This window comes from Bombina bombina, chromosome 4 (genome assembly GCF_027579735.1).
Source record: "Bombina bombina isolate aBomBom1 chromosome 4, aBomBom1.pri, whole genome shotgun sequence".
NCBI lineage: Eukaryota > Metazoa > Chordata > Amphibia > Anura > Bombinatoridae > Bombina > Bombina bombina.
In genome coordinates, this window is record NC_069502.1 from 817,110,273 (window position 1) to 817,398,630 (window position 288,358).

At 39.3% G+C, this 288,358-nt stretch overlaps 1 protein-coding gene and 1 pseudogene across 3 annotated transcripts; one reads left to right on the forward strand and one right to left on the reverse strand.

Annotated features, from left to right (window-relative positions):
• Positions 1-21,800: 21,800 nt before the first annotated feature.
• LOC128657101 (gastrula zinc finger protein XlCGF26.1-like) lies at positions 21,801-58,431 on the reverse strand (annotated as a pseudogene).
• LOC128657100 (zinc finger protein OZF-like) lies at positions 58,269-213,996 on the forward strand. 3 transcript variants are annotated; one of them, XM_053711347.1, is made up of 10 exons: positions 58,269-58,337; positions 64,998-65,114; positions 66,473-66,532; positions 68,122-68,269; positions 68,631-68,729; positions 68,962-69,039; positions 93,241-93,339; positions 123,332-123,430; positions 146,619-146,726; positions 212,677-213,996. In XM_053711347.1, the coding sequence occupies exons 2-10, from the start codon at positions 65,037-65,039 to the stop codon at positions 213,597-213,599; spliced, it is 1,692 nt and encodes a 563-aa protein (XP_053567322.1). In that variant the 5' UTR covers positions 58,269-58,337; positions 64,998-65,036; the 3' UTR covers positions 213,600-213,996. The 3 variants fall into 3 exon arrangements, with proteins under 3 accessions (XP_053567322.1, XP_053567324.1, XP_053567323.1); XM_053711349.1 differs by having other exon boundaries at positions 123,353-123,430; XM_053711348.1 differs by having other exon boundaries at positions 68,640-68,729.
• Positions 213,997-288,358: the final 74,362 nt, after the last annotated feature.

Below are 288,358 nucleotides of genomic sequence, written 5' to 3' on the forward strand. Positions count from 1 at the left end.
TCCATGATATCTCTCTCTCTAAATATATATATATATATAAATATATATATATATATATATATATATATATATATATATATATATAATAGGTACCCCAAATACCCTGGCTGGGTAGCTCTACCAAACGGGTCCAGCTACCTCCATATGTAGCTGGCAAGTGACCACAGCCTGTAGCCACCCGTGATGCCCGACAGTACCAGTATTCAGGGTCCCACCCTGTGGCAGACTCTGGCTACTTTGACTAGGTAGCTCTGCCAGAGGATCCTTCCTCTCCCAGACAAGGGGCCGCTATGTAGCAGAGAAGAAGTGATTTAGCAAGAGCCCACCCAAATAAGTAGACATACTAGCATTCAGGTGGAACAAGAACTGATTTTATTGTGGAAAACACTCGCCTTATATACACACAGCTCATCTTGATAAGACAATGGACAATCCCACAATTTTCCCGCCATTCCCACCCCTCCAGACAGGCTGGCGCCTCCATAGCATCCACATTCCCACAGAATCCCAGTACACAGGGGTGGCGGTTTTCGGGGTGATCCCGGTGGAGTGGCACTTCCAGGGTGTCATTTTAAAGCTCTCAGTCCCAGATGCCACAGTCCAAAAAGCGGTGTGATCCGTTACTGGGGACTGGAGATACAGTCCATTGAAGTTATAGGGGTAGGGGTGTCCAAAACCCCCAGTTCCCAAAGGAGCTCCCCTCCGGTAATTCCCCAACCTCTTGTCCTCCCTAGGGGCTACCAATCCCCAAAAGAGCGGAACTCTGGGGTAAAGGGCCGCTGCAGCGACCAGGGGTAAAGTTAGCGGGTGTCCTGCTTTTCTGTGGCCGACCGGGCCTGGCCAGCCTGAGAGGGGTTAGGCGGGTGTCCGTTGTCACGGGGGCCGACCGGGAGTTCTAGGAGCCCGGCCAGCCTAGGAGGGTTTCTCCGGTCAGAGACCTGCTCTCCTCTGACAAAGTACTCATCATCAAATAAATGAAACAAAAGGTATGGGAGATTGTGGTTGCTCTCCGGAACTTAAAGCCGCTGAGGAAAAGGAAGGGGTGAGGTGGTGTGGGTTCAACTCTTGCAGCCTGGCACAGCATGGCAAAACAATAGATAGCAAGATCTCGCTAGCCATGAAAGGACCAAATTTGGTGTGACAAGAAGTCAGACAGGCAGTATGGGGGGGTGCAGTCTTGGCTTTCTGGTATCCGTGACATCTCCCTGTCACGCCACACCGCTCTAGCTGTTGCTAGGGGTGCAGCATCTGCTTCCCTGCTCATTGTCAGGGGCTATGTCGGCTCTAGTTGTGTGAGGCGCTGACGTCATCACCGCATGCTCCTCACTCAGATGCCGGTCCGGATTCCTGTGGCGCGAATCCTGCGCCTATGTAAGTCGCTCAATAACGATCTATCACTGCCCAAGTATAGGTTACTTTGTGTGCTCCTGGGTGTGATAGATCGTTATTGATTTGGATTGCCTTATTGTTGATGAACCCTGCCTGTCTAACTACAATACTTGATTAACCCCTATTGCTCTGAATTGTCTTCTTGTTGATGAACCCTGCCTGTCTAACTACGCTACTTGATTAACCCCTATTGCTCTGGATTGCCTTATTGTTGATGAACCCTGCCTGTTTGACTACTCTGCTTGATTAACCCCTATTGCTCTGTATTGCCTCTCTGTTGCCAAAACCTGCCTGACCATTCTAGTGATTTACCTTTGGACTGCTTTACCGTTGCCAAACCCTGCCTATTCTAGTGGTTTACCTTTGGACTGCCTTACTGTTGCCTAATCCTGCCTGCCTGACCTTTCTAGTGGTTTACCCCTGAACTGCCTTTCTCTGACTGCCTGCTGCCACCGAGGACTATCCTGCCTGTGGTGAGTGCCGCTTACCTCATCTTGTGAACTTTCTATGCTCTGCTATGACAGGCAGCTTATTTAAATGGTGAGCTGCACACTTTCAAAGGGGTCTTCTATTTCTAGCTCTTTGTGTTATAACCAACAACTGGCAGCTGGAAGGACACAGCAGAACTTATATGAAAGGTGAGGCTGGGTCTTTTCTATGTCAATAAAATAGCCTTGGAGGAAATTGGGGCAATCTAATTCCCACCCTTATATCTCCTTACAGCTATCAGCATTTGAAATTGGGGGCAATATTTCAAAAAAGCCACTGGCTAAGTGCCAGTGCTGAAGTCCAAAGCATTTAAAAATTCCCATGTGTGAGTCTTTGGGGAAAACACAAAAAAGAGAGGGTATTCTTAAATTATTTGTATCTTTTTTTTTTAATGTCTCCATAATATCTCTCTCTCTATATAAATATATAGATACAGTGTATATATATATATATATATATATATATATATATATATAATGGATACCCCGACTACCCTGGCTGGGTAGCTCTACGAAACTGTCCTGCTTCCTCCTTATGTAGCTGGCAAGTGACAGCACCAGTATTCAAGGTCCCACCCTGTGTCAGACTCCGGCTACCCTTACTATGTAGCTCTGCCAGAGGATCCTTCCTCTCCCAGACAAGGGGCCGCTATGTAGCAGAGAAGAAGTGATTTAGCAGGAGCCCACCCAAATAACTAGACATACTAGCATTCAGGTGGAACAAAAATTGATTTTATTGTGGAAAAACATAATTTATGTAAGAACTTACCTGATAAATTCATTTCTTTCATATTAGCAAGAGTCCATGAGCTAGTGACGTATGGGATATACATTCCTACCAGGAGGGGCAAAGTTTCCCAAACCTCAAAATGCCTATAAATACACCCCTCACCACACCCACAAATCAGTTTAACGTATAGCCAAGAAGTGGGGTGATAAGAAAAAAGTGCGAAAGCATAAAAAATAAGGAATTGGAATAATTGTGCTTTATACAAAAAAATCATAACCACCACAAAAGGGTGGGCCTCATGGACTCTTGCTAATATGAAAGAAATGAATTTATCAGGTAAGTTCTTACATAAATTATGTTTTCTTTCATGTAATTAGCAAGAGTCCATGAGCTAGTGACGTATGGGATAATGACTACCCAAGATGTGGATCTTCCACGCAAGAGTCACTAGAGAGGGAGGGATAAAATAAAGACAGCCAATTCCGCTGAAAATAATCCACACCCAAAATAAAGTTTAAATCTTATAATGAAAAAAACTGAAATTATAAGCAGAAGAATCAAACTGAAACAGCTGCATGAAGTACTTTTCTACCAAAAACTGCTTCAGAAGAAGAAAACATATCAAAATGGTAGAATTTAGTAAAAGTATGCAAAGAAGATCAAGTGGCTGCTTTGCAAATCTGATCAACTGAAGCTTCATTCCTATACGCCCAGGAAGTAGAAACTGACCTAGTAGAATGAGCTGTAATCCTTTGAGGCGGAGTTTTACCGACTCAACATAGGCATGATGAACAAAGATTTTAACCAAGATGCCAAAGAAATGGCAGAAGCCTTCTGACCTTTCCTAGAACCGGAAAAGATAACAAATAGACTAGAAGTCTTTCGGAAATCCTTAGTAGCTTCAACATAATATTTCAAAGCTCTAACTACATCCAAAGAATGCAACGAGTTTTCCTTAGAATTCTTAGGATTAGGACACAATGAAGGAACCACAATTTCTCTACTAATGTTGTTAGAATTCACAACCTTAGGTAAAAATTTAAAAGAAGTTCGCAACACCGCCTTATCCTGATGAAAAAAATAGAAAAGGAGACTCACAAGAAAGAGCGGATAATTCAGAAACTCTTCTTAGCAGAAGAGATGGCCAAAAGAAACAAAACTTTCCAAGAAAGTAATTTAATGTCTAGCGAATGCATAGGTTCAAACGGAGGAGCTTGAAGAGCCCCCAGAACCAAATTCAAACTCCAAGGAGGAGAGATTGACTTAATAACAGGTTTTATACGAGCCAAAGCTTGTACAAAACAATGAATATCAGGAAGACTAGCAATCTTTCTGTGAAAAAGAACAGAAAGAGCAGAGATTTGACCTTTCAAGAAACTTGCAGACAAACCTTATCCAAACCATCCTGAAGAAACTGTAAAATTCTAGGAATTCTAAAAGAATGCCAAGAAAAAAGATGAGAAAAACACCAAGAAATGAAAATCTTCCAGACTCGATAATATATCTTCCTAGATACAGTTTTACGAGCCTGTAACATAGTATTAATCACAGAGTCAGAGAAACCTCTATGATCGAGAATCAAGCGTTCAATCTCCATACCTTCAAATTGAAGGATTTGAGAACCTGATGGAAAAAAGGACCTTGTGATAGAAGATCTGGTCTTAACGGAAGAGTCCACGGTTGGCAAGTGGCCATCCGAACAAGATCCGCATACCAAAACCTGTGAGGCCATGCTGGAGCCACCAGCAGAATAAACGAACGTTCCTTAGAATCTTGGAAAAAGAACTATAGGCGGAAAGATATAAGCAGGATGATACTTCCAAGGAAGTGACAATGCATCCACTACTTCCGCCTGAGGATCCCTGGATCTGGACAGATACCTGGGAAGCTTCTTGTTTAGATGAGAAGCCATCAGATCTATTTCTGGAAGTCCCCATATTTGAACAATCTGAAGAAATACCTCTGGGTGAAGAAACCATTCGCCCGGATGTAGTGTTTGGCGACTGAGATAATCCGCTTCCCAATTGTCTATACCTGGGATATGAACCGCAGAAATTAGACAGGAGCTGGATTCCGCCCATACAAGTATTCGAGAGACTTCTTTCATAGCCAGAGGACTGTGAGTTCCTCCTTGATGATTGACATATGCCACGGTTGTGACATCGTCCGTCTAGAAACAAATGAACGACTCTCTCTTTAGAAGAGGCCACGACTGAAGAGCTCTGAAAATTGCACGGAGTTCCAAAAATGTTGATTGGTAATCTCACCTCCTGAGATTCCCAAACCCCTTGTGCTGTCAGAAACCCCCATACAGCTCCCCAACCTGTCAGATTTGCATCTGTTGAGATCACAGTCTAGGTTGGAGGAACAAAAAGAAGCCCCCTGAACTAAACGATGGTGATCTGTCCACCACGTCAGAGAGTGTCGAACAATCGGTTTTAAAGATATTAATTGAGATATCTTTGTATAATCCCTGCACCACTGGTTCAGCATACAGAGCTGAAGAGGTCGCATGTGAAAACTAGCAAAGGGAATCGCATCCAATGCAGCAGTCATAAGACCTAGAATTTCCATGCATAAGGCTACCGAAGGGAATGATTGAGACTGAAGGTTTCGATAAGCTGAAACCAATTTCAGACGCCTCTTGTCCGTCAGAGACAGAATCAAGAACACTGAATCCATCAGGAAACCTAAAAAGGTTACCCTTGTCTGAGGAATCAAACGAACTTTTTGGTAAATTGATCCTCCAATCATGTTCTTGAAGAAACAACACTTATAAAAGACTGAAAAGGTTCTTTCTAGAGAAAATGAGCAAAGGGAATTGAATCCAATGCTGTGGCCATAAGACCTAAAACTTCTATGCATATATAGCAACTGAAGGAAATAATAGAGACTAAAGGTACCGATAGACGGAACCCAATAACATTATCCCTTGTCTGATAGAGACAAGGACAGTGACACAAACTATCTGGAAACCTAAAAAAGGTGACCCTTGTGTGAGGGATCAAGAGCTTTAGAAAAGAAGATCCTCTATGTCCTGAAGAGTAAGTGAATCATATGAGATTCCGCATCCTCAGAAAATAATCTGAATGAAAACAGAAAAATGAAAATATGCATTTATTGTATCTAATGAAAACAAATAATGCTATCAAAGACCATAAAAAGGCAAAATAGTTTGAATAAAACTCCAAAACCCGGTTCTTCAAAAGAAACTGGAAGAAATACCCCAGAAGATTCCAGGTCTGAGCAGCGCTTGAACCCCATGGGTGCCCAGCCATGCTTCAACAGTACCCAAAATATATAGGACAGAAACACAGTTAAAGAAAGTGTTAGCCTTGCTGGAATAAAATCAAAGAAATTTTGGACAAAATAAATTTCAAAGAAGCCTTAACCTGCCCCTTACCAGCCAAGCTGGAATACGGCACGTACATCGCAAAATTAGGGAGCTGATTTCGAACTCCAATTATAGACATGTTACTTGGGAATGAACTCAGGAATTCGTTCCTTAATAAGAACAACCAAACTAGTATAAGCTTAAAGTTTTAGTCTTAGAACTCAACCTTGAAGCCCAGAGTAACAGTTAAGAATTGAATCCAATTATAAAACAAATAATTGATTATCTTAGAACAAGGAAATATGGATTTTTTTTTTTATTTTTTTTTTTAAATCACAACATTCTTCTAGCTAAAAAAGCTAAAGACATAGATTAACCCTCATTTGCGAAAATATTCAATAAAATGAAGACACAAATGAAATTATTAGCATGATAGTCCGGATTAAAGGACCAGCCAATACAGTGGACTTGCATAATCAATAAATGCAAAACAACAAGACAAATGCAACAGCACCTAGTCTAGTAAATGTTGTCCCTTTAACAATGCTAAAATAAATCATAATCTGATACTTGATCTTAAAGTAAACAGAGAAAATGAAGCAATTGCAATATCCAAATAAATCACAGGACCAAGAAAAGTACCTGAAACTAAATAATTTTCCATAAATAAGATACAACTATCTAAAGGAAAATAAATACTATTTTGCTATAGAAACAATAGCATAATTAGTAGAATTAGAGATAGCCCCAATAAATTGGAGAACCCTCCAAATTGAATTTAACTGCTGGCAAAGAATATAGTTTAAAACCTTTGAAGAAGGAATAAAAGAAAATTCTCAGCCTATTCCATTCCCTAGTATAGGGAATTGGAAAGAAAACCTCTAAAGAAATAAATAGGCAGAAATAATGTCAGCTAGTCTTAAAGAACTAGTTACCTTAATATCCAAAATAATCAACACCTTTTCAACAAAGAACAAATGTACTTTAATAATTGAAAAATAATAAAAAAGTATATTTGTTAGTGTCAATATCTGATGAAGAAAATTTCTGAAAAAAACATCATCAGAGAAGGATAAATCAGTATGTTGTTGGTCATTTGAAACTTCAATAATTAAAAAAGAAGTGAAAAAGACCTAAAAATTTTATTAGAAGGCACGAAGTCAGACAAAGCCTTAACATAGAATCAGAAAAATATTTCTTATAAGTCTTCTAAATATTTCTTGTAAGAAAAGAAAATATATAAAGCATAAATACTAATGGAATCCGCATGTAAAAGTATAACATAATATCTTATTACAAACCATAGCTAAAGATAAACATTTATAACATTTAAAATAAATGAACTTAGCTTTGGTAGAACTGAAACTCAGTTAAGCGTTTTTCCAAAAGTGGCTTCTGATTCAGAGTCCATTTGAGACATCTTGCAATATGTAATAGAAAAAACAACATATAAAGCAAAATTGATCAAATTCCTTAAATGACAGTTTCAGGAATGGGAAAAAATGCCAATGAACAAGCTTCTAGCAACCAGAAGCAATAAATAATGAGACTTAAATATTGTGGAGACAACAATGACGCTCAAATTTTTTAGCGCCAAAAAAGCCGCCCACATTATTTGGCGCCAAAAATGGCGCCACATCCGGTAACGCCGACATTTTTTGGCGCAAAAACGTCAAAAAAAATGACACAACTTCCGGCGACACGTATGACGCCGGAAATGACAAGAAAATTTTTGCGCCAAGAAAGTCTGCGCCAAGAATGACGCAATAAAATGAAGCATTTTCAGCCCCCGCGAGCCTAACAGCCCACAGGAAAAAAAGAAAAAATTGAATTATTCATATGCATTATCCCAAATATGAAACTGACTGTCTGAAAAAAAGGAACGTTGAACATCCTGAATCAAGGCAAATAAATGTTTAAACACATATATTTAGAACTTTATATAAAAGTGCCCAACCATAGCTTAGAGTGTCACAGAAAATAAGACTTACTTACCCCAGGACACTCATCTACATGTAGTAGAAAGCCAAACCAGTACTGAAACGAGAATCAGTAGAGGTAATGGTATATATAAGAGTATATCGTCGATCTGAAAAGGGAGGTAAGAGATGAATCTCTACGACCGATAACAGAGAACCTATGAAATAGACCCCGTAGAAGGAGATCATTGAATTCAAATAGGCAATACTCCCTTCACATCCCTCTGACATTCACTGCACGCTGAGAGGAAAACCGGGCTCCAACCTGCTGCGGAGCGCATATCAACGTAGAATCTAGCACAAACTTACTTCACCACCTCCACAGGAGGCAAAGTTTGTAAAACTGATTTGTGGGTGTGGTGAGGGGTGTATTTATAGGCATTTTGAGGTTTGGGAAACTTTGCCCCTCCTGGTAGGAATGTATATCCCATATGTCACTAGCTCATGGACTCTTGCTAATTACATGAAAGAAACACTTGCCTTATATACACACAGCTCATCTTAATAAGACACTGGACAATCGCCCCTCCAGACAGGCTGGCGCCTCCATAGCAGCCACAGTCCAACAGAATCCCAGTACACAAGGGTGTCGGCTTTGGGGTGATCCTGGGGGAGCAGCGGCACAGGGTGTCATTTTAAAGATCTCAGTCCAAGATGCCACAGTCCAAAAAAGTGGCGTGGTTCGTTACTGGGGACCGGAGATACAGTCCATTGAAGTTATGAGGGTAGGGGTGTCCAAAAACTCCAGTTCCCAAAGTAGCTCTCGTCCGGTAATTCCCCCACCTCTTGTCCTACCTAGAGGCTACCAATCCCCAAAAGAGCGGAGCTCTGGGACAAAGGCTTGCTGGAGCGACCAGGGGTAAAGTTAGCGAGTGTCCTGTTGTTCTGTGGCTGACTGGGAGTTCCAGGAGCCTGGCCAGCCTAGGAGGGTTATATATATATATATATATATATATATATATATATATATATATTTATACACACACTAGGAATATATAAATATTAATCCTAAATTGACTTTTAAACTTCTAGTTAACTGTAAGTCGGTGACCGTTATAAAGTATAGACGCTCTAGCTCTGATAGTGAATAGGTGAGTGACACTAACACAAACATCACATGATACGTTCTGCAATACAGCACAACCCAGGTTTTAACTCAATAATAATATACTGTATCTGCTCTGCATTACACAGTGCATAATGTTTCAATCACCAGTCTTTAAATAATTACAGACTGTTGCAAGCACCAGGCAGTATTAGAGACTTATCCTCCACCATGTACGTGCCATTTCATTTGCATGAGGAGCAGAGAGAGCGAGAGAGTCAGTGACACACAGTGAGGAGTCTGCAGACTGCGGTGCAGTAATTTAAAGTGATATAGTCATGTATACACCATGTGCAGGCCTGTGCTATGTTGTTTTCTAAATATTAATAAATGAGTGCTTGATCATGTCAGTCACTGTATTCCTTCCTTGGTCACACAGTGCAGGAGTGTGTGTCCCTTTCTCACTTTAAGTGTAAGTTGTCATGATTAACAGATTTTTTTTTATTGTGTTACATGTTGCAAGAAAAAAAAGAAAACAATTAATTTATAAAAAAAAAAATTTTTTTATTGGGGGGCCCTTCATGGATACTTGCATCAGGATCAGGGCCCTGAGGTTTCTAATTACACCTCTGACTAGGTAACTTCACGTGTGTGAGCTCAATGTTATCTATATGAATAAATATAAGGACAAGATAGGATTATGGATACGCTTCATAGATGATGCCTTATTGCTATGGGAGGGGTCAGAAGAAGAATTAACTAAATTTATGGAATTCTTGAACCAAAATACTTTCAATTTGAAATTTACATATACAAGTAGTAAAACAGAAATAAGTTTTCTAGACTTAAACATCAGTAATGTGAATCAAATTATTACCACCTCAACCCATAGAAAACTTACAGCTGGCAACACACTATTGCGTGCTGATAGCCATCACCCATCTCACCTTCTATTTAATATACCACATGGCCAATATCTCAGACATAGGAGACATTGCACACAAATTGAAACATTTAAAATAGAGGCATGTGATCTACAAAAAAGATTTAAGGAGAGGGGGTATTCTCAAAACTGCCTAAAACAGGCATATACAAAAGCAAGATACAAAGATAGGCAGGAAATATTATATAAACCAAAGGACAATTTGCAAGGAGACACAGTAAGATTCATCAGTGTTTATAATGATTCCTGGGCTAAAATCAGAACAATTTTGCTAAAACACTGGCATATTTTAACTCTAGATAACTCCATAGCTAAGCAAAAATCCAGTACTCCCCAAATGACAGCGAAAAAAGCCCCCAACCTTAAAGATAAACTAGTTAGAAGCCATTTTCGTATGAATAGGCCTGAAAATTGGCTGTCACAATATAAAAGTAAAGATGGCAATTTTAAATGTTCAAAATGTTCAGTCTGCCCGAATATGACTACTGGGAATAAATTCATTGATAGATTTGGCAAACAATGGCATATCCAGGGACACATAAACTGTGTAAGTGTAGGAGTAGTATATCTAGTTTACTGTAATTGTCCCTGTTATTATGTTGGCAAAACGTACAGAGAGCTCAAAGAAAGAATTAAAGAACATAAGAGAGATATAAAGAATAAACTGATTGACACCAGCAGTGTAGCACGACATTTTTTCTATTTTCATAATAGCAATAAGCATGAATTAAAATTCAGAGGTCTGCAAAAAATTGATCTCAGAGAGCGTGGTGGTGATCTGGATAAAAAACTTTTACAGAATGAATGCAAATGGATCTTTAATTTAAAAGCACTTGCCTCCCAAGGCATGAATGAGGAAATTAATTATGCATGCTTTCTAGGTGAATGAAATAACTGCATGAGTGTGCAATTCATACTTTCTTTAACAAAAGTGTAATGGAAGTGAAGGAATAATCCATGTCAAGATCCTACAAGTAAATTTAATCTCATATCTTAATATATGAGTATTAAATATTATTAAAAATGATTTAAGTTTTTATTATGAGAAATGGGCAATTTAATGACTATTATGTAAAACATGCCATATAAGCAGGTATAAACTGCTTTATTTGTAATTAAAATGGTGTTCCCATTATGGTAGGATATTATTTTTAAGCAAATATGACTAGAGATATTGGTATCAATCTGTGCTACATTTTTGTAAAAGGAGCATTCTTATTATTTTTATTTCATAATAACGGTACTTCTTATAATTCCGTAGTTTTTATGTTTATGTTTGACACTTAAATATGTATCAAATGATTGTGATATATTTTTGTCCTAGCTCAAAGTTACTATTTTACCCCAAGAATAATATTGAATTTAAAAAGGCTTCATGTAAGGGAGGAGTTTTCCTCCGTGATGATTTCTTTAAAGGTATACCGAACACACCTGCTAAACATTGATTGAATTTGGAGCCGGAAGAAGCCCCATAGCCTTAGGGGTGAAACGCGCGTAGCTGGGTGGAGTTATTGTTTGGAAACCGTGAGACCAAGATTTTGCTTAAACTACCCAAGATTGATGCAACTTGGAGGCCGTGAACAACCGCAAAATATACAAGGTTACGAAGAATTGTGAGAGGAGCACCCCTGGAGGTGTGGCACCGCGATAGTGGGACTCTCAACAACCGCAAGTATAACCGCTACGGCGGAATACACTTTCAGACACAGTGTTTGTTATTTGAGCCAAGAACTGGTTAATACTTTACCGCTACGGTGGAGCATGATTTTCTAACAACATGGAGTATTATTGATAGCAAAAGAACTGGTTTATACTTACCGCGGCAGTGGAATTGTTAGTTCACACAGTGTCCTAAAGCAAAAGTCTGGGTTATACTTATCGCTACGGCGAACAAGAAATACAAAGTAACCATTTTGCAGGTTGTCTACAAGTATCAAGCAATACCTAACCTATTAAATTACTTGAGGCCTAAGTTATTATATTACTTAAGGAAGATCTGCTGGGATTTCTCGTCTACACTACCAACTGGGACTTTTATTTACCTGTGGTTATTAACAGGCTCTTTTTTCAGGCCTTTTGTTTAGTTATGTGTCATCTATTATTATTTATTTTTTGATATTTTCATAGTGCACTATGATAGGAATTGTTTTGAGTATCCCTCAGGTTGTTATATATAACCTTCTATGTTGTTCCTAATAAAATACTTTTAATGCTCCCTTGTTGTAGCATATGATTGGTACTACAGATATTTTTATTTTATGTCACTATAAGGATTGACACTTTAGATTAGCATATCCAATTACATAGATAGGGACTGGTTAGTGCTGGATAGGATAAGCTTTATATTTCTATCTGTTTAGAATATATATATATATATATATATATATATATATATATATATATATATATATATATATATATTTTTATACACACACTAGGAATATATAAATATTAATCCTAAATTGACTTTTAAACTTCTAGTTAACTGTAAGTCGGTGACCGTTATAGACGCTCTAGCTCTGATAGTGAATAGGTGAGTGACACTAACACAAACATCACATGATATGTTCTGCAATACAGCACAACCCAGGTTTTAACTCAATAATAATATACTGTATCTGCTCTGCATTACACAGTGCATAATGTTTCAATCACCAGTCTTTAAATAATTACAGACTGTTGCAAGCACCAGGCAGTATTAGAGACTTATCCTCCACCCTGTACGTGCCATTTCATTTGCATGAGGAGCAGAGAGAGCGAGACAGGCAGTGACAGAAGTGCGGAGTCTGCAGACTGCGGTGCAGTAATTTAAAGTTATATAGTCATGTATACACCATGTGCAGGTCTGTGCTATGTTGTTTTCTAAATATTAATAAATGAGTGATTGATCATGTCAGTCACTGTATTCCTTCCTTGGTCACACAGTGCAGGAGTGTTTGTCCCTTTCTCATTTTAAGTGCAAGTTGTCATGATTAACAGATTTTTTTTTAATTGTGTTACATGTTGCAAGAAAAAAAAGAAAACAATTAATTTATAAAAATTATTATTTTTTTATTGGGGGGGCCCCTCATGGATACTTGCATCAGGGCCCTGAGGTTTCTAATTACGCCTCTGACTAGGTAACTTCACGTGTGTGAGCTCAATGTTATCTATATGAAACACATGAACTAACTCCCTCTAGTGGTGTAAAACTGTCAAAATGCATTCAAATTAGAGGCGGCCTTCAAGGTCTAAGAAATTTGCATATGAACCTCCTAGGTTTAGCCTTCAACTAAGAATACCAAGAGAACAAAGCAAAATTGGTGATAAAAGTAAATCGGAAAGTTGTTTAAAATTACATGACCTATTTAAATCATGAAAGTTTTTTTTGGACTTGATTGACCCTTTAAGTAGGAAAATCTCCAAAAATAGTTGTAAAAAACAGTTTCTTAATATGTTAAGTTATGTACAACTTGTTTTACATTCTACTTTGGTGTAAAAGTGATAAACATGGATTAGTCTCTTTCTTTATTTGCTGAAGAATGTAATGTCATGAATGTAATGTCATAAGTATTTGTAAATAAAATTTATTTTAACAAAAGAAAATTAATAGTTTGAATTCACATAATTTAACATTCTATATTACAATCTTTAAGTGTTTAATGTATTGTTCACCCCTATGCTGCTGAACCATTTGACACCCTGTGCTGAGCGGTTTCTGAGCTTTTAGATGCTGCTCACATTTAATCACTACTGAAAGTTAATTTCAAGTGAGAAACCCACAAACTATATATTGTTTTTTTTCCCAGCAGATTTAAACTATACTATTATTTTATGTATTATGTATGTATATTCCATGATGTGTGAGAAATCAAGAACAAATTGTGTGAACAAATGCATATCTTTATTAAAATTTTAACCCCTTAATGACCACAGCACTTTTCCATTTTCTGTCCGTTTGGGACCAAGGCTATTTTTACATTTCTGCAGTGTTTGTGTTTAGCTGTAATTTTCTTCTTACTCATTTACTGTACCCACACATATTATATACCGTTTTTCTCGCCATTAAATGGACTTTCTAAAGATACCATTATTTTCATCATATCTTATAATTTACTATAAAAAAAATGATAAAATATGAGGAAAAAGGGAAAAAACCACACTTTTTCTAACTTTGACCCCCAAAATCTGTTACATATCTAAAACCACCAAAAAACACCCATGCTAAATAGTTTCTAAATTTTGTCCTGAGTTTAGAAATACCCAATGTTTACATGTTCTTTGCTTTTTTTGCAAGTTATAGGACCATAAAACATAATTTATGTAAGAACTTACCTGATAAATTCATTTCTTTCATATTAGCAAGAGTCCATGAGCTAGTGACGTATGGGATATACATTCCTACCAGGAGGGGCAAAGTTTCCCAAACCTCAAAATGCCTATAAATACACCCCTCACCACACCCACAATTCAGTTTAACGAATAGCCAAGAAGTGGGGTGATAAAAAAGTGCGAAAGCATATAAAATAAGGAATTGGAATAATTGTGCTTTATACAAAATCATAACCACCACAAAAAAAGGGCGGGCCTCATGGACTCTTGCTAATATGAAAGAAATGAATTTATCAGGTAAGTTCTTACATAAATTATGTTTTCTTTCATGTAATTAGCAAGAGTCCATGAGCTAGTGACGTATGGGATAATGACTACCCAAGATGTGGATCTTTCCACACAAGAGTCACTAGAGAGGGAGGGATAAAATAAAGACAGCCAATTCCTGCTGAAAATAATCCACACCCAAAATAAAGTTTAACGAAAAACATAAGCAGAAGATTCAAACTGAAACCGCTGCCTGAAGTACTTTTCTACCAAAAACTGCTTCAGAAGAAGAAAATACATCAAAATGGTAGAATTTAGTAAAAGTATGCAAGGAGGACCAAGTTGCTGCTTTGCAAATCTGATCAACCGAAGCTTCATTCCTAAACGCCCAGGAAGTAGAAACTGACCTAGTAGAATGAGCTGTAATTCTCTGAGGCGGAGTTTTACCCGACTCAACATAGGCAAGATGAATTAAAGATTTCAACCAAGATGCCAAAGAAATGGCAGAAGCTTTCTGGCCTTTTCTAGAACCGGAAAAGATAACAAATAGACTAGAAGTCTTTCGGAAAGATTTAATAGCTTCAACATAATATTTCAAAGCTCTAACAACATCCAAAGAATGCAACGATTTCTCCTTAGAATTCTTAGGATTAGGACATAATGAAGGAACCACAATTTCTCTACTAATGTTGTTGGAATTCACAACCTTAGGTAAAAATTCAAAAGAAGTTCGCAACACCGCCTTATCCTGATGAAAAATCAGAAAAGGAGACTCACAAGAAAGAGCAGATAATTCAGAAACTCTTCTGGCAGAAGAGATGGCCAAAAGGAACAAAACTTTCCAAGAAAGTAATTTAATGTCCAATGAATGCATAGGTTCAAACGGAGAAGCTTGAAGAGCTCCCAGAACCAAATTCAAACTCCAAGGAGGAGAAATTGACTTAATGACAGGTTTTATACGAACCAAAGCTTGTACAAAACAATGAATATCAGGAAGAATAGCAATCTTCCTGTGAAAAAGAACAGAAAGAGCAGAGATTTGTCCTTTCAAAGAACTTGCAGACAAACCCTTATCTAAACCATCCTGAAGAAATTGTAAAATTCTCGGTATTCTAAAAGAATGCCAAGAAAAATGATGAGAAAGACACCAAGAAATATAAGTCTTCCAGACTCTATAATATATCTCTCTAGATACAGATTTACAAGCCTGTAACATAGTATTAATGACAGAGTCAGAGAAACCTCTTTGACCAAGAATCAAGCGTTCAATCTCCATACCTTTAAATTTAAGGATTTCAGATCCTGATGGAAAAAGGGACCTTGTGACAGAAGGTCTGGTCTTAACGGAAGAGTCCACGGTTGGCAAGAGGCCATCCGGACAAGATCCGCATACCAAAACCTGTGAGGCCATGCCGGAGCTACCAGCAGAACAAACGAGCATTCCTTCAGAATCTTGGAGATTACTCTTGGAAGAAGAACTAGAGGCGGAAAGATATAGGCAGGATGATACTTCCAAGGAAGTGATAATGCATCCACTGCCTCCGCCTGAGGATCCCGGGATCTGGACAGATACCTGGGAAGTTTCTTGTTTAGATGAGACGCTATCAGATCTATTTCTGGAAGTTCCCACATTTGAACAATCTGAAGAAATACCTCTGGGTGAAGAGACCATTCGCCCGGATGCAACGTTTGGCGACTGAGATAATCCGCTTCCCAATTGTCTATACCTGGGATATGAACCGCAGAGATTAGACAGGAGCTGGATTCCGCCCAAACCAGAATGCGAGATACTTCTTTCATAGGCAGAGGACTGTGAGTCCCTCCTTGATGATTGATGTATGCCACAGTTGTGACATTGTCTGTCTGAAAACAAATGAACGATTCTCTCTTCAGAAGAGGCCAAAACTGAAGAGCTCTGAAAATTGCACGGAGTTCCAAAATATTGATCGGTAATCTCACCTCCTGAGATTCCCAAACTCCTTGTGCCATCAGAGATCCCCACACAGCTCCCCAACCCGTGAGACTTGCATCTGTTGAAATTACAGTCCAGGTCGGAAGCACAAAAGAAGCCCCCTGAATTAAACGATGGTGATCTGTCCACCATGTTAGAGAGTGTCGAACAATCGGTTTTAAAGATATTGTTTGAGATATCTTCGTGTAATCCTTGCACCATTGCTTCAGCATACAGAGCTGAAGAGGTCGCATGTGAAAACGAGCAAAGGGGATCGCGTCCGATGCAGCAGTCATAAGACCTAGAATTTCCATGCATAAGGCTACCGAAGGGAATGATTGTGACTGAAGGTTTCGACAAGCTGCAATCAATTTTAGACGTCTCTTGTCTGTTAAAGACAGAGTCATGGACACTGAATCCATCTGGAAACCCAGAAAGGTTACCCTTGTCTGAGGAATCAAAGAACTTTTTGGTAAATTGATCCTCCAACCATGATCTTGAAGAAACAACACAAGTCGATTCGTATGAGATTCTGCTAAATGTGAAGACTGAGCAAGTACCAAGATATCGTCCAAATAAGGAAATACCACAATACCCTGTTCTCTGATTACAGACAGAAGGGCACCGAGAACCTTTGTAAAAATTCTTGGAGCTGTAGCTAGGCCAAACGGCAGAGCCACAAACTGGTAATGCTTGTCCAGAAAAGAGAATCTCAGGAACTGATAATGATCTGGATGAATCGGAATATGCAGATATGCATCCTGTAAATCTATTGTGGACATATAATTCCCTTGCTGAACAAAAGGCAAGATAGTCCTTACAGTTACCATTTTTAGATCCAGAACTGGTCTGAAGAAGCTCTCCTTCTTTGGTACAATGAAGAGATTTGAATAAAACCCCATCCCCTGTTCCGGAACTGGAACTGGCATAATTACTCCAGTCAACTCTAGATCTGAAACACATTTCAGAAACGCTTGAGCTTTTACTGGATTTACTGGGACACGGGAAAGAAAAAATCTCTTTGCAGGAGGTCTCATCTTGAAACCAATTCTGTACCCTTCTGAAACAATGTTCTGAATCCAAAGATTGTGAACAGAATTGATCCAAATTTCCTTGAAAAAACGTAACCTGCCCCCTACCAGCTGAGCTGGAATGAGGGCCGCACCTTCATGTGGACTTAGAAGCAGGCTTTGCTTTTCTAGCTGGCTTGGATTTATTCCAGACTGGAGAAGGTTTCCAAACTGAAACTGCTCCTGAGGATGAAGGATCAGGCTTTTGTTCTTTGTTGAAACGAAAGGAACGAAAACGATTATTAGCCCTACTTTTACCTTTAGATTTTTTATCCTGTGGTAAAAAAGTTCCTTTCCCACCAGTAACAGTTGAAATGATGGAATCCAACTGAGAACCAAATAATTTGTTACCCTGGAAAGAAATAGAAAGTAAAGTTGATTTAGAAGCCATATCAGCATTCCAAGTTTTAAGCCATAAAGCTCTTCTAGCTAAAATAGCTAGAGACATAAACCTGACATCAACTCTGATAATATCAAAAATGGCATCACAGATAAAATTATTAGCATGCTGAAGAAGAATAATAATATCATGAGAATCACGATGTGTTACTTGTTGCGCTAAAGTTTCCAACCAAAAAGTTGAAGCTGCAGCAACATCAGCCAAAGATATAGCAGGTCTAAGAAGATTACCTGAACACAGATAAGCTTTTCTTAGAAAGGACTCAATTTTCCTATCTAGAGGATCCTTAAACGAAGTACCATCTGACGTAGGAATAGTAGTACGTTTAGCAAGGGTAGAAATAGCCCCATCAACTTTAGGGATTTTGTCCCAAAATTCCAATCTGTCAGACGGCACAGGATATAAATGCTTAAAACGTTTAGAAGGAGTAAATGAATTACCCAATTTATCCCATTCTTTGGAAATTACTGCAGAAATAGCATTAGGAACAGGAAAAACTTCTGGAATAACCACAGGAGCTTTAAATACCTTATCCAAACGTTTAGAATTAGTACTTCTTTAAGTAAAGAACGAATAAATTCCATTTTAAATAAATATGATGATTTATCAGCATCAACCTCAGAGACAGAATCCTCTGAACCAGAGGAGTCATCAGAATCAGAATGATGACGTTCATTTAAAAATTCATCTGTAGGGAGAGAAGTTTTAAAAGATTTTTTACGTTTACTAGAAGGAGAAATAACAGACATAGCCTTCTTAATGGATTCAGAAACAAAATCTCTTATATTATCAGGAACATTCTGCACCTTAGATGTTGAAGGAACTGCAACAGGCAATGGTACTTTACTAAAGGAAATATTATCTGCTTTAACAAGTTTGTCATGACAATCAATACAAACAACAGCTGGAGAAATAGCTACCAAAAGTTTACAGCAGATACACTTAGCTTTGGTAGATTCAGCACTTGACAGCGATTTTCCTGTAGTATCTTCTGACTCAGATGCAATGTGAGACATCTTGCAATATGTAAGAGAAAAAACAACATATATATAAAGCAAAATTGATCAAATTCCTTAAATGACAGTTTCAGGAATGGGAAAAAATGCCAAAGAACAAGCTTCTAGCAACCAGAAGCAATAAAAAATGAGACTTAAATAATGAGGAGACTAAAGCGACGCCCATATTATTTGGCGCCTAAATGCTTTTGGCGCCAAAATGACGCCACATCCGGAACGCCGACATTTTTGGCGCGAAATAACGTCAAAAAATGACGTAACTTCCGGCGACACGTATGACGCCGGAAACGGAAATAGAATTTTTGCGCCAAAAAAGTCCGCGCCAAGAATGACGCAATAAAATGAAGCATTTTCAGCCCCCGCGAGCCTAATAGCCCACCGGGAAGAGTAAAATTTTTGAAGGTAAGAAAAAAAGATTAAATCAAAAATGCATTATCCCAAATATGAAACTGACTGTCTGAAAATAAGGAAAGTTGAACATTCTGAGTAAAGGCAAATAAATGTTTGAATACATATATTTAGAACTTTATAAACAAAGTGCCCAACCATAGCTTGGAGTGTCACAGAAAATAAGACTTACTTACCCCAGGACACTCATCTACATATAGCAGATAGCCAAACCAGTACTGAAACGAGAATCAGCAGAGGTAATGGTATATATAAGAGTATATCGTCGATCTGAAAAGGGAGGTAAGAGATGAATCTCTACGACCGATAACAGAGAACCTATGAAATAGACCCCGTAGAAGGAGATCACTGCATTCAAATAGGCAATACTCTTCTCACATCCCTCTGACATTCACTGCACGCTGAGAGGAAAACCGGGCTCCAACTTGCTGCGGAGCGCATATCAACGTAGAATCTAGCACAAACTTACTTCACCACCTCCATCGGAGGCAAAGTTTGTAAAACTGAATTGTGGGTGTGGTGAGGGGTGTATTTATAGGCATTTTGAGGTTTGGGAAACTTTGCCCCTCCTGGTAGGAATGTATATCCCATACGTCACTAGCTCATGGACTCTTGCTAATTACATGAAAGAAATACAAGTAGCACTTTGCTATTTCCAAACCATTTTTTTCCAAAATTAGCGCTAGTTACATTAGAACACTAATATCTTTCAGGAATCTCTGAATATCCATTGACATGTATAATTTTTTTTTTAGTAGACATCCCAAAGTATTGATCTAGGCCAATTTTGGTATATTTCATACCACCATTTCACCGCCAAATGCGATCAAATACAAAAAATTGTTCACTTTTTCACACATTTTTTCACAAACTTTCGATTTCTCACTGAAATTATTTACAAACAACTTGTGCAATTATGGCATAAATGGTTGTAAATTCTTCTCTGGGATCCCCTTTGTTCAGAAATAGCAAACATATATGGCTTTGGCGTTGCTTTTTGGTAATTAGAAGGCCGCTAAATGCCACTGCGCACCACAAGTGTATTATGCCCAGCAGTTAAGGGGTTAATTAGGGAGCTTGTAGGGTTAATTTTAGCTTTAGTGTAGTGTAGTAGACAACACCAAGTATTGATCTAGGCACATTTTGGTATATTTCATGCCACCATTTCACCGCCAAATGCGATCAAATTAAAAAAAACATAACATTTTTCACAATTTTAGGTTTCTCACTGAAATCATTTACAAACAGCTTGTGCAATTATAGCACAAATCGTTGTAAATGCTTGTCTGGGATCCCCTTTGTTCAGAAATAGCAGACATATATGACTTTGGAGTTGCTTTCTGGTAATTAGAAGGCCGCTAAATCCTGCTGCGCCTCACACGTGTATTATGGCTAGCAGTGAAGGGGTTAATTAGGGAGTTTGTAGGGAGCTTGCAGGGTTAATTTTAGCTTTAGTGTAGAGATCAGCCTCCCATCTGACACATCCCACCCCCTGATCCCTCCCAAACAGCTCCCTTCCCTCCCCCACCCCACAATTGTCCCCGCCATCTTAAGTACTGGCAGAAAGTCTGCCAGTACTAAAATAAAAGGGTTTTAAAAAAAATTTAAAAAAATTGTTAGCATATTTACATATGCTACTGTGTAGGATCCCCCCCTTAGCCCCCAACCTCCCTGATCCCCCCCAAAACCGCTCTCTAACCCTCCCCTCTGCCTTATTGGGGGCCATCTTGGGTACTGGCAGCTGTCTGCCAGTACCCAGTTTGCAATAAAAAGTGCTTTTTTTTAATTGTTTTTATTTTTCTGTAGTGTAGCTTCCCCCCCCCACACAGACAAACCCCCACCACTTTGCTGATCATTTTTTTAGTGACTTTTTTAGATTTTTTTAACATTTTTTATTTTAGCATTTTCTGTAGTGTAGCGGTTCCCACCCGCTCCCTCCCCGTGCACGCGCCGCCCCCACCCTCCCGTGCCTGTGCGCGCCCCCAGCCACCCCCGCCCACGATCCCGCCCCCCTTCACATCGTCAGGGCCATCGATGGCCGCCACCCGCCTCCCGGTCCGGCTCCCACCCACCAACGCAGTAAGCCACCGATCTCCGGTGCAGAGAGGGCCACAGAGTGGCTCTCTCTGCACCGGATGGCTTACAAAGGTTATTGCAGGATGCCTCCATATCTAGGCATCACTGCAATAACCGGAAAGCAGCTGGAAGCGAGCAGGATCGCTTCCAGCTGCTTTCCACACTGAGGACGTGCAGGGTACGTTCTCAGGCGTTAACTGCCTTTTTTCTGAGGACGTACCCTGCACGTCCTCAGTCGTTAAGGGGTTAATAAACATAGTTGTAAATTATTTCTGACCTGTATAGTCAAAACTTTTGTGGATCTATAATTGTATTAGGTAATCTTTCTAAAATAAGCAAAAATACATATTAATTCAGTGTTTTTCTATAGAAATAAATAACTGGAAATCGCAATTAAAAAATAAATACACTTTTAATATAATTCAGGGTAGGAGCTAATCAGCAGCGGACTTAGAGCCCTAGTTCAAAATTGTTTTGGGACCCCCCCCCCCCAAAGTTAACTCAGTAGTAAGCCACAGTTATAATATACATGTTGCTCTGTATAAAGATGTTGAGGATATTTAGATACAATTTGCACTTATAAAAGGCTCCCCTGCATTAGTATTGTACACATTCTGCAAACACCTATTTATAGACTAGATACTATGCTGCCACCCCCCCCAGTACTTGGGCCCTGATGCTGCTGCACCAATGATAGTTCCACTCCTGGAGCTTATCCTAATCCAGATAAGGGCTTTTGGAGGCACTATTGATATTAACACAGAGGCTCATCTTGAACAGCTAAACACCTGGTCAATTTAACTTCCAGCTATGAAAAAAAAACCGACATCCCAGTGATCATCTGACAATAAACATTTCAACAGTATCTACATTTCAAAGAAGGATTTATTAACATATAAATAAGGGCCTTTGATGATATTTCTACTTCTTTGATCTGCACATGAAACTCAAATGCACATTTAATTTGTGCCATATCATTTGATTATTCAAACCTATATAGGGACCCCAGATACTCCTGGGGATGAAAAACACTCAGTACCACCTCATAACCACTTGAGATGCAGAAGGATCCTTAAACAGCGTCAAGAGCTTGTACACCAGAGGACCAAAATCATCACCAGCATTTTAGACACTGTACGGATGATGACTTTGTGTCTCTGCACTTAAGAGGTTAAAGGGACAGTTTACGCAAAAAATTTCTCCCCTTTAATTTGTTCTCAATGATCCACTTTACCTGCTGGAGTGTATTAAATTGTTTACAAGTAGCTCCTTTACCCTTATATTGGCATTTGAAATAGTTGATTTAGCATGTGGTATCCCCACCTATTCTGAAAGTTTGTGGCCGCAGGTCCCAGCTATAGATAAGCTTTGTAAACACAGCTAGCAGAAGAAATTACACTCCCAGTGGGCTATAGCAGAGATAAGGTAATACAATGTGGATTTTCCATTGTTCTCTAAAAGTACTGGTGATTGTTTTATGGACAGAGATAAGATAAAGAAGCAGGTAAAGAAGCAGGTATATGTACACAATGTGATACAGTAATGAGATCTGATTATACCTACAAGCTCAACCTATTTTATTAGGCTGTGGCTTCAAAACACAACATCAGAGCTTTAATATACACAAATAAACCTTAAAAAGTTAATTTTCATAATTTTTTTACTCTGCAGTTGGTAAAAAGCAATTGTAAACACATTAAGGGAAAAACTATTTTACAGTATACTGTCCCTCTAAACTCTGATTTCCTTTAATATACATTTTTTGATGTCTTATAAGATGTGATTTCTGAATAAAACATTTTCCACAGTGAGAACATGAAAATGCTTTCTTTCATGTATGAATTTTCTGATGCTTAATAAGATCCATTTTCCGAGTAAAACCTTTCCCACAGACAGAACATGAAAATGCTTTCTCTCCTGTATGAATTTTCTGATGCATAAGAAGATCCATTTTCAGAGTAAAACATTTCCCACACTCAGAACATGAAAATGCTTTTTTTCTCCTGTGTGAATTTTGTGATGCTTAATAAGAGATGATTTCCGAGTAAACCATTTGCCACATTCAGAACATGAAAATGCATTCTCTCTTGTATGAGTTTTTTGATGGTCGATAAGATTTGCTTTCCGATTAAAACATTTGCCACAATCAGAACATGAAAATGCTTTTTCTCCTGTGTGAATTGTGTGATGCCTAATAAGATCAAATTTCTGGACAAACCATTTCCCACACTCAGAACATGAAAATGCTTTTTCTCCTGTGTGACTTCTGTGATGCTTATTAAGAGATGATTTGTGCGTAAAACACTTCCCACATTCAGAACATGAAAATGGTTTCTCTCCTGTATGTACTTTTTGATGATCAACAAGATTTGATTTCCAAGTAAAACATTTCCCACAGTCGGAACATGAAAATGATTTTTGTCCTGTGTGAATTTTCTGATGCTCAATAAGACTTCTTTTCCGAGTGAAACATTTCCCACATTCAGAACATGAAAATGCTTCATCTCCTGTATGAATGTTCTGATGATCAATAAGACTTCTTTTCCGAGCAAAACATTTCCCACATTCAGAACATGAAAATGCTTTCTCTAATGTATGAATTTTCTGATGATCAATAAGACTTTTTTTCTGAGTAAAAGATTTCCCACAGTTAGAACATGAAAATGCTTTTTCTCCTGTGTGAATTTTGTGATGCATAATAAGAGTTGATTTCTGAGTAAAACTTTTCCCACAGTCAGAACATGAAAATGCTTTTTCCCCTGAATGAATTTTGAGATGCGTAATAAGAGTATATTTATGAGTAAAACATTTGCCACAGTCAGAACATGGAAATTCTTTTTCTCCTGTGTGAATTTTGTGATGCTTATTAAGATTTGATTTCTGAGTAAACCATTTGCCACATTCAGAACATGAAAATGCATTCTCTGCTGTATGAATTTTTTGATGATCAATAAGATTCGATTTCCGAGTAAAACATTTCTCCCGATTAGAACATAAAAATACTTTTTCTCCTGTGTGAATTTTGTGATGCTTAATAAGAGAGGATTTCTGAGTAAAACACTTCCCACATTCAGAACATGACAATGCTTTCTCTCCAGTATGCATTTTTTGATGATCAACAAGATTTGGTTTCTGAGTAAAACATTTCCCACAGTCAGAACATACATTTCCCATGTGGCTACTTTGATTTTTAAAAAGTCTGAAAGAAGCATTTGCAGTCTGACAAGCCCTAGAATTACTGCAGTTTGTGAATTCACCTGTTGATAGGAAATATGAGAGTAAAGTTATTTATTATTGGCATAATTTTTTCTTTTGAGAATAATTTAACTGTTTTGAATAAGCGTCTGCCACCGTGGCCGGACTTTTAGCCGACGGACATTTGGCAGACGGACATTTGGCCGACGGACATTTGGCCGAAACACAAGTGGCTGTCAGATAACAGTCCGGCCACAAGATAGATAGATTTGATAGATAGATACATAGATTAGATAGATAGATCAATAGATGCAATAGATACATTTGATAGATACGATAGATAGATTTGATAGATAAATAGATAGATTTGATAGATAGATACATAGATTAGATAGATAGATCAATAGATGCAATAGATACATTTGATAGATACGATAGATAGATTTGATAGATAAATAGATAGATTTGATAGATAGATAATTTCCCAGACAGAGAATTACAAGACGTGCGGCCTGGGACCCATGGTAAGGTTCCCAGAGGCAATTGCGGCGCCCGAGGCTCTGATTAGAACAGAGCACTCTGGAACGTATCTGCCCTCGGCCGAAATCGGAACATTCTTTAGCTTTCTGTCTGTCAGCCAAATGTCCTTCTGCCAAATGTCCTTCTGCATTTTGTCAGAGCACCGTCTGCCACAAGGGTAAAAGACAGGTTATGACCCTAGGCCTTTTTTTCAATCTTCTATGCTAAGGCGTAAGGGAAGTTTACTGGACATTAGGGTCTATTTTTAAGGATGCCTATGCATTCTATATTTGTCAATCCCTAAAATAAATAGATATTTATGTAATTATTTTTTATCCATTATTTTCCTTAAATGCATGTAGAGCAAAAAATTGTGTTCATAGATGTTAGTAATGCAATTATTTCAGATCCAAACCTATTCTTTATAGCTATTGCTTATGTGCGCTTTTTAGAATGTTGGCTTTATACCACGTCCTTTACCTGTAATAAAAATCAGATTTTCATTTAAAAAGTAATGTATAATATTTAAAATACCTATGTAGTGAACATGAACAAAAAAATATTTCTGGAATTAATTTTACTATTAATTTTTTGAATTGCAATTAAAAAACCATGCTGTTAAAATGATGTTCACATAACATATAATTAATAAAATCAGTCACAAAACTATATTATAAATTTAACTAGTTATGGAAAACGACAGATAACCAATATGTATTGTTCTGCTTGAATGATCCAAAAGCAAGAACCAACAATACCCATAGGGGAAGTTGGTGCAGACCCTTAACGAGCAAATTAAAAATTTGATAAAAGAACATTCAAAGAGGGTACACTAACCATCTTCACAAATAAGGGGATTCAGCACTCTTTTCAAAGAGTATATAGTCTAAAAAAGGAAATTTATGCTTACCTGATAAATTGATTTCTTCTAAGATACGACGAGTCCACGGATTCACCCTTTACTTGTGGGATATTATCCTCCTGCTAACAGGAAGGGGCAAAGAGCACCACAGCAGAGCTGTCTATATAGCTCCTCCCTTGACTCCACCCCCCAGTCATTCAACCGAAGGTATAGGAAGAAAAAGGAGAAACTAAAAGGTGCAGAGGTGACTGAAGTTTTAAACAAAATAATATAATCTGTCTTAATTTGACAGGATGGGCCGTGGACTCGTCGTATCTTAGAAGAAATCAATTTATCAGGTAAACATAAATTTCCTTTTCTTCTACAAGATACGACGAGTCCACGGATTCATCCTTTACTTGTGAGATACAATACCAAAGCTACAGGACACGGATGAACGGGAGGGACAAGACAGATACCGAAACAGAAGGCACCACTGCTTGAAGAACTTTTCTCCCAAAAATAGCCTCAGAAGAAGCAAAAGTATCAAATTTGGAAAATTTGGAAAAGGTATGAAGGGAAGACCAAGTCGAAGCCTTACAAATCTGTTCAACAGAAGCATTGTTTTTAAAAGCCCATGTGGAAGCCACCGCTCTAGTAGAATGAGCTGTAATCTTTTCAGGAGGCTGCTGTCCAGCAGTCTCGTATGCCAAATGGGTGATGCTTTTCAGCCTAAAAGAAAGAGAGGTAGCCGTAGCTTTTTGCCCTCTACGTTTTCCAGAATAGACAACAAACAGAGAAGATGTTTGACGGAAATCCTTGGTTGCTTGCAAGTAAAACTTCAAGGCACGAACCACGTCCAAGTTATGTAACAGACGCTCCTTCTTAGAAGAAGGGTTAGAACACAGAGAAGGAACAACAATTTCCTAAATTAATATTCTTATTAGAAACAACCTTAGGAAGGAATCCAGGTTTAGTGCGCAAAACCACCTTATCAGAATGGAATATAAGATAAGGCGAGTCACATTGTAATGCAGATAGCTCAGAAACTCTTCGAGCAGAAGAGATAGCAACTAAAAACAGAACTTTCCAAGATAGAAGTTTAATATCTATGGAACGCATAGGTTCAAACGGAACCCCTTGAAGAACATTAAGAACTAAATTCAAACTCCATGGCGGAGCAACAGGTTTAAACACAGGCTTAATTCTAACCAAAGCCTGACAAAACGACTGAACATCTGGGACATCTGCCAGACGCTTGTGCAGTAAGATTGACAAAGCAGAAATCTGTTCCTTTAAGGAACTAGCTGACAACCCCTTCTCCAATCCTTCTTGGAGAAAGGACAAAATCCTAGGAATCCTGATCTTACTCCATGAGTAGCCTTTGGATTCGCACCAATAAAGATATTTACGCCATATCTTATGGTAAATTTTCCTAGTGACAGGCTTTCGAGCCTGAATCAAAGTATCAATGACCGACTCAGAGAATCCCCGCTTAAGATAAAATCAAGCGTTCAATCTCCAGGCAGTCAGTTGCAGAGAAATTAGATTTGGATGTTGGAACGGACCCTGAATGAGAAGGTCCTGTCTCAGTGGCAGTTTCTACGGTGGCAGAGATGACATCTCCACAAGGTCTGCATACTAAGTACTGCGTGGCCACGCAGGCGCTATCAAGATTACCGAAGCCCTCTCCTGTTTGATTCTAGCAATCAGACGAGGAAGAAGAAGAAAAGGCGAAAACACATAAGCCAGGTTGAACGACCAAGGTACTGCTAGAGCATCAATCAGTACTGCTTGAGGATCCCTTGATCTGGACCCGTAAGAAGGAAGTTTGGCATTCTGACGAGATGCCATCAGATCCAATTCCGGTGTGCCCCATTGATGAATCAATTTTGCAAACACCTCCGGATGGAGCTCCCACTCCCCTGGATGAAAAGTCTGATGACTTAGAAAATCCGCTTCCCAGTTCTCCACTCCTGGGATATATATTGCTGATAGATGGCAAGAGTGAGTCTCTGCCCATCGAATTATCTTGGAAACCTCTATCATCGCTAGAGAATTCTTTGTTCCCCCTTGATGATTGATATATTCCACAGTCGTGATATTGTCCGACTGGAATCTTATGAATTTGGCCGAAGCCAGCTGAGGCCACGCTTGAAGCGCGTTGAATATCGCTCTCAGTTCCAGAATATTGATTGGTAGTAGGGACTCCTCCTGAGTCCACACACACTGAGCCTTCAGGGAATTCCAGACTGCACCCCAGCCCAAGAGGCTGGCGTCCGTCGTCACTATGACCCATGCTGGCCTGCGGACGCACATTCCCTGGGACAGATGATCCTGTGATAACCACCAATGAAGAGAGTCTCTGGTCTCTAGATCCAGATTTATCAGCGGAGATAAATCCGCATAATCCCCATTCCACTGTCTGAGCATGCACAGCTGTAGTGGTCTGAGATGTAAGCGGGCAAACGGAACTATGTCCATTGCCGCTACCATTAATCCAATTACCTCCATACACTGAGCCACTGACGGCCGAGGAATGGAATGAAGAGCTCGGCAAGTAGTTAAGATCTTTGACTTTCTGACCTCCGTCAGAAAAATCTTCATGTCTACCAAGTCTATCAGAGTTCCTAGGAATGGAACTCTTGTCAAAGGAACAAGTGAACTCTTTTTTTATGTTCACCTTCCACCCGTGAGTTCTTAGAAAAGCCAGCACGATGTCCGTGTGGGATTTGGCTAGATGGTAAGTTGACGCCTGAATCAAGATATCGTCCAGATAGGGCGCCACTGATATGCCCTGCGGTCTTAGAACCGCCAAAAGGGACCCTAGCACCTTTGTGAAAATTCTGGGAGCTGTGGCCAACCCGAAAGGAAGGGCCACAAACTGGTAATGTTTGTCCAGGAAGGCGAACCTGAGGAACTGGTGATGGTTTTTGTGGATAGGAATGTGAAGATACACATCCTTCAAATCCACGGTGGTCATATATTGACCTTCCTGGATCATTGGTAAGATTGTTCGAATGGTCTCCATCTTGAACGATGGAACTCTGAGAAATTTGTTTAGACTTTTGAGATCTAAAATCGGTCTGAAGGTTCCCTCTTTATTGGGAACCACGAACAGATTGGAATAAAACCCCTGCCCTTGTTCTAATTTTGGAACTGGGCAGATTACACCCATGGTATATAGGTCTTCTACACAGCGTAAGAACGCCTCTCTTTTTGTCTTGTCTACAGACAAATGTGAAAGATGAAATCTCCCCCTTGGGAGAGAATCCTTGAATTCTAGACGATACCCCTGGGACACAATTTCTAATGCCCAAGAATCCTGAACGTCTCTTGCCCAAGACTGAGCGAAGAGAGAAAGTCTGCCCCCTACTAGATCCGGTCCCGGATCGGGGGCTGCCCCTTCCTGCTGTCTTGGTAGCAGAGCGGGCTTCTTGGCCTGTTTACCTTTATTCCAGGTCTGGTTAGGTCTCCAGACTGACTTGGATTGAGTAAAGTTCCCCTCCTGCTTGGAGGCGGATGAAGAAGTAGCGGGACCGTCTTTAACGTTTCGAAAGGAGCGAAAATTATTCTGTTTGGTCCTCATTTTAACCGTCTTGTCCTGAGGAAGGGCATGACCTTTACCTCCAGTAATGTCAGAAATGATTTCCTTTAGTTCAGGCCCGAATAGGGTCTTACCCTTAAAGGGAATAGCTAAAAGCTTGGATTTAGATGACACATCAGCAGACCATGACTTAAGCCATAACGCTCTACGCGCTAAAATGGCAAAGCCTGCATTCTTTGCCGCTAATTTAGCCATTTGGAAAGCGGCATCTGTAATAAAAGAATTAGCTAGCTTGAGAGCCTTAATTCTATCCAAAATATCATCTAATGGGGTCTCAACCTTGAGAGACTCCTCTAGAGCCTCGAACCAAAAAGCTGCTGCAGTAGTTACTGGAACAATGCACGCTATAGGTTGTAGAAGAAAACCCTGATGAATAAACAATTTCTTTAGAAGCTTTTCTAATTTTTTATCCATAGGATCTTTGAAAGCACAACTGTCCGCAATAGGTATAGTTGTACGCTTAGCCAGGGTAGAAATAGCTCCCTCCACCTTAGGGACCGTCTGCCACAAATCCCGAATGGTGTCAGATATGGGAAACATTTTCTTAAAAGTAGGAGGGGGAGAGAACTGAATGCCTGGTCTATCCCATTCCTTAGTAACAATGTCCGAAATTCTTTTAGGGACTGGAAAAACATTAGTGTAAGTAGGGACCTCTAGATATTTATCCATTTTACACAGTTTCTCTTGTGGTATGACAATAGGGTCACAATCAACCAGAGTCGCTAAGACCTCCCTGAGTAACAAGCGGAGGTGTTCAAGCTTAAACTTAAAGGCCGTCACATCTGGGTCTGTTTGAGGGAACATATTTCCTGAATCAGAAAGCTCTCCCTCAGACAGCAATTCCCCCACCCCCAGATCAGAACACTGTGAGGGTACATCGGAGATGGCCAATAAAGCATCAGAGGGCTCAGCATTTAGTCTAATGCCTGACCTGCTGCGCTTACTCTGTAAACCTGGCAGTTTAGGAATTAGACGCACTAGAAGTACTTGGCGTCGCTTGGGCGGGCGTTAAAGGTTGTGACACTTGGGGATAAGCAGATGGCATAACCTGATTCTCTTCTGACTGAGAATCATCCCGAGACATACTTTTATCAGCTAAAATATGGTCTTTGCAATGTAAGGCCCTTTCAGTACATGAGGGACATATTTGAAGTGGGGGTTCCACAATGGCTTCTAAACACATGGAACATTGGCTTTCCTCAATGTCAGACATGTTAAACAGGCTAGTAATAACCACAAACAGGCTAGAAAACACTTTATTTAGTGAAAAAATAACAATCTGAAAAAACGATACTGCGCCTTTAAGAGAAAAAGCATACAATTTTTCCAAAACTGCTTCAAAATTATAAAATTATCTCAATTTTATGATAAATATATCCTAACTTGCCAGCTAAGATTGCACCACAAGAAAAGGATCACTTAACTCTTATGTATAAAAACGTTAGATAAAAAAACGTTATAATCAGTCAAAAAAAAAAACTGCACCTCGCCACAGCCCTGCTGTGGTGCCTACCTGCCCTCAGGGGTCTGCAAAATCGGATTAACCCTTCGATTAGGCCCAAACTTTCTTGAAGGGCCCACCGGAGCTGGAGCTTGCATGGGGAATACAACTGCGCAACTGAGGCGCGAAAATAGGCCCCGCTCATCTATTCGATGTCTCACAGCCTTGCAAAAGGACCGCTCCAAAGCAGTCTAAAAATCTAGCCATGTGGGTTCATATACCCAAATCTAACTGAAGCCATGTGTACCCTCCATTGACAATAAAAAGAAAACGTTTGTCACAAAAAAACGTTAAGTTATCTCCCAACATATCGTTTGCCCACAAACATTATGTTATCAGTGTCAATCATTTTTTTATAGCCCAACATACAGGTCCAGTAATACCCCTCTTTTTCACAATAGGATTACTGCTTACCCCTTCCCTCATGGGGATACTGTCAGCCAATTCTGAAATAACACAGTCTCTCCAGAAAAAAATGACTGAACATACCTCAATGCTTGTAGCATGAAAACCGTTCCTCACACTGAAGTTTCTTAAGTACTCCTCAGCCATTTTGTGGGAACTACTCTGGATCTTAGTAACAACTGCTAAGATCATTAGTCTCCAGGCAGAAATCTTCATCCATCTGCTGCCTGGGAAAAAATAGCACTCACCGGTACCATTTAAAATAAAAAAGTCTTGCTTGAAGAAAATAAAAACTAACATTTTATCACCTCTTTCACTTTACCCTTCCTATTACTTAGTATAGGAAAAGAGAATGACTGGGAGGTGGAGTCAAGGGAGGAGCTATATAGACAGCTCTGCTGTGGTGCTCTTTGCCACTTCCTGTTAGCAGGAGGATAATATCCCACAAGTAAAGGATGAATCCGTGGACTCGTCGTATCTTGTAGAAGAAATATTTGTTTTACAGAAAATACCTCCAATACAAAATATGGGTGGTACCACCATGCCTTTTAGATAGATATATTACAAGCATACCATAGATAACGAAACACATAGCAATATATCCCTTTTAGTTCTCAAACAAACCTAAGCCTCCATATTTAGAGCGCTTATATAGCATAATGTTGCTAAGTCCCACTTCAGGGAAACGCTATGAGATAAAAGCATTCCAAGTATAATATATGTAAATGCATTCATGAGCCAAATCTTGTATAGCAAACATATCCCAATCACTACGCAGGTATAAACTGACTGCAGTTATCACTGCTCATATGGTCCCAACTGCATATTCAATTGAAATCCTTATCTTACCATCCCAAGTAATGTGCTGCTGCCTTTACCATACCTCCAAACATTAAGAGAGAACTCCTCATCCGGTCCCAGGTGATTACAGCCTCAAACACATGGAGGGTCCACCCCCCTTAGAGACGCATGGCCAGATGTTTACATCCAGCCGAAGCATCAGTGTAACGGGATATTCTTCTAATCCATACATGCCTGCTACTGCTCACTGTGTTCTAACATGCTTAAAGGACCGGTAAATACAGTAGATTTGCATAATCAACAAATGCATGATAAAAAGACAATGCAATAGCTTTTAGTCTAAACTTCAAATGAGTAGTTTTTTTTCTAGCAAATTTCAAAGATATGTATATTTCCACTCCTCCTGTATCATGTGACAGCTATCAGCCAATCACAAATGCATATACGTATATTCTATGAATTCTTGTACATACTCAGTAGGAGCTGGCGACTCAAAAAGTGTAAATATAAAAAGACTGTGCACATTTTGTTAATGGAAGTAAATTGGAAAGTTGTTTAAAATTGCATGTTTTATCTGAATCATTAAAGGTTAATTTTGACTTGAGTGTCCCCGTAAGCAAATAAAGGTGATCACCCATAGTAATTTGTAATCCACAAATGATATTGCTAAAGGGACGTGCATTTCACTCCTTCACAGTATCCATACTGGAGCTTTATCAGAGCTACTACTAGAAAGTTCATCCTCATTATTTAAACCCTTTTCCTCTTTCTGCAATTTCCAGTGTTCTGCCATTTAAAGTGAAAGTACATATCCAAAAGGAGGCTTACATAAAGTTTACAAATGTTAAATATTATTTTATTCAGACATTGTGGAGCTTACTTTTTCATCATATTATCAAGACAGGCAATTGCCCATATCTAAATACATACATCAAAATCATGAAAGAACACCCATGGTACAACTTGTCATTTAAGCTTACAAGACCTAGTTACCGAATTAAATGCCTATCTAGCCTCTTTTTGTCCATACTGTTCCCTTTTTAATCTTAGGGTCTCTAGTAACAATTGCTAATATTACCAAACAGACAGTAATTTACCTGTATCTAACTGCATGGCAGAATTATAAGAAACATGCATAATCCAGTTTATCATTTAGACCTAAAGGAGACCTAGTTATTAAATTAAATATCCATCTTGCTTCTTTTTGTAGCAAACATTACCCCCTTTATTATTAGGGTCTCCAGTATCAATCGCTGCAAATTTTAAAGATACAGTTTCACTATGATAAAAGGTAGCAAAGTGTCTAGCCATATTAGTGTCCCTCTTATGTTTAATGTCATCCCTATGTTCTTGAATCCTGTATTACATGTAACATTTGGTTCTTCCTACATAGACGCAAGGTCAGGAACAGTGCAACAAGTATACTACCACTACAGAGTTACAATTAAAAAAGGGTCATATCAAACACTTTTCCACTATTAACCAACAATATCTTAGTCCTTTCCATTAAAGGAAAGAAAAAAAACACATATGCCACGCAGAAAGTTGCCTTTATGCCCTTGTTTTGAATCAGCCAATCTGCAGTTTCCTACACTTCCTTGTTTTAAATTTCAAATTGTAGCCTTGATATCACAGTTTTAGTCTCATCATTTAATTTATTAAAATTGGGGTCTTTTTAAAATTTATTTACAATGCTCAAGGCAATCTCAACCTCAATTTAAATTTTATCCTATCTTCTATTGTTCCTTTAATCATCATGTCCATTAAGCCAAGTGAGCAAGCTGAAAGATTCTCATTCCATTCATCCACAAAATTATCTCCCTCATTATCCTCCTTTGTGCTTGGCCCAGGGTCAAGATGCTGTCTGAAGCCCTTAGGTGCCATCTTATTTGTAATATAGTTAGATAAACTTGAATTTTCAGCTCTTATTTTCACATATCTATTCTGAAAATATCTATACTTCTTAAATGTTGTAAATACATTAAGATCCTCAGATTCAGAGAGGTCTCCCCCCAACTCTGATTTAATAATAATAATAATAGTAATAATAATAATAAAAGGGTTGGACAATTCCTCAGGCTTAAGAGGAACTGTTCTTCAATAAGAACATTTGATAAGCATGCCTCTCAATTGAGTGAAAGATTTTTGAAGAGGGTTTATTCAAATAAATGGGTGGAAAAAGCTCTGAAGAGGGCTAGAAATATGAGGAGAGATGATCTGTTTTATACTGAAAAGGTGGGGGGGGGAAACAAAATGTATGCTTACCAGATAAATTCCTTTCTTTACTGCAGGGAGAGTCCACAACTTCATTCCTTACTGTTGGGAATATCAACACCTGGCCACCAGGAGGAGGGAAAAACACCCCAGCCAAAGGCTATAAATATCCCTCCCATTTCCCCTATCCCTCTAGTCATTTGGCCGAAGGAACAAGGAAAAGCAGGAAAAACATTAGGGGTAGAGATGTCAGAAGATAAAAAGAGGAATCCGCCCAAAGTACTTTGGGCGGGGTGATGGACTCTCCCTGCCAGGAAATAAAGTAATTTATCTGGTAAGCATACATTTTGTTTTCTTACCAATGGCAGGGAGAGTCCACAACTTCATTCCTTACTGTTGGAAACCAATACCCAAACTATAGAGGACACACAATAGAAAACAGGAGGGTAAAAATAAAAATAGGCAGACCCTTATCTGAAGGCACCACTGCTTGCAACACCTTTCTCCCAAAGGCAGCTTAAGTTGAATCACAAACATCAAACTTGTAGAATTTTGAAAAAGTATGTAAGGAAGACCAGGTAGCCACCTTACAAATCAGATCCTCAGAAGCTTTGTTCCTAAAAGCCCAAGAAGAGGATACTGCTCTAGTGGAATGAGCCGTAATCCTCTCAGGTCTTCTCATAGGCCAAACGTATGACACTTCCCAGCCAAAAAGATAGAGAAGTCACAGTAGCCTTCTGACCATTGCGTTTACCAGAATATAACACAAACAAAGAAGAGGATAGTCTTAAATCCTTAGTCGTCTGAAGCTAGAAATTTAAGGCACGAACCACATCCAGATTGTGGAGCAAACCTTCCTTCGAGGATGAAGGATTAGGACAAAAGCAAGTAACAACAATCTCCTGATTGATGTTGCAATCCAAGACCACGTTAGGTAGAAAACCTAATTTAGTGCGTAAAACCGCCTTATCTGCGTGAAAAACGAGGTAAGTGGGGGTCAAATTGTAAAGCATACATATCAGAAACTCTGCGAGCAGAGGCGATAGCCAACAAAAACAAAACTTTCCAGGATAAAAGTTTAATATCAACAGAATGCATAGTCTCAAACTGAGCCTGCTGAAGAACACAAAGAACAAGATTGAGGCTCCAAGGAGGAGCAACAGGTTTAAGTATAGGCCTAATTCTAGTCAGGGCCTGAATAAAGGACTGAGCATCAGAAGGGTCTGCCAATCTCTTGTGCAGTAAGACAGACAGGGAAGAGATCTGACCCTTGAGAGAGCTGGCTGATAGGCCTTTCTCTAAACCATCTTTGAGAAATGAGAGATTCAGAGTAACTCTCACCTTGTGCCAAGGAAAGCCATGTTCCTCACACCAATTTAGATAGGTACGCCACACCCTGTGGTAAATATGGTGAGTAACAGGTTTACAAGCTTGAAATCAGGGTATCTATGACACCCTCAGAGAACCCTCTCTTACAAAAAACTAATGTGTTCAAACTCCACACAGTCAGCCTCAGAGAACCTAGGTTTTGATGTAGGAATGGAACTTGACTCAGCTGATCCACCCAAGAAGGCAACCTCCACGGAGGGGAGGAAGACATCCTCACCAGGTCCGCAAACCAGGTCCTGCGGGGCCAAGATGGAGCTATTAGAATTGCAGGGGCTTGCTCCTGCTTGATGCGGGTGATGACACGAGGCAGAAGAGTCAATGGAGAAACCGATACATGAGCTTCAACCTCCAAGGAACTAACGCATCCACTAAATCCGCCTGAGGATCCCTCAATCTCGACCTGTACCTGGGTAGCTTGGCATTGAGCCGAGAAGCCATGAGGTCGATCTCTGGTACCCCCCACCTGAGGGTTATCTCTCAACACACCTCTGGGTAAAGAGACCACTCCCCCAGGTGAAAGGACTGTCTACTTAGGAAGTCCGCTTCCCAGTTGTCCACACTTGGAATGTGACTTGGGATGTGGAACGCAGAGAGAAGACAGGAGTGAGATTCCATCCACTGGAGAATCCGAGGCACTTCCTTTATCGCTAGGGAACTTCTTGTTCCTCCCTGGTGATTTATGTAAGCAACTGAAGTTATGTTGTCTGATTGGAATCTTATATACCGGACAGAACAAAGCTGGGACCATACCCTTAGAGCACTGTAAATGGCCCGCAGTTCCAGGATATTGATAGGAAGAGACAATTCTTCCTGAGACCAAGTCCCCTGAGCTTTCTGGGGACCCCACACTGCTCCCCAGTATGAAAGGCTGGCATACGTAGTCACAATCTCCCAGGATGGTGTCAAGAAGCCTTGGGACAGGTTATCTAAATTTTTTTTAAAAAAAGCACATATATGCCCATTGTTTAAATAGACATTAAACTGTATACCAATCACATAAAAATGTACATTATTCAAAAGGTAAATTAAAACAAGCATGTGAGTAATAAAATCAGAAGGTAAAACAATGATTTATCAGAAATTTAGCATTATGAAACTTCCAGTTAAGCTGTCTGTCTCCTCTGTGGGGTGGTGCCATATTGTAACCTAGATTTTGCTTACCTGACAAACATTTTTCATGAGGCTGAGTCCACACAATAGCCACATGTGGGATTACACTCAACCCCACTAGGAGGCAGAAAGATCCCTACAAATCAGAGGTTTAATTCTTCCCACTCTCCCACCATCCCTCAGTCATATATATGGCCAAGTAGAGAAATAAAACTAGAAAAGCAAGAAACGACAAAGCAGGGTAAATGAAGTGCAAAACAAGTCCTGCCACCAGCTGTTCAGAATAACAAGGGTGGGGTTTGTGGACTCTCACCATCATGAAAACATAATTTATGTAAGAATTTACCTGATAAATTCATTTCTTTCATATTGGCAAGAGTCCATGAGCTAGTGACGTATGGGATATACAATCCTACCAGGAGGGGCAAAGTTTACCAAACCTCAAAATGCCTATAAATACACCCCCCACCACACCCACAATTCAGTTTAACGAATAGCCAAGAAGTGGGGTGATAAGAAAGGAGCAAAAAGCATCAACAAGGAATTGGAATAATTGTGCTTTATACAAAAAAATCATAACCACCATAAAAATGGTGGGTCTCATGGACTCTTGCCAATATGAAAGAAATTAATTTATCAGGTAAATTCTTACAAAAATTATGTTTTCTTTCATTTAATTGGCAAGAGTCCATGAGCTAGTGACGTATGGGATAGCAAATACCCAAGATGTGGAGGGAGTGATAAAAATAAAGACAGCCAATTCCGCTGAAAAATTAATCCACAACCCAAATCAAAAGTTTTAATCTTTATAATGAAAAAAACTGAAAATATAAGCAGAAGAATCAAACTGAAACAGCTGCCTGAAGTACTTTTCTACCAAAAACTGCTTCTGAAGAAGAGAAAACATCAAAATGGTAGAATTTAGTAAATGTATGCAAAGAAGACTAAGTTGCTGCTTTGCAAATCTGATCAACAGAAGCTTCATTCTTAAAAACCCAGGAAGTGGAAACTGACCTAGTAGAATGAGCCGTAATCCTCTGAGGCGGGGATTACCCGACTACAAATAAGCATGATGAATCAAAAGCTTTAACCAAGATGCCAAAGAAATGACAGAAGCCTTCTGACCTTTCCTAGAACCAGAAAAGATAACAAATAGACTAGAAGTCTTCCTGAAATCTTTAGTAGCTTCAATATAATATTTCAAAGCTCTTACCACATCCAGAGAATGTAAGGATCTCTCCAAAGAATTCTTAGGATTAGGACACAGAGAGGGAACAACAATTTCCCTATTAATGTTGTTAGAATTCACAAGTTTAGGTAAAAACTTAAATCCGCAAGACTGCCTTATCCTGATGGAAAACCAGAAAAGGAGACTCACAAGAAAGAGCAGATAATTCTGAAACTTTTCTAGCAGAAGAGATAGCCAAAAAGAATAACACTTTCCAAGAAAGTAGTTTAATATATAAAGAATGCATAGGCTCAAAAGGATGAGCCTGTAAAGCCTTCAAAACCAAATTAAGACTCCAAGGAGGAGAGATTGATTTAATGATACGAACCAAAGCCTGCACAAAACAGTGAATATCAGGAAGCTTAGCAAATGGAGTTTGATGAAGTTGCAGTTTATTTCTCGGAGGAGGAGTGGGGCTGTTTAGCTGAAGAACAAAAAGAGCTTTATAAGGATGTGATGATGGAGAATTACCAGACCCTCAGCTCTCTAGGTAATAATTTATATAACTCTACAGGGAACCCTGACACCCCGGAACTCGGAGCCGGCTTTAAACAAACTAATAACCCCTGAGGAACCACCGGGTTACCCCATCCGGAGCAGACTTTGCACCACAGGTGATGCAATCACAGTCATATCCAAGGCACCTTGGACACTGAACTCTCACGTAAGCGTCCCAGACACAGATTGCTTAAAAGACACCCACAGCGGGATACAACCCCCAACTTAAAGGGTGCGAGGCAATGATGAAAGCCACCCAGCTACTCTGGTTGACCCTAAAGGCTCTAGGGATAACACCCACCAAGTCCAAAGACTAAGGTAAACGTACAAGGGAACAGAGCTCAACCCTTAGAAAATCTGGATTGAGAAGACAACAGAAGTCTCCAAGATCCTCTCAGAATCATCTTCCTGGAAACCCCTACCACTCGAGGAATTAATGAATGAACGAGCATCCTAAACCCTGGTGGATGAAAACCCAAGACACCTAAGCAGGGGCAAACACAGGGAAAAAAGGAGACAACCTAATCTGCAACCTCTAAAAATATGGGAGCAGACGAGATCCCGGAAGTAGAAAAAGGCCAAAAGGCCCTAACTTCCTGAAACAGATTACCAGAAGGCTAACCCCAAGGAAGGGAACAAAAGGCCCATCAGCCTCAACCAGAAGGAAGAGGTACCGTCATCAAGGAAACAGAGTCCAAGAGGAAAATCCCAAAGGAAGCCTCAAAAGAGAAGACGAGGAAACAACACCAGAAACTTTTTCCATGGAATCCTCTGAACCTCCAACCTACTGGGAAGGAGAAAAACTCTAGCACCTGACCCAGGAGCCTACAGAGTACGCCGTAGCAGGATCCGAACCTTGGAAAACCCGCCAGCTAAGAATGCAAAGGCCAATGAGGAATGAGCACAATCCCCTCTGATGCCCCCAGAAGAACAAATGAGGACCAGCCTGACTTCTAGGAACAAAAAGGCCACCTATAACTTGTAACTAAACAAGAAAACGAAACTCAACACAAGAGTGAGCCAATCGGCATCCCAACTGGACCAGCCAGGTATAAATGGGCCTGATACAGGGGGCACCCAAGAAACTGTCCAAGGCCACAGGAAGTCGCCACCCTAGAAGGGATAGACCAATTAAATAGACAAACGGTAGACATAATATGTCCTAACTTTTCACATAACTTCTGTAGAAGCTGCCAATGCGACCACAAAATCGCTAGTATCAAATTCCAGAAAAGAAAATGTTTCCAAAGGAAAAAAATTATAATAGACATGAGCTTTCAAAATTAAATTAAATACATCATAACCGGATCAACATAAAATAAGGGCAACACCTGCAGGTTAACGCCCAAGAAGAACGGACACAATAACAGGACCAGCCAGTAAGAGATCAAATTCTCCCAAAGCTCAAAAATGGAAGAAGATACTCAAAAAAAGAAAAAGGAGACGACAAGGAGATTGACTTCATCCCCATTCGTCGAACCCTGTTTGCCACCTGGAATGGAAGACCGAGGATCCACCAACCCAATAGGACTGGAATCCTCCAGCACTGCCAAAACATACCTCAGCAGGACACGAAGGCGCGCCAGTCTATAGTGAAAGGCAAGACTTACATCCACTGAGGCAACTGATGACCCTGGCCCTGAGGATTGAACCCCTGAAGCCTCAGAGGAAACCGCTTCCCCAGAGGGCTGATCTGGACCAGACGATCCCACGCCTGACGAGCCCTTGTTAACAGAACACGGACAATATCTCCCTGGAAGATGTAAATGCGCCAGCGCCATAGATATGGCCATGCGGAACCGTACAGTAACCTCTGGAGGGAACAAGCTGCCTTCCGGAGAAGGATAAATGGCATTTGGGACACCTGTGTAGCAAAAGAAAGTTCTAGGGCATGCGCCTCGCGGGATGTGGAATCCTCAGGGGCGGATGGCTCAGCAGACTCTAAGTTCCCGTTTCCAGAGAATAGAGCACTCTAAAGCGGCATTCGGAACACAACTGATGGGCATGAATCACCCGGGCCAATTCATATTCTTCGCATGAAGTAGAATCTGTATCAGAGACTTCCGTCTCCAAAAACATCAGAATCCTCCATAACTTGGAGATTGTAAATATAGACAGAAAATAAACAGCACCTTACACCCCCAATGGATGGGGCACTCACCACCTCCTATGACCCAGACTCTAGCGAAACAGACACTCTCCATCACCATACGGTCATGAATACAGAAATGGAGAACAAAAACATAACCATGCCCAGTCACAAGGTGTACCGTGCAGTCCAAGAAAAAGCGTACAAGTCCGTAAAGACCGTGCAGCCTACACATTACTACACATTAGCAGACAGAATCACATAACAAACATGATTAAAGTCCCCCCCTGTTCAATAACCCCCCTCAGGAGATATTAACCCTTGATTCCAAAGATAAAAGGAGTCCCACTGAGACCCTATTTTCATTACACTACATTTCCATATTGAAAGTAAAATGAAACGATCTTACCAAAATCTACGCCGTGGACCAGGAACACAGCCCTTCAAGTGTGACAGATAGTAGCGTCGCTTCTGACATCGACTTGATAGAAGAAAGCAGGCAGCGAAACTCGTCAATGCTGATTGCTAATGGAGCTGTTAATATGAGTTGGGATGGTTCCGCGAAAGACTCTTCCTGCATCTCCGGACTCTAACTTTCATCCATGCTCTCACTGAGAGGCTGACAGGACTACTTAAAACTCCAGTCCCATTCCGAAGAGTACTACACTCTATAAGAGACTAAACCGAAATCTTCTGACACTTCTCTGCCAACCTCCTGTGACGAGAGTCAAAGAATGACTGGGGGATGAGGGAAGTGAGGGAGGTATTTAAGCATTTGGCTGGGGTGTCTTTGCCTCCTCCTGGTGGCCAGGTTCTGAATTCCCAAAAGTATATAATGCAGCTGTGGACTCTCCCTGTTTATGAAGAAAATCTACTGCTTTTATGAAATTCAGAGTAGGTGTTATTGTATTGTCTTGTTATTATGTACATGTTAATTATGCTATTCTACTGTATTTATTGGTCCTTTAAAGCACATCTCACAACAGTGAACCAACATCTGCTTACTGAAACCCATTTGGACAACCTGTCAGCCTTACATCCACATAAAAGCTAAGATAAGGCTAATGGCCCTGTAGGTGATTTGTCACATGATTCCTCAGATCAGACCCCTCCCACCGCAATCTCATAAACACCTGTACTGGAACACTCCTGTCACACCCATGCTCAAGTCAGACTAGAAAATATATTCCTAGGTCAGCTGATCAAAATTGGTCTTCATTTTCTTATCCATGGTATTATGAAATGAACTAGAACCAGTCATATCAAACATAATTTTCCTCTTAAATAATGTAATGGTGGCATCAAGTATAGGGAGATGATCCACATTAGCATAAATCAAATGTAGCATTTTATATGAATGACCAATTTATAAGGAATCTGTAAATGTTGCTAAGCTTTTTACCATTTGGTGTGAAACATCTCCATCAGTGCCAGAGACAACAGGAAACCCAGGTATTTTCCTAAATGACGACTAATCAGCAGTGGCCAATGTAATATGATCAGTCTCATGAATAAGGGTGCATGCAGCATTGTTAAAATGCAGAAACAAAGATAGAGCAAATGAAATAAGTTCTTTAAAAATGCCTATTTCCAGGATCAAACTCAATTAATAATGGAGGTAACTAAGCTTCTTACATTCAGATAGAACATATGAATCCGGCATAACATAACTTATCAGAAGGAGGTTGAACATGGTGATCAATAGAATCAAAAGAATGCACAAGCACCAAGGTAATCCCCACCTGTGGGTATGCAACAAATCGTTTGCAGGTGTGCCAGCTATTAGACCTGCACCATGGTCCAAGATATACAGTTCAAAGTAGTAATATAGCCACACCACCAACTGTATTTAAAACATTATTGCTTTATTGTGCCAATTAAAACAGTCTGTTTTAATTGGCACAATAAAGCAATAATGTTTTAAATACAGTTGGTGGTGCGGCTATATTACTACTTTGATGGTGATCAATGGAGATATTAATGGAACTACAGAAACACCTGTCTCTTCAGGTTTCTCTAGTACATAAAGAACATATGGAATCAGCATCTTTAGTAGTTAAGGCACTTGGATTTCTAAGAGTTGTAATGAGTAAGATATACAATTAACACTATTCATATATCTATCCAATAAAATCTCAGACATATAGACCAAAAGCAAAATAAATACAGGGAGTGCAGAATTATTAGGCAAGTTGTATTTTTGAGGATTAATTTTATTATTGAACAACAACCATGTTCTCAATGAACCCAAAAAACTCATTAATATCAAAGCTGAATAATTTTTGGAAGTAGTTTTTAGTTTGTTTTTAGTTTTAGCTATTTTAGGGGCATATCTGTGTGTGCAGGTGACTATTACTGTGCATAATTATTAGGCAACTTAACAAAAAACAAATATATACTCAATTATTTATTTTTACCAGTGAAACCAATATAACATCTCAACATTCACAAATATACATTTCTGACATTCAAAAACAAAACAAAAACAAATCAGTGACCAATATAGCCACCTTTCTTTGCAAGGACACTCAAAAGCCTGCCATCCATGGATTCTGTCAGTGTTTTGATCTGTTCACCATCAACATTGCGTGCAGCAGCAACCACAGCCTCCCAGACACTGTTCAGAGAGGTGTACTGTTTTCCCTCCTTGTAAATCTCACATTTGATGATGGACCACAGGTTCTCAATGGGGTTCAGATCAGGTGAACAAGGAGGCCATGTCATTAGATTTTCTTCTTTTATACCCTTTCTTGCCAGCCACGCTGTGGAGTACTTGGACGCGTGTGATGGAGCATTGTCCTGCATAAAAATCATGTTTTTCTTGAAGGATGCAGACTTCTTCCTGTACCACTGCTTGAAGAAGGTGTCTTCCAGAAACTGGCAGTGGGACTGGGAGTTGAGCTTGACTCCATCCTCAACCCGAAAAGGCCCCACAAGCTCATCTTTGATGATACCAGCCCAAACCAGTACTCCACCTCCACTTTGCTGGCGTCTGAGTCGGACTGGAGCTCTCTGCCCTTTACCAATCCAGCCACGGGCCCATCCATCTGGCCCATCAAGACTCACTCTCATTTCATCAGTCCATAAAACCTTAGAAAAATCAGTCTTGAGATATTTCTTGGCCCAGTCTTGACGTTTCAGCTTGTGTGTCTTGTTCAGTGGTGGTCGTCTTTCAGCCTTTCTTACCTTGGCCATGTCTCTGAGTATTGCACACCTTGTGCTTTTGGGCACTCCAGTGATGTTGCAGCTCTGAAATATGGCCAAACTGGTGGCAAGTGGCATCTTGGCAGCTGCACGCTTGACTTTTCTCAGTTCATGGGCAGTTATTTTGCGCCTTGGTTTTTCCACACGCTTCTTGCGACCCTGTTGACTATTTTGAATAAAACGCTTGATTGTTCGATGATCACGCTTCAGAAGCTTTGCAATTTTAAGAGTGCTGCATCCCTCTGCAAGATATCTCACTATTTTTTACTTTTCTGAGCCTGTCAAGTCCTTCTTTTGACCCATTTTGCCAAAGGAAAGGAAGTTGCCTAATAATTATGCACACCTGATATAGGGTGTTGATGTCATTAGACCACACCCCTTCTCATTACAGAGATGCATATCACCTAATATGCTTAATTGGTAGTAGGCTTTCGAGCCTATACAGCTTGGAGTAAGACAACATGCATAAAGAGGATGATGTGGTCAAAATACTCATTTGCCTAATAATTCTGCACTCCCTGTATTGCGTGATAAATGTGGCTAAGAATGGCGGTATTAAATAAAAAAAATATTATCCAGGTTCCATATAACAGAAAGCAGGCAACTCTAGTTACTACAAGTAACACATAAATAAAGTGTTCAGGTATTTGTACCAGTTAATAAATAAATTACCACATAATAGTCCTAACTGTCCATTTTATTAGGAGAGAGGAACAAAAAGAATACCATCAGGTATCAAGAGAGGTTCTTTATTTCTGTCCATCCTCCATAAAAGGAAATAACTCTTTGTTGGTGAGTGCTATTAGGGTGAGCCAAGATATTTGGTCCACAGCAGATCAATTTACTAAACAAGAAATGTTACTTTATAGTAAACGGTCACTGTAGGAATTTACTACTCACCTTTGGTAATTGGAAAACTGCTCACATACGGCTCCTCTCTATGCTCAATCTTTGTAACAAGTAAAGGTTTCATATGAACATATCCTGTATGGACAGAAATAACAGGTTATGTGAGACAGAGATCACTATATGAGGCCAAAAATAATCAGTACAAATCATTTTTAACCGCAAATAACTTTTGAGTGAAAGAAAAATTTATATATAAAAAAAAAAAAAACATTTGCAATTATGCTTCCCACACCTAGGACTATTATGAAGAGCCTATGACTGGGCACTCACTGTGTATTATGACATCACACACAGTACACAAACAGAAAGAGAAGCAGTCTGCCAGGAACAAACAACAGCTCAGTGGTTTGTTCTATGGCCCAGTTACCACCTGGGTGTAGCTTCTTTTAGCCCAAATTGTGCTTTTCACAGAGGAAAAAAGCTCCTGATGTACATCAGTCTGATCCTGCCTAGCAAGGTCAGTCCAGCCCTGAAATACCAGGCAATGCTCCTCTGAAGAAGGGAAATGGCAACCCAAGATGATTGTTTTGGCTTCCTTTGAGCCTCATCAATGAGGTGCAGCCATATCCCTTTAAGCACATTGAGCAAGGAGTCCATGTCTCGTTTCTCCCATCGCACTTAGTGAGACTTTGCCCAGGGTCATAATACTAATAAATACAGAACGAGAAGCATCTGCCACACACATGCATGACAGGATCACTATGGGCCAGTAGCACAGTGTGTGATGTATAAATAGTTATGGGACCTCAGCTAGATGAACAAGCAGGGAGCAGTGCAAGGGAAGGTTACACAGGGCTGTGTATCTCATGAATAATTTTATTAAGCAACAAATCCCTGTTATAACCAACTCACAGATTTTATAGATAACAAACATAAACAGGGGCGTCACATGACCAAGTACAGTAGGATCTGGACTATTAGATGATATAACATAAATTAATGCACTCACATGTAATGTTGCACCAAAAGCAAAAGTTGCACATCAGGCAGGCTGGATTCTTACAGTCATCTATCAGACTGATCTACTGCAAAACACCAATAACGTTGTCAGCAATCCCCCAGCAGACTTGTGTGTCAGGGGAACGATGAGTTTACAGCAAGTTTTAAAATCAAAACTACATTTATTGAAAACAATGAGTTAAAAAAACTTGCTGTATACTCATCGTTCCCCTGACACACAAGTCTGCTGGGGGATTGCTGACAACGTTATTGGTGTTTTGCAGTAGATCAGTCTGCTTGATGACTGTGAGAATCCAGCCTGTCTGATTTGCACCTTTTGCTTTTGGTGCAACATTACATGTGAGTGCATTAAATTATCTTATATCATCTAATAGTCCAGATCCTACTGTACTTGGCCATGTGAGTCTCTGTTTATGTTTGTTATATACAGATTACTGATTCTGGGAGATGAACCTTATCCCACTACAGTGAGCAGCCTGGGCTTGGACTCATCTTCAAACTTATAAGACTCTGCACATTTTATACTCAGCCCACTGACGCATTAGACATTGTTTGCTATCGCTATTGGGACGGTTTGCTTTTGTAACCATAAGCTTATTTCTTGCTTTCTTCTTATGAGGGCGCCCTATAATTTTGTTGTTTGTACCCAGATTGTATACCTGTTTAACACAAGCCCAGCTTATGTGTCCCTTATATGTGTTTTCCTCTTTGTCCCATTCCCTGTAGAGTTATATAAATTATTACCTAGAGACCTGAGGGTCTGGTAATTCTCCATCATCACATCCTTATAAAGCTCTTTTTGTTCTTCAGCTAAACAGCCCCACTCCTCCTCCGAGAAATAAACTGCAACTTCATCAAACTCCATTTGTTCCTTAAAATAAAAAAAATCTCAAACCATAAAAACAGGATTTATATTGTAAAGTATAAACCACACAGACTGTGTCAATAACCAAATCCAGAGATTGTCTGATGACCCTGGGGTATTGCTGTGTGTGTTGTATAAAGGTCGCTCAGCACCAGACGATCACCCATATACGCATAAGGCAATTTCAGTGGTGAAACAGTCAATAGAGAACAATCTGAAGAATCACAGACAAGAACCAGGAGAAATGTTTGGGGATATCAGAAATGTAGAGGATCAGATACAGGAAACTGGAGAGACAGGAATTTAAATGGTGATATAAACAGAAGAGGACTGATGGGAGAAGCAATTAGGCCAACTTAAAGGGACATTATACACTCATTTTTTTTTGCATAAATGTTTTGTAGATGATCTATTTATATAGCCTATAAAGTTGTTTTTTCTTAAAAATGTATAGTTTTGCTTATTTTTAAATAACATTGCTCTGATTTTCAGACTCCTAACCAAGCCCCAAAGTTTTATGAGAATACCGTCAGCTACCTTCTCCAGCTTGCTCCTGTTTGTGTAAAGGGTCTTTTCATATGCAAAAGAAGGGGGAGGGGGGGAGTGTCTTATTTCCCACTTGTAGTGGGCTTTCCAGCTGCCTTTTCAACAGAGCTAAACTGGGAGCTTCTAAGTAAGTTTTTAAACCATTTTATACTGGATTTTTATATCAGTATCTGTGCATCTTATTCTTTATAGTAGTGTCTATTACATGCAGTTATATGAAAATGAGTGTATACTGTCCCTTTAAGTTATTGGGATCTCAAGGAACAAAACAGGAGAGTAAGAGAAGAAATTGAGTTTCTAAAGAAACAGCTGACAGAGCTGGAGTGCTCAACTTAAATAAAAAAATGTAAGCATGTTTGTTTGCACTGCATTTTTATTATGTAATGTGTACTTTTAGTTTTAAATACAATGACTATTTTTAAGTTGTTTAATAATTAAAGTGAATGTCAATTTTTATGAATTAGTGCCCAGTTTTTAATAATCCTATTAAAAACAAGGGCACTTTAATTAATCAAAATTGACATTTCACTTGTTTTCTTCAAAAACTTACCTTTTATTCCTGGCAGCTGCTCCACCACTTCCTCCGCCCGTCGAAAGCCGTCTTCGCGGGTCAAAAAGGACGAATCCGGCTTCCTCCAATCACGGCGTTGCAAGATTTCCCTGGGGTAGCCGTGATTGGAGGAAGCCGGATTCGTCATTTCTGACGTCACAGAGGCTTCCGACGGCCGGGGGAATCGCTGGAGCAGCTGCCAGAATTAAAACATACGTTTTTTAAGAAAACTAGTGAAATGTCAATTTTGATGAATTAAAGTGCCCTTGTTTTTAATAGGTTTATTAAAAACCGGGCACTAATTCATCAAAATTTACATTCACTTTAAGTTTTAAATATACCAATATTTAGAATGCATAGTTAAAGGGACACTAAACCCAAATTATGTCTTTAATGATTCAGATAGAACATGCAATTTTAAGCAAATTTCTAATTTACTCCTATTATCAATTTATCTTCATTCTCTTGCTAATGTTTTTTAAAAGGCAGGAATGTAAAGCTTAGGAGCTGGCACATTTTTGGTTCAGAACCTGGGTTTTGCTTGCTTATTGGTGGCTAAATGTAGCCACCATGAAGCAAGATCTATCCAGGGTGCTGAACCTAAAATGGGATGGCTCCTAAGCTTTACATTTCTGCTTTTTAAATGGTTAAGTGGTTTTTTACCATAGACTAAAAATATAAGTAATATTAAATTTAAAATTCCAGATACATTAATAACCACACACACACACACACACAACAGCAGATAAGTGACAATATGACTTATCATCCTCACCTCCCCAGTCAGCATGTACAGTAGATCTCTGAGGTTCTTCTCAGTCGTCTTCTTGTTGGTCACACGTGAATTAGCACCAATGCTCCAATAACTGATTTTGATCCTTAATGACACTGAACAACAGGTATTCACCTTGTCAATGAGAGTAACACTGACCTATAGCTAGAGAGGAGGGTGTAAATGTCACATATTAATGTACAGATCTGTTTCTACATCTCTCAAACCTCACTTAAGTCTCAATAATTCAGGAAAACTGCAGAATGTGTGACGTACATGTTTAATTTCCTTTTTAATGACATTTCTGTAGCTTCTTTATAACTCGAAAATCCTCTCTGCTCTCTCTAACGTATATTGTTTAAACGTAATTACAAGACTTTGAAAAGGCTAATAAGCTCTCACATGTCCTGATCCCTGCTACGCCCAATGAGTTCTCACAGTATTAACAAGGTGAGGCCAGATGAGACAGTCCTAAACCCCTTAATAAAGGGATCAGTGAGAAAAATGTTATAGCCTGAGTGGGTTTAATTGACCTCTGAGACACTCAGCACTCACCCCAGTAGCAACAGTGTGAGTGACCCTAATAAACAATTTACATACACTGGCAGGGTCTAAAAATACCTGTGGTGCTCGGTATTCTGGTTACACTAAACCCTAAAGGTTTATACCCCAATGCCCGATACACACTGTATAAGCACACTGTGTGTGAGGCAGAGGGTACCTCTCTATAATATTATATACCTGTACACAGTCCCCTCCCCAATACCTTATATACAGATATATAATTATAATAGAGAGGTTCCCTCTGACACACACAACACACCCCTCCCCAGTACCTTATACATAGATATATAATATTGTAGAGAGGTTCCCTCTGCCTCACACATAGTCCCCTCCCCAGTATCTTATATATATAGATATATAACAATACTGCAGTGTTTGTGTCTCCAGGAACAAAAAGGGGAGCCATATTTTGGGGTATAAAGTCCCCATTTTCCCCATAGACTTTTCCCAGCCTGCTCTGCTCACCTACATGGATACATTGCATCAAACCCTCAGCCTACAGGTTTTTATACATTTGTAACTGTTTACTGTACACAGACACTTACAGCAGCCCCATCATTACCTACTGTACAAACTGCTGAGAAAATAATGTTCCCACAGCACAGCCTTAAAGGGACAGTCTACACCAAAATTGTTCTTATTTAAAAAGATAGATAATCCCTTTATTACCCATTCCCCGTTTTTGCATAACCAACACAATTATAATAATATACTTTTTACCTCTGTGATTACCTTGTATCTAAGCCTTTGCAGACAGCCTCCTTATCTAAGTGCCTTTGACAGACATGCAGTGTAGTCAATCAGTGAAGACTCCTAAATAACTTCACGGGAGTGAGCACAATGTTATCTATATGACACATGTGAACTAGCACAGTCTAACTGTGAAAAACTTTAAAAATGATCTGAGTTAGGAGGCAGTTTTCAACGGTTTAGAAATCAGTTTGAGCCTAGCTAGGTTTAGCTTTTCAAAAATACCACCAAGGGAACAAAGCAAATTTGATGATAAAAGTAAATAGGAAAGTTGTTTAAAATTGCATGCCCTATCTGAATCATGAAAGTTTAGTTTTGACTTTACTGTCCCTTTAAAGGGCAGCTCACTGCGTGGTCACACAGTCTTAAAGTGACAGGCAAAACCCCACACAGCCTTTAAATGGTCAACTAGCACCACATACACACCGTCTTAAAGGGATAGATCACATTAATCTTCACACAGCACAGTCTTAAAGGGCAGCTCACCGCCTGGTCACACAGTCTTAAAGGGACAGGCAAAAAACACACAGCCTTCAAAGGGTAAACTAGCACCACACGCACAGACAGTATTAAAGGGACAGATCACAGTAATGTTTACACAGTGCAACCTTAAAGGGCAGCTTGGCACCTGCTCACACAGTGTTAAAGGGGCAGGTACACACAAACTTATTGGGCAAACTCACCCCACACGCACAGTCTTAAAGAGGCAGGCACACACAACCTTTAGTGGGTAAAGTCACACCACATGCTCAATCTTAAAAGGACCAGTAAGTACCGTAAATTTGCATAATCAACAAATGTATGATAAAATGGCAATATAATAGCACTTAGTCTGAACTTCAAACGATTAGTTGATTTTGTTTTGACAAATTTCAACATTAAAGGGACACTCAGGTCAAATTAAACTTTCATGATCCAGATACAGCATGTTATTTTAACCCTTTGAGTGCTAATGACGGCTCTGAGCCGTCAGAGTTTCCCACTCTGGTGCACACGCTCAGCACCTTATACACAGACATATAACACTACAGAAAGGTACCACCTGCACACGCTCAGCACCTTATACACAGACATATAACACTGCAGAAAGGTACCACCTGCACACGCTCAGCACCTTATACACAGGCATATAACACTACAGAAAGGTACCACCTGCACACGCTCAGCACCTTATACACAGACATATAACACTACAGAAAGGTACCACCTGCACACGCTCAGCACCTTATACACAGGCATATAACACTACAGAAAGGTACCACCTGCACATGCTCAGCACCTTATACACAGACATATAACGCTACAGAAAGGTACCACCTGTACACACACATGCTCAGCACCTTATACACAGGCATATAACACTACAGAAAGGTACCACCTGCACATGCTCAGCACCTTATACACAGACATATAACACTACAGAAAGGTACCACCTGCACATGCTCAGCACCTTATACACAGACATATGACACTATAGAGAGGTACCACCTGCACATGCTCAGCACCTTATACACAGACATATAACACTACAGAAAGGTACCACCTGCACACGCTCAGCACCTTATACACAGACATATAACACTACAGAAAGGTACCACCTGCACACGCTCAGCACCTTATACACAGACATATAACACTACAGAAAGGTACCACCTGCACACGCTCAGCACCTTATACACAGGCATATAACACTACAGAAAGGTACCACCTGCACACGCTCAGCACCTTATACACAGACATATAACACTACAGAAAGGTACCACCACCACACGCTCAGCACCTTATACACAGACATATAACACTACAGAAAGGTACCACCTGCACACCCTCAGCACCTTATACACAGACATATAACACTACAGAAAGGTACCACCTGCACACCCTCAGCACCTTATACACAGACATATAACACTACAGAAAGGTACCACTTGCACACCCTCAGCACCTTATACACAGACATATAACGCTACAGAAAGGTACCACCTGTACACACACATGCTCAGCACCTTATACACAGGCATATAACACTACAGAAAGGTACCACCTGCACATGCTCAGCACCTTATACACAGACATATAACACTTCAGAAAGGTACCACCTGCACATGCTCAGCACCTTATACACAGACATATAACACTATAGAGAGTTACCATCTGCCTCACATACACAGCCCCTCCCCAGCACGTTATAAACAGACACATAACGCTATAAACAAGTGCACCATATGTTACACACACAGCACCTTATTCACAGACAAATAACACTATAGAGAGGTACCATCTGTCTCAAACACAGCACCTTATACACAGATATATAACACTACAGAAAGGTACCACCTGCACACGCTCAGCACCTTATACACAGACATATAACACTACAGAAAGGTACCACCACCACACGCTCAGCACCTTATACACAGGCATATAACACTACAGAAAGGTACCACCTGCACACGCTCAGCACCTTATACACAGACATATGACACTATAGAGAGGTACCATCTGCACACGCTCAGCACCTTATACACAGACATATAACACTATAGAGAGTTACCATCTGCCTCACATACACAGCCCCTCCCCAGCACGTTATGAACAGACACATAACGCTATAAACAAGTGCACCATATGTTACACACACAGCACCTTATACACAGATATATAACACTACAGAAAGGTACCACCTGCACACGCTCAGCACCTTATACACAGACATATAACACTACAGAAAGGTACCACCTGCACATGCTCAGCACCTTATACACAGACATAACACTACAGAAAGGTACCACCTGCACACGCTCAGCACCTTATACACAGACATAGAACACTACAGAAAGGTACCACCTGCACACGCTCAGCACCTTATACACAGGCATATAACACTACAGAAAGATACCACCTGCACACGCTCAGCACCTTATACACAGGCATATAACACTTCAGAAAGGTACCACCACCACACGCTCAGCACCTTATACACAGACATAGAACACTACAGAAAGGTACCACCTGCACACGCTCAGCACCTTATACACAGGCATATAACACTACAGAAAGATACCACCTGCACACGCTCAGCACCTTATACACAGGCATATAACACTTCAGAAAGGTACCACCACCACACGCTCAGCACCTTATACACAGGCATATAACACTACAGAAAGGTACCACCTGCACACGCTCAGCACCTTATACACAGACATATAACACTACAGAAAGGTACCACCTGCACACGCTCAGCACCTTATACAAAGACATATAACACTACAGAAAGGTACCACCTGCACACGCTCAGCACCTTATACACAGACATATAACACTACAGAAAGGTACCACCTGCACACGCTCAGCACCTTATACACAGACATATAACACTACAGAAAGGTACCACCTGCACATGCCCAGCACCTTATACACAGGCATATAACACTACAGAAAGGTACCACCTGCACATGCTCAGCACCTTATACACAGACATATAACACTACAGAAAGGTACCACCTGCACACGCTCAGCACCTTATACACAGACATATAACACTACAGAAAGGTACCACCTGCACATGCTCAGCACCTTATACACAGACATATAACACTACAGAAAGGTACCACCTGCACATGCTCAGCACCTTATACACAGACATATGACACTATAGAGAGGTACCACCTGCACATGCTCAGCACCTTATACACAGACATATAACACTACAGAAAGGTACCACCTGCACACGCTCAGCACCTTATACACAGACATATAACACTACAGAAAGGTACCACCTGCACACGCTCAGCACCTTATACACAGACATATAACACTACAGAAAGGTACCACCTGCACACGCTCAGCACCTTATACACAGGCATATAACACTACAGAAAGGTACCACCTGCACACGCTCAGCACCTTATACACAGACATATAACACTACAGAAAGGTACCACCTGCACACGCTCAGCACCTTATACACAGGCATATAACACTACAGAAAGGTACCACCTGCACACGCTCAGCACCTTATACACAGACATATAACACTACAGAAAGGTACCACCACCACACGCTCAGCACCTTATACACAGACATATAACACTACAGAAAGGTACCACCTGCACACCCTCAGCACCTTATACACAGACATATAACACTACAGAAAGGTACCACCTGCACACCCTCAGCACCTTATACACAGACATATAACACTACAGAAAGGTACCACTTGCACACCCTCAGCACCTTATACACAGACATATAACGCTACAGAAAGGTACCACCTGTACACACACATGCTCAGCACCTTATACACAGGCATATAACACTACAGAAAGTTACCACCTGCACATGCTCAGCACCTTATACACAGACATATAACACTTCAGAAAGGTACCACCTGCACACGCTCAGCACCTTATACACAGACATATAACACTACAGAAAGGTACCACCTGCACATGCTCAGCACCTTATACACAGACATATAACACTACAGAAAGGTACCACCTGCACATGCTCAGCACCTTATACACAGGCATATAACACTAAAGAAAGGTACCACCTGCACACGCTCAGCACCTTATACAGACATATAACACTACAGAAAGGTACCACCTGGACATGCTCAGCACCTTATACACAGACATATAACACTACAGAAAGGTACCACCTGCACACGCTCAGCACCTTATACACAGACATATGACACTATAGAGAGGTACCATCTGTCACACACACACAGCACCTGATACACAGACATATATTGATATAGAGAGGTACCATCTGTCTCTCACACAAACACATAACACTATAAAGAGGTACAATCTGTCTCTTAGATAAACAGCACCTTATACACAGACTTATAACTCTATAAAGAGGTACCAACTATCTCTCACACACACACACACACATCACCTTATACGCAGATATGTATCTTATAGATAGATAACATCTGTCTCACACACACACAGCACCTTCTACACAGATATATAACACTATAGAGAGGTACCATCTGTCTCACACACACACACACCCCTTTACCACCACCTTATAACAGACATATAACACTATAGACAGGTGTCTCACACTCAGACCAGGGCTCTCCCCAGTACTTGATACACAAACATATAACACTATAGAGAGGTGCTATCTATCTCACATACACATACCCTCACTAGCACCTTATACACAAACATATAACACTATAGAGAGGTATCATTTGTCTCAAACACAGCACCTTATACACAGACATATAATGATATAGAGAGGTACCATCTGTTTTACACATCCCCTCTCCCCAGCACATTATACACAGACATATAACACTATAGAGAAGTGCCACCTGTCTCACGCATAGCCCCTCACTGGACCTTATACACAGACATATAATACTATAGAGAGGTACCATCTATCTCAAACACACACAGCCCTTTATACACATACATATTACACTATATAGAAAAACTATATGTCTCATACACACAACCACTTATACACAGACATATAATAATACACAATGGTACAATCTATCATACACACCACCTCTCCCCAACACCTTATACACAGACATATAACACTATACAGAGATACCATCTATCTCACACTCACATTACCTCTCCCCAGAACCTTATACAAAGACATATAATACTATACAGAGGTACCATCTATCTAACACTCACATTCCCTCTCCCCCGGCACCTTATACACAGACATATAACATTGTAGAGAGTTAGCATATATTACACTCACATCCAACCTCTCCCCAGCACCTTATACACAGACATATAACACTGTAGAGAGGTACCATCTATATCATACTCACATCCCCTCTCCCCAGCACCTTATACACAGACATATAACACTGTAGAGAGGTACCATCAATCTCACACTCACATCATCTCTCCCCAGCACCTTATACACAGACATATAACACTGTAGAGAGGTGCCATCTATCTCTAACACACACAGCCCTTTATTGACATATACCAAACACTATACAGAGGTACCAGCTATCTCACGCTCCCACCCCCTCTCTCCAGCACCGTATACACAGACATATTACACTATAGAGAGCTACTTTATGTCTCATACACACAACCACTAATACACAGACATATAATGCATCATGATACAATCATACACACCACCTCTCCCAAGCAACTTATCCACAGACATATAACACTATACAGAGGTACCATCTATCTCACACTCACATCACCTCTCCCCAGCACCTTATACACAGACATATAACACTGTAGAGAGGTACCATCTATTTCACACTAACATCATCTCTCCCCAGCACTTTATACACAGACATATAACACTATACAGAGGTACTATCTATCTCATAGTCACATCCCCTCTCCCCAGCACCTTATACACAAACTATAACACTGTAGAGAGGTATCATCTATCTCAAACACACACAGCCCTTTATACACATACATAAACACTATAGAGAGGTACTTTAAGTCTCATACACACAACCACTTATACACAGACGGCAGTGTATAAGGTGATGGGAAGAGGTAATGTGAGTATGAGATAGATGGTACCTCTTTATATTGTTATATGTCTGTGTATAAGGTGTGGGGAGAGGTGGTGTGAGATAGATGGCACCTCTCTATAGTGTTATATTTCTGTGTATAAGGTTCTGGGGAGGGATGGTGTGTGTGATAGCTGTTACCATTGTGTAGTATTAATATGTCTGTGTATAAGAGGTTGTGTGTATAGACAGTACCTCTCTATAGTGTTATATATGTGAATAAAGGGCTGTGTGTGTTTGAGATAGATGGTACGGCTCTATACTGTTATATATCTGTGTATAAGGCCCTGTGAGGGGCTGTGTGTGAGACAGATGGCACCTCTCTATAGTGTTATATGAATGTGTATAAGGTGCTGAACACAGGAATGGACTGCACTCACAGACTGGACTGGACACACATCCTAAGCCACTGACAGCCCTGAACACTGACAGACAGCTGCACATTTGTCAGAAACCCAGGCAGTCAACCCCTGTGTGTTGTGTATAAGGTGCTGGGGAGTGGTGATGTGTGAGACAAATGGTACCTCTAAATATTGTTATATGTCTGTGTATAAATTACTGTGTGTGAGACAGATAGCACCTCTCTATAGTGATATATGTTTGTGTATCAATTACTGGGGAGAGCTTGTCTGAGTGTGAGACACCAGCACTTTATACACAAACATATAACACTATAGAGAGGTACCACCTGTCTCTAAAACACACAGCACCTTATACACATACATATGACTCTATAGAGAGGCGCCATCTGTCTCACACACAGCCCCTCACAGGGCCTTATACACAGATATATAACAGTATAGAGCCATACCATCTGTCTCACACCACCTCTCCCCAGCCCAGCACCTTATACACAGACATATAACACTATAGAGAGGTACCATCTGTCTCATACTCACATCACCTCTCCCCAGCACCTTATACACAGACATATAACACTATAGAGAGGTACCATATATCTCATACTCACATCACCTCTCCCCAGCACCTTATACACAGACATATAACACTATAGAGAGGCGCCATCTGTCTCTAAAACACACAGCACCTTATACACAGACATACATACATCTGTCTCACACACAGCCACTCACAGGGCCTTATACACAGATATATAACAGTATAGAGCCATACCATCTGTCTCACACCACCTCTCCCCAGCACCTTATACACAGACATATAACACTATAGAGAGGTACCATCTGTCTCATACTCACATCACCTCTCCCCAGCACCTTATACACAGACATATAACACTATAGAGAGGTACCATCTATCTCATACTCACATCACCTCTCCCCAGCACCTTATACACAGACATATAACACTATAGAGAGGTACCATCTGTCTCTAAAACACACAGCACCTTATACACATACATACATCTGTCTCACACACAGCCACTCACAGGGCCTTATACACAGATATATAACAGTATAGAGCCATACCATCTGTCTCACACCACCTCTCCCCAGCCCAGCACCTTATACTAGGGTTGCCACTATACCTTATACACAGACATATAACACTACAGAGAGGTGCCATCTATCTCATACTCACATCACCTCTCCCCAGCACCTTAAACACAGAAATATAACACTATAAAGAGGTACAATCTATATCTCTCACACACACACAGTGATTTACACACATAAGCTACACTCTGTGAATTACACATATCACATCATGTACTTACCACGCTATAAACACACCAGGCAAGAAGGAACAAAGCTGAATCAAATATCTCCATCCACTCCCTTCCCTGTACCATGTGACACATTTAGGTCCTTTAGCTTTATGGGATCTAGCTGCTACCGGACAACCTTATTTGAGTTAGCGGCTGTGTGACACAGGAAGCGGCGTGACGGACAGGTAACGCGAGCAGCTGATCTTATTGTCTGAGGGTGAGGAGAGGGCTTTTTGTGAGGGAAAGGGGTTAAAGTGTGAGGACTAGGAGAGGGGTGTGTGTGAGGGGGTCTGAGGAGGTGAAGATGCAGTTATGTGTGAAGGGGCTGTGTGTGAGGTGGAGACTGTGTGAGGGATAGGGGGATTAGAGGTTGAGGGGGATTAGAGGTTGAGGGGGGGGATTAGAGGTTGAGGGGGGTGGGTTAGAGGGTGAGGAATAGGAGGGGGCTGAGGATGCAGTTGTGTGTGAGGGGGGCGGGAGCTGTGTGTGAGGGAGGGGGTTTATGGATGGGGGGCTGTGAGTGGGTTAGAGGGAGAGAAGGGGGCTGTGTAAGGGAGGGGGTTAATGGATGAGGAGGGGGCTGTGTAAGGGAGGGGGTTAATGGATGAGGAGGGGGCTGTGTGTGAGGTAGAGGGGGCTGAGGGGTTGAGGAGGGGGCTGTGTGTGAGGGAGGCAGGTTAATGGCTGAGGAGGGGGCTGTGTGTGAGGGAGAGGGGGTAGAGGGTGAAAAGGGTGCTTTGTGAAGTAGGGTTAGATGGTGAGGACGAGATGTGTGTGAGGGAGGAGGTTGTCTGTGAGGGAAAGGTGGTTAGACTAGAGTGTGATGTGGGGACTGTGTGTAAGGGACAGGGGATAAGAAGGTGAGGAAGGGGCTGTGTGTTAGGGAAAAGGGGGTTAGAGGATGAGGACTAGGAGGGGGCTGTGTGTGAGGTAGAGGAGGTCTGAGCGGGGGTAGATGCAGTTGTGTGTGAGGGAGAGGATGGTGAGGGGGGGGCTGTGTGTGAGGGATGGGGATTCAGGGATAAAGAGGGGCTGTGTGAAGAAGAGGGGGTAGAGGTTAAAGGACCAGTCAATACAGTATAATTGCATAATCAACAAATGCATGATAAGAAGACAATGCAATATCACTTAGTCTGAACTTCAAATGAGTAGTAGATTTTTAAAAAATAAATTGTAAAGTTATGTCTATTTCCACTCCCCCTGTATCATGTGACAGCCATCAACCAATCACAAAAGCATATACGTATATGCTGTGAATTCTTGCACATGCTCAGTAGTGGCTGGTGACACAAAAAGTGTAAATATAAAAAGACTGTGCACATTTTGTTAATGGAAGTAAATTGGAAAGTTATTTACAATTGCATGCTCTATCTAAATCAGGAAGTTTAATTTTGACTTGAGTGTCCCTGTGTGTGAGGGAGAGGGGGTTAGATGCTGAGAAAGGGGCTATTTGTAAAAGGGGTTTAGAGAGTGAGGAAGGGGTTGTGTGTGAGAAAGAAGGTGGGTTAGAAGATGAGAAGGGACTGTGTGTGATTGAGATGTTGGCTGAGGGTGTGAGGTTAGAGGTTGAGGAAGCAGCTGTGTGTGAGGGAGGGGGCTTTATGTGAGGGGGTATTAGAGGGTAAAGAGGGGGCTTTGTGAGGGGGTTAGGGTGTATGAGGATGAGGTACAGTCTGTGATACTATTAATGATTTGCATGTGTGTTAGTTTGGTGACGGTATTGTGAAATGTTTTAAAAACAAATATAGTGATGATTATGCTGATGATATATTTTTATTATTATTAAGGTTTATGAAAGACACTGAGATTAATAGAGCAGAAAAAGGTGATATGAATCATTTTAACTAAATATTATGAGTAAACCTTTTTTCACAGAGCAATGTCTGTATAATGATATGAAGTTGGGAAACAAAAGCACAATAGCATCTGTAAAGAAGGTACTAGGTGTAAGCAGAAACCTTACAGCAGATGTAGTAATACACCTCTTGGATTTTGTCATTTACTGGTCTATGTGACACTTTATTGCCCAGATTTAAGCATCATTATATATTTTATCCTAGGGTACAGTGATTCAAGGGCACAGTCTGGGTGTTGCATGGGCAGGACAGATTGATTCAGTGGCACAGTCTGAGTGGTGTATGAGCGGGACAGACTGATTGAGGGGCACAGTCTTGATGGTGCATGAGTAGTACAGACTGATTAAGGGGCACAGTCTGGGTGGGGCATGGGCAGAACAGCCTGATTCAGGGGCACAGTCTGTTGGTGCATGGGCAGGACAGACTGATTCAGGGGCACAGTCTGGTTGGGGGTTGGGCAGGACAGACTGTTTCAGGGGCACAGTCTGGGTGGGGCATGGGCAGGACAGACTGATTAAGGGGCACATTCTGGATGGTGCATGGGCAGGACAGACTTATTCAGGGGCACAGTCTGGATGCTGAATGGACAGGACAGACTGATTCAGGGGCACAGTCTGGTCGGGGGTTGGGCAGGACAGACTGATTCAGGGGCACAGAACTCCCAATTTGGGATAGTCCTATATATTACAGGATAATTGGGAACTCTGTCAGGCTTAAAGGGATACTAAACCCAATTTTTTTCTTTAATGTTTCAGATAGAGCATGCAATTTTAAACAACTTTCTAATTTACTTCAATTATCAAATTTTCTTTGTTCACTTGCTATCTTGATTTAAAAAGCAGGAATGTAAAGCTTAGGTGCTGCCCCATTTTTCGCTCAGCACCCTGAATAGCGCTTGCTTATTGATGGCTACATTTATCTACCAATAAGCAAGCATAACCCAGGTTCTGAACAAAAAATGGGTCGGCTCCTAAGCTTTACATTAATGCTCTTAAAATAAAGATAGCAAGAGAACGAAGAAAAATTGAGTAAATTATAAAATTGCTTAAAATTGCATACGCTATCTGAATCATTTTTCAAATTCTTTTATTAATGTTGAATCAGCATATAACTTATATCATACACGTACATCATACTTAATGAATATATTAACAATGACTAAGAGGCAATAAAGATCCAAACCTTTTTTTCATATATTGATAGAACTGGGTATAACCATAAAAGAAAAATTATTAGTGGGGGAGGGGTGGGGGTTTGTCCAGTCTCGGGATAGTGCAAAAATAATATTTTTATACCATGGGGATTATAAAATTTCGGCTTTCATCTCAAATAGGTCTCTGTGTTCTATTATATTCATCCCAAGTTGCTTTTATCGCTATGAAACTGTCTATGTTTCCTTTTTTGTAAGCGGAATACTCTTCTAATTCTAAGAGCTCGGACACCTTAGCTCTCCACATATCTATTGTGGGAATATCTTTTGTCCTCCAATTTCTAGCTATCAACATTTTTACACTATTTGCAAGTATGCGGAATAGAGGAAGTAGGGATTTAAGCGGGAGTTTGATAGATCTATTTAACAGCCAAATTAGAGGATCTGGTGGTAAAGTCGTGTGAAGTATTTTTCTAGCTTCATCTATGACCTTGTACCAGAACTGATTTAATAGTGAGCACCACCACCACATATGGCCCATGCCGCTCCCCACATGTCCGCATCTCCAGCATTTATTATCGGTGCTAGGGTATAACCGGTGCATCTTCCTTGGGGTTAAGTACCAGCAGTGTAAAATGTTATAGTTAGTTTCTAGGACAGATGCGGAAACAGAAGATTTCTTTGTGTTTAGAAACATGTTAGCTGCCATTTGTGGAAGAATAATTATGCCTAGTTCTCTTTCCCACATCTCTATAGAATATGGGAGGTTTCCAGGCATAGGTTGAGTTAGAATTTTGTATATGGCAGAAAGAGAGTGGCTTATTGGTGACTTTAGAAGATATAGTTTCTCAATGTTGGTAGGGGTGCGAGTCATGTTATTCTTATTTTTGTGTGTGGATATGTAGTTATGTAGCCTCCTGTAAGTAAACCAGTTGTTTGCCCAGTCATATCCCTTGTCTATAAGCTGGGCCTGAGTGCATATAGAGTCATTTGCGATGACATTGTATAGTAGTGTGTCCTCAGTAGTCGGGGTGTTAGGGTTTGGTTTCGTTAGGGAATCTAGTGAAAATTCTGTGTTATGTCTAAGGGAAGTTAAGGGGCTGGGGTTTGAGGACAAGCAAGGATGATGGCGAAGGGCCATGTCCCATTGGTTAAAGGTCTCTTTTGTGATTGGATTGGAGAGCGTTTTAATTCTCTCAGTGAAGCTAGGATTCCAGCATCGCTATCTGAATCATTAAAAAAAAATTTGGGTTTAGTATCCCTTTAAAGGGATAGTCTGCTCCAAAATTGTTATTGTTTAAAAATATAGGTAATCCCTTTATTAGCAATTCCCCAGTTTTGCACAACCAACACTGTTATATTAAGATATTTTTTTATTTCTGTGATTACCTTGTATCTATATCTTTGCAGACTGCCCCTTATCTCGGGATTATTTAGAGACTTTTATTTCCGACAATTAGTGCAGACTCATGAATAACTCCACAGGAGTGAGCACAATGTTATCTATTTGGCACTCATGAACTTACCCTGTTTGGGTGTGAAAAGCTATAAAAATGCACCAAGATAAGAGGCAATTTTAAATTTTAAATGTTATAAGGTATATTTATATAACAATGTTGATTGTGCAAAGCTGGGGAAGGGGTAGTAAAGACTATGGCCTCCATTACATATAGAGTGTCGCCCGCAAAAGCCGGCGACGCCAGATTTTATGCGATTTTGGTATTACATATACGGCGTAGCATACAAGTCACGCGCGTATTTTTCATCCTTCGGACGTATTTTTTTTAACCATAGACTAACATAGAACAGACGCGCAATTTGGTATCCAATATACAGCATAAGGACTTACGCGCGAAGAATTCAGAAAATCTACTCCATTTTCATCTCGCCACAAATTGCAGGCGCAGCAACCCTTGCACTGACTAAAAAAGCAACGTAACTCCCTGGAAGCCTTAAAGGGACATTAAACTCTAAATACATGCTAGATGGAATGATGCATTCAAAGAAAATATTAGTCCATGACTAACATGTAGATGTATTTTTTAAAATTTCATTAGTTGTTTAAAAAGTGATAAAATAAGTGTAAAGTTTTAGTGTCTATAAAACACTGGGAGCTGCCATGTTGTAACTTGTGTTACCTTCTCTGCTGTGGCCAATTAGGGTCAGTTATAAATAGGTCACTAGAGTGTGCAGCCAATGGTTGTGCTGGATTTAACAGTGTTCTGCACTTCCATTTCTAACAGGAACTGAAAAGCTCACAATTTCAGAATGGAATTACAGGCAAAGAGGACAAAATAAATAATGAAAGTATATTGCAGAGTTGTTTTATTATATACAATTTATCATTTTATATTACCATCTCAAAGTGTTTAATGTCCCTTTAACAAACACATACATTTAAGCAGCATCTCAAGGTTAAAGGGACAGTATACTATGATATTGGTTTTTTAAGGTTTAGTTGTGTATTTGAAATAGTTTGAAGCCACAACATAATCAAATGGATTGAGCTTGTAGGTACTTTATCACATTGTGGAAATATACTTGCTTATTTACTTTAAATTTCTACTCAAAACAACCAACAATACTTGGAGGATAGAACAATGGGAAATCATAATTGTATTACTTTCATCTCTTTATATATGGGTTTATATATGAATTTTTAATAGCATAATTACGTGTTGCATTTATTTGAAACCGCGGATCATTTTTACGAGTGTTAGCCTAATTTGCATAAAACTACTCTTTTTTTTTTTTTTTTTTACACTTTCCGTGGACAAAATACTGACGTAAATTACTTGCGACGACTAAAATGTGTATTTGCGCACATTTCAGAAGATCGCCAGTTTATCCTACTTACACCAGTTTAGCATCTGACGGCGCAGTATATGTAATACCCCGATGTTCGAGGTGAAATTACGGGCGGCGCGGGTTCCCACGCTTGCGCCGAAACCTGCGCCGTATATTTGATCGTGCCCATTATCTGTCTTTTTTAACAATAAAATATTTGGTTTAGACTGTCCCTTTAACAAATCCTGTGATCAAGGAGTATTTTACATCTGCTTCATGATGTGTCATCTTACTGTGCATATTCCTGTATACAGTCAACCTCTTGCTTTTCATGACTTCTGATGCTGTTAAATATAATTAAATAAATGTATCTCCCATGATATTTTACACATGCTTTATAAATATTGTCACATTTTGTCACTGTTTGTATTACTTGCTCTACATGCAGCTGGTCACATGTGTAATATTAGATTGTGCATAAGTGAAACAAACTTTTTTTATTGTCACATAATCATTGCTTTGCCTTAAAGGGACAGTCAACACCAGAATTTTTGTTGTTTAAAAAGATAGATAATCCCTTAATTACCAATTCCCCAGTTTTGCATAACCAACACAGTTATAATTATACACGTTTTACCTCTGTAATTACCTTTTATCTAAGCCTCAGCAGACTGCCCCCTTATTTCAGTTCTTTTGACAGACTTGCAGTTTAGCAAATCAGAGCTGTCTCCATGGTAAATTCACATGCATGAGCTCAATGTTATCTATATGAAACACATGAACTAATGCCCTAAAATGCATTTAGATTAGAGTCAGCCTTCAAGGTCTAAGAAATTAGCATATGAACCTCCTAGGTTTAGCTTTCAACTAAGAATACCAAAAGAACAAAGCAAAATTGGTGATAATAGTAAATTGGAAAGTTGTTTAAAATTACATGCCTTGATCTGAATCATGAAAGTTTTTTATGGACTTGACTGTCCCTTTAATAAAATAAAGGAAGAGCTCTGATTATTTCTGATCTCTCATGTTGCTGTTCTCCTTTCTTCTTGCAGGTGTCACATTTATAGCATTGGACACAGACGATAAACAAGATGAACAAATACAGGAAGCAGATGGCAGAGCAGTTCCTGAGTCAGGCCCTGGGCATCATCTGCCTGCTGACCGGAGAGGTGAGAGCTGCTGGGGAATGTCATGTGTCACTGGTCCTCCTATTTACTATGCTGCTTCTGATACACCAGACCTATATCACTAACCCTAACTTCATCTCACTTAGACCATCTCATTAACCCTAACTTCATCTCACCCAGACCATCTCACTATCCCAAACTTCATCTTACCCAGACCATCTCACTAACCCTAACTTTACCTCACCCAGATCATCTCAATAACCCTAATTTCAACTAATCCAGACCATCTCACTAACCTTAACTTCACTTCACCTAGACCATCTCACTAACCCTAATTTTAACTAACCCATACCATCTCACTAACATTAACTTCAACTCACCTAGACCTTCTCACTAACCATAACTTTATCTCACCCAGACCTATCTCACTAACCCTAACTTCACTTTACCAGACCTATCTCACTAACCCCAACGTCATCTCACCCAGAACATCTCACAAGCCCTAACTTCAACTCACCTAGACCTATCTTACTAAACCTAACTCCCTCTTATCCAGACCGATTTCACTAGCCCTAACTTCAGCTCAACCAAAACCATATCACTTGCCCTAACTTCAACTCACCCAGACCCAACTCACTTACCCTAACTTCCGCTTATCCAAACCCATCTCACTAACTCTAACTTCAACTCACCCAGGCTATCGCACTTACCCTGACTTCAGCTCTTTCAAGCCATCTCTATAACCCTGACTTCAGCTCTGTCAAGCCATCGCTATAACCCTGACTTCAGCTCTTTCAGGCCATCACACTAACCTGACTTCAGCTCTTCCATGCCATCGCACTAACCCCGACTTCTCACCCAGGCCATCGCACTAACCCTGACTTCAGCTCACCCAGGCCATCGCACTAACCCTGACTTCAGCTCTCCCAGGCCATCACACTAACCCCAGCAGCAACTCACCCAGGCCATCGCACTAACCCCGACTCTAGCTCACCCAGGCCATCGCACTAACCCCCGACTTCAGCTCACCCAGGCCACCGCACCAACACCGTCTTCAGCAAACCCAGGCCTTTTCACTAACCCTAACTTCAGCTCACCCACCTGCACAACCTACATCCATAAAACTTTTCCCAGCACCCAGGATCCCCTGTACACCACTTCACTGTAAATCTTCCCCAGCATTCCCTGCACAACTATCCACTGTAAAACCTCCCTGGCATTCAGGGTCGCCTGGAAAACCTTCCACTATTAAACCTATCAGTCAGCTACATTACTTTGTGGTGATCAAGACTGTGAAGAAAACCCCATTAATTTAAAGAGATTTAGAAGTAAATGAGAACTGGAGATATGTTAGTCCATGGAAATGGAGTCTGATTATTTTTTTCTTCTATATTTAATAGGAATATGTCATTGTGAAGAAGAGGCCCTCCCACAGCAGCATTCACCGGCAGAGCAGAGAGGTGAGTACTGCTGGAGAATGTAGCATTATATCAGTCAGGTGACGCATCCTGCCCTGTGTGTATTTCCTACCTTCTGTCTGTGTCTCCGCATGTTCTCAGTAACATTACTCTGGCTCGGTCAGTAAAAGTGTGTGACAGAACCAGTCCCTGAATAAAGCAGTTTTTATTGGGACCTGTGCGGCTAATTTTTGTGTTTACTGTTAATACTGAGGTTCCTGCAGGGATCCTGTAGTCTGCACGTAGAGATTGAGGACACATGGGTTGACCATATTTAAGTATCTGGAGAACCAGTCCCTGTGCTAAGGCCCTGATATTCAAAGGTTCTCCAGCTTGGAGAGAAATTGCATTTCACACTTCACAGGGGCTGAACTCACTGAATATTCAAATGAAAAAGGGCAGAATTCTCCAGCACTGTGAGATCTCTTTCATTTCTATATATGGAGGAGAGACCAGCCCAGTGCAATACAGCACTGTGTGATATGAGAGTTTTGTTACATTTTGTGCTTTGTATTTTAGATTGCTTTACACTTTATATTGGGTCCTTTCAGTATTGCATGTTAAGGGATATGAAACCCTTTAAGCTTTGCACTTTCTCCTTTATATTTTTATACATTTAAATTTTAGCTCTAGCAGTGATTTTACAAATTCTGATTATGTTTTAAAAGTTTCTGTGTTACTTTAACAACTTAGGATCATATTTTGTATATTTCAGTTTATATATACAAGTTACATTGCACCTTGAATTTGCTGCATTGCAAACTAAAACTGACACTTTCAGAAAGTGGGAGGGAGAGGCAGTTACTGGGCTGAACAGGGAAGTTCCCAGGGTATGTCTGATGCTTTCTCACAAGTCTTGTGAAATTTTGTAAGCATTTTAAATGAGCTGGTCTCATTGATTTGTCTAGTCAGCTGTACACAGGTGACGTTTAATCAAAATTCACACAACACTTATTTTAACTAACAGAAAAGTAATATATACTAAAATATAGACAAAAACAAGTTAAATTGTAGTGAAAACATTTCAGTTAAATTTGGAATTGATGCAAATGGAACCTTTGTAGTAGCCCCAAGAGTACTCCATTTAGCTTCTCTCTCCCCCATGTGAAATTTTGTATCCCAGAGAGCTTCATTACTTTCTATAGAAGCATCTCTTATCTCGCTGGGATTTCCAGTTTCCTCCCCTTTTATTAGAAAATTCAGTGAGTTCTGCCCCTGTGAAATCAGCTCTATAATCAGAATTTGTAAATTCACAATCCTAAATACACTGCAGTACACAAAGTAAAATACAAAATAGAAATTGCAAAGTTTAAATGTAATAAAATTTAATCTGAAGTGTAAAGTGATATAAAATAGAAAGCACAAAGTGTAAATGCAGCAGAACTGTCATGTCATGCAGTGCTATATTGCACTGGGCTTGTTTCTCCTTCACATAAATAAATGCAGGGAACGCCCCTTGGAGAGGTAATGCAAAATCTGCCTTTTCAAAATGTCACCAGGGATCTCGCAGTGATGGAGAATCATTTTAGAATATCTCACCTGAGCAGAGAGGTTTTGAATATCAGGGTCTGAATGAGTTATGTGTGTTTCAGGTGCCTATAAAGTGTGATGATGTTGCTGTGTATTTCTCTATGGAGGAGTGGGAGTATATAGAGGGGCACAAGGAGCTTTACAAGGACGTCATGATAGAGACTCACCAAGCACTAAGGACTATGGAGATCCCAGGAAACGAGAGCTCAGGTAACGCTGTGTAGTAATAAATACCTCACTCAGGAAATGCTCATACACTACTGACGTGACTGACACAAATCAAATCTACAGTGATCGTGGCATGTGTGAACTAATGAGCTGTCTGATTCTAAACATATTTTATACTCTGCAAAAATAATAAAAATGCATTTAAAGGGTATAGAGGGATTAATGTTAAACCTAATATACTGTATATCAATTTATACTGTATATGTTAATATTTTAAACGCCTAAAGTAACATATTTTTTTTATTTTTTTTTCAATTGAATACATTTTAAGATGCATTTTTTAGTTGCAACAAAATAGTTTCATATCCATTGTACAAAATAAACTGATTTTATTCTCTGTTAGAATTAACAGGTGGCAGAGATGAAAATCTAGACACTGGAGCATATGGAGAACTTGTACAGAATATTCAGCCAGTGGAGACCCCATCAGACGTCTCTGCAGGTGACAGATCTATGGCTGCTCTTAATGTTTATTTACAAAGTGAAAACTCAGATTCTGAAATTATTTAACCCTTACTAATAGTTATGTAAATGATGGACCTGAAGACAGACCAGTTAAAATAATAAAATAATGACGTATTGTGTAATATTACTGTATAATCAGATTGTGTGAGATAACTGCACTTAAATCCATTTACCAAAAAAATAATTTTATTCTTTATTACATCTAACAGGTCACAGTGATGGAAATCTAGACACAGGAGCACATGGAGAAATTGTACAGAATATTCAGCCATCAGATGCCTCTGCTGGTGAGTGATCTATAGCAGGGGTCAGCAACCTTGGGCCCCCAGATGTTTTGGAACTACATTTCCCATTAAATGGACAGTCAACACCAGAATTTTTGTTGTTCAAAAAGATAGATAATCCCTTTATTACCCATTCCCCAGTTTTGCATAACCAACACTGTTATAGAAATACACTTTTTACCTCTGTAATTACCTTGCATCTAAGCCTCTGCAGACTACCCCCTTATTTCAGTTCATTTGACAGACTTGCATTTTAGCCAATCGGTGCTCACTCCTCTGTAAATTCACGTGCGTGAGCTCAAAGTAATCTATGTGAAACACATGAGTAATGCCCTCTAGTGGTGAAAAACTGTCAAAATGCATTCATATTAGATGCGGCCTTCAAGGTCTAAGAAATTAGCATATGAACCTCCTAGGTTTAGCTTTCAACTAAGAATACCAAGAGAACAAAGCAAAATTGGTGATAAAAGTTCATTTGAAAGTTGTTTAAAATTACACGCCCTATCTGAATCATGAAAGTTTTTTTTTTGGACTTGACTGTCTCTTTAAGCTCAGACAGCCTAAAGAGTGTCTCAGCATCATGGGAAATGTAGTTCCAAAACATCTGGGGACCCAAGGTTGCTGGCCCCTGATCTATAGTATAAGCTTCACAATTAAATAACTGTGATGCTGAAATGATTTAACCCTATTAATAACTATGGCCTAGATTTGGAGTTTTGCGGTAGCCGTGAAAACCAGCGTTAGAGGCTCCTAACGCTGGTTTTAGGCTACCGCCGGTATTTGGAGTCAGTCAGGAAAGGGTCTAACGCTCACTTTTCAGCCGCGACTTTTCCATACCGCAGATCCCCTCACGTCAATTGCGTATCCTATCTTTTCAATGGGATCTTCCTAACTCCGGTATTTAGAGTCGTGTCTGAAGTGAGCGTTAGAATTCTAACGACAAAACTCCAGCCGCAGAAAAAAATCAGTAGTTAAGAGCTTTCTGGGCTAACGCCGGTTCATAAAGCTCTTAACTACTGTGCTCTAAAGTACACTAACACCCATAAACTACCTATGTACCCCTAAACAGAGGTCCCCCCACATCGCCGCCACTCGTTTAAAATTTTTTAACCCCTAATCTGCCGACCGCCACCTACGTTATACTTATGTACCCCTAATCTGCTGCCCCTAACACCGCCGACCCCTATATTATATTTATTAACCCCTAACCTGCCCCCCTCAACGTCGCCGCCAGCTACCTACAATAATTAACCCCTAATCTGCCGACCGCAAAGAGCCGCCACCTACATTATAGCTATGTACCCCTAATCTGCTGCCCCTAACACCGCCGACCCCTATATTATATTTATTAACCCCTAATCTGCCCCCCTCAACGTCGCCTCCACCTGCCTACACTTATTAACCCCTAATCTGCCGACCGAATCTCGCCGCTATTCTAATAAATGTATTAACCCCTAAAGCTAAGTCTAACCCTAACACTAACACCCCCCTAACTTAAATATAATTTAAATCTAACGAAATAAATTAACTCTTATTAAATAAATTATTCCTATTTGAAGATGGCCGCAAAACTGAGAGCTCTGGCAGATTCAATTACATTCCGCCATGTAATCAATATATTTTGATGCCATCCAGCATCTGAAAGGAAATGGATTGCTGGTTTAGGCGATACCTTTACTGACCAACTTCAGGGTCTCTCAGACCGGATTGCTGCAGTTTAATTTTGGCGGCCTCCACGGAGGGAATTGCTCAGCACCCCCCCCCCCCCGGGGAACCGGGGTATGTGGAGATAATTTCTAGATCTCCCTCTATATTGAAATCATACAGCCTAAGTTTTTAGTTGTGTTAAATAAAGGATAGGGAGCTGGACTGGGTAATATTGATGCTTCAAGTGCAGAGCTATTCTACTACCCTAGCATGGAGAGACTATATTTCTTTATCAAGACTCTTATGGAAGAGCGGGAGGCGCAAATTTGTAAGAGAGTGGACCGCATTCTTACGCTCCTGACTATATCACCTCTGGCTTACAATGCAGCTACGCAGCAGGAAATACCGCAGTCTGAATGGCGGCTGCCTTCCTCCTCGCAGCGATCTACACTCACAGAGCGTCTAATTACGAGTGAGAGCGGGATAATACTGCAGAGCCTGCCTAATGCCGATTCCTCCCTCCAGACTCTAGATGTTCACAGCTCAGAGTGTTTGGAGTATATCCGGACTGATCACAGTCCCACCAAGGCTCCCCGAAAGCGTACAGGTGTGTGTGGCACACAAGATCTTTCCCCAGATGGGCGACCGAGACTGTGGACCTGGTCGGCTGCTTGGAGAAGTACAACTGGCTCTCCAGAGGGGATGATGGGGTCCCCAAACCTGGGTATCGTTACGGGTCTAGGAGTCATAATCCAGGACGCACGCAAACAGCTTAATGGTCTGAGCTGGTCAGCGGGACACTTTTCCTTTACTTTCGGCAGCCTTTTCTCTTCAGGGTCATATGAACTCTCAGAAACGGGAGCATGCGCTGGTGATGTGAGTATGGAGGCCCGTTCTGGCATCGGTTGACTCTAGATACCTTGTTTGGCTCTCAATAAGAGCTGCATCTCTGTGCCCACTGTGATTCTCTCTTTTTGGGACTAAGGATGACCTTTGGTTTGATGCGCTCCTTAAAGTCTGCAGTGTTGCCTGTCAGAGACTGCTCACCAGGGTACTTAATGATACCATAATTAGTAATGCTATCTTGGAATTAGGATATACCCTTGCTGTTCCCTGAAGTAAGTCAGTATGTGGTTATTTGATACAGGGACATTGCATAGATAATACGCTGTATTAAATTTATCCTATCTTAGAATGGAAGCCTACTTACTTTGGAGAGCTCCTGAATGTGGACTCATGCTGCCCCATATAATATACAGAACTCCATGGGGTATTATGTTACCATAGCTTTAATATAGGAGCTCCATTCCTATTAAGTGTTAACTGTTGGTTGTAGGGGCTCCCTAATAATATCTTAAACCCCATAAGACTCCATATGAGTATGCCCTTAAGAAAGAAATACTACCATGTTTTGCATATAGTGTAGTAGAGTATATCCCTTTGCCCAGAAAGGGGCCCCTGTAGTTAGAATCTTCTACATTCCCCTATCATCTAGCGGTGATAATCATGGTCTAAGACTACCCGCTAATTGCCAATTGATGTGGGCTCCATCTCTATTTTAGTATATCCTAGGGGGTTTTCGTGGCACAATGTATATACTAGTGTAATAGGGCAAATATGTGTTGTTGTGTATGCTAGGCTATCCAACTGTGAAGACATGTGGGTATGAATGCTTGTAGTTGCATACATATATTACTGAGCAATATCCAAAGTTCTCTATATAGCTACTTTGAACATGTACTGTATATTATGCTTTAGCTTCATATCACCTATGGCTGGTTTTAGGCATACATAAAGTTTTATATAAAGGTTTGAATGAGACCTATAATCTTTCAGTTTTAACTACCCCTTGTGTGCCCTTCACATGTGCTGAGATAAACGGGGGCCTATACCACCGACAGTACTGTTTATATAGAATTCACTACTAGGCTGGGTCCTAGAAGGCCCCTATAACTTTATCCCCTACGTTTTCTACAGTACTTGTTTTTTGAGATATGTGACCCGAAAGTGGCCGTTAACTCTTAACTGAGGTATGTCTCATTCATACTTTAGCACAGTTTAAGGGGAGTGGATGACAAAATACACAATGCCTATAGTGTTAATATTCTTGTTGAAATATTTTATTACTGAAATTGTATGTAATATATGTTCTGCTGCAGATGTCAAGGACGCGTACAGGCCTGCAGAGGCTAAGATTTGGCTATTGCATTTAGGCCTATGCCAAAATAGGTGTCAGTCTTGTGTCATATGTCCTTACGTACACGCACTTTTATAAAATGAGGTAATATCCATGGCTGGAAATGTACCTTTGGATTAGGCTACGCTTTGATCCTACAGTTGTGAAGACATGCTTGTTTTATTAACTCTGTAAATCCTGATGTATGACAAATGGGCATGTTGCCATGATGTTTTTTTCTGAAATTTTGTTTGTTTGCCGTTTTACCTCAATAAAAAAATATTTAAAAAAAAAAAAAAAAAATATTCCTATTTAAAGCTAAATACTTACCTGTAAAATAAATCCTAATATAGCTACAATATAAATTATAATTATATTGTAGCTATTTTAGGATTAATATTTATTTTACAGGCAACTTTGTAATTATTTTAACCAGGTACAATAGCTATTAAATAGTTATTAACTATTTAATAGCTACCTAGTTAAAATAATTACAAAATTACCTGTAAAATAAATCCTAACCTAAGTTACAATTAAACCTAACACTACACTATCAATAAATTAATTAAATAAAATACCTACAATTACCTACAATTAAACCTAACACTACACTATCAATACATTAATTAAATACAATATCTACAAATAAATACAATGAAATAAACTAACTAAAGTACAAAAAATAAAAAAGTACTAAGTTACAAAAAATAAAAAAATATTTACAAACATCAGAAAAATATTACAACAATTTTAAACTAATTACACCTACTCTAAGCCCCCTAATAAAATAACAAAGACCCCCAAAATAAAAAAATGCCCTACCCTATTCTAAATTACTAAAGTTCAAAGCTCTTTTACCTTACCAGCCCTGAACAGGGCCCTTTGCGGGGCATGCCCCAAAGAATTCAGCTCTTTTGCCTGTAAAAAAAAACATACAATACCCCACCCCCCCCAACATTACAACCCACCACCCACATACCCCTAATCTAACCCAAACCCCCCTTAAATAAACCTAACACTAAGCCCCTGAAGATCTTCCTACCTTGTCTTCACCTCACCGGGTATCACACCGATCCGTCCTGGCTCCGATATCTTCATCCAACCCAAGAGGGGGCTAGACATCCATCATCCGACGGCTGAAGAAGTCCAGAAGAGGCTCCAAAGTCTTCATCCTATCCGGGAAGAAGAGTAGATCTGGACCGGCAACCATCTTCTTCCAAGCGGCATCTTCTATCTTCATCCGATGAGGACCGGCTCCATCTTGAAGACCTCCAACGCGGACCCATCTTCTTCCGACGACGACTTCCCGACGAATGACGGTTCCTTTAAGGGACGTCATCCAAGATGGCGTCCCTAGGATTCTATCAGCCAATCGGAATTAAGGTAGGAAAATTCTGATTGGCTGATGGAATCAGCCAATCAGAATCAAGTTCAATCCGATTGGCTGATCCGATCAGCCAATCAGATTGAGCTTGCATTCTATTGGCTGATCGGAACAGCCAATAGAATGCGAGCTCAATCTGATTGGCTGATTGAATCAGCCAATCGGATTGAACTTGATTCTGATTGGCTGATTCCATCAGCCAATCAGAATTTTCCTACCTTAATTCCGATTGGCTGATAGAATCCTATCAGCCAATCGGAATTCGAGGGACGCCATCTTGGATGACGTCCCTTAAAGGAACCGTCATTCGTCGGGAAGTCGTCGTCGGAAGAAGATGGGTCCGCGGTGGAGGTCTTCAAGATGGAGCCGGTCCTCATCGGATGAAGATAGAAGATGCCGCTTGGAAGAAGATGGTTGCCGGTCCGGATCTACTCTTCTTCCCGGATAGGATGAAGACTTTGGAGCCTCTTCTGGACTTCTTCAGCCGTCGGATGATGGATGTCTAGCCCCCTCTTGGGTTGGATGAAGATATCGGAGCCAGGACGGATCGGTGTGATACCCGGTGAGGTGAAGACAAGGTAGGAAGATCTTCAGGGGCTTAGTGTTAGGTTTATTTAAGGGGGGTTTGGGTTAGATTAGGGGTATGTGGGTGGTGGGTTGTAATGTTGGGGGGGGGGGTATTGTATGTGTTTTTTTACAGGCAAAAGAGCTGAATTTCTTGGGGCATGCCCCGCAAAGGGCCTTGTTCAGGGCTGGTAAGGTAAAAGAGCTTTGAACTTTTATAATTTAGAATAGGGTAGGGCATTTTTTTATTTTGGGGGTCTTTGTTATTTTATTAGGGGGCTTAGAGTAGGTGTAATTAGTTTAAAATTGTTGTAATATTTTTCTGATGTTTGTAAATATTTTTTTATTTTTTGTAACTTAGTTCTTTTTTATTTTTTGTACTTTAGTTAGTTTATTTCATTGTATTTATTTGTAGATATTGTATTTAATTAATGTATTGATAGTGTAGTGTTAGGTTTAATTGTAGGTATTTTATTTAATTAATTTATTGATAGTGTAGTGTTAGGTTTAATTGTAACTTAGGTTAGGATTTATTTTACAGGTAAATTTGTAATTATTTTAACTATTTTAGCTATTAAATAGTTCTTAACTATTTAATAGCTATTGTACCTGGTTAAAATAAATACAAAGTTGCCTGTAAAATAAATATAAATCCTAAAATAGCTACAATATAATTATTATTTATATTGTAGCTATATTAGGGTTTATTCTACAGGTAAGTATTTAGCTTTAAATAGGATTAATTTATTTAATAAGAGTTAATTAATTTCGTTAGATTTAAATTATATTTAACTTAGGGGGGTGTTAGGGTTAGACTTAGCTTTAGGGGGTTAATACATTTATTAGAATAGCGGTGAGCTCCAGTCGGCAGATTAGGGGTTAATGTTTGAAGTTAGGTGTCGGCGATGTTAGGGAGGGCAGATTAGGGGTTAATACTATTTATTATAGGGTTAGTGAGGCGGATTAGGGGTTAATAACTTTATTATAATAGCGGTGCGGTCCGGTCGGCAGATTAGGGGTTAATAAGTGTAGGCAGGTGGAGGCGACGTTGTGGGGGGCAGATTAGGGGTTAATAAATATAATATAGGGGTCGGCGATGTTAGGGCAGCAGATTAGGGGTACATAGGGATAATGTAAGTAGCGGCGGTTTACGGAGCGGCAGATTAGGGGTTAATAATAATATGCAGGGGTCAGCGATAGCGGGGGCGGCAGATTAGGGGTTAATAAGTGTAAGGTTAGGGGTGTTTAGACTCGGGGTACATGTTAGGGTGTTAGGTGCAGACGTAGGAAGTGTTTCCCCATAGCAAACAATGGGGCAGCGTTAGGAGCTGAACGCGGCTTTTTTGCAGGTGTTAGGTTTTTTTTCAGCTCAAACAGCCCCATTGTTTTCTATGGGGGAATCGTGCACAAGCACGTTTTTGAAGCTGGCCGCTTCCATAAGCAACTCTGGTATCGAGAGTTGCAGTGGCGTTAAATATGCCTGTACGCTCCCTTTTTGGAGCCTAACGCAGCCATTCTGTGGACTCTCAATACCAGAGTTATTTTAAAGGTGCGGCCAGAAAAAAGCCAGCGTTGGCTACGCGGGTCGTTACCGACAAAACTCTAAATCTAGCCGTATGTAATTGATGAGCCTCAGTACAGACAGTTTGCAATGATAAAATCTATTTGCTACACAAACATACAGTGTCTTCCCTTCTCTCTCACCTTCTATTTCATGCAAATACCACGCACACACGTGCCCTCTCTTCTCTCTCACCCACTGCTTTATGTAAATAGTACACACGTGTCCACTCTTCTTTCTCACCCACTGCCTTATGTGAATAGTACATACACATGCCCTCTCTTCTCTCTCACCCTCTGCTTAATGTAAATAGTACATACACATGCCCTCTTTTCTCTCTCATCCTCTGCGTTATGTGAATAGTACATACACATGTGCTCTCTTCTCTCTCACCCTCTGCTTTATATAAATAGTACATGCACATGCCCCCTCTTCTCTCTCATCCTCTGCTTTATTTGAATAGTGCACACACATGCCCTCTCTTCTCTCTATTACCCACTGCTTTATGTGAATAGTACACACACATGCCCCCTCTTCTCTCTCACCCTCTGCTTCATGTGAATAGTACACACACCTGCCCTCTATTCTCTCTCACCCTCTGCTTTATGTGAATAGTACACACACATGCCCTCTCTTCTCTCTCACCCTCTGCTGTATGTGAATAGTACATATACATGCCCTCTCTTCTCTCTCACCCTCTGACTTATGTGAATAGTACACACACATGCCCTCTATTCTCTCTCACCCTCTGATTTATGTGAATAGTGCACACACATGCCCTCTATTCTTTCTCACCCTCTGCTTCATGTGAATAGTACACACACATGCCCTCTATTCTCTCTCACCCTCTGCTTTATGTGAATAGTACACACACATGCCCTCTATTCTCTCTCACCCTCTTCTTTATGTGAATAGTACACACACATGCCCTCTATTCTCTCTAACCCTCTGCTTTATGTGAATAGTATGCACACATGCCCTCTCTTCTTTCTCATCCTCTGCTTCATGTCATTCAGTCATTTTGACCATTAATAAATGTGTCCTAATATAGGAATAAAATAGTAAACGGTATTTTACATTATAATTATCCTTTTAAATCAATGACTGTAGTGGAAAATTATTTAATCACTATATACACATACATACATACATACATATGCATATCCATATTACACAAGCAGTTTACTCTGTAACATATGTTTGTCATCTTGTGCTATTTTGGGTAGTCTAATTTTCTCTCAGAATGTCTTCTTGTTTGCAAAGTTAATCTCACCCTGTGTATATAATCCCTGATAAAATGTTTGAAAGACCCTATTAATCTCTTTAGGTATCACAAATCCTCCTTCGTTGTTCTTGATGACCGCTATATCATTTTTCTTTTTGCAGGCCTTTGCCAGATGTGCAAGCCACTTAATATTTTTACCCGAGAAGCTTGAGAATGCAGCTTTCTGCTTCAATTCATTTTGTTGTTCCTGTTGGTGTATAAAGCTATCTCTCATCTTCTTAGCATCTTGGTATTTTGACCAAGATCTAGGATCAGGATGGTCTATGTATTTTCTATATGTGTTCCTCATCGCACTGTTCAACCCTATCTCCCTAGCTTTAGACACTTTTTTTCCATTTTGATAGCATAGCTTTGATTTCTCCGCGAAAGAAGACTTTCGCAGCCTCCCAGAATATTTCCACTTTGTGCAGATATGTTTTATTATTATAAAACTCATTCCATAATGTCCTGAGCTCATGTTGAAACTGCATATTATGTATTAAATATCTGGGGGGGAAATACATTGTTCCCCTTTCCCCACTTATCCTGCCTTTTAATTTTCAACGAAATACATGCATGGTCTGAGAGAGATATGTCCGCAATATCTACTTCCAGGTCCATCCCGAGCACATTCTCTCCCAGCAGGAAGAAATCTATTCAAGAAAGTGTCTCATGCGTCTTGGTTTCGCATGTAAATGCTCTGCCATCCGCGTTATACGTGCGCCAGATATCTTTGAGTTTCAGATTTTTGCAGAATTTGCTAAGCAGTTTTGCTTCTTTATTGTATAGTTTAGAGGTTGCTGTCTTCAATATATCTAGTTTAGGGTGCATAGTCATATTAAAATCTCCTACCACAATTAAATTTGTATCCACGTATTGGTTAAAGCTTAAGATATGTTTTGTCCCAAAATTCTACCTCTAGTTGATTAGGAGTGTAAATATTACACAGAATATATCTCATCTTATCAATTTCAAATTGTATTATCATATACCCATCTTCTTTATCTAGATCTTGAGAGATAATCTGTAAAAAATTTTCTTCTTACACATGAAGTAGCAACCATTTCCCCAATCCATTTTACTTTAAATTTGTTCATCTCTTAGACAAGAGGAACGTTAAGTATAAAGTAAAACCAAAACGAATAATTAGATGATAAAAAATTTTCTTAATATAATACGCTCACTGAAAACATATGGTTATTAAAAAGGAACCACACATAGTTTCAAAATATACACACCTTAGCTGCAAGACCCTAATATGTTAAAATCAATTATTTAAATTATGAAGCACATAGAGATACAAAGTTTTATATATGCAAATTGATATGAACAAAACTGGCAATATTTACATTGGAACACTAATATCTGTCAGGAATCCCTGAATAACCCTTCACATGTATATATATATATATTTTTAGTAGACAACCCAAAGTATTGATCTAGGCCCATTTTGGTATGTTTCATGCCACCATTTCACCGCCAAATGCGATCAAATAAAAAAAATTGTTCACTTTTTCACAAAATTTTTAACAAATTTAGGTTTTTCACTGAATCTATTTACAAACAGCTTGTGCAATTATGGCACAGATGGTTGTAAATGCTTCTCTGGGATCCCCTTTGTTCAAAAATAGCAGACATATATGGCTTTGACATTGTTTTTTGGTAATTGGTGCGCAGCGGCCTTCTAAACGTGTATTATGCCCAGCAGTGAAGAGGTTAATTAGGGAGCTTGTAGGGTTAATTTTAGCTTTAGTGTAGTGTAATAGACAACCCAAAGTATTGATCTAGGCCCATTTTGGTATATTTCATGTCACTATTTCACCGCCAAATGCGATCAATTAAAAAAAAAATCGTTCACTTTTTCACTAACTTTAGGTTTCTCACTGAAATTATTTATAAACAGCTTATGCAATTATGGCACAAATGGTTGTAAATGCTTCTTTGGGATCCCCTTTGTTCAGAAATAGCAGACATATATGGCTTTGGCATTGGTCTTTGGTAATTAGAAGACCGCTAAAATCTGCTGTACACCACACTTGTATTATGCCCAGCAGTTAAGGGGTTAGTTAATTAAGTAGCCTGTAGGGTTAATTTTAGCTTTAGTGTAGAGATCAGCCTCCCACCTTACACATCCCACCCCCTGATCCCTCCCTGACCCCCTCAAACAGCTCTCTACCCTCCCCTACCTCACAATTGTCACCGCCATTTTAAGTACTGGCAGAAAGTCTGCCAGTACTAAAATAAAGGCTTTTTTTTTTTTTAAATATATAGTTATTCTGCAGTGTTGCAACCTCCCTGATTTCTCCCCCCCCCCCCCCCCCCCAAAACAGCTCTCTAACCCTCCCCCTCTACCTAGTTGCCTCTATATTGGGTACTGGCAGCTGTCTGCCAGTACCCAATTTGTTAAAAAAATAATGCCTTTTTTTAAAGAAGGAAATAAAATCCTCAATTTTTTGTAGTGTAGCTGCCCCCTCAATACCTTACCTCCCTCTCATTCCCAGATCGCTTGCCTAACATTAGATTCCCCCATCCCATTCCCTCCTTCTCATGCATTCAATTGCATCTATTGGAAATGTGGCTTCCAGCGCTTCAAACCCCAGAGGACGTGTCAGGCACGTCCTTGGTCGTTAAGGGGTTAATAGTGCAATTTGTATTAGGGAGGGCATTTGAATATACTATTTTAGTAGGTTTTAGAGTTATAAGCATGTTCACAGCCCTTGCAATTGGCACAATTGCATTTGTAAAAACCTTTACTTTTTTCGGTCAACCAATTAGTTTTAGAGGTATTGTACTGATTAAGTTTACTAGGAGCAAGGATCCGTTTAAGATTTCTATTTTTTCTGAAGATAACTACTTAAACTGCTGGACATTGTTGCTGAACCTTGCCTGTCTGACCACTCTGAACCTTGCCTGTTTAACCCTTAAACTGCTGGATTGATATACTGCTGCTGAACCTTGCTTGTCTGACCACTCTGCCTGTTTAACCCTTAACTGCTGGATTGATTTACTGTTGCCGATCCCTGCCTGCCTGACCATCCTAGTGGTTTACCCCTGAACTACCTTTCTCCGGTTTCCTGTCTGTTGCCGCAAAGGACTGTCCTGCCTGTGGTAAGATGCCACTTATCTCATCTTGCAAACCTTCTCTGCTCTGGGATATTCCCTATCATTCCGGCTCGACGCCGGGATAACAAGACTACTAGCCGAGTTCGGTCTGATAGAGGAGTATCCCACAAGCATTACAGTTTCAGAATAAATTTATTAAAATCAATATACAAATTAAAGGGGTTAGGCCCTCTTGTAGGGGCATAATTTAGGCCCTTAGATGGTACTTCTAGCTCTTTATTAGAAAAAGAGGTTGAGGAAAGATTGAAGATCTTTAGTAGGGACTCCCCTGTTTTCCTCTTTTTGGGAATCTGCTCTGCTCCACATTTCTTTAAATTTTTCGTTCTTCCACCTTTTCTTCCTCTTCTGGTCTTTTTCTTTTTAGAGGGGTTAAATGTCTGTTTGGTACGGTCTCTATAGTATGTTGTGTAAATCTTTGGGTATGATTTCTGGTCCAATGATTTATATGAATACCCCTTGTTATTTGAAATCTGAGATTGATATCTTTGATTATAGAAGCTATTCTGAGGAAATTCTTTGTACCTATTATAATTAGTCGCCCATCTGTTACCCCCTTGTTGGAAATTACGTTTGTGTCTGTTTGTATGTTGGCTATAAGAACCATATTCCCTATTTGGGTCTTCTCCTCTCCAAATTTCCTTACTGGACACATTGGATCCAATTCTAATTTTATTTCTATTTTCATATCGATTATTATAGGTATTTATTCTTCTATCTTCTCTATTTGAATTAGTGCTTACTATTCTTTTGGAGTGTGAGAAGGAAACCTTTCTATTATTTGCACTTTTTTTGTCTCGCTCCAAGGTTGTAATTGGTATTTGTATTACTTTTAGTAGTCACAGTATTATTACTACTGTTGGGAGCCTGTGTCTCTCCATTTGGAAGAATATTTTCTATCCAAATGTTGTCTTCATTTTGATTTCCCTCCAATTCAATCTCATTCTCTTCATTATGGATATCTAAGTAATCTCTAAGAAATATTTTCTTCTTTTTTGTTTCTAAATTGAGTTCAGATTTAAACTGTCATACCAATGACTTAGTTGTTTTTTGCTAAGTTTTTCTAGTTTGTTAAATATTTCTTTGGGATCCATATGTTGATCCAAGACTAGTCTGCTCTCATCGGCTAGACTAATGGATACATTTTTTTGCTTAGTCGTAGGGTCAAAATAGTTCCCAAGTTCAAATGAATTAGAAGCCATTTAGATGTACTAGTCTAATCACTGATAGTATTATAATACAATATACACAATAATATAAATGATATATATTGCAGTATAAAGCGGCTGGTTAAGGGTAAGGCACTCAGAGAGTGACGGTAGAAATGAACAAAACAAGGAGAAATCACCAGCGCTAATATACTACAATAGATAGACAAAGATAGTGTAATGCTCGTGGGATATTCCACTATCAGACCAAATTTAGCCAGTAGTCTTCTTATCCCGGTGTTAAGCTGGAATGATAGGGAATATCCCAAAACAGAGAGAGAGTTTGCAAAATGAGGTAAGCAGTACTCACAATAGGCAGGGTAGTCTTTGGCGGCAACAGGTAGGGAATCCAGTGGTATGGCAGTTCAAGGGTAAACCAATAGAAGGACCAGAAACAGGCAGGAATTGGCAACAAAGGGAATCCAATAATTACAGTCCAGGAATAAACCAATAGAATGGTCAGGCAGGCAGAATTCGGCAACAGTATAGCAATCCAATGGTTCAGGGGTTAAACAGGCAGAGTGGGCAGACAGGCAGGGTTCAGCAACTGTATGGCAATTCAGTATTTTAGGGTTAAGCAAGCAGAGTAGTTAGACAGGCAGAGTTTAATAACAGTGTGGCAATCCAGAATACAGTAACAATCACACCCAGGAGCACACTAAGTAACACCTATACTTGAGCAGTGATAGGTAGAAAGTGAGCAACTTACATAGGCGCAGGATTTGTGCCACAGGAGATCCTACTGGAAGAAAAGGTGGAAGAACGAAAAATTTAAAGAAATGTGGAGCAGAGCAGATTCCCAAAAAGAGGAAAACAGGGGAGTCCCTACTAAAGATCTTCAATCTTTCCTCAACCTCTTTTTCTAATAAAGAGCTAGAAGTACCATCTAAGGGCCTAAATTATGCCCCTACAAGAGGGCCTAACCCCTTTAATTTGTATATTGATTTTAATAAATTTATTCTGAAACTGTAATGCTTGTGGGATACTCCTCTATCAGACCGAACTCGGCTAGTAGTCTTGTTATCCCGGCGTCGAGCCGGAATGATAGGGAATATCCCAGAGCAGAGAAGGTTTGCAAGATGAGATAAGTGGCATCTTACCACAGGCAGGACAGTCCTTTGCGGCAACAGACAGGAAACCGGAGAAAGGTAGTTCAGGGGTAAACCACTAGGATGGTCAGGCAGGCAGGGATCGGCAACAGTAAATCAATCCAGCAGTTAAGGGTTAAACAGGCAGAGTGGTCAGACAAGCAAGGTTCAGCAGCAGTATATCAATCCAGCAGTTTAAGGGTTAAACAGGCAAGGTTCAGAGTGGTCAGACAGGCAAGGTTCAGCAACAATGTCCAGCAGTTTAAGTAGTTATCTTCAGAAAAAATAGAAATCTTAAACGGATCCTTGCTCCTAGTAAACTTAATCAGTACAATACCTCTAAAACTAATTGGTTGACCGAAAAAAGTAAAGGTTTTTACAAATGCAATTGTGCCAATTGCAAGGGCTGTGACGGGAGGAATAGTACAAGTGTTTTCTATTTCCTCTATTCTCCTTCAGCATAGCTGAAATCTTGTCATCTTTTAATTGACTTTTACTCTCTTTACTTATCTTTCTTTCCTCCCTCTTCCTCCTCTTCCCTATCTCTTCTTCCCCTCCCTTCTCCCCCCCTTTTTTTTTTCTCTCTCTTCTCCCTCTTCCCTGCCCCCCTTTTCCCCTTAGTTTTATCACTCCCACCACAAACTCATTGAACAAAAATGACATCTCAGGCCACATACAACCTAACTATCATGACGCTTAACGTCAAAGGTATCAATATACCGGAAAAAAGATCTAACTTAATACGAGACGCAACCAGACTGCACTGTGACATCATATATTTGCAGGAGACCCACTTTAAGAAGGGGAGGGAACCACGTTGGCTTAACTCCAAATTCCCACTAACATTTTTCGCATCTGGTCCAACTAAAAAAACGGGGTGGGAATTCTAATAAAACATTCAGCGGCCTTTAATCTGACACACGAAGAAAGAGATCCTGAAGGTCGTTACTTAATACTAGTGGGCATTTTACACAACAGGCCAGTGACATTGGTTAATGCTTACTTTCCAAATCAAAATCAAAATAAATGTATGACGAAACTTACAAACAAAATCTTAGAACTGCAAAACGGAGCTTTGCTTATTGCAGGAGATTTTAATATACCCTTAGATCCACAGCTTGACACATCTAAAGCAACAGCCTCCATTCCAAAAAGAGTTATTAAGCAATGCAATGCCAGGTTGGAAGAGCTAGCAATCCATGATACATGGAGGACCCAGAACCCTATGAGACGCGACTACACTTTTTTTTCACACCCCCACGACTTATTTTCGAGAATTGACTACATATTCACTGACCAATCGACACTGGCCTCTGTAGTGAATACACAAATTCTCCCTATGACTTGGTCCGATCATGCCCCAGTCCTCTGTAAATTAAACTGGCCTACGACACCGGACCTCCCCTTTATATGGAAAGTTGACGAACATATGCTTAACAATCAAATAATTAAGGGGAAGATAGAGACTACGCTTACCGACTATTTCCTGCTAAATTACACTACAGAGCTCCCTAAATACACCATTTGGGAGGCACATAAATGTGTATTGAGGGGTGAACTGATTAAACAAAAAGCCATCTTGGCAAAACAGACTAGAACTAGGTTTTCATCACTACTGACTACCATACGTGATCTTGAAAAGAAACACAAAAAGGCACAGTCAGACACCCAAATTCTCACAGAACTTAAGCAGGCCAGAGGGGAAGTTCAGGGCCTGCATGCTATCGAACACCAAAATATGGCACTTTGACACCAACAAAAATATTTTGAGTTTGGGGACAAACCCGGGAGGTTATTGGCGAGAGCCATTAAGAGGAAGTCACTGAAAACACATATACATTCCCTAGACGACAGACATAACACTGCACATACAAACAGTCCGGCTATCGCCGAGATTTTATGGACATACTATCAAGACCTATACAACATACATCACTCTCCCCATCCCTCGTCAGAAGGAAGTGAGAATTCGACTTCTCCTGATCTGAGTTCCTACCTGGACTCAATTACTTTACCATCCCTCTCACAAGCGGAAAAGGAGGCTTTGGATGCTTCTATCACCCCAGAAGAGGTGTCGAATACAATTGACGATCTGCCGACAGGCAAGAGCCCTGGCCCAGACGGCTTCAGCGCCAAGTATTATAAATTATATAAACCAATATTGTCACCTCATCTGGCCCGTTTATTCAACTCTATAGACACCTCCCAGGGGTTCCCCCCTTCCATGCTTTTGGCCCACATAACAACCATCCCAAAACCAGGCAAACCACCCAATAAACCCGAAAACTATAGACCAATTTCACTTCTCAACGTGGATATAAAGATTTTTGCTAAAATTCTTTCCAACAGATTAAACAAACTCTTACCACGACTGATCTCACCTGACCAGGTGGGCTTTGTGCCTGGCCGAGAGGCCAGGGACAATACCATAAAGGCTATCCTCCTTAGTAATTTTGCACAAATTCAAAGGATCCCGTCGATTCTGGTTTCTACGGATGCAGAAAAAGCCTTCGACAGGATCAGCTGGAAGTTTTTGAAAGCGGTCCTGTCGAAGATGGGATTTAGTCTGGCCTTTGTACATTGAATGTTCTCCCTTTACGCAGCCCCTTCAGCACAGGTTAGGGTAAACAATATACTCTCCGACCCTCTCAATATATCAAATGGCACCAGGCAGGGATGCCCCCTGTCGCCATTACGGTTTGCCCTGGTCATGGAAGTCCTAGCCCAGAAAATTAGGGACAATGTGAACATTACGGGCCTCCAAATAGGAGAACAGGAACACAAGTTGTCCATGTATGCGGATGACGTTCTGCTTTCCTTGTACAGACCACTGACGTCACTCCCAGAGGTGTTGAGGGAATTCGAGGAGTATGGCAGATTCTCAAATTTTCATTTAAATAAATCTAAATCCAAACTTTTAAATATCAACCTCCCACAGCAGGAACTTAGCCAGCTCTCTTCCTTATGCCCCTTGCGCATCCGAACCCGCTCACTTAAGTATCTGGGGATATCCCTCACTCCGATGGTGGGTGCACTTTATGAAGCAAACTATGTAACACTACTAACCACAATTACAGGAGATCTTTCCTCCTGGAGAAACAAGCCAGTTTCTTGGCTTGGGAGAATTGGAATTGTAAAAATAAATATCCTACCCAGAATATTGTATTTCCTCCAAACTCTCCCGATACCACTACCTACCCATTACCTGTGTAAGTTGCAGAATGTGTTAGAAGAATTCATTTGGAGAGGGGTCAGGCCGCGCATCGCGCGGAAGACCCTCTACCTACCAAAAGACAAAGGAGGTCTGGGAGTCCCTAACCTTATTGCATACAGAAAAGCAATCACTCTCCAACATCAAGTGGAGTGGTGTCATAATTCCAAAGATAAAACCTGGTTCCAAATTTGTAAAACAATTTTAGGAACACAGAATATGGGAACACTTGGATGGGTTTCAGCTAAATCCAGACCAAGACTGATAGATAGTTATCCATTCCTTAGAGAATTTTTTGTGTGCTGGGATCGTACTATAATAGAATATCCTTACATAACCTCAAACCCCTCGCCACTCACACCATTCTTAGATAACCAGGACTTGCCCTTCACTTGCACACAACGGACTCGGATTGACAAAACATTGATCTCGCAGGTGACCTTCCACCGTCTCCTCTCGGAACGGAAACTCATAAGCAGGGCCAACTTGGATTGTACCGGGCTGGAACTCTCCTGGTACTTTCACACACAGCTTCAGCATTTTCTGTCTACCAACAAAAACACTAGTCACATAACTAGACATCCAACAATATTAGAATCCTTATGTTTACTACCACACACGCCTAGACATATGATCTCTATAGCTTACCGTCTACTTCTTTCACATAAGGACATGCCACTCCCCGGGTATGTGCAACAGTTGAACAGAGAGCTTAACCCCCTTCCTAATACCAAGGAGTGGAATAAGATATTCAGTGCCCATGCGAAAGCCTCTGTTTCGGCAAGAGTGTTGGAATCCAATTATAAATACATGTCCAGGTGGTATCTAACGCCTGACAGATTACAGAAAATATATAAACAGACGGATGGGAGGTGTTGGCGTGGTTGTGGGCAACAGGGCACTCTCATACACATTTGGTGGGGATGCAGACATGTTGAATCATATTGGCACTCAGTTTTAGATAAAATGGAGACAATAATTGGATCCCCCTTGCCTAGGTCACCCAATCTCTTACTATACTATGGCCTTCTTAAATTTAGGGACAAACCAACAAAGCAACTTTTTTCATAATGCTTAATAGCGCCAAATCCCTTGTCCCTAGGAAATGGAAGAGTGTTGAGGTTCCCTCTGTGCAGGAGTGGATCACTCAGGTAGATAGATACCTACTGCTTGAAAGGTATAGATATCTGAGAGACGGTAGGGTAGAAACCCATGAACTTATGCTTGACCTTTGGAGACAAGCGTTTTCTGACTCAGGACTTAACACATAAAGATGTACCTGGCTAGGTGACACCGTACTCTCGTCTGACTTGCCGTGGCTCAAATTGATACCCTCCCTTCAATGGGAAGGTTGGTGGACTTTTCCCTTCTCCCTCCCCATATGATACCTCCCCCTCCCCTCTCTCCTCTTCCCCCCCCTTTTTTTTTTCTTTTCTCTCTCCCCCCCCCTTCTATCTTTTCTCGTTTTCTCTTTTAGTGTTGCTCTCTGTCCGTATTACCTGTTATTTCATCAAATTACATATCGCAAAACAGTTATGATGTTTTTCTTCTTGTTGTACGTCAAAATAGAAATGAATGGGAAGCTGGAATTATTCATGAACTGTCTTTTATTCCCAAACCACTCAATATTTACAAAGACTTTATAGCTCTGCCATGGATGTTTTAACAGAAGATATGGCTAAACTCTATGTATCTTATTACTTTTTGATGTATGTACTGTTCTTTTCTTTATTACTTAATAAAGTTTTGAAAACCAAAAAAAGGAGTAAAGCATTTAGAGAAAAAGGCTACAGGGTGCAACTTGAAGGTTAAAGAATCCATTTGGGTTAGAACTGCTCCAGCCCCTATCTCGGAGGCATCAACCTCTAAAGTGAACTGTAGATCAGGATCAGGATGGCAGAGCACAGGAGCAGAACAAAATGCTTTTTTTTCAGACGAGAGAAGGCATTTATGGGTTCAGGAAGCCAATGTTTACAGTCTATGTTCCGTTTAGTCAACTCAGTGAGTGGAGCAACTATTTGGGAAAAGTTCTTTATAAACTTGTGTTAATAATTTGAGAACCCCAAGAATCTCTGTAGTTCCTTTAATGAAGTGGGTTGAGGCCATTCCAGAACTGCGGTGAACTTAGCAGGATTCATGGCAAAACCCTCCTTCGAGATGACATAACCAAGGAACTGGATCTGAACTTAATCAAACTCACATTTTTCTAGTTTGGCTACCAGAGAATTGTCTCTATGACATAGAAGTACCTGTTTCACGTGTTTAAAATAAAAATAAGGATATCATCCAGGTAGACGATGACAGTGCGATTGAGGAGGTCACAGAAGACATCGTTGACAAATGCCTGGAAGACTGCAGGGGCATTACACAGCCCAAAGGGCATTACAAGGTATTCATAATGCCCTGATCTCGTGTTGAAGGCGGTCTTCCATTCATACCCTGGGAAGGTATGAATCAGATTGTATGCCCCATGTAAGTCCAGCTTGGCGAGCATTCTGAAGTGAATCATACAGTTCAGTGATCAAAGGAATGGGATAGCGATTCTTGATAGTGCTGTTGTTTAAGGCCCAGTATTCGATACAGGGTCTGAGCCCACCATCCTTCTTACTGACGAGAAAGAAGCCTGCCCCAGCAGGAGAGGAGGAAGGGCGAATGAAACCTTTAACTAGCTTCTCTTGAATGTACTCCTCCTTGGACTTGGTTTCAGCATTGGAGAGAGGATAAGTCCTCCCTATAGGAAGTGGGGCTCCGGGAAAGAGGTCAATTTGCAGTCGTAAGGACGTTGGGGTGGCAGCACATCGGCTTCTTTCTTTTTAAACACATCTGTGAAATCCGCATATACTGAGGGAAGGCTTGAAGGGGTCTGTAGACTGGCTATGGGGAATGCGGAGCAGAGGAGTAACCTTAGCAAGGCAGGAGGTACCCCAGGAGGCCAATTGTCCCTCAGCCCAGTCGAACTGTGGATTGTGTATACAAAGCCAAGGAAGACCAAGGATGACAGGCTGTGCTGGGGAATGAATGACCTCAAAATGCATCTGTTCGGTATAAAGGACTCCCACAGTCAGGGTCAGGGGCGTTGACTCAAAATGGATTAACCCTGAACCAAGGGGAGTGCCATCCAGAGTAGTTAGTTATTTTGAAACAATGTATTTTCTGCAAACGAGGCAACCCAGCCTGAATCATAAAAAGGTGATCCAGAAAGTTTCCAGCTGCCCCTGAATCAATGAAGACTTTAGTGTCGACAGAATTTTTAAGGAAGGTAAGGGTAACAGGTACCAGGATCCGAGAGGAGTGAGGGGATTTAGTAGTGATCATGCTTAGAGGTACCCCAGTGTTATCCTCTAAGCATTGGCCTTTCCCGACCGAATGTCACAATTCTTTAGTTGGTGGGAGTTAGAACCACAATAAAAGCATAGACTCAATCTCCTTCTCTGTCTTTCAGACTCTGTGGGTTTAAAGAAGGAGAGATCCATGGGTTCCTCTACTGGGGTAACTGGAGGTGTTGAAGGGGTAGAGGATAGTGCAGAGACCGGACGAATAGAAGGACGGGAGGGATGGGTTCTCTGAGTTCTGTCTCTCTCAGCTTGTATCTCCTGGAAGCGAGAGTCTAGACTGATACAAAGGGTTATAAAGTCATCCAAGGAAGAAGGAACATCACGATAAGTAAGTTCATCTTTAATGCATTCACGCAGACCTCTCCTAAAGGCTGCCTTGAGAGCACTGCCATCCCAACTGGTCTCAAGTGCCAAGGTGCGAAACTTGATGGCATATTTTGCCACAGTTCTATTGCTCTGGCGGAGATCTAGGAGAGAGTACTCTGCAGCAGAAGTACGGCCAGAAGTCTCAAACACAGAAGATAATGCAGAAATTAAAGCATCAGCATCATTCAGGAGTGGAGCGTTCTGTTCCAAAAGGGGGGAGACCCAGGCTAGGGCCTTGTCTTTCAGTAAGGAAATGATAAAAGTGACCTTTGACTGGAAGGTGTGAGGATCATTGCGAAAGTGCAGCCTGCACTTGTTAAGAAAATCCCTACAATCAGTAATACCTTCATATTTGTCAGGTAATGGTATCCGGGGTATACTTCCAGAAGCAGGGGAAGAAGTTGCAGTACTAGGAGCAGAGACTGGCAGTACAACAACAGGAGCGGTATCTTTCGTTGCAACTAGTGAGTAGAGTTGAGCGGTTATAGCCTCTAGTTTGGAATCCACACTCTGCAACTGTACGGTATTGGTTCCCAATATCTGTCCTTGATGATAAACTGCTCTTGCTACCTCATTTGGGTCCATGGCCCAAGTATAATATAATTCTCATGGGATATTGCACTATCAGACCAAACTTGGCCAGTAGTCTTCTTATCCCGACGTCAAGCTGGAATGATAGGGAATATCCCAGAGCAGAGAGAGTTCACAAAATGAGGTAAGCGGTACTCACAATAGGCAGGGTAGTCTTTGGCGGCAACAGGTAGGGAATCCAGCGGTATGGCAGTTCAAGGGTAAACCAATAGAAGCACTGGAAACAGGCAGGAATCGGCAACGGAATCCAATAATTACAGTCCAGGAATAAACCAATAGAATGGTCAGGCAGGCAGAGTTTGTTAACAGTATAGCAATCCAATGGTTCAGGGTTAAACAGGCAGAGTGGTCAGACAGGCAGGGTTTCAGCAACTGTATGGCAATCCAGTATTTTAGGGTTAAGCAAGCGGAGTAGTTAGACAAGCAGAGTTCAATAACAGTATGGCAATCCAGTACTTTATGGGTTAACCAAGCAGAGTAGTCAGACAGGCAGAGTTCAATAACATTGTGGCAATCCAGAATACAGTAACAATCACACCCAGGAGCACACTAAGTAACACCTATACTTGGGCACTGATAGGTAGAAAGTGAGCTACTTACATAGGCGCATGGTTCGCGCCACAGGAGATCCTGACTGGCTTCAGAATGAAAGGATCGTGCGGCGATGACATCACCGCCGAACGCACACAGGAGCCAACGCTTCCTTAGGCAATGAGCAGAACAGCAGGCGCTGCGTCCCTAGCAACAGCTAGAGCGGCGTGGCGTGACAGATAGCGATGGAATATATACGGCCCAAGTGGTCCTGCAATTCTGTAAAGTGATGTCATATAGAATATATACAGAAGTGCAAACTTGAAAACACCACTTTAACTTATGTATATTACACACAAGATATTACTTCAAACAGAATGCATAAATGTAAATGAGTACTCGTGCTGCTGTAGAAAGACGCAATGTACCCCTTACACTGTAAAGTATGATCAAATAAAGAGTATCTATAGTGACAAGCGCACAGAGATCAGTCTTATAAAAAGTGAAATTATTTCTTATGGTAGTTCAAAGATGTTTAAAAGGAGTATAGGTCCACCTTAAAGGGACACTGAACACAATTTTTTTCCCCATTATTCAGATAGAGCATGAAATTTTAATCAACTTTCTAATTTACTCCTATTATCAATTGTTCTTCGTTCTCTTGCTATCTTTATTTTAAAATCAGGAATGTAAATCTTAGCAGCCAGCCCATTTTAGGTTCAGCACCATAGATAGCGCTTGCTTATTGGAGGCTTACATTTACCCACCAATAAGCAAGCATAACCCAGGTTCTCAACCAAAAATGGGCTGGCTCCTAATGCATCATATTCCTACTTTTTAAATAAAGATGGCAAAAAAACGAAGAAAAATTGATAATAGGAGTAAATTATAAAGTTGTTTAAAATCGCATGCTCTATCTAAATCATGAAAGAAAATATTTGGGTTTAGTGTCCCTTTAACCAATATTTTAAGTGTGGATTTATCCCAATCCAAACAATGGGTGTAAGCTTACCAGCTATTACCTCAATCTCGTGAGGTAAGTTAAACGTTCAGGAGGACAAAGCCACCGATTTGTCATCAGCCAGGTAGTTCAAATTCGGAGGTAGACTCTTCCTGAAGATGGTTGGTCTCACAAATATGTGTTTGATAGAAAAAGAATACAAAAGCTCATAGTGTGATCTTGTACAATTTAACGATAATTAATTTTTATAAGACAGATATAAACTCATACTTTTTAACCTCAATCGTATATGAGGTAAGTGACAGACAATAAAAAATCCCAAAAGGACTGAAAAAAATATACTGGATACAATAGTACACCAAGTGTTTGTATATAAAACCAACATAGGAACGGTCTTGATGGAAAGCTGCAGATTTAAAACAAAAAATCCAGGACACTGCAGAGTAAAAACACCATTTTTAAAGAACATAACAGCTCACTTGACATGCACCTTAAGCGTTTCGAAGTTTTAAAATAACTTCTGTATCAGAGGTAAGTAAGCTGTACAGTAATCCTGCTCAAGCATTTAAAGCGGAGTCAAGTGGGCGTTATTTTTTTTTAAACATGTTACGTTTGATGTCACATGGTGTGTGGAAAACCAATGAAAACCGTTGTTTATGTGCATTGCTGTGGAAACCACTATTTATAAGAGATATGTGTTATCATAAGAATACAAATTTCAAAACATCAAAACTTCTCTTTTTCTGTCTAATAAGATGAAAGTTATGGTACAAATGTTAGTACTCTAAAACAAGTGTTCAAAATTATATATATATATAAATAAAACCCCAAACGTTTATCGGCAAGATAATTCATCATGGCGCCAAATCAGTCTTTGTTTTATAGGCGTGTGACGTTTTTCGTCACATGTTGAATCAAAGGCCAAGGGAGAAACTGTGTTTTCAAGTTTAGTATATATACTATATGACACAGCACTTTACATAATTGTAGGGCCGTATATATATTCCATCTCTTTCTTTGTTGATCTATTGTAGTATATTAGCACTAGGGATTTCTTATTGTTTTGTTCATGTATATCCCCAAATATTAACTGTAAAGAAATTAGTAAGTACCCATTACTATGTTAAACACTATTTGCTTCTGGGTGAAATACAATCCTAAACCATTAAATATTGTCTTTATTAAATGTTCTTACAGATTACATTAATTTTGACGTAGATGTTAAAACAGAAGATCTGAGTGTAACGTGTCAGCTGGAAGCTCCAACACAGGAAATGTGTGACAGCGACAATGAAGGTAAGTGCAAGTGTGACTTTTCTTCTGTTTATGGGGTATTGCCTGGTTTTATAACTTATTGTCTGTAAGTACTGTACATTATATCAACCAGCCAGGGTGTCACCACAATCACACACTGAGTGTCACAGTACAATATATCCTATTTACTGACTGTTGTAATGTTTCTAGTGTTTGATTGTATCAGTCCTGATCATATAAAGACACGAAGCAAGAAAACCCTATACAGCTGCTGTCATTTATCTCTGCCAGAGTATAATCATTGTGATCTGTTCAGCTGCAGATACACTGGTAGCACTTTGTGGGAGCATAAAATAAATCTCACAGCGATATGTTCTCTTTAAAGCCGCTTGTTATACCTTTAACACCACTCTTCCAGCTATGATGTCACGTTTCACATTTAACCCTGTCTAGCCCGAATATCCTTGCTTGATTGTTAACAAGCTAATTGCTTTGAAACTTCACTTGTGTGCTGCAAAACGTTCTGAGAATCTGCTTGCTGAGTTCTTACCTCTCTATTCAGATTATTCCTGAACTGTCCTATACGTTGTCAACCAGATTTGCTTAGCCTAAACTTCTCCTGGTTCTGGCTGCTAGATGGATAAATCCTTAAGCAAAGCAAGAGGTTTTACTTTCACTGCTGTAACAAAACAGCAGGACCGCTATTCAGTGAGGATCCTGGGGATACTTGCTACTCTGTGTTGCACCTCCTACTCCAGCCTCTCCACCTGCAGTGTTTTTTCCTATCAGAATCTATAGAGCCAGTGTGTAAATCATCTAAGGAGCTGTGTTTTCTAACCTTTTACAACTGAGCAAGTTTCCCCATTTCCTGGAAATGCTGTAGTTTCTTTTTTCCTCCTGCCCCACAATTTGTACAAAGACAGATCTCCTCTAACCACCACTGGTAACTCACCAATTCAGAAACCTGAATCCCTGCTGGCAGTACTTAAAAGTTTACAGGCATTCCTCTTGTAAATCCTCTTCTTGTACGGTACAGGGGATGTTGGACTACTAGTGCTGTGTTGTCCCTATGTCAGGTATAGGGACTGTTTGAATAAAAGTACTGTATTTTCCCCATGTCCGGTATAGGAGCTGTTGGAATACTAGTGCTGTATTGTGCTCATGACATGTATAGGGTCTGTTGAAATACTAGTGCTGTCTTGTTCTCATTTCAGGAAGAGGGGTTGTTGCAAAACTAGTGCTGCATTTTCCCCATGTCGGGTATAGGGGCTGTTGGAATACTAGTGCTGTCTTGTCCTCATGTCAGGTATAGGGGCTGTTGGAATACAAGTGTTCTATTATCCCCATGTCAGGTATAGGGGCTGTTAAAATTCTAGTGCTGTCTTGTCCTCATGTCAGGTTTAGGGGCTGTTGGAATACTAGTGCTGTATTATCCCCATATCAGGAATAGGTGCTCAGAAAATTTTGCCAGCAGGGTGGCATTATGAAGTAGCCGGGTGGGGGCAGTGTAATATTTTATCATTTTTAGCTATCTAAAACACAAATTATTGCATAAATTACAGAAAATACACATGCCCTCTATTCTCTCTCATCTTCTGCTTCGTGAATAGTACATACACATGCCCTCTATTCTCTCTCGCCCTCTGCTTCATGTGAATTGTACACACACATGCCCTCTATTCTTTCTCACCCTCTGCTTTGCTTTATGTGAATAGTACACACACATGCCCTCTCTTCTCTCTCACCTTCTGCTTTATGTAAACACTACACACACATGCCCTCTCTTCTCTCTCAGCCACTAATTTATGTGATAATACACACACATGCCCTCTATTCTTTCTCACCCTCTACTTTATGTGAATAGTACATACACATGCCCTCTCTTTTCTCTCACCCTCTGATTTGTGTGAATAGTACACACACATGCCCTCTCTTCTCTCTCACCCACTGCTTTATGTGAATAGTAGACATGTGCAATTCGTTTCGGACGAATTTAGTTTTCGGACGAATTTTGGCCAAATCGAATGAATCTGAATTTCCAAATTGACACAATAATTAAAATTCTGAAAACGAATAAATCAGTTTCTGAATTTTCGGATCCATTCTTTATTCATATTCAGAATTATTCATTGTTCATCTAAACCGCAGTTCCCAAACATCGCCAACCCTAACTAAAACACTTAATAAAGCTATTAACCCCTAAACCGCCACCCCCCTAAACCGCCGCCCCCAACATCGCCGACACTAACTAAACCTATTAACCCCTAAACTGCCACCCCCACATCGCCAACACTAACTAAACCTATTAACCCCTAAACGGTCACCTCCCCACATCGCCAACACTAACTAAACCTATTACCCGCCGTTCCCAAACATCGCCGACACTAACTAAACCGATTTACCTCTAAAATCTTAGGTTATTCTGTATTTGTATAGGTATCAGCTGAATGTGGGGTAGTGGGACTGTTCAGAAGAAATATTAAGTGGGTATTATTCGTTATTGTATCTTGTCCTTAACTATAGCCGTCCATCATAGGCTGGGAAATTGTGCATATAATATAGGCTCTCCTAACCAAAAAAAAAAAAACCTTGCTACTATGTATGTCTATAAGCTGTAAGGTACGCCTTATAGTATTTATTAGGCACGTTATTGTTTTGTTTTTTGAGTCACGTTGTTTAGACAAATACGTTTGTTGATTTTTATGTTGGCACAAGTCTCATGGAAAAATGTATCACTCAGGTGAAACAAAATTCACCTATAATGCCTCCAAAAGTGAAGGACAGGAAGAATAAGATTGCAGATATTACTTTAGAACCTTCCCTAGAGCCTACCACACCCACATTTGATACTCAGTCTTTATTATCGCAGCTGGCTGATATGTTTACACCACAATTTGACATGATTAAAAAAAGAGCTTAATAGTATATCCACAGATATTATTTCTTTATCAAATGAGGTAAAGCAATTTGCGGCAAGAATAAATGAGGCAGAAAACAGAATCTTTGATCTTGAAGATCTGGTTAACACACAAGAAAGTATAGTTCAAAGACAAGATGTTAAAATCTCTCATTTACAAATGCGCCTGGAAGACCCTAGAGGATTGCTCCAGGCGTAATAATATAAAAATTATAGGTCTCTCGGAAAGCCCTGAATATGAGGACTTGATGAGATTTACCTCTATATTACTTCCACAAGCTTTGGGTTTTCCTGCACATCAGCTCCCACTAGCAATAGAAAGGGCACATAGGATTGGGCCTAGAAAATGGAATCTTAACCCACAAGGCAGAAGTAGAATGTGTATTTTTAAACTACTTAGATATCAAAACAAATTAGAATTCCTGAAATTATATAGAAAAACTGAGTCATTTATATTTGATAAGAATAAGCTTTTATTTTATTTAAGATTTCTCACTGGAAACCTCTACAAAACAAACAAAGGAAACAGATGGCCCCTTTATGTACAAAACTTTATAATAAAGGGCTCAAAGCTTGGTTGATTTATCCTGCAAAGAAAATAGTTGAAGAAAATGGTACTAGACTAGTTCTTAATAATCCTCAGGAAGCACAAGAGTTTATTGCTACTAGGTAGTATAGATGCTGAGATATATTCTAGGTCTGGTATAAGGTTTAGACCGATGGTTTCATATTTAAATGGTTGTAGTAACAATTATGATGATTTTTTTTATTTACAATAAGAAGCTTGTACAGTTTGGTTTTTTATGTAATCAAAGGAGCAGTTCCTTATATATTACATTTAGGTATTGCAGTGTTTTTAAATTATGTGTTTATTCAGGGTTTTTTTTGTTTGTTTGTTTTTTTTCCCTTCTCTCTTCATCCTGCATGGTCCTCCCTGTTTTCTGTAGACAAGTTGGAGGGGAGAATATTATTTTTTTTATGAGTTAGCTATGGCCCCGGCTTCAGATAAGTTTAATATTCCCTCTTGGAACATAGGGGGTATAACTTCCCCTAGGAAGCGTTAACTCATTACTAAATATTTGTATAATTTAATCCGGATCTGGTAATGCTGCAGGAAACACATCTTAAAGAGTCAGAACTTCCTAAACTGAAATGTAGAAAATGAGTTAGGAAGGTATTGGCCTCTCCGGCAGTCAAAAGGAGATCAGGTGTAGCTATTTTATTACATAAAAATCTGGATTATAATATTATAAGAGTTGAAGCAGATTCAGAAGGAATATATATTATTTTACAAATTCAAATTAATAGTTGCAACTATACGTTTTGTAATGTATATGGTCCTAACATATTCTCCCCCGCATTTTGGGATAGTATTAGCATTAAATAATTTCCTTTTATAGGTGGGAATCTTATCTTGGGGGGATTTTAATATGTCCCTTTGTTCTGAGTTGGATAGGTTTTCAACAAAAAGAGAATATCATAAAATAGCAAAATATTTAAAAAAAACTCTGTTTTGAACTTAATTTGGTAGATATATGGAGATTAAAAACCCGGATGTCCGCAGTTTCACATGAGTCGAAAGTTGATAAGACTTTTTCTGGAATTGATATGCTCTTAATTATCGGAACCTCTGGCTATTTTGAAATCGGAAGCTATTATTGAAGACATAGTTTCAGTTGTGTTCTTATCCGTAGCCACTATCAAAAATAAAAATTTCTCTTTCGGGGCGGAGCCAGGAGTCAACAGAGATGGCCGCTTAAGTGAAAAGCTCTGCGCAAGTATGACCAAAAAAGAACCAAAAGCATATAATTACGGAGGGTAATGAGCATGAAAAGTTGAATGACAAACAACTAACTCTGCCAGCTATACGGAGATATCAATTATGTAGTTTTGGGCTACGATACAGTGATCTCTTTATCGTCTGAACTCCTCAGGATTGAAAACATGCAATGGCGGTTTTTGTTCTAACTACGCCACAACACTTCCAGCCGCTATGCTGACTTGATCCTATTATTTATTTAGAGCCCGAAACTACACCAGTGTTACCAACTATCAAGCGTATTGTAGAGGATAGAGCCTTCCACTTTTCTCACAGTGTTAGCCGATTTACTAGATATTCATCATGCAGGACTCCTAAACTCTATGGCTGAAGCACTTGGCTCTTCTCCTCAGAACCCGATAGACATAGGTTCAGCCTCCCCTGAGATAGAGACTGTTCCAGAGAGTCTCGGCGGCAGCAGCCAGGGTGTACCGCCAGTGGAATTAATAAAGACGCTACTGGTCACGCAGGATAACACTCCAGAGATGGCACCGTATGTGATGCCCAGTAGTCTGTCTTTCCCCTATGCTTACATACTTGCCTACTCTGTTGGGGATCAGCTAGTCCAAGCCACGGCCAGAGTTTTGTACTCATTGAGCATCAAAGCTAAGCGCTATGTTCAGGTTTCTCCTGATAACAGCAGTTCTGCGAGGCAGGGCTTGAGCGATTTTGGACATTCATCAACCCGACTGCTAATGCATCATTATTCCCCGCCACTCATGAGACAGGCTGACCCCAAGCACGGCATTGGATAGTCCTAGGAAGAGATAGGACTTTCTATCAGTGCCTTTATCATCTCATAACTGGACTGCAACCGTTCTATAAAGCTGATGGCAGCAGGATTTCTCGGGAGAGACTTTTTTCACTTTCTTACTGCTAGACTTTAAATTGTGTATGGTATACATTAGTTTGTTTTGCACCCAAGTTGAATGTTTTACAAGTTATATGAAGGAAACGGCAGTGTGATCTTACATAAGAGAGACACAAGCTTCTACAATACGAAGCAGACTAGCTCTCTACGAGGACATACTCTTACACTCGTATTATCTACGATCCTGGCTTCAGCGCTTATTAATAGAAGAGATGAGGGTTGTTGCAGTTAGGCACAAGCTGGGTCTGCTTAATTTACACTGTTCTTAGCAGTTAATCTAATAAGATAACTTAAGTTACCAAATGAGCTGCATATAACGATAGGCTGTACTGAAACAATTGATAGTTTTATATCATTATAGCTCAATGGGTTAAGGCTATGTCTACCTTTTCACAGGTCAGTAGACTATGTTTGTGAGCCACATATTAGTAGTTGAGATTAAGGTAACACAGAGTATATTGATGTTCCCTGTTTACTCATACCCTAAAAATCCTTATACTTGTGTTCTCTATATTTTTAATATTTATATGCTGAGTCAACGTTATTGACAATATTGGGACACAAATCTGATGTGACTTTATTCTATATTATCTGGGGTATCTCTCTCCTTTTTCAAGCGTGCTGCATTATGTTTATTTTGTGTGGGCTGGGATATCCAATTCTACCTGGAGGGGATCAGCCTGATTCACACAAATAGATATCCGCTTAAAGACTGTATTTCCTGTTTTCTGCAGTTTTTTCAGAGCTAAAAATGTTATTGTTGTGGATGTTATCTATATATTGTGTTACATCTGACATTTTCTGTGTGGACTGGTCATCCTTTCAGTGGGATCCTGGAGGACTATAACAGCAAATTGAAGATTACTTTCTAAGTCTGTGACTCTATTTTGCCCCCTATATCAACCATTGCTTATGTTTGTTTGGTCTGGATATATATAATTGCTATTCACTGCATTTTCAGGTTACATTTGGGTTTCGTTTACATATATAAGTTTTCTATTATAGTTAAGCTAACTGTTGTGTCCAGCAAAGTTGGCGAGTAGTGGGTGTCCAAGGGCTTCCTATCAAACCGCACACTTACTGTCTCACAGTCTTTGCATTTGAAAGTTAAAAGCTTGCTCTAGTTCATTAGAATGTATAATCTGTTTTAATATTCTGTCTCTACATTTAAAATGTTACCTAGTTATTCATAGTTAGGAGATCTATTGTTTCTCCAACATTTTAAACTAAAAAATGTGGTTCATTTACCCTTCGTTATGTAATATCCAACTAAGTCTATAAGTATTATGAGTGACGACAGTGTTATCTATCACATTCTGTTTATCACTGTCCAAGTTTGCTAAGACAGGTATTGATTACAAGTGCTTCTCCTAGGGGAAGCATCTACAGCTCAACATAAATTATGTTTGTTTGTTTTTTAGTACCTTTCATGACTCAGCTGACCACTTAATTTCTATATGTGCTTGTCTGCTATACATATCTATTGCTTTCCTTACCCTTCACAGATATCAGATTTAAATGCCTAAATTGATGCTTTTTTTTTACTTGGTTATGTAGCTTTGCGATATTGAAGTTTGTTTACTCTGAGTCATAATGCAACAGCACAGGCTGCTTATTACGTTTAACCTACCACCTCCCCCCTCATATATAATAAACCTCCTAGTTTAGGAGGGTTAAAGTGAAGGTAAAGTTTTTCGTTTTTGCAGCCTGTATTCTATTCCTCATCTAATATATAGTATGATCGCAACTTTTTTTAATTTTTTTTTATATATATTATAGTTATAAATACACTTTATATTTACATTCCCGGCCGTTCCTAGCTCCGCCCTCCATGTATTTCCGGATAATTGCCTTTATTACGTACAGAGCGGTCCCACCCGCTCTGTACGTACTTCAAATGTGCGTTCCCGATTGCCGGAACAATTGCGCATGCGCACCATTCCCCATACAATCGATTTGCGCCTGCGTGACCCAAAAATTTTTATGCCTAAAGCACAGGCGTCAATCGTTACAACATAGTATTCAATGACTAGCTATTCATTCATTACTATGTTGTAAGCGAATTGTGAACGCTGCAAGGGCCCGATCCGATATGCAGCGTCGCCCGCAAATGCCGGCGACGCTGAAATTTGCGCTGGTTTGGTATCACATATACGGCGTAACCTAGAAGTAACGCTCGTATATTTCTGCCGTCGCCCGTAGTTTTTTTGGGCCATAGGCAGGTATACCAAACCAGCGCAGTTTGGTATCCAATATATAGCGTAAGGACTTACGTGGCGAAAATGGAGAAATCTTACTCCATTTTCACATCGCCACAAAAAGCAGCCGTAGTAAGCCTTACGCTTCTATTGGAGCCCCGTAACTCCCTAAACTAGCTACAAAATACACCTAACGCATGCGCAATGTCTATCTAGCTGTCAACCGCGATCCCCCGCCGCAATCCCTAATAAAATATTTAACCCCTAAACCGCCGCTCCCGGACCCCGCCGCCACCTTCATTAACTACCCCCTAATGTGATCCCCCTACACCGTCGCCAACAATATTAAACTGCCCCTTACACCGCCGCCATCTACCTTACCTACCCACTAAAGTGAGCCCCTTACACCGCCGCCATTTACCTTACCTACCCCCTAATGTGAGCTCCTACCCCGCCGCCATCTATTTTAAAATTATTAACCCCTAATTTAATCCTCCTACCCCGCCGCCACCTATATTAAATTAATTAACCCCTAATCTAATCCCCCTACCCCGCCTCCAGCTATATTAAATTATTTAACCCCTAAAATACTAAACTATCCCTACCACTAAACCCAAGTCTAACCCTAAAAATAGCCCTGAAAAGGGCTTTTTGCGTGGCATTACCCCAAAGTAATAGCTCTATTGCCAGCCCTTAAAAGGGCTTTTTGCAGGGCTTTGCCCCAAAGAATTCAGCTCTTTTACCAACCCTTAAAAGGGCTTTTGGCGGGGCTTTGTCACAAAGTAAACTGCTCTTTTGCATCTAATCTAAATCCCCCTACACCGCGGCCACCTATAATAAATGTATTACCCCCTAATCTAATCCCCCTACACCGGCCCTACCTATAATAAATGTATTAACCTCTAATTTAATCCCCCTACACCGCCGCCGCCTATATTAAACACATTAACCCCTAATCTAATCGCCCTACACCGCCGCCAGCTATATTAACTATATTAACCCTAATTATATTAGGGTTAATATAGTTATTATATATATTAACTATATTAACCCTAATTATATTAGGGTTAATATAGTTAATATCGTTATTATATTATCTATATATTAAGTATAATAACCCTATCTAACTCTAGCATCCCTAACTAAACTCTTATTAAAATAAATCTAATATTATTAATGAAAATATTCCTATTTAAATCTAAATACTTACCTATAAAATAAACCCTAAGATAGCTACAATGTAATTAATAATTACATTGTAGCTATTTTAGGGTTTATATTTATTTTAAAGGTAACTTGGTATTTATTTTAACTAGTTACAATAGCTATTAAATAGTTAATAACTATTTAATAGCTACCTAGTTAAAATAATTACCAATTTACCTGTAAAATAAATCCTAACCTAAGTTACAAATACACCTACACTATCAATAAATTAAATAAACTACAAATATCTAAACTAAAATACAATAAAATAATCTAAACTAAATTACACAAAAAAACAAACACTAATTTACAAAAAATTTAAAAAAATAAACCTTAAATAAACCTAACACTACCCCCCTGAAGATCTACCTACCTTGTATTCACCCAGCCGAGCAGAACTCTTCATCCGATCCGGGAGATGTCTTCAATCAAGCTGCAGAGAAGTCTTCTTCCATCCGGCGATGTCTTCAAGCAAGCGGCAGAGAGTCTTCTTCCATCCGGTGATGTCTTCAAGCAAAGCGGCATCTTCAATCTTCTTTCTTTGCTCCTCCGCCGCGGAGCATCCATCCGGCACGACGACTTCCCGACGAATGAGGTTCCTTTAAATGACGTCATCCAAGGTGGCGTCCGTCCAATTCCAATTGGCTGATAGGATGCTATCAGCCAATCGGAATTAAGGTAGAGAAATCTGATTGGCTGATTGAATCAGCCAATCGGATTGAACTTGAATCTGATTGGCTGATTCAATCAGCCAATCAGATTTTTCTACCTTAATTCCGATTGGCTGATAGAATCCTATCAGCCAATCGGAATTCGACGGACGCCATCTTGGATGACGTCATTTAAAGGTACCTCATTCCTCGTTTAGTCTTCGTGCCGGATGGATGCTCCGCGGCGGAGGAGCGAAGAAAGAAGATTGAAGATGCTGCTTTGCTTGAAGACATCGCCGGATGGAAGAAGAGTTCACTGCCGCTTGATTGGACATCGCCCAGATCGGATGAAGAGTTCTGCCCGGCTGGGTGAATACAAGGTAGGGAGATCTTCAGGGTGGTAGTGTTAGGTTTATTTAAGGGGGGTTTGGGTGGATTTAGAATCGGGGTATGTGGGTGGTGGGTTGTAATGTTGGGGGGTGGTATTGTGTTTATCTTTACAGGCAAAAGAGCAGTTTTCTTTGGGGCATGCCCCGCTAAAGGCCCTTTTAAGGGCTGATACGGGTAAAAGAGCTTTGAACTTTTTAAATTTAGAATAGGGCAGGGAAATTTGTTTATTTTGGGGGGCTTTATCATTTTATTAGGGGGCTTAGAATAGGTGTAATTAGCTTAAAAATCTTGTAATTTTTTTTTATTTTTTGTAATTTAGTGTTTGTTTTTTTGGTAATTTAGTTTAGTTTAATTTAATGTATTTTAGTTTAGATATTTGTAGTTTATTTAATTTATTGATAGCGTAGGTGTATTTGTAACTTAGGTTAGGATTTATTTTACAGGTACATTGGTAATTATTTTAACTAGGTAGCGATTCAATAGTAAATAACTATTTAATAGCTATTGTACCTAGTTAAAATAAATACAAAGTTGCCTGTAAAATAAATATAAACCCTAAAATCGCTACAATGTAATTATTAGTTATATTGTAGCTATATTAGGGTTTATTTTATAGGTAAGTATTTAGATTTAAATAGGAATTTCTCCTGTTAAGTGTAGTCAGTCCACGGATCATCCATTACTTATGGAATATATCTCTTCCTAACAGGAAACTGCAAGAGAATTACCCAGCAGAGCTGCTATATAGCTCCTCCCCTCACATGTCATATTCAGTCATTCTCTTGCAGCCTAACTAAAAAGGAAGCTGTGAGAGATCTGTGGTGTTTTTTAACTTAGTTTATTTCTACAATCAAAAGTTTGTTATTTTAAATGGCACCGGAGTGTGCTGTTTATTCTCAGGCAGCATTAGAAGAAGAATCTGCCTGGGTTTTTTTCTATGGTCTTAGCAGACGTAACTAAGATCCACTGGCTGTTTCTCATCTGAGGAGTGAGGTAACTTCAGAGAAGGGGAATAGCATGCAGGGCTCCCCTGCAACAAATGAGGTATGTGCAGTAATTTATTTTCTGAGGAATGGAATTGACTGAGAAAATACTGCTGATACCATTGTAAAGTAAGTTCAGCCTTAAATGCAGTGATAGCGACTGGTATCAGGCTGATGTGTGTGTGTGTGTGTGTACACTGAATGTATTTTTCTAAGGAATGGAATTGACTCTGAAAATACTGTTAATACTGAAATAATGTATGAGCCTTAACTGCAGTAAAAGCGACTGGTAGCAGGCTTATTAATAATAATACATAACTTTCAAATGTATGTTTAAAACGTTTACTGGCTTGTTAATCGTTTTTGTGAGGTACTTGGTGATAAAACTTATTAGGGCATAATTTTTACCACATGGCCATTTTTGTTTTCTGCATAGAAACAGTTTCTGAGCTTCCCCACTGTTGTAATATGAGTGGGAGGGGTCTATTTTAGCGCTTTTTTGCGCAGTAAAAATTCAGTCACAATCTGTCTACCTCCATGATCCAGATCGTCTCTAGAGAGCTCAGGGGTCTTCAAAATCCATTTTGAGGGAGGTAATCAGGCACAGCAGTCCTGTGACAGTGTATTTGACTGTGAGAAAAACGTTAATTATATAATTGTTATCCGTTTTTGGGTACTAAGGGGTTAATCATCCATTTGCTGGTGGGTGCAATCCTTTGCTAACTTAATACATTTACTGTGAAAATTTGGTTGCTATAACTGTTTTGGTCATTGTTATTTCAACTGTGTCAGTTTTTCTGTGCTTCTTAAAGGCACAGTAACGTTTTTTATATTGCTTGTAAATTAATTTTGAAAAGTATTTCCAAGTTTGCTAGTCTCATTGCTAGTTTGTTTAAACATGTCTGACTCAGAGGAATCTCTTTGTTCACTATGTTTAAAGGCCAATGTGGAGCCCAATAGAAATTTGTGTACTAATTGCATTGATGCTACTTTAAATAAAAGTCAATCTTTACATGTAAAGAAATTATCACCAGACGACGAGGGGGAAGTTATGCCGACTAACTCTCCTCACGTGTCAGTACCCTCGCCTCCCGCTCAGGAGGTGCGTGATTTTGTGGCGCCAAGTACATCAGGGAGGCCCTTACAAATCACTTTGCAAGACATGGCTACTGTTATGACAGAAGTATTATCTAGGTTGCCAGAATTAAGAGGCAAGCGCGATAGCTCTGGGTTAAGGATAGAGCGCGCGGATGAGATGAGAGCCATGTCAGATACTGCGTCACAGTTTGCAGAACGTGAGGACGGAGAGCTTCATTCTGTGGGTGACGGATCTGATCCAGGGAGACTGGATTCAGAGATTTCCAATTTTAAATTTAAGCTAGAGAACCTCCGCACATTGCTAGGGGAGGTATTAGCGGCTCTGAATGATTGTAACACGGTTGCAATTCCAGAGAAATTATGTAGGTTGGATAGATACTATGCGGTACCGGTGTGTACTGACGTATTTCCTATACCAAAAAGGCTTACAGAGATTATTAGCAAGGAGTGGGATAGACTGGGTGTGCCTTTTACCCCTCCTCCCATATTTAGGAAAATGTTTCCTATTGACGCCACCACACGAGACTTATGGCAGACGGTCCCTAAGGTGGAGGGAGCAGTTTCTACTTTAGCTAAGCGTACCACTATCCCGGTGGAGGATAGTTGTGCCTTTTCAGATCCAATGGATAAAAAATTAGAGGGTTACCTTAAGAAAATGTTTGTTCATCAAGGTTTTATTTTACAGCCCCTCGCATGCATTGCGCCTGTCACTGCTGCGGCAGCATTCTGGTTTGAGTCTCTGGAAGAGGCCATTCGCTCAGCTCCATTGGATGAAATAATCAACAAGCTTAAAACACTTAAGCTAGCTAACGCATTTGTTTCTGATGCCGTTGTGCATTTAACCATACTTACGGCTAAGAACTCCGGATTCGCCATCCAAGCGCGCAGAACGCTATGGCTTAAATCCTGGTCAGCTGACGTGACTTCTAAATCTAAATTGCTTAATATTCCTTTCAAAGGGCAGACCTTATTCGGGCCCGGCTTGAAAGAAATTATTGCTGACATTACGGGAGGTAAGGGCCATGCTCTACCTCAGGACAGGGCCAAATCAAAGGCCAAACAGTCTAATTTTCGTGCCTTTCGTAACTTCAAGGCAGGAGCAGCATCAACTTCCTCCGCTCCAAGACAGGAAGGAGCTGTTGCTCGTTACAGGCAGGGCTGGAAAGTTAACCAGTCATGGAACAGGGGCAAGCAGGCCAAGAAACCTGCTGCTGCCCCCAAAACAGCATGAAGAGAGGGCCCCCTATCCGGAAACGGATCTAGTGGGGGGCAGACTTTCTCTCTTCGCCCAGGCTTGGGCAAGAGATGTCCAGGATCCCTGGGCGTTGGAGATCATATCTCAGGGATATCTCCTGGACTTCAAAACTTCTCCTCCACGGGGGAGATTTCATCTTTCAAGGTTATCAGCAAACCAAATAAAGAAAGAGGCGTTTCTACGCTGTGTACAAGACCTCTTACTAATGGGGGTAATCCACCCAGTTCCGCGGACGGAACACGGGCAGGGATTCTATTCAAACCTATTTGTGGTTCCCAAGAAAGAGGGAACCTTCAGGCCAATCTTGGACTTAAAAATCCTAAACAAATTTCTAAGAGTTCCATCATTCAAAATGGAAACTATTCGAACCATCCTTCCCATGATCCAAGAGGGTCAGTACATGACCACAGTGGACCTAAAGGATGCCTACCTTCACATACCGATTCACAAGGATCATTACCGGTATCTGAGATTTGCCTTCCTAGACAGGCATTACCAGTTTGTAGCTCTTCCCTTCGGATTAGCTACGGCTCCAAGAATCTTTACAAAAATTCTAGGATCACTTCTGGCGGTACTAAGACCGCGAGGCATAGCGGTGACTCCGTACCTAGACGACATTCTGATACAAGCGTCAAGTTTTCAAACCGCCAAGTCTCATACAGAGATAGTTCTGGCATTTCTGAGGTCGCATGGGTGGAAGGTGAACGTGGAAAAGAGTTCTCTATTACCACTTACAAGAGTTCCCTTTCTAGGGACTCTTATATATTCTGTAGAGATGAAAATTTACCTGACAGAGGCCAGGTTATTAAAACTTCTAAATGCTTGCCGTGTCCTTCACTCCATTCCACACCTGTCAGTAGCTCAGTGCATGGAAGTAATCGGCTTAATGGTAGCGGCAATGGACATAGTACCATTTGCGCGCCTGCATCTCAGACCGCTGCAATTGTGCATGCTAAGTCAGTGGAACGGGGATTACTCAGATTTGTCCCCCCTACTAAATCTTGATCAAGAGACCAGAGATTCTCTTCTTTGGTGGCTTTCTCGGCCACATCTGTCCAAGGGGATGACCTTTCGCAGGCCAGATTGGACGATTGTAACAACAGACGCCAGCCTTCTAGGCTGGGGAGCAGTCTGGAATTCCCTGAGAGCTCAGGGATTATGGACTCAGGAGGAGAAACTCCTCCCAATAAATATTCTGGAGTTAAGAGCAATATTCAATGCTCTCCTAGCTTGGCCTCAGTTAGCAACTCTGAGGTTCATCAGATTTCAGTCGGACAACATCACGACTGTGGCTTACATCAACCATCAAGGGGGAACCAGAAGTTCCCTAGCGATGTTGGAAGTCTCAAAGATAATTCGCTGGGCAGAGTCTCACTCTTGCCACCTGTCAGCGATCTACATCCCAGGCGTGGAGAACTGGGAGGCGGATTTTCTAAGTCGCCAGACTTTTCATCCGGGGGAGTGGGAGCTTCATCCGGAGGTCTTTGCTCAACTGATTCGTCGTTGGGGCAAACCAGATCTGGATCTCATGGCGTCTCGTCAGAACGCCAAGCTTCCTTGTTACGGATCCAGGTCCAGGGACCCGGGAGCGGTGCTGATAGATGCTCTGACAGCCCCTTGGGTCTTCAACATGGCTTATGTGTTTCCACCATTCCCGATGCTTCCCCGTTTGATTGCCAAGATCAAACAGGAGAGAGCTTCGGTGATTCTGATAGCGCCTGCGTGGCCACGCAGGACCTGGTATGCAGACCTAGTGGACATGTCGTCCTGTCCACCGTGGTCTCTGCCTCTGAGACAGGACCTTCTAATTCAGGGTCCTTTCAAACATCCAAATCTAATTTCTCTGAGGCTGACTGCTTGGAGATTGAACGCTTGATTCTATCAAAGCGTGGCTTCTCGGAGTCGGTTATTGATACCTTAATACAGGCTAGGAAGCCTGTTACCAGAAAAATTTACCATAAGATATGGCGTAAATATTTACATTGGTGCGAATCCAAGAGTTACTCATGGAGTAAGGTTAGGATTCCTAGGATATTGTCCTTTCTACAAGAGGGTTTAGAAAAGGGCTTATCTGCTAGTTCGTTAAAGGGACAGATTTCTGCTCTGTCTATTCTTCTACACAAACGTCTGGCTGAAGTTCCAGACGTTCAGGCTTTCTGTCAGGCTTTAACTAGGATTAAGCCTGTGTTTAAGTCTGTTGCTCCGCCGTGGAGCTTAAACTTAGTTCTTAATGTTCTTCAAGGCGTTCCATTTGAACCCCTTCTTTCCATTGATATCAAGCTGTTATCTTGGAAAGTTCTGTTTTTGATGGCTATTTCCTCGGCTCGAAGAGTCTCTGAGTTATCTGCCTTACATTGTGATTCTCCTTATCTGATTTTTCATTCAGACAAGGTAGTCCTGCGTACTAAACCTGGGTTCTTACCTAAGGTAGTTACTAACAGGAATATCAATCAAGAGATTGTTGTTCCATCTCTGTGTCCTAACCCTTCTTCAAAGAAGGAACGACTTTTGCATAATCTGGACGTAGTCCGTGCCCTGAAATTCTATTTGCAGGCAACTAAAGATTTTCGTCAAACTTCTTCCCTGTTTGTCGTTTACTCTGGACAGAGGAGAGGTCAAAAGGCTTCGGCTACCTCTCTCTCTTTTTGGCTTCGTAGCATAATACGCTTAGCCTATGAGACTGCTGGACAGCAGCCTCCTGAAAGGATTACAGCTCATTCTACTAGAGCTGTGGCTTCCACCTGGGCCTTTAAAAATGAGGCCTCTGTTGAACAGATTTGCAAGGCTGCGACTTGGTCTTCGCTTCACACTTTTTCAAAATTTTACAAATTTGACACTTTTGCTTCCTCTGAGGCTATTTTTGGGAGAAAGGTACTTCAGGCAGTGGTTCCTTCTGTTTAATGTTCCTGCCTTGTCCCTCCCTTCATCCGTGTACTTTAGCTTTGGTATTGGTATTCCATAAGTAATGGATGATCCGTGGACTGACTACACTTAACAGGAGAAAACATAATTTATGCTTACCTGATAAATTCCTTTCTCCTGTAGTGTAGTCAGTCCACGGCCCGCCCTGTTTTTACGGCAGGTCTAAATTTTAATTAAATTCCAGTCACCACTGTACCCTATGGTTCCTCCTTTCTCGTCTGCTTTGGTCGAATGACTGAATATGACATGTGAGGGGAGGAGCTATATAGCAGCTCTGCTGGGTAATTCTCTTGCAGTTTCCTGTTAGGAAGAGATATATTCCATAAGTAATGGATGATCCGTGGACTGACTACACTACAGGAGAAAGGAATTTATCAGGTAAGCATAAATTATGTTATTTTAATTATTAATATTAATTAGATCTATTTTAATAAGAATTTAGTTAGGGAGTTAGATAGGGTTATTATACTTAATATATATATAATATAATAACTATATTAACTCTAATATAATTAGGGTTAATATAGTTAGTATAGCTGGCGACAGTGTAGGGGGATTAAATTAGGGGTTAATATTTTTAAAATAGATGGCGGCAGGGTAGGTAAGATAGATGGCGGCGGGGTAGCTAAGGTAGATGTCGGCGGGGTAGATGGGGTAGATGTCGGCCGGGTAGATGTCGGCGGGGTAGATGTCAGCGGGGTAGATATGGTAGATGTCGGCGGGGTAGATGTCGGCGGGGTAGATGGGGTAGATGTCGGCGGGGTAGATGGGGTAGATGTCGGCGGGCTAGATGTCAGCGGGGTAGATGGGGTAGATGTCGGCGGGGTAGATGGGGTAGATGTCGGCGGGGTAGATGTCAGCGGGGTAGATGTCGGCGGGGTAGATGGCGGCGGTGTAGCTAAGGTAGATGGCGGCGGTTTAGGGGTTAATAACTTTATTAGGTAGCGGCGGGGTCCGGGAGCGGCGGTTTAGGGGTTAAACACTTTATTAGGGATCGCGGACCGCGGTTGACAGGTAGATAGACATTGCGCATGCGTTAGGTGTTCGGAATTGTTTGCGCATGCGCTACATGTGAACGAGCATGGATTGTCAATGACGATTTGTTAGGGAACGCATGCGCAGTTTGATCGCGTTACGTGTGCAAAAAGGGGCTGGACGCCACGGGGTATGAGCTATAATTCGTTAAGGGCAATGTCAATCAAATTAGATACGAGGGACAAGATGGTGGGCGGAGGAAGAAAGTAAGCGAAGTAGGGTTTTAAATCCTTCGATTATGGTTTTAGTCTTTAATTATAAAAAAATTATTAATTAAACTAACGTTTATTTTAGGTAATTAACAAGATGAGGAAGAGTGGTGAACGTGACTTGACATTCACTTTAACTAGGCGGCTCACCTTGTCTATGCCGCACCCTAACTACTTTCTTTATAGTAACTCTTGCTGTCTAACAGAATGCTGACCCTATTTTTCCTACCTAGTACAGCAAGACTGCTTAGCATTATCTACATTTGACTTAAAAGTTCTTATATATAGATATTTCACCGTGGCATTCATACTTAAGCGAACTTGCCTAGTGGCTTTTTGGCTGCTACCTGTCATGACTAAAATAACACCTGAGGTCTAAATAATGAGTTCCACAAGTTGGCTCCTCTTTTTCATATAGCCCTTTGTCCATGTTATTACCCTACAAAGTATGAGGTCCAAGAGTTGTCTCCTGTTTAATATAGAAGGCTTAGGTAGATATTGGCATGTGTTTCTTTTCTTCCTATAGCAAATGTTCCATTGCAGAGCTTAATATCATATAAATAGTAGACATCATTTACTGTATACAAACTTTTACTTTAAATTTTACATTATGTTCTTTGATTTAGCAGATGTTGCTAATTGCATATGCCTTTTACTATATGTTCTGAGGGAATACGACTAAGCAAGGCTATAGATTTACAAGTGTACCCAAACTTATGTTCAAAGTGTTTTCCTTTTCTTTTCCCTCTGCAGCGTTTGCTTCTTTTCAGAGCTTTATATCATATAGATAATAGACGTTGTCTGTTATATGTCAATGTCCACTCTGTAATCCACATCATGCTCTTTTGATTTAGTGGATATTGTTAATTGCATATGCCTTATTAAGATGTAATTTGTATGATGTACCTTGTCATAAGTCCCTTTTTGGAATGCAACCATGCAATGTTATGCAATGTTATCATATTCTCTATGTATGCCAAAACTTTGACCTCAATAAAAATATTTAAAATAAAATTTCTCTTTCTACTTTCCTGTGTTTTTTGTTAAATAAGTCCAAGATTTGTTGGTTGGTTAAGACAAAAGTAGAAGGATTTTGCTACATTTAATATCTCTTATGTTAATAAAATAGAGACTTATTGGGAAGACTCTAAGTCCTTCATGCGGGGGGAAATTAAATTGTATCTTTGTAGCTGGAGAAAGAAAGGCACTGCTACGGAATCTCAATTAGCTTCCCAAGTTAGAAACGCATTCAGACGATATTATAGCGATAAATCGGTTTATAATTGGGATAAATATTGTAAGGCAAGAAGGGAAAGGGACATCTTTTTAAAGCAGAGATCTCCGTAAGAGGAATTCTATGGGAATTCTGCTAAATATTGTCAAAATTAGAAAGAATAACATTTTTATTCCAGCTATTAAAGTGGATAATATGAGATATACCAATTCCGTGGATATTAGTAAAGCTTTTTTTTTATTTTATCAGGAACTTTATGCAGAGCCAGATGTAGATCTGGACAATCTAGATAATGTTTGGACTAAGATTAAATTTCCTAGGATTTTTGAAGAAGATCTTTTAATGTTGAATCACCCTATCACTGAGGATGAGATTGTGGAAGCTATCAAATCAGCTAGTATAAATAAGGCACCTGGCCTGGACTTCCTGCTGATAGAATATTATAAAATCTTAAAGGATGAAATGAAAGATATATTAGGGAGCTTATTTAATTATTATTTTTATTTGAATAATGCTATGTCGAATTACTTTTCCGCAGCACGTATTTCTCTAATATTAAAGAAAGGTAAGGACCCTGAGGATCCAGCGTCATATAGACCTATATCAATTCTTAATGCTTACTATAAATTATTTACTGCTATCATTGCATCAAGGATGTTCCGATCAGCCAATAGAATGCAAGCTCAATCTGATTGGCTGATTGGATCAGCCAATCCGATTGAACTTGAATCTGATCAGCCAATCAGATTTTTCCTACTTAAAGGAACTTTCATTCGTCGTCTAGTCGTCGTTGAAGAAGGATGTTCCGCGCCGGAGGTCTTGAAGATGGAGCTGCTCCTCGTCGGATGGATGAAGATAGAAGATGCCGCTTGGATGAAGATGTCTGCCGGTCCGGATGTCCTCTTCTGCCCAGATAGGATGAAGACTTCTGCCGCTCTGGATGTCTTCTTTTGGTCCATCGGTGCTCGGCTGGGTGAAGACGACTCAAGGTAGGGAGATCTTCAGGGGGGTAGTGTTAGGTTTATTTAAGGGGGGTTTGGGTTAGAGTAGGGGTATGTGGGTGGTGGGTTGTAATGTTGGGGGGTGGCATTGTGTTTTTTTTTTACAGGCAAAAGAGCTGATTTCTTTGGGGCATGCCCCGCAAAAAGCCCTTTTAAGGGCTGGTAAGGTAATAGAGCTGTTAACTTTTTTAATTTAGATTAGGGTAGGGAAATTTTTATTAGGGGGCTTAGAGTAGGTGTAATTAGCTTAAAATTCTTGTAATCTTTTTTATTTTTTGTAATTTAGTTTAGTTTATTTAATTGTATGTAATTGTAGTTAATTTATTTAATTAATTAATTTATTGATAGTGTAGTGTTAGGTTTAATTGTAACTTAGGTTAGGATTTATTTTACAGGTAATTTTGTAATTATTTTAACTAGGTAGCTATTAAATAGTTAATAACTATTTAATAGCTATTGTACCTAGTTAAAATAAATACAAAGTTGCCTGTAAAATAAATATAAATCCTAAAATAGCTACAATATAATTATTCGTTATATTGTAGCTATATTAGGGTTTATTTTACAGGTAAGTATTTAGCTTTAAATAGGAATACTTTAGTTAATAAGATTTAATTTATTTCGTTAGATTAAAATTATATTTAATTTAGGGGGGTGTTAGGGTTAGACTTAGCTTTAGGGGTTAATACATTTATTACAGTAGCGGCAAGGTCCAGCCGGCAGATTAGGGGTTAATACTTGAAGTTAGGTGGCAGCGATGTTAGGGAGGGCAGATTAGGGGTTAATACTATTTATTATAGGGGTTGCGAGGCGGGAGTGTGGCAGTTTAGGGGTTAATAACTTTATTAGAGTGGCGGCGAGGTCCGGCCGGCAGATTAGGGGTTAATAAGTGTAGTTAGGTAGCGGCGACGTTGGGGGGGGCAGATTAGGGGTTAATAAATATTATGTAGGTGTCGGCGATGTTAGGGGCAGCAGATTAGGGGTACATAGGTATAATGTAGGTGGCGGCGATGTGCGGTCGGCAGATTAGGGGTTAAAAATTTTTATTATAGTGGCGGCGTTGTGGGGGGGCCTCGGTTTAGGGGTACATAGGTAGTTTATGGGTGTTAGTGTACTTTAGAGCACAGTAGTTAAGAGCTTTATGAACCGGCATTAGCCCAGAAAGCTCTTAACTACTGACTTTTTTCTGCGGCTGGAGTCTTGTCAGTAGAGGGTCTAATGCTCACTTCAGCCAAGACTCTAAATACCGGTGTTAGGAAGATCCCATTGAAAAGATAGGATACGCAATTGGCGTAAGGGGATCTGCGGTATGGAAAATTCGCGGCTTGGAAGTGAGCGTTAGACCCTTTCCTGGCTGACTCTAAATACCAGCGGGGGGTAAAAAGCAGCGTTAGGACCCCTTAACGCTGCTTTTGACGGCTACCGCAGAACTCTAAATCTAGGCGTATGACTTATATAGTATCTTGTATTAATGAAGCACTGAAATGCTAGATAGGTAATTTAATTTTTTTATTTTTTTTTTAAGTGTGGATAAGAGAAGTTACTGTGGTGTGTTAAGCATTGTCATTTTAGAATAAGTATGATTTATATATTGTCTTGTATTAATTAAGCGCTGAAATACTAGATGGTTAAATTCTTTGCTATTGGGATTTAATGTTATTTTTCTGCATCCTGCTAGTTGCAAGAGGAAGTGGATGGTATATGATTTACACTGTTGGATCATAAAGATTTAAAAAAAAAAAAAAAAGAATAGGAATAACTTTTGTTATTTTGGATAATTTTGTTTATTTTTTGTAATTGTAGTGTTTATTATTTTTAGTAATGTTAGGTTTTTTATTTTTTGTATTCGATTTTTTTAAACAAGTAATGTTAGTTTTTTTTTAGTTTAAGCTTAGATTTTATTTTTAATTCACAGGTAAGTTTGTATTTATTTTTAAATAGGTAGTTAGTTAATAATTGTAACTTTACTTTAGGTCTATTTTAATTATGTTAAAGGTAGGGGGTGTTAGGTTTAGGGGTTAATAGTTTAATTTAGCTAGTTGCGATGTGGGGGGATGGCGGTTTAGAGGTTAATTATTTTATTTAGTGTTTGCAAAGTGGGTGGACGGTGGTTTAGGGGTTAATAGGTTTCCTTCCTTTTAGCGATGTGGGGGGCGGCGGTTTAGAGGTCAATAGGTTTATTTAGTGTTGGTGATGTGGGGGGTGGCGGTTTAGAGGCTAATAGGTTTATTTAGTTTTGGCAGTGTGGAGGGGCGGCGGTTTAGAGGTCAATAGGTCTATTTAGTGTTTTAGTTAGTGTTGGCGATGTGGGGGGCGGCAGTTTAGGGGTTAATAGCTTTATTTAGTGTTGGTGATGTGGGGGGGTCGGTTTAGGGGTTAATAGCTTTATTTAGTGTTGGCAATGTGGGGGGCGGTAGTTTAGGGGTTAAAAGGTTTAGTTAGTGTTGACGATGTGGGGGCAGCAGTTTAGGGGTTAATAGGTTTAGTTAGTGTCGGCGATGTGGGGGGCGGTGGTTTAGTTAGTGTTGATGATGTGGGGGCAGCAGTTTAGGGGTAAATAGGTTTAGTTAGTGTCAGTGATGTGGGGGTGCGGTTTAGGGGTTAATAGGATTAGTGTCGATGATATGGGGGCGGCGGTTTAGGGGTTAATAGCTTTATTTAGTGTCTGGGGGAACAGCGGTTTAGATCATTTTGTTTTGGCAAATTAGTTATGTGTTAAGTTAAATCATTATTTCGGATCCATTCTTTATTCATATTCATTATTCTATTGTAAACTTTAAAATAGAATAATGAATGTGAATAAAGAATGGATCCAAAATAACGAATATAACCAATTATTTATTTAACTAATAAAAACAAAACAAAACAATTTTTTTCTAGCACGTCTAGTGAATAGTACACACACATGCCCTCTCTTCTCTCTCACCCACTGCTTTATGTGAATAGTACATACACATGCCCACTCTTCTCTCTCATCCTCTGCTTCATGTGAATAGAAAATACACATGCGCTCTCTTCTCTCTCACCCTGCTTTATGTGAATAGTACATACACATGCCCTCTCTTCTCTCTCACCCACTGCTTTATGTGAATAGTACATACACATGCCCACTCTTCTCTCTCATCCTCTGCTTCATGTGAATAGAAAATACACATGCGCTCTCTTCTCTCTCACCCTGCTTTATGTGAATAGTACATACACATGCCCTCTCTTCTCTCTCATCCTCTGCTTTATGTGAATAGTACACACACATGCCCTCTCTTCTCTCTCACCCACTGCTTTATGTGTATAGTACATACACATGCCCTCTCTTCTCTCTCATCCTCTGCTTTATGTGAATAGTACATACACATGCCCACTCTTCTCTCTCATCCTCTGCTTTATGTGAATAGTACATACACATGCCCTCTCTATCCCTTCTCCTCACCCTCTAGTTCATTAAATGATATTTTGAAAATTCTTCTTTCTCTTGTTAAGTGTAGTCAGTCCACGGGTCATCCATTACTTATGGGATTATATCTCTTCCCCAACAGGAAGTGCAAGAGGATCACCCAAGCAGAGCTGCTATATAGCTCCTCCCCTCATACGTCATATCTAGTCATTCTCTTGCACCTAACTAAAGACAGGTCGTGTGAGAGGACTGTGGTGTTTTAAACTTAGTTTTTATTTCTTCAATCAAAAGTTTGTTATTTTAAACAGCACCGGAGTGTGTTGTTTGTTCTCAGGCAGCATTAGAAGAAGAATCTGCCTGCGTTTTCTATGATCTTAGCGGACGTAACTAAGATCCACTGGCTGTTCTCATACATTCTGAGGAGTGAGGTAACTTCAGAACAGGGGAATAGCACGCAGGGCCCCCCTGCATGGAGGTATGTGCAGTAATTTATTTTCTAAGGAATGGAATTGACTGAGAAAATACTGCTATTACCGATATAATGTAAGTGCAACCTTAAATGCAGTAGTAGCGACTCGTATCAGGCTGATGAGTATGTATGTATACACTGTAGTATTTTTCTGGGGAATGGAATTTCACTCAGAAAATACGGTTAATACTGAAGTAATCTGAGCCTTCATTACAGTAAAAGCGACTGGTAGCAGGCATTTTAATAACACTTCATAACTTTAAAATTCATTTGCAAAACGTTTACTGGCATGTTAATCGTTTTTGTGAGGTACTTGGTGATAAAACTTATTGGGCATGATTTTTACCACATGGCTGTCGTTTTTTCTGCATAAAAACAGTTTACTGAGCTTCTCCACTGTTGTAATATGAGTGGGAGGGGCCTATTTTAGCGCTTTTTTGCGCAGTAAAAATTCAGTCACAGTCTTCCCTTTCATCCTCCATGATCCAGGACGTCTCTACAGAGCTCAGGGGTCTTCAAAGCTAGTTTGAGGGAGGTAATCAGTCACAGCAGACCTGTGACAGTGTGTTTGACTGTGATAAAAACGTTAATTAATACATTTGTTATCCGTTTTTGATTATCAAGGGGTTAATCATCCTTTGCTGGTGGGTGCAATCCTCTGCTAACTTTATACATTTACTGTACAAGTTTGGTTGCTATAACTAATGTAGTTCACTGTTATTCAACTGTGGCAGTTTTTTTGTGCTTCTTAAAGGCGCAGTAGCGTTTTTTATATTGCTTGTAAATTTATTGAAAGTATTTTCCAAGCTTGCTAATATCATTGCTAGTCTGTTAAACATGTCTGACACAGATGAATCTGTCTGTTCACTATGTTCAAAGGCCAATGTGGAGCCCAATAGAAATGTATGCACTCAATGTATTGATGTTACTTTAAATCAAACTTTGCATGTAAAGAAATTATCACCAGACAACGAGGGGGAAGTTATGCCGACTAACTCTCCTCACGTGTCAGTACCTTCGCCTCCCGCTCAGGAGGTGCGTGATATTGTGGCGCCATGTACATCAGGGCGGCCCATCCAAATCACTTTGCAAGACATGGCTACTGTTATGACAGAAGTACTATCTAAATTACCAGAATTAAGAGATAAGCGCGATCACTCTGGAGTAAGAACAGAGCGCGCTGATAATGATAGAGCCATGTCTGACACTGCGTCACAATTTGCAGAACATGAGGACGGAGAGCTTCATATTGTGGGTGACGGATCTGATCCAGGCAGACTGGATTCAGAGATTTCTACTTTTAAATTTAAGATTGAGAACCTCCGCGTATTGCTAGGGGAGGTATTAGCGGCTCTGAATGATTGTAACACGGTTGCAATTCCAGAGAAAGTATGTAGGCTGGATAAATACTTTGCGGTACCGGTGTGTACTGACGTTTTTCCTATACCTAAAAGGCTTACAGAAATTGTTAACAAAGAGTGGGATAGACCCGGTGTGGCCTTTTCACCCCCTCCTATATTTAGGAAAATGTTTCCAATAGACGCCACCACACGGGACTTATGGCAGACGGTCCCTAAGGTGGAGGGAGCAGTTTCTACTTTGGCTAAGCGCACCACTATCCCGGTAGAGGATAGCTGTGCTTTTTCAGATCCAATGGATAAAAAATTAGAGGGTTACCTTAAGAAAATGTTTGTTCAACAAGGTTTTATCTTACAACCCCTTGCATGCATTGCGCCTGTCACGGCTGCGGCGGCATTCTGGTTTGACTCTCTAGAAGAGACCATTCGCACAGCTTCATTGGACGAAATTATGAACAAGCTTAAAGCCCTTAAGCTAGCTAACTCATTTGTTTCTGATGCCGTCGTACATTTAACCAAACTTACGGCTAAGAACTCCGGATTCGCCATCCAGGCGCGCAGAGCGCTGTGGCTTAAATCCTGGTCAGCTGATGTGACCTCTAAATCTAAATTGCTTAATATTCCTTTCAAGGGGCAGACCTTATTTTGGCCCGTCTTGAAAGAAATTATCGCTGACATTACCGGAGGTAAGGGCCATGCCCTGCCTCAAGATAGAGCCAAATCAAAGGCTAAGCAGTCTAATTTTCGTGCCTTTCGTAACTTCAAGGCAGGAGCAGCATCAACTTCCTCCACTTCAAAACAGGAAGGAGCTGTTGCTCGTTACAGACAGGGCTGGAAAGCTAACCAGCCCTGGAACAAGGGCAAGCAGGCTAGGAAACCTGCTGCTGCCCCTAAGACAGCATGAAGTGAGGGCCCCCTATCCGGAAACGGATCTAGTAGGGGGCAGGCTTTCTCTCTTTGCCCAGGCTTGGGCAAGAGATGTCCAGGATCCCTGGGCGTTGGAGATCATTTCTCAGGGATATCTTCTGGACTTCAAAGCTTCTCCTCCACAAGGGAGATTTCATCTTTCAAGGTTATCAACAAACCAAGTAAAGAAAGAGGCGTTTCTATGCTGTGTACAAGACCTCTTGCTAATGGGGGTGATCCACCCAGTTCCGCGGACGGAACACGGGCAAGGATTTTATTCAAATCTATTTGTGGTTCCCAAGAAAGAGGGAACCTTCAGACCAATCTTGGATTTAAAAATCCTAAACAAATTCCTAAGAGTTCCATCATTCAAGATGGAAACTATTCGAACCATCCTTCCCATGATCCAAGAGGGTCAATACATGACCACAGTGGACTTAAAGGATGCTTACCTTCACATACCGATTCACAAGGATCATTACCGGTATCTAAGATTTGCCTTCCTAGACAGGCATTACCAGTTTGTAGCTCTTCCTTTCGGGTTAGCTACGGCCCCAAGAATCTTTACAAAGGTTCTGGGCTCTCTTCTGGCGGTACTAAGGCCGCAAGGCATAGCGGTAGCTCCGTACCTAGACGACATTCTGATACAAGCGTCAAGTTTTCAGACTGCCAAGTCTCATACAAAGATAGTTCTGGCATTTCTGAGGTCGCATGGGTGGAAGGTGAACGTGGAAAAGAGTTCTCTATTGCCACTTACAAGGGTTCCCTTCCTAGGGACTATTATAGATTCGGTAGAGATGAAAATTTACCTGACAGAGGCCAGGTTATTAAAACTTCTAAATGCTTGCCGTGCCTTTCATTCCATTCAACACCCGTCAGTGGCTCAGTGCATGGAGGTAATCGGCTTAATGGTAGCGGCAATGGACATAGTACCATTTGCGCGCCTGCATCTCAGACCGCTGCAATTGTGCATGCTAAGTCAGTGGAATGGGGATTACTCAGATTTGTCCCCTCTGTTAAATCTGGATCAAGAGACCAGGGATTCTCTTCTATGGTGGCTTTCTCGGTCACATCTGTCCAAGGGGATGTCCTTCCGCAGGCCAGATTGGACGATTGTAACAACAGACGCCAGCCTTCTAGGTTGGGGCGCAGTCTGGAATTCCCTGAAGGCTCAGGGATCATGGACTCAGGAGGAGAAACTCCTTCCAATAAACATTCTAGAATTAAGAGCAATTTTCAATGCTCTTCTGGCTTGGCCTCAGTTAGCAACTCTGAGGTTCATCAGATTTCAGTCGGACAACATCACGACTGTAGCTTACATCAACCATCAAGGAGGAACCAGGAGTTCCCTAGCGATGTTGGAAGTCTCAAAGATAATTCGCTGGGCAGAGTCTCACTCTTGCCACCTGTCAGCGATCCACATCCCAGGCGTGGAGAACTGGGAGGCGGATTTTCTAAGTCGCCAGACTTTTCATCCGGGGGAGTGGGAACTTCATCCGGAGGTCTTTACCCAACTGATTCATCGTTGGGGCAAACCAGATCTGGATCTCATGGCGTCTCGCCAGAACGCCAAGGTTCCGTGTTACGGATCCAGGTCCAGGGACCCGGAAGCGGTGCTGATAGATGCTCTGACAGCACATTGGGTCTTCAACATGGCTTATGTGTTTCCACCTTTCCCGATGCTTCCTCGAGTGATTGCCAGGATCAAGCAGGAGAGAGCATCGGTGATTCTAATAGCGCCTGCGTGGCCACGCAGGACCTGGTTTGCAGATCTAGTGGACATGTCGTCTTGTCCACCATGGTCCCTACCTCTGAGACAGGACCTTTTGATTCAGGGTCCTTTCAACCATCCAAATCTAATTTCTCTGAGGCTGACTGCATGGAGATTGAACGCTTGATTCTATCAAAGCGTGGATTCTCGGAGTCAGTTATTGATACCTTAATACAGGCTAGAAAGCCTGTTACCAGAAAAATTTACCATAAAATATGGCGTAAATATTTATATTGGTGTGAATCCAAGAGTTACTCATGGAGTAAGGTTAGGATTCCTAGGATATTGTCTTTTCTACAAGAGGGTTTAGAAAAGGGTTTATCTGCTAGTTTGTTAAAGGGACAGATTTCAGCTTTGTCTATTCTTCTGCACAAACGTCTGGCAGAAGTTCCAGACGTTCAGGCTTTTTGTCAAGCTTTAGCAAGGATTAAGCCTGTGTTTAAGACTGTTGCTCCGCCGTGGAGCTTAAACTTAGTCCTTAACGTTCTGCAAGGCGTTCCGTTTGAACCCCTTCATTCCATTGATATCAAACTGTTATCTTGGAAAGTTCTGTTTTTAATGGCTATTTCCTCGGCTCGAAGAGTCTCTGAGTTATCTGCCTTACATTGTGACTCCCCTTACCTGATTTTTCACTCCGACAAGGTAGTTCTGCGTACTAAACCTGGGTTCTTACCTAAGGTAGTCACTAACAGGAATATCAATCAAGAGATTGTTGTTCCATCATTGTGTCCTAACCCTTCTTCAAAGAAGGAACGGCTTTTGCACAATCTGGACGTTGTCCGTGCCCTGAAGTTTTATTTGCAGGCAACTAAAGATTTCCGTCAAACTTCTTCCCTGTTTGTCGTTTACTCTGGACAGAGGAGAGGTCAAAAGGCTTCGGCTACCTCCCTCTCTTTTTGGCTTCGTAGCATAATACGTTTAGCCTATGAGACTGCTGGACAGCAGCCTCCTGAAAGAATTACAGCTCATTCTACTAGAGCTGTGGCTTCCACCTGGGCCTTTAAGAATGAGGCCTCTGTTGAACAGATTTGCAAGGCTGCAACTTGGTCTTCACTTCACACTTTTTCAAAATTTTACAAATTTGATACTTTTGCTTCTTCGGAGGCTGTTTTTGGGAGAAAGGTTCTACAGGCAGTGGTTCCTTCCGTGTAAAGATCCTGCCTTGTCCCTCCCGTCATCCGTGTACTTTTAGCTTTGGTATTGGTATCCCATAAGTAATGGATGACCCGTGGACTGACTACACTTAACAAGAGAAAATATAATTTATGCTTACCTGATAAATTCATTTCTCTTGTAGTGTAGTCAGTCCACGGCCCGCCCTGTTTTTTACGGCAGGTCTAAATTTTAATTAAACTCCAGTCACCACTGCACCCTATAGTTTCTCCTTTCTCGTATGGTTTTGGTCGAATGACTGGATATGACGTATGAGGGGAGGAGCTATATAGCAGCTCTGCTTGGGTGATCCTCTTGCACTTCCTGTTGGGGAAGAGATATAATCCCATAAATAATGGATGACCCGTGGACTGACTATACTACAAGAGAAATGAATTTATCAGGTAAGCATAAATTATATTTTTATTGTGAATTCAGTAATTTTGACCATTAATAAATGTGTCTTAATATAGGAATAAAATAGCAAACAGTATTTTCCAATATAATAATTATCCTTTTAAATCAATGACTGTAGTGGAACATTATTTAATCGGCAGAATATTAAATGCACATTTTAGTTCTGAAATATGTTTTGGGTGTATATGGTTCATACTTAAACATTTACCATATTTTTTAAATATTTAACGTAACATCTTAAATTTCAAATCTAAAATATATATCTCCCCCCCCCCCCCCCCAAATATTTAAGTGTAAAGAAATTAGTAAGTACCCATTACTATGTTAAACACTATTGGCTTCTGGGTAAAATAAAATCCTAAACCATTAAAGGACCAGTCAACACAGTAGATTTGCATAATCAACAAATGCAAGATAACAAGACAATGCAATAGCACTTAGTCAGAACTTCACATGAGTATTAGATTTTTTTTCTGACAATTTTAAAAGTGATGTCTTTTTCCACTCCCCCTGTACCATGTGACAGCCATCATCCAATCACAAATGCATACACGTACCATGTGACAGCCATCAGCCATTCACAAATGCTTACACACTTATTCTTGCACATGCTCAGTAGGAGCTGGTGACTCAAAAAGTTTAAATATAAAAAGACTGTGCACATTTAGTTAATGGAAGTAAATTGGAAAGTTGTTTAAAATGGCATGCTCTATCTGAATTATGACAGTTTAATTTTGATTGAGTGTCCCTTTAAATATTGTCTGCATTAAATGTTCTTACAGATTACATTAATTTTGACCTAGATGTTATAACAGAAGATCTGAGTGTAACGTGTCAGCTGGAAGCTCCAACACAGGAAATGTGTGACAGTGACAATGAAGGTAAGTGCACGTGTGTGACGTGTCTTCTGTTTATGGGGTATTGCCTGTTTTTTATAGCTTATTGTCTGTAAGTGCTGTACATTATATCACCAGTCAGGGTGTCACCACAATCACACACTGAGTGTCACAGTACAATATAGCCTGCTACTCACTGACTGTTGTCACATTTCTAGTGTTTGATTATATCAGCCCTGATCATATAATGATAACAAGCAGGAAGACCCTATACAGCTGCTGTCATTTATATCTGCCAGAGTATAATCATTGTGATCTGATCAGCTGCAGATGCACAGGTAGCACTTTGTAGGAGCATAAAATAAATCTCACAGCGCTATGTTCTCTTTAAAGCCGCTTGTAATATACCTTTAACACCGCTCTTCCAGCTATGATGTCACATTGCACATTTAACCCCGCCTAGCCTGAATATCCTTGCTTGATTGTTAAAGGGACAGTCAAGTCCAAAAAAAACTTTCATGTTTTAAGGGCATGCAATTTTTAAAAAATGTCCAATTTACTTTTATCACCAATTTTGCTTTGTTCTCTTGGTATTCTTAGTTTAAAGCTAAACCTAGAAAGGCTCATATGATAATTTCTTATCACATGCTTTTTTGTTTGTTTTTCACAACAGGGGAGAGCTAGTTCATTTAGGCCATATAGATGACATTGTGATCACGCCGTGGCTTGTAGCAGACACTGCACTAATTGGCTAAAATGCAAGTCAATAGATAATAAATAAAATGTCATGTGATCAGGGGACTGTCAGAAGATGCTTAGATACAAGTTAATCACGGAGGTTAAAAGTATATTAGTATAACAGTGCTGGTTATGCAAAACTGGGGAATGGGTAATAAAGGGATTATCTATCTTTTTAAACAACAACAATTCTGGTGTTGACTGTCCCTTTAACAAGCTAATTGCATTGAGACTTCACTTGTGTGTTCTGCAAAAGATTCTGAGAATCTCCTTGCTGCGTTCTTACCTCTCTCTTCAGATTATTCCTAGTCCTCTGTTGTCTACATGATTTGCTTAGCCTAAACCTCTCCTGGTTCTGGCTGCTAGATAGATAAATCCTTAAGCAAAGCAAGAGGTTTTACTTTCACTGCTGTAACAAAACAGCAGGACCGCTATTCAGTGAGGATCCTGGGGATACTTGCTACTCTGTGTTGCACCTCCTACTCCAGCCTCACCACCTGCAGTGTGTTTTCCTATCAGAATCTATAGAGCAAGTTTGTATAGCATCTAAGTAGCTGTGTTTTCTAACCTCTTACAACTGAGCAACTTTCCCCATTTCCTGAAACTGTTGTAGTTTTTCTTTCCTCCTGCTGCCCCACACTTTGTACAAAGACAGATCTCGTCTCCTCTAACCACCACTGGTAACTCACCAATTCATAAACCTGAATCCCTGCTGGCAGTACTTAAGAGTTTACAGAAATTCCCTCTGTGAATCCTTTTCCTGTAAGGTACAGGGGCTGTTGGAATACTAGTGCTGTATTGTCCCCATGTCAGGTATAGGGGCTGTTGGAATTGTCAGGATTTCTGAGTATTATTAAATAATATATACATATATATTATATGTATGTATTTTTATCTACACATAGATTTATGATAAGACCAATAACTCATATTTTTATTATTTGCTTTGTGAAACTGCCTATAAGACATTAGATGCCTGACTGGCCACAAATCAATCCTCCCCCACTCAATATGCAAAATTATAATGCATCCAGGTGAGGACAGAGGGAAGACATTTGGTCTAATTAAGTTCAGACAGTCATTTCAAAGAGAGGCAAATTACTTTAAAAAAAAAAAAAAGAGAGAGAGATGGCCATCTATATTTTGTGTATTCTAAATCTTGATCAGACATGAAGATTCCCATTCCTGATTAACAGGACATCTGAGAACAAGATTATCAGATAGTAGACCCCATGCAGTAATATATAGACACAATGTCTGAGAAATTACTGGATCTTTCTTTTAGGCTTAATGAGATTCGTAGAGAAAAAAAACTAAAGAAATGACTAAAGTGTCACCTATGTTTAAATTAATTCCTGTTGTGTATTGAATCAACATCTGTGCTGACCAGCAAAAACACATGTTGCATTGTAACTCTTGGGTTCATTTTAAAATACAGCTGGTATAATTTTAAATACTGTATTACATGTCTATAATGCAATTCAGATTGTAATGAATTAAATGAATGACTGCATTAGTGTATATAGAATATTTAAGTTATTTAAAAAATAAATAGTTTTTCTGTGTTCCAGGAAGCTAATGGAAAATGACAGGAAGAACATAAATTGATATGAAATTGTCTGTTCATATAATATTAAATATGAATGTCTGCTAAATGAAAAATATAAATAACCTATTCTTTTTATTTTTCAGGCATGTTAACAAATATACATGTGGTTGTCCCATAAAGAAGTGTACTGAATATGAAATATGCTTTGTCTTTATATAAATGTGGGGAAATGACCAGGTGCAATTTTGAATGGATGTTGGGATAATAGTATTATTATGTTAAAAACATAATGTGTTTGGTATTGGAGTAATCAGAAAAATGACATATAACCCCATCTATAATCAATATCGTAAGTGATTAATGCAATAAGTTATAGTATGTTAAATAATCCATTATATAGGGAGATATTTGGATTAGCAGTGATTTGATGGTGAGACTGTATTTGCTGGTTGTCTGCTGCCCCTAGGGGATTAGAATGGTATGACAGCCAAATATATTAACTATTAGAATCCATACAGAGCCAATCAGGGATACCTTTCCCAGATGACCAATGAGAGGGACAAGCATTCGTGGGAGTTATCAAAAAAAAACAGATCACTAATGATTATATATAGAAAAGCTGAATGCAAGAGAGGACAGTCTTGAGGCTTTGGTCTGTTTACACTGGTCTGATTGATAACTGGCTGCCATACTTGGGACACAATCAACTTTAAACAAAAAGCTGAGACTAACTCTTGATCTATGCAATAACTTTTCTTCAAATGAGGTGATCTAAATATACTTGAAAATATTGGAATACTAAGTTGGTTAATGTTGGTAATGTATAAAATCTATAATTTGATATTTTAAAGCAAATGCATTAATTATTGCTAAAATCAAACTGCACTTAGCAGATTTAAAAGAACAATTCATATTTTAACCTTGTGTTTAGCCTGTGTATTTTAAAACTAATCCTTAGTGCTAAGTAATTTAGAGGTCAGATATATTCTTGATCATTCCATTGAGTCTGGAATTATAGATAAAAAACTGGCTGACTATCTATATGTGGAAAAACCTAGAACCCCCATTTTCTATACTGTCCTTAAGATCCATAAAGATCTTAATAAACCCCCAGGGAGACCCATAGTCTCCAGCATTGATTCTATCTATACTAACATTTCCAAATTTATTGATAAGCTGTTACAGCCAGAGGTCATTAAAATGGCAAGTTATTTGAGAGACACAGGAAATTTTTTAGATAGAGCCAAGTTGTTGGAATTTCCCACCAATAGGTATCTACTATTCACCATGGATGTTTAAAGCTCATACACTTCTATTAAGCATGAAACTGGGGTTGCTATTATAAATAAAACACTCATGGTGAGTGGTAGATATACGAAGGCACAATGTCAATTTGTTGAAAAACTCCTTTGTCTTATTTTGTATTGGAACTATTTTCTTTTTCAAGAGGAATGGTTTATTCAGGTGAAGGGTACAGCCATGGGTTCCAATGTTGCCCCATCATACGCCAATCTATATATGAATGAAAGAATGGTCTATGAGAACCATCTGCATCGATGATGTGTTTGGCGTGTGGTGGGGTAGCGTTGGAACCCTGGAGAGATTTGTCATGGAGCTTAATTCTGAGGTTAGGGGTTTACAGTTTACTATTACATATAGTGAAGAGTCAGTTACATTTCTGGATACTAGGATATCCAAAGGTGTCAATGTTTTAAAATTTGATTTGTTTTCCAAAGAGACAGATAAAAACGCACTACTAAAATATGATAGTTTTCACCCTAAGAAATTAATTGACTCTCTACCAAAGAGCCAACTTCTAAGAGTACAGAGGATAGTAAGTGATGACACCGATAGGGATTTGAGACTTAAGGAAATGAAAAGTAAGTTCCTAAAGAGGGGTTATCCCTCAAGTCTCATTTAATGTAAAAATGAAAGAGATCCAGAGTCCTATTCCCAAAGAGGTTAAAAAGAATAAAAGTGATAGGATGGTCTTTGTATCCCAGTACAGTCCCCACAGCAATAAAATCACACAAGTGATTAAGAAAAATTGGCATATACTTAAACATTGTAACCCTCAAATTAAATTGTTTCAGGAACCTCCACTTATTGCTTTCAGACGTGTTAAAAGCATTCAAGATCATTTGGTTAGAACATATATAGGTCCCATTAAGAGTAATAAACAAACCTATATAAGAAGTAAAAGAAAAGGGAGCTACCCTTGTTTGGGTTGTATGAGCTATAGCTCTATAATCAAAGGTCCATACTTTTTTCATCCACAGAGTGGGAAGAGGTACAACATAGGTTTTTTCACTTGTGATAGTACATATGTGGTGTATTTAATCAAGTGTCTGTGTTCTTTGTTCTATTTGGGGGAAACAACACTAAAGGTTAGAGAGAAGATGAGTCAGCACCGCTCCAATATTACGAGAAGAAATATTGAAGCCCCATTATCTAAACATTTTATAGAACAAGGATATGGCATAAGTCAGCTCAGATGGCAAGTCATTGAACAAATAACTATTCCTAGAAATGGTTTAGATAGAGAGAGGCTGTTGAAACAAAGAGAGATGTGGTGGATCCATCAATTGGAGAGACTTGCACCAAAGGGTTTAAATCGAGATTTTGATTTAACTTGTTTTTTCTAAGGGAAGTTAAGATTTGCCCTATTTTATAACATCTAGCCTAACACACTATAATAAATTTCTGGATTATCCAATGAATTCTTCACCATAATACTGGTGTTTTTGATTAAGATTATTCATTTTGTAGAAACTGGCAAATAGTTTTCTATGTTATATTTGTTGTTGAAAGCTAAAAATTATTTAATAAGCATTTTTCTGTAACTCTGTTTAATGGTTGGTACATTGCTTTTAATTTTGTTACATATGCTCTTCTAAATGTAATTCAAAAGAGTTGCCACTAGATGGGGCCAAAGTGTCATTCATGAAAGTTTGGCGCGAAAAAGGTTGTGTTTAAAAGACAAAAAATATTCTTATGTACCAGATAGCATGACTAAGGGGTTAATCCCTGAAACGTCTCTTGTTTTAATGGGTCTGCAATAAAGACATAAGTTTAAATTAATTGAAGTGCTGGTGGTATTGTGTACATTTAGATATTGGAAGGGTTTTTTGCAGTTAACCCCTACACCGTGCACTATACAAGTGGTGCTGTTTCCGCCTTTTTGGATACATGCTGGACGGCTAGATGCAGGTAAGTGGCTAATGTCTTCTGGGGCTAGGGGCTGGCACTTCAGAGTCATGGGATGGAAGGAGTTAACTTCTTATTTGTTAAAATTAGGCTCATGTTTAGTGACTAAGGGGTTAATGTCACCTGTTTTATTTATCATGTTTATGCTGGGCGATTGCACAATGATAGATACACTTCTCTAAGAGTGCATAGACAGTATTTTGAATATTGCATGTGTGCGCGCTTTTCCTTTAACAAGTTACGGGAGAGTTGTGTTTTTCTGGCTCCCTCCTTTGTTTCTAAGAATTTTAGGAGGACGCTTTTTCTTGGCCGTTTTTGGTATGTGTTTTTGTGAAGAGAATAAAGCCTGATGTTGTAATATTATTTCACCCTTCATTCCTAGGCTCCGCCTTGGTCCTTGCTCTCTAGTAAGGTGTATCCAGTCCACGGATCATCCATTACTTATGGGATATTCTCATTCCCAACAGGAAGTTGCAAGAGGACCCACAGCAAAGCTGTTATATAGCTCCTCCCCTTCCTACCATACCCAGTCATTCTCTTGCAACTCTCAACGCGCAGGGAGGTTGTTAGAGGAAAGTGGTGAAAAATAGTTAGTTTATTTTCTTCAATCAAAAGTTTGTTATTTTCAATAGTACCGGAGTTGTGCTATTGCTTCTCAGGCAGACATAGAAGAAGAATCTGCCTGAGTTTTCTATGATCTTAGCAGGTTGTAACTAAGATCCATTGCTGTTCTCACACATGTCTGAGGAGTGAGGTAATCTTCAGAGGGAGAATGGCGTGCAGTTTATTCTGCTATCAGGTATGTGCAGATATGATTTTTTCTAGGATTGGAAATGCTAGAAAATGCTGCTGATTCCTGATAAATGTAAGTTAAGCCTGAATACAGTGATTTAATAACTACTAGTATCATGCTTACTCTCAGGGGTATTACCCTTATAGATATGCTATATAAAACGTTTGCTGGCATGTTTAATCGTTTTTTATATATGCTTGGTGATAAAACTTATTGGGGCCTAATTTTTTCCACATAGCTGGCTGTATTTTTGCCTAGAAACAGTTTCCTGAGGCTTTCCACTGTTGTAATATGAGTGGGAGGGGCCTATTTTAGCGCTTTATTTCGCAGTTAAAATTACAGACTGAGGCATCCAGTTTTCCTTAGGAGTCCCCTGAATGCTACAGGACATCTCTAAAGAGCCTAAAATCGTTTATTGGGGAAGGTAGGAGCCACAGTAAAGCTGTGGCATTTTGCTGGGACTGTTAAAAAACGTCTATGTTGTTTTTTTGATCCGTTTTTTGAACTAAGGGGTTAATCATCCATTTGCAAGTGGGTGCAATGCTCTGTTAGTCTATTACATACACTGTGAAAATTTCGTTTGTGTAACTGCCTTTTTTCACTGTTTTTCAAATTTTGACAAAATTTGTTTTTCTTAAAGGCACAGTACCGTTTATTTATATTGCTTGTTAACTTGAATTAAAGTGTTTTCCAAGCTTGCTAGTCTGTATAAACATGTCTGACATAGAGGAAACTCCTTGTTCATTATGTTTAAAAGCCATGGTGGAACCCCCTCTGAGAATGTGTACCAAATGTACTGATTTCACTGTAAGCAATAAAGATCATATTATGTCTTTGCAAAATTTATCACCAGAGGATTCTGATGAGGGGGAAGTTATGCCGACTAACTTTCCCCACGTGTCAGATCCTTTGACTCCCGCTCAAGGGACTCACGCTCAAATGGCGCCAAGTACATCAAGGGCACCTATAGCGTTTACTTTACAAGACATGGCGGCAGTCATGGATAATACCCTGTCAGCGGTATTAGCCAGACTACCTGAATTTAGAGGTAAGCGAGATAGCTCTGGAATTAGACGAAATGCAGAGCATACTGACGCTTTAAGATCCATGTCTGATACTGCCTCACAATATGCTGAAGCTGAAGAAGGAGAACTTCAGTCTGTGGGTGATGTTTCTGACTCAGGCAAAGTACATGATTCTGATGTCTCTACATTTAAATTTAAGCTTGAACACCTCCGCGTGTTACTAAAGGAGGTTTTAGCTGCTCTGAATGACTGTGACACAATTGCAGTGCCAGAGAAATTGTGTAGACTGGATAAATACTTTGCAGTGCCGGTGTGTACTGATGTTATTCCAATACCTAAAAGGTTTACAGAAATTATTACTAAGGAATGGGATAGGCCAGGTGTGCCGTTCTCTCCACCTCCTATTTTTAGAAAAATGTTTCCTATAGACGCCACCACACGGGACTTATGGCAGACAGTCCCTAAGGTGGAGGGAGCAGTTTCTACTTTAGCAAAGCGGACTACTATCCCTGTCGAGGACAGTTGTGCTTTTTCAGATCCAATGGACAAAAAATTAGAGGGTTACCTTAAGAAAATATTTTGTCAACAAGGTTTTATCCTTCAGCCCCTTGCATGCATTGCCCCTGTCACTGCTGCTGCGGCGTTCTGGTTTGAGTCTCTGGAAGAGGCCTTACAGGTAGCGAATCCATTGGATGACATACTTGGCAAACTTAGGGCACTTAAGCTAGCCAATTCTTTTGTTTCTGATGCCATTGTTCATTTGACTAAACTAACGGCTAAGAATTCTGGTTTTGCTATACAGGCGCGCAGAGCGCTATGGCTTAAATCATGGTCAGCTGACGTGACTTCCAAATCTAAGCTTCTTAACATTCCCTTCAAGGGGCAGACCTTATTCGGGCCTGGTTTGAAGGAGATCATTGCTGATATCACTGGAGGAAAAGGTCATGCCCTTCTTCAGGACAGGTCCAAATCCAGGGCCAAACAGTCTAATTTTCGTGCCTTTCGAAACTTCAAGGCAGGTGCGGCATCAACCTCCTCTAATGCAAGACAAGAGGGAACTGTTGCTCAATCCAAAGCGGTCTGGAAGCCAAACCAGACCTGGAAGAAAGGTAAGCAGGCTAAAAAACCTGCTGCTGCCTCCAAGACAACATGAAGGAACGGCCCCCTATCCGGTAACGGATCTAGTGGGGGGCAGACTTTCACTCTTCGCCCAGGCGTGGGCAAGAGATGTTCAGGATCCCTGGGCGTTGGAAATTATATCCCAGGGATATCTTCTGGATTTCAAAGCTTCTCCCCCAAAAGGGAGATTTCACCTTTCACAATTATCTGCAAACCAGATAAAGAGAGAGGCATTCTTACACTGTGTACGAGACCTCCTAGTTATGGGAGTGATCCATCCAGTTCCAAAAGAGTAACAAGGACAGGGTTTTTACTCAAATCTGTTTGTGGTTCCCAAAAAAGAGGGAACATTCAGACCAATTTTGGATCTAAAGATCTTAAACAAATTCCTCAGGGTTCCATCATTCAAGATGGAAACTATCCGTACCATCCTGCCTATGATCCAGGAGGGTCAATATATGACTACAGTGGATCTAAAGGATGCTTACCTTCACATTCCGATACACAAAGATCATCATCGGTTTCTCAGGTTTGCCTTTCTAGACAGGCATTACCAGTTTGTAGCTCTTCCCTTTGGGTTAGCTACAGCCCCAAGAATTTTTACAAAGGTTCTAGGGTCGCTTCTAGCGGTCCTAAGGCCACGGGGCATAGCAGTAGCACCTTATTTAGACGACATCCTGATACAGGCGTCAAATTTCCAAAATGCCAAGTCTCATACGGACGTAGTACTGGCATTTCTGAGGTCGCATGGGTGGAAAGTGAACGAGGAAAAGAGTTCTCTATCCCCACTCACGAGAGTTTCCTTTCTAGGGACTCTGATAGATTCTGTAGAAATGAAAATTTACCTGACGGAGTCCAGGTTATCAAAGCTTCTAAATTCCTGCTGGGTTCTTCATTCCATTCCGCACCCTTCAGTGGTTCAGTGTATGGAAGTAATCGGCTTAATGGTAGTGGCAATGGACATAGTGCCGTTTGCACGCTTACATCTCAGACCGCTGCAACTATGCATGCTCAGTCAGTGGAACGGGGATTACACAGATTTGTCCCCTCAACTGAATCTGGACCAAGAGACCAGGGATTCTCTCCTCTGGTGGTTGTCTCGGGTCCATCTGTCCAAAGGTATGACCTTTCGCAGGCCAGATTGGACGATTGTAACAACAGATGCCAGCCTTCTAGGTTGGGGTGCAGTCTGGAACTCCCTGAAGGCTCAGGGATTGTGGACTCAGGAGGAGTCTCTCCTTCCAATAAATATTCTGGAACTAAGAGCGATATTCAATGCTCTTCAGGCTTGGCCTCAGTTAGCAACTCTGAGGTACATCAGATTTCAGTCGGACAACATCACGACTGTGGCTTACATCAACCATCAAGGGGGAACAAGAAGTTCCCAAGCGATGTTAGAAGTCTCAAAGATAATTCGCTGTGCGGAGTTTCACTCCTGCCATCTATCAGCTATCCATATCCCAGGTGTAGAGAACTGGGAGGCGGATTTTCTAAGTCGACAGACTTTTCATCCGGGGGAGTGGGAACTCCATCCGGAGGTGTTTGCACAAGTGAGTCATCGCTGGGGCAAACCAGAACTGGATCTCATGGCATCTCGACAGAATGCCAAGCTTCCTTGTTACGTATCCAGGTCCAGGGACCCCAGGGCGACTCTGATAGATGCTCTAGCAGCGCCCTGGTCTTTCAACCTGGCTTATGTGTTTCCACCGTTTCCTCTGCTCCCTCGACTGATTGCCAAGATCAAGCAGGAGAGAGCATCGGTGATTTTAATAGCGCCTGCGTGGTCACGCAGGACCTGGTATGCAGACCTAGTGGACATGTCATCCTTTCCACCATGGACTCTGCCTCTGAGGCAGGACCTTCTACTTCAGGGTCCTTTGCTCCATCCAAATCTAATTTCTCTGAGACTGACTGCATGGAGATTGAACGCTTGATTTTATCAAAGCGTGGCTTCTCCAAGTCAGTCATTGATTCCATAATACAGGCACGAAAGCCTGTCACGAGGAAAATTTATCATAAAATATGGCGTAAATATCTTTATTGGTGTGAATCCAAGGGCTACTCATGGAGTAAGGTCAGGATTCCTAGGATATTATCCTTTCTCCAAGAAGGCTTGGAAAAAGGTTTGTCAGCTAGTTCCTTAAAGGGACAGATTTCTGCTCTGTCTATTCTTTTGCACAAGCGTCTGGCAGATGTTCCAGACGTTCAGGCATTTTGTCAGGCTTTAGTCAGAATCAAGCCTGTGTTTAAACCTGTTGCTCCACCATGGAGCTTAAATTTGGTTCTTAAGGTTCTTCAAGGAGTCCCGTTTGAACCTCTTCATTCCATTGATATAAAACTTTTATCTTGGAAAGTCCTTTTTTTGGTAGCTATTTCCTCGGCTCGTAGAGTCTCCGAGTTATCTGCCTTACAATGTGATTCTCCTTATCTAATTTTTCATTCTGATAAGGTATTCCTGCGTACCAAGCCTGGGTTTTTACCTAAGGTGGTATCTAGCAAGAATATCAATCAAGAGATTGTTGTTCCATCCTTGTGTCCCAATCCTTCTTCGAAGAAGGAACGTCTATTACACAATTTGGACGTGGTTCGTGCTTTAAAGTTTTACTTACAAGCTACTAAGGATTTTCGACAAACATCTGCTTTGTTTGTTGTTTACTCTGGTCAGAGGAGAGGTCAAAAGGCTTCGGCAACCTCTCTTTCTTTTTGGCTAAGAAGCATAATACGCTTAGCCTATGAGACTGCTGGACAGCAGCCCCCTGAAAGGATTACAGCTCATTCTACTAGAGCTGTGGCTTCCACCTGGGCCTTTAAAAATGAGGCCTCTGTTGAACAGATTTGCAAGGCGGCGACTTGGTCTTCGCTTCATACTTTTTCAAAATTTTACAAATTTGATACTTTTGCTTCTTCGGAGGCTATTTTTGGGAGAAAGGTTTTACAGGCAGTGGTACCTTCCGTTTAAGTTCCTGCCTTGTCCCTCCCTTCATCCGTGTACTTTAGCTTTGGTATTGGTATCCCATAAGTAATGGATGATCCGTGGACTGGATACACCTTACTAGAGAAAACACAATTTATGCTTACTTGATAAATTTATTTCTCTAGTGGTGTATCCAGTCCACGGCCCGCCCTGTCATTTTAAGGCAGGTTATTTTTAAATTTAAACTACAGTCACCACTGCACACTATGGTTTCTCCTTTCTCTGCTTGTTTTCGGTCGAATGACTGGATATGGTAGGAAGGGGAGGAGCTATATAACAGCTTTGCTGTGGGTCCTCTTGCAACTTCCTGTTGGGAATGAGAATATCCCATAAGTAATGGATGATCCGTGGACTGGATACACCACTAGAGAAATAAATTTATCAGGTAAGCATAAATTGTGTTTTTGTCTTGCCTGGTCCAGTCACGTGACCTACCGCATTTCATTCTGCTCCAGCTGTTAATCAGAGCTATGATAGTCAGTTTTCATTTTAACTGTCTCTGGGATATAAACGCTTACTTTACAGTGAATTGGGAAAGTTTTATGAACATTTTTTTTTATGTTTTCCCTATGATATCCACCATATTCTGTATTCTATATGTTGGGTATGCTATAGCAGATAACTTTTCTGGCTCAAACACTAAATATTGTTTTAGTCTTGGGTGTACTATTTAAAGTGACAGTTTTGCCTTTAATAATATTTTGTGGAATAAATATTATATGGTGAATCCTTCATAACCTCTCAGTTTTCATTTTTAAGTGACAGCCTTTTTCAATTAATTCTGTTTAGTTTTCAAACACTAAATATTGTTTTATTAATTCTGCAATTATATGTGTTGTTGCTAGCTGCATCTCTTGAGTTAGAGAGAGTGCGGTGCACCTGAGCCTTTGTCTCCTGGGATGATGCTGTTTGGGCAATGCCACAACTTTCTCCTTTTACGTCCCAAGCCTCTATGGCGTCGCATGCAGTACTCTGCGGTTCCTCTCAATCGCCTGGAGGAGTGTATTTGCCTATGGATGTTGCAGCTCAGGTATCCTCGGCGGTATCTGCGGCTTTATCCCTTACCTACAGGGAAAAGGCAAGAGGCTATTAAAATTCAGATAGTAAGATTTCTGTTCCTCATTCTGTTACTCAGGTCGCTCGCTGTCTCTCTCTCTCTCTCTCTCTCTCTCTCTCTCTAAGTCTGGTGAGGAGGATTCGTCGGTAGATTCTGAGGGTAAAATCTCAGATTCGGACACTATAATTCCTTCATCTGCTGCTAAAGTGGTCTCCTTCAGATGTATGCTTGCACACCTCGTGTACTGTTAAAGGTGGTTTTGGCTACTTGACAGACATCGATTCCACTGTCGTCGTAAACCTTTAAAAGTTTTGTGAACTTTATCATTTCTTTGATGTTCCTTCCTATGAGGAGGTGTTTTATAGACGTGCCTTGGATGTTTTTACAGGAATAGGAGAAGCTAGGGATACCTTTCTCCTTGCCTCCTGTCCTTAAAGGATTTTTCTGTCGCTGACTCCATTAAAATGCATGGTGCCTTAAGTAGAAGGCAGCTTTTCTACTATGGCTCAGAGAACTTTGATCCATATGGTCAGGTACATGGATAAGAAGCTAGAGGTTTTATTGTTTATTTAGAGCAATGCCTTGTCTTATTAGACTTGCTGTGGTAGCCACTCGGGCTAGTGGCTGAAATCTTGGAAATCAGCTGAGAAGCTTACCTGCAGCTTAGTGGTACAGCCTAGGCTTTGTTTTATGTCTCCTCCTAATCCAAACTTCTGGCGTTTCTTTTCAAGGATGAGACCTTGTTGGGTCTTGGTCTTGCAGAATTATCCTCTGACTTTATGGAGGAAATACCACCCGTCAAGAGAGTAGACTAAAGGAATGTTTTCCTTTTCCTATTTCTGCAAGGTCAATCATGTCTTTGGGAAGCCAATCAAACTTAGTCCATTCTAAGATTCCTCCCAGGGGTAGATTTCTCCTTCTGGAGTATTTGCAATCCAGGTATGATGAGAAGCATTCCTTGAACTGGGTTCAGGACCTTTTCTGAGTGATAGTCCCAGTCTGTGAACGGGATTTAGGTATTTACCTCAAGTTTCTCAGGTTCTACCGTTCAAATTAGTATATATTCTATTTTGCTGCAAGTGGGCCTGTTCATAACAAAACATAGATCTGAAGGATGTGTATGTATTGTTCTCATGATCGGGATCTACTCAAGTCTCTGAGTTTCGTCTTCTTAAAAAGACTATTATTGCAAGGGTGCTTTCTGGACAATATATGTATCAGGTGTCATCCTTCTTTCGAGCAAACTCTCTTTCAGGAGATCTTGTCCAATATACTTTCCCATGAATGGGAAATGAATCTGAAGCAGAGCTCCTTTGTTCCATCCTCGAGTTTTTTGGGGGGGACCTTATTTTATTATTATTCTCTATAAAGCGCCAACAGATTCCGCAGCGCTGTCCATGGATAACAAAGATAAAAGGACAGTACAATATGAGACACCAGACAACATTTAACAAACAAAGGGGGAATTGGGAGCCCTTTTGCAGTGGGAACTTACAATCTAAATGGGTAGGGGGGGTGAGAAACAGGAGGTGGGGACTGCAAAGGTGGGAATGATGTTAGTGTGGAGTTAGATGAGGGCAACTATTAGGCAAGTGGAATTCATTAGTTACTGATTTGGTGATGGGCTTCCCTGAACAAGAAGGTCTTTAGGGAGCGTTTAAAGGAGGAGAGGTTTTGAGAAAGTCTGACAGCTCGTGGAAGTGCGTTCTAGAGGGTTGGTGCCGCACAAGAGAAGTCCTGTAGTCTAGCATGGGAGGAGGTGATGGTAGAAGAGGCAAGGAGTAGATCATTGTTGTATCTTAGGGGACGGGCTGGAGTATATTTGTTGATGAGTGAGGACAGGTGGGGGGGCTACATTGGTAAGGACTTTGTAAGTCAGAGTGAGAATTTTGAATTTAATTCTTCTGTGAATGGGGAGCCAGTGAAGGGACTCACAGAAGGGTGCAGCAGATACAGAGCGTCGGGAGAGGTAGATTAGCCTAGTAGAGGCATTTAAGATGGATTGAAGGGGGGAGAGGCGGGAGAGAGGAAGGCCAGTTAGTAAGTTATTACAGTAGTCAAGACGGGAAATTACTAGGGAATGAATTAGCTGTTTAGTAGTTTCAGCACAAATTTTGGTGATATTGCGTAGGTGGTAGCGACAAGATGAAGAGAGCAGAATTAGATGGGGGATTAGAAGAAGCTCAGTCTTGGAGATGTTTTTTAGGTGGTGAGAGGCCATCCAGGAAGAAATGCCAGATAAGCAGTTGCTGATGTGGGAAACGACAGAAGGAGAGAGTGCAGGGGTGGATAGGTAGATCTGAGTATCATCAGCATAGACGTGATGGTTGAAGCCATAGCTACTGATAAGTTTACCCAGTGAGGAAGTATAAATAGAGAAGAGTAGAGGGCCTAGAACAGAGCCTTGAGGTACTCCAACAGACAGAGGCAATGAAGAGGTGGAGTCGCCAGCAAATGAGACGGAAAAGGACCTATTAGAGAGATAAGAGTCGATCCATGAGAGGGCAATGTCACAGAGCCCAAGGGAGCTGAGTGTCCGTAGGAGGAGGGGATGGTCAACAGTGTCAAAGGCAGCAGACGGGTCAAGTAAAATAAGTATAGAATAGTGGCCATTGTTTTTAGCAGAAAGAAGATCGTTAGTAACCTTGGTGAGGGCAGTCTCAGTTGAGTGTTGGGGACAAAGGCCAGATTGCATGGGGTCAAGCAATGAGTTGGAGGATAGGAAGTGGGTTAGGCGATTGAAAACTAGTTTTTACAGGACTTTTGAAGCTAGCAGAAGCAGTGATATGGGGCAGTAATTTGCAGGAGAATTGGGGTCAAGGTAGGGTTTTTTGAGGATGGGGGTGACCTTTGCATGTTTGAAGGATGATGGAAATGAACCAGTAGTAAGGGATCCGTTGAATATGTGAGTAAGAGCTGGGGTGAGAGTAGAAGACAGAGAAGGTATTATATGTGAAGGGATAGGGTCAAGTGGGCAGGTAATGAGGTGTGTGGAAGACATTAGGGAACTCACTTCATTCTCAGTGGTTGGGGGGAAGGTACTGAGAGTGGTGGAGGGGGTGACCGGGGGCGGAGATGGAAGGTTGCAATCTTGTGGTGGGATGTTACTTCGAATGGTAAGTGTTTTGTTGAAAAAGTAGTCTGCCAAGTCTTGAGCACTAAAGGCAGATGAAGGGGGTGGTGCAGGTGGATAGAGGAGAGTGTTGAACATGGAGAAGAGACGTTTGGGGATTGAGGAGTGAGAAGATATGAGAGAAGAGAAGTGTATTAAATCGGATTCAGAGCGGGATTTCTTCTAGGCACGTTCAGCAGCACGGGAGCATTTTTGAAGATAGCGTGTTTGCTGAGAGTGCCAGGGCTGGAGCTGACGATGTGGGGTTTTGTGTATTTGTGTAGGAGCAAGAGCGTTGAGTGCAGAGGAGAGAGTATTGTTATAGTGGTTTTTAGCAAGGTCAAGTCAGGATACCGTGGAAGTGTGGGGGAGGCGTTTTTGAATAAGGTTAGAATGTTGGAGAGGATCCACAATGTGCAGATTTCTACAGGTGCGGGGGCTGGGGGGAGAAATAGGTTTAGCGTGTACATTGAGATTATAGGTGAGCAGATGGTGGTCTGAGATGGGAAATGGGCAACAGGTGGCATCAGAAGGGGAGCAGAGGTAGGAGAATACCAGATCGATAGTGTCCATCGCGGTGAGTAGGGAATAGGGTGGATTGTGAGCAACCAAAGTAGTTTGTGAGTGAGAAAAGTTTAAAGGCAGCAGGGGCAGGTGGATTATCAATGGTGATGTTGAAGTCTCCTAGGATTAGAGCAGGTGTATTTTTAGAGAGAAATGGAGAAAGCCAGGCAGCAAAGTTGTCAAGGAATTGGGAGGTTGGTCCAGGGGGGCGATAGATAACTGCCACCTTGAGTGAGAGGGGGGGAGAACCTTATTCGATTCTCTATCTAGGAAAAGATTCTATCAGAGGTCAGCTAATCAAGGATTTATTCCTTTTCCTCTCTCTGCTGTCTACTTTCCAGCCAAAAGCAAGCTCTAATGGTCCGGTTGATAGCTTAACCATCTTGCAACCAGAGGGTTGAGATTTTGAATCTAGCTGCAGTTGATTTTCCCTTCTCCTTTCAGTGACTCTATGTATGGAGGGAATTGGTATGATGGTTTCCATGGAGATCATTCCCTTTTTGCTATTTTCCATACAATGGAGATCATTCGGATTGGTCTCAGGAGATAGATCTAGGTCAATCATCAAGAGACTTTCTTCCGTGGTGGTTTTTCAGGAGTATCTGTCTCAGGGCGTGTGCTTCTGGAGACATTTCTGGGTGATGTGACCACGGACACCAGCCTGCTTGGCTGGGAAGCAGTCTGGGACTTATTTAAGGCATGGAAGTCTCTGCTTTCCTCTTTAACATCTTGGAGTTGAATGGGATTCGCAATGTTCTGAGGGCTTGGCCTCAGTCGTCCTTAGCTTGGTTCTAGTCGGACAAGGTCACCTCACCTTTGAAAAGGCCCGGAAAGGGCGAAACGTGTCAGAGCAGTGTGGAGGAAGCTTTTGAAATTTTCAAATGTTAAAATAGAACCTATTCCAACCTAGTGTCACCTAACGATATCATGGTGAATAGATATAGTTGAAACATAAGTGGGATCAGTGAACTGACACCAGTAGACCATCGAGTAGCAGGGAAAATGGTTTCAAACACCCAATAACTTGCGCCAGTAAATTCAAGAGAGTGAAAATTCTTTATTGGCCGAATAACAGCATATATTGTTAGTAACTATATTTAGTACAAGTGCAACCGCTCACAGTGTAATCCAAACCACTGAAAAGTAGTGAAATTAAAGGTGGGCACTTATTAACCGATACTAGTGGAAATACTAATTAGCAGGGATATGATCCTAAACATTGATTAACCCACGTTTGTGCAATAGCATATTTTAAGTGTAAATTATTATTGGCTGAACAACAGCATATAAATTCAGCAGTTACATTAAACATAAGTGTGACTGCACACAGTACAATCAAAAGGGATATATTAACCCCAGAACACTAGTGGAATTAAAGGTGGACACTAGCTAATCAACACCAGTGGATCCTAAATCATTAAGGATAATAATTTATAACATTATTTAACTTGTGCTGGTTAAAATAACAAATTACAAGGGGATATTACTGTTGGCTGAATAGCGGGATATTAACTGAATAATGGTATCAGTGCAATCACACCCAGTATAACCCAAAGGGATACTTTTGCTATAGAATCGATACATAAATGCTAAATGACGGCATATACATTTTACAACTGTATCGAATATAAACACAAATACACCCAGTACAACCCAAAGGGATTACTGTGATACATATTATAAATATATAACGACATAACAATCTTACAGCTGTATCGAATACAAGTGCAAATGCACCCAATACAACCCAAAGGGGTATATTTGTCACACAATATAGACGCATAAAGGCAACGCATGTTAACAATCTTATATGTAATTGAACGTATTATTCATCTCAACAGAGACACACAAATCTAGCATCTATCTGTGATATAAAGTGCATTACTATATATTATATAATCCAATCAAATAGGTGCATATACAATATTTGTTGTTAGTGACTAGTACGAATGATTTAGAATAATATGTTGATCACAGCAATTTGATCTATGCGATATTAGTAATATATACATACAGAACCAGTGATCAATTATTATCAGAAAGTTAACACTATGAGCTATAACGGCTAAACTCAATCCTAGTCTGATAGACAAGTACAGTGGAATACAGACGATGCTTATGCATCAATATAGTACAACTTGAATACAACAACAAACAGACACCAAACCTCACTAGGTAAGAGTGTCTAAAAAGGAGGTGCGCCAAGTAATAGATAGACAAGGTGATATAACCTTATTAACCTGTTATTAAAATAATATTATAGTGTTATAGTCTGATGAAACGGCATTCAGCCGAGAAACGCGTTGCTAAGCAACAATTTTACATGTTTTAATAAAATATTTTACTATTTTATCCTTGCTCTGGACATTGGTATTTTGTATATACCCCTTTACTTTGAGATCCGCCTGGTTGGAGTCTTACTATTGGGGACTATTTTATACTGACAAGCTGATCGCTATCCCGTATTGGGAGTTGTCATCGGAAGCAGTTACTGTGGGGAGCCTCGTTCTGACTACAGCGTCCATTGCCTATGCGAGTCAGCCGAACGGCTGAAGCTTCGGCTTGTCCGTTATTGCACTGCATGTGCAACACCTTTTGTGAGTATATCTCCATCTCTGTTCTATCCTTTGATGTTTGTTTAGGACATACTACACCAAGAGCGCCTCTCTTTTTCTGTCTTTTAGGATTGTTTGTATAGTACAACTTGATACCATTTTAACCCTTCATGATATTCATATTATTATTCACGAATATGCAATAGATGAGCAAGTTCCATCTATCCTAACATTCCCTGCTAAGCTAGATACTATATCTTTTTCTCCAAAGTGGAATTTATCAACACTAGGTATAAGAATATACTACAAACTGTATGGTGATACCTCTAAATATACTGTACTAAACATTGATATATAAGTATCACATTCACCATTACCCAGGTTCTATCTTACATTTGCGATTTTAACTATTTGAGTGTTTTTGTTCTAACATAATTTTTAACGTAACAATAAAAATGTAATTTCTTCTATAAGATACAAGTCCACGGATTCATCCTTTACTTGTGGGATATTATCCTCCTGCTAACAGGAAGTGGCAAAGAGCACCACAGCAGAGCTGTCTATATAGCTCATCCCTTGACTCCACCCCCCAGTCATTCTCTTTGCCTACTCTAAGTACTAGGAAGGGTAAAGTGAAAGAGGTGATAAGCCTGTGTTTAAACCTGTTGCTCAGGCATGGAGTTTGAATTTAGCTCTTAAAGTTCTTCAAGGGGTTCTGTTTGAACCTATGCATTCCATAGATATTAAGCTTCTATCTTGGAAAGTTCTGTTTTTAGTTGCTATCTCTTCAGCTCGAAGAGTTTCTGAACTATCTTCATTGCAATGCGATTCGCCGTATCTTGTCTTCCATTCTGATAAGGTGGTTTTGCGTACCAAACCTGGATTCCTTCCTAAGGTTGTTACTAATAAGAATATTAATCAGGAAATTGTTGTTCCTTCCCTGTGTTCTAATCCTTCCTCTAAGAAGGAGCATCTGTTGCACAACTTGGACGTGGTTCGTGCTTTGAAGTTTTACTTGCAAGCGACCAAAGATTTCCGTCAAACATCTTCTCTGTTTGTTGTCTATTCTGGAAAACGTAGAGGTCAAAAAGCTACGGCTACCTCTCTTTCTTTTTGGCTGAAAAGCATCATCCCTTTGGCATACAAGACTGCTGGACAGCAGCCTCCTGAAAGAATTACAGCTCACTCTACTAGAGCGGTGGCTTCCACATGGGCTTTTAAAAATTATGCTTCTGTTGAACAGATTTGTAAAGCTGCGACTTGGTCTTCACTTCATACCTTTTCCAAATTTTACAAATTTGATACGTTTACTTCTTCGGAGGCTATTTTTGGGAGAAAAGTTCTTCAAGCAGTGGTGCCTTCTGTTTAGGCATCTGTCTTGTCCCTCCCGTTCATCCGTGTCCTGTAGCTTTGGTATTGTATCCCACAAGTAAAGGATGAATCTGTGGACTCGTCGTATCTTATAGAAGAAAAGTAAATTTATGCTTACCTGATAAATTGATTTCTTCTATGATATGACGAGTCCACGGCCCGCCCTGTCTATTTAAGACAGATTATATTTTTGATTTAAAACTTCAGTCACCTCTGCACCTTTTAGTTTCTCCTTTTTCTTCCTGTACCTTCGGTCGAATGACTGGGGGTGGAGTCTAGGGAGGAGCTATATAGACAGCTCTGCGGGGGTGCTCTTTGCCACTTCCTGTTAGCACGAGGATAATATCCCACAAGTAAAGGATGAATCCGTGGACTCGTCGTATCATAGAAGAAATCAATTTATCAGGTAAGCATAAATTTACTTTTTAACCCAGTCTGTGAAGCTTTGCCTCTGAGTCTGGGCATCAGAGTGCTATAAGTGCATACTTTCCAGTGGAACAATTCTAGTTCCACATTCTTTCAGCATACATTAATTTATGTACAAGCACCAACCCACTGATACTAATAGAATAATAAAAGTGAAAAACTAGAACTGGAATGGATCCAGTTTTCACTATACTAAAATCTGAACAAAGTGGGGTTTGCCTAAAATAGTGCCATTGTTAAACCCTTTTCTTTAAGGTCACCTCAGTGGCTTACATTAGTGGTCGTGCTGTCTAAGGCACTAGATTAAACCTCCAGTCTCCTTGGAGGCGTGGGTTCGGATCCCACCACTCCAGAATCCAGTTAACCTATGCGGTGCATGGACATTATTTAATCCAGAGGAACTCTGAGTTCCTTAGTCATAGTTGGTGACTTGGATTGTCTGTGTGCGGAAGCTCACGATTGCTGTTTGTCATCCACTTTCCAGGGGTGGACAACTGGGAATCAGATTTCTGAACAGACAGATATTTCATCCAGACAGGGGGAATTCTCCATCCGGAGGTGTTCTCCATGTAAACCCTCAAATGGGGGGTTTCCGGAGTTGGCTTTTGATGGCGTTCTGGCAGAACGCCAAGCTTCCAAGATACGGTCACGGTCTAGTGATCCGCAGACCGTTCTGATAGATGTCCTGGTGGCATCCCGGTTTCCTCCGTTTGCTTCCTTCCACAAGTCATTGCTCATGTCAAACAGGAGAGAGCATCAGTAATTCTGATAGCTCCTGCGTGGCTTCGCAGAATTGGGTATGCAGACCTAGTGGAGATATCGTCTCTCTCACCTTGAAGATTGCCTCTGAGGAAGGACTTTCTAATTCAGGGTATTTTCCTTCACCCAAATATCACTTCTCAGAAGCTGACTGCCTGGAGATTGGACGCTTAGTTCGGTTTAAGCGTGGGTTTTCTGAGTCAGTCACTAAGACCATGTTTCTGGCTTGTAGCCTGTTACTTGAAACATTTACCATAAGATATGGCGTAAATGTCCTTATGGTGTGAATTTGTAGGCTACTCTAGGTGTAGGGTCAGGATTCTTAGGATTTTGCCCTTTCTACAGGAAGGTCTGGAGTTTTGTCAGTCAGTTCTCTGAAGGGTCAGATTTCTGCATTATATTTTCTTGCTGCAGAAGCGTCTAGCGGTCGTGCTAGATATGCAATTTTTTTTTGTCAGGCCTTGGTTGGAATCAGGCCTGTGTTTAAGTCTGTTGCTCCTCCTGGGAGCCTTAACTTTTGTTCGTAAAGTTTTGCATCAAGCTCCATTTGAGCCATTGCTTTCCATAGATATTAAGTTGTTATCGTGGATGGTTTTGTTTCTTATTGCTATCTCTTCTGCTTGGAGAGTGTCTGAACTCTCAGCTTTGCAGTGTGATTCGCCTCATCTTTTCTTTCATGCTGATGAGGCGGTTCTGCGTACTAAGTTAGGTTCCTTTCTAAATTGGTTTGGGACATAAACTTTTATCAGTAAATTGTTGTTCCTTCTCTTTGTCGTAGTTCTTCTTTTCTGAAGAACGTTGGTTGCACAACTTGGTGGTTGTGCGTGCTTTACAATTTTATTTACAGGCGACTAAGGATTTTCACCAGTCTTCTGCCCTGTTTGTTTCTCTGGGAAATGTAAGGGTCAGAAAGCTTCTGCTACTTCTTTTTCTCTCTGGTTGAGAAGTATATTTGGTTTTGCTTGTGAGACTGCTGGGCGGCAGTCTCCTGAGAGAATTACAGCTCGTTCCACTAGGGCTGTCTCTTCTTGGGTTTTCAAAAATGAAGCTTCTGTGGAACGGATTTGCAAGGCTGCAACTTGGTCTTCTCTGTATTCCCTTTCCAAAGTTTACAAATTTGACTCTTTTGCCTCGGCTGAGGTTCTTTTGGGAGAAAGGTTCTTCATGCAGTGGTGCCTTCTGTTTAGGTTACCTGTCTTTTCCCTCCCTAATCATCAGTGTCCTTTAGCTTGGGTATTGGTTCCCAACAGTAAATGATGATTCTGTGGACTCATCGTATCTTAGGAAAGAAAACAAAATGTATGCTTACCTGATAAATATATTTATTTCCGGATACAGTGAGTCCACGGCCCACCATTTATTTTAAGACGGTTCTTTTTAACTTTAACCTCAGACACCTCTTCACCTTGTGTTATTTCCTTTTTCTCCATTTTCCTTCAGTCGAATGACTGGGGATTGTGGGAAGGGAAGTGACATATAACAGCTTTCCCAACAGTAATTGATAATTCTGTGGACTCACCATATCCGGAAAGAAAGAAATTTATCAGGTAAGCATAAATTTTGTTTTTATTGAAGAAATAGAAAATACTTTTGTCTTGAACTATATTAATCCCTTTATATAGCAGATGTTTGTATCATATTACTGTGATACACTCTCTCACACAGGCAATACATGTTAACATAATTAAATGGTCTATAGTGAGGTTTTAATAAGCAATAGAAAATAGATTTTATTTTTAAAACCCTGTAACGTCTCACATTCACAATGAAGCTGTGTTTGCAGCTAGTAAAGTAACTGATCTTACTCGCTTTACTGCTTGACACATGAATTTACTGTTGTGCTGATATCATTATATGGAATTTTTCTTACCGATGTGACTGCTGGTGAAATTTTTCACATTTTGTTTTTTAGATTTTTTTTTTTTTTAAAAGAGACATCATAAATTGTAAAGAGTGATTTATTTATTTATTCTGTTTTTTCCAGGTGAAAACAATGCTATGATTTCATGTAACACGGAACAAACAGAAGATCAGTGGCAAAGTAATATGCCAGAAGCTGCAAAGCAGGAAATATGTGATAATATAAGTACAGGTGAGTGTACGTGTGTGATGTGTCTGAGGGAAACAGGGTGCAGGTGAGTGTACGATTGTGAAATGTCTGTGGGACACAGGGTGCAGGTGAGTGTACGATTGTGAAATGTCTGTGGGACGCAGGGTGCAGGTGAGTGTACGATTGTGAAATGTCTGTGGGACGCAGGGTGCAAGTGAGTGTTTACGTGTGTGATATGTCTGTTTGAAGTAGGGCACATGTGAGTGTATGTGTGATATGTCTGTTTGAAGTAGGGCACATGTGAGTGTATGTGTGTGACATGTCTGAAGTAGGGCACATGTGAGTGTATGTGTGTGACATGTCTGAAGTAGGGCACATGTGAGTGTATGTGTGTGACATGTCTGAGGGAAGTAGGGCACGTGTGAGTGTATTTGTGATATGTCTGTTTGAAGTAGGACACATGTGAGTGTATGTGTGTGACATGTCTGTGGGAAGCAGGGCACAAGTGAGTGTAAGTGTGTGACATGTCTGTGGGAAGCAGGGCACGTGTGAGTGTAAGTGTGTGACATGTCTGTGGGAAGCAGGGCACGTGTGAGTGTATGTTTGTGACATGTCTGTGGGAAGCAGGGCACGTGTGAGTGTATGTGTGTGACATGTCTGTTGGAAGCAGGGCACGTGTAAGTGTATGTGTGTGACATGTCTGAGGGAAGTAGGGCACATGTAAGTGTATGTGTGATATGTCTGAGGGAAGTAGGGCACGTGTGAGTGTATATGTGTGACATGTCTGAGGGAAGTAGGGCACATGTGAGTGTATGTGTGTGACATGTCTGTGGGAAGCAGGGCACGTGTGAGTGTATGTGTGTGACATGTCTGAGGGAAGTAGGGCACGTGTGAGTGTATGTGTGTGACATGTCTGAGGGAAGCAGGGCACGTGTAAGTGTATGTGTGTGACATGTCTGAGGGAAGCAGGGCACGTGTGAGTGTATGTGTGTGACATGTCTGTGGGAAGCAGGGCACGTGTCAGTGTATGTGTGTGACATGTTTGTGTTAAGTTGGGCACAATTGAGTGTATGTGTGTGACATGTTTGTGGGAAGTTGGGCACAATTGAGTGTATGTGTGTGACATGTTTGTGGGAAGTTGGGCACATTTGAGTGTATGTGTGTGACATGTTTGTGGGAAGCAGGGCACAGGTAAGTGTATGTGTTTGACATGTTTGTGGGAAGTAGGGCACATGTGATTGTACGTGTGTGATAAGTCTAAGGGATGCAGGACATTGGTGAGTGTATATGGGTGAAACGTGAGAGGGACTTAGGGCACAGGTTAGTGTAAGTGTGTGACATGTCTGTGGAAAACAGGACACAGGTGAGTGTATGTGTGTGACATGCTTTTGGGAGGTAGGTCACAGGTGAGTGTACGTGTGTGACATGTCTGTGGGAAGAAGGGGATAGATGTGTGAACATGTATGACATATCTAAGGAAAGCAGTGTACGTGTGGGACACATGAGTGGGATGCTGTGCAAAGTGAGTGTTTGTGTGTCATGTCTGTGAGAGACAGGGCACAGATAGTGTATGTGTGCGACATGTGAGGGTTGCAGGCACAGATGAGTGTACGTGTGAGATTTGTCTGCGGGAAACAGGGCACAGGTAAGTGTACATGCCTGATGTGTATGTTCAATAATAAAGTTTATTTTACATATTATATATTAACTTTTATATAAAATGCTTATCTGGTCTTCATTGCAAGTAAAGAAATATGGCATAAATCCTACAGTCTAAAAAAAAATAAAGCTGAATGTTTTGTGCACATCCAATATTATAAAAGGCCAAGTATGTTTGTTTGATGTAGTCATGCGCAGTATAGACTGTGCGAGGACCAACATACCTGCCCTTAACCTCTGGCCTGAGATAGCTTTCGGATGCTCCAGCACTCTCAGCTGTTAAGATACAGCCCGAGAGCTGGAGCTCCTGAAGCTCCAGGCATCTGCTGCATATGGAGCCGGAGCGCGATCAGTGCGTCGCCTCCATATGAGGGCAGATGCCTGATCGTTACAGATGGTGACACTGTGTGTGTCACCATCTGTAATGATCTTCTGCTGGTGCCGGAGGGAGGTGTGGACGGCTCAGCACCCGAGAGGGGAGGGAGTGGGAGGGCCTTACGCTACAGAATTTTTTTTTAAAGGAACAGGGAGGGATGGGGCAGCTACACTACAGAAAAGGGGTTTGTGGGTGCTAAATAGTGATCGCGGGAGGGGGGGAGGTGGTGGTACCACTATGCTACAGAATTTAAAAAAAATAATAATTAAAAAAGGGGTTTATAGGTACAAGCAAACAGCTGCAGGTACCTAAGATGGCGGCAATTGTTTGAGGGGGGAGTGTTAGAGAGCTGTTTGAGGAGGTGATCAGGGAGGTTGGAGGGTTAGGGGGATCCTACACTGCAGAAATATGTAGAGAGAGAGGGGTAGAGATAGAGGGGCAGCGATAGAGGGGCAGCGATATAGGGATAAGAGGGATAGGTATATTTAATTCCTTAAACATTTTGGCCCATGTACACGGGCTTTAATACTTGTAAGCATTAATCATTTAAAGGGACCCTTAAGTCAAAATAAACTTTTATGATTCAAAAAGAGCATTCAGTTTTATGATACTTTCCAATTTACTTCCATTATCAAAATTTGTGGTCTTTTTATATACACACTTTCTGGGGAACAAGCGCCTACTGAGCATGTGCACAAGCTCAGTGTATATGTATACTAGTCTGTGATTGACATATGTCTGTCACATGATAAAGGGGGCGGAAAAAGGGGAGAAAAAATAAATTTGAGAGAAAAAATGTACTGCTTATTTGAACTTAAGAGTAGGTGTTATTGTCTTATTTTTGTATTATGCATTTTTTACTTATGCAATTCTACTGTATTTAGTGATCCTTTGTTTCATATTAAAGGGATACTGGACCCAAATTTTTTCTTTCGTAATTCAGATAGAGCATGCAATTTTAAGCAACTTTACTCTAATTTACTCCTATTATCAATTGTTCTTCGTTCTATTGCTATCTTTATTTGAAAAATAAGGCATCTAAGCTAAGGAGCCAGCCAATTTTTGGTTCAAACACTGGACAACACTTGTTTATTGGTGGGTGAATTAATCCACAAATCAGCAAGAACAACCCAGGTTGTCCACGAAAAATGGTCCGGCATCTAAACTTACATTCTTGCTTTTCAAATAAAGATACCAAGAGAATGAAGACAACGTTACCTAAAATAAAGTTACTTAAAATTGCATGCTCTATCTATCTGAATCACAAAAGAAAAAATTTGGGTTCAGTGTCCCTTTAACTCTCTTTCCTGTGATGTAAATGCTCTTAGCCTCTTTTTTTTTTAAATAAGCTTTATTTATATATTCAAGAAGGTGGTAGGTGGTACATAGGAGAAATAATACAATACAGTGATGAATGTTGACTCTTGAATATACAGATATGAGTGAAAGTAAAATTGCATGTTTGTGACAGTAGCTATCCATTCGGCTAAGCTGCTGGCAAGTCTAGGGATAATCCCCTTGGCACTATTTAACATAAGGAAGAGGGATCTCTTGGTTTTGTCAGGTATCTTGGGTAGTTTATGATAGATCAACACTTCAGGCTCCGGATGCCGAGTCATCCCAAGAATGTTGTCCATTTCACTGAAGACATTGTCCCAATAATAACCCAGATATGGGCAATGCATCCAAATATGACGCAAAGTCCCTTAATCTTTGCAGCCTCTCCAGCATCTCCTACTCGGATGGGGATAAACCTTTTTCAATCTGCTTGGTGTCAGGCACCATCTTCTTAAAAGTTTATAATGTGTCTCCTGAATTTTAGCTGAGACTGATGATTTTTTTGCAAGGTCAAACATTTTATGCCACTCTTTGGATTCAATCTCATAGCCTAGTTCTGTATGCCAATTGTGGACATATGATAGGAGCGAACCCCCATCCACAACCAGAAAAAGTTTATAGATTGTGGAGATCATGTGGAGTGGTTGATGTTGCAGAGGGCATAAATCCACATATGGAGTTAATGGTCTTGTTAATGCTAATCTGCTTTTATGTAAAGAAAATAAATGAGCAATTTGCGCATAACTAAACCAAGAAGTAAATATCTGTGGGTCTGACTCACTGAGCTCAACTTGTGATTTTAGTTTTCCTTGTGTTACTATATTATAAAAGGCAACATTTGCAATGGAGTGTGAGGAGGGACCCACAAACTTCGGCCCTATGCCATTTACTGAATTTTCTTTAAGGGGAAGCAAGGGAGAACAAGGGGTTGAAATAAAGCTGTGTGTATGCACTATTTTATCCCATTCACTCAGCGCTTCTTTGATTAGTGGATAGGGGTGTATCAGAAGAGGCTGCTTATCTGGGGCTAGCCATGCAAGAGATCCAGTATTCCCTCTCTGCAGAATTTCATTATCTGTATGTATCCGGGCTTTGTGTGGAATTGTGACAGCAGTCAGTCAGTCTTTGTAACAAAATAGCTTGCCTATAGGTGTTAAAATTGGAAATTCCCAGTCCACCTTTTTCCCTTGGGTGGTATAGAGTTTTGTTTTTGATTCTAGGTTTGATACCCTGCCATATGTAGGTTTCAACCACGTTCTGTACCTGTGTAATGTATGTACTCAAAGGTTGTAGAGGGACAATTTGCATGATATACAACACACAGGGTAAGACGTTCATCTTAATTACACTTACCAAACCTAACCACAAGATGGATTTATTTTTCCAGTTCGATAGGTCATTTACAATGTTATCTCTAAGTATTTTATAGTTGCAATCTACAAGTTCAGCAACCTGTGGTTTTATGATGATCCCTAAGTATTTAAGTTCATGCTGAGCTATTTTTAAGGGACAGGTTTTCTGCATTTCTACTGTATTGAGTTGCGGGTCTGATATGTTCATAAGCTCCGACTTATTTAGGTTAAGATGAAAGTCTGACACCTCTCCATATTTCTGAGGACCACCGGCATTGAGGAGGAGGTATTTGTCAATGTCAGCATAATATCATCCGCGTACATCAGTGTTTCTCAACCACGGTCCTTAAGTACCCCTAACAGGCTAGGTTTTCATTATAGCTGAATCATTGCAGAGGTGAAGTAATAGGCTGTTAAGTAACACCATGGTTACTAAACCTGCTCTCACCCATCAGCTGATTATTTCACCTGTGCACTGGTTCAGCTATAGTGAAAACCTGTGTTGTTGGGGGTACTTGAGGACCGCGGTTGAGAAACAATAGCGTACATCGCCAGTTTATGTTCTCTTGTCCCTACCTTCACACCCTCGATTCTAGTGTGTAACCGAATTTTGCACACTTAAACTTCAATTTTGGGGGCAACCCTGTTGTGTGCCATTGGTAATTGTAAAATTATTGGATAACATTCCATTCACCTTGACCTTGGCATGGGACGGCTGGTACAGAGAAAAGACGGTATTGATGAATTTAGAACTGAAGTTCATCTTTGGCAAGGTGGCTTGCATAAAGGCCCAGTTCACCCGTTCAAAAGCCTTCTCCGCATCCGTTGACACAGCAGTATCAACGCCACACATTGTTACATTGTAACACTATCGTTTGTATACGAAGTGACGCCAGACACAGAGTTGACGAGCCCGGTCACAGGACCAATACAATATCCAAGTACAACAGATACGCAGTAAGTGGATTACAAACTAGTAAGGTACCTTACCAACATTCTGATCACAAGGTGGTTTTATTATATCATTATATAGGGAGACGTCCCTATACTGGATTTTATAATAAGCGCATAGCAATTTTTATTTGTGATATGTTTAAGATTAAATATAATCAATCGTTTTAAATGTTTTAATTTCTTATACCTACCTTATCCAATTTCTTAGCTCTATAACACCAGTTCACATCTTGCAGATTTCTTTATTAATATAGATAGCCCACCTGGGAGGAGTAGAACTTTTTCAGAACCAGGCTTAGGTTAAATTAGCACCTCTGACTTCCTAGATTCCTAGCTAGTAATTTGCCAGCCTTATCGCCTTGTTCATAATATTATTGGTTTAGCAGTAAGGCTTTTCGCTAGTGTTCTTCCTGTAGGTTGCCCAATAAATTTGATCTAGCTTGTTCTAGGGTGTTTGTATAGGTAGTGTCATCTAGGAATGTTTTAAGTAGGGTTTCTTTTTGTGTTAAGTAAGAAAGGAGGGATTGTCTTTCTCTCTTCAATTTTTGTTGCTTAGCTTTTTCATCAATTCACCCCTAGTGCATTTGTGTCTCCCATATCATACTGATTGGCAATGAGTCTGTTACGTTAATGGTAAAGTATTCTGTTAGGGCTTTGTGTAAGTCTGTTCTAATAATCAGGTTATCAAGCATATAGTCATCCAGTCTCCAAATAAAAGGTAAAATGGGGGTATTGGGCCAGGAGATGGAACAAGTGACCGAGGGCGTGATCTGACTATGTTATAGATTTGATGTAGCACTGTGAAGTGATGGTGAGGCCCGCTGAATCTGTGAAAATGTAATCTATCCGTGAGTATTTTTTATGAGGGTGCGAGTAAAAAGTGAAATCTTTAGCTGTCGGATGGAGTGTGCGCCACAAATCATGTATGACTAGGTCCCTAAGGTATGTAGATATTTTTTTAAATGTTCTGCTAGTGATGCTGGAGGAACCATCTGAGGTATCAAGGTCTGTGTCTAGCAGAACATTAAAATCCCCTGCCAAAAAGAGTGTGCCTGTCTGAATTTCTAACAACTTGTTTACCACCCTTTTAAAAATGTACATTGGGCCGTATTGGGGGAATAAATATTCGCAAGTGTAATCGGTCTACCATATAACATCCCTACAAGAATAATGAATCTGCCCTCTGGGTCCTTCTCATTGTGTGTGATTTGAAAAGGCAATTTGTTATGTAACAAGATCCCTACTCCATTTATTTTTAGTAGAGCCAGATGCAAAATGAGCAGTTGAAAAGTGTCTAGTAAGCCATTTGGGTTCACTACTCTTGGAGAAATGTGTCTCCTGTCAGAAAATTATATCCCCCCCCCCCCCATTCTATGAAGGTCATGGAGCACTATTGATCTTTTGCCTGGATTGTTTAGGCCTTTTACATTTTCTGTGATGAGATCAACACTGAAGGCTTGCATGCGACTGTGTGTGGGCACCATGGAACAAAGGGAGGGGGGGTTGGGGGGAAGAGAAGAGTTTTATGAGAGATTGGGGAAGATTAAAGAAGGGGGATGTCAAAGAGGGGGAGTGTAGTAAGCAGTAGATTTAAGGTTAGAGAAAAAGAGAGTTCATGCTGTATATCAATATACAGAAGTTTTGTTTAGAGAGTGCTATAAGTTAAGTATAATTAGAGTGGCAATTTAGTGTAATTACTGAGTCAAAGTAATTGAAGATAAAGAAAAAAATTCTAATGTTCAAACGTTGGAAGCAGGCAATTAATTACCAATATACACATACAGTGGGAGTAGTATCCCCGGTTCATCTTAATACTTAAATGTAAACATTAATCAACGTTATAATAGGTTATGGGCAACCTAATGCAAGAAAAAATACAGTGTACAAAAATCAAACACTATGAAGAAGGATTACTTAGAACCAGAAAAGTTTAGTTATAGCTAACCCTCTGCAGCAGAGTAACTATGAAACAACAAATATAAAGTCAAAGCAGTGAATACTTAATGTGTGTGTGTATAAGAACTTATCTTTCAGAGATAAGCCTTTTCTGAGTCAGAAGGCACGACATAGGTATAGTATTCCCATTCTGCGTAATTTATTTGCAAAAGTGATGATGCTGGTTAAGGCAGGCGGGAGTAGGCAGTCTTTTTACAACACAGGGGGTTGTTAAGTCTTGTCCACAGATGCTGAAGAAGCCAGGGTGGTTGGTGTTCCAATAGTGGATGAGGCAGGAGTTGGTATCTGTATGTCGAGTCCTAGGGAGTTGTTGGAGTTAGGAAGGTCCATGGGATTGTGAAATACAACTGTGCAATTGTCTTTGGTAGTGATTATGCTACTTGGCAAGCACCATCTGTATGGAAGTTTACATGCTCTGAGGACTACCATAATGAATGTCATGTCCTTCCTTTCCTTCTTAATATGAAGAGAGTCCACGGCTTCATTCCTTACTTGTGGGAAATACAGAACCTGGCCACCAGGAGGGGGCAAAGACACCCCAGCTAAAGGCTTGAATACCTCCCCCACTTCCCTCATCCCCCAGTCATTCTTTGCCTTTCGTCACAGGAAGTGTCAGAAGATACAGAGTAGTTCCTTATGGAGGGTAGTCTTGTCAGCCTCTCAGTGAGAGCATTGATGAAAATTTGAGTCTGGAGATGCAGGGAGAGTATTTCTGCAAACCCATCCAGACTCATATTAACAGTTCCTTAAGCAATCAACGTTGATGAGTTTCGCTGCCTGCTTTCTTCATTCAAATCCACGTCAGAAACGCTGCTACGATCTGTCAAACTTGAAGCACCGTATCATTGTTCCACGGCATAGATTCTGGTAAGATTGTTTCATTATTTACACACATGTATAACGATAGAAGACAGGGTCACAGTGGGACTCCTTTATCTTTATGGAATCAAGGGTTAAAGTCTCCTGAGGGGGATTATTGAACAGTGGGGATCTTTAATCATATTTGTTATGTGATTTTGACTGCTTATGTGTAAGAATGTTTGGGCTCTTAGGCTGATACGGACCGTACATGTTATTTCTTTCATGTAATTGGCAGGAGTCCATGAGCTAGTGACGAATGGGATATACAATCCTACCAGGAGGGGCAAGGTTTCCCAAACCTCAAAATGCCTATAAATACACCCTTCACCACACCCACAATTCAGTTTTATAAACTTTGCCTCCTATGGAGCTGGTGAAGCAAGTTTGTGCTAAGATTTCTACGTTGACATGCACTTCTCAGCATTTTGAAGCCCGATTCCTCTCAGAGTACAGCGAATGTCAGAGGGATGTGAACGGAGTATCTCCTATTGAATGCAATGGTTTTCCTCACAGGAGATCTATTTCATAGGTTCTCTGTTATCGGTCGTAGAGATTCATCTCCTACCTTCCTTTTCAGATCAACAATATACTCTCATATACCATTACCTCTACTGATAACTGTTTCAGTACTGGTTTGGCTATCTGCTATATGTGGATGGGTGTCTTTTTGGTAAGTATGTTTTTTATTACTTAAGACATGGTTTGGCACTTTATGCATTTATATAAAGTTCTAAATATATGTATTGTACTTATATTTGCCATGAGTCAGGTTCATGTATTTCCATGTGCAGACTGTCAGTTTCATATTTAGGGAAAATAAACATATTAAGAAACAATTTTCTTACCTGGGGTTTAGTCTTTTTTCAAATTGACTATATTTTTCTTGCAAATTGCGGGCAGTTCTAGGCCCGCGGGTGCGCCAAATGCTAGACTTTATTGCGTCATTTTTGGCGCAGGAATTTTTTGGCGCGAAAAGTACATCCGTTGATTCAAGTTCGTCATTTCCGACGTTGTAGTTGACGCCGGGTCCTTACACACGGTTGCGTCGTTAGTGACACAGGTGTGTCATTTCCGGAAATTGTTTGCGCCAAAAAAATTTCAGTTATGTTGTGCGTCATACTTGGCGCCAAATTTTTCATTAATTTAATACCCCATTGCTATTTGCCTCTTGCCTTTTTCTATGTCAGAGGGCTATGCTATTTGCATTTTTTCCCATTCCTGAAACTGTCATATAAGGAAATTGATCATTTTTCTTTATATGTTGTTTTTTCTTTTACATTTTGCAAGATGTCTCAATCTGATCCTGTTTCAGAAGTATCTGTTGGAACTTTGCTGCATGACATCGGTTCTACCAAAGCTAAGTGCATTTGTTGTAAGATTGTGGAAATTATATCTCCGAATGTCATTGGTAATAGTTGTCATGATAAACTTTTACATGCAGATAATGTGTCCATCAGTAATAGTACATTGCCAGTTGCAGTTCCTTCAACTTCTAATGTACATGATATACCTATGAATTTTAAAGAATTTGTTACTGATTCTATTCAGAAGACTTTGTCTGCATTTCCGCCTTCTAATAAACGTAAAAGGTCTTTTAAAACTTCTCTTTCAGTTGATGAAATTTCAAATGGCCGACAACATAATGATTTATCCTCCTCTGATAAAGCTCTATCTGATACAGAAGATCCTTCCTCAGATATTGACACTGACAAATCTACTTATTTATTTAAAATATAGTATATTCATTCTTTATTAAAAGAAGTGTTAATTAATTTGGATGTTGAGGAAGCCAGTCCTCTTGACGTTAAGACTAGTAAACGTTTAAATGCTGTTTTTAAACCTCCTGTGGTTACTCCTATTCCTGATGCTATTTCTGATATGATTTCTAAGGAATGGAATAAACCAGGTACTCCTTTTATTCCTTTTTCAAGGTTTAAAAAAATTGTATCCTTTACCAGCAATTTCTATAGAGTTTTGGGAAAAATGTCTACTCTTGCTAAACGTACCACTATTCCTATGGAAGATAGTACTTCCTTTAAAGATCCTTTAGATAGGACGCTTGAATCTTACCTTTTGAAAGCCTTTTTATATTCAGGTCATCTTCTTAGGCCTGCAATTTCTTTCGCTGATGTTGCGGCTGCATCAACTTTTTGGTTGGAAAATTTAGCGCAACAAGAATTGGATTCTGACACAACTAGCATTGTTCACTTACTGCAATATGCTAATCATTTTATTTGTGGTGCTATTTTTTATATCAAAATTGATGTTAGATCCATGTCTTTAGCTATTTTAGCTAGAAGAGCTTTGTGGCTTAAATCTTGGAATGCTGATCTGACATCTAAGTCTAGATTACTATCGCTTTATTTCCAAGGTAATAATTTATTTGGTTCTCAGTTGGATTCTATTATTTCAACTGTTAATGGGGGAAAGGGATTTTTTTTTACCTCAGGATAAAAAAACCTAAGGGTAAATCTAAGGCTTCTAACCGTTTTCGTTCCTTTCGTCAGAATAAGAAACAAAAATCTAATCCTTCCCCCAAGGAATCTGTATCCAATTGGAAGCCTTCCTCAAATTGAAATAAATCCAAGCCATTTAAGAAACCAAAGTCAGCCCCTAAGTCTGCATGAAGGTGCGGCCCTCATTCCAGCTCAGCTGGTAGGGGCAGATTAAGGTTTTTCAAGGATATTTGGATAAATTCTGTCCAAAATCAATGGATTCAGAGCATTGTCTCTCAAGGGTATCGAATAGGATTCAGAGTAAGACCTCCTGTGAGAAGATTTGTACTCTCCCGCATCCCAGCAAATCCAGTAAAAGCTCAGGCTTTCCTGAAGTGTGTTTCAGACCTGGAGTTATCAGGGGTAATCATGCCAGTTCCGTTTCAGGAACAGGGTCTGGGGTTTTATTCAAATCTATTCATTGTCCCAAAGAAGGAAAATTCATTCAGACCAGTTCTGGATCTGAAAATTTTGAATCGTTATGTAAGAGTACCAACTTTCAAGATGGTGACTATAAGGACTATTCTGGCTTTTGTTCAGCAAGAACATTATATGTCCACAATAGACTTGCAGGAGGCATACCTTCATATTCCGATTCATCCAGAACATTATCAGTTCCTGAGATTCTCTTTTCTAGACAAGCATTATCAATTTGTTGCTCTTCCATTTGGCCTAGCAACAGCTCCAAGAATCTTTTCAAAGGTTCTAGGTGCCCTACTCTCTGTAATCAGAGAACAGGGTTTTGCTGTGTTTCCTTATTTGGACGATATCTTGGTACTAGCTCAGTCTTTACGCTCTGCAGAATCTCACACAAATCAACTAGTGTTGTTTCTTCGAAAACACGGTTGGAGGATCAATTTACCAAAAAGTTTCTTGATTCCTCAGACAAGGGTCACCTTTTTAGGTTTCCAGATAGATTCAGTGTCCATGACTCTGTCTCTAATAGACAAGAGACGTTTGAAATTGGTTGCAGCCTGTCGGCACCTTCAGTCTCAGTCATTCCCTTCAGTGGCTATGTGCATGGACGTTCCATGGTGTTATCATCCTGCTTACATTTTAGTTCTTCTTCCAAGAGTGATCTCCAAAATCAGGTTTCTCTGACTCAGTGATTAATACTATGTTACAAGCTCGTAAATCTGTTTCTAGGAAGATTTATTATCGAGTTTGGAAGACTCACATTTCATGGTGTTCTCATAAATTCTCTTGGCATTCTTTTAGAATTCCTAGAATTTTACAGTTTCTTCAGGATGGTTTGGATAAAGGTTTGTCTGCAAGTTCCTTGAAGGGACAAGTCTCTGCTCTATCAGTTTTATTTCACAGAAAGATTGCCAAACTTCCTGATATTCACTGTTTTGTACAGGCTTTAGTTCGTATTAAGCCTGTCATTAAATCAATTTCTCCTCCTTGGAGTCTTAATTTGGTTTTGAAGGCATTACAGGCTCCTCCATTTGAGCCGATGCATTCATTGGACATTAAACTACTTTCTTGTAAAGTGTTGTTCCTTTTAGCTATCTCTTTCTCTAGACGAGTTTCTGAGCTTTCTGCTCTTTCTTGTGAATCTCCTTTTCTGATTTTTCATCAGGATAAGGCGGTTTTGCGGACTTCATTTCAATTCTTACCTAAGGTTGTAAATTCTAACAATATTAGTAGAGAAATTGTTGTCCCTTCCTTGTGTCCTTATCCTAAGAATTCTTTGGAGAGATCCTTACATTCTTTGGATGTGGTAAGAGCTTTGAAATATTATGTAAAAGCTACTAAAGATTTCAGGAAGACTTCTAGTCTATTTGTTATATTTTCTGGTCCTAGGAAAGGTCAGAAGGCTTCTGCTATTTCCTTGGCTTCTTGGTTAAAGCTTTTGATTCATCAAGCTTATTTGGAGTCGGGTCAGGCCCCGCCTCAGAGAATTACAGCTCATTCTACTAGATCAGTCTCCACTTCGTGGGCTTTTAAGAATGAAGCTTCTTTGCATACATTTACTAAATTCTACCGTTTTGATGTATTTGCTTCTTCAGAAGCAGTTTTTGGTAGAAAAGTTCTACAGGCAGCTGTTTCAGTTTGATTCTTCTGCTGATGTTTTAAGTTTTTCTTGTCATTAAAGAATAAACTTATAATTTGGGTTGTGGATTATTTTTTCCGCAGAAAATGGCTGTTTTTTATTTTATTCCTACCTCTCTAGTGACTCTTGCGTGGAGTTCCACATCTTGGGTATTGATATCCCATACGTCACTAGCTCATGGACTCGTGCCAATTACATGAAAGAAAACATAATTTATGTAAGAATTTACCTGATAAATTAATTTCTTTCATATTGGCAAGAGTCCATGAGGCCCACCCTTTTTATGGTGGTTGTGATTTTTTTTATAAAGCACAATTATTTCCAAATTCCTTTGTTGATGCTTTTTACTCCTTTCTTTATCACCCCACTACTTGGCTATTTGTTAAACTGAATTGTGGGTGTGGTGAAGGGTATATTTATAGGCATTTTGAGGTTTGGGAGACTTTGCCCCTCCTGGTAGGATTGTATATCCCATACGTCACTAGCTCATGGACTCTTGCCAATATGAAAGAAATGAATTTATCAGGTAAATTCTTACATAAATTATGTTTTTCATTTTGGGAGCTGCGCAGTTTCTTTATATTAAGACACGCTTTTTCCTTATCAGGGCCAGGTCCTGCATGAGCACCATGTGACCAGGAGTGGTCACGTTTTTTTTCCCTGCTTCCGATTCCTGACCAGGTGTCTGCGTAGAGGACCATCTTCTCTATCTGTCTGGGTCATAGGAGGTGGTGAGTGCCCCAGCCATTGGGGGTATAAGGTGCCATTTGTTTTTCCTTTTCTATAATTTGATATAGACTGGTTATGGAGGATTCTGTTATTTTAGAGGGGGATCCCTCCGATACAGAATTTGATACCTGTGTATATTGTGAGGAGGCCCGGGTAACCCAGCCCTCTCAATTATGTTCCGTATGCAGCAATAGGGTGTTCTCATTGACCACTGAGCCATCTGCCTCTGATGAGTCTTCGTCCACTGAGGTGTGTTACCTAGATTCTGTTCCTACATATGCAGTTTTCCCGACCTCTGATCCTCCCTCGCCTGTAAGGGGTTTGTTTCCTAGAGGTTACTACGCAGCTCCGCATGGCCATCTCTGCGATGTTACCTATTCCTGCTACACGTAAGTGAAGGGGTGATTCAGGCTCTCCTGCCACTGGACATTTCTGTAAAATTACGATTGTGTCTGATCAGACCTCTGGGAATGCGGTTCCCTCTGAGGCCTCAGAGAGAGATTCTCCAGGGTCGGAGTCTGCTGACTTGAGTCCTCTGACTGTGGAGGGCTTAGCATTTAGATTTAGATTGGCACGCCTGCGTTTACTCCTGAGAGAGGTTTTGAGTACTGATCCGTCAGTTGAATCTCAGTCCTCTAAATTTGATAACGATTTTAACTAGACGAGGGGAGGATGGAATCCTATTCCTTGTCGCCTTGTTTTACTTTTTGTTTTATGTTATTTAGAATCCCAGTTCCAAGCTTTATGGGGGATTGTGTTGTATGATAGGCAGGACCTGTTTTTGTTTACACACTCCTTTTTTTCAGGGTGTTTGCCTGTTTTTCTTTTACTGTGCTATTCCGGTACGGATAGTTTGTTTTGTTTTTTGTACTGCTCTGGGTTGTTATAGAAACTCTTCTTAGCAAGACTCTTCGTCACATGGGATTTTTGGTTCTATCGACTTTGATGGTCGAGATTGTTGGAGATTTCTGGTGGAAGCTTCTAGATTCTGTTCGGGGTGATAGTTCCCTCGTTGAAAAAAAATTTAAGCCTCGGAGCATAAGATCTTTATTTGATTATTCAGTTGTTCTAGCCTTGCTGGAACTTGAGAAGTTTTGTTTTCGCCTTGATTGTTCTGGCAGATACGTTGTATCCTAGATGACAGCCAGGACCTGTTGTGGATACTAGTTTTGCTCCTTTTTTCTATACAAGAGAAGGAGTTTATTTCTAGTTTTCCGGTCCAGGTACAGCAGGCCCATCTATCCTAGTTAACAGGCTGGACCTGTTTAGGTATTATCTGAGGTGGGTACTTGATACTGGATCATATGGATCTAGTCCTAGAGGTCGGAACTAGGCTTCTTCTGGGCATTTGTCTTCTCAGAGAAAGGGAAGTTTTTCAAGTGACCTTTGGGGTCATTGTCCCGGTATCTATCACACTGTGGGAATAATTTCCACCACTGTTTGTGCATGCCCTAATTGGGAGATGATCTTCCCATCCTAATTGTGTTCTATGATTTTTAAGCAGAGCTTATTGGTTCTTCTTTTCGTTGGAGAATGTAAGGTTCTCCCTGTTGTTAGGAAGAAGGATGTCTTTCCTAGTTCATCTTTTTTTAGCTAATCTAGTTCTTAGGAACACCGTATCTTACAGTAATCCTCGATCTGATCCTAAGTTTTCTTCTTGGGATCCTTCTTGGGATCTGGGGGTTAAGGTGGCAGTATCCTGCTTACAGAGTTTACAGTAGTTCCCGGGTCTCGGCTTTCATGGGTTTCTTACCTTCGCCTGTTAATAGTCCTTTTGTTTTTTTCTCATGTCTTTTCGATCCTAAGAGTTGGATCTAGACCGGAGTTGCTGGTGTAGACACCAGGATGGATCTTGGATGCTGGTTTGTCTTTTGGACAGGAATTTTTCCAGAGATTTTGCGTAATTTACCCTTTTGGGTTATGCCCTCCAGTCCCCCTTCTGGTCTTCGTTGGCATGGGGGTGAAGAGTGATATACACAGCCGAGGCCGAGACTTCGGCATGGAGTTGGTGTATCTGTCTTTACAGACTTACATAGAATACAAGTTGGGGAAATCAATTCCAGTGTTCCATTGGGAGTTGCCTTCTAATTCTAACTTTTGTTTCTTAGCGAACATTCTGCTTGGAGGATTTGGTCTTCTCGGTTCATACCAGTTGGGACCTCTCAGAGGGGAGATCTTCTTTTGGAGAAGGAGAGTTTCTCCTACTAATCGGGGGGTCTTGTGTTTGATGATGGGCAGAGACCCACTTTGGCACCTTGCCAGCGACCCTCTCTATGAATGTACTTTTCAGGATCGAATGTCCCCTACAATCATTCCCTGCTAAGACCAGTTTCTATAGTGTATTGGTTATCTTATTCACCTAACTCACGAAGGTCCCCGGTTTGAAACTGGGCAGAAACAATTTTGCGAATGTTGGTATCTGATAGGGACGACGATCAAGCAAGGCGTTAGTGTTCTTTAGAAGGAGGTGGGTTTGAACCCAGGTGGGGCTCCGGCTTTTTCATCCAGAGTATGCTAGACATCTAGCATTCCTTAGACATTTTTGTTTTAACCTTCTCTTTCAGCCAGGTCACTCTTTATTGTGGATGGTTCAATCCTAGCAGGAGTAAGGGGTCAGTGAGACTGTTTGCTCCGTTTATATCTACAAATTGTATCGCAGTCTAGGGGCTTTGCCTCCATGGTCCTTGTTACAGGGATATGCTGGGGCAGGGTCCTTGTGTTCATTACAATATGGATTCTCTGAGGCTGACTGTGTGGAATTGAATGCTTAGTTTTAGCCATGAGAGGCTTTTCTGAAAGGATTGTCAATACTCTCGTTTTAGCTCATAAACCGGTGTATCGTTACACCTAACATAAGGGGTGCAGGACCTACTTCTTCCGATTTGAAGAGCGGGGATTCCCCTGACATAAGGCCAGGTTTTCCAGGATCTTTTCCTTTTTCCAGGATGCTCTGGAGAAGGGCCTTTTCTGTTAGCTCACTTCGGGGACAGTTTTCGGTCCCTATCTATTTTACTGCTCGAAAGGCTCACAGAGCTTCCAGATGTCCAGTCTTTGGTTCAGGCTTTGACTAGATCAGGCCTGTGTTTAGATCTAGGGCTCCTCTTTGGAGTTTACATCTTGTTCTAAGTTTTGCAGAAGGCTTCGTTTGGGCTTATGCATAGACATTAAAATTTTCTGTCTGGGAAGGTTCTTTTTCTACTGACTATTGCTTCGCCGTGCAGAGTTTCTAAAATGGCTGCCTTACATTGTGAGATTCCTTACCTAGTTTTTCATGCGGCTAAGGCTGTTCTTTGTACTGGGTTAGGTTTTCTTCCTATGGTTGTTTCAGATCGCAAAATCAATCAGGAGATTGTGGTTCCTTCCTTGTGTCCTAATCCTTCTCTTTGAAACAGCGGTTATTTCATAACTTGGATGTGGTTAGGGCTTTGAAGTTCTATCTTCAGGCTACAAGGGTGTTCCGTCAGACTTTTTCCTTCTTTGTGTCTATTCTGGGAAGCATAAAGGGCAGGAAGCCTCGTCCACTTCTTTGTTTTTCTGGTTAGGAGCATTATTCGTTTAGCTTATGAGTCAGCGGGACTTAAGGCTCATTCAACTAGAGCTGTGGTTTCCTCCTGGGTCTTTTGAGAATGGGGCCTCCATGGATTATATTGTAGGGCGACCACCCAGTCTCAGTTACATATTTTTTCAAGTTATTACATATTTGACATTTTGGCTTTGGCAGAAGCAGCTTTTGGGAGAAAGGGTTTTGCAGGCTGCGGTGCCCTCAGAAGAGGGTCCGCCTCTCTTTTTACCCTCCTGTTTTTCATTCTGTGTCCTCTAGAGGTTGAGTATATGTTTCACACATGTAAGGAATGAAGCCGTGGACTCTCCTCATATTAAGAAGGAAAACATAAATTATGCTTACCAGATAATTTCCTTTCCTTCTGTATGAGGAGAGTCCACGTCCCCCGCCCGAATTCTCCGGTGGGCGGACTTAAATTTGGTTTTGTTCATCTGTCACCTTTTATATCCTGACATTTCTCCTACTGTTCCTTGTTCCCTCAACAGAATGACTGTGGAATGAGAGAAGTGGAGGAGGTATTTATGCCTTTGGCTGGGTTGTCTTTGCCTCCTCCTGGTGGCCAGGTTCTGTATTTCCCACAAGTAAGGAATGAAGCCGTTGTCAAGGTATATGTAAGGTTAATAAATATATATATTTTAAGGTTAATAAATATATATGTTTAATAAAATATCTGACTGATCAGTAAAAAGGATTCATTCCTTTCAGACAAACTAACTTCAATCATGTTTAGTTATTCCCCACTCATTATGTAAAGTTATGCTGAACACACAGGGGGGACAATGGAACATTTGGCCTGCTCAATTTAGAACAGTCACTTAGAGGAATGTTGGGGAAGTAATTTTGAAAGAGAACCAAGTTTGTGGCTTGAGACAGGACCAAAACCATTTGCTCCTTAGTTAAAAATACAAGCTTCAGAGCATCCCTTACCCCCATACAGTTAATAAAAACATAAATGTCTAAGGCTGTTGATTTAAGAGATAATGAGATGGGAATTAGCAGACTGGAATCAGTATACCATTTGTCTTTCAAACTGGTAAGGTGTAATAGGATCTCAAAAGTGACATGTTTTATGAGAATTTCAGCATTACACTTAGGTGCAAAAGACCCCTGCCGTGTAACTGCCAAGACTGAAATATACAAAACGTAGACAATGCGTCTGGGGTTAGGATAACAGCACATGGCTTCAAAACAACTGTATTTAGATTTTAAGTGAAATTAAATACAATTTTGCAAAGGGAACAATGCCAGTTTTCCATATATATTTGGAATAATTCAAATAGCCCATTATGTATATACAGGGAGTGCAGAATTATTAGGCAAATGAGTATTTTGACCACATCATCCTCTTTATGCATGTTGTCTTACTCCAAGCTGTATAGGCTCGAAAGCCTACTACCAATTAAGCATATTAGGATATGTGCATCTCTGTAATGAGAAGGGGTGTGGTCTAATGACATCAACACCCTATATGAGGTGTGCATAATTATTAGGCAACTTCCTTTCCTTTGGCAAAATGGGTCAAAAGAAGGACTTGACAGGCTCAGAAAAGTCAAAAATAGTGAGATATCTTGCAGAGGGATGCAGCACTCTTAAAATTGCAAAGCTTCTGAAGCGTGATCATCGAACAATCAAGAGTTTAATTCAAAATAGTCAACAGGGTCGCAAGAAGCGTGTGGAAAAACCAAGGCGCAAAATAACTGCCCATGAACTGAGAAAAGTCAAGCGTGCAGCTGCCAAGATGCCACTTGCCACCAGTTTGGCCATATTTCAGAGCTGCAACATCACTGGAGTGCCCAAAAGCACAAGGTGTGCAATACTCAGAGACATGGCCAAGGTAAGAAAGGCTGAAAGACGACCACCACTGAACAAGACACACAAGCTGAAACGTCAAGACTGGGCCAAGAAATATCTCAAGACTGATTTTTCTAAGGTTTTATGGACTGATGAAATGAGAGTGAGTCTTGATGGGCCAGATGGATGGGCCCGTGGCTGGATTGGTAAAGGGCAGAGAGCTCCAGTCCGACTCAGACGCCAGCAAGGTGGAGGTGGAGTACTGGTTTGGGCTGGTATCATCAAAGATGAGCTTGTGGGGCCTTTTCGGGTTGAGGATGGAGTCAAGCTCAACTCCCAGTCCTACTGCCAGTTTCTGGAAGACACCTTCTTCAAGCAGTGGTACAGGAAGAAGTCTGCATCCTTCAAGAAAAACATGATTTTCATGCAGGACAATTCTCCATCACACGCGTCCAAGTACTCCACAGCGTGGCTGGCAAGAAAGGCTATAAAAGAAGAAAATCTAATGGCATGGCCTCCTTGTTCACCTGATCTGAACCCCATTGAGAACCTGTGGTCCATCATCAAATGTGAGATTTACAAGGAGGGAAAACAGTACTCCTCTCTGAACAGTGTCTGGGAGGCTGTGGTTGCTGCTGCACGCAATGTTGATGGTGAACAGATCAAAACACTGACAGAATCCATGGATGGCAGGCTTTTGAGTGTCCTTGCAAAGAAAGGTGGCTATATTGGTCACTGATTTGTTTTTGTTTTGTTTTTGAATGTCAGAAATGTATATTTGTGAATGTTGAGCTGTTATATTGGTTTCACTGGTAAAAATAAATAATTGAAATGGGTATATATTTCTTTTTTGTTAAGTTGCCTAATAATTATGCACAGTAATAGTCACCTGCACACACAGATATCCCCCTAAAATAGCTAAAACTAAAAACAAACTAAAAACTACTTCCAAAAATATTCAGCTTTGATATTAATGAGTTTTTTGGGTTCATTGAGAACATGGTTGTTGTTCAATAATAAAATTAATCCTCAAAAATACAACTTGCCTAATAATTCTGCACTCCCTGTATATGTTGAAATAGTACGTTCTATATTAAATAAATAATTGCTGCATGGAACATTTATATAGGAAATAAATTCAAAATTAGTATAGATTAAATAACCATTTTAATAATACCATATTTGAATTACATGTATATATAACATGTTTTCCTATTTTTCCCAGACGAAGCCAAAAAGGTGACACACACGGGACGATACATAGGATGAAATAAGTCATATCATATGAATGTGCAATAAATGTTTATAAAGTTTTAAATACATCTCTTAAAATATAGTGAGATGAATATAAGTTACTTTGATGTGATGTGACTATGAAATATAAACTTTCTGTTAGGCTAAATGAAATATAAATTATTTTAATATAATGTTAGATATATTTGATGTTTCATATCAAAATGATCAGAAAATTCATTAAGAAATAACTTATCCAAAACAAATATTGTGAATAGTTTTTGCAGTAAATTATGATAAAATGAATAACCATTTCATAGAAATACTGATTTAAGTTTGTTAAAATGTTTAGAAATGGTATTGCTGCATGTATTGCTGTGTCTGTTTGTAATGCTGCCACCTGAGAACTACAACCAAAAGGCTTTTTGGCTGTTTTAAAAATGAAATCTCAAAGAACCAATCCGAGACAAGGTTTCCGTTTGTGGGTGTTTCCAATTTCACCAGTGAGGAAAACCCATATAAAGTGATTGCAACATAGAGAGAGAGAGATTTTCACTTTCACTGTACGTAACAGGTCTTGAAGGTATCCATGGAGTGCTTACAGATTCTGGTAATCCCCTTATTCAAAGATTATTCCGTCTACTTCTGTTCTCGAGGTCTTCAATACTGTCCACTAGAGTTTGATGCATGCCGTCTTGGGAATTTAGGCAGGAAATGTGTTGCTGTCGGTTTAGATTTAGGGATTCTTGTGTCTCCTCCAGGGGTTTTGACCCTTTGTTCTACTGCCATGATATCTTTCCGTATTTCTCCAAACAAACCTCTTGCATAACCTCTTGTATATCCTCCTTGGAGGAGAGTAGTTTAATGTCATCTTTGGTAAGACATGAGTGATGCATCCCTCCAGCTTCTTTAATTTGCGCTGAGATAGTTTGTTGTCTGCATCGTGGGGTGTCCATGTTGGAGGCGTTAGGGAAGTCAGTCGGTTTAAGATAAACATTCATACTAGTAGTTTGAGTTTTTTTGAGCTTTTTGTTGCTTTTTTTGTTTGACATTACAGGGTGGAGGGTCCGAGGAGGTGCAATGAAGAAGAGGTGTTGTAGCTGCCTAAGAAACGGTTGGCTGAAGTAGAGAAACCATTTAATTCCCTTCTATATGGGTCAAGACAGTAAAAAGCTTGTGTATGTTATATTTCTGGACTTTGAATATATACTAATCTGCAAAAGTCACTGCATTGCTGGAACAGAGATTGATAGATATTATAGTATATGGATTAATAGTTATATTTCTACGGCGAGATTACATATACGGCGCAGGCTTCAGCGCAAGCACTGAAACCCGCGCCATGCGTAATTTCACCTCGCACATCGGGCTATTACATATAGGGTGCCGGTAGTTCATAAAGTGAACTGACATTAGTAATTTAATTATTTATTTGCGTTGTGGGCTTTGGCGGTGTAGGGGTTAATACTTTAATAGATAGTTTGCGTTGTGGGTTAATGGCGGATTAGGGGTCAATATTTTTATTAGTTAGTTTGCGATGTTGGGGTTGGCGGATTTAGGGGTTAATACTTTATTTGTAGTTGCGGTGTGGGTTTGATGGTAGATATAGAGGTTAATACACTTTATTAGTTATTGCTGTGGGGGATTGTGGTTGACAGGTAGATATTGCACATGCGTTAGGTGTTAGTTTATTTTTGCAGGCAGTTTCGGGAGTTACGGTGCTCCAATACTCAGCGCAAGGCTTGCTGCCTTTGTGTGGCGAGGTGAAAATGGAGTAAGACTTCTCCATTTTTGCCACGTAAGTCCTTGCACTGAATATTGGATACCGATATGAGACACGGTCCCATGTTAGCTTATGGGAGTAAAAATTACGGGTGAAATATACGTGCCCCATTTATATGCGGCGCTGTATATTGGATACCAAAACCGCGTAAAAACCAGCGTTGCCGTCTTTTGCGGGTGACACCGCATATGTAATGGGGCCCCTAGATAGCAAGTAGCATAGCCATTAACCCCTGAGCTGTAGGGAATTAGTTGCACAAATGAAAGTTACACCAATATGGAAGTAGTATATAGCTGCAAACTTACTGATGAAGCGTAGGTGGAAGGTAGACAGTTCCTAGGCCACAACTCTAACAAGGCATCACACAAAACTACAGCCTCAGGATCATTTACACACCTCGGGAGCTCTTCAACACCTCCCTGAAGTTTGAGTATGATCCAAAATGGAGTTGTTTCCACTCATCAAATTATTGACAGTTAGGCCTCTAAGGTACAAGAAAGTGGTAGCCCCTGAGCTGTAGGAATTAAGCTACACTTCTGAGTATTAAACCCTTTCATAGATGTTCTGCTACAATTAGTTAATTGTTGTAATGCTGTGGAGAAATGATAAATGCTTAGGCCAGATCGGTTTTTAATGTAGAAAGCCCTCTAATGTCGCAATGTGAAGTAGGAGCAGAGGATATGTGTTTATTTGTTTGGCAGTAGTAGAGTTAATGTAATGGACAAAATAAAAGTGAAATACTCAGTCCCCACTGTGAACAGTGATCATGAGATATACAGAGGTGCCAAACAAATCAGGCTGATGATAATTATGCTGTAGGTCCATAAACCATAAGGGAACTCTTCACAAATTAAATGGTTCTGGATAAAAGAGAAAATAAAGAGAAGGTGCTCCAATGGTGTGTTATTTTTGAGCTGAACTCCCACCAATGCTAGAAATAGACCCCTTGGAAGGATACTCACAGATCCCTGGCACTTATCACAGAGTTCAAGATAAAGTGATCTGGTTAATTAAGAGCTACCCAGGAAGCTCAAATCCGGTAATACAGTCCTGGTCTCCCACAGTGTACACAAAACACCATTCAGGAACTCAGGAATAAAGGTGAAATCTCAACAAGTAGTATACTTGGAAAAAGTTTTCTTCTTTTTTTTTTTTTTTTATAAAACAAGCTTTATTAAGAATATTTGTTTCACATCTTCAAGACAACTTCATCATCACTTTCAAATTTAAACATTTTGCATTTACATTCCTTTGGTTTGTCTGTCAGCAGTTTAATTATTTTAAGCAAACATATTTAAGTCAAGTATATTGTAGTCATTACGAAGATAGAAAGTCCATAGTTCTTTGAGCTTGTTATTTCTCTATTGCTTGAACGGTATACTTAGAACAATTGGCACAATATCCTTTAAAATTGTTATTATGAATACAACAGATTATTATTTATACAATTAGTGTTTAGTCCTGAGCTTGATTCTCTTTACTTGGAAAATGTTTTAATTAAAAGTGTAATACACATAAAATACACTTAAAAACATAGGCTGAATTCATTTCGCAAGATCCACTTGCTTCCTCTAGCAGTATAAACAAAATATTATCAAACTGAGATTTAAATACACATGCCCTGTATTCGTAGACATCAAATGCAATATTACCTTGAATAACAACCACATACCCCCTTCAATGGAAGATTTACACTAGTAATGGCTCAAAAGTTACGTAATCGTAATAATCCACTAACAACTATTTAAAAAATGCTGCTGAATTAAATGTTGTTACTCCTGATGGACAATACTGATTGTCACTCCTAGGGGACGTCGACATCATGCATAGCCAATCTCCACTCACGTGACACGTGATCAAGCCATACAGCAAGTTCACGCAAAACAAATAGAGCAAAATTACAATGTCACCATGGATACAGCATCAGAGTACCTAGACAACCACAAAATACATTTGGGGCCCTGTTACTGACCATAGAAGTACAACAAATGTCCCTGAAGGGGATATAAAGCTGTTAAAGGGACACTCAGGTTAAATTAAATTTTCATGATTCAGATACAGCATGTAATTTTAAACAACTTTCCAATTTACTTCCATTAAAAAAAATGCGCACAGTCTTTTATATTTACAATTTTTGAAACACCAGATCCTACTGAGCATGTGCAAGAATTCACAGACTATACGTATATGCATTTGTGATTGGCTGATTGCTATAACATGGTACAAGGGGAGTGGAAATATACATAACTTTGAAATTTGTTCTAACAAAATCTACTACTCATTTGAAGTTCGGACTAAGTGCTATTGCATTGTCTTGTTATCTTGCATTTGTTGATTATGCAAATCTAATGTGTTGACTGGTCCTTTAACACATAAAATATATATTATATACATGCATAGAAATAAAGATCCTAGTTTATGCAAAAAAGCAATCTCTATAAGAAGAAGAAAAAAAAAATATATATATAGTATTTCAAAGGCTAGGTACAGCACTGTGTGTCCCCCATCAAACTATACATAGTGCACGTGGATCAATGGGCTCCTGCAACTCCCCCTGCATATAGAACCAAAAACACAAAGGAGATCCCAGCACTGTTTATCCAAAATTCTTCTTCTTTATTAAGTTAACAGGAAGCCATAAAATAGCAGCGACATTTCGGGCATACATAGCCCTTACTCATGCTAAGGTGTATAGGTAACAATATCCTTATATAATAAATGTGCAACTAATTAGTTAACTCTTTAATTCATTTTACTTCATTTTACGTCACAGTTAATGCAAAAAGAGCACTACCTAGTGGACACAGTAACAAAATCTTTTTAAATTCAATATACACCTATCAGATTATATTTACAAAAGTTAAAAACATCATAAATACATATAAATAATTACATAGTATATTCAATCAATACATGATTGAACCTCAATGATTAAAAACAAAATAGATTTAAATAAATAAATGTAAATCATAATCTTTATTTAAACCCACTGGATGTAGTGTTCCTAATTTTCTTGATCCACCAAACCTCCCTCTTTTTTTAACTCTATATCCCCTCCTCTTCTCAATTTGGGGATATGGTCTATAATTTGGAAGCAGAGTTTGTTCACTGTATGTCCTGCTTGTACAAAGTGTGCTGATACAATAAGAGTCATGTCTTTATTTCTAATGCTTGACTTGTGAGAACTAATTCTGTCTTTTAGGGGGCATATAGTCTCCCCCACATAGCCCCGCTCACAAGGACATTTCAACAAATTGACTACAAATTCTGTGTCACAGGTGTAATATCCATTAATCTCCCTTTTCCTATTATCATTCATTTGGGCTATGTACTTGCCCTTAATCATAGAATTACATTGAGCGCAGTTCAAACATGGATAGGACACTTTGATGGGGGTGGTGAGATAATTAATGTGACTAATCTTTGTAATGCCTACATCAGCTCTAACCAATTTGTCCTTCAGGTTCTTAACTCTTTTGAAGGACTGAATAGGAGGTGTTTTGAACTCTTCTATGGTTGTATATGATTTATTGAGGATATACTAATGCTTCCTTAGAATTGATTATATCCTGTCACTATGTTCATTGTGTTCTGTAGCAAACATCAGTCTACTTTCTTTCTTCCTTCCTTCACTGTCATTGCTTAGTCTATTTCTAGCTTCTATTTCACACCTGTTTAAGATAGCATTAGGATATCCTCTTGCTAGAAATTTCCCAGCCATTTCCTTCAATCTTATTTCTTGCAAATCCTTATCTTCTACATTATGTAATGTTCTTACAAATTGGCTTTTGGGTATTGAAATATATCCTCTAGGTGGATGGAAACTGGAGAGAGAGCGCAATTAATCAGGAAATTGTTGTTCCTTCCTTGTGTCCTAACCCTTCTTCTAAGATGGAGCGTATGTTGCATAATTTGGATGTGGTCCATGCCTTAAAATTTTATTTACAGGCAACTAAGGATTTCCGTCAATCGTCTTCATTATTCATTGTTTATTCTGGAAAGAGTAGGGGTCAGAAAGCTACGGCTACCTCTCTTTCTTTTTGGCTGAGAAGAATCATCTGCCTGGCATATGAGACTGCTGGACAGCAGCCTCCTGAAAGAATTAGGACTCATTCTACTAGGGCTGTGGCTTCCACACGGGCTTTTAAAAACGATGCATCTGTTGAACAGATTTGTAAGGCTGCGACTTGGTCGTCCCTTCACACTTTTTCCAAATTTTACAAATTTGATACTTTTGCTTCTTCTGAGGCTATTTTTGGGGGTAAGGTTCTTCAAGCAGTGGTGCCTTCTGTTTAGGTTCTTGTCTTGTCCCTCCCTTTCATCCGTGTCCTTTTGCTTTGGTATTGGTATCCCACAAGTAAGGATTAAATCTGTGGACTCGTCATATCTTTGTAAAAGAAAAGTAAATTTATGCTTACCTGATAAATTAATTTCTTTTACGATATGACGAGTCCAAGGCCCACCCTGTTCTTTTTAAGACAGTTTTTCTTTATATTTTTTTGTTAACTTCAGTCACCTCTGAACCTTTTAGCCTTTCCTTTTCTCTTCCTATACTTTCGGCCGAATGACTGAGGGTGGAGTGGAAGGGAGGGGCTATATATACAGCTCTGCTGTGGTGCTCTTTGCCACTTCCTGTTAGCAGGAGGTTATTATCCCACAAGTAAGGATAAAATCCGTGGACTCGTCATATCGTAAAAGAAATTCATTTATCAGGTAAGCACAATTTTTCTTTTTGAGCTCTCTCTCTCCCCCCTCTCTTTTGCGCTCTCTTTCCCCTCTCTTTTGGGCTGTCTCTCCCCCTCTCTTTTGCGCTCTTTCTCTCCCCCTCTCTTTTGCGCTCTCTCTCCCTCTCTCTTGCGCTCTCTCCCCCATCTCTTTTGCGCTCTCTCTCTCCCCCATCTCTTTTGTGCTCTCTCTCTCCCCATCTCTTTTGCGCTCTCTCTCTCTCCATCTCTTTTGCGCTCTCTCTCCCCCCTCTCTCTCGCACTCTCTTTTGCACTCTCTCTCCCCATCTCTTTTTCGCTCTCTCTCTCTTTTGCGCTCTCTCTCCCCCCTCTCTTTTGCGCTCTCTCTCCCCCCACTCTTTTGCACTCTCTCCCCCCTCTCTTTTGCACTCTCTCCCCCCTCTCTTTTTTGCACTCTCTCCCCCCTCTCTTTTGCGCTCTCTCTCCCCCCTTCTCTTTTGCGCTCTCCCTCTCCCCCTCTTTTGCGCTCTCCCTCTCCCCTCTTTTGCGCTCTCTCCCCCTCTCTTTTGCGCTCTCTCTCCCCTTCTCTTTTGCTCGCTCTCTCCCATCTCTTTTGCGCTCTCTCCTCCTCTCTTTTGAGCTCTCTCTCTCCCCCCATCTCTTTTGCGCTCTCTCTCCCCCCCTTTCTTTTGCGCTCTCTCCCCCCTCTCTTTTGCTCTCTCTCTCTCTCCCCCTCTCTCTCTCCCCCTCTCTTGCGCTCTCTCTCCCCCTCTCTTCGCGCTCTCCCCCCTCTCTTTTGAGCTCTCTCCCCATCTCTTTTGCGCTCTCTCTCCCCCTCTCTTTTGAGCTCTCTCTCTCGCCCTCCCCTCCTCTCTCTCGCCATCCCCTCACCTCCAACCTCTCCTCTCTCTCTCTCCCCCCTCTCTCTCTCTCCCCTCCTCTCTCTCCCTATCTCCCCCCCTCTCTATCTCGCGACCGCGCCCGGCCTCGCCACCTTCACGCCCGACCACGACCCCTTCACGCAGGCTACGCCCCCGCTCATGCCCGGCCACGCCCACTTCTGCCGTAGATCAGCTAGGGAGTAGGACTCAAAGGCCAGGTGTGTTTGTCCTCGTGCAGTCTCTACTGCGCATGACAGCTTCGGACAAACACACTTGGCCTTTTATATAATAGTATATATATATATATATATATATATATATATATATATATATACAGGGGTGTGGAAATTTTTAAAAAATCTACTTGCCCAAGCGACTAAAGTGGCAGCCCAATCTACTTGTCCCTCATTACAATCTACTTATCCTGACACAGATATATATATATATTTATTTTTTCTAGATATATAAACACACACACACACCCAGGCTTGCGCAGAGAAAAGAAAACATAAGCAAACTTTTGTTTAGATGGTATAATGGAAATTGTAGGGGCATAATGAGGTACTGAGGGGGCAAAGTGAGAGAATATATTGAGGTACTAAGGGGGCACAGTGGGAGAATATAATGAGGTAGTAACTACACTCTAATTGTGAGAACCCCAGGCAAGATTAATGGTCAGATCACAGGCAGTACAATGTTGGGGTGGACACCGGAGACAATTTACATGCCTGAATATACAGGTATACCCCGCTCATACAGTGGGTTAGGGACTGGAGCCCTGCTGTAAAGTGAAAACCGCCTTAAAGTGAAACAAGGCAGTTTTAGCCTTCTTTTCACTTGCCAGTGTGTTTAAAGACTTGAAAACATGTTTGAACTAGCATATATTAGGGGTGCAATAGGGCTATGTTTAGTTTACTACTAGCACAGCACAGTATTCAATTAGTATTCAATAAATACTGTACCTGTAAAATAGTGACAATTACTGTAGTACAATTTGCAAGACTATAGCACTGAGACACAGATTGCACTGTAATTCTGTAAACAGAGTGAACTGTGCATAACAAAACGGTGCCAGTCACTTTTCTCGCAAATCTCACGATGATTACAGCACTGTTTCAAAATTCTTGGAGGTTGAACTTTAGCTCCACAAAGCGCTGTATTAACGAAGCGCTGTAAAGTGAGGTATACCTGTATATATATATACACACTTTTGCTAAGGAAGATGCACAGCCACAAAGGGGACATTTTCCTTCACTACAGATCAAGATTATATTATATTATATATAAAATATAATATAATCTTGATCTGTAGTGAAGGAAAATGTCCCCTTTGTGGATGTGCATCTTCCTTAGCAAAGGAAGCAAAGTATGTGACCCACAGAGAATGTTATCTACAGCTAGGAAGAGCAGTCCGCTATGCCTACACAGCCCTCACCAATCTCCACTGCCCCAAGCAAAACATTTTCACACCGTCTGTAGGTTCAGCACGGTCTCCCCTCCACTCTTACCGGAGCTCCTGACTGTGCCTTTGTTGTTCTTACTGAGCGATTCCCCTCTTTGCTGACAGTGCTGTCTGCAAAGAGGGGAATCCCTCAGTAAAAACAAAGGAGGCACAAGCTTCACAGGAGTTCCGGTTGAGATGAGGGGAGACCACACTGAACCTATTAGGGTAACAAGTCAAGGATTTGCGGTGAACCAAGCAGGGGCAAAAGATTAGGCAAAAGCAAAAATCACTTATGTACATGTTGCCTGCGCTTCTTCTCAGTGATTTGAAACCACACTGGAACGCTACACTTAGCGTGTCTGTAACGCAAACTGGCCATCGCTGGGGTAATGAAGGAGAATGCTGCTGGAGAGTGCACATAAAAAAACTAAAAATGGGCAGAGAAAGTTTAAACAACTGCCGTAAATAACCCAGCGCTGCGCTCTGTATTGCATGTGTGAGGTGCGTACTTAACAGACTTCTGGCACCTTATTAGCGCTCCTGCAAGCACCACATTAAATTACAGATTGAAAAGTATGTACCGCCACACCCCCTGCTGGCCGCTGTTAAAATAATAATAAAAAAAAAAAGCTTTAGACCTGCTGCGATCTGCTTGCTCGCAGCAGGGCTAAATGTAAAAAAAAAAAAACAAAACACATGCCCTGCCCAAAAATCTGCATGTCCCGGGCATCGGCCGATAGGAATTGCGCATCTCTAATAGATATATATATTTATATTTGTGTGTGTGTGTATATATATATATATATATATATATATATATATATATATATATATATATAACTGGAACAGTTACAAATGATCCACATAGGTAATAGAGACATTTCCTCATACATATACAGTACAACTTTTAGATAGGACTAGCAATAATAATACTTTTTTGTACCTTTATCGTGAAATTGGACCTCTCTTGGGTCTTGACTATTGTTGTATATGAATATAAACATTATTGGGGTTATTTTGAGGTAGAGAAAATAGGGAAGCTGTGTGGATTAGATGCTAAACAAACTGAAGCTGCTAAAAAATATAGAAATTTGCATAGCAGCACCTTGTGGGGGCAGGCAAAGTTTTTTTTTTACATACATTAGTAAAATAAGAATGAAATACTCAAGCAGCCAGTTATAGAATGTTGTTGAATGTAGCATGTAGGTAGTGAGACTTACATATCGCCTGGCAGTGTTGTATACAGACTATGGTGATTTATGGGTGAACATCTTGTCTGTAACAAAAAACAGTGAAACTGTGTATATGCCTGGCTTCAGGAACTCTTCTCTGTGACTGCAGTTCAGACACCCTGCCCCCACAAAAACCAGTGTCAGAACGGAACACCGGGAATTGGAAATGTAGCAGATCTCTTAAAGGGGAGGGGGCAGTGGGTACAATCTGAAGTTTTAGTTTAACCCCACGATTAGATAGAAACAAGCATGGGTTTTCTGTTCTTCAAGTATTGGTGTTGGTAAAGGATGCACTGTGTGGCCCCTATCGATCTGCAGACAGTTTGTGCTCTGGCAGTTTGTGCTCTGCTAAAAAAAAAAAAAAAATTGGCTAAAAAAAAAAAAATGTCATTACCGCTCTAACTTTATGACCCCCTGCTGGGGAGCCCTAAGGCAGCTGCGAAGCTTGCCTTTATGCAAGCGCCGGGCCTGATACAGCTGTATCTAAAAAAAACTGATCCTTTCCATTGTAAATTCTAGGGTGAATCTCAGACAGTTGGTTGAAATATTAAGCTCTTCAACAAATTCTTGCAAAGACACAAATGTGCCCCCCCCACATGCCAAATATGTCATCTATATAGCAATGCCAAACTTTACAATATTGCTGATACTTTAAATTCGTGTAAACACACTTTTCAAATTCAGTGACAAAAATATTGGCATATGAGAGGGCCACATTGGAGCCCATGGCTGTACCTTTTCATTGCAAGTAATATGTAGCTTGAAAGAGGAAGTAATTGAAATAAAGCATAGTCCTCAGTAAATTTTTAATAAAATTTAATTGTAACGTAGTTAAAGAGATTTCTCCAACATTGGTGTGTCCGGTCCACGGCGTCATCCTTACTTGTGGGAATATCTCTTCCCCAACAGGAAATGGCAAAGAGTCCCAGCAAAAGCTGTCCATATAGTCCCTCCTAGGCTCCGCCCACCCCAGTCATTCTCTTTGCCGTTGCACAGGCAACATCTCCACGGAGATGGTTAAGAGTATGTGGTGTTTAGTTGTAGTTTTTTTATTCTACTATCAAGAGTTTGTTATTTTAAAATAGTGCTGGTATGTACTATTTACTCTGAAACAGAAAAAGATGAAAAGTTCTGTTTGTGAGAGGAAGATGATTTTAGCAGCAGTAACTAAAATCGTTTGCTGTTTCCACATAGGACTGTTGAGATGAAGTAACTTCAGTTGGGGGAAACAGTTAGCAGACTTTTCTGCTTAAGGTATGACTAGCCATATTTCTAACAAGACTTTGTAATGCTGGAAGGCTGTCATTTACCCTCATGGGGACCGGTAAGCTTAGTCTCAAACAGAATAAAGGGCTTAATATGGGCTGTAAAACTGGTAGACACTTTTATGGGCAAAATCGATTGCTTTATTTGAGCATTTTATACATGTTTATGCTTAAAATTCACACTTATAAGCTTGGGGAATGTTTTTTAACGTCAGGCACTGAGTTAGACACCTTTCCAGTCAGGAAGGGCCTTCCCAGTTGTAGGCTGAGCCTCATTTTCGCGCCATTACTGCGCAGTTACTTTTGAGAGCAAGACATGCAGATGCATGTGTGTGGATCTGAAAGTAGTTGGAAAGGTTCCTAGAAGGCTTCATTTGGTATCGTATTCCCCCCTGGGTTTGGTAAAGTCGCAGCAAAGGCTGTAGCTGGGTCTGTAGAGGGGTTAAAACTGTAACCGGCTCCTGTTTCGTTATTTTAAGGGTTAAAGCTCTGAAATTTGGTGTGCAATACTTTTAATGCTTTAAGACACTGTGGTGAAAATTTGGTAAATTTTGAACAATTCCTTCATACTTTTTCACATATTCAGTAATAAAGTGTGCACTGTTTAATATTTAAAGTGACAGTAACGTTTTTGTTTTAAAACAGTTTTTGTGCTTTATTGACAAGTTTAAGCCTGTTTAACATGTCTGTACCTTCAGATAAGCTATGTTCTATATGTATGAAAGTCAATGTGTCTCCCCCTTCAAAATTGTGTGATAATTGTGCCATAGCGTCCAAACAAAGTAAGGACAGTGCTGCCACAGATAGTAAAATTGCCCAAGATGTTTCATCAGATGAAGGGAGTAGACATAGTTCTACATCATCTCCTTCTGTGTCTACGCCAGTTTTGCCCACGCAGGAGGCCCCTAGTACTTCTAGCGCGCCAATGCTTATTACTATGCAACAATTGACGGCAGTAATGGATAACTCCATAGCAAATATTTTATCCAAAATGCCTACATATCAGAGAAAGCGTGATTGCTCTGTTTTAAACACTGAAGAGCAGGAGGGCGCTGATGATAATTGCTCTGTCATACCCTCACACCAATCTGTAGGGGCCATGAGGGAGGTTTTGTCAGATGGGGAAATTTCAGATTCAGGAAAAATTTCTCAACAAGCTGAACCTGATGTTGTGACATTTAAATTTAAATTAGAGCATCTCCGCACACTGCTTAAGGAGGTGTTATCTACTCTGGATGATTGTGACAACCTGGTCATTCCAGAAAAATTATGCAAGATGGACAAGTTCCTAGAGGTTCCGGTGCACCCCGACGCTTTTCCTATATCCAAGCGGGTGGCGGACATAGTGAATAAGGAGTGGGAGAAGCCCGGCATACCTTTTGTCCCCCCTCCTATATTTAAGAAATTATTTCCTATGGTCGACCCCAGAAAGGACTTATGGCAGACAGTTCCTAAGGTCGAGGGGGCAGTTTCTACTCTAAACAAGCGCACTACTATTCCTATCGAGGATAATTGTGCTTTCAAAGATCCTATGGATAAAAAATTGGAGGGTTTGCTTAAAAAGATTTTTGTACAGCAAGGTTACCTTCTGCAACCCATTTCGTGCATTGTTCCTGTCACTACAGCAGCGTGGTTCTGGTTCGAGGAACTAGAAAAGTCGCTCAGTAGAGAGACTCTGTATGAGGAGGTTATGGACAGAGTTCACGCACTTAAGTTGGCTAATTCTTTTATTTTAGATGCCGCTTTGCAATTAGCTAGATTAGCGGCGAAAAATTCAGGGTTTGCAATTGTGGCGCGCAGAGCGCTTTGGCTAAAGTCTTGGTCAGCGGATGTTTCTTCCAAGACAAAATTGCTTAATATCCCCTTCAAGGGTAAAACTCTCTTTGGGCCAGAATTGAAAGAGATTATCTCAGACATCACTGGGGGAAAGGGCCACGCCCTCCCACAAGATAGGCCTTTCAAAGCCAAGAATAAGTCTAATTTTCGTTCCTTTCGCAATTTCAGGAATGGACCGACCTCTAATTCCGCATCCTCTAAACAAGAGGGTAATGCTTCACAAACCAAACCAGCCTGGAAACCGATGCAAGGCTGGAACAAGGGTAAGCAGGCCAAGAAGCCTGCTGCTGCTAACAAAACAGCATGAAGGAGTAGCCCCCGATCCGGGACCGGATCTAGTAGGGGGCAGACTCTCTCTCTCTTCGCTCAGGCTTGGGCAAGAGATGTTCAGGATCCCTGGGCACTAGAAATAGTCTCCCAGGGTTATCTTCTGGAATTCAAGGAACTACCCCCAAGGGGAAGGTTCCACATGTCTCACTTATCCTCAAACCAAATAAAGACACAGGCATTTTTACATTGTGTAGAAGACCTGTTAAAAATGGGAGTGATACACCCAGTTCCAACGGCGAAACAGGGAATGGGATTTTACTCAAATCTGTTTGTAGTTCCCAAAAAAGAGGGAACTTTCAGACCAATTCTGGATTTAAAGATCCTAAACAAATTTCTCAGGGTTCCATCGTTCAAAATGGAGACCATTCGAACGATTCTACCTACAATCCAGGAAGGTCAATTTATGACTACTGTGGATCTCAAGGATGCGTATCTACATATTCCTATCCACAAGGATCATCATCAGTTCCTAAGGTTCGCCTTTCTGGACAAACATTACCAGTTTGTGGCCCTCCCATTCGGGTTAGCCACTGCTCCAAGGATTTTCACAAAGGTACTCGGGTCCCTTCTAGCGGTTCTAAGACCAAGGGGCATTGCAGTAGTTCCTTACTTGGACGACATTCTGATACAAGCGTCGTCTCTCTCAAAGGCAAAGGCTCACACAGACATCGTTCTGGCCTTTCTCAGATCTCACGGATGGAAGGTGAACACAGAAAAAAGTTCCCTGTCTCCGTCGACAAGAGTTCCTTTCTTGGGAACAATTATAGATTCTTTAGAAATGAGGATTTTCCTGACAGAAGTCAGAAAGTCAAAGCTTCTAAACGCTTGTCAAGTTCTTCATTCTATTCCACGTCCTTCTGTAGCTCAGTGCATGGAAGTAGTAGGGTTGATGGTTGCAGCAATGGACATAGTTCCTTTTGCGCGAATTCATCTAAGACCATTACAACTGTGAATGCTGAAACAGTGGAATGGGGACTATACAGACTTGTCTCCAGTGATTCAAGTAGATCAGAAGACCAGAGACTCACTCCGTTGGTGGCTAACCCTGGACCACCTGTCCCAGGGAATGAGCTTCCGCAGACCAGAGTGGGTCATCGTCACGACCGACGCCAGTCTAGCAGGCTGGGGCGCGGTCTGGGAATCCCTGAAAGCTCAGGGACTTTGGTCTCGGGAAGAGTCTCTTCTCCCGATAAACATTCTGGAACTGAGAGCGATATTCAATGCTCTCAGGGCTTGGCCTCAACTAGCAAAGGCCAGATTTATCAGATTCCAATCAGACAACATGACGACTGTTGCTTATATCAATCATCAGGGGGGAACAAGGAGTTCCCTGGCGATGAGAGAAGTGACCAAAATAATAGAATGGGCAGAGGATCACTCTTGCCACCTATCTGCGATCCACATCCCAGGAGTGGAAAACTGGGAGGCGGATTATCTGAGTCGTCAGACATTCCATCCGGGGGAGTGGGAACTTCACCCGGAGATCTTTGCCCAATTAACTCAATTATGGGGCATTCCAGACATGGATCTGATGGCGTCTCGTCAGAACTTCAAAGTTCATTGCTACTGGTCCAGATCCAGGGATCCCAAGGCGACTCTAGTGGATGCACTAGTAGCGCCTTGGACCTTCAACCTAGCTTATGTGTTTCCACCGTTTCCTCTCATTCCCAGGCTGGTAGCCAGGATCAAGCAGGAGAGGGCCTCGGTGATCTTGATAGCTCCTGCGTGGCCACGCAGGACTTGGTATGCAGACCTGGTGAATATGTCATCGGTTCCACCATGGAAGCTACCTTTGAGACAGGACCTTCTTGTGCAGGGTCCATTCGAACATCCAAACCTGGTCTCCCTCCAGCTGACGGCTTGGAAATTGAACGCTTGATTCTATCAAAGCGTGGGTTTTCAGATTCTGTGATAGATACTCTGGTTCAAGCCAGAAAACCGGTAACTAGAAAAATTTACCATAAAATATGGAAAAGATATATCTGCTGGTGTGAATCCAAGGGATTCCTATGGAATAAGATCAAAATTCCTAAGATCCTTTCCTTTCTTCAAGAAGGTTTGAATAAAGGATTATCAGCGAGTTCTCTAAAGGGACAGATTTCTGCGTTATCTGTCTTACTACACAAACGACTGGCAGCTGTGCCAGATGTTCAAACATTTGTTCAGGCTCTGGTTAGGATCAAGCCTGTTTACAGACCTCTGACTCCTCCCTGGAGTTTAAATCTAGTTCTTTCAGTTCTTCAAGGGGTTCTGTTTGAACCTTTACATTCCATAGATATTAAGTTGTTATTTTGGAAAGTTTTGTTTTTGGTTGCTATTTCTTCTGCTAGAAGAGTTTCTGAGTTATCTGCTTTGCAGTGTTCTCCGCCCTATCTGGTGTTTCATTCAGATAAGGTTGTTTTGCGTACTAAGCCTGGTTTTCTTCCAAAGGTTGTTTCCAACAAAAATATTAACCAAGAGATAGTTGTACCTTCTTTGTGTCCGAATCCAGTTTCAAAGAAGGAACGTTTGTTACACAATTTAGACGTAGTCCATGCTCTAAAATTCTATTTAGAAGCTACAAAAGAGTTCAGACAAACATCTTCTCTGTTTGTCGTCTATTCTGGTAAAAGGAGAGGTAAAAAAGCGACTTCTACCTCTCTTTCCTTTTGGCTTAAAAGCATCATCTGATTGGCTTACGAGACTGCCGGACGGCAGCCTCCTGAAAGAATCACAGCTCACTCTACTAGGGCTGTGGCTTCCACATGGGCCTTCAAGAACGAGGCTTCTGTTGATCAGATATGTAAGGCAGCGACTTGGTCTTCACTGCACACTTTTGCCAAATTTGACAAATTTGATACTTTTGCTTCTTCGGAGGCTATTTTTGGGAGAAAGGTTTTGCAAGCCGTGGTGCCTTCCGTTTAGGTAACCTGATTTGCTCCCTCCCTTCATCCGTGTCCTAAAGCTTTGGTATTGGTTCCCACAAGTAAGGATGACGCCGTGGACCGGACACACCAATGTTGGAGAAAACAGAATTTATGCTTACCTGATAAATTACTTTCTCCAACGGTGTGTCCGGTACACGGCCCGCCCTGGTTTTTTAATCAGGTTTGATGAATTATTTTCTCTAACTACAGTCACCACGGCACCCTATAGTTTCTCCTGTTTTTTCCTCCTGTCCGTCGGTCGAATGACTGGGGTGGGCGGAGCCTAGGAGGGACTATATGGACAGCTTTTGCTGGGACTCTTTGCCATTTCCTGTTGGGGAAGAGATATTCCCACAAGTAAGGATGACGCCGTGGACCGGACACACCGTTGGAGAAAGTAATTTATCAGGTAAGCATAAATTCTGTTTTCTTGTCTTATGAGGTCAAGTACTGATTGTATACCTGCTTCATGCGGTATGGACATGTATAAGCTCACTATATCCAAGCTGAATATGATCTCACATTCACTGTATTCAAAAATTCCCCTGTGTCTTTAAGAAAAGAGTGTTGTTTTGCAGCTATAGGGTTCAACATTTTATCCAGGAAAATAGAGATATGTGTAAAAACTGAATCAGTACCAGCAACAATGGGCCTGCCTGGAGGCTCCCTCAGATTTTTATGAACATTTTGCAATGTATAAAATACTGGAGTAATGGGGCCCTTTTTGATGTGATGATCCCCTTTAACAATGCTTCATCAACAATATCTTTGATTTCCATTTGGTAACTATCAAGAATCCTGTATACTCCTCCATCAGACAATTGACACTATTTCGTGTATATAATATTCAGAGTCTAATACAACCACAGATCCGCCCTTATCGACATTTCTCTTGTAAAGGTGTATCCAGTCCACTGGTTCATCCATTACTTGTGGGATATTCTCCTTCCCAACAGGAAGCTGCAAGAGGACACCCACAGCAGAGCTGTCTATATAGCTCCTCCCCTAACTGCCACCCCCAGTCATTCTCTTGCAGCTCTCGACAAGAAAGGAAGTATCAAGAGAGATGTGGTGACTTAGTGTAGTTTTTACCTTCAATCAAAAGTTTGTTATTTTTAAACGGTACCGGCGTTGTACTGTTTTTACTCTCAGGCAGAAATTGGAAGAAGACTTCTGCCTGGAGGTTTGATGATCTTAGCGGTTTGTAACTAAGGTCCATTGCTGTTCTCACACATAACTGAAGAGTATGGAAAGAAAACTTCAGTTGGGGGGACGGTCTGCAGATTGCCTTCTTGGAGGTATGTTCAGTATATTTTTTTCTAGAGAGATGATAAGGTCTAGAAAATGCTGACAGTGCCTGGTATATTTAAGGTAAGCCTGATACAGTGATTTAACAACAACTGGGATCATGCTTGCAAAAAGGGATAATATTCATGTTAATACCTATATTACTTAGTGTAAAAACGTTTGCATGATTTATAAATAAAAACGTTTTTTCTCTGAGGGTGATAAATCTTTATTTGGGGCCTAGTTTCCACATGGCTTGTTAGATTACTACTAGGAGTACTTTTTTAAGGCCCTCTGACTTTGGGTGCATGGTGGGAGGGGCCTATTTTCGTTTTCAGTCTGAGACATCCAGCTTCCCTGAAGGAGTCCTCTGGCTTATAGGACCTCTATAGAGGGTTTTGTTCCTGCAAAAATCGTTTTTAAGGGCAGGTAGGAGCCACAGCAGAGCTGTGGCAGTGTGTTTGACTGTTTGTTAACAGGTTTAATTTTTTTCTAATTCGTTTTTTGGGCCTGAGGGGTTAATCATCCATTTGCAAGTGGGCGCAATGTTGCTTTAGTCCCTTATACACACTGTAAAAATTCGTAGAGTTTACTACTTTTTTTTCACTGTTTTGCAGTTAATGTGTTAGTTTTTTTTTCTCTTAAAGGCACAGTACCGTTTTTTATTATTGCTTTTTTCACATTTATTAAAGTGTTTTCCAAGCTTGCTGGTCTCATTACTAGTCTGTTAAACATGTCTGACATAGAGGAAACTCCTTGTTCATTATGTTTAGAAGCCATTGTGGAACCCCCTCTTAGAATGTGTACCAAATGCACTGACCTTTCTATAAGTTATAAAGACCATATTATGGCTTTTAAAGATTTATCACCTGAGGTTTCTGAGACTGACAAAAGGGAGGTTATGCCATCTAGCTCTCCCCACGTGTCAGAACCTATAACTCCCGCTCAAGGTACGCCAAGTACATTTAGCGCGTCCAATGCGTTTACTTTACATGGCGGCAGTTATGAATCATACCCTCACAGAGGTATTGTCCAAACTGCCAGGGTTACAAGGAAAGCGGGACAGCTCTGGGGCTAGAACAAATACAGAGCTCTCTGATGCTTTAGTAGCTATGTCTGATATACCCTCACAATGTGCAGAAGTTGAAGCAGGAGAGCTTCTATCTGTGGGTGACTTCTCTGATTCAGGGAAGGCGTTACTTCAGTCTGACTCTGAAATGACAGCATTTAAATTTAAGCTTGAACACCTCCGCGTGTTGCTCAAGGAGGTTTTAGCAACTCTGGATGACTGTGACACCATTGTAGTCCCAGAGAAATTGTGTAAAATGGACAAATATTTTGCAGTGCCTGTTTACACTGATGTTTTTCCAATCCCTAAGAGGTTTTCAGAAATTATTACTAAGGAATGGGATAGACCAGGTGTGCCGTTCTCTCCCCCTCCTGCTTTTAAGAAAATGTTTGCTATAGATGCCGCTACACGGGACTTGTGGCAGACGGTCCCTAAGGTGGAGGGAGCAGTCTCTACCCTAGCTAAGCGTACAACTATTCCTGTCGAGGACAGTTGTGCTTTCCTAGATCCTATGGATAAGAAATTAGAGGGTTTCCTTAAGAAAATCTTTATACAACAAGGTTTTATTCTCCAGCCTCTTGCATGCATTGCCCCAGTCACTGCTGCAGCGGCTTTCTGGTTCGAGTCTCTGGAGGAGGCTTTACAGGTAGAGACCCCGTTGGATGATATCCTTGACAGGCTTAAAGCTCTTAAGTTAGCCAATTCATTTATTTCTGACGCCGTTTTTCATTTAACCAAGCTAACGGCAAAAAATTCAGGTTTTGCCATTCAGGCACGTAGGGCGCTATGGCTTAAGTCCTGGTCAGCTGATGTCACTTCAAAGTCTAAACTTCTCAAGATCCCCCTTCAAAGGGCAGACCCTATTTGGGCCTGGACTGAAGGAGATCATTTCTGATATTACTGGAGGAAAAGGCCACGCCCTTGCCCAGGATAGATCCAACAAGTTAAGGACCAAACAGACTAATTTTCGTTCCTTTCTAAACTTCAAGAGTGGCGCATCTTCATCTTCCTCTTCTACAAAACAAGAGGGAAATTTTGCCCAGTCCAAGCCAGTCTGGAGACCTAACCAGGCTTGGAACAAGGGGAAACAGGCCAAAAAGCCTGCTGCTGCCTCTAAGACAGCATGAAGGAGTAGCCCCCGATCCGGGACCGGATCTAGTGGGGGGCAGACTTTCTCTCTTCGCCCAGGCTTGGGCAAGAGACATCCAGGATCCCTGGGCTCTGGAGATTGTTTCCCAATCTTCTGGATTTCAAAGCTTCATCTCCAAAGGGGAGATTTCATCTCTCACAATTATCTGCAAACCAGATAAAGAGAGAGGCATTCTTACATTGCGTTCAAGACCTACTAGTTATGGGAGTGATCCACCCAGTTCCAAAGGAGGAACAGGGGCAGGGCTTCTATTCAAATCTGTTTATAGTTTCCAAGAAAGAGGGAACTTTCAGACCAATCTTGGATCTCAAGATCCTAAACAAATTTCTCAGGGTCCCATCCTTCAAGATGGAGACTATTCGAACCATCCTACCTATGATCCAGGAGGGTCAATATATGACTACCATGGATTTAAAGGATGTTTATCTACTTATTCCGATACACAGGGATCATCATCAGTTTCTCAGGTTCGCCTTCCTAGACAGGCATTACCAGTTTGTGGCTCTTCCCTTCGGGTTAGCCACGACACCAAGAATCTTTACGAAGGTTCTAGGGTCCCTTCTGGCGGTTCTAAGACCGCGGGGTATAGCAGTAGCCCCTTACCTAGACGACATCGTGATACAGGCATCAACTTTTCATATCGCCAGGTCCCATACGGACATTGTTCTGGCATTCCTAAGGTCTCACGGGTGGAAGGTGAACGAAGGAAAGAGTTCTCTCTCACCTCTCACAAGAGTTTCCTTCCTAGGAACTCTGATAGATTCAGTAGAAATGAAGATTTATCTGACAGAGGTCAGGTTGTCAAAACTTCTAACTTCCTGCCGTGCTCTTTATTCCATTTCTCGTCCGTCAGTGGCTCAGTGTATGGAGGTAATCGGATTAATGGTAGCGGCAATGGACATAGTTCCGTTTGCCCGCCTACATCTCAGACCACTGCAACTTTGCATGCTCAATCAGTGGAATGGGGATTACACAGATTTGTCCCCTCTACTAAATCTGGATCAAGAGACCAGGGATTCTCTTCTCTGGTGGCTATCTCAGGTCCATCTGTCCAAGGGAATGAGTTTCCGCAGGCCAGAATGGACTATAGTAACTTCTGGGCTGGGGTGCAGTCTGGAACTCCCTGAAGGCTCAGGGTTCGTGGACTCAGGAGGAGGCCCTCCTTCCGATAAACATTCTGGAACTAAGAGCGATATTCAATGCTCTTCAGGCTTGGCCTCAGCTAGCTGCGGTCAGGTTCATCAGATTTCAGTCGGACAACATCACGACTGTAGCCTATATCAACCATCAGGGGGGAACAAGGAGCCCCCCGGCAATGTTGGAGGTTTCAAAGCTAATTCTATGGGCAGAGGTTCACTCTTGCCATCTCTCAGCTATCCATATCCCAGGAGTAGAGAACTGGGAGGCGGATTTTCTAAGTCGGCAGACTTTTCATCCGGGGGAGTGGGAGCTCCATCCGAAGGTATTTGCCCAGTTGATCCAACTTTGGGGCAAACCAGAACTGGATCTCATGGCGTCTCGTCAGAACGCCAAGCTTCCTTGTTACAGGTCCAGGTCCAGGGATCCCAAGGCAGCGCTGATAGATGCTCTAGCAGCGCCCTGGTCCTTCAGTCTGGCTTATGTGTTTCCACTGTTTCCTCTGCTCCCTCGTCTGATTGCCAAGATCAAGCAGGAGAGAGCTTCGGTGATCTTGATAGTCCCTGCGTGGCCACGCAGGACTTGGTATGCAGATCTGGTGGACATGTCATCCTTTCCACCATGGACTCTGCCGCTAAGGCAGGACCTTCTACTTCAAGGTTCCTTTAAACATCCAAATCTAATTTCTCTACATCTGACTGCTTGGAGATTGAACGCTTGATTCTATCAAAGCGTGGTTTTTCCGAATCAGTCATTGATACCTTAATTCAGGCTCGAAAGCCTGTCACCAGGAAAATCTATCATAAGATATGGTGTAAATATCTTCATTGGTGTGAATCCAAGGGTTACTCATGGAGTAAGGTCAGGATTCCTAGGATATTATCTTTTCTCCAAGAAGGATTGGGGAAGGGATTGTCAGCTAGTTCCTTAAAGAGACAGATTTCTGCTCTGTCTATTCTTTTGCACAAACGTCTGGCTGAGGTTCCAGACATTCAGGCGTTTTGTCAGGCTTTAGTTAGAATCAAGTCTGTGTTTAAATCTGTTGCTCCGCCATGGAGTTTAAATTTAGTTCTTAAAGTTCTTCAAGGGGTTCCGTTTGAACCTTTGCATTCCATAGATATTAAGCTTTTATCTTGGAAAGTTCTATTTTTAGTAGCTATCTCCTCGGCTCGAAGAGTTTCGGAGTTATCTGCTTCACAGTGTGATTCCCCTTATCTGATTTTCCATGCAGATAAGGTAGTGTTATGTACCAAACCTGGGTTTCTGCCTAAGGTGGTATCTAATAAGAATTTAAATCAGGAGATTGTTGTTCCTTCCCTATGTCTTAATCTTTTTTCAAAGAAGGAACGTCTATTACACAATCTTGATGTGGTTCGTGCTTTAAAATTTTATTTAAAAGCTACGAAAGATTTTCGTCAAACATCTGCTTTGTTTGTTGTCTACTCTGGACAGAGGAGAGGCCAAAAGGCTTCGGCAACTTCTCTTTCCTTTTGGCTAAGAAGCATAATTCGCTTAGCTTATGAGACTGCTGGCCAGCAGCCTCCTGAAAGAATTACAGCTCATTCTACTAGAGCAGTAGCTTCCACATGGGCTTTTAAACATGAGGCCTCTGTTGAACAGATTTGTAAGGCGGCGACTTGGTCTTCGCTTCATACCTTTTCAAAATTCTATAAATTTGATACTTTTGCTTCTTCGGAGGCTATTTTTGGGAGAAAGGTCTTACAGGCAGTGGTGCCTTCCGTTTAAGCGCCTGCCTTGTCCCTCCCTTCATCCGTGTCCTAAAGCTTTGGTATTGGTATCCCACAAGTAATGGATGAACCCGTGGACTGGATACACCTTTACAAGAGAAAACAACATTTATACTTACCTGATAAATGTATTTCTCTTGTGGTGTATCCAGTCTACGGCCTGTCCTGTCATTTTAAGGCAGGTGTTTTTTATTTTTAAACTACAGTCACCACTGCATCCTATAGTTTCTCCTTTTTTTCTTGCTTGTCTTCGGTCAAATGACTGGGGGTGGCAGTTAGGGGAGGAGCTATATAGACAGCTCTGCTGTGGGTGTCCTCTTGCAGCTTCCTGTTGGGAAGGAAAATATCCCACAAGTAATGGATGAACCCATGGACTGGATACACCACAAGAGAAATAAATTTATCAGGTAAGAATAAATTTAGTTTTTTTATCACAATCTCCTTATTTTTAGCTAGATTTTCTAATGTTTGTCTTTCTTTGTATGTCAAGTTGCTCTTAGTTGAGACAAACTTAGATTTTTCTAACAGGGGTTTTATGTCATTCTGCGCAAATCTAATAAAAGTTTTAACCCCAGGATTTGGTAGTACTTGGCACACACTTCGATTTATTAGTCAGCCCAAAAGATTTCAAATCAAAGGTGGTGTTATCCTGTAAAGCATTTTTTTTTTATTTTTTTTTTTTAAATATTATTTTTTTATTGCGGTTTTGCGATACAAACATCCCCGGCCACTGGCAGCGCCCCTGCATTAATGAGTTGTAGAAATGAAAATAGCACGAATGGCTCCTCTGACTTATTAATCCGAAAAGCGGTAAAAAGGGATGTTTGTGTATTCTGCTCTATGCGAACAAAATCTGACCAAAACAAAAGATAGAGAGAGGGCGTCACAATAGCGTGATATCGTCTGGTCATACAGGTATAGGTGTGGACAGGTAATATGCTTACCGGAACGTAAGGCACTGTGCTGTGACCAGTGCGTAAAAGCTTGCTAGCACTTAACAGTGGCTAGTACACTTTGGAAAAAGAGCTCTTTTGGATCTTCTCCTGATTCTCACTTGGTGTACACCTCCTGGTGACTTGGTTTCAATTGAACAAAAACTTTGCGTGTTGTTATGTTAATACTGGAGTAACACAACACGGACAACTTCTCAAATAAAATTGCTTTATTCTTATGACGGGTCTTATGACCCAACTGGGTTGTTTCTTCAGATAAAAAAGCGAATGCAATCATTTACAACTGTTAACAATTTATACACATTGTATGTCTCAAAAAGGAAGTTGTCATAGGATATTTGTCCAATAGGAATACATTTGCGTGTATCAACTGAAAAAGCCGGTTCTGGCTCCCAGCTGTTACAAATTAAAAACATTAATGGTTACAAAACATATATGTAGAAGTAAAACATTATATGAAATAATTGAGTCTCTTATATAAAAAGTATTATAATACATCATATTCTATAATCCCCTGATCAGTTATCCACTTGGTCTTATTAATTCTATGAAAAAAGTCAGAGCTTGTCTGGTTTTTGGAATGTATCGGAAAAAATGTGTCAAAATGATTCTTTGTTTGACTTATGTTGTTTGTGAAATATTACTCAGTGGTCTATAATCATAACCCGTAGTTCTACTAGTGATAACATACTTGTTTGATTAGTCTCTGACTGAATGTTATTCTATTGGTTGTAATGTGGCAATGTGATGGGTCTATAATCTAATGGTTGCATCTCGTCTACTGTCCATAGTGCAATAGTGCCCTATATGCCTATAACCTTGAAAGACTATTGTGAAATGATTTGATCAGAACAAATGGGATTTTTTCCCTTTAAAATTTTATAAAATATTCTTGCGTGTTGGTCTGTACGGTGTTCCTAACTGACAATTGATTCAGTTAGTTGTAATATTGCAACAAATGTAATAGTTGTATATACCATCTAAAATTGTCTATTGTAAATGCAATTATGTTCTCTGTGCCTATATGCATATGAAACTGCTTGAAACAATTGAAGTTGAATGAGAAAATTTTGCCCTGGATATTGTTTAAGATAATGTGTCAGTATATAAACTGATTAAGGTATTTTTACCTGATGGTGAAGTATGTATGTATGTATAAAGCTATCTGCTCAAATGTTGAAAAGAAAAAGAAAAGAAATAATTTCTTGCTCAAAATGTTGTATGCGTTCTTCAGTAATAATATCTAAGATTGTCCTATTTGTGCCAAGTGTACACAACTAGGATTACAAACATCATATGATGTAAACAGAACATGATAAAATCCTTCTATAATGTGTGTTAGTGCCGGAATGGATATGTCATTAACAATAATTTTGTCAATTGTCTGTAATTCTATTTGGATCTTGTTGTTGATCACAATATTTAATCTGAAAAAGGTTTAATAAAATGGAAAAACCTCCATGTATCAAAAACATGACGTTAACGGAACAATAAATGGAACTCACAACTGTATATCTTCAATTTTTGTGGAGATAGTACTAAGTGTATATGTAGAAAAAAATATATATAAAATTGGTAAAGATGAAATATAAATGAAATATAAAATGTTCATAGTTGGTCTGTATGTCTAGCATCCATATAATCATGCTCTGTGCACATGAATATATGTGTCATATTTGTATGATTGTGTATGTGTATTTATTATTTATGTATGAACACATATCAGGTGTTGGTAAGAATGTTGAAAATTTAAGTGTTTAATGAAGATTTGAAGATTTGATCACAAAAAGTATGTTCATGTGTGGGGATCTATCAATTAAAGGCTGCCAAATCCAAATTTGCATTAAGCCCAAAAGAATGTTGCATCTTCAATCAATAGATCCAGTATGTCTCGCGTTGTCTGAGTCTATTAAGCCTGTTGTAATCTGAACTTTTAGGAACAAAGTCAATTGGAACATAATTGAATATGTATGGGTTTCCATTGTGTTTGGTTAGGCAATGGTTAGGTATACTATGTTTAATTTTGTTTTATTTTGGAATTTTTGCAGTTGCGGTGGTGTTCACCCCATCTGTTCCTCAATTTTCTGGAGATGCGGCCTACATATTGGAGGCCACATATACACTCCATAAGATAAACTGTGAAAGATGAATTGCAATTGAAAAAAATTGGAATCTGAAAGATCTCCCCTGTGACTGTGGATCTAAAATTTTTGGTGCCTGATTTTATAATTTTGCATGATCTGCATCCTGTTTTTCCACATTTGTAGATCCCATGTATGCCAAATAACCCTTTATTTGGGATTAAATTCTGTGATGTTTTTTTGACTGGTTTGTGTTTCACTTTCTTACTGGGAGCTAGCTGGTTTCTAAGTGTTGGTGCTCTCCTGTAAATAATTCTCGGTGTATCTTTTACTAGGTGTTTTAGAACTGGATCTCTTTGTATTATATGCCAATGTTTTTGTATTATGTGTTGTATTTTGTGGTTTTATACACACTGATGTAAAAAACAAATCTAATTTCAACCCCACTAATGTAGGGAAGGAATATATAGAGTTATACCAAAACATAGTTCTGGAAGATTTTGATAACTTATTAAAATTAAAAAAGAAAAAGAGAAATTATTGCCACCTGAGCCATCAAAAGGCCATCTGTAGTCTCAAGAACAACCCCAATATTATTATTAGAGACGCCGACAAAGGCGGCGGAATAGTGATTCAAGATTTGGTTGATTACATTAGAGAAGCAGATAGAATTTTGGGAGACTCAAATTACTACCAAATCCTACATGGAGATCCCACTGACAAATATTTACATTCCTATACAGAACTCATAGAAAAGGTGTTGCCTTGAATATCTTAAATAAAAACGAAAAAGATTTTTTAAAAATACAAAATCCTGGTATTGCCCACTACTATCATTTACCCAAAATCCATAAAAATAAAACGAATCCCCCTGGACGTCCAATCATTGCCGGGATCGGCAACCTTACATACAATTTGTCATATTTCATAGATCAATATTTGCAAAAATATGTAGTGACATTACCATCATACATTAAGGACAGTACTCATTTATTACAACACTTAAAGAAAATCAATATCAATAACAGAAATCTCATTTGGATTATTTGATACGTCAGTTCCCTATACTCGAATATTTCACATGATTTAGGTTTACTAGCAATTTCTCATTTTCTGAAAAAGGATATTTATTTGCCGAGTACACAATGTGATTTTATTTTAGAAAGTATCCTTTTTATTTTACAGCATAATTACTTTATCTATCCAGATAGATTTTATTTACAGACCAAAGGAACGGCCATGGGGACCAGGTTCGCCCCAAGTTTTGCTAACCTATTTATGGGTTTTTTTGAAGAAAAATATATCTATACAGCGGACTTTGGGGCGAACCTGGTCTTCTATGGCCGTTACATAAATGATTTGATTTTTTATGGGAAGGAGACCAAACCCTGTCAAATAATTTCATAGAACACCTTAACTGTAACGACATGGGCATTGAATTTACAGCAAACATTCAAATACAAAACATTGAATATCTAGATCTTATTTAAAGCTTGGATGAACACAACATCACTTCCAAAACTTATTTTAAAGATGTTGATAGCAATAGCTTCCTAAACTATTATAGCAATCACCATAGGAATTGGATACATAATGTACTGTACAGCCAATTCCGAAGGATGAGACGAAACTGTAGCGATTATAATACCTTTTTAGAACAGAGTAAAACACTATACAACAGGTTTATAGAAAAAGAATATCCCCCATGCCTACTTGACAGGGCCTTAGAGAGAGTAAAAAAAACTAAATAGAGAAGATATTCTAATAGATAACAAAACCACTAATACAGAAATCCCTTTTGGAGAAAAAGAAACTATTTTTATAACACAATTTAATTCTGACTTCCACAAAATACAACACATAATACAAAAACATTGGCATATAATACAAAGAGATCCAGTTCTAAAACACCTAGTAAAAGATACACCGAGAATTATTTACAGGAGAGCACCAACACTTAGAAACCAGCTAGCTCCCAGTAAGAAAGTGAAACACAAACCAGTAAAAAAAACATCACAGAATTTAATCCGAAATAAAGTTTTATTTGGCATACACAGATCTACAAATGTGGAAAAACAGGATGCGGATCATGCAAAATTATAAAATCAGGCACCAAAAAGTTTAGATCCACAGTCACAGGGGAGATCTTTCAGATTCCCATTTTTTTCAATTGCAATTCATCTTTCACAGTTTATCTTATGGAGTGTATATGTGGCCTCCAATATGTAGGCCGCACCTCCAGAAAATTGAGGAACAGATGGGGGTGAACACCACTGCAACTGCAAAAATTCCAAAAAAAAACAAAATTAAACATAGTATACCTAACCATTGCCTAACCAAACACAATGGAAACCCATACATATTCAATTATGTTCCAATTGACTTTGTTCCTAAAAGTTCAGATTACAACAGGCTTAATAGACTCAGACAATGCGAGACATACTGGATCTATCGATTGAAGACGCTACATCCTTTTGGGTTTAATGCAAATTTGGATTTGGCAGCCTTTAATTGATAGATCCCCACACATGAACATACTTTTTTGTGATCAAATATTCAAATATTTATTAAACACTTAAATTTTCAACATTCTTACCAACACCTGATATGTGTTCATACATAAATAATAAATACACATACACAATCATACAAATATGACACATATATTCATGTGCACAGAGCATGATTATATGGATGCTAGACATACAGACCAACTATGAACATTTTATATTTCATTTATATTTCAACTTTACCAATTTTATATATATATTTTCTACATATACACTTAGTACTATCTCCACAAAAATTGAAGATATACAGTTGTGAGTTCCATTTATTGTTCCGTTAACGTCATGTTTTTGATACATGGAGGATTTTCCATTTTATTAAACCTTTTTCAGATTAAATATTGTGATCAACAACAAGATCCAAATAGTATTACAGACAATTGACAAAATTATTGTTAATGACATATCCATTCCGGCACTAACACACATTATAGAAGGATTTTATCATGTTCTGTTTACATCATATGATGTTTGTAATCCTAGTTGTGTACACTTGGCACAAATAGGACAATCTTAGATATTATTACTGAAGAACGCATACAACATTTTGAGCAAGAAATTATTTCTTTTCTTTTTCTTTTCAACATTCAAGCAGATGGCTTTATATATACATACATACTTCACCATCAGGTAAAAATACCTTAATCAGTTTATATACTGACACATTATCTTAAACAATATCCAGGGCAAAATTTTCTCATTCAACTTCAATTGTTTCAAGCAGTTTCATATGCATATAGGCACAGAGAACATAATTGCATTTACAATAGACAATTTTAGATGGTATATACAACTATTAAATTTGTTGCAATATTACAACTAACTGAATCAATTGTCAGTTAGAGACAAATGACATAGGAACACCGTACAGACCAACACGCAAGAATATTTTATAAAATTTTAAAGGGAAAAATTCCCATTTGTTCTGATCAAATCATTTCACAATAGTCTTTCAAGGTTATAGGCATATAGGGCACTATTGCACTATGGACAGTAGACGAGATGCAACCATTAGATTATAGACCCATCACATTGCCACATTACAACCAATAGAATAACATTCAGTCAGAGACTAATCAAACAAGTATGTTATCACTAGTAGAACTACGGGTTATGATTATAGACCACTGAGTAATATTTCACAAACAACATAAGTCAAACAAAGAATCATTTTGACACATTTTTTCCGATACATTCCAAAAACCAGACAAGCTCTGACTTTTTTCATAGAATTAATAAGACCAAGTGGATAACTGATCAGGGGATTATAGAATATGATGTATTATAATAATTTTTATATAAGAGACTCAATTATTTCATATAATTTTTTACTTCTACATATATGTTTTGTAACCATTAATGTTTTTAATTTGTAACAGCTGGGAGCCAGAACCGGCTTTTTTAGTTGATACACGCAAATGTATTCCTATTGGACAAATATCCTATGACAACTTCCTTTTTGAGACATACAATGTGTATAAATTGTTAACAGTTGTAAATGATTGCATTCGCTTTTTTATCTGAAGAAACGACCCAGTTGGGGTTGAGAAACGCGTCATAAGAATAAAGCAATTTTATTTGAGAAGTTGTCCGTGTTGTGTTACTCCAGTATTAACATAACAACACGCAAAGTTTTTGTTCAATTGAAACCAAGTCACCAGGAGGTGTACACCAAGTGAGAATCAGGAGAAGATCCCAAAGAGCTCTTTTTCCACAGTGTACTAGCCACTGTTAAGTGCTAGCAAGCTTTTACGCACTGGTCACAGAACAGTGCCTTACGTTCCGGTAAGCATATTACCTGTCCACACCTATACCTGTATGACCAGACGATATCACGCTATTGTGGCGCCCTTTCTCTATCTTTTGTTTTCTAACAGCCTTCCCTCACTCTCCGGGATCAAGAGGAGCTGCCTTGCTTCACCACACGCAAGAAGAAGATTACCTACTTCTCTCCATTTAAACACTGATTTCTATGGACACATTTAGAAGTTGATACGGTAGATCCGTTTTTTTTGCTTACAAAGTTTTACCTTTGAGATTTTATTGATTTCATTTTCAGCGCGCTTTCATATCCCCTTCTGGGATATTGTTCAAAATCTGACCAACTTTGCGTCCTATTTTATATTTGAAAAAGTGACAGTGCGCAGGCCCCATACTATATATTGTTTTTTCTGCCATTTCAAATAGAATAATTAATATATACTGAACTCCATGGAGAGCACATACTAATCAAGCATGTAGTTAGTTTAAGCAAGAATAAAAAGTGACATTAAATGCCTATACATTCCCACTATTATAAGCAAGGCAACAGAACAAGCTTAGCAATAATATGCTAATATGAGGGATTGGATTAGATTACATATAAATTCAGAACTGGCCCAATACATTAAGCTGTAGTTAGCAGAAAGCAACATAGTACTGTTATGTCTATTGAGCTGTACAATGTAGTCGTAAAGGCAGAATTTCCTATGGAAAGAGTTGCACTGAAAGCCCCACTCAGCAGTTGTGGAATAAATTGTACTCATTCTGTCTGAGACCTGAAACATGTCAGCTAGTACCTGTTTTAGTGTGCTTATAAAATATTATCGAGGATGTTTAGTGTGAAATGCCTGATAAGAGTGGGAGACATGTCTACTACTAAAAATTTATAACGCCTAACAGGCTATGAGTTTAAATTCAGCAGTAAATGTTGGCTTGCATGAAAAAAAAATATAAACTGCACAATCAATAACAGACCATAATAATAATAAGAGCCTACTAAACAATTGTTGGTAACTAGTAGATGTATAACCATCCTAGGATGGTTAGCATTAATAGGTCTATATGTAATATCTTGTCTAGATAAGGCACCATTCGTCTAACTCAAATACCGATTTTTAGAAACTATAGCGAGGGGAGAAGATAGAATACATTTCTAAATAATACTCTAGAGGGCTAAAATAGCATGTGTTATTAAACAGTGGTGCTATTGTTGTATACATTATATATTGCTAGCTTTTTATAATTAGTAAAAACCTGTAGTTGGTTGTACACGAGAGGAGAACATCCTCCACTATAGTATGAACATATCAGTACAGAGTAATATATAAACTAGTATAACCACTTATATTATTGTGTTGACACAAAGAGAGTTAAACTAACCATTTAGCAATATTACAACATTTGGTGGACAAAACTCAAATATCCTCTATGTCTATTGAGAAAGCATGACTATTACGTTAGCCTATGCCAGCCTTTGGCGAATCTGACCTTGATGGGGATAGCAATGTTTTTCAGGCTGTCTGTGTGGATAACGTTTGCTCTTAATACAACTGGGGATGGAGATAAACTCTCAAGAATTTTCATTGGTGTAAATGTCGCTTGAGAGAGAAGTTTGTCGGAACTAGGATAGCTAGGTACACTCTTCGTGTGGGGTAAGCACTTACTTTCCAGGGACCATCAGTTATAGCTGATAGTCCTTCAGAGATTGAGCCGGCAAGATCTATGTTGCCCGGTTGCTGCAGAATAGCGTTAAAAGCCATATGCAAGTCGACCTGGTCATGAGCATTAAAGTCTACCGGTGCGGTTGAGTGGTTTTCTCAGTATATCCTACTTATATCTGCAAAGGTCTCCTGCATCAACCTTGTTAGGTCCTGAAAGTGATTGTCCAAAAGTTGGTTAATATGCGACTCCCATTTATCCATGAAGGCCATGATTGTGTAATTGAGAGTCTCAATATCTACGGCTGCAGATGGAAAGCGGCCAAGTGATGCGAAGTATATTCTTGCCACTGATCGGGTCTAACCGTTCCAGTAAATGACAGAGTATTGGAGGAACGCAAGATCACTGCAATAACCACGGGGCAGCCGACCCACATCCACTGATGTTCGGACTAGGCGGACTGTTAAACTCTAAGTGCGACACGTTGGGTCTTAGGTGGGTATAGGCCTCCAATGTCGTTACTGTGGAGGGTGTCTAGTCACGTAGATGTCCACACAACCCTTCTGTGGGCCCCTTGGGTAGATGCGGTAACATATAGCTGAATATAAGAAGATATGACTACCGTAGTAGTAGAGCTTCTGATATGCCTGGTTTGATCAGTTATGCGCCATATTAGTTGGGTCGTCGGCTGAAAAGGGTTGGAAGTTTCTTCTTATTTGGCTACAGGTATTTGAAATATGGTTTCCTAATGTATCTATAGACAAATCTGATAGTTAAAGAGCCATTTAAGGAGTATAAGCGTCCAAAATAGGTGTATTTTAGGTCAATAATCTCAGAGCTTAGAATGTGGATGTCCTCTCCATTCGATGGCTAGCTCCGCCCCCCTGTAAAGCATTTTTATTAACACCTGATATAGACATCTCTTGGGTTGAAAAATGTGTTTTTAACTTAAGTAAACTGAAGAAACTATATAGATCTTTATCTAGATTAAAGGTATCGATGTTCTTAGAATGGCAAAAAGATAACCCTCTACTTAATATGATTAATTCAACTTCCATTAATGCATATTTAGATATATTTATTACCAGGTTTTCATCCATGTAACCTCCATTACATTCAACAGTTTTTTTTTGGTTCTGATAGCCCCAACCTCGTTAAGTCAAATGTCTCTGGTACAGTGTCCATATCTACAGAGTTTAAAAAACCTCCTATTCAATCCTTCAAAATAGTTAAGAACTGGAAGGACAAATTGGTTAGAGCTGATGTAGGCATTACAAAGATTAGTCACATTAATTATCTCACCACCCCCAACAAAGGGTCCTATCCATGTTTGAGCTGCGCCCAATGTAATTCTATGATTATGGGCAAGTACATAGCTCAAATAAATAATAATAGGAAAGGGAGATTAATGGATTTTACACCTGTGACACAGAATATGTAGTCTATTTGTTGAAATGTCCTTGTGGGCAGGGCTATGTGGGGGAGACTATACTCCCCCCGCAAGACAGAATTAGTTCCCACAAGTCCAGCATTAGAAATAAATAAAGACATGACTCTCCCTGTATCAGCACACTTTGTACAAGCAGGACATACAGTGAACCAACTCCGCTTCCAAGTTATAGACCATATCACCAAATTGAGAAGAGGGGCTAGAGAGTTAATGTTAAAAAAGAGGGAGGTTTGGTGGATCAAAAAATTAGGGACACTACATCCAGTAGTTTTAAATAAAGATTATGATTTACATGTATTTATTTAAATCTATTTTGTTTTTAATCATTGAGGTTTACTCATGTATTGATTAAACATACTATGTAATTATTTATATCTATTTATGATGATGTTTTTAACTTTTGTAAATATAATCTGTATATGGAATTTAAAAAGATTTTGTTACTGTGTCCACTAGGTGGTACTCTTTTTGTATTAACTGTGATGTAAAATGAATTAAATAGTTAACTAATTAGTTGCACAGGTGCTATATAAGGATACTGTTACCCCCCAAGGCAGAACATAGTGCGATCTGCGATCTCATCGCAGAAACTGCAGCCTGCCTGCAGAAAGAACGGGCAGGTCCGTTGTGCAGAGAATTTTTTTTTTTTTCTGATTGGCTAGTGCTGTGATTTCAAATTGACAACCGGCACACAAACATTTTTAGTGCAGTACTGTGCAATTATTGGCTGCTCCTGAAATTTTATACTTAGATGCAATATTATTTTTATTTTGACCCGCCAGAACGGGAGGAGGAGTTGCTTTCTTTCACACTATCTCTGTGACTGTCTGCGAGGTAAGTGTACCGCAAACGCAAGCTTTCTATTACTGCAGCGCTCCTGTTTGAAACTCCCTTCCCTATCACTGTCGGCTTATCGTGTCTGTGTAGGAGGTGTTGAGCAGTGAATTGGGTATTATTATTGTTTAAATGTGTAATTAGTCATTTTCACTTTCCATATATTGGACATGTCACATATATACAGTAATCTGAGTTGACTTTAGGTTCATACGTTCTACATGTGTGTAAAGAAGTTGAATCGTTTACAAATTCTGGTTTTTATTTCTGGCTTTTCAAGAATGCGGCAAGTACCCTTTTTATACCACGTTGTAAAGTCAGTGTTCGTAATGAATAGTGTGTTTACTCGAATCCCTTAAAATCCTCTCTTCTGCTAGACTTCTTGCCATATATTGTAACTGTAAATATTTCATGACTGCGCCACATGTATTCTTTTTTGAGCGGCTAGACGTTTCGCTAATATTTTGAAGGCACATTTGTGGACATAAATAATATAAACTGACTTTAGGTTCATCATAGGTATTTATTTAAACCGTACTGTACTGAGTGGGCCCTGGGCAGGCAGGCACATAGCTAATAATATGTTAAGAGGCTCAGGCTGGGGATGAAAGGGAGGCACTTCTCAGTGTCACATGTACTGTGTGCTTTCAAAACAGACTTCGTAACGGCAATAACAAATTCTGGTTTTCATTTCTGGCTTTTCAAGAATGTGGCAGCAAGTACCCTTTTTATACCGGCATGTTGTAAACCCAGTGTTCGCTAATATTTTAAGACACATTTGTGAGTTTTAGATTTGTTTTATTAATGCAATGATGATGACCTTGTATCTTAACACACGTTTTTCTAACGAGACAGCATGTCATTTTGTTATTGCCGTTCCGTAGTCTGTTTTGAAAGCACACAGTACATGTGACACTGAGAAGTGCCTCCCTTTCATTTCCAGCCTGAGCCTCTTAACATATTATTATTAACTATGTGCCTGCCTGCCTGCCCAGTGCCCACTCAGTACAGTACGGTTTAAATAAATGGTATTGGGCATGGGCTGTCACTTGACTTTATGTACACACAGTAATCATAATCAGTATGGTGGTATATGTGAAAGTATAGTATATTTATATAATATATTGCAGGGGGACGGGTATGCATAAAGAGAGCAGGGTGATATGATATGCAGCGGGGATGCATAAAGAGACCATGCAGGGTGATATTATGATATGCAGGGGGGATGCATAAAGAGACCAGGGTGATATTGATATGCAGGGGGGGGGATGCATAAAGAGACCAGGTTGATATAATGATATCCAGGGATGGGGATGCATAAAGAGACCAGGGTGATATGATATGCAGGGGGGTGCATAAAGAGACCAGGGTGATATTGATATATGCAAGGGTGGTATGCGTGAAGAGACCAGGGTGATATTGATATGCAGGGGGGTGCATGAAGAGACCAGGGTGATAATTGAAATGCAGAGAGGGGGAATGCTGGAAGAGACCAGGGTGAAGGTGAATCTGATATTGATATGCAGGGGGTATGTGTAAAAAGTTCAGGGTGATATGGATATGCAGGGGGTATGCATGAAGAGACTATGGATACATTTTATATATCAATTTTATGATTTAAAACTTATTTTTATTTGAAAATGACCTGCAGAAAATATTTTACTTTAAAAAAAAATCTCATCGCAGAAAGTGAAAAAAAGTTCTGCTTCTGGGATGTTACCTATACACCTTAGCATGAGTAAGGGCTATGTAGGCCCAAAACGTTTCTGCTATTTTTTTTTATTTTTTTTTCGGAATTATGTTCTTTTATATAAATTAATATTCACGTCTTTTTAAGGGTAGAATCAAAACATAACGCATATCACACCAATGTAGCAAACTTTCATATAAGGTAAGATATAAAACATAACGTATACCACATCAATATATCACACTTTTACACAAGGGTGATTATTTTAAGTAACAGGGAGATATACTGTATATTTAAGTAAAGCTATTGGGAATTATACTAGGTTTGGGAAGAAAGAGAGACTGATGTTATATTCAATTTAAATAGATTTTTGTTAATCTGATATCTTTTATTATTATTATTATTATTATACTATGTAGAGACTGTGTTCACTAATATATATAGGATCAATGAAATGTGCATATCAAACAACGGGTTAAGATGCAGGGAACTCCCCCTAGAGGGGGAGGATTCCCAGGTGCTAATCTGTGAATGTGTTAATTAATTTGTTGGTTAGGCTTGTATATTTAAAGGCTTTCTAGAGTTTATATTTTATGCCTGATGAAACAGCGTTTTGAAGCGCTGAGAAAAGCGTTGCAATCTACTGCTGCTTGCATACCCTACCTTATGTTCCCTTTGTTTTTATTTTATTTATTTTTTTAATTTTTAAAAAAAAAAAAAAATTAATTTTTATTGAGGTTATTGCAAACAAAATACACAAAAAATATAATTCTTCATACTCAAAGGTTAGTGCAGAAAATTATAAACAGTCAAATAAAAGAATTGAGCTCACATGTAATATGGTCACACTGGAAATATATCAATAGAGCCTATAAAGACAACACCTCATTTTAAAGGGGAATGGGAATATCAGTTACCTCTAGAAATAAACATATCTTAACAGAATTAGGAGTTGCAAATTGGGTCTGTGCCCCTAAGCTTAACCAGTAAGCGATATGATGGGGGGGGGAATGGAGCATAATGTAAAGGAAAAAAATGTACAAAACAGATGGCACAACTAGTGGTACAGTAAATCAAGTGACTAAACATACCATAACTAGTAGGACCCTTAACTTAGGCCCAGTGAATCTCATCAGGGACCAAATTACTTTAATCTCTATCCCCGTGGTTAGGTAGAATATACTTGGTCTAATTCTTCCAAAGAGTACAGAACACATACAGTGGGAAAAGCAAAATTTACACCCCCACATATGTACAAACCTAGAATATGTAACTCAAAGTGGGTACAGTAAAAGATATCCCTGTTAGACCCACCTGTATATACTTGAGTATTACCAACATATGTCTAATTGCAAAGCGATGGGAGAAAGCAGCTAATTTCTCCAACATAGGTGTGTCCGGTCCACGGCGTCATCCTTACTTGTGGGATATTCTCTTCCCCAACAGGAAATGGCAAAGAGCCCAGCAAAGCTGGTCACATGATCCCTCCTAGGCTCCGCCTACCCCAGTCATTCTCTTTGCCGTTGTACAGGCAACATCTCCACGGAGATGGCTTAGAGTTTTTTAGTGTTTAACTGTAGTTTTTATTATTCAATCAAGAGTTTGTTATTTTGAAATAGTGCTGGTATGTACTATTTACTCAGAAACAGAAAAGAGATGAAGATTTCTGTTTGTATGAGGAAAATGATTTTAGCAACCGTCACTAAAATCCATGGCTGTTCCACACAGGACTGTTGAGAGCAATTAACTTCAGTTGGGGGAACAGTGTGCAGTCTCTTGCTGCTTGAGGTATGACACATTCTAACAAGACGATGTAATGCTGGAAGCTGTCATTTTCCCTATGGGATCCGGTAAGCCATGTTTATTACGATTGTAAATAAGGGTTTCACATGGGCTTATTAAGACTGTAGACTTTTTCTGGGCTAAATCGATTCATTATTAACACATATTTAGCCTTGAGGAATCATTTTATTTGGGTATTTTGATATAATAATATCGGCAGGCACTGTTTTAGACACCTTATTCTTTAGGGGCTTTCCCAAAGCATAGGCAGAGTCTCATTTTCGCGCCGGTGTTGCGCACTTGTTTTTGAGAGGCATGGCATGCAGTCGCATGTGAGAGGAGCTCTGATACTTAGAAAAGACTTTCTGAAGGCGTCATTTGGTATCGTATTCCCCTTTGGGCTTGGTTGGGTCTCAGCAAAGCAGATACCAGGGACTGTAAAGGGGTTAAAGTTAAAAACGGCTCCGGTTCCGTTATTTTAAGGGTTAAAGCTTCCAAATTTGGTGTGCAATACTTTTAAGGCTTTAAGACACTGTGGTGAAAATTTGGTGAATTTTGAACAATTCCTTCATGTTTTTTCGCAATTGCAGTAATAAAGTGTGTTCAGTTTAAAATTTAAAGTGACAGTAACGGTTTTATTTTAAAACGTTTTTTGTACTTTGTTATCAAGTTTATGCCTGTTTAACATGTCTGAACTACCAGATAGACTGTGTTCTGAATGTGGGGAAGCCAGAATTCCTATTCATTTAAATAAATGTGATTTATGTGACAATGACAATGATGCCCAAGATGATTCCTCAAGTGAGGGGAGTAAGCATGGTACTGCATCATTCCCTCCTTCGTCTACACGAGTCTTGCCCACTCAGGAGGCCCCTAGTACATCTAGCGCGCCAATACTCCTTACTATGCAACAATTAACGGCTGTAATGGACAATTCTGTCAAAAACATTTTAGCCAAAATGAACACTTATCAGCGTAAGCGCGACTGCTCTGTTTTAGATACTGAAGAGCATGACGACGCTAATAATAATGTTTCTGAAGGGCCCCTAACCCAGTCTGATGGGGCCAGGGAGGTTTTGTCTGAGGGAGAAATTACTGATTCAGGGAACATTTCTCAACAAGCTGAACCTGATGTGATTACATTTAAATTTAAGTTGGAACATCTCCGCATTCTGCTTAAGGAGGTATTATCCACTCTGGATGATTGTGACAAGTTGGTCATCCCAGAGAAACTATGTAAAATGGACAAGTTCCTAGAGGTGCCGGGGCTCCCAGAAGCTTTTCCTATACCCAAGCGGGTGGCGGACATTGTTAATAAAGAATGGGAAAGGCCCGGTATTCCTTTCGTCCCTCCCCCCATATTTAAAAAATTGTTTCCTATGGTCGACCCCAGAAAGGACTTATGGCAGACAGTCCCCAAGGTCGAGGGAGCGGTTTCCACTTTAAACAAACGCACCACTATACCCATAGAGGATAGTTGTGCTTTCAAAGATCCTATGGATAAAAAATTAGAAGGTTTGCTTAAAAAGATGTTTGTTCAGCAGGGTTACCTTCTACAACCAATTTCATGCGTTGTCCCTGTCGCTACAGCCGCATGTTTCTGGTTCGATGAGCTGATAAAGGCGGTCGATAGTGATTCTCCTCCTTATGAGGAGATTATGGACAGAATCAATGCTCTCAAATTGGCTAATTCTTTTACCCTAGACGCCACTTTGCAATTGGCTAGATTAGCGGCTAAGAATTCTGGGTTTGCTATTGTGGCGCGCAGAGCGCTTTGGTTGAAATCTTGGTCGGCTGATGCGTCTTCCAAGAACAAGCTACTTAACATTCCTTTCAAGGGGAAAACGCTGTTTGGCCCTGACTTGAAAGAGATTATCTCTGATATCACTGGGGGTAAGGGCCACGCCCTTCCTCAGGATCGGCCTTTCAAGACAAAAAATAAACCTAATTTTCGTCCCTTTCGTAGAAACGGACCAGCCCAAAGTGCTACGTCCTCTAAGCAAGAGGGTAATACTTCTCAAGCCAAGCCAGCTTGGAGACCAATGCAAGGCTGGAACAAGGGAAAACAGGCCAAGAAACCTGCCACTGCTACCAAGACAGCATGAAATGTTGGCCCCCGATCCGGGACCGGTTCTGGTGGGGGGCAGACTCTCTCTCTCCGCTCAGGCTTGGGCAAGAGATGTTCTGGATCCTTGGGCACTAGAAATAGTCTCCCAAGGTTATCTTCTGGAATTCAAGGGGCTTCCCCCAAGGGGGAGGTTCCACAGGTCTCAGTTGTCTTCAGACCACATAAAAAGACAGGCATTCTTACATTGTGTAGAAGACCTGTTAAAAATGGGAGTGATTCATCCTGTTCCATTAAGAGAACAAGGGATGGGGTTCTACTCCAATCTGTTCATAGTTCCCAAAAAAGAGGGAACGTTCAGACCAATCTTAGATCTCAAGATCTTAAACAAGTTTCTCAAGGTTCCATCGTTCAAGATGGAAACCATTCGAACTATTCTTCCTTCCATCCAGGAAGGTCAATTCATGACCACGGTGGATTTAAAGGATGCGTATCTACATATTCCTATCCACAAGGAACATCATCGGTTCCCAAGGTTCGCATTCCTGGACAAGCATTACCAGTTCGTGGCGCTTCCTTTCGGATTAGCCACTGCTCCAAGGATTTTCACAAAGGTACTAGGGTCCCTTCTAGCTGTGCTAAGACCAAGGGGCATTGCTGTAGTACCTTACTTGGACGACATTCTAATTCAAGCGTCGTCCCTTACTCAAGCAAAGGCTCACACGGACATAGTCCTGGCCTTTCTCAGATCTCACGGATGGAAAGTGAACGTGGAAAAGAGTTCTCTATCTCCGTCAACAAGGGTTCCCTTCTTGGGAACAATAATAGACTCCTTAGAAATGAGGATATTTCTGACAGAGGCCAGAAAAACAAAGCTTCTAGACTCCTGTCGGATACTTCATTCCGTTCCTCTTCCTTCCATAGCTCAGTGCATGGAAGTGATCGGGTTGATGGTAGCGGCAATGGACATAGTTCCTTTTGCACGCATTCATCTAAGACCATTACAACTGTGCATGCTCAGTCAGTGGAATGGGGACTATACAGACTTGTCTCCGAAGATACAAGTAAATCAGAAGACCAGAGACTCACTCCGTTGGTGGCTGTCCCTGGACAACCTGTCACGAGGGATGACATTCCGCAGACCAGAGTGGGTCATTGTCACGACCGACGCCAGTCTGATGGGCTGGGGCGCGGTCTGGGGATCCCTGAAAGCTCAGGGTCTTTGGTCTCGGGAAGAATCTCTTCTACCGATAAATATTCTGGAACTGAGAGCGATATTCAATGCTCTCAAGGCTTGGCCTCAGCTAGCGAGGGCCAAGTTCATACGGTTTCAATCAGACAACATGACAACTGTTGCGTACATCAACCATCAGGGGGGAACAAGGAGTTCCCTGGCGATGGAAGAAGTGACCAAAATCATTCTATGGGCGGAGTCTCACTCCTGCCACCTGTCTGCTATCCACATCCCAGGAGTGGAAAATTGGGAAGCGGATTTTCTGAGTCGTCAGACATTGCATCCGGGGGAGTGGGAACTCCATCCGGAAATCTTTGCCCAAGTCACTCAGCTGTGGGGCATTCCAGACATGGATCTGATGGCCTCTCGTCAGAACTTCAAAGTTCCTTGCTACGGGTCCAGATCCAGGGATCCCAAGGCGGCTCTAGTGGATGCACTAGTAGCACCTTGGACCTTCAAACTAGCTTATGTGTTCCCGCCGTTTCCTCTCATCCCCAGGCTGGTAGCCAGGATCAATCAGGAGAGGGCGTCGGTGATCTTGATAGCTCCTGCGTGGCCACGCAGGACTTGGTATGCAGATCTGGTGAATATGTCATCGGCTCCACCTTGGAAGCTACCTTTGAGACGAGACCTTCTTGTTCAGGGTCCGTTCGAACATCCGAACCTGGTTTCACTCCAGCTGACTGCTTGGAGATTGAACGCTTGATCCTATCGAAGCGAGGGTTCTCAGATTCTGTTATCGATACTCTGGTTCAGGCCAGAAAGCCTGTAACTAGAAAGATTTACCACAAAATTTGGAAAAAATATATCTGTTGGTGTGAATCTAAAGGATTCCCTTGGGATAAGGTTAAGATTCCTAAGATTCTATCCTTCCTTCAAGAAGGATTGGAAAAAGGATTGTCTGCAAGTTCCCTGAAGGGACAGATTTCTGCCTTGTCTGTGTTACTTCACAAAAAGCTGGCAGCTGTGCCAGATGTTCAAGCCTTTGTTCAGGCTCTGGTTAGAATTAAGCCTGTTTACAAACCTTTGACTCCTCCTTGGAGTCTCAATTTAGTTCTTTCAGTTCTTCAGGGGGTTCCGTTTGAACCCTTACATTCCGTTGATATTAAGTTATTATCTTGGAAAGTTTTGTTTTTAGTTGCAATTTCTTCTGCTAGAAGAGTTTCAGAATTATCTGCTCTGCAGTGTTCTCCTCCTTATCTGGTGTTCCATGCAGATAAGGTGGTTTTACGTACTAAACCTGGTTTTCTTCCAAAAGTTGTTTCTAACAAAAACATTAACCAGGAGATTATCGTACCTTCTCTGTGTCCGAAACCAGTTTCAAAGAAGGAACGTTTGTTGCACAATTTGGATGTTGTTCGCGCTCTAAAATTCTATTTAGATGCTACAAAGGATTTTAGACAAACATCTTCCTTGTTTGTTGTTTATTCCGGTAAAAGGAGAGGTCAAAAAGCAACTTCTACCTCTCTCTCTTTTTGGATTAAAAGCATCATCAGATTGGCTTACGAGACTGCCGGACGGCAGCCTCCCGAAAGAATCACAGCTCATTCCACTAGGGCTGTGGCTTCCACATGGGCCTTCAAGAACGAGGCTTCTGTTGATCAGATATGTAGGGCAGCGACTTGGTCTTCACTGCACACTTTTACCAAATTTTACAAGTTTGATACTTTTGCTTCTTCTGAGGCTATTTTTGGGAGAAAGGTTTTGCAAGCCGTGGTGCCTTCCATTTAGGTGACCTGATTTGCTCCCTCCCTTCATCCGTGTCCTAAAGCTTTGGTATTGGTTCCCACAAGTAAGGATGACGCCGTGGACCGGACACACCTATGTTGGAGAAAACAGAATTTATGTTTACCTGATAAATTACTTTCTCCAACGGTGTGTCCGGTCCACGGCCCGCCCTGGTTTTTTTAATCAGGTCTGATAATTTATTTTCTTTAACTACAGTCACCACGGTACCATATGGTTTCTCCTATGCTAATATTCCTCCTTAACGTCGGTCGAATGACTGGGGTAGGCGGAGCCTAGGAGGGATCATGTGACCAGCTTTGCTGGGCTCTTTGCCATTTCCTGTTGGGGAAGAGAATATCCCACAAGTAAGGATGACGCCGTGGACCGGACACACCGTTGGAGAAAGTAATTTATCAGGTAAACATAAATTCTGTTTTTTTTTTTTTTTTTAAAAATAAGAAACTCTAAATATCCAATAGACATGTAATCAAAGCGAAGTTAGCTAGGTGTCAGAAATTATCTATATGGAGTTATGTGCACCAGGTGAAAATAACATGTTAGAGAGCTTTGTATTAACGCTTACTAGTTAAAGGATAACATCTATTCGTCTGATAATGTGGTGGATATATTCAAGTTTTGTGCTATATAGTTCTTAATAACGGGAGATACAAAAAAACTGAGCAAAAATATATGTGCTAATAAAATACCTATCTGGACTCAATTTTTAAGTTTAACAAAAGCTCTAACGCCCAATAGAATATCAGAGCAGGGACAGTAATGCACAAAAGTAAACCAGTTGATCTTTAAACTATGAACTTACAGCTTAGTATTACCAAGGAACAGCAAACCAAACATACTGTCCATCTAGACAAGAGGCATTCTATTGCATCAGCAGCGATAGGGCATATAATAATCAAATGTACTAGGAAAATATATACTCTATTGGTGAACATTACTGTGGCTAAATAGTGTCACATTGATTACAGAACAACTTAAGCACATAAAAATAGTATAAACATTACTGTGGCTAAAAAAGTACAATTTAGTCCAGGTTTCTAGTTAGGTGCATTCTGTATTAGCCAGGAATCTAAGCTAAAATATATGATATATGTGAAGTCTCCCATAGTAATAGTCTTATATCCAATAAAGAACGGAGTAATATATACAGGTGATATAAACTGTTATCCTCACATAAATAATATGTAGTACTTACGAGACTATATATTTGTATTCTAGTCGTGAGTATTTATGGCCCAATAGAGCTGTACCAACCTGCTTTACTACATATCTCAATGAGCTCATGTTATACACAGCAGGTAATCATGTAATTTACAACATTATCACACCTATTACAGACGGATGCCCTAATATATGCTAACTGTAGGGAAAAATATCAATAAGTGAAACAAAAGGTCCGAGGCATGAAATCACATATAAGTCACAGCTGATAGATAGTAGGGAAATAGAGACCTTATGTTACCATTATTCTCAACAGCATGCTCATATAGGGTAGTTCACCGCAAAAAGAAAATATTTAAATGTTCTCATCAGTAATCTGCTGGAATGTATCTAGAAAAAACAATAGCAACTATCAGAACATTGCAGTTCAATCTAGCCAAACCTCATATAATGTAAAAGTACCACACAGTCCAAGCATGCAGTTACTGAGGGTTGGTAGAGGTTTCATGGGGCCTTAGCCGATGCCAAGTCTTTGTCGCAGCTCCACAGCAATTAATGATCGCTGGGTACACTCAACACAGCAGCGCCTCCCAGTATCATGGGGCAAAACATCTCGCTTCATCAGAGAAACCTCCCAACCCGGTTGTTGTACTATATAAGCCTCCGGATCTGGGCTAAATGTGCTTGCAATGGTAAGCCATAGTGAATTGTGATGCTAGGCGCCATCACTATCTGCTTCCGCTCACCACATTGCTCAATCTGGATCAAAGACCGCTGACCATCGTCTGCACAGCCAAAGTCCTCATCTTTCCTCAGCAAACTCTCCTGTGCAGCCCAATCTCTCCACCGGGGTTCTGGCCGCAACCCCGCGTGGGGGAGTAGACAAGGTAGGTGATGAGGATTCCAGTAACGAAGTTGCTGGCCGGGCTGGAGCACCCGACTGTGACAGGGCCAATTTCTGGCTCTGTGTCGGCTTCTCAGTGTTTGTCGTCAGCTGTCGAGCGGGTTCCCGAAGTCGGGCTTCTAGCAGTGCAACACTCACTTGCTGTTGCATTGATGCTATAAATTCCGCAAACAGAGTGGAAATATGAGTACAGACATCCTCCATAGTAGATATTCGATAGAGATGCGTAGACTTAGCTTGTAGAGCCATCAACATGCTTCTTTTAATCAAATGTGGAACCTCTCACTAGTAGTAGGAGCCTCCACGTGGCTTTACCAAAAGTGTGTATATAGACCAGTATTAAGCGCAAGATCCGCTCCTTTTCAGGTTCTAGTTAAGAACCAGTGTCCATTGAGATCCCAGTAAATTTGGTCAATATTTTTATATGATTCACTATTATTTAACTTCAATTGATAGCTATGATCAGGAGCTCACAAAATGTGCGTCTTGTCGCTGTGAAGGCTAGCTCCACCCCCCCCACGTTGCTGCTATTTTATGGCTTCTTGTTAACCTAATAAAGAAGAAGAATTTTGGCTAAACAGTGCAGGGATCTCCTTTGTGTTTTGGTTCTATAAATATATATATATATATACATACACACAGTGTGTGTGTGTGTGTATATATATATATATATATATATTGTGTGTGTGTATATATATATATATATATATATATATATATATATATATATGAAAATAAAATTAAAATAAACGTATACAAAATTTTATATTTTTAATTTAGTTCGGTCTGTCTTTGACTAAGTGTGAATTCTTAGAAATAGTCCCTAATGTCCAGCAAACTGCCCTTAAGCTATGGAAGCTGGGAAAGGTCTAGAAGTCACAGTGTCTACTACAAGTGTAGGGGAATGACTAAATCAGAAAAGTTTGTGTTCTCATGATAAAATAATTATGTAATTAATAACATTACTCCCATTGTGTTTCTTATTGACAGGTGAATTCACAAACTGCAATAATCCTAGTCATGATCGGAGTGCAGATGCTTCTTTACATCTTCTTCAAAATCAAAGAAGCCACGTGGGAAATTTATGTTCTGATTGTGGGAAATGTTTTCTTAGGAAATCACATCTTTATAAACATCTAAAAATTCATACAGGACAAAAGGCATTTTCCTGTCCTATATGTGGGAATTTTTTTAACCATAAAAGAAATCTTGTTGCTCATCAGAAAATTCATACAGGAGAAAAAGGATTTTCATGTTCTGAATGTGGGAAATGTTTTACTCAGAAATCAACACTTATTACACATCAGAAAATTCATACAGGGGAGAAAGCATTTTCTTGTTCTGACTGTGGAAAATGTTTTACTCTGAAATCAACTCTTATTAGGCATCAGAAAACTCATACAGGGGAGAAATCATTTTCATGTTCTGACTGTGGGAAATGGTTTACTTGGAAATCAAGTCTTAATACACATCAGAAAATTCATACAGGGGAGAAAGCATTTTCATGTTCTGACTGTGGAAAATGTTTTACTCTGAAATCAACTCTTATTGAGCATCAGAAAACTCATACAGGAGAGAAATCATTTTCATGTTCTGATTGTGGTAAATGTTTTTCTCAGAAATCAAATCTTATTACACATGAGAAAATTCATACAGGTGAGAAAGCATTTTCATGTTCTGACTGTGGGAAATGTTTTACTCTGAAATCATCTCTTATTAAGCATCACCGAATTCACAAAGGAGAAAAAGCATTTTCATGTTCTGTCTGTGGGAAATGTTTTACTCAAAAATCAACTCTTATTACACATCAGAAAATTCATAGAGGGGAGAAAGGATTTTCATGTTTTGACTGTGGAAAACGATTTACTCTGAAATCAACTCTTATTAAGCATCACAAAATTCACCAAGGATAAAAAGCATTTTCACGTTCTGACTGTGGGAAATGTTTTATTCAGAAATCAAATCTTATTACACATCAGAAAATTCATACAGAGGAGAAAGGATTTTCATGTTCTGTCTGTGGGAAATGTTTTACTCCAAAATCAACTCTTATTAGGCATCAGAAAACTCATTTTAAAGATATCAAGTTTAACCTCCTAAGTGCAGAGGGTGATACGTAGTTGTCACCCACACAATACCAAGTGCTGATGAGGACTTCATGTGACCTGGGGCACACAGTTGTAGAGCTGTTTGAGGACCCTTCTGCACCTCAAGCATTTATGAGGTGATCCCAGGGTGGATGTGATTTAAATCAAATTGATTTAAAGGGACACTGAACCCATTTTTTTTTCTTTCATGATTCAGATAGAGCATGCAATTTTAAGCAACTTTCTAATTTACTCCTATTATCATTTTCTTCATTCTCTTGCTATCTTTATTTTAAAAGCAGGAATGTAAATCTTAGCAGCCAGACCATTTTAGGTTCAGCACCATGGATAGCGCTTGCTTATTGGAGGCTTACATTTACCCAACAATAAGCAAGCATAACCCAGGTTCTCAACCAAAAATGGTCCAGCTCCTATGCATCACATTCCTGCTGTTTAAATCAAGATAGCAAGAGAATGAAGAAAATTGATAATAGGAGTACATTAGAAAAGTTGCTTAAAATTGCATGCTTTATCTAAATCATGAAAGAAAAAAATTGGGTTTAGTGTCCTTTTAACTCATGATTTAAATCACTAGTCAGTAAGATAATTTAAATTGATTTAAATCATGGTTTTCATTTTTAGAATAATACGTTTTCAGATTAATTTTTCCAAATGATCTTCTATTCAGTGGGCTTCTTGAAACTTAGTATGGGCCAATTCTGTGTACATATATTTGCAGGGGAACAATTGCATTAAAGGAAAGGAAAGTCAAAATTAAACTTTCATGGTTCAGAATCTGGTCAAACATAGTAGAGACAATTTATAATATGGCATTCTCTATAAAATTTGTCAGCTTTTCCAAAGTTCATATCAATTATGACTAAAACAAGTTTAAACAAACATTAATAGAACCTCATTGCATGGTCCTCCCACTGAACTAAAGCCCACTCTTGGGCCCATATTTACATCTGTATCTTAAATAAGGGAGTCAGATAAGTCTAGCAGGCCACTCTTGGGCCATTGATGTTTCAAATTGTACAGACAGCCTCTAGTCAAACAAAGGGAACAGTTTGGGGTAAAATACTCTATACAAGATTAGGCAGCACAATACAATACATACAATATATGTCTGGATCAGATTTAATCAAACAAAAAGAGAACCTCTTTTTTTTCCTTTTGTAAATGCTCAGATATAGTATTTATAAGTCTCCCTCAATTGATATTGTATTGGCCACTCTTGGACCAATGTCACAAATAAGCTATGAAGAGGGAGAAATCAGGAGAGTATGCAGGATAGTAAAGGGCCACTTTTGGACCCAAAAGATAGGATAACACATCAATTGCATCCTCTACATTAGTAGAAAAAAAAGGTAATAAACTTTGTGAGAAAACTAGCAGTGCATAAATCATTGTAGGGGGGGATTGTGTTCGGAGACATAAAATAGCAGTGTATAGACAGGTCACCTACTCAGGTTGTGTACTATTGTGCATTTTATTTTGGTTTGAGCTTTAACCATTGTTTTCAAAGCATTAACAGATATTCAGTGTTGCAAATCACATAAGCCTTATCAAAACACATAGAACAAAGTGAGCAGAAGCTTTTCCTATAGGCAAATTGGGTTATCAATGTTGAAATTAAATTAAAAAATTAAAAGGTCACTTAGCTTTAAGAATAAATAAATATTATTGTCTATGTAATAGCATATGATAACCCCTTAAGTGACTAGGCAGTTAAAGTGATGGTAAATTCATTATAATGACAAAGCTATTTCCTAAAGCTTTCATTACAAATATACCTTGTGTAGTCTTATTTCTTTACTAAACAATGTTTAAGACAGAGTAAATCCCCTTTTTTATTTGCAGCGTTACCTGTCCCTGGCCGCCTCTGTGTAAAAATACTGATTCTAAAATTTGATTGACATATGGTGCATCCAATAGCGGATGCACCATACGCCCTTTGTATTTGGTCTTCAGCACGTTCCCGTGGCCGCCAGCAGGGAGGTGTCAATCAACCCGATCGTACTCGATCAAGTTGAATTGTGGCGATGTATGTCTGCCTGCTCAGTGCAGGCGGACAGGGTTATGGAGCAGCAGTCTTTGTGACCGCTGCTTCATAACTGCTGTTTCTGGCGAGTCTGAAGACTCCCCAGAAACACGGGCCCTCAAGCTCCATTCGGCCCCGATATGTTAATTTTATAACATTTTGATGCGAAGAAGGGGCATATTATTTCTGCAGACACAAATTCACAGTTTTGAGAACTTTAAAACCAATAATATGTGATAATATCTTCAAGATTGAAAAATTGTCCAAAAGAATCTGACAGAAACCTCTGGGAGAGCGTGATATTGTGAATAGATTAATGGGAGTCATTTACCAAATAAATCATTACAGCCAGAAATATACAGCATCTTGTTATATAATTAAAATCAAATCTATATTTCAGGATGAATTACCTTTGGATTATAATGACATGTTAAGACTAGCAACTTAAACATAACTAAAGGTATAATGAAATAAAACTGTGTCAAGCAGGCTAAGCCTTGGGCTAATGATATATATAAAACAGGTACGGAGAGGAGGTAGTCCCTTAAACAGTCAGTCTCTCAGATAGCTATATTTTCAAAACTTCAGACCGTGAGGCCATCATCCTTAGACCTAAATAGCAAATAGTAAATAGCAAATGTTAAGGGGGCACCATATTAGTCCTCAGCGTTTGGAAAATTATAGGTACAGGTATGAAAATATATATATATAAGTGCCATCGGGTAGAGAATGCACTCACCCTGTATGTGTTGTCTACAAATTAAAATATTAGAGGCTAATAGCTTGACTTAAATTAGATAGTAATTAAATTAGATAGAAATGTGTATATCTAGTTGTATACTAATTGCGACACCAATAAATGGGTAAAGCAAATATTCTGAAATAGGGACAATCTGCAGGGGTATTGTGCTGCTATACCGGTTTCTATATTGGTAGGTTTAATATAGCGTGGCCTTTGTTAGCATAAGGAAAAGTAACGCTGTAGCTATGCTGTGTTAAAGAGAAAGAAAATGAAAATTATACTTCTTCTTTCCTCATATCTTTATATCCCGCTTACTGGGCATGGGCCCTATACCCAGCAATTGGGCATCTAATCTGCTAGCAGAGATCTATGGTTAAAGGAGAGGAAAATACAATGAGTTCCATGGATTTTGGACAGTATTAAATGTACAGGTTAAGATGCCACAGATAATACCATGCTATTTAGGGGGCACAGCTAGGTAAATACAATTACTCTAGTGACATATTGGTGGCAAACCTTGTCTTTAATTCCTTTACATCTCTAGAGCTAGGGCATTATAGGCAGGGTGATGGACACACTCTAAGTAAGGTATAAATATCAAATGAGAGAAGCTATCAATAATAAATACCAGATGCTGAGTCCAGATGTCTGAGGAGTATTTCTGAAGTTCCCAGTAATGTTCAGAGTCTATGCTTATAAATATGTTTGTGGGGAACAAATCTCCATTCCCAGGACAGGGAGTCTCAAGGAAAATGGGAATGAATGACTGAGGCTGCAGAATCACAAAAGTTTGCCGTACAGTTCAAGTTGTAGCTGAACTTTGACTCCCCTCTAGTGGTAGCAAATGGCAATTACATCCACTATCGGGAAATCTTCTTGTTAAACTAGCACACAAAGCAGATACAGATAACACACCCATTAAACAATGTAATATTCATTTGCAGTATGTATAATCTAAAGTCAAACACTTGAATACATTTAGGCACATCATATAACATTCACCCCTATTTGAAAAGAAACAACCAAGATCAAAGTGAATATCCCATACCGGCTAGGGAACTAATGCATCCAGCATCTCTGCCATCATAAAAGTTCCCAGTGCTGAGAGATACCTGCATCTTAAATATTGAAGCCGAGGCAAAAGGTTTTCACTATGCAGTCTCAGTTAGTAGAAGGAGACTGCTGAGCATCCTTATGATTAATTCTTTAACCTATACCTTTGGCAAGTTTTATATGATGGGGGGTTCCTGTAAGCCCGTGGTAGAGTTTCCAGAAGGCACTTGTTTGACTCAGGTCTGCAAAATAAAGGGCATTGATCCAAATGTAAAGGGAGAAACATGGGGCAATCATGTGTGCCGATCTAGATGTACTTGCGTCCAATCTCTCCTGAGGCCAGATTTCCCTCTCTCTTCCCCGTGTGGTAAAAAGGTCAGTTTGTGCAGGCTCCTTTGAAGACTCACTGCACTCGGTATCGATATCTTGGTGCCAGGTTAGTTGTGGGGGATCACACCATATAGGCAAGACTACAAATGTTGCCTCAGATTGCACAGGGGCGTTATGCAGGCTCAAGGTACTCACCCCCTTTGAATTCTCCAGCGCAACTTTAATAGACCTGGCCCCTGTATCACAAGAAGCTGAGCGGAGAAAATTAGATTTAGAACTGCTGGCCTCTTTTTCATATGTAAGTCGGAGTTTGGACAATGCTCTCCCTGCATGTCGCTCATTCACATGAAAAATTTCAATCTGTAGTGTCCCCTGCAGGTCCTCACTCACCTCAGTTACCTCCTGCATATATCCAGCTGTATCCACGATGTCCGTGTTTATAATAGGGCCCGTAGTAATCGCCTTTGTCAACATCGCCTCAGGTTCCCCTATAATCCCAGTGCTGCATGTTGGAAGCAAGCTATCTAGTCTGTTGTGCATCTGCTCTGCGAAATTGTTAAGCAGCACTAGAACCTGCTGATAGAAGTCCTCCATATTTACGTGCGTAGTGCAGAGTTCTCTATGCATCAGACAACGGCTTTAAGGCCTACAATCACGGCTACCTTTGGATTATAATGTATCTTAAATAGATTTGAATCGTCAAGTGATCACCTGGAGCCCCAGTCTCAGATCAAAGTTTTAAATATAACCAAAAGCCCATTTCCTTTTAAAGTTCAATTGCTAATTTCTATAGAAAAACTCCATGTTATTTTTAATTTCTGCTTATTTTAGAAATGTTGCCTAATACAACTATAGGTCCACAACATTTTTGACTATAGAGTTGAGAAATAAAATCTCACTGTATTGTTAACAACCTTGTTTATTTAAATTGTAATAAAAATATGCATTTTTTCACCTATTGTTTTAGATTTCTCACATAAGATGTAGATAAAATATTGGTATAGTTTGAATCTGCTGGGTCTGCTAAAAAAAACCACAAAAAGCAATAACATATAGGGCGAGATTACGAGTTTTGCGTTAGAGGCTATGCGGTGCTAACGAGCGGTTTTCACTCACCGCTCACTTACCTACAGCGCTGGTATTACGGGTTTTTACCAACCCGGCGTTAAAAGACAAGAAGTGAGCATTGAGCAAAATTTTGCTCATTGCCGCACTCCAATACCAGCGCTGCTTAAGTCAGCGGTGAGCTGGTGTAATGTGCTTGTGCACGATTTCCCCATAGGAATCAACGGGGAGAGCCGGCTGAAAAAAAGTCTAACACCTGCAAAAAAGCAGCATTTCGCTCTTAACGCAGCGCCATTGATTCCTATGCGGAAATAAAAGTTATGTATACACCTAACACCCTAACATGAACCTCAAGTCTAAACACCCCTAATCTTACACTTATTAACCCCTAATCTGCCGCACCCTACATCGCCGACACCTATATTATACTTATTAACCCCTAATCTGCCGCCACCTACATTATATTTATTAACTCCTAATCTGCCGTCCCCGGCATTATACTTATTAACCCCTAATCTGCTGCCCCCAACGTCGCCGCATTCTACCTACACTTATTAACCCCTAATCTGCTGCCACTATAATAAACATATTTTTTTAACCCCTAAACCTAAGTATAACCCTAACCCCCCTAACTTAAATATAATTAAAAAATAATCTAAATAAATTTACATCATTAACTAAATTATTCCTATTTTAAACTAAATACTTACCTATAAAATAAACCCTAAGCTAGCTACAATATAACTAATAGTTATAATTTACAGGCAAGTTTGTATTTATTTTTACTAGGTAGAATAGTTACTAAATAGTTAACTATTTAATAAACTACCTAGCTAAAATAAAGATACATTGACCTGTAAAATAAAACCTAACCTAAGTTACACTAACACCTAACACTACACTATAATTAAATGAATTCCCTAAATTAAATACAATTAAATAAAATTAGCCAAAGTACAAAAAAAACACTAAATTACAGAAAATAATTACAAGATTTTTAAACTAATTACACCTAATCTAATCCCCCTAACAAAATAAAAAAGCCCCCCCCAAAATAAAAAAGCCCTACCCTACATTAAATTACAAATAGCCCTTAAAAGGGCCTTTTGCTGTGCATTGCCCCAAAGTAATCAGCTCTTTTTTTATTATTATTATTTTTTTTAAATAAATCTTTATTGAGATATTTAGAATGAGAACAAAGGAACACACGTTTAAGCGTATAATAATCATGAAATACAACTTTTCATATATATATTGTTAGAAACAAGAAATTTACAAAACAACATATTTTATGTAAAACAGACCAGGGTTGTCTATTCTGTTGACAATCGGATGTACAGGAGGAACTATAAATATGAATCCGGCATTGTGAATTAAAGCTAGGTTCCTCATAGTGCAAAACATTTTAAAATTTTACATATGTTAGACAAATATAAATACAAGCGTCAACAAAAGTTCTCTTAAGTGAGAGAGAGAAGGAAATGAGAGACGGAAGCAGCTACAGAGGTAAGATTGGGAGAGAAGAGGGAAGAAAAAAAAAAGCTTTCTGAAAGGGAGGATGTGCTAGTCGGGGCTATGGTGTTGGAGTTATATCGTTTTATACCATATTGCCAACATCATTTCATGGATCTCTAATCTATGTGTTTTTAGGTAATGGTATCTTTCAAGGGACAGGAGATCAGCAACTGATACTCTCCATTCTTCCTTGGAAGGGATTGTTTGAGTTTTCTAATATTTTGGAATGAGTTTTTTAGCAGCTGTAAGCATAATTAGTAATAATGGTTCTTTACCCAGACCGGACATCTTGGGGAGTGAGAGGAATAGGATAGTGCTTGGGTTATGGTGAACCTGAGTCTATAGTGTCTTCCAGATAACCAATAAGATGTTTAACCAGAATCCCTTCAGTCTGGGACACGTCCACCAAATGTGAAGAAGAGAGCCCTCTGTGGAGTTATAAAATCATGATTAGAATAAATTAGGGATGCACCGATACCGATACTAGCATCGGTATCGGTGCCGATACTAAGCATTTCCACATGTACTTGTACTTGTTAAAACTCCTCCGATACCTCAGACGATACTTTGGAGCTGTTTAGGGAAGGAGCAGGGACCTGAGGTTGAGGGAGCTTCTGCCTGTTTAGGGAAGGAGGAGGGACCTGAGGTTGAGGGAGCTTCTGCCGCGCTAAGTCAAATCAGAGAGCGGCGTGTAGAGGGGGCAAAGCCAATGAGTGCAGAGAGCGCAATTGCAGGTAGCACCTAACCACCTAACAAAATAGCTTGACGGTGCGTGGAAATTCATTACAGCCTTGCTTCCAGGTTAGTGGATATTTGAATCTGAGGAGCCGTTAACCGTCAGCTGCAACATAGCTCAACAGCGTTTAGAGCTTTCAGTCAGGTTAGTTTGTTTTTCCCTTTATGTGTCGTCCGTTATTCAATACCCGGGGCCTCTAATAGCATCTGCACTCATAGATACAACAGCCGTCTCACAATATGTTACGGACCAGTTATATCATATGTAATATAAACTAGTACTACTCGCAATCTATATATATAACAGATTGCGAGTAGTACTAGTTTATATTACATATGATATAACTGGTCCGTAACATATTGTGAGACTGCTGTTATAAACTAGACAATTTCTGTGCGCACTCTGCCTCTTCCTCCCGCACTACAGTACACTGTGCAGCTCCAGGCAGCTGATGTTTGATGTTCACAGCGGTATAATTCGTCAAACTCCTAGGATACAAAGTTGAGCAAAAAGCTTGTGGCAATATCACTCGTTCTGAAAGTGACCGGTACTCCCGTCCTACCCACTGTATCACTGTGTGTTAGCTTCCTTCAGGTGATATATCAAAAACATTTACTCGTTTTTGCCTTGTTCCTTGCCTTTATCAGATGCTCATCTGTTGTTTTGGGTCTCAATAAATAGCCTCCTTTGCATTAACAATCCCCTGATTGACGTTTTACCAATTATAATTTGGAGAATGCTTTCAGCCTATGAGAATTGTGTTTGGGATTTTTTAACCTCTTAGACTGCAATTAGTATTTTTCTTATATGCTGAAACAAGAAGAAAGACAGGAGCGCACACCGATCTAAGTGTAGATCAAAGTTAAACTTTTAATAACAAAGGTCTTGCAAATGGAATCGCACTCACACTTGAAAAAGTTCCAAGGTAGGAACGAAACGTACGTAGAGTGTGTGTTATGTGATCCAGTGAGGCCACAGTAGTGTCTAAGTCTAGGACATATACGTGGGCTGAGGATTTTTAGTTGTATAACTAGCGCCCGCATTTTTGTCACAGTACCCAGTGACCTACTCGATATTGTGTGGACATAAACGTTCCCCCTAGCTCCAAATTGACGGAGCATTGATCTTTCACCGGACCGGGGGTGTGATCAGTTTGACTGGCAGACACACCTCTATCTTATAGCCAATGAGGGGGACCTAGGAGCCACTGAGGATATCGTGATTGGCTTGGGATACACACCTCTTCTTGCCTAGTGTTGGAGACACTGACGAACATACATCCAGGCTGGGAGAAAAACGCTGAAGCGGGTTTGCTTTGATATTCATTCAGTTGATGTGCCATTTTAATTTATACACAGTGTGAGTGTGATTCCATTTGCAAGACCTTTGTTATTAAAAGTTTAACTTTGATCTACACTTAGATCGGTGTGCGCTCCTGTCTTTCTTCTTGTTTCAGCTGATGGTTTCGAGTTCGTGATGGGACTCTTTTAAAGGAGCAGCAGTGCTTTTCATTTGTATTTTATTGGACTTCCTCCTATATGGTATTTGTTCATTTTTATATTGCATCTTGTGATTTTATTTATTGCATATACAGTGTGGTGTTTTGTTTGATTGTAATAACGATTCTAAATATAGCCTTTATTAGTTTTATGTAAGGGTTAGGAAGGTTCCAAATTTTGAATGGTTAACTATTGATTTGTATTTATTTGTTACACTTATTATTTAGTATTGGACGTGTGACTGATACAAAATTGTTTAGGCAGCGCCTTGTACACCCCCCCTTTTTATCTTATTTTTCTTATATGGATCATCTGACCAAAGGTGTCCAGTTGTGAGTTTAGTGTTCTTTTTTATTTATTTATGTAAGAAGGTGTCCAGTTGTGAGTTTAGTGTTCTTTTTTATTTATTTATGTAAGAAGGTATCCAGTTGTGAGTTTAGTGTTCTTTTTTATTTATTTATGTAAGAAGGTGTCACTGTCCAGTTGTGAGTTTAGTGTTCTTTTTTATTTATTTATGTAAGAAGTTGAGTAATGATACTCCTCAACCTCAGGCTGCAAGTCCTAGTAATCAGGATACAGCTGTATGCCCTTTGCTTCACCCATTCATTCTCAGTTGATGAGCCCTAATTTGCAGAACAATATTCTATGCTCATCTGCCCCAATACCTCGGGATGGCATGACTTAATTGCCTCCAAATTTCACTGCCCAACTGCAATCTGCAATGTTGGTGTGCTGACTGACTCCTGTGGCTTTGAGTAAATTGAGTCAGAGCCAGCAAGAATAGTGCCAGGCCAGCCAAGGTGTTAAAAAAGAGGTATGCCACTCAAAGGACAGTTCTTTTAAATATTTAAATATTTTTAAATATATTTAAATATCTTTTAAATATTTTTAATATACCACCCTCCTTCACCCAAACAATTAATTTATAATATAAATTTATATATTTATTATCTTAATAAAATTAAATATATATTTATCTTAAAATTTTATATATATATATACATTACATATATTATAATATCCTTTGTTGAAAAACATGTTTATGTTCACTACTAGCAGGTAGCAGCAATGCACTACTGGGAGCTAGCTGAGTGATGATTGGTGGCTGTCACTGGCTCATTTAACTTGTTGAGCTAGCCCCCAGTAGTGCATTGCTGTTCCTTCAGCAAAGGATACCAAACAAATGAAGCAAATTTTATAATAGTCTAAGACAAGTCTTTAGAAAATTAGAAATAAATTGTGAAGTTGTTTAAAATTGCGTGCTTTATCTCAACTATGAAAGATACGTGTTTCAAGTCCCTGTAACACATAAGTTATATTTGCTTAAATGAGACTCTGGAGAAATATGTTAATAATTTATTAATTTATTTAATATATTAATAAATATAATATAACATTAATAAAAAAAATGCACATATTCCTTGTAAAAGCCAATGATTGATGTTAATGAAACATAGCAAAATGTGCTATGTTTAATTAGCATAAATCATTTGCTAATACAAGGAAGAATGTGTGATTGTTTTTTTTATATAAATAAATTATTTATTTATATAAAAAGTACAACATATTTCTCATGTATCAGTGACAATGAATTTTCCCATTCCTTAAGGGACACTTTCATGATTCAGATAGGGCATGTAATTTTTAAACAATTTTCCAATTTATTTTTATCACCAATTTTGCTTTGTTCTTTTGGTATTCTTAGTTGAAAGCTAAACCTAGGAGGTTCATATGCTAATTTCTAATTTTCCTTGAAGGCCGCCTCTTCTCTCAGGGCATTTTGACAATTTTTCACCACTAGAAGGTGTTAAGATAACACTGTACTCATACACGTGGAGTTCCTAGGAACCAGCACTGATAAAAATGCAAGTCTGTCAAATGAACTGAAATAAGGGGGCAGTTTGCAGAGGCTTAGATACAAGGTAATCACAGAGGTAAAAAGTATATTTATATAACTGTGTTGCAAAACTAGGGAATGGGTAATAAAGGGATTATCGATCTTTTGAAACGATAACAATTCTGTCTGCCACTGGTAGACTGTACCTTTAGTCTTTCTGTGAAATTTATATTGACTTGGTTAGATAACTCATGTTTCAGTGCCTATAGGCTGCAGAGTGCAATTGAAAAATGCAAAGTTGTTTCTCATTTAGTCAATCTGCCAATTTTGTTTGTAAATGGTTTTAAAAGCTTATCTGTGATATCCTTTGTTCAGAAATAGCAGACATATATGGCTTTGCCATTGCTTTTTGGTAATTAGAAGATCGCTAATTGCGGCTGCGCACCACAATTTTATTATTCCAAGCAGCAGAAGGGGTTAATCAGGTCACACACACATTAAATATATATTGCTGCAATATAAAACTCCAAACACAGATTTCTGGAAACAATACTTTCCCAGACACAAATGCTGTAAAAAACACATTTACACTTGTGCGATACGTTTTTTCATTTTCGGGTTTGTTTTTCCATGAGGTGGAGCAAATTATTTATCCGGCGCGTTCGTTTCGGTGCACAGAAACACCAGCAGAATGTCAGCGGTGTGGAAATATTTTAAAATTGATGAGGAAAACCCACGGATGGCAGACTGCAAACTTTGTTCTTCAAAACTATCAAGAGGTGGTGCAAAAGTCAGTTCTTATAATACCAGTAATCTGATAAAGCACTTGAAATTAAAACATAAAAGTGAGCATGGAGAATTTGCCACTCTTGCTAGCAGTAGCACTCATCAGCCAACTCTGCAGCAAACTTTAGCAAGAAGAGAAAAGCTGTCAAGAGACAACCCGAGAGCTGTAAAAATAACAGAGGCCCTCACCCAATTGATTATTCTGGATGATCAACCCCTTTCAATTGTGGATAACATGGGTTTTTGTCGATTTATCAATGTTTTGGAGCCGAAGTATGACATTCCCAGTCGCCGCTATATCACAGACGTCATCTTACCGCAGATACACAACACGGTTAAAAAGCACATAACCATCATGTTGCAGGAGAAGATAAAGGATAGATGGTGAATTTGCTCTACAACAGGTCATGCTCCACGCAAAGAAATTTGATGGCTCTCACACTGGCCAAGCAATAGCAAGCATACTTGAGGAAATGCTTCAGACTTGGGCTATTCCCAAAAGTTCTGTTCATGTTGTGGTCCGGGACAATGCCAAAAACATGATAAAAGGTATGGAAGATGCAGGACTTCCCAGTATTTCATGTGTGGCACATACACTACAGCTGGCTGTCTCAGAAGGGCTGTTATCACAGCGCAGCATTGCGGATGCTGTGGGAGTCGGCGCAGAATAGTTGGCCACTTCAAACATTCTAACCTGGCATACTCTCGGCTGCAGGACATCCAGATACAGCTTGGTCAACCAATTAAAAGACTCCAACAAGATGTGCAAACTCGTTGGAACAGCACATTTTACATGCTGCAGTCTCTGATTGAGCAGAAACGGGCCCTTGGAGTGTATGTTTCTGAACATGAGCTCCCTGCCACTATTACTGCAAACCAGTGGAATCTGATGGAGAAGATGCTCAATATCTTGGGTCCTTTTGAAGAGCTGACTCGTCAAGTGAGTTGTTCAGATGCATTTGCCTCTGATGTAATTCCTGCTGTCACTGTGCTACAGAGAGTTTTATCAAAAGTGGATGAGGACCATGGTATTAAAAGAATGAAGAGCACTTTGCTTGCTGCTTTGCAGAAGCCATTCTCTGATACAGAGCAAAACCCACTTTACTGTATCGCAACTTTACTCGATCCAAGGTAATTATTATTTAATTTTTAAATTAAAAATGTAACAGACTAGAGTAATTTGTTTAGTTCTTTGATTCCTTTTTTGGTATAATTACTGCGCAGACTTTTTTGTTTTCTTAATTCACCAAAAGAATAGTATGCTGCCTAGTGCTTATATATCAGTCGTCATCCATTCCTCATTGTTGTTTATTTTGTTCTTTCTAGGTATAAAGATCGATTTTTCACTAATGCACACATTTCCAGGCAGGCAAAAGAAATGTTAATACTGGGACAGCCAAACATTTCTGAAGAGATAGAGGAGCATGAAGAACCAGCTGCCAAGAGGCCTCACCATGACCAGCCAGGTACCAGTCTGGACAGCGTATTTGCAGAAATTGCTGGTGAATGTCCATCTCCATCTGAGAGCACTGCTAAAAAAGCTGCTACTATACAACTGGAAGCTTACCTGGGGGAGATCACTGTACCTCGCTCAGACAAACCCCTGAGTTACTGGGCAGTTAATAAATTGCGATTTCCTGCTCTGGCTAAAATGGCCCAAAAATATCTCTCTGCCCCATGCAGTAGTGTGGAAAGCGAAAGACTGTTCAGTTTGGCGTCAAACGTCCTTACAGATAGCAGGAACAGACTTACTGCTGAACATGCAGAGATGCTTCTGTTCCTTAAAAAGAACTTGCCACTAACATTTAAAAAATAATTATTCTATTTGCTAGATTGCCTGATGATGTTATACTGCTACTAGTGCTAGTTCTCATCTTGCACAATTTAGTTACCACACTTACCAGTCAAATGTAATCTAGCCCATAATGTTGTTTGTTAAACTGTGCACTGTTATATTTAATATTTTTATAGTTATACTGTATTGCACTTTTGGTTGGTTGTGATATTTTACATTTGTTATTTAATATTTATTTTATTGTTGCTTGTTATATATTTTAATATTTTATTTAACATGTTCTGTGAAATTTATTTGAGTTGTTACAACTTTGTGACAACAAGCCAATAAAACTGCCTTGTTTTATATTGTATTTTGAGTTACAGTTCTTCATACTTATAAAGAAGCTATCGTAAAACATTAGTTAGTCTGACTCAGTTGTAATATGCTTGGGAAACTGTCACCTGACAATAGAAAAGTATCGGTACATGGTGAGTACTTGAAAAAAAGTATCGGTACTTGTACTCGGTCCTAAGAAAATGGTATCGGTGCAACCCTAGAATAAATGATAAAATCATGATTAGAAACGAAAAGAAAAGAAAAGAATTACTCATTAAATATGTTATTCATAGATAAAACATTTAGATATAAATTAAGATATAGAATATGGAAGAGTTATAAATTAAATTAACTTAAATAGGATTAGTCAGTTTAGTCAGTAATGGGTTAAATAGTGTTTTAAAGACAATGTATTTAAAACTGTGATATTTACATTCAGTTGCTGTTGTCAATCAAAACACCTATACTGCTAGCTAAACAAAGTATTATTAACACTCTAATACACTGCGCATGAACAAGTTAAAATAGTATTTTCTATATGTCAGCCAAAATTATAAAGTCTTTTTAAGGAAGTTTAAATATACAAAGATAGCCTTTTCATTTATGGTATGCTTTGATTTCATTGGCTTAAAATGTGTATATAAGCTTTGCATTTGTATAAGGCTATTGTTATCTTCAGCCTTCAGATCTCGAGGTATGTATTAATCTTTTTTGTGATTAATAAATAGTTTATGTCAACTAATATTTGGTAAATATGAGTATTAATTTAATCTGTTAGATAACCCAGATTAAATATTTGTCTATAGTTAGGGTTTTGACTAGCCAAGGCATATAAAGTCATATTAAAGAATAATCCTTACAAGCATCTAATTTTTATCCTCTTTTGCGAGAATCATACATATACATCTGTTGCTAAACACTCATTTAAGACTGACTTCCTTTGGGGGAGGAGCTTTGCAGTTCACCTGCACGGCGGTGTGGTGAGAGGACGCCGCATCATCAGCTCCCCGCTCTCCGACACTTACCTGGGAAGCTTGCCGAGGTTTGGAATGTGGCGCGTATTGCAGGGTTACGACCTGCTCGAGAGATAGAAGTCCAGTAAGCCAATCGGGCTGCGACTGCGCTGCAGTCGGCACTTTCTTTTTATTGTTTCTACAAGCTCTCCTTGAGAAGGGGTAATTGAAGGCTTGGAGGCGATTCTAGAGGGACTTGCCTTGAATAACTAATTATATCAGTACAGGCTAAGGACAGCCTGTTCAGTATTATTACACGTCGGGCTCGTGTTTTCAGAAGGAACTCCAAGGCTGTGGTAATTCATCGGCAAGGCTGGTCATACTTCCTGGTGAGTAGCGGAGTCAAGCCGAGATCTCTAATAAAGGTAAAATCCTGGTCCGGGACATTGACACTAAGAAGCTGACAAAGATTGACCGGTTCGAGGGCGGGGTCTACACTTACTACATTCACTACAAGACAGTTTTGTTCGGTGAATTCTCCTGCCGCGAGCTAGCCCAGGAAGGATAGAGGGGGCTATATACAAGCTCAGTATATCTGCTGTTAACTCAATTAATTTATATGCCCTTAAGTCTGGACCCAGAATTAAAGGTATCGCACCTGGGGGAAAAAGCAGTAGCAGAGAGGGGAGCGATATAGCTCTCTTTGGCGGTGTTGTATTTTGAAAGGGCTCGGATCCTTGTCACCGTTTCCTTGCGTGTTGTGGTGCCGGGTCCCTGTTGCACAGCATTTGGTGATCTCGAGGTGGGCAGTCTTGCTCAGTGTCAGGCATCGAGGAGCTCCCGTTTGATAATAGGGGAGTTTTGACGCACTCTCCTCATTTACAGAAGATGGTGTGGGCTGTGGAGTATTAATACAAGATCCCCGCAGCCATAATCTTTGCAAATCTCCTGCTCTGGCGTGGCCTGGGGTGAGATAAAACTGCAGATTCGGAGTGGTAAAGGTAAAAAGAACTATCTGCGGTTGCCGGTGAAAATTGGCTGGAGTTCAGGTGTTAAAGGACTTCAGCTGGGAACTGACAGTAGCTGGCGTGGAAGGGCTGCATAAGTTGTCAGCTTCTTGTCTGAGAGGTGTATAAATCTAATTTTCCGGCTTGAAATGCTTTGATATGTTTATAAAGTGCTTGTTTCCCCCAATATCACTGATGCACTAACTTAACGATATAATTCTCGCTTGATTTGCAATTTTTCAGAGTGATCACCTATAGTTGCTACTATCATAAGTCAGACTGTTTTTGTTCTTATATGTAAAATGTTGCTAAATGTAAGTGATACAAGCGCTATTAAGGGTAGAGAATGATTGCCTAGCTAACATTATAATAACAACTTAGTCATATACTTGGTGATTGAAAAGTATTTTTATAGGTAAGGTTTGTTTGACTAATGCTGTGTGATTGAGGCTTGTTTAGCTCGATTTGTTTAGGTGTGCAATATGTCAAGGATTATAAGCTGAAGCATAATAAAATTTGGGGAAAGAATAGAGCTGATGTGTGTAAGTGTAGGGAAAGATTAGATACAGAACCTGAAAAGTTAATCAGTTACAGGTTAGGGGTCAATGTATTAATTTTCATTGTATGGTTCAGGGATGTCTATGTGATTTGGCATAACATTTTGTTAGACAGCCATTATTGTGATATACAAAGATACTAATTGTATGAGATTACTCATTTGTATGGCTATAAAAATATACTAACTGCTTAAGATTGTATTTGAGTCAGTAATAACTGACTGGTAATTGAAATTCTGTCGCTTAAAGTCACGGTACCAAACATTTATACAATAGATCCTTGAGAGTCTTATTGGGTCGTGATAAGTTTAACTTTAACTTAGAGTGTTGTCGCAGGATATAGTATAGACCCACGAATAGAGTGTTCGGGAAGTAACATTAAGGTCTTGGGGGAGACCCAATTCAGTTTTTACCTATCCTATTAAGGCTTGCTGGGTTTTTTCTCAGAGGCCAGCTAAATAGAAGATATACTAGGAGGGATACCTCTTGGGTTTCACGGTATAAAAAGATAAATTACAATAGCTTCTTCTAAGAGTATACCATTTTGAGATCACTGGCATAGGTTCGGTTATTTTGGTAAATGTGTTCCTTCTATTGAGGCCTGTTTTACTAAGAATTAAGTTTTACACTAGATCACCTTTTTTTTTTTCTCTCCTTTTTTTATCACACCATTCTGTATGCCTTGAGAGACATGCCTTAATATTAATAGAATCATTAAATTACACAGGTGGGACTGAGTTTTTCTGAGTCTCTTCCATACTAATTCTTTTTTTTTTTTTTTTTTTTTTTTTTTCCTTTCTTATCATTTCACGTGTGGTTCACTCACTTTTTCTCACCAATTTATGGATAAATTTTTATTGCAGGGGAAATCCTCTTCACCTAAAATGCCGAGTAAAGTTAAAGATAAAAAAGCTAAAATACCTGAGTCTAGCGTAGATTCCACGGTTGAGCCTATGACCAATATGGTTGATACCCACTCCCTGATTGCCCAATTATCTGATTTATTTTCACCACAATTTGATATGATCAAAAAGGAGTTGGGGTCTATCTCTGCGGAAATCACTGCATTATCATCAGAAGTGAGACAGTTCTCAAATAGAATGCAGGAGGTAGAGAATAGGATCTCTGACTTGGAAGACCAGGTCAATGCACAAGGGAATACAATAACCCAACAGGATTCTAAAATTATTAATTTACAAGGTCGGCTAGATGAGCTTGAAGACCGGGCAAGGAGAAACAACATTAGAATTGTGGGTCTCTCAGAATCTCCGGAATTTGATGACTAATTGAAGTTTACTTCCATGTCACTACCGCAGAGACTGGGAGTCCCACAATCAATGCTTCCCATTAAGATCGAGAGAGCCCATAGAATTGGGCCAAAAAAATCTCTGAGGCAGGACAGGGCAGGAGCAGAATGTGTATATGTAAAGTATTAAATTTCCAGGATAAAATTGAATTAATGAAACTGTTTAAAAAATTGAAAGATCCCTTAATAATTGGTAATAGTAAAGTCTTATTGTTTCAGGACTTTTCAACTGAAACCGCCCTGAGAAGACGAACGATGGCTCCTTTCTGTACCCAAATTATTAATAAAGGTATTCAGGCACGAATGATTTATCCTGCTAAAATAATAGTTGAGTACGGGGGATCTCGTCTGGTCTTCTCTGTGGCGGGGGAAGTGAAAGAATTCCTTAAAGATAAATTAGTTCATTGTTAGTCCTTATTAGTCCTGGAAATGTATTCTTAGTTATAATATAATGTTGTATTTCGGATGTTTCTTGAGATTGTTAAAGTATTTATGGTGTTATTTCTTGAATTGATTGTCAAAAGTCAAGAATTGTCTAAAGAGTCTCTTCTTATATTTTGTAAGTGAAGGTTGCTTCCTATGTTTTCTTCTATCCCTTTTTTTTCTTTTCAGTATATTTTTAGTTTTCCTCCCCTCTTTTTTTTTTTTTTCCTTCTCCCCCCTCTCTCTCTCCTTCCCCTTCCCTCCAGTTTTTTGGGAATGTGGGAGGGATCGCTTCACCCATGAAACATAAATTGATCATTAAACTCTTAGCCAGATATAAACCAGATATCTCCTTTCTTCAGGAAACCCATCTTGAAGATCAGGAAGTCAAGAAACTTAAGATTAAATGGGTAGGGGAGTTGGTCTCATCTCCAGCTAGAGGTAGGAAGTGTGGTGTGGCAATTCTTATAAATAAGTCCTTAGACTACAAGATCATTCAGACAGAGACAGACCCTGAGGCTAGATTTATTATTCTGCATATTTGTATAAATAATACTAATCTTATCTTGTGTAATATTTATGGTCCTAATAAATTTAACCGTGACTTCTGGGATAAGATCAAAATTAAGTTGTTCCCTTATGTAAAAGAGAATTTAATAATCGGTGGGGACTTCAATATGACTCTATATCCAGAATTGGATAGGCTTGCAGGTAAAAATTTGCTTGAGAATAGGAGAAGTTCAAAGTACTTTTTGAATTTCTGTCAGAAATTACAGGTCTGTGATGTATGGCGCAGGCAGAACCCCGATGTTCAAAGTTTTACCTGTGAATCCAAGGCACATAGAACATTCTCACGAATAGATTTATTTTTAGTTGCTGAATCTCTTTCATTTGGCAAAGCGGAGGTAGAAATCGGAGAGATCATGATCTCGGATCACGCAATAATCTCTTTATCTTTGTGTTCTCAAGTTAGAAGTGATCATAAAATCCCTAGATTTTTTTACCCCCGCTTTTTATTTGGTGATCCTAGATTTTTGTCGTGGTTAAAGCAAAAGTGGGAGGAATGTGCTATGTATAATGCTACATACCTACACAAAATAGAATTTTTTTGGGAAGCGGGCAAAGCGGTACTAAGGGGAGATATTAAGGGCTTCCTGGATATCAGGAATAAGAAAAGACGAGCTAGGGATCTGCAATTGACCAATCAGGTGCAAAATGCTTTTAAGAAATATTGTAGTGATCGATCTAGAGCAAATTGGTTCATATATCTAAATAGCAAGAAGGAGAGAGATGCCTTCTTGCTGCAAAAACATCAGGAGGAAGAGTTAAAAATCAACTTACGGTTGAGGAGCTTTCATGGTAGCTCAGCCAGAAGCTTAGCGAGATTAGTCAAAGCCAGGAAAAAGAAGAATCTGATCCCCATGATCCAGTATAAGAGTAGACGTACTTCAGAGGTAGAAGAGATATCTGGAATTTTTGTCGAATTTTATCAACATCTATATGCGGAAGGTGAGTTTAATCAAGATAACCAGATTGATTTTTGGTCTTCGATCTCTGTTCCCAAAATCGCAATCGAAGATTTGGAGATGTTGAATGCCCCTATCATGACTGATGAGATAACTAATGCTATAGCTCGGTCCAAACTCAACAAAGCGGCAGGCCCTGACGGGTTACCATCTGAATTCTATAAAAGCCTATCTGAACAGGTTATACCAATATTAGAAAAGTTATACAACAGTTATTTTATACAGGGCAATGTAGTCTCTTCTCTATTTTCAGCTGCAAATATTTCTTTGATCCTTAAAAAAGGGAAAAATCCGGAGGACTCGGCGTCATATAGGCCTATTTCTGTTCTTAATGCAGATTATAAAATTCTTGCCTCCATTATTGCTCATAGACTAGTTCGATGTTTGGATAAACTTATTCATCCGGATCAAGTTGGCTTTATGTCATCTCGGAGTTCATCTAAAAATATAAGGAAACTTATAACGTTAGTTGATTATATCTGGAACACGGAATACTTGAAGGAGAGGAATGATCTTAAGGACATCGCGGTCCTTACCTTAGATGCAGTCAAAGCTTTTGACTGCATCTCTTGGAGACACCTGTTTTCAACCTTGATTAAATTTGGCTTCCTGGGTAATTTTTCTAACTTTGTACAAAAGATCTATCAGAAACCAGTCTCATATTTGCTAGTCAATGGTAGGGTCTCTCCTGAGATTCCTTTGCAAAGAGGAACAAGGCAGGGTTGCCCGCCTTCGCCCCTCCTCTTTAATATTATTTTGGAACCCTTGGCAATCAAACTTCGTGAAGTGCTACCAGGGATTCCTTTGGGGGGCCAAAATTTGAAAATACTGCTCTATGCTGATGATATTTTACTATTTTTGAATAAAACGGCAGTTACTATACCGAAAGTGATTTATACGATAAACGTATTTAGCACTTTTGCGGGATACAAAATTAATATGGAGAAGAGCGAATTGATGTGGCTTGGATACCAACATTCAGACCACCCCAATACAATTTTCCAGAAAGTCAACGCCGTTAGATATCTCGGGTTAGAGATCAATAGAAATCCGAAACTGTGGTACCAGGCCAATTTTGGTTGGCTTTTCCAGAAAATTCAAGATGATCTTAAGATATAGGCTGCATTTCCATTATCACTTACAGCTTCGATTAACCTGATTAAAACTATAATTTTTCCAAAAATTCTTTATTATCTGCAAAATCTTCCACTTTTGATCTTAAATAAGGACCTGAAGAAGTTGTCATCTTGGTTTTCAAAGTTTATTTGGAAATCTAAAAAAACGCGTTTATCTCTAAATAGGCTTACGCAAAAATATACGGATGCGGGGTTGGCTCTCCCTAGTATTAGTCTCTATAATTGTGCATCACTGTGTAAGGTTGCAATTGATTGGATCTCACAGACTAATTTGGTCACTACGTATGATCTTGAATCATATATGATTAAACCGTGGTCCTTGAAAGCTCTTATACATTGTGCCCCTCATTTTTTACCCTTCGGGGTATCCTCGCTTATATCCTTTAGGAATATTATTGTAGCTTGGCATAGGTTCTGTAAATTGCTCAAAGTTGATCCATCTTTTTCTGAATATTTACCCATTAGGGGGAACCCTTTGTTTTCTCCAGGTTTAGACCAGAAATGTTTTTATGATTGGCAGGTTAAAGGGCTAGAATATATACATCAAATAGTTAACGACGAATTACAGCTACTTCCATGGGAGACTATTAGGGAGCAGTATTCTCTTTCTAGGTTGAATCGCTTTGCTTTCAGATTCGACATTTTGTCAGCTCTCAGAAATGGTACTCTGGTAGGAGATGCGATTGGTCTGAGGTCAAGATTTGTATTAAAAAATTCATCATTGGGGGGGGGGGCGTGTCCAAGCAGCGTTCTGAACAGGATGCACACTCTGAGAGCTCTGAGCAGAGGATCTGATAATCCGCCGATTATTGATATACAACAGCAAGATTGCAAGTATATAAAACAAAGACATTGCAGCACTGTTACTGGTGACCCTACCTATATCCTTCTAGCTGTTTATATGACGCTGGGACTGCAGATTGGAACATAAAGGCCTAAGGCGGTGGCCCATCATTAGGCATCCACCTCCCCCCCGGGAAGAGCCGGGTTATCAGTGCTGCCAGGGACCCTGGCTTACTGAATCTCTTCGCTTACTAACGCTGATTCGACCTTAACTGGGCATAACACCAAGTTTGGACTGGCATTATCATCCCAATTGTGTACCAAGCAAACCATTAAGAGTTTCCCGCCTAACGGAGCAGTAAACAGTAAAGACCTAAACAGTCCTGAAAGAAACTGGAGACAAAGAAAGATATGGAGGCACTGACACAGTTTGATCTTCGCTTCGCAAATATCGAGAGGCTCATGAAATTGCTAATAGAGAGAGCCCCATTTGATAATCTTATGAGCAAGCTATGTGCCACTAACACACAAACAAAAGTTCTTGAGACGGATTGAATGTCAGCCAGTCAAAATGGCGCTGTGCAGACTGCACACACAGCAGACGCAGAGTACCCACAGCGAGAGTCCCCTCTGAATACCTACAGCATCCCCAGGCCAGAAGAACCATCCCTCGCTAGGAAACTAATGCCGGATCATCTTGACTCACCTTGCAACAAAGTAGAACCTACGGTTGTGCTCCCACATACAATAGATCACCACATGGCCGCTGAAACACCGGATCAACTGGATCGCTCTGGGGGTCCACCTTGGCCCTTCCTCACAGGTCAGAGACTTGCGCTGAACAGACATAAAGGGGGGCAGGGGTATCCCCCCAAACAACTAAGAGGGCTGAGCTGTCGGTCCCTTTTGCTGAATATCACCGAAGCGGCTGAGGAAAACAAAGATCACAGAGGTGGGCAGGCGGATAATCTGTACGGCCCCACACAGCATATGCTACCTTTGAAATCACGCAGCGAGGACAGAATGGCAGGGCTCCTGCCTAGTCATTTCCAAAAAAATAACACTGGCTATACCAGACTCTGGGCTCTACGTTTAGCCTATTGCAGGGGGCTAACATTAACTTAATTCACTGTTGGGACAGTTAAATACCTGTGTTGGACACTCCGGTAACTATGCAAAGTTAAGGTGTTAGCCTGTACTGATTTGTGTGTTGGTTATACTGCGTTTATTCTCTCTCACTCAGTTTATGCGTTATATATATGTATAATGGAATACAGTTTATGTAATGGTCACGGAGATCCTCCCTTAGCAATAGCTTGTCGGTAAGGGCAATAGGATATACAGCAAACTATGATAAAGTACCGCCCTTATAACTGCGAACCTCTCTTGCGGCTTGCGGCCGGGGCCGTGGGAGGGGGTATTACAACATACCACTGCCCGGGGGAAGACCATGACCATTAGGGAAAAGTGGGTGTTATAAAGGGGGGGCCATCTGACCAGCTGCCTCTACCCAAGCACATGTTTTTAAACAAGTAATAAAATGCAATTTTCCCCCTCTCTTACACGGATGCGCAAATATTTAAAAAATAAATAAATTAATAAATAAGAGTGGGGTAAAATGGGTACCACCCCAAGATATGACCAGTGGAGATGAGAAGTGTTATGTTCAAATATTTACTTTCAGAATAACTGTTCGCTCAGTTTCGGTCCATAATTCATTTATGACCTTGTTTTGTTATGTGTTTAGTTTGTTTTTCATATATATTATTCATATGTATAACCCCCACATTGATCACATATATATATGTAGGGTCCAAGAGAGGCCCATTCAGGCAGCTGGGGAAAAATTGAGGTTAAATAACTATTGCTCAACTCAAAAAAATAGACTATACAGGCTTAATAAACCTGATAGTCTTAAAGAAATGCTTTTATTGCACTGTGAAAAGTGAATTATAGAAATTAATTCAGTAGATTACTGGAACTAGTGATTGAAAAGGAATTTGTGTCATCAACTTAAAATATAACCTTTATTAGTATTATTTATAAAAAAGACAGCATAAATTGTGTGTGTATGCTTCCCTGGAGAGAGTTAAAAACACACTCTCTGTTGATTGTATGATACTTAGCTTGTATGATATTACTAATATAGAATACTAGGTAACCTAGTTGTGAAACCAAGTTATATTATGTATCTGTATATTTATCTATCTAAGGACTGTATGGCCTAATTTCTGGCCAGTCCCTTAGATTTACCCCGGTGGGTTTCCTTATATAATATACCTATTGTGCTTTAACTTTTTGGTCTTTGTAGATAGATAGGCTTTTAAGGTATTATGGACATCAATGTTAAGCTATGTAACCAGTATACCGTGGGCATATACCAATGTTTATACTTGCAATAAAATATCTGTATTCATCTGGGAAGGCCCCGAACCAATATTATGTGAGTTCATGGCAGTCTTGAACAATAACAAATTGAACATCAAACTCACATACGAATATAGTCAGCAATCAGTTAACTTCCTGGATCTACAAATACAAGTTAACCAAGAAGGAAGGGTGAGCACAAATATATACAGAAAACAAACAGCAACCAATACATTACTGTACCATACCAGTGCCCATGCCCCCTGTACTCTCAAGGCTATCCCTAAAGGGGAATTCACAAGGCTGAGGAGGAATTGTTCCGATTTGAGTACATTCAGGCAAGAAGCCTCTAAATTATCTAACAGGCTACAAGAAAGAGGCTATAGTAAAAGGTCAATAAAAAAAGCTAAAACTGAGGCATTGCAGCAAGACAGACAAAAGCTTTTACAACCACGTCAGAAAAAACAGGACAATAAACCAAGACTAATTACGACCTACAATCCTCAAATAAAACAGATAACAACGATAATAAATGATCACTGGCATATCTTACAGAATGACCCCCTACTATCAACTCAGATCGGGGATAAAGTTTCAATTGGATATAAAAGACCTAAAAACCTAAAAGACACACTGGTTAAAAGTCATTATATCCACATGCCCAAAAGAGCAAGTCAATCAAAAGGCATGTTCCCATGTGGGACATGCAGTACATGTCCCAAGGTACTGAAAATCAAGGACATTGTCGACAAATATGAAAATAAACATATACTAGCTGATCACTTCTCTTGCACCACAACAGGTGTTATATATGTCCTTCAATGTCCATGCAAGCTGTTCTATGTCGGAATGACGACACGTCAAGTGAGGACAAGGATAATGGAACATAGCAGGAATATTAAAAATGCTCATAAGGACATGGAGAAAAACAAACAAATAACAAGTGTAGCTAGGCACTTTTATCACAAACATGACAGCAATGAGTCCTTGCTTAAATTTTCAGTATTACAGAAAGCAACTCTAGGCATTAGAGGAGGTAACCTAGAGCAAATACTACTTAAAATGGAGTGTAGATGGATACACCTATTGAACAGTGTCAAACCTCATGGACTCAACGATAACAACAACTATCATGTCTATCTGGAATAATAAAATAATGAATATAGTGATCAAACAACACTAAATGGTCTGAGAGATAACATTTACAGAATGTCATACCTTGAATATGTATGATTCTTTACAATCAATGGGATACAATAATTAAAATTTAGATTGTAACATTTATTCACACCTAATCACCTTCATGGTTCCATTTTTAACAAAAATTGGTATCACCAAATTTCTTCACTGTGTAGCACGGCAATTTGATCTCTAAGTAAATAATTTCTTCGTCCAAGAGTAAATTTAACACCTCAATGTAGCACATTCAAACACTGAGTTATCACAACACGACTCAACAGTTGGTTATATATTCAGCCAACTGCTCATCATGCACAAATAAAAAGAATCCCCACTTGAGCTGGATCTTAGACTCTTATCACTAAATCAACTTGAAACCCTTATACGTTTTATTGATTTTCAAATCATCCTAATTTTAATTTTATCTTTTCATATTAAGCACCATTCACAATTTAACACGTGTTTTTCGTTCTTAAGTTTTATATTTATTTTTATTTCACCTCTCACTCGTATATCACAGCATTACTAAACAATGAAATAAGAATATTACAAATCTTAAAAAGTATCTATATACTCATACATTAAAGGAGTTACATTTAAACAAACACTTTCGTTTTTTCTCCCTATAAGTAACTATATGAACATATACTTTAATAAAGATAGAAGTAAATCAGGACGAAGTTAATAAGGCACTGTGAAACGCTGCTGTATTGTTGTTATCCAGTAACCATGGTGGTTACACGCCGTCTCCATAGCAACCTCCGGGACAGAACTAATTCTATGATTGACATAAGCTCCACTAATAGCAACAATAGTCCCTGCCCAATCAGACTTCAGAGGTGGGACATTAGAAGACTATATACTTCCGGAAGTGTGCCGGCCCGGGTAACCCCTCTGAGGATGCGTTAGTGAAACGCTGCGTCAGGGGTCCTCGCTATTTTTTAACTGCCTCTCATGTTGTAATAATAGATAGAATATCTTAGTTTAAAAAACTTTTCATAGTTAATTCGTACTAAGTAACCTGTGGCTTTTTATAGGCTTTAGCAGAAGCAATTAGCATTTCATCCCAGTATATACAATAATGGGCAACCGCTGCACTTGCATAACATAATATGATAACGTGTGGGTAATATAATATCTGGGTGATTAGTTCTAAGACAATAATTATCTCCAAAATATCGTACACTACTATAGGTGGCATTACTACGATAATTTAAATAATTAGATACATAATGTCATACTATTACAAGCTCTAATTTATCAACGCTGTAATCCTACTGTAGTCAAAACAGAGTGATAGCAAAAACAAGTCTGATTCCCACAGGCCTAAGCAGTAGCTATTACTATTTACTCTATGTTTAATTAAGGGCTAACCGCTGCACCTGCATAATACAACACGGTAATGTGAAGGTAATATAAATCTTAAGGAGTAGGTTCCAAGACAATACTGTCTTAATAATATCTTAGACGATCTTATAAGTAGTAAAGCTTACAGGCAGCATTACCAAACTACAAAAACAGTGTGACAGAAAATAAATGTCTGCAAGTGGTTGCAAGCACAAATATGAAGGCTTAGTCTGAATAGTCATTTGAAACATAGCTCCAGACTGGAAGAAAATTCCCAGAATCTATTAAGATGCTATAACAACATTTATTTTGACAACATAATGTCAAGTACCATAAGACTCAGACTGCCTTAAATTACCACTAGCTGTAATCTGAGCCTATCCCTTAATGCAATAGTATGTGCACAATCATATTGAATTCAATCTATATCAGTCAGATTTGCTAAGTTAACTTATAAATCAAGCGTTGGTGATACAATATATAGACTGACATATAGGTAATCCTCCAGACTTCCCAGTCACCACAGATATTTTATTGCAAGTATAAACATTGGTATAAGCCCACGGTATACTGGTTACATAGCTTAACATTGATGTCCATAATTCCTTAAAAGCCTATCTATCTACAAAGACCAAAAAGTTAAAGCACAATAGGTATATTATATAAGGAAACCCACCGGGGTAAATCTAAGGGACTGGCCAGAAATTAGGCCATACAGTCCTTAGATAGATAAATATACAGATACATAATATAACTTGGTTTCACAACTAGGTTACCTAGTATTCTATATTAGTAATATCATACAAGCTAAGTATCATACAATCAACAGAGAGTGTGTTTTTAACTCTCTCCAGGGAAGCATACACACACAATTTATGCTGTCTTTTTTATAAATAATACTAATAAAGGTTATATTTTAAGTTGATGACACAAATTCCTTTTCAATCACTAGTTCCAGTAATCTACCGAATTAATTTCTATAATTCACTTTTCACAGTGCAATAAAAGCATTTCTTTAAGACTATCAGGTTTATTAAGCCTGTATAGTCTATTTTTTTGAATTCAGTATTTCATATGCTTATGCACTGCTCCTTAAGTGTTCAGATATAACTCTTATCATTGCATTATTTAAAGCAAAAAGTAAAGATAAGAAACAAAACACTTAGGCAGATAATTCAAATTTAAAAAATAAAGGTTCAAAATCCCTTCCTTAAAAACTATTGCTCAACGCCTTGTTTTATAGTAGATAACGCTTACACTGCTGGAAATGGGAACACTCATGTAATATTTTTGCAAATTCTTATCCCAATATATTAAATCCTCATTGCATAATACTGTAACGAAAAATGGGCATCACATAATCATAGCTGTTGTATGGCTTTAAGTTCGTGAAATACCTTTTTATAACATTTTTGATGTATTCCATGCATTTTTACGATCTGCTGTAAAACCTCAAATTATTTCAATAAAGCTTGTTGAAAATTAAAAAAAAAAAAAAAAAATTCATCATTGGTTATGCGTCAATTTCGTTAATATATGAAATCATGTTGACCAAGCAAGGGGTGCTAGAGGAGGATAAATTAATTCATTTCTGGCTCTCATATATTCCTTCTATAGATCGCGAGAAAGTACGTAATAGCCTCTCGTTAGTGGCCAGATTCCCGGTTCCAGTGAGTTGGAAAGAATCCCACCTGAAATTACTAAATAATTATTATTCATCACCGGCTTTACTGTCTAAATTTTTTCCGGACAAAATGTTCAGATGTGAGCATTGCTCATATCCACGGGCTGATCTCCGTCATATGTTATGGACCTGTCCTAAAATCTCCCAACTATGGCTGAAAGTCCAATTCTGGTATAATAGAGTATTTGAAAGATCCATCACTTTTTCCTTGGAAGATATAGTGTTACTTTTCCCAGAGTCGAGAGGGAGGGTAAGAATGCGCATTCTAAATACTATTATATTAATAGTTAGGTATAATATCCTAAAAAAATGGATAGTAAAGAGCTCTCCCAGTTTGTCACTAGTTTTAAGAGACATCCAAGCCCAGATTATTTTTTAATCCTTCCATTTACAACAAGTATCTGGAAAAAAAATTAAAGAATTTCTGGAAGGCTGGGCTTCGGTTATTAAGTTATACCTAAGTTGCTTGCAGAGACAGATTTTAAGGCCATTTGTGGCCTCAGTAAGTTTTGCAGAACTGGTGATACATCAGGTATTCCCGGATACTTGGATTAGAAATAGAACTGATATAGATTAGCTGTAATCAGGAATTAGACTCCAGATGTGCATTGGTTTCCTTTGAATCCTGGAGGGAGTGGGGGGTCCCCTTTTTTTTTTTTTTTCTTTTTTTTTTCCTCTTTTTTTGTCTCTTCTTTCTCTTTCCTTTATTTCCTTCTTTTTATATTTCTTGGTGTGTTTTGTTTTAGGTAAATATAGCTGAAAATTAGCCACTTTAATACAGTATGAATTCGATAAATGGATAAGGGCGATATCGACATGAAATATTGGCTTGCATGTCTTTTTCTTTTTTTTAATGTATAAAGATTGTTATTTCATGATTGTATCTCCAAAATATGTTGATCCTGTGAGACACAGAACATGTAGAGTCATCTTTACTTTGTCAAGTGGCTAAGACTAATAAAGATATATTAAAAAAAAAACAAAAAAAACACTCATTTAGTGACAGCCCTTAGGCAGAGGTATATACGACACTTTGGGGGCATCGTCCTGTTGGAATTTGAAACCCTTGGACCATAGTGCATTCTTAAGCTGGACTTTGAACACTGTGTGTGTGTCTACTGATGCTCAGTAAGTAACTTATTATTTTTTATCAAATAGAGTTAAATTATGGCTGTGCACACCATAAATTTTGACTTAATTGACATAAATTAGAGATCCACCCTGTATTGTATAATCTCCCTTATGTGTTTCAGGATTGTGTAATTGCTAACATTGTGGTTAAAAAGGATAAAATGTTAGAAGGACTGTTAGGTACCTTATTGAAATCCTTAAGTTTAAATGAGCAATTACATATTAATTATAATCTGCAGGCATCTCTTTTAGATTCCTTAAATATACAGTTAAAAGACAGTAGGAAACAGAGTATGTTATCAGCACATACAAGTGGTCTTTTCAATGATAAACTTTCTATATTAGAAAATAATAATACTTTGTTTAAAGAAGTTGTTGAATCTTTGCAAAATTTGCGACAAACCTCTGCAAATGTTAAATTCTCTGATAGTACATATGGCAGTGGTATTTTTACGTATTGTACTAAACAAAATGGTTTTATTCAAATTGGTACTTTAAATACTGACCTTCCCCATAGTTTGAAACAAAATGAGAATGTGTTTTTAGACAATTCAGATGCATGTGTTACACCATCTGCTCCTCCCTTGTATAAAAACACTTATTCAGACTTTCAAAGTTCTGAGGCTATTCCAATATTTCCTCTATCACGCCCTCCTGCTTTATCAGAAAATGAGGTAATCTCAGCTGAAAAGTTACAATCTCTAATGGCCCATTATGATAAAATATGTAAAGATTTTGATGATATGGAGATTGCTTTGCATAAGGCAAAATGGTCTCTGGGTAAGGAAATAAATGCTAAATCAGACTTAGAGCGTCAATTGCAAGCTTTATCTCAGGAACTGATTTCTGTTAAAACTGCAACTGACAGATATAAAACTGATTTTGCTAACCTGAGACATACTTCTGATGCTAAATTAGAAAACTCTGACAAATTGTTACAAGAACTAACTTCTGTTAAATCTGTAAATGAAAACTATAAAACTGAGTTTTCTAACCTAAGAAATGTTTCTAATGCTGAAATAGGAAATTCTGACAGATTTGTAAAAGAACAGCTGCTCTTAGTTCCCTTTTCACAGTTGATTGATAGATGCTGTAAAAAGCAGTTTGCTGTGACATAGGTTTTAAGTTACAAAATTAATCCTTTACATTGATTCTCTTACTAAATGATTTTTTGTAGTCTATTTCAGGAACAACAAAGTGATTTTACCATATTTTTTTTTCTTAAGACTACAGTGGTTTGTATATATGTAAATAAGCATGCTATGCAATATAAGTTGTGTGAAAACTAAGACAGCATGAATACTGAGAAACAACATATAGTTTATTTTGAAAAAAAAATGGTTTATTTTTCAGGTATATATGTATAATACTTGTGAATCATCAGGATGTTCAAAATTCTGCCTTTAACTGTGATAGGATTTGAACAACTATACTGTGAATGACACTGCTATAAAAGGATCAAAATAACCAGTCTTGGAACAGTTTGTTATTTGTTTGAACAATTCCTACACTCTAAGACTACCTCATATTATGCCTGTTATATTTATGTTTATAACTTTCATATAATTGTTAAGTTGTCTAAGAAAATACATATATATTTTATTTTAGTTGTTAATATATTTTCTTGGACCATAAGGTTGCCTGACATATTTAAGCCATATTATATTTTTATTATATTATCGCCACATAGTTTATTCTAACCATTTAATATGTTTTCTTTAAAAGCATGTGCATGTTGTTTTTTGACTGCAATGCTTATCTGTTTTTGATATTCTAATATATTTGTTTCCCAATTAATTCATAATAAAATAAGGAGTAGACCACAGAATGATAATTCTACTAAAAAAAATTGATTATCAGCCTATGGCCTAGATTTGGAGTTCGGCGGTAGCCGTCAAAACCAGCGTTAGAGGCTCCTAACGCTGGTTTTGGCCGCCCGCTGGTATTTGGAGTCAGTGATTAAAGGGTCTAACGCTCACTTTTCAGCCGCGACTTTTCCATACCGCAGATCCCCCTACGCCATTTGCGTAGCCTATCTTTTCAATGGGATCTTTCTAACGCTGGTATTTAGAGTCGTTTCTGAAGTGAGCGTTAGAGCTCTAACGACAAAATTCCAGCCGCCTGAAAATAGCAGAAGTTAAGAGCTTTCTGGCTAACGCCGGTTTATAAAGCTCTTAACTACTGTACCCTAAAGTACACTAACACCCATAAACTACCTATGTACCCCTAAACCGAGGTCCCCCCACATCGCCGCCACTCTATTTAAATTTTTAACCCCTAATCTGCCGACCGCCACCTACGTTATACTTATGTACCCCTAATCTGCTGCCCCTAACCCCGCCGACCCCTATATTATATTTCTTAACCCCTAACTTGCCCCCCACAACGTCGCCGCAAGCTACTTAAAATAATTAACCCCTAATCTTCCGACCGCAAATCGCCGCCACCTACGTTATCCCTATGTACCCCTAATCTGCTACCCCTAACATCGCCGACCCCTATATTATATTTATTAACCCCTAATCTGCCCCCCTCAACGTCGCCGACACCTGCCTACACTTATTAACCCCTAATCTGCCGAGCGGACCTGAGCGCTACTATAATAAAGTTATGAACCCCTAACCCGCCTCACTAACCCTATCATAAATAGTATTAACCCCTAATCTGCCCTCCCTAACATCGCCGACACCTAACTTCAATTATTAACCCCTAATCTGCTGACCGGAGCTCACCGCTATTCTAATAAATGTATTAACCCCTAAAGCTAAGTCTAACCCTAACACTAACACCCCCCTAAGTTAAATATAATTTTTATCTAACGAAATAAATTAACTCTTATTAAATAAATGATTCCTATTTAAAGCTAAATACTTACCTGTAAAATACATCCTAATATAGCTACAATATAAATTATAATTATATTATAGCTATTTTAGGATTAATATTTATTTTACAGGTAACTTTGTAATTATTTTAACCAGGTACAATAGCTATTAAATAGTTAAGAACTATTTAATAGTTACCTAGTTAAAATAATAACAAAATTACATGTAAAATAAGTCCTAACCTAAGATATAATTAAACCTAACACTACCCTATCAATAAATTAATTAAATACAATTCCTACAAATAAATACAATTAAATAAACTAGCTAAAGTACAAAAAATAAAAAAGATCTAAGTTACAGAAAATAAAAAAATATTTACAAACATAATAAAAATATTACAACAATTTTAAACTAATTGCACCTACTCTAAGCCCCCTAATAAAATAACAAAGCCCCCCAAAATAAAAAATTCCCTACCCTATTCTAAATTTAAAAAGTTACAAGCTCTTTTACCTTACCAGCCCTGAACAGGGCCCTTTGCGGGGCATGCCCCAAGAATTTCAGCTCTTTTGCCTGTAAAAGAATAAATACAATACCCCCCCCCAACATTACAACCCACCACCCACATACCCCTAATCTAACCCAAACCCCCCTTAAATAAACCTAACACTAAGCCCCTGAAGATCTTCCTACCTTGTCTTCACCATACCAGGTTCACCGATCCGTCCTGAAGAGCTCCTCCGATGTCCTGATCCAAGCCCAAGCGGGGGCTGAAGAGGTCCATGATCCGGTCAAAGTCTTCATCCAAGCGGGGCAGAAGAGGATCTTCCATCCGATTGAAGTCATCATCCAGGCGGCATCTTCGATCTTCTTCCATCCGGAGCGAAGCGGCAGGATCCTGAAGACATCCAGCGCGGAACATCCATCCGGACCGACGACTGAACGACGAATGACTGTTCCTTTAAGGGACGTCATCCAAGATGGCGTCCCTCGAATTCCGATTGGCTGATAGGATTCTATCAGCCAATCGGAATTAAGGTAGGAATTTTCTGATTGGCTGATGGAATCAGCCAATCAGAATCAAGTTCAATCCGATTGGCTGATCCAATCAGCCAATCAGATTGAGCTCGCATTCTATTGGCTGTTCCGATCAGCCAATAGAATGCGAGCTCAATCTGATTGGCTGATTGGATCGGCCAATCAGATTGAGCTAGATTCTGATTGGCTGATTCCATCAGCCAATCAGAAAATTCCTACCTTAATTCCGATTGGCTGATAGAATCCTATCAGCCAAGCGGAATTCGAGGGACGCCATCTTGGATGACGTCCCTTAAAGGAACAGTCATTCGTCGTTCAGTCGTCGGTCCGGATGGATGTTCCGCGCTGGATGTCTTCAGGATCCTGCCGCTTCGCTCCGGATGGAAGAAGATCGAAGATGCCGCTTGGAGAAGATGTTTGCCGGTCCGGATGTCCTCTTCTTGCCGGATAGGAGGAAGACTTTGGAGCCTCTTCTGGACCGGATTATGGATCGCCAACCCCCGCTTGGGTTGGATGAAGATGTTGGAGCCAGGACGGATCGGTGATACCTGGATGGTGAAGACAAGGTAGGAAGATCTTCAGGGGCTTAGTGTTAGGTTTATTTAAGGGGGGTTTGGGTTAGATTAGGGGTATGTGGGTGGTGGGTTGTAATGTTGGGGGGGGGGGTATTGTATGTTTTTTTTTACAGGCAAAAGAGCTGAACTTCTTGGGGCATGCCCCGCAAAGGGCCCTGTTCAGGGCTGGTAAGGTAAAAGAGCTTGTAACTTTTTTAATTTAGAATAGGGTAGGGAATTTTTTATTTTGGGGGGCTTTGTTATTTTATTAGGGGGCTTAGAGTAGGTGTAATTAGTTTAAAATTGTTGTAATATTTTTATTATGTTTGTAAATATTTTTTTATTTTCTGTAACTTAGATCTTTTTTATTTTTTGTACTTTAGCTAGTTTATTTAATTGTATTTATTTGTAGGAATTGTATTTAATTAATTTATTGATAGTGTAGTGTTAGGTTAATTGTAGGTAATTGTAGGTAGTTTATTTAATTATTTTATTGATAGGGTAGTGTTAGGTTTAATTATATCTTAGGTTAGGACTTATTTTACAGGTAATTTTGTTATTATTTTAACTAGGTAACTATTAAATAGTTCTTAACTATTTAATAGCTATTGTACCTGGTTAAAATAATTACAAAGTTACCTGTAAAATAAATATTAATCCTATAATAGCTATAATATAATTATAATTTATATTGTAGCTATATTAGGATGTATTTTACAGGTAAGTATTTAGCTTTAAATAGGAATCATTTATTTAATAAGAGTTAATTTATTTCGTTAGATAAAAATTATATTTAACTTAGGGGGGTGTTAGTGTTAGGGTTAGACTTAGCTTTAGGGGTTAATACATTTATTAGAATAGCGGTGAGCTCCGGTCGGCAGATTAGGGGTTAATAATTGAAGTTAGGTGTCGGCGATGTTAGGGAGGGCAGATTAGGGGTTAATACTATTTATGATAGGGTTAGTGAGGCGGATTAGGGGTTAATAACTTTATTATAGTAGCGCTCAGGTCCGCTCGGCAGATTAGGGGTTAATAAGTGTAGGCAGGTGTCGGCGACGTTGAGGGGGGCAGATTAGGGGTTAATAAATATAATATAGGGGTCGGCGATGTTAGGGCAGCAGATTAGGGGTACATAGGGATAACGTAGGTTGCGGCAGTTTACGGAGCGGCAGATTAGGGGTTTAAAAAAATATGCAGGGGTCAGCGATAGCGGGGGCGGCAGATTAGGGGTTAATAAGTGTAAGGTTAGGGGTGTTTAGACTCGGGGTACATGTTAGAGTGTTAGGTGCAGACGTAGGAAGTGTTTCCCCATAGGAAACAATGGGGCTGCGTTAGGAGCTGAACGCTGCTTTTTTGCAGGTGTTAGGTTTTTTTTCAGCTCAAACAGCCCCATTGTTTCCTATGGGGGAATCGTGCACGAGCACGTTTTTTAGGCCGGCCGCGTCCGTAAGCAACTCTGGTATCGAGAGTTGCATTTGCGGTAAAAATGCTCTACGCTCCTTTTTTGGAGCCTAACGCAGCATTTGATTAAACTCTCGATACCAGAGTTAAATTTATGGTGCGGCCAGAAAAAAGCCCGCGGAGCGTTAGCAGCCCTTTTACCGCCGAACTCCAAATCTAGGCCTATGTTTCTTAAATCTCATTCCACAGCTGATACTAGTTTAATAACTCTGATGTTATCAAATTTTAATTGTCTTGTCCTTTCACCTTCAAGACCTATTTATCATATTTCCCATCCTACTATTTCTCCTCAGTTTGTTGCACTTTTTGTTGCTAGTGTAAAAAAGTTTGATTATTTACAAGAATGGTATATTAATGCTTCTCATCTTATTATTCCAGTATATGGTGGCATACCCCATACAGGAAAGAATATATGTCTCCTATGCAGTATTGATTTACTTTCTTCTCCTGCAGGAATTCTACATGATGATAAACAAGTTCCTTTGGTTATGTCAGATAATATTTTATCTTGTGATACAAGTAGCACAGTAGATTTCTCTAATGTTTCTTATATACCTGCTACTTTATTAATTAATCATTTGAATCCTTTTGATTCTGTAGGATTATGGCAATGTATGGACCATGGTATTTCCCAATTTTCTGTTCATCTTAGTATATTTGTACATACTACTACTTCACTTTCTTTGTCTAAACCTATTCCTTTAGAAAAACCTTTTCATGAAGGTGATCCTATTCAGGTACATTTAGATTCTGCGACACAAGTTACTTATGATGTTGAATATCGTTTAGTTACTTGGCATCTTCAATTGTCAAGGTGGATGGTTTCTACACAATATTCAAACTGCACTCCCTTTGTGTCTGTACAAGAAAAATCATTTCAATGGTGGTTTCATGAAAGTTTACTGCAAAATGTTTCTCTTCGATCTAATCATAGACCTAGGAGAGATGTACTTGCGACTGGCTTGGGAGCATATGGTAGTATGATTGGCTCTACTGCACAAATAAATTCTGAAATATTAAGATATAAATTAGCAAATCTTGCCTCTCATGCAGCTACAGGCTTAGATACTCAATATGGAATTAACAATAATATTGCTAATCTCCAGCAACATCAAACTTATGTTATGGTGGATATTACTAATATTATTAAAGATAAATTTAATGTTTTAGTAAATGAATTATTTAATTTTACACATGAGACAGCCTGGGCTATGTTATGCTCTCAAGTACAATCTGATCTATCTACTGACTTAAAGATTCAACTTCAAAGTTTATGGTCTGGAAAGTGGCCAACTTCTTTAAGTTTAGCTGCATCTAAGTCAGTCACTAATTTTGCCATGACACATCTTTTATAGTGGGAAGTAATTTTATCTGACTGCACCACTGAATTTTGTATGATTCATACATTAATTCCTTGGTCTGGTAAAGATACTATTATTTATCGCTTAGCGACAATTGGTCTTCCTGCTAATAGTTCATTACGGTTTCCAGTATTGTCACATCAATGGGTGTCGCATAACATTGATGAATCAAAATGGACACTTGTTGATGTATCATTGTGTCATTCCAATGCAAATTCATTTATCTGTTCCCTTTCACAATTCCATGCAACCAATGAAACATGTTGGGAAAATCAAAAGTCTTGTACCTTACAAAGTCATTTTAATGTACTTAGACCGGTATTTTATTTAGGATCTGACAGAGTTTGTTTTCATTTATTTAATTCTGATACTATTATATTCCAAACACAGGATAATGTATTTGCTAGTTCTCATTTATTACCTGGTACCTGGTGTAATACTATTCCACTTAAATATATTGCATCATCTAATTGGAATTTTACCATGCCCCAAACTCTTAATATTACTTTAAATTTAACATGGGACCATGTTATGAATTTTTCTGTTTATAATTTACCTTTGGGTATGGGATCACAAATGAAGAAATGGTTAACTGATTCTACTATAATTTCTTCACTGTTACAAAATCTAAAAAATGTTTCTGTAGATACTAAAATTACAGTTGAACACGAACAAGGAATTTTAAAATCAGCTACTTCTAGTATTTTACAGGATGCAAATATATCTTGGTGGGAATCTGTATTTGGATATAGTAGTACAGCTACTCAATTTTTTAATATTATGTTACACCCTGTTATTGTTTTAACTATTGTTCACATTTTTATGTTTATTTTTATGTGTGGTTGTGTTTGTTATCAAAAGCATTTAAACAAAAAATTAGTTAGACAACTTACCACCCTGGAACATCTTAATTCACAACAAAAACGTTATGTACCTTTGTATTCTGCTTATTCAGTTTCGATTGATACAACTAGGCTTCCTAATTTAATTTGACTGACATATAGAATAATTTGATTTCAATATTGTATACTTATACTTTCTTTTAATTTTTTTTTAGGATTCTCCTATCTCTCTCTTTTCTTGGTGTCTGGATGGAATTCTTTTGATTTGCACTTGGGCTCTTCTGAATTGATCTGCCTGACTACTACTGGACATGCTGAGGCCTTGTGGCAAGTTTACCTATGGTTGCTGCAATCGTTACCTGCAACTAACTGTGTCATCTACTTGTTTCACCCTATGGTTCTTCCTTGGCCTTTTCAGTGTTTATATACACTATTGTCCCTGTTTGTAAGCACTATGAAGATTACACATGTTGTATTTCTTGATGGAACTGCTCCTACAGACTTTATTGCTTTCAATTCTGCAACAAATGTATCTTACTACTAAGGTAGTTATGAACTGAACTTTCTCTGCAATGACGCTGCTATTGATTTGATTCCTTCAATCAAGACTTGAACATCTTTACTTATGAACTATGTAATTATTGGAACATTCTTTATTGTAGTGTATGATGTCAAATCCACTGTCTATTGTTTGAAATATGTCTGGTATATGTCTGGTAGTTTCTTCTGTGTTGGCCCTTAGTGTTTAATCATTGGGATTGTGTCTGACAAAAAGAAAAGAAAGTGGGGGAATGTGGAGTAATAAAATCCTGATTAGAATAAATTATAAAATCATAATTAGAATAAAATATACTATTTCAAAGAAGAATTAAACATTAAATATGTTTTTCATAGATAAAACATTTAGATATAAATTAAGATATAGAATATGGAATAAAGAGTTATAAATTAAATGAATTTAGGATTAGTCAGTTTAGTTAGTAATGGGTTAAATGCTGTTTTAAAGACAATGTATTTAGAACTGTGACATTTAAATTCAGTTGCTGTTGTCAAGCAAAACACCTACGGCTAGATTTGGAGTTTGGCGGTAGATGGGGTGCGATAGCTACGCGTGGTTTATGTCTAACAGACGGCGTTTTTTAACGCGGGTATTTAGAGTTGAAAAAAAACCTTCTAACGATACTCCTAACGCGTGTATTTCACACGTGGAATCCTGCCCGCGTTAGACAGTCTCCCATAGAGATCAATGGAAAAGCAAACAAACACGCTTTTTTCATCTAACACTCGATCTCGTGAGAAATACGCACAGCTCGGTCATATGACGCATACCACATAATGCACAACAATAACACGCCGCAAATGTCACAAAAACAATCACTAAACAAAGCACATAAGCATTACACATTCAGAAGCGGGGGGAAATTTAATAAAATAAAATACAGGGAATACGCATATCATTTAAGATGCGGAAATAGGGAAAATAACAACAAGGAAAACAAAAATCACAATCATACACTAGCAAAATACTCGCATTCAATATTACTATATATTAGGACAAACATACATATACAACACTTCACTAATACAACACCATCGCAAATTCACATTTATCCATAATACTATTGGACAATGTTATAGAAAACGAGCACTATGACATCATCGCATTCTACACATTCCACAAATACTAACTCGAAATGAGCATGCGCAAATTCACACACCTAATACACATTGCACAAATAATAAGTAATAATAAAGCACACCTGAACACAATTTACAACGCAAACCGGTTCATCATTAAACATTTACACAGGGTATATAAGCACCACACAAGCATGGCTTCTTTCACTGTGTTGCTGGTGGGTTTTTGGAGATTGGAGCTTAGAGATTTTGTCTTGTGAGTCAGTTAGTGTTATCGTGAGTGAGTTAGTGGTAGTGTGAGTTAGAGAGTTAGTGGTAGTGTGAGTTAGAGAGTTAGTGGTAGTGTGAGTTAGAGAGGTAGTGGTAGTGTGAGTTAGAGAGTTAGTGGTACTGTGAGTTAGAGAGTTAGTGGTAGTTTGAGTTAGAGAGTTAGTGGTAGTGTGAGTTAGAGAGTTAGTGGTAGTGTGAGTTAGAGAGTTAGTGGTAGTGTGAGTTAAAGAGTTAGTGGTAGTGTGAGTTAGTGAGCGACAGTTGGTTTGGGTGAGTGTGCAAGTGCTTTTTCTGTACACTTAACACATTTACACGCAAACACATTCAATACATACATACACTTATCCATAACACTACATACACTCCATACCCCATACCCTCTCATACTACACTCCATACCTCATTCCTTGTAGTCCCATTCCCTTTCATCCCATTTACTCTTATCCCATACCCATCCCCTAGTTACATTTAGTTTACATATCCTCCTTTTAGTCTTCTTCTTCATTTTGTTCATTTAAATACTCCTTACCCTCTTTTATTTATATCCCTTTCACACTTTCTGCACTTTTTTGGTCTTTTTAGTTCTTTATTTTGACCCCCTTTCATTTGATCACACTCACTTTTTGTTTGCTTATTTGGGGTTTAGTTTAGGGAAGAGATGGAGGGCAGGCAGGGGAGAGGTAGAGGGGGAGGAGAGGGAGGGGGAGAGGAACAGGGCAGGAAGTGGGGGTGGAAGCGGTGGGTGGACCCAGCCACTTGGTTCAAGATGAACAAGTGACTGGGCCCAGTGGCGGACAGAGTAGGGCTTCACAGTCCGGGAAACAGAGGGCATCGTCACAGGGGAAGGCCAAGGCGACTAGGGAGGCAAGGTTTTCTATGGAGGAGAAGGAGGCCCTCGTAGAAGCCTATATGGCCAGGTATAGGAGGCTGCAGCATCAGAAGACCACCCCGACTGAGAAGAGGAAGCTCTGGCAGGAGATAAGGAATGCAGTCAATGCAGTGGGTGGCCGGAACAGAGATATGGACTCTATTAAACATCGCTACCGGGACTGCAAGATGGATCTTAAGAAAAAGTTAAGCCGGGAGGCCCAACATGCCGCAGGAACCGGTGGCGGCCCTGCACTGGAAATCGAGTACTGCCGATGGGAGGAAATGTTGCGTCCCAGCATCTCCGAGGTGGATATAGTCGGTATCGGAGGAATTGATACCGGGAACCTGCCATTCTCATCTGACGGTAAGCTCATTTAAGAATAAATTAACATACAAATGTATTTCAAGGGACACTATACGCAAACCTTTCCTTTCATGATTAAGGTAGATAATACAATTTTAAACAACATTCCAATTTACTTATATTACCTAATTTGATTCATTCTTTAGATATACTTTAATGAAGAAATAGCCATGCACACGGTGAACCAATCACAGGAGGCAGCTATATGCAGCTACCAATCAGCAGCTCCTAAGCATATCTAGATATGCTTTTCAGCAAAGAATATCCAGAGAATGAAGCAAATTAGATAAGAAAAGTAAATTAGAAAGTTGATTATAATTGTATGCTTCTAAATCATGAAAGATAAAACATTGGGTTTCATGTCCCTTTAAGGATCAGATTAATGCTATTACGTTGTTTACACGCATTCACAATTACTTTGCGGTTACATTAGTATCTAGGCTATAGGTTAGGTGTGCATTTAAACAGACTGAAAACAAACACTAAAACATTCAGATTGACCATAGATATCACAAACACGGTTTAGAAAATGCGGAAATCGTATTGATTGTTAGATTTCAAAGTGGATTAATGAGGCTGCATTTGTAATTGTATCGTAAGCTAAGTAATTTAAAGCTTTATTTGGAAATATGCTAATATATACATTTATTTATTTTTCAAATATACAGAGTCTGGGGAGGAGGCAGCACAGCAACTACAGGCTCCTCCTTTTCCCCGGGATGAGAGTGGTGGGGATGAATCTCCACCTCGGAGGGAAGAGGCCCCCTTGACGAAGAGGCCCCCCTTGACGAAGATGCCCCGGAAGCAGAGGAAGAGGCTGCGGAAGCAGAGGCCCCTCAAGGACCAGCAGGCCGCCTTGCACCAGCAGGCCGCCGTGCACGGGCACCCCGCCGTGCACAACAAGAGGAAATAGCGGAGGTGCGGGTTCTACTAGACTACATTGACCAGATGCGTAACTCCCGGATCCAAAATATAGAAGGCAGAAATAGAATTATTGAAGGACAAAACAAAATCATTGAAGGCCAAACCCAAATCATACACCTCCTTACTCGAATAGAAGAAGGCCAAAACAGAACCTTTTGACTCCAACAAGAGATGTTTAATTTCTTCCGGGAGGCGCATGCTGGTCTGCCTCCTGCTGGTCTGCCTCCTGCTCCTGGGCCGCCATCTGCTGGTCTGCCTCCTGCTCCTGGGCCGCCATCTGCTGGTCTGCCTCCTGCTCCTGGGCTGCCATCTGCTGGGCCTCCTGCTCCTGGGCCGCCATCTGCTGGGCCTCCTGCTCCTGGGCCGCCATCTGCTGGGCCTCCTGCTCCTGGGCCGCCATCTGCTGGGCCTCCTGCTCCTGGGCCGCCATCTGCTGGGCCTCCTGCTCCTTGGCCGCCATCTGCTGGGCCTCCTGCTCCTGGGCCTCCATCTGCTGGGCCTCCTGCTCCTGGGCCTCCATCTCCTGGGCCTCCTGCTCCTGGGCCTCCATCTGCTGGGCCTACTGCTCCTGGGCCTCCATCTGCTGGGCCTCCTGCTGCTGGGCCTCCTGCTGCTGGGCCTCCTGCCGGGCCATCTTCTCCTGCCGGACCATCTTCTCCTGCCGGGCCATCTCCTCCTGCTGGGCCATCTCCTCCTGCCGGGCCATCTCCTCCTCCTCACCTTGGTCGTCCCAGTACTCTTCCTTCCACTCTTCCCACAACATCTCCAATGAGAACTCGTCGGAGTCGGCAGTTGACCCTCCCAGAGCCTCAGCCCCGTGGGAAGAGGGGAAGGAAGAGGAAGTAAGTATTTGTTTTCATGTTTAATTTTTTTTTATTTAATGTGTAATGGATAGGTATGTGATGATGTGGTTTTCATACACTTGTGGACCACACTCTGTATATAATCTACTTATATGGGACTGGGTCCATGGAGGCAGATTGTTTGCAGAGTGTGGGTTATAAGTGTGTGAAAACCACATCACATACCTATCCTTGTTCATGATATTGATTGGTTTCTGTGATGTGATGTCCAAACTGTTTCCGGAATCGCAAAAAAAATTACCATTATAATTATCCATGATGGCATATTACTGTTTGAATGCCAATAACACAGCTTAAAGGGACAGTCAGAACATTATTGATTACAAAGAAAACACTGTATTACGCATTATCAAGTTGGAAACAACAAAACATGGAGAAATACGTGTGACTTATGTGCTTACCCTTGTATCTATGCCTATGAAAAATGACCACTTATTTGTTGTTCTGACATAACAACATTTTAGACAATCAATGATCAATACATGGTAAATATGCTGTATGAGCTCAAGGTTTTAGATATCCAAATGCTATCCAAATGCCCTCTAGTGGTCAAATTGCATTCTGATTACATGCACTCTTCAAGCTCTAAGAAATGAGCACAGGAACCTCATAGGTTTAGCTAGCAAATTAAAATAAGCACAGACAAATGATTAATTGGTGAGAAACCTTTGATATTATTGATATTACAAAATTTACTTTTTTAATAATGCTAAACATTATTTGTTTTCTAAACTGTCCCTTTAACAAAATTACATATGCTAACATATAATATTTGGTGATTGTTGGTATATCTACATGTACTTGTTCAAACAAGAAATATTGAAAAAAGATATATATTAACGTGTTAAATAAAGTCTATTTTCTTAAAGAGACATTATTGTGTTTATTTTTTTTTAGAAAGACATTTGTTTTAACAATGAATATGGTTTAAAGTCCTTTTAGGAGTGAAAAATTAAAAAATATGCTAACAATAATATATTTGGAGATTAACCAATGTGGAACTCATACATGATACAAAAATCAACATTTGCATTAAAGGGACAGTATACTATCTTTTTAACAGAACTGCATGTAATAGACACTACTAGAAACAACAAGATTAACATATACTGATATCAAAATCAATATTAAAAAGCTTTAAACACTTTCAAATAAAATGGGGTTATCTCTATTGAAAAGATAGATGAACCCCCATTACAAACGTAAAACAAGACAATACCCCATCATTAACATATGAAAAGACCCTTTACACAAACAGGAGAAAGCTGGAGATGGTACTCACATGAAACTTTGAGGCTTGGCGAGGAGTCTGAAAATTACTTCAATTTTATTTGAACAGAAGCAAAAGTAGACATGTATTTGGTAAACAATGGACTATATAACTAGAGACCAAATAAAATATTTGGGTTTTTAATGTGAGTGTCTAATGAACCTTTAATAAAATATACGACGAAATTACATTTAGAAGAAGTCGGCATCATATATTTAGCATATGATAAAGATAAATGCATATTGATTACTTTATTCTAATACAATAGCGCATATTTATGAATTAGATATCTTTAACATTAAACACAACAGTCATTTTTCATAAAAAGGAACATATTGTTGACAAACATATTAAACAAGATGGACTATAGAGATTTGCACTTGCCTCGAAATATCTTATGCATGAAAACATTTTGCTTTCGTTTGTTTATTCAACCAGACATCCAGCAAAAGAGAATGTGGTGGTCTTTATCAGCTATGGGTCAACAATGTAACATGATGCAAACAATCCATATTCGCCATGGTTTTAAACTTGTCTTCTCATTCACAAATGTGTGTAACGTGCACAAACAAATATTGCGGGACTACGTAATACAATCAGACGTTTTTTACACCTTTGCATGTGACGTCTTAATTAACATGGCGCTTCCTTGATCACGTAAGAACGCAAACCAATAAAAGGCGCATTCTTGATCACGTAAGAACGCAATCCAAAAAAAGGCGCATCCTTGATCTCGTAAAAACGCCATCCAATAAAAGGTGCATCCTTGATCGCGTAAAAACGTCAGTCAATACAAGGAATCATTGGACAGCCTGGCAGGTGACATCTTAAGCAACATGGCGCATCCGAGATCGCTGAAAAACCGCAGCCAATACAAGGACTCAGTTGACAGCTTGGCATATCAATAAGAAACGTATTTATATTTTAGTAACTAGTATGTGTCTATATTGCTATCTAGGAATGTCACAAAATCATGAATCATCTTTTCGGACTTGACTGTCCCTTTAACTATAGCTATGGTGTATATTTTTAACATTTAAAAGATACACATGAGAAATACATATGCCATTGATGTTTTAAGATATGTTTAGATTGTTTGGGAATAACAATAATGACACATGTATTGATCAAACGTGTCATTTATTCAAGTTGAAATATGGTCAGCCTACCTATAGCCATATATGGGAGGAGAAGTATTTTTTACAAATATTTGGAAAAACATATTCCTCATCTAAAATATGCGCATTACACACAGAGATTGATTTGGTTACACTACTACAATAAGATAGAATTGAAAATGAAATACATGTGCTGTCAACATTACAATAAGATTGTTTATTAATAAGATTATATGTCCTTGTTAATGTAAAAAGGACAAAAACGCTTTAGAAATGGAAATCCATTCATTAACAATTGTGCTCAGCATCACTTAAAGGGACATGATTTTTATTTTTAAAAAGAGGATACACAGAGACAATACTATTTCAATAAAATGAACACTTTACAGGGATTATATCATTGTATCAATCCTCAGATCATTTGTTAAAGGTGCATCCATTCATGCAGAGTTTATAAATACACACATGGATGTGAAATTTGCAATATACATATATATACACAAATAACAATCTACATATAAATATATAAAATAATTACTATGCTAATCATAATCATGCAATGATAAAGCTTTACGAAAAATATATAAAGACAAATAATAAAATTACATTGGAGATGTTAATCTTAAAGTCATTTACAATTGTATTACATATATGATTCATGAAACACCATTATTTTTGCTACGGTCCCTTTAAGAATCAACCAGATAAACTAGAGATTTCAATCATTGACATGAATAAAGAGGACAAAGAATCGTGCAATGACATGTCTTTTATTAGTATGTCAGAAAACATCAACAACGTTTATAAATAATCTTTTAAAGATCAGGAAAATTGGAGCCATATGACAAGGTAACAGAGTGCATCACAGTCCATGAAGAGAGTTGCCAAGGGCCAGCATAGCCCCATTGGAGCCATATGACAAGGTAACAGAGTGCATCACAGTCCATGAAGAGAGTTGCCAAGGGCCAGCATAGCCCCATTGGAGCCATATGACAAGGTAACAGAGTGCATCACAGTCCATGAAGAGAGTTGCCAAGGGCCAGCATAGCCCCATTGTAGCCATATGACAAGGTAACAGAGTGCATCACAGTCCATGAAGAGAGTTGCCAAGGGCCAGCATAGCCCCATTGGAGCCATATGACAAGGTAACAGAGTGCATCACAGTCCATGAAGAGAGTTGCCAAGGGCCAGCATAGCCCCATTGGAGCCATATGACAAGGTAACAGAGTGCATCGCAGTCCATGAAGAGAGTTGCCAAGGGCCAGCATAGCCCCATTGGAGCCATATGACAAGGTAACAGTGCATCGCAGTCCATGAAGAGAGTTGCCAAGGGCCAGCATAGCCCCATTGGAGCCATATGACAAGGTAACAGAGTGCATCACAGTCCATGAAGAGAGTTGCCAAGGGCCAGCATAGCCCCATTGGAGCCATATGACAAGGTAACAGAGTGCATCACAGTCCATGAAGAGAGTTGCCAAGGGCCAGCATAGCCCCATTGGAGCCATATGACAAGGTAACAGAGTGCATCACAGTCCATGAAGAGAGTTGCCAAGGGCCAGCATAGCCCCATTGGAGCCATATGACAAGGTAACAGAGTGCATCACAGTCCATGAAGAGAGTAGCCAAGGGCCAGCTTAGCCCCATTGGAGCCATATGACAAGGTAACAGAGTGCATCACAGTCCATGAAGAGAGTAGCCAAGGGCCAGCATAGCCCCATTGGAGCCATATGACAAGGTAAAAGAGTGCAACAGGCACAACAATAAAAAAAAAGGCCAAATGGCAACCATAAAAACCAACATCAACATGTGGACGGAGGATTCTTATCTGCGCCCTTGGAGCATCTCCAGATCCTCCACTTACTGGTCATCCCCTTCATCGTCCTGTGCCTGTCTAGCTACAGATTCAAGCATTGAATTCCACCGCCTCATCTGACGTAGAGTCAAATGCTGAACCTGTAGCTGGGCCTGCATGGTGTCGCTCATCCCTCTCAGGACAGCTGCGTTCCTCAACACGGCCTGCTCTACGCGTGCTAGACCTTCTAGCATCAGCCATGTTGAGTCACAGCCTAAAATAAATAAAAAATAAAATATTAATGATAATTACACAACAGAAAAAAAATAAGCAAAGATACATTGTCATCATAAAGACAAATAATTATTTAAATTTATTTGTTGACATTGATTATTTACACATTAAATATGTTATTCAGACAGACCTAAACCATTAAAGGGACATTTTACTCAAACATGTTGTCCCCTTTAATTGGTTTTTGATGATCCACTTTTACAGCTTGAGTGTCTAAAATCTTGTAAAAGGATTTACATTGTACTTACATTAGCAATTTAAATATTTTAGTTATACTGTGGTAGGCACACCTATCCTTAAACATTTTGGCGTTGAGGACAAGCTGTGTAAACATAGCAACCAGAAGAAATTACATTCCCACTGGGTTATACAAGAGATAATGTATGAACATTTGTACATAAATTGTTGGATCCAAGTAGTGGTGATTGGTATATGTAGTGATATCAAATTAAAGGGACACTAAACCGAAATATTTTAGTTACTGATTCAGATAGAACATGACATTAAAAAGAATTATTAATTTACTCCTATTCTTTAAATGTTTGAATTATCTAGCTATATTTTAAATGCAAGAATGTAAGTTTATAGGGCAGGCCATTTTTGTTTATCAACTTTGGTTGTCCCTGCTGATTGATGGATACATTCATCCAACAATAAAGATATGATGTCCAGATTTTGTTTTATTAATAAATAATTAGAGGCATTTGCATTTCTTTGTTTCAATAAAGATAGCAAGAGAATGAAGAATAATTGATAAGAGTAGTAAATTATAAATTTGATTAACATTGCATGCTCTATATGAATCACAATAGAAACAATTTGCCTTCAGTGTACCTTTAAGTATCTTATAATGTTGATTTTGAATGATACTTACAGCTGTGCCTGGGAAGGACAATCCGACACCCAGGACAATGAAGGTTGAGACAGGGGGGAGGGATGGGATTGGGTTGGGGAGGGATGGGATTCGGTTGGGGAGGGATGGGCTGCTGCTCTGGGGTAGCCCGTACAGCTGGGGAGTGGTGAGTTGGGGGCTGGGCAACTGGGGTAGCTGTACGGGCCAAAAGACGGGGAGAGCGGCGAAGGGGGTGGAAGGGGCTTTTTTGGGAGGGACAGGATAGGAAAAATGGGAAGGACCGGGAGGGTCTGTGGTCTGTGGAGGGTCAGGGGACTGGGCAGGGGATTGGGCAGGGGCGGAAAACTGATGACCAGAAGAGGAGGATCCATCTGAAATAAATAATAAAAATATATTAACATCTCATACATCATGAAATCAAATCAACGCATTTCAACTTGATTATGTTTGCAATATACTTAGAAGTGTGTTTAAATTTCTAAACAATGATGACATGAGGATATGGTATGCATATAGGCACTCAGATGAATAGCAATGACTGTCTGTACAATTATAAAATTATTATTGTGGTTAGGCCTGGAATATGCATGTGACATCATGATGGCATGAATTAGAAATCCAAATATTTAAACAAATCCAAGCATATCTTCATGCTGACTGATATATAAAGGGGGCAGTAGTGTATTTGAACAGACAAATAATATTCCTTTTTAAAGTGCAAAAGCTGTAGACTTTGAATGTCTTCAATAAAATGATTTCCAATAAAGAAACATGTTGGATACATGTTAGATATATTTCACATACCATCAGACTTCAAGGGAGCCTCTTCCTCCTCCGTCCCACATGTTAAATCAATCTCTGTAAAACATAACATGTTGTGTACACGTTAAGATCAGATATTATAACATATGTTACTGTTGCTCAAAGACACACATCAATGTTGCATTAAAGATATACACACCCAAAGTTATGATTTACATCATTTTGATGGAGCATACAAATGACATTAGATTTGTTATTCTCAATTATTCAGATTTTCGATTTATTGTTTGTATTAATTTTAAAATCATAAAAGCATAGTACATTGAACATTTAAGATTGCTCATGTGTGTATCACTTGATGATTGGTGTCAAAATTGAACATGGAAACAAACATATGCTATACATCTTCTGAATAACAAAGGTGTAGACTAAGAAAGTTTTAATTCTTAATCTTTCAATATTAAAATAAAATTAATATATAATCAGAGGAGTAAATTATATGTTTGTTTCAAATGTTATGCTTCATCAGAATCATGCTCATTATATTGATTACCAATACACCTTCAATGACATATAAATGAGTCAATGGACTTACCAGAAGACCGCAAAGGCAGCTCTGTGTCGGTGCTGTATCCCTCTGGGCTCCCCACAACAACTCTCTCTATGAATGATATAGATATATATTAGTGAACACATTTGGGATAGCACTAAATCACATCTGTATCGATTTATAAGAATAATCAACTTGAAAATGTGAAGAATAGAGCAGTCATTAGAAAAAAAAATGCTTGATTGAATCAAGGGGATTCTGTAAAAAATGATGTATTTAACATATGTTTAATTTCTGACTATATTAGACATCAAACTCATCTCATACGATGCTATTGCATATCTAAATATACCCATTGATCAATGTTCTTAAAAGAATACACATAAACCACATTTTGAATAACAGCTGTTGACAAATATAAACAAAGTCATGTGGCACATCGAGCCATTTGTGCAATGTACAGTAATCTTGTTTAGGACACAACACATATTGATCACAATACCAAACCAAATTGATTAGTACAAATATGTAATCATGGTGCTGTTAGAGTATGCTTATATCTATAAAGTAACTCCAACAGTGAATATGTGAATTATATATCAATATTGTCTAATCCAAAGAATGTAAGGATTAATTAATCTATTGTTTATTAAAGGGACACTGACATGACAATACCCCATCATTAACATATGAAAAGACCCTTTACACAAACAGGAGAAAGCTGGAGATGGTACTCACATGAAACTTTGAGGCTTGGCGAGGAGTCTGAAAATTACTTCAATTTTATTTGAACAGAAGCAAAAGTAGACATGTATTTGGTAAACAATGGACTATATAACTAGAGACCAAATAAAATATTTGGGTTTTTAATGTGAGTGTCTAATGAACCTTTAATAAAATATACGACAAAATTACATTTAGAAGAAGTCGGCATCATATATTTAGCATATGATAAAGATAAATGCATATTGATTACTTTATTCTAATACAATAGCGCATATTTATGAATTAGATATCTTTAACATTAAACACAACAGTCATTTTTCATAAAAAGGAACATATTGTTGACAAACATATTAAACAAGATGGACTATAGAGATTTGCACTTGCCTCGAAATATCTTATGCATGAAAACATTTTGCTTTCGTTTGTTTATTCAACCAGACATCCAGCAAAAGAGAATGTGGTGGTCTTTATCAGCTATGGGTCAACAATGTAACATGATGCAAACAATCCATATTCGCCATGGTTTTAAACTTGTCTTCTCATTCACAAACGTGTGTAACGTGCACAAACAAATATTGCGGGACTACGTAATACAATCAGACGTTTTTTACACCTTTGCATGTGACGTCTTAATTAACATGGCGCTTCCTTGATCACGTAAGAACGCAAACCAATAAAAGGCGCATTCTTGATCACGTAAGAACGCAATCCAAAAAAAGGCGCATCCTTGATCTCGTAAAAACGCCATCCAATAAAAGGTGCATCCTTGATCGCGTAAAAACGTCAGTCAATACAAGGAATCATTGGACAGCCTGGCAGGTGACATCTTAAGCAACATGGCGCATCCGAGATCGCTGAAAAACCGCAGCCAATACAAGGACTCAGTTGACAGCTTGGCATATCAATAAGAAACGTATTTATATTTTAGTAACTAGTATGTGTCTATATTGCTATCTAGGAATGTCACAAAATCATGAATCATCTTTTCGGACTTGACTGTCCCTTTAACTATAGCTATGGTGTATATTTTTAACATTTAAAAGATACACATGAGAAATACATATGCCATTGATGTTTTAAGATATGTTTAGATTGTTTGGGAATAACAATAATGACACATGTATTGATCAAACGTGTCATTTATTCAAGTTGAAATATGGTCAGCCTACCTATAGCCATATATGGGAGGAGAAGTATTTTTTACAAATATTTGGAAAAACATATTCCTCATCTAAAATATGCGCATTACACACAGAGATTGATTTGGTTACACTACTACAATAAGATAGAATTGAAAATGAAATACATGTGCTGTCAACATTACAATAAGATTGTTTATTAATAAGATTATATGTCCTTGTTAATGTAAAAAGGACAAAAACGCTTTAGAAATGGAAATCCATTCATTAACAATTGTGCTCAGCATCACTTAAAGGGACATGATTTTTATTTTTAAAAAGAGGATACACAGAGACAATACTATTTCAATAAAATGAACACTTTACAGGGATTATATCATTGTATCAATCCTCAGATCATTTGTTAAAGGTGCATCCATTCATGCAGAGTTTATAAATACACACATGGATGTGAAATTTGCAATATACATATATATACACAAATAACAATCTACATATAAATATATAAAATAATTACTATGCTAATCATAATCATGCAATGATAAAGCTTTACGAAAAATATATAAAGACAAATAATAAAATTACATTGGAGATGTTAATCTTAAAGTCATTTACAATTGTATTACATATATGATTCATGAAACACCATTATTTTTGCTACGGTCCCTTTAAGAATCAACCAGATAAACTAGAGATTTCAATCAATGACATGAATAAAGAGGACAAAGAATCGTGCAATGACATGTCTTTTATTAGTATGTCAGAAAACATCAACAACGTTTATAAATAATCTTTTAAAGATCAGGAAAATTGGAGCCATATGACAAGGTAACAGAGTGCATCACAGTCCATGAAGAGAGTTGCCAAGGGCCAGCATAGCCCCATTGGAGCCATATGACAAGGTAACAGAGTGCATCACAGTCCATGAAGAGAGTTGCCAAGGGCCAGCATAGCCCCATTGGAGCCATATGACAAGGTAACAGAGTGCATCACAGTCCATGAAGAGAGTTGCCAAGGGCCAGCATAGCCCCATTGTAGCCATATGACAAGGTAACAGAGTGCATCACAGTCCATGAAGAGAGTTGCCAAGGGCCAGCATAGCCCCATTGGAGCCATATGACAAGGTAACAGAGTGCATCACAGTCCATGAAGAGAGTTGCCAAGGGCCAGCATAGCCCCATTGGAGCCATATGACAAGGTAACAGAGTGCATCACAGTCCATGAAGAGAGTTGCCAAGGGCCAGCATAGCCCCATTGTAGCCATATGACAAGGTAACAGAGTGCATCACAGTCCATGAAGAGAGTTGCCAAGGGCCAGCATAGCCCCATTGGAGCCATATGACAAGGTAACAGAGTGCATCACAGTCCATGAAGAGAGTTGCCAAGGGCCAGCATAGCCCCATTGGAGCCATATGACAAGGTAACAGAGTGCATCGCAGTCCATGAAGAGAGTTGCCAAGGGCCAGCATAGCCCCATTGGAGCCATATGACAAGGTAACAGTGCATCGCAGTCCATGAAGAGAGTTGCCAAGGGCCAGCATAGCCCCATTGGAGCCATATGACAAGGTAACAGAGTGCATCACAGTCCATGAAGAGAGTTGCCAAGGGCCAGCATAGCCCCATTGGAGCCATATGACAAGGTAACAGAGTGCATCACAGTCCATGAAGAGAGTTGCCAAGGGCCAGCATAGCCCCATTGGAGCCATATGACAAGGTAACAGAGTGCATCACAGTCCATGAAGAGAGTTGCCAAGGGCCAGCATAGCCCCATTGGAGCCATATGACAAGGTAACAGAGTGCATCACAGTCCATGAAGAGAGTTGCCAAGGGCCAGCATAGCCCTATTGGAGCCATATGACAAGGTAACAGAGTGCATCACAGTCCATGAAGAGAGTTGCCAAGGGCCAGCATAGCCCCATTGGAGCCATATGACAAGGTAACAGAGTGCATCACAGTCCATGAAGAGAGTAGCCAAGGGCCAGCTTAGCCCCATTGGAGCCATATGACAAGGTAACAGAGTGCATCACAGTCCATGAAGAGAGTAGCCAAGGGCCAGCATAGCCCCATTGGAGCCATATGACAAGGTAAAAGAGTGCAACAGGCACAACAATAAAAAAAAGGCCAAATGGCAACCATAAAAACCAACATCAACATGTGGATGGAGGATTCTTATCTGCGCCCTTGGAGCATCTCCAGATCCTCCACTTACTGGTCATCCCCTTCATCGTCCTGTGCCTGTCTAGCTACAGATTCAAGCATTGAATTCCACCGCCTCATCTGACGTAGAGTCAAATGCTGAACCTGTAGCTGGGCCTGCATGGTGTCGCTCATCCCTCTCAGGACAGCTGCGTTCCTCAACACGGCCTGCTCTACGCGTGCTAGACCTTCTAGCATCAGCCATGTTGAGTCACAGCCTAAAATAAATAAAAAATAAAATATTAATGATAATTACACAACAGAAAAAAAATAAGCAAAGATACATTGTCATCATAAAGACAAATAATTATTTAAATTTATTTGTTGACATTGATTATTTACACATTAAATATGTTATTCAGACAGACCTAAACCATTAAAGGGACATTTTACTCAAACATGTTGTCCCCTTTAATTGGTTTTTGATGATCCACTTTTACAGCTTGAGTGTCTAAAATCTTGTAAAAGGATTTACATTGTACTTACATTAGCAATTTAAATATTTTAGTTATACTGTGGTAGGCACACCTATCCTTAAACATGTTGGCGTTGAGGACAAGCTGTGTAAACATAGCAACCAGAAGAAATTACATTCCCACTGGGTTATACAAGAGATAATGTATGAACATTTGTACATAAATTGTTGGATCCAAGTAGTGGTGATTGGTATATGTAGTGATATCAAATTAAAGGGACACTAAACCGAAATATTTTAGTTACTGATTCAGATAGAACATGACATTAAAAAGAATTATTAATTTACTCCTATTCTTTAAATGTTTGAATTATCTAGCTATATTTTAAATGCAAGAATGTAAGTTTATAGGGCAGGCCATTTTTGTTTATCAACTTTGGTTGTCCCTGCTGATTGATGGATACATTCATCCAACAATAAAGATATGATGTCCAGATTTTGTTTTATTAATAAATAATTAGAGGCATTTGCATTTCTTTGTTTCAATAAAGATAGCAAGAGAATGAAGAATAATTGATAAGAGTAGTAAATTATAAATTTGATTAACATTGCATGCTCTATATGAATCACAATAGAAACAATTTGCCTTCAGTGTACCTTTAAGTATCTTATAATGTTGATTTTGAATGATACTTACAGCTGTGCCTGGGAAGGACAATCCGACACCCAGGACAATGAAGGTTGAGACAGGGGGGAGGGATGGGATTGGGTTGGGGAGGGATGGGATTCGGTTGGGGAGGGATGGGCTGCTGCTCTGGGGTAGCCCGTACAGCTGGAGAGTGGTGAGTTGGGGGCTGGGCAACTGGGGTAGCTGTACGGGCCAAAAGACGGGGAGAGCGGCGAAGGGGGTGGAAGGGGCTTTTTTGGGAGGGACAGGATAGGAAAAATGGGAAGGACCGGGAGGGTCTGTGGTCTGTGGAGGGTCAGGGGACTGGGCAGGGGATTGGGCAGGGGCGGAAAACTGATGACCAGAAGAGGAGGATCCATCTGAAATAAATAATAAAAATATATTAACATCTCATACATCATGAAATCAAATCAACGCATTTCAACTTGATTATGTTTGCAATATACTTAGAAGTGTGTTTGAATTTCTAAACAATGATGACATGAGGATATGGTATGCATATAGGCACTCAGATGAATAGCAATGACTGTCTGTACAATTATAAAATTATTATTGTGGTTAGGCCTGGAATATGCATGTGACATCATGATGGCATGAATTAGAAATCCAAATATTTAAACAAATCCAAGCATATCTTCATGCTGCCTGATATATAAAGGGGGCAGTAGTGTATTTGAACAGACAAATAATATTCCTTTTTAAAGTGCAAAAGCTGTAGACTTTGAATGTCTTCAATAAAATGATTTCCAATAAAGAAACATGTTGGATACATGTTAGATATATTTCACATACCATCAGACTTCAAGGGAGCCTCTTCCTCCTCCGTCCCACATGTTAAATCAATCTCTGTAAAACATAACATGTAGTGTACACGTTAAGATCAGATATTATAACATATGTTACTGTTGCTCAAAGACACACATCAATGTTGCATTAAAGATATACACACCCAAAGTTATGATTTACATCATTTTGATGGAGCATACAAATGACATTAGATTTGTTATTCTCAATTATTCAGATTTTCGATTTATTGTTTGTATTAATTTTAAAATCATAAAAGCATAGTACATTGAACATTTAAGATTGCTCATGTGTGTATCACTTGATGATTGGTGTCAAAATTGAACATGGAAACAAACATATGCTATACATCTTCTGAATAACAAAGGTGTAGACTAAGAAAGTTTTAATTCTTAATCTTTCAATATTAAAATAAAATTAATATATAATCAGAGGAGTAAATTATATGTTTGTTTCAAATGTTATGCTTAATCAGAATCATGCTCATAATATTGATTACCAATACACCTTCAATGACATATAAATGAGTCAATGGACTTACCAGAAGACCGCAAAGGCAGCTCTGTGTCGGTGCTGTATCCCTCTGGGCTCCCCACAACAACTCTCTCTATGAATGATATAGATATATATTAGTGAACACATTTGGGATAGCACTAAATCACATCTGTATCGATTTATAAGAATAATCAACTTGAAAATGTGAAGAATAGAGCAGTCATTAGAAAAAAAAATGCTTGATTGAATCAAGGGGATTCTGTAAAAAAATGATGTATTTAACATATGTTTAATTTCTGACTATATTAGACATCAAACTCATCTCATACGATGCTATTGCATATATAAATATACCCATTGATCAATGTTCTTAAAAGAATACACATAAACCACATTTTGAATAACAGCTGTTGACAAATATAAACAAAGACATGTGGCACATCGAGCCATTTGTGCAATGTACAGTAATCTTGTTTAGGACACAACACATATTGATCACAATACCAAACCAAATTGATTAGTACAAATATGTAATCATGGTGCTGTTAGAGTATGCTTATATCTATAAAGTAACTCCAACAGTGAATATGTGAATTATATATCAATATTGTCTAATCCAAAGAATGTAAGGATTAATTAATCTATTGTTTATTAAAGGGACACTGACATGATTTATTTCAATCATTGATTTCACTGTTCAAACTGTTACAAATGATTTAACATTGACTCCTATTATAATTTTAATTTTGCTACATTTTAATCTTAAAGGCAGATAAGCAATATTGGATTCAATAAATATTGTTTGTTGAAGGTATCCACCAATCATCAATAAAAACCCAGGTTGGTCAACCAAAATGGAGCTGCAGATAAACGTACATTCTTGATTTTAAAATACATTTAGCAATAGAATATTTCAAATATGATTATAGTATTATATTTAGATGTTGATTAATATTGCATGCTCTACCTGAATGACAACATTAATAATTTTAGCTCAGTGTCCCTTTAATATAAAAATATATTGATTTGACAATGTTGCTGTTAATGAATTCTCTACTCAATATGTTGATGTAATGAATGGGATGGAGCATGCAATTACAATCTAATATGTTAGTTAAGGATATCCTAAGAATTATTTAATTTTCCTCTATTAAAGGGACATGAAGCTCAAAATGTGTAATTGTATACTTTTTGAAACTATGTACTACTGTTATCTGAACACATGATTTTAACTTTTGACAAAATGCCAATTTATGCATAAAAAAACAGCCGGATAATACCAGTAATGCATTGTTTAACCTAAACCAAAATCAATATTTTTTTAGAAGAACTAAAACAATAGACTGAACCAATGTACCTCATAAAATGTTTAAACAAAACAATAAAATCACGTTTCCAAATCATTCAATGTAAAATTTAGTTGGCATGTCCCTTAAATGACGTGATCAATTTCAAAAATTGAATCTATATTTTTAAAATCTAAACATATGCAAAAGTGTGTGAATTTTGTCAAAATGTATCCAAATAAGATTAAGCAATACATAGGGGAAGAATATAAATTGGACATTCAAAGAATCTTACATTAAAATTAAGATATCAAGAATAGATGGGATATCTTAAATTCGATACAAATTCAGATTAGTATTACAATGTAATCTTAGGTTTGTTTGTTTTTTAGTCTTATTTGTAAATATTTTAATAATCCATTTTGCGGATACATATAAATATTGAACAATGTGGATTTAGTATGTAATGTTCTGTCCATGTTTCTAAGACAAATGTCAATTAAAATTAGACATACCATACTGTGACAAGCCCTGGCTTGAGGTTCCAGCACCAACATCCAGATCTGTAATATATTAAATGAGGATTGGATATCATTAATACAAATCATGCCATGTTTAAAATCTTTTAATTATTACCAAATCAATTAAAAACTATTAATCTTTTGGTAGTCCCATGAGTTAATTTTTTCCTCAATTAAATTCATGATAAATATATCCAGTACTCTTATTTTCAATCAGTTGTGTTGTTTACTGTAGCTTTAATTAATTTTTGGTGTTATTTCATTCTCATCAATTGATGGACATATGTTATTATTTATTTTGATTCTGCTATTCTTTTTTGTATTATGTATAATATTGAAAATAAGAATACTGTATTCTTCACATATATAATAATTCACATTTCATTTTGACCAACATGTGTAAAGCAATGCCACTTACAGCAAACCCATGTTAACGTGTATGCGCAATTCTAATTTTCGGGATCATTGCGCAATGATTCCAAGCGGAATTACGCATCCGTCATTTGACCAACATGTGTAAAGCAATGCCACTTACAGCAAACCCATGTTAACGTGTATGCGTAATTCTAATTTTCGGGATCATTGCGCAATGATTCCAAGCGGAATTACGCATCCGTCATTTGAATAACATGTGTAAAGCAATGCCACTTACAGCAAACCCATGTTAACGTGTATGCGCAATTCTAATTTTCGGGATCATTGCGCAATGATTCCAAGCGGAATTACGCATCCGTCATTTGACCAACATGTGTAAAGCAATGCCACTTACAGCAAACCCATGTTAACGTGTATGCGCAATTCTAATTTTCGGGATCATTGCGCAATGATTCCAAGCGGAATTACGCATCCGTCATTTGACCAACATGTGTAAAGCAATGCCACTTACAGCAAACCCATGTTAACGTATATGCGCAATTCAATTTTCGCTCTGTGACGCATATTCTGTAGAGCGCAAGAAACATCATTCCTATTTCATGTGTCACTAATCTAAAATCAGATATCTAAACATCATATGTAGCGTATGCTGTGAGATCTATATAGGTTTAGTATCTGACTATATACACATTTTTTAAAAATCTAATCAAATATTAAGATATTATATGAAGTTGGATAGTTACCTGGTTCAGATTCTCTTTCAGCTCCTCCCAGGCCACCGGACGGAGAAGCAGCTGCCCTGGCCCCCGGGTCAGGACTTTCAGATCCAGCAGCTGGGAGGGAAGAAGAGGAGGCCAAGGATGGCGAGGATCTAAATCTTTTGGGGACCCGGAGAGTGAGGAGCTCGCATAAAGTCACCTCATAAGGGAGTAGGTAGAGTTTCCGTGGGGCCTCTCTTTTGCCCCCTCTTTTACGGGCTTGTACCCACTCCCTTATGAGGTTGACTTTTTTTGTCAAGCGCAACCTCATATCTCCGAATCTCCTCATGATCTGATCCTGGCTCCTCTGGACGCCACACACCAATTTAACTGCATTGGTGATAGACTCCCATAGGGCCTTCTTAACAGGCGCATCTGTCGACCTCCTCTTGTTCCCAAACAGCTGGGGATAAAAGTCCTTGACGGCGTGGACCAGTGCAGCGCTCTCCTGCTTGGTAAACATGGGAGGTTTCATGCCTGCTGGGTTGTTGAATATCTTTTGTAAAGAAATATATACTGCCTGCAGGCATTAGAGAACTGACAAAGATGGCAACGTGTAATGGACTTTTATATGGTGAAGTAAACATGAGATGCACCATGGGACAAGTTATCTGTACATCTGATTGGATAAAAGTTTGAAATATTGTTAGAATGTCTGTGAGACCATCATGACTCAAGTTGTGTTTGTTTGATGAACTCTGATTGGCCGTTCCTTAATGTTTCATATCTTAGCAACTTCCATACACATACCTCCTGGTGGTGCTGTTACTTCATTTTTCATGTAGACTTATTTGTAACTCATGGGCCTGTCATGCGGATATGTGTGATGCAGATTTAATATCCGTGATCCGTTAAATATTAATGTTTAAATTCTCTTTAAAATCTAATACTGTCACATTATTAAATGTTGTAGACATTTTTCGGTTTAATAACGGTCTGTTTCTTTAATACAAATACGTTGGATTAATACACATTTGATATTGTATGTCTTTATTGTTCATAAAATCAATTTGGTGACTTATTGTGAAGTATTGACATTGCTCTATTAAATGTATTTATAATGCACATTGATTGTGTGCTATTGCGTGACATTAGACTCTAATATTTAAAGATGCAAATCTGGTGTTTCAAGATCCGTTTCCCACGCAACATTTCTGAATGTTCAAATTCAGGTTATAATGTCAGTAACTTGGATAATCTGTTTATAGATGTTAAACTACAGGTTTGTTTGTTATTAGTAAATAAACCTTGAGCGTGTATTTGTCTGAACTGCTCATATATGTTATTGTGCAATGGCGTCTTTATTTTTAAATAGACATTACAACCAAACAATTGTATCAAATGATCTGTAGAGATAAAAAATTGTTTAGAATTTAAAATGTAACTCAATTTATCTTTGTATTTAGATATCCTCAACAGAAGAAATTTAAATGCACATGGTTGAGCCAATCACATAAGGCATCTCTGTGCATCCACCAATCTTCATCTACTGAGCCTATCTCGATATGCTTTTCAAGCAAAGTATGTCAAGATAAGAAGAGAAGTAAATACACTCTTTAAATCTCTTAAAGGGACACTGTCCAAACAAATTTAGCGTTCGTGATTCAGATTGAGCATGAAATGTTAAGCAACTTTATCATTTAAACCGATTCTCAAATGTTAAGAATTATATTGTTATGTTTCTTTGCAAATCAAGAATGATATTTTATATTACGGACAATTTTTGGCAAAAAACCTGGGTTGTCCTTGATGATTGTTGGATAAATTAATCCACCCAAAAAAAAAAAAGTTCTGTCCAGAGTACTGAAGCAAATAAATTATCAATTTAATGCCTTATTTTTAAAGTAATGATAGCAACATCACGAGGAACATTGATAATATGAGTCAATTTATAAAGTTGTTTTTCTCTGAAAGTAGAGAAGAGAAGAGCGCGGACTCAAATGCAGAGTAATAACAATTTAATAATACACACGACAAATGGCCACTCACAAGATAAAAATATAAAATCAGCATATATGTGATAAAACCAAAGACTTATCGTCTCATGCCGGCATCCTTCTGTATCACGGAGATGTCAGAATAAGTGTGTCCCTCCACTGCCTTCCAAGTGTGGCCAAATTCAGGTTTATCAGAGTCAGTCCGTGAGGAGTATCTCCAAGCAAAGTTCATTCAATAGCATCAAACGTATACCAAAGTTATTTGCCAGTGTTTGATCACTAGAATATACAGCAAGGAGGATAGCAAGCTAAATGTATGTTATAGCTGTGTGTTAGCGTTCCTCTGCTCTTATACCTCCAAACTCATAGCTGCAGACTTAGAGCTGGGGCGACTTCACAGGAACAGATGGCTCAGTGGGTGGGCGGTGGGCGGTTCTCTACGCGTTTCGTCACGTCTCGGCGTGACTTTCTCAAGAGTGCTGTGTAAGGGGGAAGGAGAGGCTATATGAAGGGGAGTGTCACTACACACACCCTCTTCTTTGACCAATCCTGTGAGGTGAAACACGATAGTATTTAGTAGATGATAAAAAGCATAGTGTTAAAAAGATAAACATTACATTATATACAATATCGCAATAGTAAATACATAATACATATACATATCAATTAATATATGAAGCAAACATGTTAGTAATACCATAAGATAAAAACGGAGATATAAATAAGTTATTATCGATATACTTAAAATAGCTGAACATTCAGATACTAGAAAACTATATATATAAATATATAAAACAAAATATGAACCTATACATGATAATTGCATATAATAGATATATATATATAAAAGGTGATGACACACAATTGATATTGGAAAATTAGATATAAAAGTAAAATATATGAATATTGTAAAAATATGTTATAAAAAGGCCTGCAAGTCAATTTCTATATTGAGCCCATTAGGCTCCAAACAATTGAGATTTTTAATCCAAAAAGTTTCTTGTTTTCTGAGTTTTAATAGCCTATTTGTGTCCCATACGTTAGGTTTTATCCACTATATGATTTTGACAGAAAGATCTTGGGGATTTTGATTATGATGGGTTTTAAAATGGCGGGACACACTATGATTATCAAAGCCAGATACAATATTATTTACATGTTCTCTAATTCTATATTTGATTTTTCTCTTCGTGCGCCCTACATAAATATGTCCACATTTACAGACTAATTGATAAACCACGTATGTGGTGTGACATGTATATCTATCTTTACATGCATACTTTTTACTATGATTGTAGTTAAAAAATGGGTACTGTCTTGATCTATTAAAGGGCACAAGACACAATCAATCTTTTTGCATGGATGTAAGCCATTTTTCCCCCCCACACCATTTATTCAGAGAGATAGATTGTTTTTTATTATCTCTTAATTTTGTGGGAGCAATATAATTTTTGATGTCTTTACTTTTCTTGAAAATTACCTGCGGTTTATCTTCCAAAATTTGATTAAGAACGGGATCTAATTTTAATACATTCCAATGTTTCCTCAAAATATTCTTTATTTTGAAATGCTGATTATTGTATTGTGTTACAAACTTAGGATGATTATTTCTGTTTATATTTTTGTATTTGGGTGCACCGGTCTTATTCAAAAGAGAATTTCTATCCATCATATCCACTTTTGCTCTACTTTCCTTTAGAAGGTCCATGCTGTAACCCTTTTCTCTAAATTTGTCTATTAAAATATCTGATTCTTTCTGATAGTCTTCTGAATTGGTGCAATTGCGTCTTATTCTCTGGAATTGACCCAGAGGAATATTTTGTTTCCACTGTCTCAAATGACTACTTTTAATATTTAATAAACTATTTCTCTCAGTAGGTTTACGGTAATTTCTAACAGCAACTTTTTTTGTGGATACATCATGATAGAGAATAAGGTCCAAAAAAGGTAGAGAGACGGATGATTGTTCCATTGTAAAATTGAGATTATATGTGTTATTATTTATATGATTTAAAAAATCATCAATCCTATTGTGAGGACCCTGCCAGATAATGATAATATCATCTATGTACCGATGATATTTGGCAATATCATCTTTAAATGGATTGTTGTTCCAAATAAGATGATCTTCAAAATGAGATACATATAAATTGGCATAGGATGGGGTGAAGGTTGTCCCCATCGCTGTGCCTTGATGTTGACGATAGTAAATGCCTTCAAATAAAAAATAATTATGATTTAAAATAAATGAAATTCCTTCCAATAAAAATTCTATCTGTTTTTCTGCAAATTTGTTCATTCCCAAAACATCTTTAATCGCAGCCAACCCTTTTGCGTGGGGTATGCTTGTATAAAGGGAGGATATGTCACAAATGATCCATATGTAATTATCGGCCCAAGGAGTATCTTCATATTTGTTTATCACGTCAATGGTGTCTCTGAGATAGGCTCTGGTGGATTTGACTATAGGTTGTAAATAATTGTCAATAAATTTAGATAAATTATCACATAAAGAGCCTATCCCAGAGACTATAGGTCTGCCAGGGGGATTTAATGAATCCTTGTGGATTTTTGGCAGGTGGTAAAAGCATGCAATTTTAGGTGCAACTTCATATAAATAATTGTATTCATTGGTATTTAAAATTCCCTCTAATTTGGCCAAGGATAAAAACTCAAACAGTTCTTTCTTATATTTTTCCGTGGGGTTAAAGGTTAACTTCTGATAGGTATTAGAATCAGAAAGTAGAGTATTTGCTTCTTTTAGGTAGTCGCACCTATTTTGTACGACAATACCTCCCCCTTTGTCCGCCGCCCTAAAGACGACGTCCGTGCACTTACTGAGGTTGTTTAGGGCAACTCTTTCTGCCTTTGTAAGATTATCTCTTATATTTGAAACATGTGGTACTGATTTGTGAGAAAGCAATTCTAAATCTTTACAAACTAATTTATTAAATATTTTAATATACTCAGATTGTGTATGTTGGGGATAAAAAATAGATTTTCTTTTTAAATCACAATGTTTTATGGGAAAATCTTCATCATCTTCATACATAGAAATATCTGCCCAATCTGAGTTATCACTTAAAAAGTCATTACTATTAGTACTAGTGTTATTATCTAAACTAATTATAGTGTCCAATATCTGTAAGTCATTATGGTCTAATGTAGATCCAGACGAATATATATCAATGTCTGTTTGTTTATGAAAATACCTTTTTAATGTAAGATTCCGAATGAATCTCTGAAAATCTATATACAAATCAAAATGGTTAGGACTATTGGTAGGCGCAAAATTCATGCCTTTGGCTAACAGATTCATTTCAGAGTCATCAAACTTTTTGTCAGATAAATGAAATATCATTTTAACCCCTTGTTTTAGTTCCATATTTCTTTGTTTCTTTTTTCTCTGTTTGTGTCCCCCTCTACTCCCTCTATATTTTCCTCTTCGTATGGTCTTTTTGGATTTCTCTGACTTAGTGGAGGAGGAATGGATAGTAATGGTACTATCTCCCCCCCTCCCTGTTGTCTCCAGGGGGAAACCCCTAAAAAAGATGGGTTATTAGTGGAAGGGGGATAGTTAAAGTTCTGTTGAGCTTTATTATGGTTATTACTATTGTGTGGACGATTATGGAAATTTTGTCTGGGGGAAGGATTACCACTATGGTGGGGACTGTTCCATCTAGGTTTAGCCCCTTGTTTATGCCAATGAGGGGATTGTGGCTGTATATCTAATGCAGTATACCTATTTTCTGACTGGAAATTCTGATAGGAATTATTTGTCGAACCAGTCATAATATGTTGTTTCTCTTTATTGGTATTTCTCTCTTGTTGATGACTATTATAATTATGACCATGTATATGGTTCCTATCACCATTGATAATTGCATTTACTGTTTTGTTATAAACTGGACCTATGTTTTTGGTTTTATTTTTATAATGTACCGGAGGTTTAGTGCCTGTAAGATCAGAATTGGGTGTGGATTCATCCCCTAGGGCTTGTCCTCTATTTGGACCCTGATAAGTTCCAGTATTCTTTTTGTATGAATAGACCTTATCAGTCTTGAAATCTTCTAGATCCCTTTGTAATTTTTTGGCCTTAGATGTCTCTAATTCCTTGGAAAAAGTGTCAACTCGATTTTGAATATTGGTGTTCATTTCTTGCCATTTCTGTATATGTTCGTATGGTTTAATTTTAATTACTAAATTATCTATATCAATTTTAAGTTTCTCAAGCTTGGATTCCCTATATTTAATTAAAAGTTTAATTAGTGCTATGGAACAATTGTGTAATATCTGTTCCCACTCCGTCTGGTACTCAACTTCGTCTAAATTGAATGCCGGGAACTTGAAAATTTTGAGGCCCCTGGGTATTACATTGTGTAAGATGTAGTTGTCTAGTAAGACTAGGTCTTGCCACTCCTTGGCATCTTTTAATAAAACTTTTTCTAATTCTCTGAAGATATGTATAGGATCTTCAGTAGTTACAGTTGTGCCAGAGCTAGTAAGTAAATTATGTGCACGTTGACGTTTAGATCTGTTTTCACTAATACCAAAAGTGGTGAGTGAAGGTGCACTAGTTTCCATTATGTATAAAAATAAATTGTGACTACTATACCTAGAGGTTGTATATAGGCTTACAGATAATGCAGCTACTTGAATAGGATAAATAGAAATAGAACACTGACGGCTAGATTTGGAGTTTGGCGGTAGATGGGTTGCTAACGCTACGCGTGGTTTATGTCTAACGCACGGCATTGTTTGACTCTGGTATTTAGAGTTCAAACAAAACCTTCTAACGATACTCCTTACGCGTGTATTTCACACGCGGAATCCTGCCCGCGTTTGACAGTCTCCCATAGAGATCAATGGAAAAACAAACAAACACGCTTTTTTCACCTAACACTCAATCTCGCGAGAAATACGCACATCTCGGTCATATGACGCATACCACATCATGCACAACAATAACACGCCGCAAATGTCACAACAACAATCACTCAACAAAGCACATAAGCATTACACATTCACAAGCAGGGGGAATTTTAATAAAATTTAATACAGGGAATACACATTTAAGATGCGGAAATATGCAAAATAACAACAAGGAAAAAAAAAATACACTTGCAAAATAATCGCATTCAATATCACTATATATTAGGACAAACATACATATACAACACTTCACTAATACCACACCATCGCAAATTCACATTTAAACATAATACTATTGGACAATGTTATAGAAAACGAGCACTATGACATCATCGCATTCTACACATTCCACAAATACTAACTCCAAATGAGCATGCGCAAATTCACACAACTAATACACATTGCACAAATATTAATTGCTAATAAAGCACACCTGAACACAATTTACAACGGAAATCGGTACATCATTAAACATTTACACAGGGTATATAAGCACCACACAAGCATGGCTTCTTTGACTGTGTTGCTGGTGGGTCTTTGGAGATTGGAGGTTTAAGATTAGAGAGTTTGTGCATTATTGTGAGTGAGTTAGTGTTAGTGTGAGAGAGTCAGTTGTTAGTGTTATCGTGAGTGAGTTAGTGGGAGTGGGAGTTAGTGGGAGTGGGAGAGAGTCAGTTAGTGGGAGCGTGAGTGAGTTAGTGGTAGTGGGAGTTGTTAGTGAGAGTTAGTGGTAGTGTGAGAGAGTCAGCTAGTGGGAGCGTGAGTTAGTGGTAGTGTGAGTTATTGAGAGTTAGTGGGAGTTATTGAGAGTTAGTGGTAGTGTGAGTTAGTGAGAATTAGTAGTAGTGTGAGTTAGTGAGAATTAGTAGTAGTGTGAGTTAGCGAGCGAGTGATTTTTCTGTACACTTAACACATTTACACGCAAACACATTCAATACATACATACACTTATCAATAACACTACATACACTCCATACCCCATACCCCCTCATACTACACTCCATACCCCATTCCCTGTAGTCCCATTCCCTTTCATCCCATTTACTCTTATCCCATACCCCATCCCATACCCATCCCCTAGTTACATTTAGTTTACATATCCTCCTTTTAGTCTTCTTCTTCTTTTGGTTTATTTAAATACTCCTTACCCTCTTTGTTTTTTAGATCCCTCTCACACTTTCAGCACTTATTTTGTCTTTTTAGTTCTTTATTTTGACCCCCTTTCATTTCATCACACTCACTTTTTGTTTGATTATTTGGGGTTTAGTTTAGGGAACAGATGGAGGGCAGGCAGGAGCTTAGTCAGGGGAGAGGTAGAGGGGGGAGGAGAGGGAGGGGGAGAGGAGCAGGACAGGAAGGGGGGCAGGAAGCGGGGGTGGAAGCGGTGGGTGGACCCAGCCACTTGGTTCAAGATGAACAAGTGGCTGGGCCCAGTGGCAGACAGAGTAGGGCTTCACAGTCCGGGAAACAGAGGGCATCGTCACAGGGGAAGGCCAAGGCGACTAGGGAGGCGAGGTTTTCGATGGAGGAGAAGGAGGCCCTCATAGAGGCCTATATGGCCAGGTATAGGAGGCTGCAGCACCAGAAGACCACCCCGACTGAGAAGAGGAAGCTCTGGCATGAGATAAGGAATGCAGTCAATGCAGTGGGTGGACGGAATAGAGATATGGACTCTATAAAACATCGATACCGGGACTGCAAGATGGATCTCAAGAAAAAGTTAAGCCTGGAGGCCCGACATTCCGCAGGAACCGGTGGCGGCCCTGCACTGGAAATCGAGTACTGCCGATGGGAGGAAATGTTGCGTCCCAGCATCTCCGAGGTGGATGTAGTCGGTATCGGAGGAATTGATACCGGGAACCTGCCATTCTCATCTGACGGTAAGCTTATTTAAGAATAAATTCACATACGAATGTATTTCAAGGGACACTATACGCAAACCTTTACTTTCATGATTGAGGTAGAGAATACAATTTGACAAAACATTCAAATGTACTTATATTACCTAATTTGATTCATTCTTTAGATATACTTTAATGAAGAAATAGCCATGCACACGGTGAACCAATCACAGGAGGCAGCTATATTCAGCTAACAATCAGCATCTTCTAAGCATCTTCTAAGCATATTTAGATATGCTTTTCAGCAAAGAAGATCCATGATGGCATGAATTAGAAATAATAAAAAAAAAATAATAATCCAAGCATATTTTCATGCTGCCTGATATAGAAAGGGGGCAGTAGTGTATTTGAACAGTCAAATAATATTCTTTTTTAAAGTGCAAAAGCTGTAGACTTTGAATGTCTTCAATAAAATGATTTCCAATAAAGCAACATGTTGGAAACAGGATAGATATATTTCACATACCATCAGACTTCAAGGGAGCCTCTTCCTCCTCCGTCCCACATGTTAAATCAATCTCTGTAAAACATAGCATGTTGTGTACACGTTAAGATCAGATATTATAACATATGTTACTGTTGCTCAAAGACACACATCAATGTTGCATTAAAGATATACACACCCAAAGTTATGATTTACATCATTTTGATGGAGCATACAAATGATATTAGATTTGTTATTCTCAATGATTCAGATTTTCGATGTATTGTTTGTATTAATTTTAAAATCATAAAAGCATAGTACATAGAACATTTAAGATTTCTCATGTGTGTATCACTTGATGACTGTTGTCAAAAATGAACATGGAAACAAACATATGCTATACATCTTCTGAATAACAAAGGTGTAGACTAAGAAAGTTTTAATTATTAATCTTTCAATATTCCAAGAAAATTAATATGTAATCAGAGGAGTAATTTATATGTTTGTTTCAAATGTTATGCTTCATGAGAATCATGCTCATAATATTGATTACCAATACACCTTCAATGACATATAAATGAGTCAATGGACTTACCAGAAGACCGCAAAGGTGGCTCTGTGTCAGTGCTGGATTCCTCTGGGCTCCCCACACCAACTCTCTCTATGAATGATATAGATATATATTAGTGAACACATTTGGGATAGCACTAAATCACATCTGTAGCGATTTTTAAGAATAATAAACTTGAAAATGTGAAGAATAGAGCAGTCATTATCCAAAAAAATGCTTGATTGAATCAAGGGGATTCTGTTAAAAATGATGTATTGAACATATGTTTAATTTCTGACTATATTAGACATCAAACTCATCTCATACGATGCTATTGCATATCTAAATATACCCATTGATCAATGTTCTTAAAAGAATACACACAAACCACATTTTGAATAACAGCTGTTGACAAATATAAACAAAGACATGTGGCACATCGAGCCATTTATGCAATGTACAGTAATCTTGTTTAGGACACAACACATATTGATCACAATACCAAACCAAATTGATTAGTACAAATATGTAATCATGGTGCTGTTAGAGTACGCTGATATCTATAAAGTAACTCCAACAGTGAATATGTGAATTATATATCAATATTGTCTAATCAAAAGAATGTAAAGATGAATGAATCTATTGTTTATTAAAGGGACACTGACATGATTTATTTCAATCATTGATTTCACTGTTCAAACTGTTCCAAATGATTTAACATTGACTCCTATTATAATTGGAATGTTGCTACATTTTAATCTTAAAGGCAGATAAGCAATATTGTATTCAATAAATATTGTTTGTTGAAGGTATCCACCAATCATCAATAAAAACCCAGGTTGGTCAACCAAAATTGAGCTGCAGATAAACGTACATTCTTGATTTTAAAATACATTTAGCAATAGAATATTTCACATATGATTATAGTATTATATTTAAATGTTGATTAATATTGCATGCTCTATCTGAATGACAACATTAATAATTTTAGCTCAGTGTCCCTTTAATATAAAAATATATTGATTTGACAATGTTGGTGTTAATGAATTCTCTACTCCATATGTTGATGTAATGAATGGGATTGAGCATGCAATTCCAATCTAATATGTTATTTAAGGATATCCTAAGAATTATTTAATTTTCATCTATTAAAGGGACATGAAGCTCTAAATGTGTAATTGAATACTTTTTGAAACTATGTACTACTGTTATCTGAACACATGATTTTAACTTTTGGCAAAATGCCAATTTATGCATAAAAAAACAGCCGGATAATACCAGTAATGCATTGTTTAACCTAAACCAAAATCAATTTTTTTTTAAGAACTAAAACAATAGACTGAACCAATGTAGCTCATAAAATGTTTAAACAAAACAATAAAATCACGTTTAAAAATCATTCTATGTAAAATTTAGTTGGCATGTCCCTTAAATGACGTGATCAATTTCAAAAATGGAATCTATATTTTTAAAATCTAAACATATGCAAAAGTGTGTGTATTTTTTAAAAATGTATGCAAATAAGATTAAGCAATACACAAGGGAAGAATATAAATTGGACATTCAAAGAATCTTACATTAAAATTAATACATCCAGAATAGATGGGATATCTTAAATTCCAAACAAAATCAGAGTAGTCTTACAATGTAATCCTATTTTTTGGTTTTATTTATTGTTATTTGCAAAAAGTTTTAAAATCCATTTTGCAGATACATATAAATATTGAACAATGTGGATTTAGTATGTAATGTTCTGTCTATGTTTCGAAGACAAATGTCAATTAAAATGAGACATACCATACTGTGACAAGCCCTGGCTTGAGGATCCAGCACCAACATCCAGATCTGTAATATATTAAATGAGGATTGGATATCATTAATACAAATCATGCCATGTTTAAAATCTTTACATTATTAGCAAATCAATTAAAAACTATTAATCCTTTGGTAGTCCCATGAGTTAATTGTTTCCTCAATTAAATTCATGATAAATATATCCTGTACTCTTATTTTCAATCAGTTGTGTTGTTTACTGTAGCTTAAATTATTGTTTTGTGTTATTTCATTCTCATCAATTGATGGGCATATGTTATAATTTATTTGGATTCTGCTTTTTTCTTTTTTTATTATGTATAATATTGAAAATAAGAATACTGTATTCTTCACATATATAATAATTCACATTTCATTTTGACCAACATGTGTAAAGCAATGCCACTTACAGCAAACCCATGTTAACGTGTATGCGCAATTCCATTTTCGCGATCATTGCGCAATGATTCCAAGCGGAATTACGCATCCGTCATTTGACCAACATGTATAAAGCAATGCCACTTACAGCAAACCCATGTTAACGTGTATGAGCAATTCCATTTTCGCGATCATTGCGCAATGATTCCAAGCGGAATTACGCATCCGTCATTTGACCAACATGTATAAAGCAATGCCACTTACAGCAAACCCATGTTAACGTGTATGCGCAATTCCATTTTCGCGATCATTGCGCAATGATTCCAAGCGGAATTACGCATCCGTCATTTGACCAACATGTATAAAGCAATGCCACTTACAGCAAACCCATGTTAACGTGTATGTGCAATTCCATTTTCGCTCTGTGACGCATATTCTGTAGAGCGCACGAAACATCATTCCTATTTCATGTGTCACTAATCTAAAATCAGATATCTAAACATCATATGTAGTGTATGTTGTGAGATCTGTATAGGTTTAGTATCTGACTATATACACATTTTTAAAAAAAAAATCAAATATTAAGATATTATATGAAGTTGGATAGTTACCTGGTTCAGATTCTCCATCAGCTCCTCCCAGGCCACCGGACGGAGAAGCAGCTGCCCTGGCCCCCGCGTCAGGACTTTCAGATCCCGCAGCTGGGAGGGAAGAAGAGGAGGCAGAGGATGGCGAGGATCTAAATCTTTTGGGGACCTGGAGATTGAGGAGCTCGCATAAAGTCACCTCATAAGGGAGTAGGTATAGTTTCCGTGGGGCCTTTCTTTGGCCCCCTCTTTTACGGGCTTGTACCCAGTCCCTTATGAGGTTGACTTTTTTTGGTAAGCGCAACCTCATATCTCCGAATCTCCTCATGATTTGATCCTGGCTCCTCTGGACGTCACACACCAATTGAACCACATTGGTGATAGACTCCCAGAGGGCCTTCTTAACAGGCACATCTGTCGACCTCCTCTTGTTCCAAAACAGCTGGGGATAAAAGTTCTTGACGGCGTGGACCAGTGCACTGCTCTCCTGCTTGGTGTACCTGGGAGGTGACATGCCTGCTGGGTTGTAGAATATATTTTTTAAAAAATAATATATACTGCCTGCAGGCATTAGAGAACTGACAAAGATGGCAACGTGTAATGGACTTTTATATGGTGAAGTAAACATGAGATGCACCATGGGACAAGTTATCTGTACATCTGATTGGATAAAGGTTTGAAATATTGTTAGAATGTCTGTGAGACCATCCTGACTCAAGTTGTGTTTGTGTGATGAACTCTGATTGGCCGTTCCTTAATGTTTCATATCTTAGTAACTTCCTTACACATACCTCCTGGTGGTGCTGTTACTTCATTTTTCATGTAGACTTATTTGTAACTCATGGGCCTGTCATGCGGATATGTGTGACTTAGATTTAATATCCGTGATCCGTTAAATATTAATGTTTAAATTCTCTTTAAAATCTAATATTGTCACATTATTAAATGTTGTATACATTTTTCGGTTTAATAACGGTCTGTTTCTTTAATACAAATACACATTTAATATTGTATGTCTTTATTGTTCATAAAATCAATTTGTTGACTTATTGTGAAATATTGATATTGCTCTATTAAATGTATTTCATAATGCACATTGATTGTGTGCTATTGCGTGACATTAGACTCTAATGTTTAAAGATGCAAATCTGGTGTTTCAAGATCCGTTTCCCACGCAATATTTCTGAATGTTCAAATTCAGGTTATAATGTCAGTAACTTGGATAATCTGTTTATAAATGTTAAACTACAGGTTTGTTTGTTATTAGTAAATAAACCTTGAGCTTGTATTTGTCTGAACTGCTCATATATGTTATTGTGCAATGGCGTCTTTATTTTTAAATAGACATTACAAACAAACAATTGTATAAAATGATCTGTAGAGATAGAAGATTGTTTAGACTTTAAAATGTAACTCAATTTATCTTAGTATTTAGATATCCTCAACAGAAGAAATTTAAATGCACATGGTTGAGCCAATCACATAAGGCATCTCTGTGCATCCACCAATCTTCATCTACTGAGCCTATCTCGATATGCTTTTCAAGCAAAGTATGTCAAGATAAGAAGAAAAGTAAATACACTCTTTAAATCTCTTAAAGGGACACTGTCCAAACAAATTTAGCGTTCGTGATTCAGATTGAGCATGAAATGTTAAGCAACTTTATAATTTAATCCGATTCTCAAATGTTAAGAATTATCTTGTTATCTTTCTTTGCAAATCAATAATGATATTTTAGATTACGGACAATTGTTGCAAAAAACCTGGGTTGTCCTTGATGATTGTTGGATAAATTAATCCAACCAAAAAAACCAAGTTCTGTCCAGAGTACTGCAGCAAATACATTATCTATTTAATGCCTTATTTTTAAAGTAATGATAGCAACATCACGAGGAACATTCATAATATGAGACAATTTTTAAAGTTGCTTAAAATAGAATACTCATTCAGAATGTATAAATCATTCATTTTTTAACTGTCTCCCTTTAAGTATATTTTGAGTTCATGTCCCTTTAAAGAGACATTTCACAATAATGCTTGAAAAATCATAAACCTAGGCACCTTCCTTTTGCTAAATTAGTATAACATATGAGTAAAGCATATTTAGATTAACTTCTGGATTCTTTTACACACTGACTGAAATATATATTGTAAAGGATGTATTTCGCAGTCTTCAGCTTAGAGGGACTTTAAGCTATATGTTATGTATGCATTTTGGATAAGATTATAATATTTGAACAACTTAATATGTTTTGGTATTCACTCATTAGATTGTAATTATATATATTCTTGGATTAAATACATATCTACATAGGCTATTTTGATGATGATTGTTGGTTGCACATAGATGCCTTATGTAATTGACTAAGATATGTGCATTGATGTATATTTTTCGAAGTATATTTAAAGACTGAATGTAATTCTATAGTACTTTCTAAATATGTTTAAATTCTTTTATGAATTTTTTAAAAATCAATACACAATATACTTTGTGAATGTCCCTTTAAGGACCAAAACATTTGGAATGTTGATTTAACATTGTCAAAAGAAACTAAAGGGGAATGAAAATTATATATAGATATGTGATGTCTAACCCAAGAGGTAAGATTTTAAAAACTACATAATATTAATAACTATCCCTTTAATGTCCCTTTAAATGACTCCACTAGAAAATAAAATCTATTAACCTGGCATCCAATAACTAGCTTGTGAAAAATATGAAGTTAAATGACCTACCATTTATAAATGTAAAAATTAAAAAATTTTAGAAAATAATGTTTTGAGATACCTAAGGAAGATACAAGATCTTATAAAATTAATTTTACATTCAACAACACTGTCACTTTAATGTAATTGAACCACTTCCCCTTCTTAAAAGTGAAACAAAATAATTTATGTCAAATTTTGACTACATATCCGAAATTATTTTAACATCTAAGAATTTCAAAAGAAAAGCATCGATGGATCTCACTCCCCAATTAATTTAAAAAAGATAGTTTAATTTAATATTCTCTGAATCAGTGGATTTTCTAAAATTAATGCATTATTTGATCTTATGCATGTGCTTGTCAAATAGACAACTACCAGTCATGGGAGTCATATTGTTTTTTATTGACAGATTATATGGATATTTATTATAATCTGTTCAAAAGAGTGTATTTAATAATAAAATGTTGATTATTACCATTTAAAAAATAAAAAGTTTCTGAAACCAAAACAAAAAAATATTCCTGGAAGTCAGATGACAATCTGAAATTAAAAAAAAAAAAATTAACAAAGTTAATACACACGTTGTCAAATATTCATAAAATAAATTTACAATCATCTTGTGTCTATGCTCTAACTTTGTTCAACATTTTATCAAGATATTTATTAATTAAATTTAAAAATAAATAAAATAAACATACACCATTATATTGTGTAATAAAAATTAAATTTAAATATCTGAATTTCTAATTATACATAATAATGTATATCACATATCAATAATATATATGTATGACGAACATAAATGTAATATTTCATGTCCATTCAAATACCTCTATATCAACTATAATATGTATTCCTTTTTCTGATTGTGATCCCTAAATATCTAATTATGAACTAAATATGACTAATGTATGTAAGCTACTAATATTCAACATTCTTCCTGTGATTCTTAACTAGCATGCATTGGTACACCAAACTGGATAATGCATGGTCTTTGAAAGTCAATTCAGGGGTAAACAGTTGATCTTCAATAGGTGTCTTATTCATCAGTTCATAAAATAGAGGACTGAAATACCATCTAAAAAAGTAAAATCATCTAAGTGTCTGATTGTGATCCCTAAATATCTAATTATGAACTAAATATGACTAATGTATGTAAGCTACTAATATTCAACATTCTT

What these genes read in the sequence shown, in the direction of transcription:
- LOC128657100 (XM_053711347.1), top strand. Translation starts at nt 65,037, where the DNA reads ATGAACAAATACAGGAAGCAGATGGCAGAGCAGTTCCTGAGTCAGGCC. An exon ending in TCTGCCTGCTGACCGGAGAG is followed by an intron (nt 65,115 to 66,472) that starts GTGAGAGCTGCT and finishes TATATTTAATAG; the next exon opens with GAATATGTCATTGTGAAGAA. An exon ending in GTGTGACAGCGACAATGAAG is followed by an intron (nt 93,340 to 123,331) that starts GTAAGTGCAAGT and finishes ATGTTCTTACAG; the next exon opens with ATTACATTAATTTTGACCTA.